The 272796-nt window shown below is 43.5% G+C and overlaps 6 protein-coding genes and 1 long non-coding RNA gene across 10 annotated transcripts; 5 read left to right on the top strand and 2 right to left on the bottom strand.

Moving 5' to 3' along the window:
• Positions 1-18009: 18009 nt before the first annotated feature.
• On the top strand, positions 18010-58495 carry LOC120913350 (cytochrome P450 2G1-like). Its single transcript, XM_040323226.1, has 9 exons — positions 18010-18451; positions 27736-27898; positions 32528-32677; positions 42255-42415; positions 46110-46286; positions 47134-47275; positions 48114-48301; positions 52438-52579; positions 57997-58495. The coding sequence occupies exons 1-9, from the start codon at positions 18272-18274 to the stop codon at positions 58176-58178; spliced, it is 1485 nt and encodes a 494-aa protein (XP_040179160.1). The 5' UTR covers positions 18010-18271; the 3' UTR covers positions 58179-58495.
• Positions 58496-60768: 2273 nt separating this feature from the next.
• Positions 60769-89312, bottom strand: LOC120913351 (cytochrome P450 2G1-like). Its single transcript, XM_040323227.1, has 10 exons — positions 89211-89312; positions 88681-88880; positions 85634-85796; positions 80790-80939; positions 80467-80627; positions 78144-78320; positions 71083-71224; positions 66701-66888; positions 64045-64186; positions 60769-61106 (listed from the first exon to the last, which is right to left on the bottom strand). The coding sequence occupies exons 2-10, from the start codon at positions 88858-88860 to the stop codon at positions 60925-60927; spliced, it is 1485 nt and encodes a 494-aa protein (XP_040179161.1). The 5' UTR covers positions 88861-88880; positions 89211-89312; the 3' UTR covers positions 60769-60924.
• A 2650-nt stretch (positions 89313-91962) lies between these two features.
• LOC120913353 lies at positions 91963-96304 on the top strand. The gene is made up of 2 exons (XR_005743506.1): positions 91963-92065; positions 96101-96304. It is a non-coding gene; the product is annotated as an uncharacterized LOC120913353 (long non-coding RNA).
• A 9816-nt stretch (positions 96305-106120) lies between these two features.
• On the top strand, positions 106121-129417 carry LOC120913349 (cytochrome P450 2A5-like). The gene is made up of 9 exons (XM_040323224.1): positions 106121-106338; positions 113585-113747; positions 114643-114792; positions 117741-117901; positions 120198-120374; positions 120699-120840; positions 124109-124296; positions 128082-128223; positions 129119-129417. The coding sequence occupies exons 1-9, from the start codon at positions 106159-106161 to the stop codon at positions 129298-129300; spliced, it is 1485 nt and encodes a 494-aa protein (XP_040179158.1). The 5' UTR covers positions 106121-106158; the 3' UTR covers positions 129301-129417.
• Positions 129418-137807: 8390 nt separating this feature from the next.
• Positions 137808-174697, top strand: LOC120913347 (cytochrome P450 2G1-like). 3 transcript variants are annotated; one of them, XM_040323220.1, is made up of 11 exons: positions 137808-137951; positions 143453-143597; positions 146771-146966; positions 154199-154361; positions 156673-156822; positions 157786-157946; positions 160326-160502; positions 161749-161890; positions 167131-167318; positions 170508-170649; positions 173924-174697. In XM_040323220.1, the coding sequence occupies exons 3-11, from the start codon at positions 146787-146789 to the stop codon at positions 174103-174105; spliced, it is 1485 nt and encodes a 494-aa protein (XP_040179154.1). In that variant the 5' UTR covers positions 137808-137951; positions 143453-143597; positions 146771-146786; the 3' UTR covers positions 174106-174697. The 3 variants fall into 3 exon arrangements, with proteins under 3 accessions (XP_040179154.1, XP_040179156.1, XP_040179155.1); XM_040323222.1 differs by lacking the exon at positions 143453-143597 and having other exon boundaries at positions 146774-146966; XM_040323221.1 differs by lacking the exon at positions 143453-143597.
• Positions 174698-179181: 4484 nt separating this feature from the next.
• LOC120913345 (cytochrome P450 2C8-like) lies at positions 179182-218616 on the top strand. Of its 2 annotated transcripts, none has more exons than XM_040323218.1 (10): positions 179182-179252; positions 191022-191229; positions 198335-198497; positions 198586-198735; positions 201775-201935; positions 207042-207218; positions 211067-211208; positions 213260-213447; positions 215495-215636; positions 217788-218616. In XM_040323218.1, exons 2-10 carry the CDS (start codon positions 191050-191052, stop codon positions 217967-217969), a joined length of 1485 nt encoding a protein of 494 aa, XP_040179152.1. In that variant the 5' UTR covers positions 179182-179252; positions 191022-191049; the 3' UTR covers positions 217970-218616. The 2 variants fall into 2 exon arrangements, with proteins under 2 accessions (XP_040179152.1, XP_040179151.1); XM_040323217.1 differs by lacking the exon at positions 179182-179252 and adding an exon at positions 185284-185397.
• Positions 218617-228154: 9538 nt separating this feature from the next.
• On the bottom strand, positions 228155-264452 carry LOC120913344 (cytochrome P450 2C19-like). Its single transcript, XM_040323215.1, has 10 exons — positions 264344-264452; positions 256535-256741; positions 249961-250123; positions 248212-248361; positions 245824-245984; positions 241468-241644; positions 239203-239344; positions 236081-236268; positions 230494-230635; positions 228155-228413 (listed from the first exon to the last, which is right to left on the bottom strand). The coding sequence occupies exons 2-10, from the start codon at positions 256712-256714 to the stop codon at positions 228232-228234; spliced, it is 1485 nt and encodes a 494-aa protein (XP_040179149.1). The 5' UTR covers positions 256715-256741; positions 264344-264452; the 3' UTR covers positions 228155-228231.
• Between the last annotated feature and the right edge of the window lie 8344 nt (positions 264453-272796).

Raw genomic sequence — 272796 nt, 5'->3', positions numbered from 1 at the left:
CACAGCTGATCGGCTCCCTCTTATCCCCCTCCCCTCTCCTGTGTGTGCTCTGTGGGCAGTCAAATGCAAAGCTAACAAGCTCACATTTCCCATAGAGCAGATGCAGGAGAGGAGGGGGAGTTGTGAGCTCTCTCATCCCGTGAGGGGGAGATAGAACTGTCAATGCTGGCTATGTGCTAATGATAATCCATGAGAGAGACGCTCTCCACTCAGTGCTGAGAAGGCACACGGCACTGATGGGCACTGATAGGAGGCACTGATGAGTACTGATAGAAGGCACTGATGGGCACTGATAATAGGCACTGATGGGCACATATAGGAGGCACTAATGGGTACAGATAGAAGGCACTGATGGGCACTGATAGGAGGCACTGATGGGCACTTATAGGAGGCACTGATGGGTACAGATAGTATGACTGATGAGCACTGATATGAGGCATTGATAGGCACTGATAGACGGCATTGATGGGCACTGATAGGAGGCACTAATGGGCACAGATAGGCTGCATTGATGAGCACTGATGGGCAGCATTGATAGGAGGCACTAATGTGCACTGATAGGTGGCATTGATGGACATTGATGAGCACCAATAGGCAGAACTCATAGGCTGCACTGATGGGTACTGATGAACACTGATAGGCAGAACTCATAGGCAGCATTGATGAACACTGATAGGCAGCATTGATGAACACTGATAGGCAGCACTGGTGAGCATTAAGCACTGATAGGTGGCACTGATAGATACTGATAGGTGGCACCGATAGGCAGAATAGATGAACACTGATAGGCACCACTGGTGGGCATTGAGCACTGATAGATACTGATAGGTGGCACTGATGAGCACTGATAGGCAGCATTGATGAGCACTGATAGATGGCACTGATGGGCTGCATTGAAGAGTACTGGTAGGTGACACTGATGGAGGCTGTTAGGCAGCATTAATGAGCATTGATAGATGGTGCTGATAGGCAGAATTGATGGGCACTAATAGGCAGCATTGATGAGCACTGATAGGTATTACACTATTACACTTGTAGGCGGAATTGATGGGCACTAATAGGCAGCATTGATATGGGGCATTGATGAGCACTGACAGGCAACATTGATGGGCACTAATAGGTGGCATTGATGAGCATTGATAGGTGGCACTGATAATTGTGGCACTGATTATCAGTGTAAACATTTTACTGACATTCTTGACTGTTAACGGCAGTCCTTTCCTCACACCGATTGTGCTGAATGCATGTCCCAGGGGGCACGCGGGAGGCAGAGCTCTGGGAGGATGTCCATGGACACCCTCCCAAAATTGGAAGCCTGGGGGCTTAACCCAAAAAAAAATCTTTGGATAAAACATAAAAATATACTCACAAACGTAAGTATAAACAGGCACATAAATGATCCAGGGGTGGATCCAGAGTCTAGTCTCATGAGGGGGACTACCAGAATTTTTTTTTTTGGGGGGGGGGGGCAATTTGGGGAAATGACTGGTGTTAGCACTTCAATGATCACGGCACCATGGTTGTTATGGTGTCAGGATGATTGAAGCACATTATTTATATTATTACATTGTAATATAAAATGAAATGGTTCAACTCACCATAATGCAAAATCAGTGAGAGCCCCAAGTGTGTCACTTGCTACGCCACCTGCCACCTGCCACCAGATGCAGCTTGTCACTTGCCACATCACCTGCCACACGTTGCGGATTGTCACTTGCCATGTCACCTGCCACAAGTTGCGGAATACCACTTGCCTGCCACCAGATGCAGATTGTCACTTGCCACCTCCCCTGCCACACCTTGTGGATTGTCACGTGCTAAGTTGGTGTTTTGCTTGTCAGAGTCAGGCATCAGAGAGATGATGTAATCTCTCTGCTGCCTGCACAGTCAGTGAGGGCGGAAGTTACTGTAGGGATGCAGGGTGGGTGCGGGGCGCTGAGAGATAATGTCATCTCTCTGTTTCCCCAGCCATCGGCTTGTTGATTTGCCAGCCGCCCGCTCACCCACAGAGCCGACCAGTTGACCACCCACTCTCTGACTCTCACTCACTGCCAAGGCCCCCGCCCCCACACAGAGGCACCCGGCAGCCCACGCTGTCACCCGCTCGCGGCACCGCTCAGACGCTCCGGTGCCCTCAAATTCCGCAACTAGAAATTAGCTAATTTCTAATTGGCTAATTTTCTCGGGGGTGGCAATCGCCAGGAAGTCAGCCTTGTGTAGTGTGTTGTGGTGGTTTACAGACAGAGACAAGGGAGTTATTTTGGAGTTAAATAGAGCAGGCAGGCTAGTCAGTTAGAGTTACAGTGTGTAGAGGATATATATGCATCCCAGGTGTTGTATATATACAGTATTTATACCCTGTATTGAGTTTAGCTAGATCCGCTCTTGTTAATATACTGACAGGCAGGCAGGTGATTGTGCTAGCTGCAGTATTTTCACGTGGTGTACTGTCTGTGTCCTCTGCACAGTGTGCACCTAAAGCTATGTTGTGTGTGTACTGTCTGTGTCCTCTGCACAGTGTGCACCTAAAGCTACATAAATCTGGTGTTCTCATATTAATTCCTACAGGCAGGGATCTGCTCATATTAATACCACAGGCAGGAGATCATTCTGCAAGTATTTTCATGTGGTGTACTGTCTGTGTCCTCTGCACAGTGTGCACCTAAAGCTACGTCAATAGATTTTCTGGTGTTTCTCATATTAATTCCTACAGGCAGAGATCTGCTCATACTAATATCCACAGGCAGGGGATCACTCTGCAAGTATTTTCACGTGGTGTACTGTCTGTGCACCTAAAGCTACGTAAAGCCACCACCACCACCAACAAAGGCCCAATTTTTCTGTCCCTGTTCAATAGGGGCATGTAATTACAATTCTTGATCTAATATTTCACAGCAGGGACCATTCCTGTGCCCACCAAGAGTAACTGTGAGGGCTTACAGTGTTGTGGCACCACCACCACCAACAAAGGCCCAACTTTTCTGCCCCTGTTCAACAGGGGCATGTAATTACAATTCTTGATCTAATATTTCACAGCAGGGCCCATTCCTGTGCCCACCAAGAGTAACTGTGACTATGAGGGCTTACAGTGCTGTGGCACCACCACCAACAAAGGCCTAATGTTTCTGCCTCTGTTGAACAGGGGCATGTAATTACAATTATTGATCTAATATTTCACAGCAGGGCCCATTCCTGCGCCCACCAAGAGTAACTGTGAGGGCTTACAGTGTTGTGGCACCAGTACCACCACCACCACCACCACCAACAAAGGCCCAATTTTCTGCACCTGTTTAACAGGGTCATGTAATTACAATTCTTGATGTAATATTTCACAGCAGGGCCCATTCCTGCGCCCACCAAGAGTAACTGTGAGGGCTTACAGTGTTGTGGCACCAGTACCACCACCACCAACAAAGGCCCAATTTTCTGCCCCTGTTCAACAGGGTCATGTAATTACAATTATTGATGTAATATTTCACAGCAGGGCCCATTCCTGCACCCACCAAGAGTAACTGTGAGGGCTTACAGTGTTGTGGCACCAGCACCACCAACAACAAAAGCCCAATTTTTCTGCCCCTGTTCAACAGGGGCATGTAATTCCAATTCTTGATCTAATATTTCACAACAGGGCCCATTCCTGCGCCCACCAAGAGTAACTGTGAGGACTTACAGTGTTGTGGCACCAGCGCCAGCACCAAAGGCCCAATTTTTCTACCACTGTTCAACAATGGCATGCAATTACAATTCTTGATATAATAGTTCACAGCAGTGCGTTCCAGCGCCCACCAAGACTAATTGTGAGGGATTATAGTGTTGTGGCAACACCAACACCTAGGGCCCAAATTTCTGCAGAGTATATACAGCAGGCCCCTACTTTCAAACATCCAACTTACAAACGACTCCTACTTGCAAACGGAAGGAGACAACAGGAAGTGAGAGGAAATCTACCCATAGGAAGGGAAATTCTCTTCTGTAAGAGGTGTCTCCTGTCCACTGATGCTTTATCACCAATCCATGTTTCACTAAAAAACCCACATTTTCAAAAAGACATTTGTCATTGGGACAGAAAGTGAGGTGCAATCTTCTGAACAGATGCACACAGACAGCAAAACAAATGTTACAGGGGTGATAATCCTTCTCTAGTTTACAAAAAGCTTAAAAATAGATTTTTCGGCTGGAGCTACACTTTAAAAAACGACCAGTTCAAAATTACAAACAGATTCTACTTGACAACAAACCTACAGTCCCTGTCTTGTTTGCAACGCCTTTATACTGATGTTCAAAGTATATAGGGCCAAAGGGGCTTGTAATGACCTGGGGGGAGGGGGGAAACCGATGCTATTTTTCTCAATGATTTTCATCCATATTGCAGGGACCAGACATTACATTAAAGCTGCAAGCAGTTTTAAATGAATTTTTTCTTATAGTAATCTCCTTTTGTGCAGGGACAGTTCTAAACACGTGCCACTTCACAGGCATACTATAGACACCCAGCAGGTATGATATTTAAAGGAATTTTTCAATTTTTTTTTCACTTTAAGCATCATTAAAATCACTGCTCCCGAAAAAACATCAGTTTTTAAAACTTTTTTTTCCATTGATACATGTTCCCTGGGGCAAGACCCAGGTCCCCAAACCCGTTTTAGGACAATAACTTGCATATTTGCCTTTAAAATTAGCACTTTTGAATTCGAACGTTTGAGTCCCATAGACTTTAATGGGGTTCTAAAGTTTGCGCGAACGTTCGGTCCTTTCGAAGGTACTGGTGCGAACCGAACGGGGGGGTGTTCGGCTCATCTCTAATGAGAAGATTATGGTAGCAGGGTTGGTGGGGTGGGGGTAGGACCGAGGGAGATTTCTACTAAACAAAATAATAATCAGCACAAGGGACACATTATACCAAATTTAAATTATGTCCCTGTTGATTTTTCTGTTTTTTTTAGCTAAACTTAAGCTTTAATAACTGGTGAATTGAATGATGATAAGTAAATATAGGTGGATTCAGAAAGACCGCCTTAACTTTGCGGCGGCATAGTGTATCGTGTTTATACTACGCCGCCGTAAGTTAGCGAGGCAAGTACATGATTCACAAAGTACTAGCCTGCTAAGTTACGGCGGCATAGCGTAAATGCGGCGGGCGTAAGCGCGCCTAATTCAAAATAGGCTGAGGGGGCGTGTTTTATGTTAATATGGGTTGACCTGACGTGATTGATGTTTTTTAGGAACGGCGCATGCGCTGTCCGTGTAAATATCCCAGTGTGCATTGCGGCTAAGTACGCCGCACGGACGTATTGGTTTCGACGTGGAGGTAAATTACGTCCAGCCCTATTCATGGACGACCTATGCAAACGACGTAAAATTTTCAAATTTCGATGCGGGAACGACGGCCATACTTAAAATTATTAGTCCAGCTCTTTGATGGAATAACTATACGCCTGAAAATGCCTTACGTAAACGGCGTATCTGTACTGCGTGAATCGACGGATCTAGTGATTTACATATTCTACGCCGACCGCAATGGAAGCGCCACCTAGCGGCCAGCCTAAAAATTACACTTTAAGATACGACGGTGTAAGACACTTACGCCGCTCGTATCTTAGCCTAATTTAAGCGTATCTGGTTACCAGAATACGCTTAAATTTGCGTCTGCGCAGATTCAGACTTAGGCTGGCCTATCTACTGATACGCCAGCCTAAGTCTTTCTGAATCCACCTAATAATCTGTAATCCAACATAGCTGTAACTGCACCAATCCTAAACATTGCCAACCCAGTATCAATGTTCACACATTACTTGGAACATTGTCATATACCACATCACATATAAATACAGCAGTGCATCATTTAGCAAAAACTGATGTCAGGATGAAAGTGAATTTTGAGCTGACACCTTCTATGGTTTCTGGATTCACTTTCCTAATTTACCTCCAGTAGCATGACCCCTGGAGGAGCAATTGGATTGTTTGGGACCTTCTTCACTGTTCCATACCTCCCAACATTTTGAGATGGGAATGAGGAACACCTACAAGCAAACGTATGTAGGCATAAGACACGCCCCTTGTCACACCCCCTTAAAAGAGAATTAACCCCAAAAAAAAGGTTAACTAAATCCACAAGGGCTTTTTTAACCACTACTATTCCTTTTTTATTGGCTTTTAAAATTTAAAAATTCAGCAATTTAGAAATCCGATCAAAGGTTTAACACTGAGAAAAAAATTTGAAGGAAAAAAGTGCATTTTATATACATCTATATAGATCAGACCAAAATGAGGGACAAATAAGGAGGAAAGAGGGACATTGCACCAAATCAGGGACAGTCCTTCCAAATCAGCGACAGTTGGGAGCTATGCTGTTCAGTGGTGACCTGCCCTGTAATTGGACCTGAAAAACACCAACAGACCTGTATCAGTTTACAATGGACTAATGAACGTGAAAAGCTTTGAAAGGGAAGATAGGTTAGACAGAACATGATACAACAGTAATGACACATTATTCACAAGTAACATTGATTGAATACCAAGATGGTAAGAGCAATTCATAATACAAAATACTTTAGAACCATCTCAACAATTGAAGCAGGCAATCATCAGATAGCAGCACCAATGACATGGGACTCAAACTGAGAGAACCCTATCTGCGAGTCCCAGTCCCTGAGTAGTCACTGGCCAGTGGAGAATATGTACTACTCAGACCTGTTGGGCCCTTGTCAGGGCTGGGCTCAGGCTGCTCAGCTGTCGGTTAATTGCCAAGACTCATAATTCCACAGTGACTGACCTGATGATCATATCCTGCTCGTCAATCAGTCTGCTGGCTATTAAAGCTGCTTGGATCAGATCGTCTGTATCTTCGCCTTGGTCAACATATCCGGATACTCTCTGCTGTGTTTTCCTGTTAAAGACTTTTGCTTGGCTGAATTCCCTTCTGGTTCCTGATTCCTGTATGCTGATCTCTGAACTCCTATTTTACTGGTTTGTTCTGACTACCTGCTCTGATTACCGAACCCTGGCTATGTTTTGACTGTGTTTTCTCTGTTTGTATCATTTTACAATTTTAATAAAGTGTGATTTTTTTTACTGCACTTCTGTCTCAGTCTGATCCATGGTTCCTGACAGCCCTTTACTTTACTTGCAGTGTACTGCTTACTCCCCAAATGAGAGATCTGTAATTCACAAAGTAAGAGATGAACTTGACAGTCCGTTACAGCATACAGCCTTTTTAAAGTAGAGATAACAGCAAACAGTGCATAAAAGTGATCAATAGGCCTCTCACCACTATTGCACCCAGGTAAAGTATACTCAGATGCAGTTCAAGCTCAGGATGACCATTCCCACAATAACAAAGGATGGCTGAAGCTAGACATAGGACCACAGCTCCTGAGTATTGATGAGCTGAGAGTTTAGTCCAAACTTAAGTTCAGAAAAAATCCCAACTTCAGGAATGTTCAGTGGAACTTTCTCCACCAAACATCCTACAATGCATTGCAAACAGCTGTCATTTGCCAAAGTCTTTCACCTGACAACAGTATGTCTGGGAGGCCCAAAGGGAGAGACAGATGTAGTCCCCGAGGCAGCTCTCAGGGTGTAATCCATATCTACAGGCCAACGTGGTGGCTAGGGTGTAGTATCTAACAAAAAACAGGAAATTGCCCCAGGACAATAATCTAGAGGCAGGGAACATGTGCCTTTGTTTTCTGACAGTGGGTGTGCCCAAAAGCACACTGAAAATTGCATCCAAGTGGGGGGGTGGCTTGACCATCCATGTGAGGAAACATGCTTCACACTCGCTCCGACAATTCTCTGTAAATCCTTCTCTTGTCAGACCCAGACATCGGTGAAATTGACTGGAAACTCAACTCCTGGTGCAGAGACATCACTGTAGCCACCCTAACCAGCCCAGTGAGCCTGTGGAGATGACTAGAAGGAAGGAAGACAACCTGACAACTATATATATATATATATATATATATATATATAGTATTGTCATTGTTAACATTGTCTTGTGTCTTTCGGAAGAATTATTTTGCTGCGTATTCATAGACTGTCATGTACCAGGTGTGACCAGAACTGTGTGGTTAGCTACAGAGGAACACCTAACACATATAAGGTGAATAATAATAATGTTTATTAAAGATAGGTGACAAATAAGTAAATGCAAACAGTGCAAACCAAACAGAAACCCACAGACAACAAAAAGTTATATACAGCAAAAGGGGAGTACCAGAAACATACACGTAAGCCAGGCCATTGTCATACACAGCAGATCAGCAGATGGACAAGGGATGTTCCAGAAGCATTACATTAGCCAGGCCAAGGTAATGCACAGGGAGATCAGCATATGGGGTAAGGAACACAGGACATGGAGTGGATGGACGGATCAGACTGCAGGGCAAGGAAGCAAGGTGGGACAGGATAAGGATCAGGACAGGGAGACAAGATCAGATACACGGTTAACAGGTTCAGGGCACAGGAACAGGTTCAGGATCAGGATCAGATAACAAGCTAGCAGGTCAGGGCGCAAGGATGATACCAAGGCGATGAGAGTAATCATCAGCCGGGTATTTATGTGAATGCCTGTAATTGGCCTCAAGTAACACCTGAGTGCAGGAGGAGCTGTCTGCTCCACACTGCTGGGATACAACTGCTGGTGGACACCGGTTCTACGGCCCAAGGATCCAACAGTGCCACCAGAAGGTGAGTGCTCTCACTACAGGTCCTGAGTGTTGAAAGACACTCGCTGGTGGACACTGGTATTGCGATCCAAGAGACCGACAGCACCACCAATGGGTGGACCATTTCCTGACACGAAATACAGAGTTGTCTGATTATTATTCTACAGTGATACCAGGATGTCTGAACCCAGAGTGTCAGGTGGGTTGGAATGTTCACCTGGTCATGGCTGTGCAGATGAACAGGTAATTCTAAGCAGTCCTCTAGGGGTCTGTGCTACACAAGATAGCTCTGTCCCCAACACAGTGTTCCACAGACACTACCTCTATTATGCAAAGGTTCCGCTATTTTTTACAGATGTATTCTCGTCTAAGGTTTCCTATTCTGTGGATGAGCTAACTGATTTTTTTAACAGTATTTCACTTCCACAGCTTATGGGCTCGGATAGAAAGCAATTAAATGTTCCTACTACTCTGGAGTAATTATAGCTAGTGATGGCGACATTTCCTAACTCCAAAGCCCCATGTAGCAACGGGTTACCAACAGAATCTTATAACAAATTTTGGGATATGCTTTTACCAGAATTACTTACTACGATCAAAGCTGTAAAGGAGCAGGGGTCTCTTCCATCTTCCATGTATGAAGCCAGAGTAGTGGTTCTGTTGAAGCCTGGGAAGGAATCTGATCAGAAAGAGTCCTATTATTATTATTATAGGTAAACGATACTCAGCTAAGCAGGGCAATAACTTCTCCGTATGATTTGGAAACCTTGCAAAAAGATCGAAACAAATTAATGGGGTGGGCAACATGGCAAATGAGGTTCAATGTAGAAACATGTAAAATAATCCATTTGGGTGTCAAAAATATGAATGCAATCTATACACTGGGGGGAGAACCTTTGGGGGAATCTAGGATGGAAAAGGACCTGGGGGTGTTAGTAGATGATAGGCTCAACAATGGCATGCGATGCCAAGCTACTGCTAACAAAGCAAACAGAATATTGGCATGCATTAACCACTTACCCCCCGGACCATATTGCTGCCCAAAGACCAGAGTACTTTTTGCGATTCGGGACTGCGTCGCTTTAACAGACAATTGCGCGGTCGTGCGACGTGGCTCCCAAACAAAATTGGCGTCCTTTTTTTCCCACAAATAGAGCTTTCTTTTGGTGGTATTTGATCACCTCTGCGGTTTTTATTTTTTGCGCTATAAACAAAAATAGAACGACAATTTTGAAAAAAATGAATATTTTTTACTTTTTGCTGTAATAAATATCCCCCAAAAATATATAAAAAAACATTTTTTTTCCTCAGTTTAGGCCGATACGTATTCTTCTACATATTTTTCGTAAAAAAAAATCGCAATAAGTGTTTATTGATTGGTTTGCGCAAAAGTTATAGCGTTTACAAAATAGGGGGTATTTTTATGGCATTTTTATTAATATTTTTTTTACTAGTAATGGCGGCGATCAGCGATTTTTTTTTTGGTATTGCGACATTATGGCGGACACTTCGGACATTTTTGACACATTTTTGGGACCATTGGCATTTTTATAGCGATCAGTGCTATAAAAATGCATTAGATTACTATAAAAATGCCACTGGCAGTGAAGGGGTTAACACTAGGGGGCGGGGAAGGGGTTAAGTATGCCTGGGTGTGTTCTTACTGTGGGGGGGGGGGTGGCCTCACTAGGGGAAACACTGATCCTCGGTTCATACAGTGTATGAACCGAAGAAAAGCATTTCCCCTGCTGACAGGAACGAGAGCTGTGTGTTTACACACACAGCTCCCGTTCCCCGCTCTGTACCGAGCGATCGCGTGTGCCCGGCGGCGATCGCGCCCGCCGGGCACACGCACGGGAGTCGGGGGCGAGCGGGGGGCGCGTGCGCGCGCCTCCGGCGGCGCGCGTGCGCCCCTAGTGGCGGCTAAAAGGTAGGACGTCATAATACGTGATCTCGCCTAGGAGAGCCACCTTGTGGACGTATTATGACGGTGCGGCGACGGCAAGTGGTTAAAAAGGGGATTCATTCCAGAGATAAAATGATAATTCTCCCACTCTACAAGACTCCGGTCCGGCCGCACCTAGAGTATGCTGTCCATTTCTGGGGACCAGTCCTCGAAAAGGATTTACTGGAAATGGAGCAGGTACAAAAAAGGGCAACAAAGCTAATAAAGGGTCTGAAGGATATTGGTTATGAGAAAAGGTTGCGAGCACTGAACTTTTTCTCTCTGCAGAAGAGACACTTGAGAGGGGATATGATTTAAATTTACAATTACCACTGGTAACCCCCCAATAAGGATAAAACTTTTTTGCAAAAGGGAGTTTAACAAGACACGTGGCCACTCATTAAAATTAGAAGAAAAGAGGTTTAACCTTAAAGTGGAGGTTCACCCAAAAACTTAATTTTTAACATTAGATTAAGGCTCATTTTGTCAAGGGGAATCGGGTGTTTTTTTTTAAATCAAAGCTGTACTTACCGTTTTAGAGATAGATCTTCTCCGCCGCTTCCGGGTATGGGCTGCGGGACTGGGCGTTCCTATTTGATTGACAGGCTTCCGACAGGCTTCCGACGGTCGCATACATCGCGTCACGATTTTCCGAAAGTAGCCGAACGTCGGTGCGCAGGCGCCGTATAGAGCCGCACCGACGTTCGGCTTCTTTCGGCTACTCGTGACGGGATGTATGCGACCGTCGGAAGCCTGTCAATCAAATAGGAAAGCGCAGTCCCGAAGACCCATACCCGGAAGCGGCGTCAGAAGATCTATCTCTAAAACGGTAAGTACTGCTTCGATTTAAAAAAAAACACCCAATTCCCCTTGACAAAATGAGCCTCAATCTAATGTTAAAAATTGTTTTTCGGGTGAACTCCCACTTTAAACTACATAGAGGGTTATTTACTGTAGGAGCGGCAAGGATGTGGAATTCCCTTCCACAGGCGGTGGTCTCAGCATCAATGGTTTCAAGAAACTATTAGATAAACAGCTGAATGACCCCAATGTACAGGGATATACAAGGAAATACTGACATATGATCACACACACACAGGATTGACTTGATGGACTTGTGTCTTTTTTCAACCTCACCTACTATGTAACTATGCTTGGCCAGTCCATCACCTTTACCTTCAGCTTCTTTAGTAAGGCAGTGGTCATCTTGGAGACATGTTTGGGGTCGTTATCATGTTAGACAATTGCCCTGCGGCCCAGTCTCCGAAGGGAGGGGATCATGCTCTGCTTCAGTATGTCACAGTACATGTTGGCATTCATGTTTCCATCAATGAAATGTAGCTCATGCAGCCCCAGACCATAACGCTCCCACTACCAAGCCTGTAGGCAAGACACACTTTGTACTCCTCACCTGGTTGCCGTCACACACGCTTGACACCATCTGAACCAAATACGTTTAATAAGGCCCAATTTGGACAATTTGGACATTTTAACTTAGGGGTGTACTCACTTTTGTTGCCAGCGTTTTAGACTTTAATGGCTGTGTGTAGAGTTATTTTCAGGGGACAGCAAATGTACACTGTTATACATGCTGTACATTAGACATGTGCAATTAGTTTAGTATCTAATTCATTTTTTAACGAAAATTCGTTAATTCCGAATTTTCGTATTAACAGATTTTTTATTTCCGAATTTTCGAATATCCGAATTTTCGAATTTCCAAATTTTTTCATTTCCGAATTTTCGTATTTCCGATATTTTTCATTTCCGAATTTTCGTATTTCCGATATTTTTCATTTCCAAATTTTTTATTTTTCAAATTTTTCAATTTTCGAATTTTTAATTTTAACATTTTTGAATTTCGAATATTCGAATTAGCGAATGTTTTATTTTTCGAATTTTCGAATTTTAAATTTCGAATTTTCGAATTTTTCAATTTCGAATTTTCGAATTTTTCAATTTCGAATTTTCAAATTTTTCAATTTCGAATTTTCGAATTTTTCAATTTCGAATTTTCGAATTTTTAAAATTTCGAATTTTTGAATTTTTAATTTTCGAATTTTTGAAATTTCTAATTTTTGAATTTTTAATTTCCGAATTTTCAAATTTTTCATTTTCGAATTTCGAAATGTTCAATTTTCGAATTTTTCGAAATTTCGAATATTCGAATTTTCGAATTTTTTATTTTTCGAATTTACGAATTTTCAAAAATTTCGAATTTTCAAAAATTTCGAATTTTCAAAAATTTCGAATTTTCAAAAATTTCGAATTTTCGAATTTTTCATTTTCGAATTTCGAATCTTTGAATTTTTAACTTTCGAATTTCGAAATTTTCAATTTTCGAATTTTCGAGACTTTGAATTTTCGAGACTTCGAATTTTCGAGACTTCGAATTTTCGAAATTTCGAATTTTCGAGACTTCGAATTTTCGAGACTTCGAATTTTCGAAATTTCGAATTTTCGAAATTTCGAATTTCCAAATTTCGAATTTTCAAATTTTCGAAATTTCAAATTTTCGAATTTCCCGAATTTACGAAAAAAACAAACAAAAAACGAATGAAACAAAAACGTTTTTTTTTTTAATTTCCCGAATTTACGAATTTACGAAAAAATAAAAAAAACGAAAATAACATTAACGAAAAAAACTATTTTTTTGGCAGTGCACATGTCTACTGTACATTCACTACTTTAAATTGTGTAGCAAAATGTAATTTCTTCAGTGTTGTCACATAATATAATAATAATAAAATATTTACAAAAATGTGCAGGGTGTACTCACTTTTTTGATATCATGTATATTATCACTTGATGCCGTCAAGGCATTTGATAGTGTTAAGTGGCAGTATTTGTGGAGAGTGCTCGATAAAGTCAATCTAGTGCAATCTAAAGCAAATTATTTCCTGGCTTAAATTACTATATAAAACTCCTGTTGATCGTCTTAGAATAAACAATACTTTACCCCCTCCTTCAAGTTGCAAAGAGGAACAAGGCAGGGGTGCCCCTTATCTGAATTATTATTTTCCCTGGCAATTGAGCCTCTGGCAACGGCTGTTAGAGGGGACCAAAGCATCGTTGGATTTAGGCGGGGGGGGGGGGGTGGGACTGAGGAACAACTGGCTTTATATGCCAATGATGCCCCTCTTTTCCTAGGCGATACCTCCGATTCTATATTGAACAGCATGACACTTATACATGTAGCACCCTGGTGTTTAGGCAGGGTTGCTCCTAAATTTACCTGCCAGATATAGCTACCTTGGGTAATTGTTAAGGATCAATTGATTTCACTCTAATTGCTGCACTTTTCTCTTTTGTCACTAAGTGGACTTGTACTTGGTTGCATTAGAAAAGACAAGGGCACTGCAAGGTCAGATTATGGGTATATGGGCAGGGGTTTCCTAAATCCCTTGGCCTGCTGGAAGAACCTATATATTTTGGTGGAGTAATGTGATCATTGTCCTGTGCCACCTGGACGGCTGTCTGGGTGGACATGTGTTGTATTACCCGGGTTGCTAGGCCAGAGTTTGGGCCTATCCACATCTGGCTGCTAGGCTGTCTGAGGGGCCTATCCAGAAGCAAGAGAGCAGTGCAGGGTTGGGATTGTGGCTTGCAGTCCAACCATAATTGATGGCTCTGCCGGCCAGAGAACCGGTCGTGGTGGGAGGTAGAGGGGAAGCTGTCGCCACTATAGGACCGGAGTACCGGAGCAGTATTTTCACAAATCAGGGACGGTGAAGAAATGGGAAATTTTAGCGGGTATCAAGCCAGGTACCCAGCCAGCGGAGGTAATGCTTACAGAGCAGCCTTATGTGTCAAGCCAGGGACCGAGCAGGCCAGTGGGGTGAAGCTCGAGAAGTATCTGGAGTGCCAAGCTAGGGACCCAGCAGGGAAGCAGGGGTGATGCTTGAAGCTACTACCGTGAAGATTGGAACAGCTCAAGGGATTCATTGGCGGTGAATCAACTAGTCTAGACACTGGGAGCTCAGTGGGCTGAAGAACTACAAGAAGTGAAAGTTGTAGTGGAAGTGAAGGAATTGTTACACTTTGTGTTAGAAACTGTTAAAGACTGTTGCCATGGGAGACAGCATTCCTACACATGCAGAAGTGACGCCTTGATGTATGCCTTTCCCTGCATGGCTGTCCTGAATACGTCTTGGAGTCTGCCAATTGAAGTTGCAACTGCCTAAGGATGTCCTGGCCCTATCCCTCTCTCCCAAAGTTCTGTTTAAGAGAAATAAAATCTCTTTGCATTCAAGAAGTGTCTGGCGCCTCTTGCATTACACCCACTATGCCTTGCAACCCACCATATACAGAAGGATGTCAGCTGTCTCTGTCCCTGGAGGTCCTCATCCGACTGAAGGAGGCCTGGGACCTTGCTACATACAGAAATGCTGGTCCTTCTCTGGCTTTATGATAAATTGGGACAAATCCACACTTTTCCCCCTGGACCCTATAGGGTCTTCTCTGCCTCTAATAGCGGCGCTGATCAAAGTGGTGGAAAAGTTCCGCTATCTAGAGCTATACATCTTTAATTAGATGACTTGATTGACTCCATCAACCTTCAAACCGTGTTGGCTAACGTTGATGGTATCATTGAAGTACCTTCACATAAAAAGAGGAAAAGAGGACGCACTGACCTTGTGCATTACCAATTTATTTATTAAAAAAGAAAAGACCACAGGCATTTTACTTTCTATCCAGAGGGTTGGCTGCACCACTTAGATTGTGTTGTGTTGCTCATTGCAGTACCCTCAACACCAAAATCAAATCCAATTAGTCTTAAAAAGAAATCTAGCCTCTATCCAGCACCCACCTCCAACTCGAATGCTGAAGCTTTTCTTAAGTTAGTCTCCAAAGATATACAAGACCTAAAATTATCAAACAAATTTGAGGGTAATTTAACCTAAGATGAATTCAAGGCATTGCAATCCCTTATGCAGAATCAATCAATAACGATTAAGCCAGCCGACAAAGGGGGTAATATTGTCATTCAAAATAATGTGGACAATTCTGAATGGTAAAGACTCATACCCAAATCTTTGATAGATAGCTATTTCCAAGAATTATACATTCTTTTAGATTGATATAACACTTGGTATTTCATAAGAATCACCTTTCCACGCAAGGTTACATTCTATGCCCTCCCCAAGGTGCACAGTCATTTCCCGAGAAAAACAGGAAGGCCAATAGTCTCTGGCATAGGTAGCCTAACTGACAATCTCAGTAGGTTTGTTAACAGTGAACTTCAGCCCCTTGTAGAGGAGCTTTCATCTTACACAAGGGACAAACATATATGCTAACCCACTAGGTGGAGACTTCAACAAATTGCTCCTACAAAGCGAACTGAGATAGATTTTCCATCTCAAAGCTACTCAGGTACCAGGCCTAAATAAGGCCTTAAACTTTAGATGCTATCTTTCATATTTCCAGTCAGGCGTTTGGGAATTAGACTTGTAATTTTTGTGGTGATCCGACTAATCTGGGCAGTATCTTTTTTGCATCGGCCCTCTTGTTTATTTCTTGATTAAAGTACATGTTTTTCTATGTCTCTCTTATGTGACAGAAGTGTATGTTTGTTAACTGATAAGCTAACATAGATACCAGGGTTCTATTGTTTGGTGATACATATATTGTACATTGTTTAATTATATGTTTATTCATGTTCTCATTCAGAATTTAGTTATGCTTCTATGTTTTTTCTTTTTATATTCATTAATCTTGGTTTCCTCTTTTTCTCGTTCTAGGGCCACCATGATCTGATGGTTCTTTGCCCGCGGGTCCCCAAACTGTGGCCGTTGCTATTGGGGCCGCCTGCAGGATGTCAGCATTTGTCCCACTGCCCGGCATCCAGTATCTAACGATGATCCATTCTCCAGCGACGCTGCAGTCTCCACTGCACTCGGCGGCTGGGGGTTACCCAATGATGTGGACGGGTGACCTCGCCCCCTTTGGCGCATCATGGGGGTTTTGTTCCTCGCTGGAGAATGAGTGGAGGCTGCAGCATCGCTGGAGAATGGATCATTGTTGGACATCGAGAGACAATGTACCCCGTTAAAAAATTCACATAGGGGGGCCGGAATCTGGAGTTCCCCTTTGCTAAATGGGGCTTCCAGATTTTGATAAGCCCCCCGCCCGCAGACCCCCACAACCACTGAGCAAGGGTTGTGGGGATGAGGCCCTTGTCCCCATCAACATGGGGACATCCTCCCCATGTTGAGGGCATGTGGCCTGATACAGTTCAGGAAGGGGGCGTTCTCTCGCCCCACCTCTTTTCCTGTGGCCTGCCAGGTTGCATGCTCGGATAAGGGTCTGGTATGGATTTTAGGGGTGCGGGGTTCCCCTTAATATCCATACTAGACCTGAAGGGCCTGATATGGAATTTGGGGGGACCCCCACGCTTTTTTTTTTGGTTCGGGGTTCCCATTAATACTCATACCAGGCCCAAAGGGAACCGCAGTGCGGTGTGAGGAGCGGATATCCGGTGTGATGATCTCTGGTTCTACTGGCTTATATACAGCAATTGATACTGCAAAGTTAAAGGCCCTGGCTTCACAGAGCAGCTGTATTTATACTGAGATTAAAGTGGATGTAAACCCCCACAATGTAGAGAATAAGAATTCCTATCATCTGTGCCCAGTCTTGCCACACAGAGTTAATCCAGCTTTGAGCAATCCTCTTTTATTGTTCAGTGAAAATTAACAGACTTCCAGATGTAGAGTAAATGGGGCTGAATACAAATGCACACCACACTTTTCAGATATTTATTTGTAAAAATAAATTGAAGACCATTTATCATTTTTCTTCCACTTCACAATTATGGGCCACTTTTTGTTGGTCTAGCACATAAAATCCCAATAAAACACATTTAGGTTTTTGGTTGTAACATGACAAAATTTGAAAAATTTCAATGGGTATAAATACTTTTTCAAGGCACTGTACCTCCCTTCTGAGTGATATTATTTGTATTTGGTCAATAAACTATTTAGAAGGCTTCAGCTGAAGAAAATATCAGGGCTCCAGGTAGACATTAAACATTGAAGATGACAAAATTGTTGCTTAAAATGGAAGTGATTTTAAATAAATTCTTAAGACCCGGTTCACACTGGGGCGACTCGTCAGGCGACGCAGCCGCCTGACAAGTCGCGTCCCATTCTAATTCTAGTGAATAGAACCGTTCTAATAGGAGCGACGCAAGACGCTCCGACTTAGAAAAAGGTTCTTGTACTACTTTGGGGGCGACTCGGGGCGACCTGCATTGACTTCTACACAAAAGTCATTTTGTAAGTCGCCTTAGATGTCGTCTTCATGTCGCCTGGCCGAGTCGCCCCGAAGTCGTGCCGCCCCTGTGTGAACCGGCTCTTATTAATGTTGTCTCTTCCATGCAGGTCAACTTCTGAAAAATACAATATTAAAAAATGGATCTGCTCTGTTTATTGCAATAGTATTTCTCTTACAGTACATGCTATTTTAAAACCTGCAGGGTTAGTAATGATTACCATAGCTTTACAATCTGTTATGCAATACGTATGTAACTGAATCAAACTCCAACACACCCAACCTGTTCTCAAATGATAGTTGGAATGCTGCTAAACGTCAGCTAACAAACAAGTACAGCAGTTCCTGGTTTGGAGACAGTACAGGTTGTACAGAGTTTACTGCCAGGATGGCGGTGAACGTCGCAGCAACACTTCTCATCGCTTCTGCGGTCACTCTCCTGATTTACCTCATTAAATGGTGGATGAATGTAAAGAACAAAGACTTGCCACCAGGACCCACCCCTCTGCCACTTCTGGGGAATATTCTACAGATTAGTACCACTGAAATGCCACAATCTCTGGTGAAGGTAAGAATTTTGCCTAATGTTCTATAATGCCTCGTACACATAGCTGGACTTTCCAAAAAAAAAGGGCTTTTTTTCTCGGAAAGTCCGGCCGTGTGTAGCCTCCATCAGACTTTTTTTTTGTCGGAATTCCAACGGACCTTAGATAGAGAACCTGTTCTCTTTCTTTCCGACGGACTCACGGTCCGACGTGTGTACGAGGCATAACAATGCACTCTTCTTGTATTCTAGGACGAAATATCTTACAATGTCAGGACGAAGTACAACTCAGTTTATTTCAAATTTCACATCAAATTACATCACATTTATATCAAAATACCAAAATGATGGTGAAATAAGAATAAATTAGCAAAGTTTAAAAATAAGCAAAGTTCCCCTAGTTTAAAGGACAAGTTCACCTTTTGACAAAAAATAGTAAATGCATATTTTTTTGCAGGTAACAAAATGTGTATTTATTATTTTTTGTTTTGTGCGCCTGTAAAACATTGCACCAGTGATCAGCAGATCGCTGATTCCATGCAGGTCTCCTGCAGATCTGTGAGTGTATTGACGTTCTCGTACCTTGTACAAGCAAGCCAAGCTGTGGAAGGAGTGACGCGGCCGGGCGTTGTTCAAAAACTTTTGACAGCTAGCAGGGGGGAGATCCCCACTAGCTGTCACAGGAGGGAGCAGGAAAGGTGATTCAGGGAGCAGGAAGTGGGGGTTCGGGGGCCAGTTCATTCAGGAATGTGCTATGCACAGAGTGCAGTATTCAGGAGTGCGTTTCATACAGAGTGCAGGATTTAGGAGTGAATTTCCTACAGAGTGCAGGATTCAGGAGTGCGTTTTGTACAGAGTGCAGGATTCAGCAGTGTGTTTCGTACAGAGTGCATGATTCAGGAGTGCGTTTCATACAGAATGCAGGATTCAGGAGTGCATTTCGTACAGAATGCAGGATTCCGGAGTGCGTTTCGTACAGAGTGCAAGATTCAGGAGTACGTTCATTACAGAGTGCAGGATTCAGGAGTGCGTTGCGTACAGAGTGCAGGATTCAGGAGTGCGTTTTGTACAGAATGCAAGATTCAGGAGTGCATTTCGTACAGAGTGCAGGATTCAGGAGTGCATTTTCGTACAGAGTGCAGGATTCAGAAATGCATTTCGTACAGAGTGCAGAATTCAGGAGTGTGTTTTGTACAGAGTTCAGGATTCAGCAGTGAGTTTCGTACAGAGTGCAGGATATGATTCAGCAGTGAGTTTCGTACAGAGTGCAGGATTCAGCAGTGAGTTTTGTACAGAGTGCAGGATTCAGAAGTGTGTTTTGTACAGATTTCAGGATTCAGGAGTGCAGGATTGAGGAGGGTGTGTCAGGAAAGGTTTCACCTGCTGGTGGCACTGTCAGTTCCTTGGGCCACAGTACTCCCGGCAGTCTGGACCCGACATCATCTCCTGCAATCATATGAGACTGATTGCAGGAGGTGTGTGTATATATATATACCTGGCCGATGATTGCACTCATCGCCTTGGTATTATCCATGAGCCCTGACCTGTAATGCTGAACCTGATCCTGCATCCTGATCCCGTCCACCTTCTGCCTGTCCTGTCTTGCTCCTTGCCCCCATCTGCTGATCTCCTGTGTATGACCCTGGCCTGGCTACGTTTACGATTCTGGTGTTCCCCCGTCTATTGAACTTACTTATTTTGCCTGTTGTTATTTGTGGGTCACTGTTTGGTTGTTGGATTGCTGTACACTGTTTGGTATTGGAGGTGTGTTTATCTGTATTCACTGATCGAATTGTACAGTAATATAATGTGATCCAGTTTTTGTGTGTTCTTTTAAAGTAGTGCATGCAGTACTTTTGGTGCGGTCTGGTGTGATTTCGGCCCAGAAATCGCACTGCACCTATATCACATGTGAATCGCACAGAATGTACAGCACATTCCTTTGTGATTCATGGTATGAACCAGCCCTGTGTCATTCAGGGATTGCTAGTTTTGGCACCTGACCACATCTCTTGTGGGGTGCCTGGGGTTGTCCCTTCTGTGGCAGCCGGAATCTCTTTGATTTGGGGGGATAGATATGTTCTAGGGGCATTTTGGGAGGGGAGAAGACTTGTACTGGGGGGGATAGATTTCATATTCAACCTCCTTTATAGCACAATTCCCCTCCGTTCCAAAAGTGCCCCTAGACAAATCCTCCTCCCTCACCCAAATCACTCCATGTGAACTTTGTAAACTTGCCCCCTTCCCTATGCCCCCCTCCTCTGCAAATCTCACTATTCATTACAGACCTCAGATCAGATGCTCACACAGAGTGGTGTGCCTCTTCCCTGCCTCCTCCTCCTGTCTGTGTACCCAAAAATATCACAACAGGAGGAGGAGGGGGAAGGTTCAGTGCACTCATCTCTGCACTGTATCAGAGGCAGTCGGCGAGTAGAGATGCCAGCTGTCATACAAAGCTTTGCTTGATACATGTGGGACCCCAGACACCCTGCACAAGCCACAGCTGGGTTGTAACTGGTGCCGGCACTAGTGCACCCCTGCTGGGCGAGTCACTGGAGCTCAGCCTTGGACATACATTAAAGGCGGACTAAAGGTTAGATTGAAAAAATAAATAACAAACATGTCATACTTACCTCCGCTGTGCAGCTCGTTTTGTACAGAATGGCCCCGATCCTCGTCTTCTGGGGTCCCTTGGCGGCTGTCTTGGCTCCTCCCCGCATCAGCTAACCCCCCCTGGAAAGCGATTTCCCAAGGGGGTTACCTTGCAGGCGTGCTCCCGAGTCCTGTATTCGGCGTCCAACTACAGGATTCGGCACCGCCCCCCGGCCCTCTCGACATTGGAGTTGATTGGCTGCATTGCTATCAATCTATCCAATGAAGAGCCGAGAAGCCGGAGCTGAAAAGCCAGCGTGTTCTCGACGCAGGACTTTCGAGGGCTCAGGTAAGTAACCGGGGGAGGGGGGGGCTGGGGGTCCTGTAAGCATCGGATGATGTTTTTTCACCTTAATGCATAGGATACATTAAGGTGAAAAAACGGGAAGCTTTACAACCCCTTTGAATACTGAGACGGTCCCGGTGAATTAGGGACATTTGGGAGGTATGTGCTAAGGACCAGTGACCAGTGTGGTGCACAATTTGTTGCATGGCACTGCTCCCTTTTTTTGTATTGGCTTTATTTAAAGTGTACAAAATGTACACTTCAATCACTGCAATGTCCAGCAGAGCACTGCGGTGCACTGCCTGACATTGCAGTGCGATTTGGACCGGTGAGCTGCGATAAAATGCAGCATGAATGGGACACATAGGAAACAATTGTGGTAAAATGACTGTCACCACGCATAATGTGGATGGGCCCTTGTACCTCCTGTTCTAGTCCCACTCTCCTTCCTCTTGCAGCTGGGATTGTAACACATACTTTATTTCTACTATTCCCAGCAGAATCTGTAGTTTCTTTTTGCCTGTTTCTGCCTCCCTTACCCCTTCTTTCCAACTGCCTCTGCCATACAAACGTTGTTTTCATTGTACTCCACCTGCGTTTGGTCTGCAGTTTTTACAGCCTCTTCTCCAGTGTTCCTTCCTTTCAGCTGCAGCCTAATCAGGCTCAACAGGAACTTATTTTATTTATTTTTTCTTATTTTTGTGTTGATCTGTCACAAGATCATATTTGGGGGTTTTCCTTGGTTTTTATACACTGCTCGAAAAAATTAAAGGAACACTTTTGAATCAGAACTCCTGGGATATTGATCTGTAGCAGAGGGGGGGCTGTATACAGAGGGGGTTGTTAATCAGTTTCAGCTGCTTTGCTGTTAATTGAAATTAACAACAGGTGCACTAGATGGGCAACAATGAGACAACTTCCAAAACAGGAATGTTTTTTCAGGTGGAGGTGTCTGACTTTTTTTTATTTTCTGACTTTTTTTCACTAGTTTTGCATTTGGCTAGGGTCAGTGTCACTACTGGTAGCACAAGGCAATACTTGGACCCTATAAAGGTTGCACAGGCAGTCCAACTCCTCCAGGATGGCATATCAATACGTGTCATTGCCAGAAGGTTTGCCGTGTCTCCCACCACAGTCTCAGGAGCATGGAGGAGATTCCAGGAGACAGGCAGTTACTCTAGGAGAGCTAGACAGAGCCGTGGAAGGTCCTTAACCCATCAGCAGGACTGGTATCTGCTCCTTTGTGCAAGAAGGAACAGGATGAGCACTGCCAGAGCCCTGCAAAATGACCTCCAGCAGGCCACTGGTGTGAATGCCAGACACTGTGGAGCTTGATTGGCATTTTCCATTGAACACCAGAAAAGGCCACTGGTGCCCCATGCTTTTCACAGATGAGAGCAGGTTCACCCTGAGCATATGTGACACAAGTGAAAGGGTCTGGAGAAGCCGCAGAGAACATTATGCTGCCTGTAACATCGTTCAGCATGACCTGTTTGGTGGTGGGTCAGTGATGGTCTAAGGAGGCATATCCATGGAGGGACGCACAGACCTCTACAGGCTATACAATGGCACCCTGACTACCATTAGGTATCGGGATGAAATCCTTGGACCCATTGTCAGACCCTACGCTGGTGCAGTGTGTCCTGGGTTCCTCCTGGTGCACGACAATGCCCGGCCTCATGTGGCAAGAGCATGCAACCAGTTCCTGGAGAATGAAGAAATTGATAACATTGAATGGCCCCCACGCTCACCTGACCTAAATCCAAAAGAACACTTCTGGGACATTATGTTTCGGTCCATCCGGTGCCACCAGGTTGCACCTCAGTCTGTTCAGGAGCTTGGTGATGCTCTGGTCCAGATCTGTGAGGAAATACCCCAGGACACCATCTTTCGTCTCATTAGGAGCATGCCCTGATGTTGTCAGGCATTCATACAAGCACTTGGGGGCCATACAAACTACCATTTTGAGGACCATTTTGAGTTGTTGCAATTCAATTTCAGCAAAATGGACTAACTTGCTGCATTTTTCCAGTTTGATTGTCTGGGTGTCTTCAGGGCCGGATTAACAAGGGTGCTGATGGAGCTGCAGCTCCAGGCCCCTTTCTCAAGATAGGCCCATGTGCCCAAAAAAAAAAAAAAAAATCTGAAAAAAAAAGATCGACTTCGGGGGTTGTAGCTCGACGAACAGAGATCACAGAAACCCCACATTTGGGGGGTAGGCAGTTGAATACCTACCCAACAACTGGTCAAAATATGGGATGGCTATCATTTATGGTTCCGGAGATACGGGCCTGCTTGCACAGCCTGTCAGAAGCTACATACAGAGCGGCCAGTATAAATACAAGCTGACACACTGCAGCAGACTGATAGGATCACAGGGCTTATAATAATTATTTGTATATTACTCATGGTAATTAACCTCTTGCCACCCAGGCCAATTCTGACACTTCTCTACTACATGTAAAAATCATCATTTGTTTTTTGCTAGAAAATTACCCTATGGTGGTCTTTGCACTTTTTATGTTGCACGGTATAGAGCTGCACGATTCTGGCTAAAATGAGAATTTAAATTTTTTTGCTTAGAAGACAGATCACGATTCTCTCACGATTCTTGCGGCGTAACATCATCTTTCACATTAAAACAAAAAATAAATAAAAAATGGGCTAACGTCACTGTTTTGTTTTTATGGTTTTTATTATTTATTGAAGTGGGCAAATGCAGTGTGACATAAAATATTGTAGCAATAGTCATTTTATTCCCTAGAGTCTCTGCTAAAATATATATAATGTTTGGCGGTTCCAAGTAATTTTCTAGCAAATAATATTGCTTTTTAACTTAAGAAACAAGTGTTGGACTTTAAGTGGTTAAATTTCCCGCAATTTACACACAGAAGTTTGATCTAAGAAGGAAGTTAGTTACAATGTTTCATTTTGTTTACAAACTTGGCAGACTGCCCAGATTTTTTCTTTACACACAGAAGTGTATCCCTTTGATCTAAGAAGGAAGCGTTGGTTACAATGGGCCAAATCCTTAAAAGAGATACGCAGGCGGAACTGCTGTTCAGCCTGCGTATCCCTGTGCCTATCTTTGGAACTGATCCACAGAAGGATTTTTCCAAAGATAGGCAGAAGATCTGACATCTGTAAGACACTTATGCCGCGTACACACCATCACTTTATGTGATGAAAAAAAATGACGTTTTTAAAAACGTCACTTTAATTGACTGTGTGTGGGGGAAAACGTCGTTTTATGTCTTGTAAAAAACGACCAAAAAAAATTGAAGCATGCTTCAATTTTATGTGTCGTTTTTCAAAAGTGCACTTTTTACTTCACAGAAATTGACCGTGTGTAGCAAAAAACGTCGTTTTCTAAGACGTTTTTTCATCCACGCATGCCCAGAAGCTACTTATGAAGCAAGCTTCAATGGTAAAACGTGGTGGAACGTAACCTCACTTTGCAAGATCATTGTGAGAAAACGATGGTGTGTAGGCAACTTCGTCTTTGAAAATTGAAGTTTCAAAAACGTCATTTTTTACTTCACAGAAAGTGTCGTTTTTTTTCATCACATAAAGTGATGGTGTGTATGCGGCATTACACTGTCAGATCTTAAGATGCAGTACCGCATCCGCCGCTGGGGGCATTTCGAGTCGAAATGCCGCTTTGCGTATGCAAATGAGTACTTAGGCAGATCCACAAAGCTTTTTATCTTTGTGTTTTCTGCGTAAGTTACGTTTTGCATGCGTAAAATTAGGGATGCTTTTACAAGGTGTAAACTAGTAACACCTTGTAAAAACATACCTTTTTTTCGATCGCTGCTATTTTTTTTAAATTTCAAATTTTATTTTTCGCCGCGTAACTTTTTTTTTCCCGACGCAACTTTATTGTCCCGTCGCAATCCACAAAGCCCGACGTAACGTAATTTTGCGCGCTGCCCGTCGGGAAAAATGACGTCACACGCATGCGCAGAACGTCCGCCCCCTGGATGAGAAGACCGCCTTGCGACGGAGGCACTTAAGTTACACAGCCGAAAATTTCTAGGTAAGTGCTTTGTGGATCGGGCACTTAGGTAGAAATTTTCCGCCTGTGTAACTTAACTGCTAAAAGTTAAGTTAGGCAGTTTTTTTGTGGATTTGCCCCAATGTTTCCTGTTAAAAACTTGGCAGACTCCCCAGATATTTTCTTTTGATAGCTGAAAGTCTTTCCACTTGTTATATGAAAGAATCGGCAAACTCTGCATTGGAGATCGTCAGGGGGGTTGAATCGAGATCACGATTTTCTTAACGATTAATTGTGCAGCTCTAGCACGGTATTTGCGCAGCAATTTTTCAAACATGTTTTTTTGGAAAAAAACTGTTTCATTCATTAAAAAAACACTAGTTAGTTAAGTTAGCACAATTTTTTTTTGGTATCCTAAGTGATGCTTTAATTTTTTTTTAGGTTACATGTTTAGAGTTACAGAGGAGGTCTAGTACTAGAATTATTGTTCTCGCTCTAACGATCGTGGCGTATGTAACCTGTGTGTATCTGGCTCTGATACTACCAGTGCCTACCCAGCCACTGACTAGTATCTCTCCCCAGCCTGTCCCCACACACCCTCTCACCTGCTGACCTGTGGATGGGGGAATCACTCCTGCAGTGTTATTGTGTTCTGCCAGTGGGTACAATGATCAGTGTTGCTAACTATAGCTGGCAGCACTGATTGTTTTGGGAAAAACCTAACAGGCTAGTTGTACTCAAGTCGATTAATAGATTGACTTGTGTAAAACCAGCTAGCCCATACATAGATCGACTATGGCTTGTCTCTGCATAATTGGCGTAATTTCAATCCATGTATGACCCGCTTAACCACTACGCAGTCCCTAAATATCCTTCCACTCCTGTACATAGTGCTCACTGTCATACTCTCCACACTCCTCTCCTGTACATAGTGCCCACTGTCATACCCTACACACTCCTCTCCTGTACATAGTGCCCACTGTCATACCCTCCACACTCCTCTCCTATACAGAGCGCCCACTGTCATACCCTTCACACTCCTCTCCTATACAGAGCGCCCACTGTCATACTCTCCACACTTCTCTCCTATACATAGTGCCCACTGTCATACCCTACACACTCCTCTCCTGTACATAGTGCCCACTGTCATACCCTCCACACTCCTCTCCTATACAGAGCGCCCACTGTCATACCCTTCACACTCCTCTCCTGTACATAGTGCCTGCTGTCATACACTTCTCTCCTATACATAGTGCCCACTGTCATACCCTCCACACTCCTCTCCTATACATAGCGTTCACTGCCATACCCTCCACACTCCTCTCCTATACATAGTGCCCACTGTCATACCCTCCACACTCCTCTCCTGTATATACTGCCCCATCATACCCTCCACACTTCTCTCTGGTACGTATGACCCTCTGTCATACCCCCACACTCTTCCTGTACATACTGCCCATTGTCATATCCTTCACACTCCTATATTACCAGCTCTAGAATGGACACACTTTTGTTAGTTCAACTAAAGGAAATCTCAGTTCTCATATTTGTTCTGTCCCATTATTGGTACTCATTTAATTTTGTGATTACTACTATGATGTATAGAGGAACATAGGGGATCTCAGCTACTCTAAATATAGCACTTATATAAAAAAGTGTCCCTGAAAATATTTTTTAAATGTTGGCAACTGTGCACTTAGGCACTGCCCAAGGACCACTGGGTCAGTAGGGGCCCCATGAGAGGTCTTCTGGGATCCTGTGATATTAAAGTGGTAGTAAACTTTCCTGACATTACTACTTTTTAGAGGCCCTGGGGTAGGTTATGCCACAACGTACAAGTATGCACAGCATATTAACACATTAGGGTACACTTACATTTTCAGACTGAGCCCTCCAGTGCTGCGCTGTGATGAATCAGGCGGGGCCCGCGGGCACTTCCATCTTCACCCGGTCTTCCTTCTGGGTTCTGTGCCTTTGGACACTTGCCTTGGCCGGGCTGCGTTCATGTCATTCCCACGCATTTATTTATTATTTATAAAAGGCCCCACCAAAATCCTCAGCACCAGGCCCATGATGTTCTTAATCTGGCCCTGGGTGTCTTTGACTTCAGCCCTCTGTAGGTGGATAATTTTCATTTCCATCAAATGATGTGCCATCCCTTCATTCATAACACATTACCCAGTCCATATCAGTATAAATATCCGTTGAGATCTGATATGTTTTCAAAGTGTTACTTTCATTTTTTTGAGCAGTGTACATCTCAGTTGAGCAATGGTATGTGCCTTTTTTGGCTCCATTAATAACGCATCAAGGTAATCACATTTATTTTTAACTTGCACAACTCTGTTTGAAAATTAAAATCTCTTTCAACAGCTACGTGAAAAGTACGGACCGGTGTACACAGTTTATCTGGCCACAAATCCAGCGGTCGTGCTGATTGGCTACGATGCTGTGAAGGAGGCCCTGGTTGATCGCAGTGACGTGTTCAGTGACAGAGGGGATTTGGGTCTATTTGAAATGTTGTTTAAGAATTTCGGTAAGATGCTAAAAACAAAATAATAATCCTGAAATAGTGTCATTTCTAGCTTTTTATATATGCCTAGTTGATATTCTTGCACTATAAAAACACTCAAAAAATGTATAATACCAAGATCATATTAAAAGCAAACTCTAGCCAAACGTAAAAATTTAACATGGTAGCTCACACAGGCAGTATCGGAATCATTTGTTTTTGTAGGACAGCATGCTTACAATGTTGTTTATTGTGGAATTTGGGGGGTTTACAGAAACCAAAACACTGAAGCTGATGGGCCCTAAAAAATTGTATGGGCCTATTATGAAACAAATATCTTCCTGAAAATGACAGACAGACATTCAGGGGATTAGCCCCCCCTTGCTAGCTTCTGTAGCATTTGCTATGTTCAGTATTTTGGTGAATAAAGGCTATTTAATGGATGAGTAGAGTGAAAAGGGTGTGTGATCAAGATGCATCAATATGGAGATTGTACAGTAGAAAATGGTGCCTACGTGGTACCCTTTCTTTTTTTAAGGTCTTTAGAGTTGTTCCGAAACATATAAAGGAGATCAGACACCTCTGCTGAAAAAAAGGTTTGTACAGCCTGATTCATTTACATGTAAGTCATTGATGCAGATTCCAGTGACATAGAATTGTACTTTACGGTACTTTACCAACTAATTTTGATAATTTTCAGTAAAAGAATTTGAAAAGATAATACTCGCCTTAATATTGTGTCACACAAACAAGGTACTGGACTGGGCCTCGAAGAGACAATGAGCACAGGCTATACCTAGGAGTGAAAGAGGTGAGGGGTTCCGCGCATCCTAGCACGCAGACATGGTGAAAGTGCTAAGTATAAATAAATAAATAAATATAAATACTGATCAGTGATATCACAAATAAGAGCAATTGACAGCTCAATCAAATCCAGTGAGAGAGTGAAAATATCCAAACATCAAAATATAAATAATATATATAAAATGTATATAAAAATATATATAATATATAATATATAGTAATAGTATACAGTAGATGTATAATAAATATAATGGAGTCTATAACCGTGAAAAAGTGTCCATTCATAGGATGAGAAATGGATAAATAAATAAATAAATCAATCTGGTGATCCAGTGCTAGTAGTGATTCTTCAAATAAGCATAGGCTGCCAAAGGAAATGCAGCTGATGTGATCACAAAGCAATCCAGTAAGAAGTGTTGACAGATGGGTGTAATAATCCCTCCCTGAGCTCCCGGGACTCTTACCTCCGCGCAGATAATCAAGTGCATCCACTATAGGTATCTCGACCAGACCTCCGTATGTATGTTCCACTAATCCTCCTTAGATATCCATGACTGGGTCCTCTTATCCATCCAAACAGTCAGTGTGCCCAGGAGAAGAAGCAGGGGAAACACAAAAACAAAGGAGGGGACTCCAATCGTGAAGTAGTAAGCACAAGCCGATATTTGTTTTTGTGTTTCCCCTGCTTCTTCTCCTGGGCACACTGACTGTTTGGATGGATAAGAGGACCCAGTCATGGATATCTAAGGAGGATTAGTGGAACATACATACGGAGGTCTGGTCGAGATACCTATAGTGGATGCACTTGATTATCTGCGCGGAGGTAAGAGTCCCGGGAGCTCAGGGAGGGATTATTACACCCATCTGTCAACACTTCTTACTGGATTGCTTTGTGATCACATCAGCTACATTTCCTTTGGCAGCCTATGCTTATTTGAAGAATCACTACTAGCACTGGATCACCAGATTGATTTATTTATTTATTTATCCATTTCTCATCCTATGAATGGACACTTTTTCACGGTTATAGACTCCATTATATTTATTATACATCTACTGTACACTATTACTATATATTATATATTATATATATTTTTATATACATTTTATATATATTATTTATATTTTGATGTTTGGATATTTTCACTCTCTCACTGGATTTGATTGAGCTGTCAATTGCTCTTATTTGTGATATCACTGATCAGTATTTATATTTATTTATTTATTTATACTTAGCACTTTCACCATGTCTGCGTGCTAGGATGCGCGGAACCCCTCACCTCTTTCATTTATATATTTGTGTATTGTAAACACTTTAGGTTTTGCAGCAACTTATTGATACATTTTGTTTAGGGTTTATTCATTGAGTGTCTATAGTAGCGCATAAGCACTGTCACTTTATACCTAGGAGTGACCCCAAAACATGTTGAGTGTACAACGGGAAAATTAGTATCCGTACATCCAGTGCGGAATGACCATCTATATCTAAAGTCCCTTGTATGTCAGATAAATGGATATTTCACATATAGCAGCATCCAATGTCTAGGATCATGGGGCCAGATTCACAGACACTTACGCTGCGCAGCGGCGGCGTAACGTATCTGATTTACGTTACACCGCCACAAGTTTACAGCGTAAGTGCCTGATTCACAAAGCACGTACCTGTAAACTTGCGGCGGTGTAACGTAAATGCGCTCGGCGCAAGCCCGCCCAATTCAAATGGGGCGGGCACCATTTAAATTAGGCGTGTTCCCGCGCCGAACGTTCTGCACATGCTCCGTGTTCAAATTTCCCGACGTGCTTTGCGCAAAATTATGGCGCCCCGACGTTTTTGTTTGAACTGCGACGTGCGTTACGGCGTTTCGTATTCCCGGACGTCTTACGCAAAAAAAAAAATATTGAAATTCGACGTGGGAACGACGGCCATACTTTAACATGGCTGATCTAAAGATAAGCCATGTTAAAGCAGGTGTAACTTTGCGGCGGGAAAAACCGACTAGCGACGACGTACGGGATTGCGACGAACGCGCGGAACTTTGTGGATTGCCGTAACTAGTCTTTTGCAAATTCTAAGCCGACCGCAATGGAATCGCCACCTAGCGGCCGGCCTAGAATTGCATCCTAAGATCCGAAGGTGTAAGTCAATTACACCTGTCGGATCTTAGGGCTATCTATGCGGAACTGATTCTATGAATCATCCGCATAGTTAGGACGGGCGGATCACAGAGATACGACGGCATATCAGGAGATACGCCGTCGTATCTCTTCTGTGAATCTGGCCCTCTGTATTTAAGGCTGATTTTGTAAATTGACTTTGTAATTTATATCGTACCACGAAAGTCCGTATTGCCTCTACAATATCCAATTTTTCTATATAATGGGACGAAGGTACTTAAATTTTTTCTTATCAAGTAGTGTTTTTTTTCATATACCTAGAAGTGGAAGAGCAGCCAGCGCAGTCAGGACTGCGTGGTGATCTAGTGACAGCAGCTCTAGCAGTGGAGTGGTTGGGCAGGTTCTACGGGGCACTCGCTACAATGTCTGGGCTACCATTATGCAGTCCTCAGACCCAGGATCTGGGATAAGGGCCTGGTATGGCTTTTTGGGGAACTCCCCATTTTTTTTCTGTCATAGCAACCAGTGACTTGTGGCCCCTGATATCTTAGCAACCATTGATGCAATGGGTTTGATAGGACACAGGCAGTCAGCTCACACAGCATTTGTGGTTTCCAGGATGCAAGTAGCACAGTGAGAAGTTGTCAATTTAGTGGCAGTAGTAACTTCCTGCTCCTGTAGCAGATGGAGACTCATATATAGATCAAGAGAGCACACATTATGATAAACTGACTTGAGGTGAGCTACTGGACTCACATTGACTGAAATTAATTCTGCTAGCTGCATATTTATATAGCATGGACGTATTACTCAGCATTTTACATAAAGCCATGCACGTAAGGTCTTCTCTCCAAAGAAACTCACAGTCTAATGTTTCTATTGCACTCAAACTTAGACCAGTTCATGAGAGAGACAGTTAACCCTAACAATTACATTCTGCATCCTGGTCACATCCACAAAGGCCTCGTACACACGATAGGTTAACCAGAGGACAACGGTCTGAAGGACCGTTGTCATAGGTTAACCTATGTAGCTGACTGATGGTCCGTCGTGTCTACACACCATCAGTTAAAAAAACGATCGTGTCAGAATGCGGTGATGTAAAACACAACGACGTGCTGAAAAAAATGAAGTTCAATGCTTCCAAGCATGCGTCGACTTGATTCTGAGCATGCGTGGATTTTTAACCGATGGTTGTGCCTACTAACGATCGTTTTTTTCCCATCGGTTAGGAATCCATAGGTTAATTTGAAAGCAAGTTGGCTTTTTTTAACCTATGGTTAAATAACCTATGGGGCCCACACACGATCGGTTTGGACCGATGAAAACGGTCCATCAGACTGTTGTCCTCTGGTTAACCTATCGTGTGTATGAGGCCAAAGAGGATACCACCACAGGACAGGAGGTGAATCTGCTGGCTGTGTTTGCCAGTGAACACTTGGAATTAAGAATATGTCCTCTTTACTGGGAGCTTCTCAATTAAATTATCAGTGTTTTCGGATTGAGGGAGGAAACCCATTCAAAACAGTGAAAACACTTAAACTCCATGTTGATATTGTGTCTGGTGGGATTAATACTGAGGACATGTAAAAGCATGACGAGAGCCTTAAACTCTGTGGTGCATGTAACAGGTAAATATTTTCCACACTACATAATAAAATACAGAGGAAGTAAAAGTAATTTAAAATATTTAGAGTCTCCAGAAACAATATGTATAAAACCTTTCAATTTTAGGGATCCTCATGAGCAATGGGGAGAGATGGAAGACGCTGCGTCGATTTTCCCTGACAACGATGAGAAATTTTGGGATGGGGAAGAGGAGTGTGGAGGAGAGAATTCAGGAGGAAGCTCTGTGTCTCAGGGACAGATTTATGAAGATCAAAGGTAGGTGAAGATAATGCTGAATTATTACAATGATAACCCTAAGTGCCAGTTCACACAGGGGCGACCTGTCAGGCGACTTAGCCGCCTGATAAGTCGAACTCCATGCATTGCAATGGAACCGTTCTATTAGGAGCGTCTCAAGTTGCTCCAACTTAGAAAAAGGTTCTTGTGCTTTGGGGCGACTTCTGAGCAGCGTGCTTTGACCTCTTTACAGAAGTCATTTTGCAAGCCGCGTGGAATTCGCCCTGTACGGGGCGACATTCAATGCCGGACGAGAGTCGGGCGACTTTGAAGCCGCCCCTGTGTAATCTGGCACTAAACCTACTTTTACATGAAATTACCTAATCTATTGATCTAAACTATTTATTTACTAACACCATTTCCAAAGATCCCTACTGCTAGGCTGGTGTGGCAGTATAATCTGATATGGCAATTTTATCAACTGGGATGTAATGTGTTATTAAAAAAAAATCTGAAGATTGATGGTGGCTGTAATATGTAAATGAGTAGAGTGGCCAGACTGCATAGTCTTAACAGCCCTTTTGGAATAAAACACATCCCCAAACTCACAGCTATGGTCTTGGGTAGGGTTGTCCCGATACCGATACCAGTATCGGTATCGGGACCGATACCAAGTATTAGCGGGAGTACTCGTACCTGATGCCAAAATAGAATCCCCCCCCCTGCCGCCGCAACCGCCGCCATCGTGTGTCGAAAAGCCGCTGCCGCTGCCGCGTTAATCACCGCGGCGCGGGGAACATTACAGTCAGCTTTCGTTTGAATAGTTTTTTTCCCTGCCGTGCATAGACACTCCCCCTTGGACGGATCTGTCCAATCGCGAGCAAGGGGGAGTGTCTCTATACACAGCATATGTTTGGGGACATGGCTGCATATGTTTGGGGATATGGCTGCATATGTTTGGGGACATGGCTGCATATGTTTGGGGACATGGCTGCATATGTTTGGGGACATGGCTGCATATGTTGGGGGACATGGCTGCATATGTTTGGGACATGGCTGCATATGTTTGGGACATGGCTGCATATGTTTGGGGACATGGCTGCATATGTGGGGGACATGGCTGCATTTGGGGACACATTTAAAAAAAAGTATCGGTATTCGGTATCGGCGAGTACATAAAAAAAAGTATCGGTACTTGTACTCAGTCCTAAAAAAGTGGTATCGGGACAACCCTAGTCTTGGGTGACAGTCAATATATCAGCTTTTCTGGAAAACGTAAGCAAACATCAGGAAAAGCATTATTAACTAACCAAGTCTGCAACTAAAATATAAAAAATATTATAAATTTCTTCAGCTTTAAAGTGGAACTTCAACCTAACTTTGAGCTAGATATTGCATGGCTTGACACGCAACCAAGACAGACACTTTCTGAGAGAGCTCTAGTACCATGGGGGAAGAAAATCCACTGTAAAAGGGCTTTCTAGAGCTTCCAAATGGTGAAAATACACTCACATTGAAGCACAACTTACACAATGTTCTGATCCCGGCAAGGGGAGGTTTCTTCCCTGAGCTCGCATGCACTCCTCACAGGATCCAGCGTTGAGCACACACAAAGGCACTGATAACTCATCCTTCCTAGATCCGATGCAAAAAAATCCAAAAATGTTAGACTTACAAAGCATTGCCACAGACATCAAAACCACTCTATTTTAGGCCATAGTGGCCCTTAAGTAGGATATCTCCCTCAGTGGCAGTGAGGCCTGCTATTGTTGAACAAACCATGTTTCGCCATGAGGACACCATATTGGAGCTCCAACACATTTCTACCCACCACGACTTACAACTCACTGAAATTTAAGCGGCTGTGCCCCAGCCAATCAGGAGAAGAGTCATGGAAGGCCGAGGTCATCGTGGACATTGCTGGATAGAGAAGGAGCTCAGTGTAAGTGTTTGGGGGTGCTGGGGGCCTGCTACACACAGATGGGTTTTTATCTTAATGCAGAAAATGAATTAAGATTAAAAACATTTTGCCTCTACACCTTTAACTCCTTTAAGCAATACATACAGTATACATCATTCAAAAAATAAGTGATGCCACTGTCTCCCAACACATTTAGATTGCTATACAATCTTCATCAGAGGAAGATAGAGGTACCTGCATGAAGGAATATTGAAAGATGTATGTGATCTTTATAAATAATAAATTCCTGAATCATATATTACTTACACAACCAACCATAAATAGACCATATGAGTCATTCAATATTCGCCTTAGTGAAATCCTGAGGTCCAAATAGACCCAAACATCAAACCCACAGTATTCTGGGTGTCATGTACCTATTTGTCTTTGAACCAGGATGTTCCTAGTCCCACAGCTGCAGTCTTACCTGCTGTGCCACGGAGGAGCTCTGGAGTTATGGCAATGTTCTCTCAGTTTGATTCATTACCTTGGACTCACTCCCCCCCCCCCCCCCTGCTGCCAGCTGTGAACAATGTACAATCAAAGCAGCCCATAAATAGCAGCACTTCCTGTCTCTCAGGGCACTGTTATTCTGGGAGGAGGTCACATGACGTCCTCCCAGAACGCTGGGCCGCATAGCGGTTAGTGTTGCTCACGAATATTCGTATTGCTAATATTCGGCTCGAATATGGCATATTCGAGTATTCGCGATATATTTCGAATTTCGCGGTGAATATTCGCGATTCCGAATATTCGCATTTTTTCAATTTTATTTTTAAAACAGATCACATCCTATCGACGTCTAAAAGCATTGCTGGTATGATTAGAGACCCTGGGCCGAGTAGCTAAGCTGAGGAGATCCTTTTATGTTGCCGAATATAAAAAAAAAAAAATTGTGAATTTTCGCTAATGCGAATGCGAAAATGATTGCGAATTTTCGATAACTGTGGTAGGAGAACTCTGATTGTCTCTGATGCAAAAGGGGGGGGGGCTTTGTGTATGTTTCTGTTATGAATATTTGTATGTTTGATATAATTTTTTTTTGTAAGAAGGAAAAAATTGCGCGTACCTGAAAAAAAGGGGAGAATACAGCAGCAACTCAAAAATGTTATACAACATAAATTAATACAAGACAGAAAATGGAGTCGCTCTACAAGAATAAAAAATATGTCTAGTGACAAGACATGTGGGCAAATTATAAAATAAGCAAGCGCAAATAACTTGTGAAATACACAGTGAAACAAATATATAAAGAAATATAGTCCCAATAATAGAAAAATAATCTTTCATAAAAATGTCTTTGATATGTGAAGTGAAAAAAAGTCCAAAGCATGCAGCATGAACGTGTTCAATCTTCAAGGTGTTTGATTGACAAACGGCTGTGACAGATGGATAGAGTAAAGAATCACCACCAATGCAAAACACTTTTTATTTTCTATTGTAAAATATCAAGAATATTCTGAGCCAATCAGAGTGCTCCTTCCGCATTTGCCGAATATTCGCAATTATTTTGTATTGTAAAATATCAAGAATATTCTGAGCCAATCAGAGTGCTCCTTCCGCATTTGCCGAATATTCGCAATTATTTTGTATTGTAAAATATCAAGAATATTCTGAGCCAATCAGAGTGCTCCTTCCGCATTTGCCGAATATTTGCAATTATTTTGTATTGTAAAATATCACGAATATTCTGAGCCAATCAGAGTGCTCCTACAGCATTTGTCGAAATTGCGCAGTAAATATCGCATTCGCATTTTGCGAAATTTCGAAAAAATATCAAGAATATTCTGAGCCAATCAGAGTGCTCCTACCGCAGTTATCGAAATTTCGCAATTATTTTCGCATTCGCAATAGCGAAAATTCGCAATCATTTCATTTCGATAAAATATCACGAATATTCGAATTTAGCGAATATATCTGGAATATTCGACTATATATTCGAGATATATCGCGAAATCGAATATGGCGTATTCTGCTCAACACTAATAGCGGTTTGATCTGTCACTGGCTTTATTTACCGGAGAGTGTCATGCGATCGTTGTGACCAATTTACAGCAGATTACATGACAATTGTAAACAATGAGTGGCTTCCTTTCATGCCATCTATTGTATACAATTGTGTTACTATCTGTGATTGGTCACAGTGATCACATGGTACACACAGGCAAATCACAGCTAATCACAGCAAACGACATTTAATGAACCAGTTCTTCTGTCTGTAACTCCACACAGTAATGCAAGGCTTTCTCCCTGGTGTGGAGTGTCATGCTCGCCCCCTCCCTTGAGGGGGGAGGGGGTGAGCAGGAGAGTCAGGATGCCTACTAACACACAGTTCCTTTCTCTATTTGCAACGTAGAGAGTGTCCTGACTCTCCTGCTCACCCCTCCCCCTCAAGGGAGGGGGCGAGCACGACACTCCACACCAGGGAGAAAGCCTTGCATTACTGTGTGGAGTTACAGACAGAAGAACAGGAAGTGAGGATTTCTCAGAAGAAATAAGAACATTTAAAAGCAAAATGGAAGGATGAGGTAAGTGAAGGAGGTCTGCACTAAGGTAAAGGAAGCTATTTAGGAAAACATTTTTTTACCTTTACAACCCCTTTAATTTATGAAGTTAGATCATTTATTTCACAAATTGTATAACAAAAACAAAGGAGAAAAAAAAGGCCACAGCAGATACTCACATGTTACCTGTGTAAATGAGTATAACGTTCCAAATCCTGGCAGGAGCAAATAATAACAATGCATTCCACTGAGGCTAATGATCTAAAGGAAATGGTTCAATGTGTGTTGGTCCTCACCCTGAAAATCTTGAAAAAAATGCATTATCTTAGTTTCTGAAATTTTGGAAATAAATAATCTTTCTTCATAAATTTAGACCACAATGTATTCTGCTACATTACTTCTGTGAAAATAACCAGAATCAGTGTATACTATTTATTATATATATGTTATAGAGTCCACAAATGTTGGTATATATCTGAAAATTGATCAATACTGATGTACTGAATGACTAGCTCATTTCTTGAAGCCCTAAAATGCCAGGACAGTACAAATATCCCCCAGATGACCCCTTTTTGGAAAGTAGACAGTCCAAGGTATTTAGTAAGAGGCATGGTGGATTTTTCTAAGTTGTAATTTTTTTGTCATAATTTTTGTTTGGGGAAATTAATATATATATATATATATATATATATATATATATATATATATATATATATATATATATATATATATTGTACATACTGTCACCAGTGAAGTACAGTGTCATCATATAACTGATGTGGCGGTGATCAGGGACACTGATTAGTGGCAGTACAAAAAAAAGTTATATATTTTTTTTCCTTTTTTTTACAATTTTTTTGAGACTGCAGTGATGGGCACTGATGGGGCTCCACTGATGAGACTGCAGTAATAAGACTGCACTGATGGTAAAGAAGGGCTCTGATGGTAAAGGGGGACTTTAAAGGTAAAGGTTTTTTCAACCAGTAATCACTGGTGAGAAATTGAGTTTAAAACTGCACTGCCCAATTTCTCACAGTAAGACAAGTACTACATGTAATCAAACAGCACTCTTTTTTTTCTATCTTTTAGAATTTTAGAAGTAAAAAAATGCTGTTAGCTGACAAAGATGGCATCTCCTTTGATCATGTAGCACTGACCTGACTGTGAGAAATTGGACAGTGCAGTTTTAAACCCAATTTTATACAGTCACTCCTTGCTGACACCATCACGATGGTCCCTTTCACACAGCAGGTCCAATCAGGTCTGTCTGACAGTTTTTCAGGCAGACCAGATGGGAAGGTCCATGCATCCCTATAAACAGGCGGATGTAAACACTCTATTTTACCACACCCTCTTTAACCACTTCAGCCATGGAATGTTTTACCCCCTAATGACCAGGCCATTTTTTGTGGTACAGCACTGTTACTTTAGCTGACAATTGCGCAGTCGTGCGACGCTGTACCCAAATAAAATTGATGTCCTTTCTTTTCCTACAAATACATTTATTTTTGTGGTATTTGATCGCCTTTGTGGTTTTTATTTTTTGCTCTATAAACAAAAAAAAAGACCGTCGGTTTTGAAAAAAAATATGGCCCGGATTCACAAAGCACTTGCGCCGACGTATCTCGAGATACGCCACGTAAGTGCAAATGTGTGCCGTCGTATCTGTGCGCCGGACCCACAAACTAAGATACGCATAAAAATAGGCTTCATCCCGCCGACGTAACTTGCCTACACCGGCGTAGCGTGGGCGCACATTTAGGCTGGACGCATGTGGCGCTCCCATTGATTTTCTATTCAAATATGCAAATGAGGAAAATACGGGGATTCACGAACGTACGTGCGCCTGACGCAGGCAGGTTACGTTCACGCCGTAGGCATTGATCCGGCGTAGTTTAGGCAGTTGTTTCGACGTGGTTGTGAGCATGCGCAGAGGGATGCGTCCACGTCCCGGCGCATGCGCAGTTCGTGATACGTATGTGTCTGGCGCTCGGACCATCATTTGCATGGGGTCACGCCTCATTTGCATGGCTCACGCTCACTTACACCTACGCCGACTTGCGCCTTCGAAACCCAGCGCAGTTTGGGAGAACTGGCTTTGTGAATTCCATGCTTGCCTCTTTGCGCTGCGTCGACGTAGCGTATATTATTTGCGCTATGGCGGCGTAATGTGCGCCCGCTCTCTGTGAATCCGGGCCTATATATATATATATATATATATATATTATTTTTTTTCCTGCTATAACACATTCCCAATAAAAAAAAATCGCATTTCTTCATCAATTTAGGCCAATATATATTCTGCTACATATTTTTGGTAAAAAAACAAAACAATAAGCGTATATTAATTGGTTTGCGCAAAAGTTATAGTGGAAACAATGGAAGAAACTGCGTTAGAAGTGCTAAAAGGAAAGAACAACTGCAAAACTAAGTCGCAGCTTATTAAGTTGGGAGTACAGAAAAAACATAGAAAGAAAATTAAATCGCCCTGACCCCCTAACCATGTGGCATGGGTATTGATTTGAGGAATTCAATCACCAAAATTATAAATACCAAAACCAGGCTAGTAATAAACTAATATGTGACTAGTAACATAGGTAATAATAAAACTGATATATACAATGTTATAGATGCATCAGTTACAGTATTTGCAAACAATCTCATGCCGGTTAATAGAATTAAAAATATATTGATGACCAATAAGTGAAAAATAAAAATAGAAAAAACTAAATGATATAGTCCATAAGTGCTTGAATAATTAAACAACAGATGATGAACACCAGTGCTCTGTGCAGAAATTCATAGGCTGATGAATCATAGGCTGTTACAATGATCAGTGCTAAGAATATGCACTGACATTGAACTAATGACACTGGCAGAGAAGGGGTTAACATCAGGGGTGATCAAGGGGTTAACTGTGTTTTCTGGGTGTGTTTTTCACACTTTTGCACTGCCGAGGCGTTTTGGCGGCGCTGCCCATTGATTTCAAAGGGAAGGGGCGCTTTAGGAGCGGTGTATACACTACTCCTAAAGCGCCTCAAAGAAGCTGCTTGCAGGACTTTTTTTGACGTCATGTCAGCGCAGCACCCCAGTGTGAAAGTACTCAGGTTTTCACACTGGGATTGCAGATGAGGATTTTTTCAGGCGCTTTACAGGCGCTATTTTTAGCGCTAAAGCACATGAAAAATGCCTACAGTGTGAAAGGGGTCTTATAGTGGAATCCTCCACAAGAATAGGCCAATGTTTCAGGATTTTTTTTTATTTCAACATGTTGACTCGTATATCATGTAATGGCACTCATGGGTGCTTCATTTGTGAGAATAGTGCCCTTCTTTTTGAAGAGCAATTGGTCTGGAGACTGTTTATTGTATACTTTTTGGAAGACCTTTTTTTTCTTTTTGGAATATCTGTTGACACATTGACAACTTTTAAGAAAGATATTGCTGGAATTCTTCTAATTGACTACAAGTGGGCATTTTTGATAAAACTGACCCATAGATATTTGTATACTTTGTAGAACCTTTTCCATCTCTAAGTCAGAAGCTCATAGCAGTCCACCTTGCCCATCCTGATCATCAAGAACATTGCATTAATGGTAGACTAACAAGTATTTTTTTTCTAAAATCAAAGATACCGTATTTATTGGTGTTTAACACACACTTTTCCCCCCTAAAAATAGGGGGCAAACCATGGGTGCGTGTTATACGCCGATAATGTACCTCGGAGGGGAAGGAGGGGGACGAGCGCCGCCGGAATTCAGAGCCGCCATCTCCTGTTATCTTCCTGCTCTCACATTACACACACAGTCCCACCTCCACTACCGGCATTGGATCAGTGTTCTGTCTATCACAGGAGCTGGTCCAATGCCGATGGCGGAGGCGGGACTGTGTATGTGACTGCCGACTGAGAGCCGAGTAAACAGGAGATGACGGTTCAATGATTTCCTTCACTGCATTGATGACAGATAATGAGGCGACAGATGGGCATCAATCAGGCTGCATTGATGGGAGTTGGCCGCAGATCATGCTGCAGATAGGAGCAGATCAGGCTGTAATGAGGCTGCAGATGGACGCAGATCAGGCTGCATTGAGGCTGCAGATGGGCACTAATCAGGCTGCATAGATGGGCACTGACCATTATTTTGGTGGAAAATTGTTTATTTAAAAAATATGTTTTTTCCCCAAAACTACCCTCTTAAAATGAAGGTGCGTGTTATAAGCCTGTGTGTGTTATACACTGATAAATACAGTATTTGTTATGTAAGCCGAGCAACCCCTGATAATCACTTAATGAACAATCTTTTACACTCTCTCATATACACTCAATTTTCGTCAGTCTCCGCCCCAGTTTCTGTGGGAAGCCTTCCTGGCACCCTGTTTGATGTTTGGTTCTATTTGGTCCCCAGGATTTTACCAAGGTGGATATTGAAGGACCCATATATGGTCTATTTCTCGTTGCTTGTCTAAGAAATATATGATTCAGGAATGTATCACTTATGAAGATCACATACATCTTTTGTTCGTATGCTTTTTAATATTCCTTCATGCAGGTACCTCTACCTGCCCCTGATGAAGATTTAATAGCAATTGAAATGTGTTGGGAAACTGTGGCACAGTATATTTTCAGAATGATGTATATGTATTGTTAATGCTTCCTTTTTAGGACTACATTGTATATGAAACTGTTTTGTGAACAATTAGAATGCTATGAATTTTGTTTTTATTTGATTGGTTTTATCACATTTGTATAATAAATTTCTATTTCTACATATATACTGTGGATATTTGGCTGCATTAAAATCCCATGGGAGATGTTCCACTTCTTGAAGTGCTAAATGGTTACAGTTTGGCATTTTAAAAACAAAATGACAAAGAAAAACAATAAAGTTAATTTCCTAAGGTAGTAAAGATTGTTCACTTAGCAAAATGATTGTATATCTAGCTTCACCTCATTCATTAAGCTATTAAAATGTGCTTTCCAATGTGAACATATTGTACTCTTTTAGTAAATCAACCCCACCTTGTTCAGGCCAGCTAATATTTTATTATTTATTGTTTACTCAAGGTCCTAATGCATCTGAAATAGTTTGTTAAATTTTGGATACTGATGTCTGGGATGAAAATGCTGATTGATTATGTTTGTGTAATAACAGATAAACCAATAAACCCAACTCATCTGCTAAAACTGTCTGTCTCTAATGTCATCTGCTCCATTGTATTCGGTGAGAGATTCGACTACGAAGACAAAAGGTTCATGGGCCTTCTGAAAAATATTCAAGACGTTGGGATCCTGGTAGGCTCCCGATTAGGACAGGTAAATCTATATCTATTGAAGAAGTGCCTGAGCCCCTGTGCTACTATGTGCACACATATGGATTGTGTAGTTAAAACCAAAAATTATAAGTTGAACCAAAAAGAAAAATAAGATAAAGAGAAAAAATAAAGTGAATATATGTGTCTGCTGCTGAATACCTGCTAGTGTCCTAATTGATTGTAAGCAGTGATAAAATATGACCTTCTGTTGGCTTCTTATTTCGGGTCACTAACTATTCTTATTCTACTGAATCTTAGTTCTGCCTTTGATACTGTAGACCACAATCTTTTACTCTCTCACCTTGAAATCATATTTGGAGTCTCAGTATTGGCTCTGAAATGGATTAAGTCATAGTTACATAGTAGGTGAGGTTGAAAAAAGACACAAGTCCATCTAGTCTAACCTACAGTATGTGTGTGCTTTAATGTCAGTATTACATTGTATATCCCTGTATGACCATTCAGGTGCTTATCTAATAGTTTTTTGAAACTATCAATGCTCCTTGCTTAAACCACCGCCTGTGGAAGGGAATTCCACATCCTTACCACTCTTACAGTAAAGTCATATCAATCTCACTAATCGCTGTAGCTTTGTTTCTCTTGGTGGATTCCAGTCTGACGTTGCTTTCGTCAAGTACGGTGTTCCTCAGGGCTCAATCTTGGGCCCCTTACTTTTTAGTATTTACATGTTTCCACTTGGCTAACTGCTTAGATCACACGGGCTCAATTATCACTTCGATGCTGATGACACACTAAATCGGATTATATTTTGGCTGTTTCTCTCCTATCCAACTGTATTTGTGATGTAAAAACTTGGATGGCCCATCATTTCCCTCAATTAAATTGTGACAAGACTGAAGGCATGCTTATTGGCACTCCCCATCAATTGTGTAAGGCCAGTCATAATAGCATATCTGTAGATGACACTGTAATTGAGGTTCAGTCTAAATTCAAAAATCTAGGGGGTGATATTTGATGCTAGTTTAACCTTTAAGCCACATGTACAAAATGTTGTCAGAACATCTTTTTTTTCCACTTGAGAAAAATTGCTCGGCTTTGTCCTATGCTATCATACACTGTAGCTGAAAAGCTGATCCATACATTTGTGTTCTTCCGTCTTGACTACTGCAATCTCTACTTACCTAAATCTGCTATAAATCAAGTTCAATATGTTCAAAATTCTCTAGCCAGAATTTTGACTAGGTCTGGTACAAGTGATCATATTACCCTTATCCTGGAGTCCTTGCACTGGCTACCCATCAGGTTTTACATATACTTTATGATCCTCTTGCTCACCTATAAGGCTCTTCATGGCTTGGCACCCCATTATCTCTCTGAACCTTTTCAACTTACTCCTCCCTCGCAACCTCCGCTCCTCAAATTCTGGTTTACTGTGTGTCCCTCCTACTCACCTACAATCAATGGGGGACATAGCCTTCTTCTGCTATGCTCAAAAACTCCAGCATTTACTTCCTAAGAACATCAGAGAGTCTTTGTGATGGATCCCCGTACTCAAGAGGCGTACGTCTGCCATATAAGCTTCCTTGCCCAGTACCAGCACGATTCAAGATCCCTCAGCTCATCCAGTCACTTGTCGAGACATTAGTGTAGGGTTAAGTATCATAAGACTGTTTATTCAAACACAGGCACAAATAGATATACACTCAGGGATAATCCCCCCTCTTTGCATAATTACACAGGGTGGGGTAAACTTTACCTCCTCTGGTAACATGACACACAGGTGTATTCAACTCTCCAACAGTAGACCATCATTGGGAGAGGTTTCTGGAGAAAACCCCCCTCCTCTCTTGCATCTAATCCACATACACATATACATCCCATAATACTTTGCTCCCAAGCCAGACAGAAACAATAGGATACAGTCACTTAACACATAACACCTTAAACTATTTAGCAACGGTCTTAGACATAAGGTGGAATTTATCTTCATTAATTTCTTGAGGAATGGTGTTTTAGAAATATTACTGTCCCAAATGAAAGAGCCCCTTCATTCTTTCAAGACAGACCACACATATAGGATAATAGGGGTAACATGAAATGTTGAGTCTGGAGTGGTTGTACGGTAAGTCTGGTTAGTGCAGACCCGACTGGGGTTCTCGGTCACCCTGTGCCCCTAATAGACACAGGGTAACTTACACATAAGATGGCCTGGGAAGCTAGACAAAGAGTTTCCAGAGCTCTCTAAGTTAAGCTGGGTTCCACAAGCCCCCCGCCCAAAGTGACTCCCGTCACAGTCATCTTTAAACTCATTCAAATCAAATCCATATTTTTTTCTTTAGACAAGCTTTAATTTAATTGTCCGGCGTTTCCCCTTGCGTCAGAGGGGGTGGGGTCACCCGCACATGTGATTGGTGGCCCCGCCCTCATCTATAAAAGAGCTGTCAAACGGGTCACGCGTCATTTGGCCAGGCGCCTCCTATGGAGGCTTTATCGTTCGTAGTGGCGGGATCGAGGCGGCTTTTTTTTCTCCGTATCGCTCGAGAATGGATTACATTGTTGGATTTCTTTTTCTTTTTTTCTTTTTAATAAAGGACTTGTCCCAAGCTGTCTCTTGTGTTTTTTTTTACATATGACACTTTTTTTGGTGAAATGGTAGGGGTACCCCTTTACCAATTCACGTAGGGGGGTCAGGATCTGGAGGTCCCCTTTGTTAAAGGGGGCTTCCAGATTCCAATAGGCCCCCCGCCCGCAGACCCTCACAACCACCGGGCAAGGGTTGTGGGGATGATGCCCTTGTCCCCATCAACATGGGGACATCCTCCCCATGTTGAGGGCATGTGGCCTGGTATGGTTCAGGAGGGGGGCATTCTCTTGTCCCCCCTCTTTTCCTGCAGCCTGCTAGGTTACGTGCTCAGATAAGGGTCTGGTATGGATTTTTGGGGGATCCCCACGCATTTTTTCTTTTTTGGTTCGGACCCATGCTGTTTTTTTCCAATTACTTTTATCTGTATTGCTGGGATACGACAATACATTATAGCCGCGAGTAGTTTTAAATTACTTTTTTTCCTTTAGAAATTTAATTTTGTGCAGGAACTTTTATAAGCATGGGAAACATGCGCTTCTTTACAGACATACTATAGACACCCCCCATGTACAAAATGTATAGGAATATTTCACTTTTATTGCTTCACTTTAAGCATTATTAAAATCACTGCTCCAGAGAAAAACATTTTTTAAAACTTTTTTTGCATTGATACATGTCCCCTGGGGCAGGATCCAGGTCCCCAAACCCTTTTTATGACAATAACTTGCATATTAACCTTTAGAATTCGCACTTTTGATTTTTCATGTTTGTGTCCCAAAGACTTTAACGGTGTTCGCGTGTTCAAACAAATTTTTTGCCTGTTTGCATGTTCTGCTGCGAACCAAACCAGGGGGTGTTCAGCTCATCCATAATTACTATGATGCCCTGGGGAAATAATTCTCTTGCTCTGTTAAAAAAAGGACTTTTAAAGAAGAATATGTCTGTATGTACAAATGAGTTTGAGTTCCAGCCCAGCATCAGTTGGAGAACTTTTTCAAAGAATAGTTGTAGGTTAGTAAATGATAGGAAAACTTAGAATATTGGAGACTTGTTGTGATAAAGTTCAGTATTTTATTATAAAATGTACTGTATTATGAAAAATTGTCAGTATTAATCATTATTTAGTGCCTAAATTAAACATTTGTTTCAGCTTCTTAATATGTTTCCAACCTTAATGAGCCGTGTCCCTGGCCCCCACCAGAACATTTTCTATTTTATGGAAAAGATTCAAGTGTTTCTACAGGAGAGGGTGGAAACTCATAAAGAGACACTGGATGTGAACTGCCCTCGTGACTTCATAGATTGCTTCCTCATTAAAATGGAAGAGGTGAGTTTGTTTTCATTTCTTGGTCTGGACTCTAGAGTCTGACATCTTTTCTAATGCAATTTATGTTTTAAAGCAGGGGTCTCCAAACTGCGGCCCGAGGGCTAGATGTGGCCCTTTGCTAGCCTTTATCCGGCCCTCAGGGCTTTATTCCTCCCACTGATATGAGGCACTATTCTTCCCACTGACTCCAATAAGGGGGCACTTTTTCTTCCACTGATACCAATGATGAGATACCATTACTCCTACTAATAGGGGCACTACTCCTTATCCTACTGATCGCAAACTATGAGACCATATTTATTCTCACCAATGCTGGGCCCGGGGCTTTTTCTACCCCTGCTGGCCACAATCCTGCCCCCCTAAAGGCTAAAGAACAATAAACTGGCCCTTTGTTTGAAAAATGTGGAGACCCCTGTTTTAAAGGATAATTCAGCTTTTATTGCATGGTTTGTAAGAAATACAGAAGTGTCAAATTATATAAATTATAACGTATACATACAGTGGCTCTGTTGCATATTTTAAGGACATTTTAAGCTGTAAATTATGCTCCTGCTTATTAATATGTGAGCATTGCAGTAAAAGCTGCATAGTCCAGTGCCTCTGCCAAATGGCAGCTGCCCAAACTCCTGGGAAGAGGTAAAAGGGGAAAGAGGGGAGAAGCTTTTTTCAACTCTGATGCTCCACCAATATGCAGGCTAAAATCAAAAAAGAGTATGTTTCAGAGTGAGAGAATCATTTATTATTAGTGGGGCTGGATAGTAAAAAGAGATATTTACTGAATTTATGTGGATTGCAGTAACTGTATGTTGTGTTTGGCTGCTAACATTTTTTTGAAAATATTTTTCAGGAAAAGAACAACCCCAAAACAGAATTCCATAATGAAAACTTACGAGGAACAGTAAATGACCTGTTCTTTGCTGGGACTGAGACAACAAGTATGACCCTGAGACATGGCTTCCTGATACTACTAAAATACCCTGAGATACAAGGTAACACCATCTGTTCCTACCACAACCATAAGGATGATTCCTGCCTTGCTATCATTTTAAAGGTACACTTCCATCTCATCGGACCTGCCTGATGAACAAGGGCCCGTGTTGATGGGCTTCCCTTTGCTTCAAACATTTTTTTCATCCCTTTGGGTGTGCAAAACTCACTGGAAGCAGGTTGGAAGGAGGTCAAGTGTGCCTACCTAATATTAAAAAAGAACATTCTCCCAAGACTTTTGTAGCTATTACAGACTTTCCTGGTTTATATTCTTAAGACCCTCTTCTGTTCAGTCTAAGCAAAGTTTATCAATTTTCTCTGGTCGTATGGTTCCAGGAAAACCTCTTACATACTCCTCTCTCTGGCTAAAATATAGGGGGGGAGGGTGGCGTGGTTAAAACTCGGCTGTAGCCTGACATGTCTTCGAGAGCTCTCGCCGCTATGGTAGGGTTTATTTGCCTGAGCTTTTCAGAGTACGTATATGAGGAGGTGTATACCGCCAAAACCAACTCACAACCTCGATGTGTGAAGCCACCATAGTGGTGCTACTAAAACCTGGGAGGGATCCACTGCTAACTGAGTCGTATATCTCTTTTAAAGTCTGCCGTTAAAGTACTTGCAAGAGTTCTGGCAAATTGATTGTCCAAATGTGTACTAGACAAATAAAAAATTGTCTGACATCACCTTTGGGGGCTCATTCATGTTAGTATGCTTTACTGCATGTGACAAACACACAAATGATTTCTAATGTATGAATATCACTGATCTCTTATAAATTAATAAATACAGATGTGACAACACCTTACATTTTATACTATCTTCTCTTTTTGTGTTCTTCAGAAAGGATCCATAAAGAGATTGACAATGCAATAGGCAGTGATCGCTGTCCATCAGTGGAGGACAAGAGTAAGATGCCATATACAGATGCCGTCATTCACGAAATCCAGAGATTTGCTGATATTATACCAGCAGGAGTGCCCCATGCAGCCAGCAAGGACACCACCTTTAGAGGATATCACATTCCAAAGGTGCTCTTCTCAGAGTTTTAAGATGGTTTTAGATGTATCTGTGTTTTGTCTGTCTATCTAGTATGTGATTCCATAAGACCTAAGTTTGATAGTGAATGTGAAGTATCTCTCTTAGGATGATAGGTTGGAAGGTACAATATCTTCCTACCTTCACACGAGTCATTCCAATGCCAGGACCTACTGGGCCACTTCACTAACCAATCACTAACAATAGTGCATATAAAACTGTTATCCTTTTCTTTGTTGCATACTAAATTGAAGGATCAGCTGTATTTGCAATAGTGCGTGCCTCTGCACACAAGAGGCACTTGTTATCGCCTCCTTGCTATTAAGAAGCTAGCCAGCTTTTGCAAGTTTTTTTTTTTTAATTGTCATGTAATGTTCACTTGAAAATATTGAGCTGCCTTTAGCCACCCTAAGGTTACCCATCATCATTAAAGTCATAAAGTTTTATTCCAAACATGAATAGAATCCTATTTATGTTTGGAATAAACCTTTTTTGGGTACATTTTGGTGTGGCATTTTAATTCCCAGGTTCAAATATAGCCTTCTATCCTTCTACTATCCAAGCAGATTATGTTAATCCCTTGAGTGCCTGGAAGCTGCGTACCAAAATCCCCATGTCCCAGAGGGACAGCACACCTATAATATTTACAAAAGAATCTGAGTAATAAATTGTCACAGAACATTACCTCAAGGTTTCAGCACCACCAGTAGGACACGCAGGGTTCAACTGCCTTCAGGGGCAAGAAATAATGAATGATGAACAGGCACCATAGGGGGGGGGGGGAGAAAAATTGTATTTAAAGGTAAATTGGTTGTAGTAATATTTCTTATGAAGCTAGCACCTTATAAGAGAAGGGAATGTACTTCATTCGGAAATTAATGCCTCAGGGACAGGGATTTGTTATACCTTTACATACTGAAAGGCTAGAACTTCTATCTTCCAGAGTTTGGTTGCCACTGGTTAGGAATAGAGGGAAATCTTCCAATGGGAACACTTGTTCTCATGAAAACTGTCTAAGAGAGGACTTCTCCTAATTTGGAAAGATCTTTTTTTATGTTTTGTTGTGTCTAAAGGCAGAATTTTAGGGGGAAATCTGCCAATGGGATACAGACAAATATTTGACAGGGTTTTTAACCATTCTTTGCTCCAAAAAAAGTTTTGGTTTCAGATAAACTTTAAATGTAAATGGGGTGTATTTCCGCGCCAAATGAATAAGTAATAATAATTAATCACAAAGTGAAGTACTATTGAATACTTATAGTGACAAGCAGCTCCTCTGTGACAAAATAAATATATAGTGCAATGGACTGAAAGAGTGGAAGAGGGCGCTATTAATATTAATACCAATTATGCAATACCTCTCAGTGGGAGGATGTGATACCTCTTAGTGGGAGGATCGCAATGGTATGATTAAAGTAAATAAATTAGTTTAAACACTCCAGTGGACAAAATACAAATATAACAATATAAAATGAATTATGTCTCTACCGTTACTATACAGTGATTTACCATACACAGGTGAGTTATTAAATACAACAACTAACTGATAGAAAATGTGTCCAATGAGTGTCTGCCTACAAATACCACAATCCCCAGCGGTCAGACACGCCCCCCTGATGACGTGGTTACCCACGAAACATATGTCGGAGGCAGTCTGACATCCCCGCTCACCAGCTGACCCCGCGCTCTTACTCTACAGCTACGGACCCACTGTCTGCATACAGAGACCGGTGTGAGTTCAATCAGGTCCTGTCAGAGACGCATGCAATCCTAGTGCCGGGCAGGCACTCATAAAAGTAAGGGGCCAATCAGCGTTTTTTTATGGTTTTAAATTTTAATAAATGGTAATGCACTATTAGCTTCTCCTGTTTGTTTTGCGTGATGGAATCCTGGATATCAATGGCCGCATGATAGCAGCAGTCTGAACGGTGGTGTTCGAGGCACTTAGACCTGCTCAGCTCTAACGACCCACTTTTTAATTAAAGGGGCCACTGCATCTGGTAAGCATATCCCTTGTCAAGAGCACATCGGGTGAAGTCTCAGTAAATGGTGGTGGCTGCAGTATCACATAGACTCTTTTGCATGATTTTGGATAGAATTCACCTGCAAAGGCAATCACCTATGGACTTTGTTTTTTCACTTGATGCATCCTTTTGAGGTGTCATTCAAGAGACACGTCATTGTTGACTTTGCTCATTGGACACATTTTCTATCAGTTAGTTGTTGTATTTAATAACTCACCTGTGTATGGTAAATCACTGTATAGTAACGGTAGAGACATAATTAATTTTATATTGTTATATTTGTATTTTGTCCACTGGAGTGTTTAAACTAATTTATTTACTTTAATCATACCATTGCGATCCTCCCACTAAGAGGTATCACATCCTCCCACTGAGAGGTATTGCATAATTGGTATTAATATTAATAGCGCCCTCTTCCACTCTTTCAAACTTTAAATGTAGGCTCCTCTCTGGATCTCACCAGTTAACCGGCACCTAACTGGGAATACCAAACATTCACTGGCACATCTGAACAGAAGAAAATTAGTTTAGTAGGTTAAAGTTACACTTTTCCAGAATATATTCTCGACAGTAAAGGGGCCCCAGTAGGTAATATAAAACTGTGCAGCTTTGTAAAATATTCATTAATTGTATTGTCCTACCTGTAGCCCATTTGTGCCCCCTTGAGGCCTGGCCGAAAACTCCCAGTAAGCATTCCCCATGTCCTGCCTTGTTGTTAGGACACAAAAACCCTTGGTTGGGGATTGTTAAATGGGTGATTTTGACCAGGCTTCCAGGGGAGCCTAATGGGCATACAGGTATGACAATAAACTTAATGAATGTTCTACAAAGCGACACAGTTTTTCTACTGGGGCCCCCTGACTTCATATGCTATTTTCTGGAAAATATAAACTTAGGGCCAGATTCACAGCCAGGCGGCGCAGCGTAACGTAACTGATTTAGGTTACACTGCCGCAAATTTTCTGGCTAAGTGCCGATCCACAAAGCACTTACCTGGAAATTTGCGGCGGTGTATCCTAAATCCGTCCGGCGCAAGGCGGGCCCAATCGAATGGGGCGAGTCCCATTTAAATTAGGCGCGCTCCCGTGCCAGACGTACTGCGCATGCTCCCGTCGCAAATTTCCCGATGTGCTTTGCGCGAAGTTACGACGCGCCGACGTTTTGTGAATCGCGACGGGTAAAAAAGACTTGCGCCGGGAAAAATAAAAAATGAAAAAAAAAATCGAAAGCGACGCTGGAAAGACAGGTATACTTTTACATGGTGTACTAAGTTTACACTTTGTAAAAGCAGCCCTATCTTTGCGATGGCAAACTAACACTTGCGGCGACGTAACGACGGGAAAAAATTTCGTGGATCGCCCTAACTGCTAATTTGCATACCCGACGCTGGTTTACGACGCAAAATCCCCCCAGCAGCGGCCGCGGTACTGCGTCCTAAGATCCGACAGTGTAAAACTATTACACCTGTCGGATCTTAGGGATATCTATGCGTAACTGATTCTATGAATCAGTCGCATAGATAGAAACAGGGATACGACGGCGTATCAGCAGATACGCCGTCTTATCCCTTTTGTGAATCTGGCCCTTAGCCTTTAAAGCTGACCTCCAGGTTTCATGTGACTTTAAATAGTTAGTTTGGACCAATGCTCATTAAGTCTTGGGGTTGCAGAAGAAGCTATATTACTTACATACCCACTTCCTGGTTTAGTAAATTCCTTCATTCCTTTCAACCAGTCCACCACAGCCTCTGTAAGCTGCTACCACCATGCTCGCCCCCCCACCACGTACAACACAGAGTTAAAACCTTTGCATTGTATATAATATGGCAGAGGTTCCATACACATATCAGCTTTTGGCGAGAGGAAAAGAGCACTGGAATTGGCCATCACGTAAGTAACATTGCCTATTCTGTAACCCCCCCCCAGACTTAACAAGCTTTTTTATCCCTTGTGGCCCCTCTGCAAATTATTTTTCATGTTGAACCTAGAGTTGGACTAACTAAAAAATGTAATATCCTAAACTATATTCTGCATTCCTTCCATTTTAAGGCTTCCTTAATGTTTGTTTCCAGTTAACAAATTTTTTTTTTTTTTTTTTTTTTTTAGGGAACTTTAGTTGTCCCAGTCTTAACGTCTGTCTTGAAGGATCCCAAACAGTTCAAAAATCCTGATACATTTGACCCTGGACATTTTCTTAATGACAATGGCACTTTTAAGAAGAGTGACGCCTTCATGACGTTTTCTGCAGGTACTATGTTTTAGTTACTTACAAGTTTAGCTAATCATTTTCAAATATCCAGTCGATTCCACTTGATGGGCCAGATTCACAAAGAGATACGACGGTGTATCTACAGATACACCATCGTATCTCTGACGTAAACTGGTCCTATCTATGCGCCTGATTCATAGAATCAGTTACGCATAGATAGGGCTAGATCCGACAGTGTTACAATGTGTTACACTGTCGGATCTTTTTTTCAATTTAAAAATGGCGCCGGAGGCGTTCCCGCTGATTTACGATAAATAATATGTAAATCAGCAAGATACGCAAATTCACGAACGTACGCAGACCCGTCGCAGTGTTCTTACGTCGTTTCCGCAGCGGTTTTCCGTCGTATACTTACCCCTTCCTTTATCAGGCACAGCCAATGTTAAGTATAGCCGGCGTTCCCGCGTCGAATTTAAATTTTCCTACGTCGTTTGCATACGCCGATTCACGAACACGCGCGTCGCAAGTCCCGCTCACGTCGCAACCACTGACGTCCTAGTGAGGTCAGTGGGAGCAATGCACGCCGGGAAATTCCCCGGACGACGCATGCGCATTTAAATCGGCGCGGGAACGCGCCTGATTTAAATATGACACTTCCCTAGCCGCGGAATTTGAATTCCGCTGGGGGATTTAGGATCCGCCGTCGCAAGTTTGGAGGTAAGTGGTTTGTGAATTAGCCACTTGCCTCCTAAACTTGCGGGAGCGGATCTTAATTCACGTAGAACGAGCGGATCTATAGATCCGCTGCGCTACGTGAATCTGGCCCAATGTTGTTAAATTGATACTTAAGTCTTGTGTTTTTTAAGATAAAAATAACAAACATGTTATACTTACCTGCTCTGTGCAGTGGTTTTGCACAGAGAAGCCCATATCCTCCTCTTCTCATGTCCCTCTACGGTGCTCCTGGCCCTTTCCCTCCTGTTGCATGCCCCAACATGCAAGCAGCTTGCTATGGTGGAAACCCGAGCCACAGCTCCCTGTGTCCATTCAGACATGGTGCTGTGACCTGGCCCTGCCCCATTTCTCTCCTCATTGGCTGACTGATTTTGATTGACATCAGTGGGAGCCATTGGCGCCGCTCTGCTGTCTCAGCCAATGAGGAGGGGAGACCAGGGCAGCCGAGTCATTCCTGCAACATCACCGGATCCAGATGGACCTCAGGTAAGTATTGGGCGGGCTGCTGCACACAGAAGGCTTTTTATCTTAATGCATACAATGCATTAAAGGAGAAGTCCGGCAAAGCTTGTTTGGCTGCACTTCTCCCATGGATCACAGGAGTGCAATTCGTTTTGTACTCCTGTGACCCATTTTCAGCAGAGCTGACATCACAGATATCAATTCAAGCAGCGCGTCATCCCAACAATGGAAGTCTAGATCCGTCAGGTGCCTGGACTGCCACCCGTCTCGGCCTCTCAGCAAGCCGCTGAGAGGCTGAGATGGGCCGCTCCGCCCCCTCCACAGCTCAGCGCTCCATTGAACGTGAAGGGAAATGAGCAGAGAGCTGTGACTGACAGTCTACAGCTCTCTGCTCATGGAGCTCTGAAAAGTGAGCGATCAGCGAAGTTCAATCACTCGGTTTTCAGTGCAGAGGCGTCAGGGGGACAGATACTGCATCCACTTAGGTAAGTATGAATAGAGAAAAAATAGAAACCCATACTTCTCTTTTAAAATATAAAAAACCTTCTGCCTTGACAACTACTTTAAGATCAGAGGAGACATCTGGGGTCTAATAGACCCCAGATGTTTCAGCAAAGAGTACCTGTCACTGCTGCAGGGCCGGACTGGCCTAACGGGTGATCTCCCGGTAGGCTGACTGTCCTGTGGCCGTTTTCAGTTGCAGGGGCTGCAGTGCTCCCTGTCCCCTCTCTCCTGTGTATCATCACGAAGCTGGCCTGGCTGGGTCTGTGTTCGGTGATGACGCTGTAACACGGACGGTCCCGCCCCCCTAGACCGCCTCATGTGATAGTAGATAGAATCAGTCTTCATCCTATCACACGAGTCGGTCTAGGGGGGCAGGACCACGTTACAGCGTCATCGCTGAACACAGACCCAGGCAGCCAGGCCAGCTCAGTGATGATACACAGGAGATGTCATGCCCGCCGCACAGCCCGCCCGAGGTGCTTAATAGGAGGATCGAATTAGGCAGGGTGGCTGCATATAGAAAAAAATTAAAGAGGTAGTGTAGAATAAAACAAAAAAAATACTGTAAGTAATAATAAACTTTTTTTAGCGCCCCCACCCTCATGCTTGCACACAAAGGGAAACACACATGTCTGGCCTGCATATGTAACTGGTGATCGTGCCACACATGTGAGGTATCACCACAAACATTATAGCAAGAGCAGTAATTTTAGTGATAGACCTAATTTTGTAACTCAGTTTTTTTTGTTTTTGTAGCTCTAAAAAAATATAAAACGTTTTGGGGTCCTAAGTAATTTTCTAGCAAAAAAATATGATTTTTATACGTAGGAGAGAAGTGCTTGGGAAGCAAGTGGTTTCAAAATTTAGAGATGACAAAAAACATGAGAGGAGGCTATTTCTACAGGAAGTTGTTAGAGTGTGAGGCATATGCAAACAAAGCTGTGAAGCGCTACCTTTCTTACACTATAACAACAATGGTGTAACCCCCCCCATGGGATCTCCAGTATTAACATATCCAATGATCAATAAACTCTGTGGAATGGTGTAAAGTTACTACTAAAATTATAAAATCAATTAAATAAATAAAAATGTAAACTTGTAGTGAAATAAAAGTAAAACCCTTATGAATAATGGTGAGGATCCCTAAATAAATACAAGTTCACAGTAACACAAAATATGCACACAAATACATTTACATATAACATACAAAATGATAGTGAAAAACAATATATTACAGTATTTTGTGCATCAATATTATTAGGAGATCCATGTGGTCAGTAGAAATCCAAACACTTGTATCCTCCTGTGTACTTCACCTCCAACACCTTGTGAACCACCCAGGGCCGATCCACCCAATAGGCTCACTATGCAAGGCGCTTAGGGCCCCGCAAAGCTGAGAAGGGCCCCCCAAATTACTAGAGGCCCCGTCTGGTGAGAAGTCATTTTTGCCCCCTCACCCCGCTTCTCAACTCACTGGCTGCAGGGGAGAAGAGGTAAGAAGTCAGCACCCCCCGCTTCTCAATTTAATGTAAGATGTAATTTCCGACAGCAGAACACCCACTCCCCCCGCTTCTCAACTTTCTTTAATGTGACATGTCACTGCTGCCAGCGCCCCCCGCTTCTCATTTTTAATGTGCCATGTCATTTTGCTTAGGGCCCCAGGGAGGTCAGGATCGGCACTGGAACCACCACCAGTCCACATATATGCTCACCTTCAGACCTGTCCACAGGTCAATATACGCTTTTCCCTCTGTTGATAATATCCAGTGGCTTACAAAATTTCCAAATTCAAAAACCTTAAAATATATATATATAAATGCATTCACATTGCACAAATGCACTGCGATCTGTGCACATAGATATACAGTTTTACAGGGATAAAGGTGCATTGCCACCTTAAGACCATTCAAACATCAGCATCACACTATACCAAGTTATCAGTTCACTTCCTATCTGGAGTGATGATGTCACAGACCCCTCCCGACACGTTTCGTCACATGTCTCCCTCAAGAAGAGTGTGAGACATGGTGGATACATAAACTCACACAAACTCCATAAACTTGTTGTCTTGTGAGTTTGGACACCATGCCTGTGGCTCTTGAATTGTTTGTCCTATGTATCCTTATTTGATATGTTTGTAATGATATTATTGCAACTTTGTATAATGTTTGTAATTTACCTGCCTCTGTGTCTGGAATAAAGCTGTTTAGCTTACACCTGTTGATTCAGCCACTGATTGACAGGGAAGCTTTTAAAAAGGATGTGTGTAGTATCCTCTGATTAACCCCCTTAGCGGTATCCCCAAGCGTGACTCGGGGTGGTTTTTCCATGCTAGGATCGGTATCCCCGAGTCACGCTCGGGGTAGATGTGCAGAGCGTGCAGCGGCACGGCTTACCTTTTGCAGCATCCACAGACAAAGTTACTTACCTTGTCCCTGGATCCTGCGATGCATCCCCGCTGTGCGAGCGAGCGGGTCCTCGCTCGATTCACAGTGTCCCCGTGTGCCGCTGATCTCCGTTCCCTGCGACGTTACGACGCACGGGGCGGAGAAAGGCGCCAAATTCAAAAAAGTAAACAAACACATTACATACAGTATACTGTAATCTTATAGATTACAGTACTGTATGTAAAAAATACACACCCCTTGTCCCTAGTGGTCTGTCCAGTGCCCTACATGTTCTTTTATATAATAAAAACTGTTCTTTCTGCCTGCAAACTGCTGTAGATTGTCCATAGCAACCAAAAGTGTCCCTTTATGTCAAAAATGGTTTTAGAGCAGCTAGAAAACAGCGATAATAAATTATAATCACTTGCAGAATTGAGCGATAGCGATTTGTGGGGAAATTCGTCATAAAAAAATAAAAGTAATGACAGCGACAATTCTGCAACTGAGAAAATTTCAGTGATTTTGAGTTGATTACATTATTGAATAATTTTTATTATAATTATATTTTTATTTGTTATAATTATTTATAATTATTTATTATATAATAATTTATAATTTTGTTTTTAAAACAAAGTCATACCCCGGGATGCCTACTAGACTCTTGTTTGGTCAGATTTAAATGAGTTATTCCTAAGAATTGCAGGCCTACAGTATAAAACGCCAAATTTCCTTGCAAAATAATTGTACCGCTTTTGGTACGTAATTCCAGACAGAATCATACCGCCAGGGAGGTTAAGCACCACACAGGGCTGAAATGCGTGAGCATGGAGGTCGACATATACCCTTTATTTTGTAAAGCATCTCTTCATGTCTCAAGTGTGGGTGCCCCTCAAATTTATTCCACACAAGCACATTACAGTCCCGTAGACTTATATAGGGCTTGTCTACCTTTGTTTACTGGCTGGAGGTTTCTAAGAAAATGTATACATGATTTGAACACTTTTCATTTCACTTTCAACACTCATTGAGAATTAGGGGTTGATTTACTAAAACGGGAGAGTGCAAAATCTTGTGAAGCTGTGCATGGCAGCCAATCAGCTTCTAACCTAAGCTTGTTCATTTAAGCTTTGGCAATAAAACATGGAAGCTGATTAGTTTCTATGCTGAGCTGCACCAAATTTTGCACACTCTGGCTTTAGTAAATTAACCCCTTAATGTCAGGTCAGTAAAGCAATAGAAGGGTCAATGGGGGCACCATTGTTGGGCTGTGCATAGGGTATTAGATGCTCTTAATCCAAATACCTAAGACTTTACCAATTGCATGCTGTTAGTAGTAGTTTTTGATGTATTTTCTCTCCCCTTTTCTAGGAAAACGTGTGTGTTTGGGGGAGGGTCTGGCTCGCATGGAACTCTTCCTTTTTTTTACAACTATTCTTCAAAGGTTTACTCTGAAACCCACCGTGGACATAAAGCACATAGAAATTACACCCGAGCCCAACAGCAATGCTTCCAGACCTCGCGACTATGAGATGTTGGCTGTGCCTCGCTGAGGGACCATTGTTATTGGAAATGGTGTTTACGTTCAAAGGCATCTATCACTTTACAATTTTTAAAAATAATGTAATATGAACTTTCAGGGTTCCCGCTATAAAGTTCTATAAACACAAATTGCCTGAGTTACAGCACCTGCTCAAATTCTAAATTTATTTCTAACCAGGAACATTATTTGTCTGGAATCTGTCTCTGCACACCATTACTGTGTGGGATAGCTCTCGGGTAACATTATTGTAGGAACTGTTAGGCCCAGGAATGGTTTGCTATATTTAAAACACTTTAAAATATGTAATAAAATACCTGTTAAAATGGACCATTTTTTGTTTTTGTTTTAAAATGTCACAGATGCAGTGGAACTGATGTAGGATTTCTCAACTAGGACATAAACACATGCAGTGGTGGAACTACCAGGGGCGCAAAGGTCACATTTGCGACCGGGCCCTGGAATTCCTCCACTCACCCACCCCAAAATCCCAGACTATGGCTTCCCGGTGACTGCAGGGCTCTGAGCTGAGAGCAGCTTTCTCACAGCCTAGAGCTCACATATGTAACCAGGGCCGGACTGGCCTACCAGGATACCGGGAAAATTCCCGGTAGGTCGCCTGCACTCAGTGCCCTGGGGCTGCCTTTGCCTGGCTGTCATTTAAAAGAGCAGCGGGGGGGCCGCATCCACAGCCGCCAATGCCGCCGCACTTTCCAACTATGCAATGCCTTCAGGGCCGGACTGGCCACCTGTACTCAGTGCCCTGGGGACACTTTTGCCTGGCTGTTGGTAAAAAAAGCAGTGGCGGGCCGCAGCAGCGACGTCATTGCCGCCGCACTTTCCAGCTATGCAATGCCTTGCCTTCTAATCTGATCCGGCAAGTGCTTTTTCTTATTTCCCCTTCCATCGGCCTGTGCGGCGCCAGCACTGCCCACTAGTCTCAGTCTGCAGAATCACGAGTGAGGGCATAGGAGAATTGAACGGCGTCAGCCGCCCTTGGAGCAGAACAATTAAGGTGAACATATTGCAAGCCGTATAATGAATCTCTCTCTCTCTCTCTCACCATTGCACGGTGCACCCCCCCCTCTCTCTGTCACCTTTGCAGCCCCTGCAATTTAATTGTAATCTGTATAATAATAATCTCTCTCACCATTGCATGGATGGTGCCCCCCCCTCTCTGTCACCTTTGCTTGCTGCCACTGCAAATTGTAATCTGTATAATAATCTCTCTCTCATTGCACTGGTGGGCTGCATTTGGTGGGCTCTGCACAGGTGGGCATTGCACTGGTGGGCACTGCACAGGTGGGCTGCATTTGGTGGGCATTGCACTGGTAGGCTGCATTTGGTGGGCATTGCACTGGTGTGCACTGTACAAGTGGGCTGCATTTGGTGGGCATTGCACTGGTGGTCTGCATTTGGTGGGCACTGCACATGTGGGCTGCATTTTGTGGGCACTGCACATGTGGGCTGCATTTCGTGGGCACTGCACATGCGGGCTGCATTTCGTGAGCACTGCACACCCGGGCTGCATTTCGTGGACTTTGCACTGGTGGGCTGCATTTGGTTGGCATTGCACAGGTGGGCTGCATCTGGTGGGCACTGCACAGGTGGGCCGCATTTGGTGGGCCCTGATAAGCTGCATTTGATAGGCACTGGTGATGCTGCATTTTATGGGCACTGGTGAGGCTGCATTGATCTCTTGCATCTTAGAGGAGGTCAGCATCAGTGCCGCCAAGCCAGTCTGAGGGGTGGGGGGCAGTGATGTAAGGGGGGAGTGAATACAGTAATGTAAGGGGGCTCTAATATAAAGGATCCCCTCTTAAAAGTGGTCTCTGGTCACCAGAGCCACCCCCCTCACATTCACAGAGTCTCGGGGGGTCCTCCTTGATGATTGCTACACTTTTAACTGGAATTTTCTCTTATATCTCCCTAGCCCTATGTGCTTTCATACAGTATCTGTCTTATCTATATATAATACACTCTTCAAATGAATGTGCTTTAAAATGTATAGTTTTCCCTTTTTATGAACAAGAAAATAATGACGTTATGCTGTTGGACTGGTATAATAATATTATGGGGTGGGTATAATTTTTTTTCCAGCGCTGGTTTTTATTCCTAGTCCGGCCCTGCCTTTCACACACTCTCTCAAAGGAAAGTATAAGTATAAGCTTCTGTGCTAATGCCAATAACAAAGGATGAAAAAAGATAAAATCCCTTCCCTCTACTTATCAGACCTGGTAGTGCTAACACTTTCTACACTAATCTTTCACTATGCAATTTGATAGCAGCATTCCTTATGGTTTTCCTATCACAGCTAAAACACATTGGCAATATGGCTGTTGAGCCATCTCGTTTATATGGTAAGGAACCTGACTTATCTAGAATCCATCTCATTGGCCCCTCCAAGTTAGCTAACCCAGGTTCAAAGTCTAGGCAGTGGATTATGTTTAGAAGACATTCAATGTACTGAATTGCTATGGGGTGGTGACTAACTGAATGTGCTTAATGTAAACAGACAGTTTTCAGCCTCATGCACATACTGTTGCCTGGAGGTCTATACTTTAAGGTCTTGCCAAATCACATGTTAAATAATTAACACAAAATAATTTTATTGAGTTTATTTAGCTGGTTCCATGATAATGGCATTATAGGTTATTCATTGTAATATCACTGTGTACAAATGCACACGATGGTCAATCAAGTTGAGAAAAAGTGAACATATGTATTGGTACTGTAAATTATTTATTACAAAGGCTCTGCTATCTGGGCTCCACATGCATCTGATATGAACGAGGTAAAACACCATTTTTTCCAGGTTCTGGAGTTATGTCAATATCTTCAGGAGCCTTATTTGTTTTTAGTGAAAACTTTTGCAGTATGGTAGTCAAGAAAAGGAAGATCTCCATCCGAGCCAAACCCTCTCCGAGACATATTCTCTTCCCTGTGAAAAAATAAATTGTCCAATAACATTTAAAATAGCTTCATACTTAAAAATAGCATGAGAAAAATATTGCTAAATTATTTAAAGCTTTAAATGTTCGAGTCGAACGTAAGTTCGCCCCCCCCCCCCCCAGTCCATTACCAGGCCCTTTGGGTCTGGTATGAATATTAAGGGGAACCCCGAACCAAAATTAAAAATAAATTGCGTGGGGGTCCCCCCAAATTCCATACTAGGCCCTTCAGGTCTGGTATGGATATTAAGGGGAACCCTGCGCCAATTTTTTAAATGGCGTAGGGGTCCCCCTCAAAATCCATACCCTTCAGGTATGGATTTTGGATTTTAAGGGGAACCCCACGCCAAAATAAAAAAAAATGGTGTGGGAGTTCCCCAAAAAAATACATACCAGACCCTTATCTGAGGACGCAACCTGGCAGGCTGCAGGAAAAGAGGGAGAGAGTGCCCCCCTTCTGAACCATACCAGGCCACATGCCCTCAACATGGGGAAGGTGCTTTAGGGTCCAAAGCACCATGTCCCCATGTTGAGGCTTATTGGAATCTGGAAGCCCCCTTTAACAAAGGGGATCCCCAGATCCTGGCCCCCTGATGTGAATTGGTAACTGGTAAAAAAAACACAGGAGACAGCTTGGGACAAGTCCTTTATTAAAAAAAAAAAAGATTCCAGCGATGTACATCCATTTTTGAGCGGAGGATACGGAGAAAAGTCGCTAACACATTCCGCCTCCATGGGTGGTTCCCATCTAATGACACTACACCTGCCATGATGGCCCCAATTCCCATGGGGGGGGCCCGGGATCTGGGGTTCCTCTTTGTTAAAGGGGCTTTCATATTCTGATAAGCCCCCCACCCGCATACCCCCACAACCACCCCGCAAGGGTTGTGGGGATGAGGCCCTTGTCCCCATCAACATGGGGACATGGTGCTTTGGACCCCAAAGCATCCTCCCCATGCGGAGGGCATGTGGCCTGGTATGGTTCAGGAGGGAGCGCTCTCTCTCCCCCCCCTTTTCCTGAGGCCTGCCAGGTTGCGTGCTTAAATAAGGGTCTGGATTCTTGGGGGGACCCCAAGTATTTTTTTCTATTTTGGCATGGGGTTCCCCTTAAAATCCATGCCAGACCTGAAGGGTCTGGTCTGGATTTTGAGGGGGGCCCCTACGCCATTTTTTTAAATATTTCCCTTAATATTCATACCAGACCCAAAGGTTTTTTTTCAATGACTTTTATCTGTATTGCCAGGACCCGACAATGCATTATAGCCGCGAGTAGTTTTAATTTACCTTTTTTCCTTTAGAAATGTCATTTTATGCAGGGACTGTTCTAAACACGGGAAAAATGTGCCACTTTACAGGTATACTATAGTCACTCCACAGGTACGAAATTTAAAGGAATATTTCACTCTTATTGTTTCACTTTAAGCATTATTAAATTCACTGCTACCACGAAAAAACTTTTTTTGCATTGACACATGTCCCCTGGCCCTGGGGCAGGACCCAGGTCCCCAAACACTTTTTATGACAATAACGTGCATATTAACCTTTAAAATTAGCAGAATTTTTCACGTTTGTATTCCATAGACTTTAACGGTGTTTGCGCGTTCGAACACATTTTTTGCCTGTTCGCATGTTCTGCTGCGAACCAAACTGGGGGGGGGGGGGTTTGGCTCATCCCTAGTGTGTATGTACCTGCCCGTTAGAGATATAGAAATATTGTGTGAAGTATTTGTAGAGAAAAAGAGTCTGAGTCTGAAACTGCATCATTGGTAAAATTGAATCACATATTAAAGCGGAGGTTCACCCATAGAGAACACATTTTCCCCTTAGATGAATGCTCGTTTTGTCTAGGGGAATCGGCTAGTTGTTTTAAAATATGATCCGTACTTACCGTTTACGAGATGCATCTTCTCCGCCGCTTCCAGGTATGGGCTGCGGGACTGGGCGTTCCTTCTTGATTGACAGTCTTCCGAGAGGCTTCCGACGGTCGCATCCATCGCGTCACGATTTTCCGAAAGAAGCCGAACGTCGGTGCGCAGGCGCAGTATAGAGCCGCACTGACGTTCGGCTTCTTTCGGCTACTAGTGACGCGATGGATGCAACCGTCGGAAGCCTCTCGGAAGACTGTCAATCAAGAAGGAACGCCCACTCCCGAAGACCCATACCCGGAAGCGACGGAGAAGATGCATCTCGAAAACGGGTAAGTACTGCTCATATTTTAAAACAACTAGCCGATTCCCCTAGACAAAACGAGCAGGAATCTAAGGGGAAAAGGTCAAAAACTAAATAAATGGGTGAACTCCCGCTTTAACACAAAGCTATGTTAACAGTCTTAAGGTGATTTAAAAACTAAGAGAATACAAAGGTCGAAATTCAAAAATTTGGGGGGCGGGAATGCTGCTCTATGCTCCTTTAGTTGCTGGTTACATGCCTTGAGGTCTTCGCATATGTTCATGAAATAGAGTTTAGGCTGGCTGTTCTTACCCTTTCTCAGCATAGATCACAAACCCATGTGCCTAGGCCTTCAGACATGTGTCCAGTGCTAAAAGGAGCCACAAAAAGCTATTTTCTCCAGGATAAGTAACGGTTGCCTTTCTTCTGTTCTCCTATGCTTTATTTACCCACCCTGCAATAATTTTGTATTTGTACTGAGCAGGTAGATCACACACACAGAAGGTTCCTGGTAGTCTTTCAAATTAGCAGCAGAAAGAAAATTCATGGCACCAAATTTGAAGGAAGAAGTGCAACCATAACCTTGGGGCATGACACAAGATGCCCCAAGATGTCTTGGGGCATCTTGAAGGAATTGTAGTGTTGATATTACATATTATTGCTAAGTGCTGGGTAACCAAAATGGTAATAATGTTACATGATGCCATGTTCCTTAGCAGTTGGTTTTTGCTGGCATATTTGTAGACATCTTTTCAATACCTGTAGAAAATGGCAGAAAGGCATCACTGTTCTTGAAGAGCCCGTTTTCATCCAGAAAGTGTTCAGGGTCAAACTCTTCCGGGTGCTTGAAAAACTTGGGGTCCTTGAGCACGGAACCCATCAGAGGGGAAACCATTGTAGCCTGAAATACAACATCCTAACTTTAGTTGTTTTTCTTGTTAAGCTATTTAGTAGAGCAGGGGTCTCCAAACTTTTCAAACCAAGGGCCACTTTATTGCCCTTCAGACTTTAGGAGGGCCGGATTGGGGCCAGCAAGGGAAGAAAATGTCACGGGCCCGACATCAGTGATAACAAATATGGCCTCAGGGTTGGTGGTCAATAGGAAGAGGAGTATTCCCCCTATTAGTAGGAGGAATAGTATCCCATCATTGGTATCAGTGGATAATATAGTGCCCCATTGTTGGTGTCAATGGGAGGAATAGTGCCTCATGTCATTGGGAGGAATTGTGCCCCAAGGGCCGTATAAAGGCTAGAAAAGGGCCACATCTGGTCCTCGGGCCGCAGTTTGGAGACCCCTGTAGTAGAGGTTTATAAAGGATCATAGAGGGGTTGTGTGCACAACATGTAGGATTTATTCCATTCAATATAAGCCACAGATATAAACCCTGCTTCTATTCTTTAGAAAACAGGATGGCTCTGATTTGTTAGCATTAGAGTAAATTAGTACAAGAATTCATTGAACCCAGGGCTGGTGCAATAATTTTTGACACCCTAGGCGAAACCTAATTTTGCCACCCCCCACTGGCTACCGCTCCTGACTTCATTCCCTTTGCAATATGTGACCTACCTGACCATTACACACACACTGACCCACCTACCTGACACATACACTGACCTACCTAACCATTACACACATACTGACCCACCTACCTGACACACACACACTGACCCACCTACCTGACCCACACACTGACCCACCTATCTGACCCACACACTGACCCACCTACCTGACCCACACACTGACCCACCTATCTGACCCACACACTGACCCACCTATCTGACCCACACACTGACCCACCTGACACACACACTGACCCACCTACCTGACCCACACACTGACCCACCTACCTAACACATACACTGACCCACCTACCTGCCACACACACACTGACCCACCTACCTGACACACACACACTGACCCACCGACCTGACTCCTATTTCCTGCACTACTCACCCCCCATATCCCCCACACACAGCTCCATGTAGATAGGGGAGGATTCATCCTCCTCCTTACCTCTGCTTCATCGACCATCACATCCGGGCTCTCCTCAGCGATAGGCGGGCAGTATTGCTATGGTGTCCCCACCAGCCGGGAGGTCAGCTAACAGACGCTGCACTTCTCCATTCTCTGATCTCCACGAGCCCCGTCCCTCCGCTGCACACACACAGACACACAGCGCCGCTCCAGAGAGGCATGCTGGAGCAAAGGATTTCCGAGATTGTATTGTATTGGATTGTAAGTAATCTGAGATTACTATGTGAGGAAAGGGGACGGTGGGTTGCTCAGCGGGACACATTGGGGGATTGGAGGCATGCAGATGTGTTCGCGGGACAACCTGCCTGGCACTGAACAGGGGCGAGCTCACACTTGCCTTGAGATTAACCGGGACAGAGGCCTTGGGGGTTGTGTGCCCTAGGCTGCTGCCTACTCCGCCTAGTGGTAGCACCGGCCCTGATTGAACCCCTCAAGTCACTAGATCACCACCAGAACTAAAGAGCCTGTTTTCCAGCAACCATTTCATTAGTGATGTATTTCCTCATGTTTGAATTTAGCCATAGTCCAAAAACTGGCAATAATATTACTGGTGACATCACATACACATACAGTGCACCCATCTTATTGCATTAAATACAGAGTGCCTATTGACTAGTTCCAACTGTGACCAGCGGCACTCCCCAAAATCACAGGTGGAGTTCAAAAGACCCCTTTAACAGTTCTGCAATGAGCAAACTAGCTGGATATTCCTACACATAAATTGACAGTACACTTCTCACAACTGAAAATAAAGTACAGAATAAAGAACAATAAAAAACGTTTCTATTTTTGTAAATCACCCCCACTATTTTTTACCTGATGGCAAAGTGGGCATATGGACAGCCATAGATGAATGGATATTCTACTAGAAATGGAGGGTAATCAGTAATTTACTTATTTTACTGTCCCAAATCAATCTGCTGATAGAATAGAGCCTTGGGGGCACTCTGCACAGGCTGAGTTTGGTGTGTATTGCTAGAGAGTTTTTTGGGGGGAGGGTGCATGTGATTAGCACAGGGCCAATCAGGACTGTCCAGACATAAATTTAGGTTTCATGCAGCCTCATAGGACAGTCAGAGCAGAATCTAAACTCTAACTCAAACTTTAACGAGATACTGATAGATGTCACAAGAATGCTATATATATTGCTGATGAGAATTTACATTTACTCAAATAATTGTTCTGTGTACTGTGGGAGGCCAGATATAGTGAATGCAGGCTCCTGGGTTTAATAACACTTTACACATAAGGATTAGGTAATCCAATGGGCTTCATATTTCACATGTATTGTAAAAGTTGAAAAATTGACCAATGCCACATATATGTGAAGACCAGTATAGATTCTTATCTTATGAATTTTAAACATTCAGATTTCCCCACCTTTGGTATTTTGTATCCCCGGAATTCTGTGTCTTTGCTAGTAGCATGTGGCACTCCAAGGGGCACTATGTCGGCAAATCGCTGGATCTCATGAATCACAGCGTCTGTGTATGGCATCTTGCTACGATCTTCCATCGATGGGCATCGGCTCTGTCCAATAACATTGTCTATTTCCTCCTGAATCTTCCCTGTTAGAGATAGTACATCATTAAATGTGTATTTATAACTTTGGGCAACCTAGCTTTATTTACCATAAGGTACAGGTCATTGCCTAAACAGCAGGATAAAAGACGGTAGAACTAAAACTATACATTATTTTTTCCCTTTTCTTTGGCCGCTATTAATAACAAGGTCTGGCTCCAGTTAATTATCAGAGTTGAGAAATTAGATTGCATGGAGGAATCATAAGAATTTCTGCATCTGGGGAGTATTAAGATGGGTGGGAAAATGAGCTAGACCAGGGGTGTCCAACCTTTTGAGTTTCTTGGGCCACATTGAAAGAAGGAATTGTCTTGGGCCACACATAAAATAAACTAACAATAAGAATAGCTGATGAGTAGAAAAAGTTGGGAAGATCACAAGGTAATGATCACTATCATGAAAAAATAAAACAAATTAGTGTGCAACCAATGCAATGTGAATACAGGTGACTGAGTCCTGAAAAGAGGATTGGGGAATCAACTGAATGATTCAATCATAAAACTTGTGAACATATAGTCCCATGTGAGTATCCCACGTGTATATATTTCCTTCCTGGGGGAATCAATGTTTCAACCGACCAACATAGTAAATAGATGCCTTCAATATAATCCTTCAACAGGTAAGTGAATGGCCACTTACTAGATCCACAGATCTGGCAAGGATGCCTCTGTTCCCCGTTGATGCCCAATAGGGAGAAACGCAGTGTGGGGTGGAGCATCAGTAGCTGACCTCACCACGCTCCCAGCTGATCAGCCAGAGCCGAAGCTGGTTTGTACTTTCTACCCGGGACTTTTTACTTTGTTGCCAAAAGCCTTCTCAGATGTCAGTGTTTTATTTCCAGCAGTGGAATAAATTAAATCTCTTTTATTACATCACTGCACTATGAAGCATTTCTTCTTTTTTCTTCATCCACACACGTTTTAAACCATCCTTTCACGTGGATTCCATTCCTGGGAGATCTGTTTGGAGACCGCAGTATCCCTGCAATCTGCAGAGGAGGAAGGGGAGCAGGAGTCAACACTCGTCCCAGCCGATGATTGATGTGTTCAGTGCCTGATTGATCTGTGGATCTGGTAAGTGGCCATTCACTTACCCGTTGAAGGATTATATTGAAGGCATCTATTTACTATGTTGGTCGGTTGAAACATTGATTCCCCCAGGAAGGAAATATATAAACGTGGGATACTCACATGGGACTATATGTTCACAAGTTTTATGATTGAATCATTCAGTTGATTCCTTAATCTCCTTTTCAGGACTCAGTCACCTGTATTCACATTGCATTGGTTGCGCACTCATTTGTTTTATTTTTTCATATCAGTTGAACCTTATATTCAGGTTTTATATTTAGGCGCTGCACCGCTTATATTTGTTACAATATTTTCAAAATGTATTCACGCAAGTATTATTGCTTTGTATTCACTGATTTGTGTTTATTACAACAATTGTTTCACTAGTTTCATATCAGGGGTAGCGCGGATTGTTCTTGCTATACAATGATCACTATCACCTATCTGAGTAATAAAACGTAATTTATATTTTATATTTTTGTATTATAAAAATAAAAGTGGGAAACATAAAACAAGTGCAATATTTGATGCTGTTTTTATTAAACTAACCAATCAATATCTGGTTGGATGGATGTAGTATCAATTCTCAATTAATTCTCATGGTGCTTATCAGATATTTTGGGTCTGATTTTGCCCTCTGTGCTTCATTCTTGAAAATAGTTGCTTACCAATATAGGTGCTGCCGAAAACTGATGACACGAATAAGGCCTGATTGTGAGGAGTGGGATATTTTTCTTTGGGAAGATAAAACTTTAGGAAGATACAAGATATAAACGTCCAGAGACACTGTCAAATCTTTGGCTCATGTATTTGCTAAGTGTAAATGCATTTTTCAAGAACAATCCCCAAAAATCAACATTAAATAAGTTTACATACGATTTTGTGTTGGGACACATTCATAGTCGTCTTGGGCTACATGCGGCCCATGGGCCACGGGTTGGACACCCCTCAGCTAGACGTTCTCCTTCTCAGATAAAATATAAATATTTTTTAATTTTTATTTAAAATGGTCCCAAGAAAAGTGGGAAGAAATGTGTAGAAAAGGGAATTTCAGATAGCCACAATCAAGAACAATCTTTATGGTTTACCAGTTTTTTTGGCTGCGTTGGACAGATTTAATTACAAGTATTATATGATTATTATTTATGAAGTACATAAGTAATGTCAATTAGGAATTTTTACATAAGCATAAATAATGCCTATAAAGCATATATGATGTTGTGACTTTGGATTTCCACTTTCTTCTTGGGTACATACATTTAAATTCCTGTTATTTGTGGTGGGTATTTTTTTATATCCATATAAATCTCTTTGCAGACTAATAGCGTATGTACTATGAAATCCTGGTAGAACTCTGCACATGAAAAATTTAGTATTCTTACTCCAATAGCACGTCCAGGTTTCCTGTCTATGACAGTAACTAACATGAGGATGAGGAAAAGAGGTGGAACCTTATAGGTATGGGAGTCCGCAGAACTTGTTTAAGAGGGGGGCATCATTTTAAGGTCGCCCATGCAATATAAAAAGATGTACATTCTCTAGGCTATATTTATAAGGGCATGGTATGCCTGGCCTAAGTATTTTCCAATACAAAGTGACACTGAATTATCACTTATATTAACACATATATCTTTCCAGTGGAAAGACATATGTGTTATATAAGAAATAATGCAGCTTCACTTTGTATTGGAAGTTACTCAGGCCAGGCGTACCACCAGTCCATGCCACATATAGCCTAGAGAACGTACATCTTTTTATATTGCAATGTATTGCAATACATCTGTTGTGGCCATATTTTGATCTTGATACAAAAGAGCCTATACAAAGTTAAGAAGATGAATTATCTCTTAACATTCACAGACATATCGTTCCAGTAATAGCTGTCCAACTTTCCAGCAATAAATAAATCAAAATGCTCCTCCTAATTGCTGTTACCCGTGGTTCTTCTTCTGTTGCTTGCAACTGTATATGCCACTCACTTCAGGTGAGGATTTCCTGGGATGTGATGATGAGTTGGCACTGGCAGCGTATCACTAGGCGGCTCAGCCACTGACTGTACTGAGTGGACTGCGCTAGTGCCAGGCGGATCTACACAACATGTACACAGGCAGGCAGCCAATCACTGAAGAGGAGCGGTGGAATGGCCGAGCTGCTGAGCCATCTCATCCGATGATCGGGCTGGGGGTGAGGGAAGGACATCAGATGTGTCAGGACAGAGAGCAGCCAGCTGAAAAAAAACAGCGACGGACACTGCAGCTGGAAACTACAATACCTTATTGACGATTCCAGGGGGGGGGGGGCAATTCCCCCCCCCTTGCCCATACCTGCAGACGCCCATGCATATAGGTATCATTTATATATGGTATCTAAGGCAGCATGATCTTTAAGCATGATCCTGAGGATCTAATACTTTGGATCAGTATGACCTCAAACATGATTTTTATTCATTGTTATTGTCTGGGTCAGGTCTAGCATAAGTTGATGGACATAATTTTTTAGGTAATAAACAATATTATTTTCTAACAAAACTATTTATTTAAAAAACATATGAAAGGTTAAAAAACATTGAGGTTGTTGAAAGGAACAACTAACTATGAAGTGTAAGGAGGTCAGGGATAATGGTTAGATCCAAAGACAAAGGGCCGGATTCAGATACATTGGTGTATCTCTCCGCGCAAACGACGTAAAATTTTCAAAACTCGACGCAGGAACGACGTTCATACTTAACATAGGATATGCCTCATATAGCAGGGGTAACTATACGCCAGAAAAAGCCTAACGTATGTCACTCGCTTCAGGTGAGGATTTCCTGGGATGTGATGATGAGTAGGCACTGGCAGCGTATCACTAGGCGGCTCAGCCACTGACTGTACTGAGTGGACTGCGCTAGTGCCAGGCGGATCTACACAACATGTACACAGGCAGGCAGCCAATCACTGAAGAGGAGCGGTGGAATGGCCGAGCTGCTGAGCCATCTCATCCGATGATCGGCTGGGGGTGAGGGAAGGACATCAGATGTGTCAGGACAGAGAGCAGCCAGCTGACTCAGAAAAAAAACTGATCATAAACAAATATCCACAATATCCACAAAGCTGGTCATGGTTTCCTTACTTGTCACCTCTGTGTGTTTCAGGAGGATGAGGAAAGCATTCTTCAAAGTTACGCTAGTGGTTTCCACTCCAGCAAAGAAAAGGTCAATGACTGTCGCAAACATGTTATCAAAGTGAAATTCAGTGCTTGGATTATCCTTCTCCTGTGGATAGTCCAAATATCAGCAGAGATGAGTAACCATTACAAAAATGTTCACAAAACATACATCCCCACATTGGATTCAGGTTCTGCAAATTTCCCATTTATTGTAATGATTTTGTATGTGTTTTATTAGAAATAAAACAAATATATGAGCTCACTACCAATTACACCACCCATCACATCTGACATAGTGCTGTAAACATATGGTTATAATCCCTACAGCAAAAGGGGTGATTTGTAGCCCCTTTCTCTGCAGATGCTATTGATTGAAAAGAAAGAGACACCTCCAAAACAGTGTCATGCGCCCCTAAAATTGCACTCTGGCATTGGTTGGTCAGGAAGACATACAGGATTGTGTGGAAAGTTAGTATGGAACTTAGGAGTAAATAAAAAAAGGCAAATATGTGTAATTTTTGTATTTTACTATTGCTGAGTTGGGTCCTCCTCCTGTAGGAAAAAGTCTACTATAGCCAAGGGGGCCCATAGCGACCAATCAAATTTGCCTTAAAAAATATATATTTCTAAATCTGAGTGGTTACTTTAGAACAATAAACCAGCTCTTAGTAATTACCCTTAGGGTTGCTAATTTAGGATTCGATTTGGAGAAACATGGCTCATCCACATTGTTACCCTTTGGCATCCACCAACAGAATTAATACCTTAGGGGGTAATCCACAAAGATCCCGCGTAACTTAATTTTTTCCATTTAAGTTACACTGCCTTAAAATTTCTACCTAAGTGCCCGATCCACAAAGCACTTACCTAGAAATTTTGGGCTGTGTAACTTAAATTCCGCCGGCGCAAGGCGTTCCTATTTTCATGGGGGCGATTCCCATTTAAATTAGGCGCGCTCCCGCGCCGGCCGTACTGCGCATGCTCGTGACGTCATTTTCCCGACGTGCATAGCGCAAAATTACGTTACGCCGAGCTTTGTGGATTGCGACGGGTCAATAAAGTTGCGTCGGGAAAAAAAAAAGATATGGCGCGGAAAAAAAATTCAAAATTAAAAAAAAATCGCGTCGCTGGACAGAAAGGTCTGTTTTTACAAGGTGTAAACAGTTTACACTTTGTAAAAGCAGCCCTAATTTTGCGTTTGCAAACTAAAACGTACGGGGAAAAAACGAAGCTGAAAAGCTTCGTGGATCTCCGTAAGTGCTAATTTGCATACCCGAGGCGGCATTTCGACACAAAATGCCCCCAGCGGCGGATGCGGTACTGCATCCTAAGATCCGGCAGTGTAAGTCCCTTACACATGCCGGATCTTCTGCCTAACTATGGAAAACTGATTCTGTGGATCAGTTCCATAGTTAGGAACAGGGATACGACGGCGTAACAGCAGTTACGCCGTCGTATCCCTTTTGTGGATCTGGCCCTTAGTTTATATTTTTAGGTATTTATGTTTTTCCAAGTCTCCAAAGGGGTATTCAACGCTGATAATTCAATGAACATTTGAACATTTATAACAATGTGAAGTGTTTACCTTTAATATTCAATGTGTATGTCTATACATCTATATCTCTTGTTTTTTTTTTTCAGATTTATTTTGCCATCCAAGTGACCAAATTATAGAATCTCTATACAACTTTACTGGAAAAGGAAACTTACTAGGTCCCTCCCACCCTCAGTTTAATGGTGCCATATCATTGTGGTCCTTTTCAAGTTTAATAGTGTGCATTTTTCACTGGCATTATCTAAAGCCATTAAGCTGGAATACAGCAAGTCAACAAGCTGCAGGCGGATTTCTTTCTTTTTTTTTTTTTTTTTACATTTGAAAATTTTTGGAGGTCAGTAGTCATAAACATCAACAAATGATAAGTACTAAAAACTTAAAAACTGTCTACATTGTTTTCAAAAACACCAGCAAATTTAAACTTTTGAATTCCAGCTACCCATTTTCCAAAACAAATTTTTAAATTTGCTTCGTAATTTGGAATGCTTTCATAGCTACACCCCTCAGTACAAGCCTTCTTGCATTGAATAGAATTGCAGAGGATGAAAGGAAGTCCAATCAGGTTACTTAGTGCTGATTACTAAAGGAATGGGTCCAAACTGTGGTGCCAATTGGACTGCAGTCATATTTAGTAGGGTTGCGGAAATTAACGATTAATTGCTCGATTAATCGTTAATTTCATTGATCGATCAGAATAATTTTGATCGGGGGCGATCCGCAGAGTGAACTCCGTGGTCTCGCCCATAGGAAAGACCACGGCTTCGACCTAGCTCCGGAGCGGCGGCCATCTTTGTCCACCCGGCAGGGGCTTAGTAGCGGCGCGCTGATGTCATCATCATCTGCCTGCTTGTGTTGTCTACTCTGCGGACGGGTCTGCCTGCTGTCTATTCCGGTAAGAGCGGCCAATCGGAGATGTGGAGAGATGTGGATATTACAGTATGGGGGGCAGATGTGGATATTACGGTATGGGGGGCAGATGTGGATATTACGGTATGGGGGGCAGATGTGGATATTAGTTATAATTAATCAAAATTAGTCGATTAATCGATTTTAAAAAAAAAACGATTAATCGAACACGAAAATTTTAATCAGTAACAGCCCTAATATTTAGATATCCTGCACAAATATTGTAACAGGAAGGCCCGTTCACACTAGCCACAAGCTAAAAGGTTCTTTGTGTGCTGACGATGTACACCGTTTACCTTTTTTTTTACTTTACTGAAATATCAAAGTGACATTTCATTGATTCCAATGAACAGTGGAGGAGGTGCAGTGTGAAAATGGACATGATTCAACAGGGAAAAGGGAGGAATAGGGGAAGGGAGGTGAATGGAACAAAATGGAAAAAATGAGGGGGGAAGGGGAGGAAAAGAAGAAAAGATACACAGGGGAAGCACTCACATTAGCCACATCCGTAACGATTAGAATATAGAAAAATATGTACCCAATCCGAAGAAAGAGCAATGGTCGGACTTTGAGGCAAGCGGAAGTATAAAAATATAATATTTATTACAAAAAATGACAAAATATTTTACAGTACCAATGGTATAATGAAATGTTTACAGTCATAGTAAAACCATCTGGATCAGAGATATATGAATAATGAACAAATCCTATTGCAGTCTCCTACGCGTTTCACTGTGGGGCTTCTTCAGGACGAAATAAACAGGATTTTTGCTAATATGTAGATATTGTTTCACAATCTGATGCACTCTGGCGGGTACATATATCCAAAAAGGATTCTGGGCACATACAGAGTATATACTGAGATTATGACAATGTTCAAGAATCTCATTTAGGAATAGCAGAAATGGTCATCAGTAGTCCAGATAACTGTGTCTATGATGACGATTTCATGACATCAAATAGTATATAATTTGATCCAATCATGGAAAAAAGGCATTGAAGGGGTATCAAAAATAACGACAGACCCCCGGGAAAATCCAATAAAGGACTTAAAGCTGGGGCAGAAATGACTCATACATGACAGCACGAAATATCCAGGCTCATGTGAATGAGTTATCCTATTTGGCTGAAAAACGTCAAATGGAGCGCTTTAGAGTAACGCAGCATCCATGTGTGCCCCAGGGTCACAGCCTATGCATAGGCTGTGACCCTGGGGCACACATGAATGCTGCGTATTAGCAAAAATCCTGTTTATTTCGTCCTGAAGAAGCCCTACGGTGAAACGCGTAGGCGACTTCAATAGGATTTGTTCATTATTCATATATCTCTTATCCAGATGGTTTTACTGTGACTGTAAACATTTCATTATACCAATGGTACTGTAAAATATTTTGTCATTTTTCGTAATAAATATTATGGGCCAGATCCACAAAAGAGATACTCCGACTTAACTGCTGTTCAGTCTGTGTGTAATTTTGGAAACGATCCTCAAAAGGCTTTTTCCAAAGTTAGGCAGAAGATCAGGCATGTGTAATTGAATTACACTGCCGAATCTTAGGATGCAGTACCGCATCCGCCGCTGGGGGCATTTCGAGTCGAAATGCCGTTGCTAGTATGCAAATTAGCACTTAAGGCGATCCACAAAGCTTTCCAGCTTCGTTTTTGCGCCGTAAGTGTTATTTTGCAAGTGTAAAATTAGGGCTGGTTCTACAAAGTGTAAACTAGTCACACCTTGTAAAAGCCCATTCCAGCGCCGGCATTTGGTATGCTTTCCCGAGGGAGAACTCCACGGCAATTTGTAAAGACAAAACCGGCATGGGTTCCCCCCCAGGAGCATACCAGGCCCTTAGGTCTGGTATGGGTTGTAAGGGGACCCCCCCTACGCCGAAAAATCGACGTAGGGGGTCCCCCTACAATCCATACCAGACCCGTATCCAAAGCACGCTACCCGGCCGGCCAGGAAAGGAGTGGGGACGAGCGAGCGGCCCCCCCCCTCCTGAGATGTGCCAGGCCGCATGCCCTCAACATGGGGGGGTTGGGTGCTCTGGGGCAGGGGGGCGCACTGCGGCCCCCCCACCCCAGAGCATCCTGTCCCCATGTTGATGAGGACAGGACCTCTTCCCGACAACCCTTGCCATTGGTTGTCGGGGTCTGCGGGCGGAGGCTTATCGGAATCTGGGAGTCCCCTTTAATAAGGGGGCCCCCAGATACCGGCCCCCCACCCTAAGTGAATGGATATGGGGTACATCGTACCCCTATCCATTCACCTGTAGGCAAAAAGTAAAATGTAGTAAACACACAACACAAGGCTTTTTAAAATATTTTATTATTCTGCTCCGGATGCCCCCCCTGTCTTCGTTATTAGCTCAATTAGCAGGGGGGGCTTCTTCTTCCGCTCTCCGGGGGTCTTCCACTCTCCGGGGGTCTTCCGCTCTCCGGGGGGGCTTCTCCGGACTCCGGGGGGCTTCTTCCATCTTCTCCCCTCTTCCGCTCTTGACTCGGCGAACCCCGGTTCTTCTGCAGCTCTCTGGTGCCTTCTTCTTCAGCGCTGGCTGCCTGCTATGTTTGTGTGTTAGCTCGATTTCAAACAGGCAGCCAGCGCGGTCTTCTGTGGCGTCAGGGTCTTCTTCTCCCTTCTTCCGATGTTGCCTCGTCGCCTCTTGTCGCTGTAATGATGGAAGCGCGCCTTGCATCACATTTATATAGGCATCACCGTCCCATCATGCTCCGGTAGGTACCCACGTGGTGGGTGCACGTGGGTAGGCACCCACCACGTGGGTACCTGCCGGAGCATGATGGGACAGTGATGCCTATATAAATGTGATGCAAGGCGCGCTTCCATCATTACAGCGACAAGAGGCGACGAGGCAACATCGGAAGAAGGGAGAAGAAGACCCTGACGCCACAGAAGACCGCGCTGGCTGCCTGTTTGAAATCGAGCTAACACACAAACATAGCAGGCAGCCAGCGCTGAAGAAGAAGGCACCGGAGAGCTGCAGAAGAACCGGGGTTCGCCGAGTCAAGAGCGGAAGAGGGGAGAAGATGGAAGAAGCCCCCCGGAGTCCGGAGAAGCCCCCCCGGAGAGCGGAAGACCCCCGGAGAGTGGAAGACCCCCGGAGAGCGGAAGAAGAAGCCCCCCTTGCTAATTGAGCTAATAACGAAGACAGGGGGGGCATCCGGAGCAGAATAATAAAATATTTTAAAAAGCCTTGTGTTGTGTGTTTACTACATTTTACTTTTTGCCTACAGGTGAATGGATAGGGGTACGATGTACCCCATATCCATTCACTTAGGGTGGGGGGCCGGTATCTGGGGGCCCCCTTATTAAAGGGGACTCCCAGATTCCGATAAGCCTCCGCCCGCAGACCCCGACAACCAATGGCAAGGGTTGTCGGGAAGAGGTCCTGTCCTCATCAACATGGGGACAGGATGCTCTGGGGTGGGGGGGCCCGCAGTGCGCCCCCCTGCCCCAGAGCACCCAACCCCCCCATGTTGAGGGCATGCGGCCTGGCACGGCTCAGGAGGGGGGGCCGCTCGCTCGTCCCCACTCCTTTCCTGGCCGGCCGGGTAGCGTGCTTTGGATACGGGTCTGGTATGGATTGTAGGGGGACCCCCTACGTCAATTTTTCGGCGTGGGGGGGTCTCCTTACAACCCATGCCAGACCTAAGGGCCTGGTATGCTCCTGGGGGGGGAACCCATGCCGGTTTTTACTTTGAAAATTGGCATGGAGTTCTCCCTCAGGAATGCATGCCGCTGTCATTTTTTTTTTCCCGACGCAACTTTTTTAAGCCGTCGCGATCCTCAAAACTCGGCGTAACGTAACTTCGCGCATGCGCAGTACGGCCGGCGCGGGAGCGCGCCTCATTTAAATGGGACTCGCCCCATTTGAATAGGAACGCCTTGCGCCGGCGGAATTTTAGTTACACAGCCTGAAATTTCTAGATAAGTGCTTTGTGGATCAGGCACTTAGGTAGAAACTTTAAGGCAGTGTAACTTAAATGGGATTTTTTAAGTTACGTCAGGTTTTTGTGGATCTGGCCCTATATTTTTATACTTCCGCTTGCCTCAAAGTCCGACAATTGCTCTTTCTTCGGATTGGGTACATATTTTTCTATGTGAAAATGGACAATGACGTTAGATAAACTCCGCTGCAACTGTTTTCTATGTGCTTTCGCAGTGACTGGTGTTGATGAAGTACAGAAAAACACTGGTCAAAGCACATACTGTAAACAAGCCCCAAAATGGTCAGACTATGAAAATGGAGGCTGTTAGTACAATGCCTATCTCACTCTATATATCCATATCGATTAAGCTAATTGGGCTTTATTATATGAAGCTAAATGCATGTGATGTGATGACTAGAGACATAGAAAGAAAAAAGCGTTCATGCTGTCCATTGAGCAAAGAGAATTATTGGGAAAATGTTTAATTAGTAGTTCTGGACAAATGGAAGAATTTGTCCTTCATTTACTTTACATAACATGGTTGAATATTATTGGTTGCATTTTAATTTCTCTTTGTGCATAAAATGGAATAGAAAAACAATTGCAAGTAGAAACTTACTTCCTCCATTTTTATCAGGAAGCTGTCAATAATGTCCCGTGGACAAGCCATATCGATTGTCTTCTTGTGGTTTTGCACAGACTCACGAATGAAATCTTTCATTTTGTCAGTGTTTTTGAAGACTTTCTGATGAGGCCCAGGCAGAGCATGCATAGTTTTTGGGAATAAATTGAGTAGCTGAAAAAAATATATATATATATTTTCTTCCAACAACAGTGAGTAAAGAAAAAATACAAAAAGTTTACGACTGTGATAGCATTGTGTGAGGGGATAGTACAAACATCAATGTCATACAAATTGCAATGTTGACGTCACACAATAACACAATGACGTCACATAATGGGGGCCGATATATTAACTGACAACTGGCAGGCTCTGTATCCTTGTACATTGATCTTGCTAAGAAACACACCTAAATTTGTTTTGCTTATTTATTTACACTCCGCACTGACACCACCAACTGTGGAAGGGAGTTTCCTTATCCTTATCACTCTAATGCCGTGTACAGACGATCGGACATTCCGACAACAAAATCGTGGATTTTTTCAAGACAGATGTTGGCTCAAACTTGTCTTGCATACACATGGAGACACAAATTTTGTCGGAAATTGCAAACATCAAGAACGCGGTCACGTACAACACGTACGACGGCACTATGAAAGCGAAGTTCGATACGAAGTGCGCCATCCTATTGGGCTCCTTCTGCTAATCTCGTGTTATTAGAAGTTTGGTGAGAGACGATTCGCATTTTTCAGCCTCGTGCTTTTCAGCCCGTTACTGCTCTTCAGTTTGTGCACTCTGTGTGAATATCAGCAGCAAAACAACTTCATTATTCTAGCATTATAAAGAAGAAGAGAATGCGCTGCATTAAAAGATTAAAAAAATTGCAGCGTGACGAATTTGCTATTTCCATTACAAACGCTAGTTTTACCAGACCGAGCACTTCCGTCTCGTACTGTCTATACACGCTTGGAATTTAAGAGAACAAATTTTGTTGTTGGAAAATTTGAGAACCAGCTCTCAAATTTTTGTTGTCAGAAATTCCGACAGCAAATGTCCAATGGAGCATACATGGTTGGAATTTCCAACAACAAGCTCCCATCGAACATTTGTTTTCGGAAATTCTGAGCGTGTGTACGTTGCATGACAGTTATGTGTATGCAAGACAGTGGCCCAGATTCAGGTACCACTTGCGCTTTATTTGCGGAGGCACAGGGCAACGATTTTGCCCTACGCCCCCGCAAATAATTTGCGCTGCCCTCGATTCACGGAGCAGTAGCTCTGTAAATTGCGAGGGCGCGCCGGCAAAATTGCCCGGCGTAAGCGCGCGCAATGTAAATGATCCCGCCGGGGGCGTGAATCATTTAAATTAGGCGTGCTCCCGTGCCGATCGTACAGCGCATGCTCCGTCGGGAAACTTTCCCGACGTGCATTGCGGCAAATGACGTCGCAAGGACGTCATTTGCTTCAAAGTGAACGTGAATGGCGTCCAGCGCCATTCACGATTCACTTACGCAAACGACGTAAAATTCGAACGTCGCGACGCGGGAACGCCGGGTATCCTTTAGCATTGGCTGCCCCTGTTTTTAGCATGGGCAGCCTTACGCTAAAGATGCCGTACGCAACCGACGTAACTTGCGTACGCAGGGGGCGCGCAACATTGTGAATCGGCGTAAGTATGCAATTTGCATACTATACGCTGACCACAATGGGAGCGCCCCCTAGCGGTCAACGCAAGAATGCAGCCTAAAATCTGCATGGCATAAGAGCCTTATGCCACGCAGATTTTAGGCTGCAGTCGGCGTAACGAGTTCTCTGAATCAGGAGAACTCGTTACGCCGGCGCAAGTCAGCAATTGCGCTGCGTAACTATGGTTACGCAGGCGCAATTGCTTACTGAATCTGGGCCAGTGTGTATGCAAGACAAGTTTGAGCCAACATCTGTCGGAAAAAAATTCGATTGTGTGTACGCGGCATAAAAGTTATAGTTGTAAGGTTCAAAAAAAATACCAGTCATTATCGATCAATCTGAGTGTGTGTACGTTTTCTCAAGCCCTGGTAAAGGAGGTCCCCAAGATATGTTAGATATACGGTACTTCACGCCACATTTTTGTTACATATCCTGTCAACTGTCAAAAATGTTCCTACAGCTATAACAATTTTTGTATTACAAAAAATGCCATTCAATAGTAAAAATAAAAAATCTACAATGCATTTAGGGTCTTTTTTCCTATTGGAACTGTTCCAATTTTCTACAGCGTATTCTTGATAGATATAAATATACACAGTAATAATTCCAATATCAATTTGGTAAGCAGACTTACAATACCCCATGGAGAAGCAAGGGTTGAGAAGAGTTCCTTCAGCAAAGACAGAAGAGTCATGAATTTCTGATCTTCATATTCATAGCGTTCTCCAAAAACAATGGAGCAGATAACATTGGAGACTGCCAAACGCAGAAGATCTGTTGGGTCAAACGGAGAGCCTAAAGAAATACCAAAAACAAGGACTTCCATATTAATTCAAGAACAGAGTATTAATGATAAATGTACTGTTAAAACGAAACAGTCGGGCAGACCTGTTGGGGAATATGCCACATTTCATAAAAGCTACTGTATATCATAAAAAAGACCATGATATCACCAACCTCCATTTTTCCAGAAGCTTTCTCCCAGGCAGCGGGCCTCCTCCTGGATCCGCTCCTCAATGCTTCTCTTGCCCATTCCAAAATCCCTCAAGGTAGTGAGCGTGAAGCGCCGTATCTGTTTCCAGCGTTCCCCATTACTCAGGATCACCCCTTAATTGTTCACAAATAGAAAAGTATTATAAGATACTTTCAAACATCTTTACACACAAATTCAGGACACTGTTACGGCAAAGTTATAACATTCTCCATTAGACTGGAAAGTAGTTTTGAAAATTTTAATGTAACACAGTTTTACATTTTACAAGCTGTTATAACAACCCAGTTTTTTCTCGAGGAGGCACATTTACAAACAAAATTATCTGTTCTCAACATTTTATTCAATACCCCACATGAGGCTCTCTATGAACCTCAGACATCAAGTATTTTTCTTCCCATCAAATTCACTCTATTTTCCCCCTATTGCTTCTCCAGAAGAGATTTGACTCGAGTGGCTCAGTGCTTTAACCACTTAAGACCTGGACCTTTAGGCAGCTAAAGGACCCAGACAGTTTTTGTGATTCGGCACTGCGTCGCTTTAACTGACAATTGCGCAGTCGTGCGACGTGGCTCCCAAACATAATTGGCGTCCTTTTTTTCCCCACAAATAGAGCTTTCTTTTGGTGGTATTTGATCACCTCTGCTGTTTTTATTTTTTGCGCTATTAACAAAAATAGAGCGACAATTTAGAAAAAAATTCAATATTTTTTAACTTTTTGCTATAATAAATATCCCCCAAAAATATATAAAAAAAATGTATTTTTCCTCAGTTTAGGCCGATACGTATTCTTCTACCTATTTTTGGTAAAAAAAATCGCAATAAGCGTTTATCGGTTGGTTTACAAAATAGGGCATAGTTTTATTGCATTTTCATACAAAATACATTTCTTACTACTAATGGCGGCGATCAGCGATTTTTTTCGTGACTGTAACATAATGGCGGACACTTTGGACAATTTTGACAAATTTTTGGGACCATTGTCATTTTCACAGCAAAAAATGCATTTAAAATGCATTGTATATTTTGAAAATTACAATTGCAGTTTGGGAGTTAACCACAAGGGGGCTCTGTTGGGGTTATGTGTGACCTCATGTCTGTTTCTAACTTTAGGGGGGTGTGGCTGTAGGTGTGACGTCATCGATTGTGATTCCCTATATAAGGAAACACACGATCGATCACGGCGCCACAGTGAAGAACGGGGAAGCTGTGTTTACACACAGCTCTCCCCGTTCTTCAGCTTCGGGGACCGATAGCGGGACTCCAGTGGCGATTGGGTCCGCGAGTCCCGCGGCCGTGGTCACGGAGCTTTGGACCGGGTCGCGTGCACACGCCTGCGGCGCGTGCGACCCCACGGCTGGGCTTAAAGGGCAACGTACATATACGTTGATGTGCCCAGCCATGCCATTCTGCCGACGTAAATCGGCGTGAAGGGGTTCTTAAGTGGTTAAGGTAATATTGCTAACTACTAAGCCACTCTGCTACCCATTATAAGTGCAGAGTTAATTATTGGGTCCATAGGCTTGAAATCACCTATCCAGCATCCTCAGTGACTATGAGTGCAAGAGTTTCTCTACCTCCAGTAATTTGTAAAGCATGGGCTCACTCTTGCTCTAGAGCAGGGGTCTCCAAGCTTTTCAAACAAAGGGCCAGTTTATTGTCCTACAGACTTGAGGAGGGGCAGATTGTGGCCAGCAGGGGCAGAAAATGTCATAAGCCCAGCATGAGTGAGAATAAATATGGCCTTAGGGTTGGTGGTCAATAGAAGTAGGAGTACTGTCCCTATTAGTAGGAGGAATAGTATCCCATCATTGGTATCGGTGGAAGAAATAGTGCTCCATTGTTGGTGTCAGTGGGGGAATAGTGCCTCATATCATTTGGAGGAATAGTGCCCCAAGGGTCGGATAAAGGCTAGCAAAGGGCCACATCTGGCCCTCGGGCCGCAGTTTGGAGACCCCTGCTCTAGAGCCTGTGAATAGCCCTAGGATTCATACCATTAAGGAAAGGGATGATTACTGGTTGGAAACTCTCCAACCATGGTTGGCAATTTTTTAGGGCAAGAGCAGATACAGAGACCTTCTGAATGTATGATCCCCATGACTACTGGGTCACAAGGATAGACCACTGGGCAGAGCTGGAACAGTATGCCGTTATGCTGCTAGGTTGCCCTGCAGCCAGCATGCTCTCTGAATATGCATTCAGTGCAGTGGGGGGCTTTGTGACAGACAGAAGAGTGCATCTGTCTGTTTCTGAAAATGAACCAGTTTTTACTGAGGTTTCTGATTAAATATTTAAGGAATCCTTCTACCTTCCATTTTTTTTTTTCCATTCAAAGTTGCTCCTTTCACCAATGCAGGCCACAGACATATCTCAGATGCTGCCACTATTTCCATGTCTGGTCTATATGAGCACAACCAACCACCATAAGTACATCCCAACACCTGCCACTATCAACATCTTTTGGCATAAACTCCCTAATACAAATTTATTTTGGGGTGGAAATAAATTATATTGTGTTGCTGCTGCCATATGAAACCAAGCAATTACTGTATGTAATAGAAAAAGGAAATGAATAGACCTGCAATTTATGGTGTTACTGACTCTGTGCCCAAGAGTCTAAGGCCCTGTACACACGAGAGGATCGATCCGCTGAAATTGATCCGCGGATCGGTTTCAGCGGATAGATCCGCTGGTGTGTACGATCCAGCGGATATTTATCCGCGGATATATTTCGGGTCGACCGATTTCCAGGGGATAAAAATTTCTTAGCATGCTAAGAAATCTATCTGCTGGAATCGGCTCCAGCGGATCGATCCGGTGGTCTGTACAGACTCACCGGATCGATCCGTCCGAACTCATCCCTCGCATGCGTCGTAATGATTCGACGCATGCGTGGATATCCTTATATGACAGCGTCACGCACGTCGCCGCGTCATCATGACGCGGCGACGGCGCGACACGTCACCACGGACGGAATTCCGCGGGGATTTTGATCTCCTGGTTAGTACAACCAGGAGATCAAAATCCGCCAGAGGATTTATCCGCGGATACGGTCCGGAGGACCGTTTCCGCGGATAAATCCTCTCGTGTGTACCCGGCATTAATGTTTTTTAATTCTACATACAGCTTTAAGGTATTACCCAAGCATGTCATTTAAAGAAACTGCTTATTTTTTTATGTTGCCCTTTAAGCCACTACAAAATGGCCTCTCTTCTTCGATAATTTTTTTTTCTTTGATACATATCCACCAGGATATTACTGAAAACAAATGTTCAGATCCCACTGGTTTCAAAAGGGTTCTGATTCTGGATCCAAATTTCAATAATGTTTGCTGATTGTTCACCAAATTGAACCCTGGTATGTTCATCTAGCTCAGTGTTAGAAGGCCTGTCACTGTGTTAGTGGTCTCTAGTAGTCCTTTAAATCATGTGTGTGGCTTCTAGTAGTATCTAGCAAGATGTCAGTAGTCTCTATGAGTCTTTTATAACATATCTGTTTTTTAGTAGCCTCAAGTAACAGGTTGGAGGTCTCTAATAGCCCTATGCAACATCTTTTTAGCCTGTGGTAGTCACTTGCAAAATGCCATCTAGTAATCTTGCAGCAAGTTGGTGGACTCTGCTGGTCTCTCTTGGAACTTAGCAGTCTCTTGCATTGGACATGGCAAAAGAGAGTTCAGCCTCTGCCAAAAATACAGTTCAGTCTCAGTTGATAAAAAAAGTCAATTTTTTTTATATGGGGGGGGGGGGGCTAACCCGGCAGAGGTCTCTCTCCCTCCTCCTTGCAGTTCCTAACTGTCTCTTGTACCATGCCTGCAGCCCCTAAATGTCTCCTGTACCATGCCTGCAGCCCCTAACTGTTTCCTCTACCATGTCTGCAGTCCATAACTGTCTCCTGTACCATGTCTGCAGTCCTTAAAGGAGTTGTAAAGGAAAAAAATTTTTGCCTAAAATTAATGTCTGCAAGGTAGACAGAATAGTGTAATGATTCTGTTTAAAAAACGAGTAAATACCTATTAAATTCCTTCATCTATATGACCTCCGGCATTCTAGTTTCTGTTCTCTCATTCACTTCCAGGTTTGCGGCGCTCGTTCATGTAAGAACTAAATTTCCCAGTATGAATTGCGGCACGCCCAGTAATTCACACCTCCTTGAAGTCTCTAACACGTAGAGAGCGTCCTGCCGCACAGATGTAGTTCCCAGGAGGAGGTGGAGCACATTACTGACCATCGCAGTAAAGCCTCCCTTCACGGTGGTCAGTAAAATCAGACAAGCAGGAAGTGAACAGAACAGAGAAGAAATAGAGCAACTTCTGAGCAAAAACGAACAATGAGGAAGTGAAAAGAGGAATGTCTGCAGGTAAAGGATGCTTATTATGAAAACATTTGTTTTCCTTTACAACCCCTTTAATTGTCTCCTGTACCATGCCTGCAGTCCCTGACTGTCTCCTGTACCATGCCTGCAGTCACTTCTGCCTGTTGCCTCCTCCTTCCCTCCTCCTTCCCTCTACCAGCTATATATTTCCCAATAACCCTCCTATTCCTATCCGCTTCCCCCCAGCGATCACATCCCTTTCCATCCCAACTCCCCCGCCCCACAATCCTTATTTCACCCCACCCTCAACTACCTCAATCCTCCAAACCACACCTTTTCCTAGGCAATATGTATCGGTAATTGGTATCGGCGAGTACATGATGTCAAGTATCGGTACTCATACTCAGTGTCAAAAAAGTGGCATCGGTGCATCCCTACTAGGAATGAAAATGTAAAACATGTTAATGTTACAGTTAGTTACATACAAAGTGAAACTCACCATAATCTTTAAAAACCAGAGTGGCTAAATCAGTCTTTGCTCTGTCACTGAATGCATCACTGCGATCCACAAAGGCCTCTTTTACACACTCGTAACCGGCTAGAACAACTATTGGGTCATTGGCCATAAAGATGGTAAACACTGGTCCATACTGCTCACTTAGCTAAAAAGATACATAAGAGTTATTGCACTGTAGCAAAATACACAGCATGACTCTCAGGGTATACCTGAAAAAAATGGTCATAGGGTCTTTACTGTAAAGAGCCCATTTGGCAGAGACTAGAGGCTTAAGGAAGATCAATGGTCTTGTCACTGGTCTAATGGAGTATTGCCAATAGTAAATTATTTATTATTATGTTAGCATAGGTCAACTTTAACCACATTAATACTGGGCACTTTCACCCCCTTCCTACTCAGGCCAATTCTTAACTTTACATGTCACCAGGTCATCAGAGTACCCAAGTACCTGTCACCAGCCCATCAGAGTACCTGGGTCTTCAGCCCAGAGTACCTCAGTACCTATCTCCAGCCCATCAGAGTACTCAAGTACCTGTCACCAGCCCATCAGAGTAATCAAGTACCTGTCACCAGCCCATCAGAGTACCCAAGTGCCTGTCATCAGCCCATCAGAGTACTCGAGTACTTGTCACCAGTTTATCAGAGTACCTGAGTACCTGTCACAAGCCCATCAGAGTACCTAAGTACCTGTCACCAGCTCATCAAAGTACCCGAGTACCTATCACCAGCACACCAGAGTACCCGAATACCTATCTTCAGCTCATCAGAGTACCCCGAGTTCCTGTCACCAGCCCATCAGAGTACCCAAACACCTGTCACCAGCCCATCAGAGTACCCGAGTACCTGTAGCCAGCTAATCAGATTACCCAAGTAGAACCTGTCATCAGCTCATCAGAGTACCCAAGTACCTGTCACCAGCCCATCAGAGTACCTGGGCCTTCAGCCCAGAGTACCCTAGTACCTATCTCCAGCCCATCAGAGTACCCCAGTACCTGTCTCCAGACCAGAGTACCTGAGTACCTGTCTCTATCCCAGACTACCAGAGTACCTATCTGCAGCCCATCAAAGTGCCTGAGTACCTGTTTCCAGCCCAGAGCACCCGAGTACCTATCTCCAGCCCATCAGAGTACACAAGTACCTTTCTGCAGCCCACCAGAATACCTGAGTACCTATTTGCAGCCCATGCCTCATAGAATATAAGTTGGGGTGTTTGCTTTTCAAAATGGGGTATTTTTGTGGGTAATTCCACTGTCCTGGTGCTCCAGGACCTTCAAAAGTGTGATAGGTAGTCAGTAAATTATATGGGTAATTTATGCTCCTGGAAAGCCTGATGGTGCTCCCTGCATGTCGGGCCTCTGTAAGTGGCCAGTCTGTGGAAAATTCTCACACATATGGTATCCCTATACTGTATTTTGGGGTGTAATTGTTGCTATGTACATGCTAAGTGTTGGAAATATCTTAGAAATTAACAACTTTGTGTAAGAAAAAATACTCTTTCATTTTCTTTCCACATTTTCCAAAAACTTGTGGGAAAAGACTTATAATACCTCATAGAATATACGTTGGGGTGTTTGCTTTCCAAAATGGGGTAATTTTGTGGGTATTTCCACTGTCCTGATGCTCCAGGACCTTCAGAAGTGTGATAGGTAGAAATTAAATTAGATGTGTAATTTATGCTCCTAGAACGCTTGATGGTGCCCCTGCAATTTAATTGTAATCTGTATAATAATAATCTCTCTCACCATTGCATGGATGGTGCCCCCCCCCCTCTCTGTCACCTTTGCTTGCTGCCCCTGCAAATTGTAATCTGTATAATAATCTCTCTGTCTCATTGCACTGGTGGGCTGCATTTGGTGGGCTACATTTAGTGGGCTCTGCACAGGTTGGCATTGCACTGGTGAGCTGCATTTGGTGGGAATTGCATTGGTGGGCACTGCACAGGTGGGCTGCATTTGGTGGGCATTGCACTGGTGGGCTGCATTTGGTGGGCACTGCGCATGTGGGCTGCATTTCGTGGGCATTGCACATGTGGGCTGCATTTGGTGGTCACTGCACATGTGGACTGCATTTGGTGGGCACTGCACATGTGGACTGCATTTGGTTTGCATTGTACAGGTGGGCTGCATCTGGTGGGCACTGCACAGGTGGGCTGCTTTTGGTGGGCACTGATAAGCTGCATTTGGTGGGCACTGATAAGCTGCACTGGCGAGGCTGCATTGATCTCTTGCATCTCAGAGGAGATCAGCATCAGTGCCGCCATGCCAGTCTGAAGGGGGGGGGGGTCAGTGATGTAAGGGGGGACTGAATACAGTAATGTAATGGGGCTCTAATGTAAAGGATCCCCCCTTAAAAGTGGTCTCTGGTCACCAGAGCCGCCCCCCCTCACATTCACAGAGTCTCTGGGGGTCCCCCTTGATGATTGCTACACTTTTAACACTTTTAAATGGAATTTTCTCTTATATATCCCTAGCCCTATGTGCTTTCATATCTGTCTTATCTATATATAATACACTCTTCAAATGTGCTTTAAAATGTATGGTTTTCCATTTTTATGAACAAGAAAATAATGACGTTATGCTGTTGGACTGGTATAATAATATTATGGGGCTGGTATGGTTTTTTTATCCGACAGGAAAACCGGTCATGTGTACGAGTAGGGCCGGACTGGCCTACCAGGATACCGGGAAAATTCCCGGTAGGCCGCCTGCACTCAGTGCCCTGTGGCCACCTTTGCCTGTCTGTCAGTTAAAAAACACTCTTCAAATGTGCTTTAAAATGTATGGCTTTCCCTTTTTATGAACAAGAAAATAATGACGTTATGCTGTTGGGCTGGTATAATAATATTATAGGGCTGGTATAATTTTTTTTTCCAGGGCTGTTTTTGTATTCCCAGTCCAGCCCTGTGTACGAGGCATTGCAGCTAAAGCACAATACCCACATTTATGGGTGTAACCCAAGTTTTCTATTTGAGCCATAATATTAAAATATTGGCACTAGTGGGACTTTTGTATAGCTTGGGTTGTACTCACCTTTACCAAAGACTTGGGCAATTCCTTAGTGCTCATATGCAGCATAGTGCCCAGCAACGGAAGTGGGGGTGGTCCGGGGGGCATATCCTTCCACTTCATTTTCCTCTTAGTTGTGAAGAAGTAGACAATAAGGCTTACAAAGGTAGCCACGAGAAGGGTCCCTGTTATTCCCAGCTCCATTGTCACTCCAGGTTTGCAATCTACATGCAGGAAGTGTTAACATAAGTATAACCATTATTGTGCAATAGAGTGTTATCTTGCAACTTGTAATTTGCTCTCACATAATGTAAGTCCAATGTACAGTTTGCAGACAGCCGCATTAAAATGACATCACCTTTGATATACACTTTCAGCATAAATTAGATTTTGTTATCTCAATTATTATTAAGCTAAATTAGGTTTAAAAAATCTTTGTACCCACATCTTCACACTTTGAAATTTTTGAACTAACAGCTTTTCGAAATCATGCAGTGTAGCTTGTATATGATTTCAAATCAATGCATAAAATATTGGTAAAGATAAATACTTACAGTGCTAAACAAAGAATTCTTCTATAAGCTCTATTGTGCTATGCCTGTATATTTCCTTTGAAGCTCATGTAACAAGACTTCCGGGTAACCAAGCCTGGGAAATAAACATTTCTATGGTGAGGAGGGATGGGCTAGTAAAGTGTGAAGATGTGGATACAACAGTCATTGCTGAGGCACGGCTCTAGCTACTGTAGTATAACTTCTAACCTCTCTAATCTCAAGTCTAATGAGAACCGTTGAGGCCACGGACCACTGACATCCTTCAATATGTGGTGGGTTGTGAGGCATAGGGGGTGCAAAGGTGGTAAAAGTCATTGGACGCCAGACACTTCTTGGTCGCAAAAGAGGTTTTATTTATTTTAACAGTCCTTTTATATTTTGCAAGGGAAAGAGGGTTGGGGCCAGGACACCCTTAAAGGGTCACTAAAGGATTTTTTTTTTTTTTAGCTAAATAGCTTCCTTTACCTTACTGCAGTCCGGGTTTCATGTCCTCATTGTTCGTTTTTGCTTTGATGTTGCTGTAAATCCTCTCTGTTTTGGACACTTCCTGGTTGTCTGTTTCCTGATCACCACAGTACTGGGAGATTTCTCACTGACTAATCAAGGAGGTGCGATTACTGTGTGTAAAACGAAACTGGATTGGTGCTGAGGAGTTTAAGACAAAGTATCACTGCCCTCTATTGGCTGACTGCCCTTTATTGGCTATCTGTACATCAGAGAACCAGCAAACAACAGCAAAAACGAAACTAAACTGCAGGCACATTATATGATTGTTTTTTATCTATTTTTAATCATTTTTAAAAGGAATCAGTTAACTATTATGTCTCTATACCCTGTAAACAGTCATTTCAGCTAAAAAAATGTTTTTCCTTTAGTGACCCTTTAAGTTGTAATTCCAATAGGCAGACTCCGAGGCTTCAATAGGAGGACAGCTGTACAGGGAAAAGCCCCAGCAAGGTGCCACTACACCTGCAGGTTTGCTGTCCCCAATGGCTGCAAATGGTTTGCTTCAGTTACTCACTGTGGTCCCTGGAAAAGGTGATTGGCAACAGCTTCCCTTCTACCTCTGACCACAACAGGTTCTCTGGGTGGCAGAACTGTCAATTATGGATGATCTATAAGCCCTGTGGCGTCAGAGGGGGCGGGGTCACCCGTGCACATCACGGGTGGCCCCGCTGAATGACCCATCTCTCGCTCTGACAGCTCTTATATAGCTGAGGGCGGAGCCACCCTGCCCCCCTCTGATGCCACAGGAAACCCCTGTGGCATCAGAGGGGGGCGGGGTCATCCGTGCACGTCAGCGAGTGGCCCGACCTCAGCTATATAAGAGCTGTCAGAACGAGAGACGGGTCATTCGACGGTAGTTTCCTGTGGAGGAGTATCTGTTGCGGCGGTCGTCGGGTTGAGAGGGATTATATCACTGAACTTTTTAAATTTTTTAATAAAGGATGTTTCCTAAGCTATGTATGAGTCCATCCACTGCATACAGGGGGTGGCAAGGAGGGGGGGGGGGGGCGGACGCCCCTAATGGACGGGCCACCCCTGGACACCGCTGGAGCAGGCGAATAGGGTGCTTTGCTTCTTTTGAGCTTTACTAAAATATGACCCTTTTGCTATAGTATTTTGGCAAAATGATCATGAGGACTGGTGGCGAAGGGGTTTTATATGTCAACAAAAGAGACAACAATGTTTGGGATTTAAGTGCAGTAGAGGCAGCAGGAGGTAAGGTGCACACTGGATATGTGACACATCAACAGTTACGTTTCTGTATTTGCAGCTTTTTGTAACCACTTCAGCCCTGGACCATTTGGGTGGTCAAAAAGTGTTTATTGATTGGTTTGCGCAAAAGTTATAACGTTTACAAAATAGGGAAAAGTTTTATGGCATTTTTATTATTTTTTTTTTTTTTTTTACTAGTAATGGCGGCGATCAGTGATTTTTTCGTGACTGCGACATTATGGCGGACACATCGGACACTTTTGACACATTTTTGGGACCATTGTAATTTTCACAGCGATCAGTGCTAGAAAAATGCATTGATTACTGTGAAAATTACACTGGCAGTGAAGGAGTTAAGCACAAGGTGGCGCTGTAGGGGTTAAGTGTGCCTAGCATAGTGATTGTTACTGTAGGAGGGATGGGCTCTGTGTCACATGACACTGATCTCCGCACCGAGTACACAGAGCTGAGATCAGTGTCATTGTCACTAAGCAGAGCAAGGAGATGCTTGTTTACACAAGCATCTCCCCGCTCTATACCTCCGTGCAGAGGTGGCTCTCTAATTAGGCCAATTAGGCGGTCGCCTTAGGCCTCGCCCCCACAGGGGCCTCGCGGCCGCCTAATTTGCCTAAAGAATAGGTTAGAGAAAATTCTATAAACGGTGAATTTATAGTTCATAAAATGTAAAACTCTTAATATGTGCAATTTATACAGTTAATTTTTATTGCTTGAATTATTTGTCCCATTATGGATGTGAATGGGGCCCCATGCCTCAGATTTGTCTAAGGCCTCACAAAGCCTACAGCCGCCTCTGCCTCTGTGAGATGATCGCGGGGATCCCTGCGGCGATCGAGTCCGACGGATCCGCGGTCCGACTCATGGGGAAGGCAGCAGGGTCGCCGACCACACAGCAGACATTTAAAGGGCCACGTACAGGTACTTGATTATGCCTGTCCGTGCCATTGTGCCGATGTATATATACCATGGGCGGTCCTTAAGCGGTTAAAGCGGTATTAAACCCAAAACCAAAAATTTTATATTATCAATCTTTTTTTTTTTTTCCATCAGATTCCAGCATACAATACTGTCTCATCAAGAACCAACCATCGAAGTACTGCGCTTCAATCATCACCTAGGTAAGATTCTTTCTTATTTTCTAATGTTATCATTATTGCAGCTTATCAATCACTAGATGTGGTGGCTGCCACAGTTTTCATTTTTATTTGGCTTTTTCCCCTCTGTTTTCACCTGGTGATCTGGCCAGTAACACACCTCCCTGTATTAGTGAGACACAACACTGGAGGATTGAGCACGGGAGGAACAACAGACAGCAGCCTTGTCAGTCTGGAGGGGGAGTGTTTACTTGTATTAGCAGATTTAGGAACACTAACAAATTGAAGCCAAACTCCAGCCCACACTTTATAATCAGCTACAGCAACCTTTTTTTTTGCTTTTTGAGATAAACGTTTTACATGAATAAATAAAAGCTGATCATTTTAAAGCGGAGTTCCACCCAAAAGTGGAACTTCCACTTTTCGGAACTCTCCCCCCTCCGGTGTCACATTTGACACCTTTCAGGGAGAGGGGGTGCAGATACCTGTATACAAGTATACAGGTATTTGCACCCACTTCCAGGTACTGACTGCCGCGGGAGTCACGCCCCTTCGTGTCACCCCCCCCCCCCCGCTGTCTTCTGGGAAACAGTGTTCCCAGGAGAGAGCGGGGACCAGAGATGGCGCGTCGCGCACTCGTGAATGCGCAGTAGGGAACCTGGCAGTGAAGCCGCAAGGCTTCACTTTTTTGATTCCCTCACCGAGCATGGCGGCGGCAGCATCCGAGGACCAAGTGATTGCTCGTCCTCGTCCGCCGACTTTGCATGCGTGCTGGACAGGTAAGCGTTCATGTTTTAAAAGTCATTATGAACGGTAGTTTTACCTGAACGAGCGCTCCCGTCTCATAACTCGGTTCTGGGCATGCGCGGGTTTAAAACTTCGTTTTTGCCCACACACGATCATTTTTTACATCACGGAAAACATAATTTTTCAGAAGCCGAAAAACGATGTGAAGCCCACAAAATTACATTTTAAAAAATGTCGTTTTTTTTCGTGCAGAAAAACGACCGTGTGTACGCGGCATCAGACTTGCTAGCTGGATCGCCAAATAGAAGAAAGGAAACTAATGCAACCATCACATCTAAGAATTGGTAAGCTGCAATACAATTAGGGGTAGATTCAGGTAGGAGATACGACGGCGTATCTCCAGATACGCCGTCGTATCTCTGAGTGTGCGGTGTCGTATCTATGCGCCTGATTCATAGAATCAATTACGCATAGATTTGACTAAGATCCGACCGGCGTAAGTCTCTTACGCCGTCGTATCTTAGTTTCAATTTTAGGCTGGCCGGTAGGTGGCGCTTCCATATATTTACGCGTCAAACATGCTAATTAGCTAGATACGCCGATTCAGAAACGTACGTTTGCCCGGCGCATTTTTTTATGTTGTTTACGTTAGGCTTTTTCCGGCGTATAGTTACCCCTGCTATATGAGGCGTATCCTATGTTAAGTATGGACGTCGTTCCCGCGTCGAATTTTGAAAATTTTACGTCGTTTGCGTAAGTCGTCCGTGAATGGGGATGTGCGTAATTTACGTTCACATCGAAAGCATTGGCTTTTTGCGGGTTAATTTGGAGCATGCGCACTGGGTTACTTTCACGGACGGCGCATGCGCCGTTAGTCAAAAACGTCATTTACGTGGGGTCATGTTTTATTTATATAAAACACGCCCACCTCTTCACAATTTGAATTAGGAGCGGTTACGCCAGCAGATTTACGATACGCCGCTGTAAATTAGGGCGCAGGTTCTTGGTGAACCTCACTAAGTTACGGCGGCGTAGCGTATCGGAGATACGCTACGCCCGCACACATTTAAGCCATTATACCTGAATCTACCCCTTAATGTTTGCTTTTGGGTTTAATATCACTCTAAAGGAAAATACAATATATTGCAGAGCTTTGTATAACCACATATTACATTTTTTAATGGGTACTGTATATGCATCTCCATTTAATGAAAAGTTCTGTTACAGATATAAAATTCAATTCTGAGAACTCGGCCTGTACAGAAAAAAGCTTACAAACTTACTAGGAATTGTAATTGTTTGCCCTGAGTGCAGCGGGACAATGCTCCTCTGTATGTTCTATACACTGAAAAGACCAATTAGGATGGGAGACTAAGCTCTTTAGAAATATGAGGCCATGGGTGAAGTTCCCACAGTATCTTTATTTCTTTATTTTCTAGACTTCTCTGTCTTCCTTTATTATTCAATGCCCCCTTTTCAGCACAGCTCAGAGATCACACATCTGAATTGCAAGAGTTTGGTTTCTCGATTAGTGATTGAGGGTTCACAATGGAATGAAATATCAATTTGGGTTGACTCTGTTTTTATCTAGGATGGTATTCAAGAGGTCCCAGAACTGCCCATATTCCAGATGTTGACAAAATAAGGATATCCCCTAGGTGGACTTTAAAGGCACTGGCATAATTTATTTCAAAAAGTATATTTCATTACACATCATGAACAAAGTATTGCCGCGTACACACGACCGTTATTCATGTTATGGAAAAAACAACGTTTTTCTCAACGTGATTCCTCTGAAGCCTGCCTTGCATACACACTATCGTGAAAAAAAATGCTTGAGCAAAGCACGGTGACTTACAACACGTACGACAACACGTACGATGGCACTATAAAGGGGAAGTTCCATTCGAATGGCGCCACCTTTGGGCTGCTTTTGCTGATTTCGTGTTAACGTGTGTTAGTAAAAGTTTGGTGAGAGACGATTTGCGCTTTTCAGTCTTTGTGCTTTTCAGTCTGTAACAGCGTGACGAATGTGCGATCTCCATTACGAACGCTAGTTTTACCAGAACAAGCGCTCCCGTCTCATAACTTGCTTCTGAGCATGCGCATTTTTTTCCCCCTCGTTAAAGCGTACTCACGGCCATTTTTCAAGACGAGAAAAACTACGAGAAAAAATATAATACATTGGAATGATTAACAGTTGCTATGTACAAAATACAAAGTCACCACAAAGATTGCAACTGAGATTCTCGTAATCCACCCGACACGTTTCAGAGTATCAATGTCTCTTTCTTCAGGGGTGATATGAGGAGGTCAATCATACATCTACAATATAGTGGTTACAGTAGGTCAAAAAAAGGATGCATAATAATCAACAATGTATCATTAATCCAAATTTAAAATGTAATATCTAATCTAATCTAAATCTAAATTTAATATATATTATGTAAACTCACACATATTGTAGTGGAGTCACAAATGAAACATTCCAATGGACATACAGTATTTAAAAACAAAGAACATAGATGGAGTTGTGTCTCTGAACTTTGCCTGTTTAGAGTAGCTGGTCTTGACAGCATGCACTGATGTTGCACAAAAAAGATAGAATTTGAATAATGCCGGGCTTCCCTAAAAAGCTTCCTTAGCTATATCCTGCATGAGGTGATTCAAAGCATCTCTAAGACCTCGTACACACGACCGAACATGTCTGCTGAAACTGGTCCGCTGGAAGCCTGTCCGTCGGACATGTCCGATGATTAGTACGACTCATCGGACATGTCCGCTGGGCCGAAATCCCTTGCATGCGTCAAAGTGATTTGACGCATGCGTGGAAGCATTGAACTTCCTGGGTCGCGCACGTCGCAGCGTCATCGTCGCAGCCACGTCGCCGCCACGTCACCGCGTATTCTGTCCGCGGGGAATTTGATCTGATGGTGTGTACACACATCAGACCAAAATCCCCCAGCAGACATGTCCGATGAAAACGGTCCACGGACCGTTTTCATCGGACATCTCTGCTCGTCTGTACGAGGCCTCACTGTCACATCGCACGTTGTTACTGCAGCACTTGGAGACGCGCATGATCAATTTTCTTTACTTTGAGTCGGTAGGTTGCCATCCATAGTCTTGCCCTCAACGATGCTCCCCTTTGCTGCCTTTGATCATGGTGAACACTTTATTGTTGTGATTATACTTATAATTAGATTTATTGTATGTATCTACTTTGTTGTTATGAAGGTGTATATGTAAATATTATTTTCTTGTTTGCATATATGGTTTCTATTATGTTTGTATTCTCTGTTTGCTTTGTAGAATTTGCTACGGTCGTACCATCCGGATATACCCCTGATGAAGGGACCACTCATATGTCCCGAAAAAGCATCTGGTGGATCAATGACCACACTCATCGACTCATTATCGTATCACTGCACATTGTTTTGTTAAATTCATTGTTGGTGTCTCCTACACCATTTTTATATTTATATACTTTTTCATTAAATTATATATTTTTAATTATATTGCTTAGATTTTCTTTATTTGGTTTGCCTCAAAAAATATCACAATAATTCCTGTTCTGGGGATACTTGTTTTTTCTTCTTATTTAGAAAAAAAAATGAACCTTTACAACCCCTTTAACATTCTCAGGAAGCTCAAGGAGCAGGTGGTATAGTGTATTCTGAACTAACCAATGGGTTCCAGATCTTATAAAACTTTTTTGGGCAGCCTCTGGCCTCATATTTCAATTTATATAGAGGTATAGTTTGATTCAATATTGTGAGCCAGAAGGCTATATTGGGTGAGGATTGGGATTTCCAGTGCATAGTTATCGTTTTCTTTGCAAAAAAAAGTATAATTCTTACAAAAGTATGTACATTCTTAGATATACCTTCATCGTCTATATATCCCAGCAGGCATCTCAGGGGATTACAGATGTTTGGCAACTGAGTGAGAGAGCTGATAAGGGCTGTGACCTCAGACCAGAATTTCCTAATCGGCGGGCACTCTCTCAGTCCGACGTGCAACAGGAGAATAAGCTCTTCCAAACTTTTCACTATATGGCCAGTCACCGATCAATTCCACATCAAACAGGGTAAACCTCTCGGTAGGTCAATCATAATAAAAGTAAAAGAAATCTCCACATAATTTAAAACCATTTAAAAAGCTATTTATTAAAAGAATATTGCACTTACAGTACATCAAGTAAAGAATAAACAAGCATGTCATCAAACAGTCTAGTGTCCTGTAGTAAATGCATTTGTTAAATGAGCGGCAACTCAACATGTTTCGTCTGAATAGACATCATCTGGGGTCTGCAATTGATGTGAAATTGATTGGTGAGAAGTTTGGGAGAGCTTATTCTCGTGATGCACGTCTGACTCAGTGTTGATAGCACATGAGTCCATACAATCTGGTAAGTGTACCCTAACCCCCTCAGTGGAGGCGTCTTATAAACTTGGGTGATTTCTGTCGATTGGCTTGGTTACCTTCTATCAACACTGAAGTTCAACTTAAATAGAATTGTACTTCTTCTATTTTTATTCACATTAAATGTTGTTGTGGATATCTATATGATTATAGTTTTTTTATTCTTTGGTATACACAATTTAACATTGTCACTATAGTCATTACATTGTAATTTTTAGTACAAGTCACTATGTATTATTTAATGTAGCGCCGCACTGTCCAACTTTTTTCTGCATACATTTTTATGATGTTACACCTGCCGAAACAGGAAAAGTTTCCTTTTTGCCATGTGTCGAGGTCTCCTTTGATCTTAGGGAAGTTTAACGAATCTGTGGGATCTCTGAGGAGATTAGTCCCCCTATATATCTCATGGAGGTGGTCGCCCATTTAAATGGGAAGTTCGTATTAAGGTGTCAGAGAGGAGTCCAGAACCGAAATGTCAGAGAGAAGTCCGGAACAAAACTGTTTAACGCTTCTGATTTCTGGAAATTAGAAATTGAACCATATCTATCTGACTTGGCCAAGAGATTGGGTAGAAAGATTATAGAGGTTCGTAAGAAAGGAAAATAAATCATCAGCAAAGGCCATGATTTTCCAGACTGCCGAAGAGCCAGTAATGTCTGGGTTGGCCCTGAATTTCCGAAGGAATGGCTCCACTGTCACGATGAAGATTAAAGGTGATAGAGGGCAGCCCTGACTGGTGCTGTTGGAAATAGGGTACGGGGCGGATGTCCATTCACTTTCACCTGAGTTGATAGGTGGGAGTAAATAGAAATAATCCAGGTCATCATCCATTGGACGAAGCCAAAATGGAGCATCGTTACCTCCAGGAAAGTCTATTTTACCCTATCTAATGCCTTTTCAGCATCTTTGGATAGAGGTAACAAAGGGGTCCCCCTGGAGTGAGCAGCATGAATAATGCTGTGAGCCTTGGTGGTATTGTATCTTGGTTCTCGAGTAGATACAAACCCTACCTGAATATTAGAACCTACCACTAAATATGTGATATGCTTTGTGAGTTCCAGGTAAAGTGAATTAAAGGAAACAAAGAACTTTCTGATTTTAGTACAGTTGCAGTTAGGAGGGGTTTTGGAACTTTAGGTCTGGGTGACAATCACAACCCCTGGCCATTTGATGGTAGGTACAGATAACTGTGGACTAAGGGTACACCGCTTAGTGTGCCATGGTGACCGGTGGATGTTGCCTTAAAGCATATGGTTTATTGTAACACACCTTTTCACATATACAATATTTGCTAAAATTGGTGGATTGTAAGAGGTGAATTGTGAATGATGAAGTACATTATGAGCTGAACAAGATGACTGCTGCCCTGTAAAAACAATATAAACCCTCCTAAATTTAAAAACAAAATAAAATACCATGCCATTGTCACAAATAATCTTTACTCGGCTTTAACAAGTAAACGCTACCTGCCATGAGAGTGTACTGTTATCCCAAGAAGCTGTGGGAGGACCAAGGAGACATTATGCTCCACCAGACAAGAAAGTGGGAGTAGGCACCAACAAAAAAGGTACTTGATCCCTGAAGGAGAAAAAAAAAAGGGGAGAGTAAGAAAAAAAAATGGTACATTTCAGTTGAAGGTTCCACTTTACAACATGCATATTGTATGTCAGAGTGGCTTTGTGATCACAATTGTTTTAATCCATTATTAAAGTGTAAAAAAGGACTAACTAAATATATTCTTTGAAATGTTCCCTCCCAACTCCTCCTACCTATCCTGCCTAACCATGTTTGCACTTACCTACTTTTAATTTTCTCTGTTCTGGTCATGTAATCCTGCAGCTCCAGCTACCCAGTGTCAGTGAGCGACTACTGCAGGGGAGAGTGAGTGCCGAAATCGGCTGGGCCATGGGAGCCTATGGGTGATGTCATGGCTTCTGGAATTTAGAGGCTTTGCCAAGTGCTCCCTTACACAGAGCTACAGAATCATGTGACCAGTGTATTAAAAATATGAAAGTTTACAGATTTTTGGGGTTAGGCAAGATAGGTAGAAGGAGGGGAGAAGGGACATATTTAAGCACTTGCTTACTGTGCACATATACCCCCTTCCTGCCCAGGCGAAATTTCAGCTTCTGGCACTGCGTCGCTTTAACTGACAATTGCGCGGTCGTGCGACGTGGCTCCCAAACAAAATTTACGTCCTTTTTTTCCCACAAATAGAGCTTTCTTTTGGTGGTATTTGATCGCCTCTGCGGTTTTTATTTTTTGTGCTATAAACAAAAAGAGAGGGTCAATTTAAAAAAAAACACAATGGCCCGGATTCACAAAGCACTTATGCCGACCTATCTCGAGATACGCTGCGTAAGTGTAACTATGCGCTGTCGTATCTGTGCGCCGTGCCCACAAAACTAGATACTGTACGTCTGAAAATAGGCTTCCCACGACCGACGTAAGTTGCCTACGCCGTCGTATCGTGGGCGCATATTTACTCCGGGCGCATTTGCCGCTCCCATCGATTTTTTATGCACACATGCAAATGAGGGAGGTACGCCGATTCACAAACGTAGTTGCGCCCGACGCATCATATACGCGGTTTGCGTAAGTCGTACATCCGACATGAAGTTATTCCCCATATATGAGGCACAACTCATGCTAAGGTATGGACCAGGGAACACAGCCGTCGTATTTTACGTCGTTTACATAGTACGTGAATAGGGCTGGGCGTAGGTTACGTTCAAGTCATAGGCAGTGATCCGTCGTATCTTAGGCAGTTGTTCCGACGTGATTCTGAGCATGCGCACTGGGATGCATCCACGGGACGGCGCATGCGCCGTTCGTTTTAAGTACTTCTATGGCGCTTGGCCCATCATTTGCATGGGGTCACGCCTCTTTAGCATGGCTCACGCCAACTTCCTCCTACACTGGCTTACGCCGAGGAAACCCAGCGTATCTTTAACAGCGAGCGGGAGCAAGTGCTTTGTGAATCCAGTGCTTGCCTCTGTGCACTGCGCCGGCGTAGTGTAAAAGAGATACGCTACGGCGGCATAAATATGCGCCGATGTCTGTGAATCCGGGCCAATATTTTTTACTTTTTGCTATAATAAATATCCAATTAAAAAAAAAAAAAATTCTCAGTTTAGGTCAATACGTATTCTTCTACATATTTTTGGTAAAAAAAAAAATCGCAATAAGCGTATAGTGACTGGTTTGCGCAAAAGTTATAGCGCCTACAAAATAGGGGACATAATTATGATTTTTTTTTATGATTTTTTTTTACTAGGAATGGCGGCGATCTGCGATTTTTATTGGGACTGCGACATTATAGCGGAGACATCGGACACTTTTGACACATTTTTGGGACCAGTCATCTTTATACAGTGAACAGTACTATAAATATACATTGATTACTGTATAAATGTGACTGGCGGGGAAGGGGTTAAATATGTAGCCTAGTTAGTGTTCTAACTGTAGGGGGAGGGGGTGACTGGGGGAGGTGACCGATCTGTGTCCCTATGTACAAGGGACACACCATCGGTCTCCTCTCCCTGACAGGACGTGGATCTCTGTGTTTACACACAGAGATCCAAGGTCGTGCTCAGTTACTGGGCAATCGCGGGTGCCCGACGGCCATTGCGGCCGCCGGGCACGCGCATTGTGTTCCAAGTAACATGGCGGGTGCGCGCACGCGCCCCCTAGCGGCTTTAAAAGACGAGGACGTCATATGACGTCCTGTCAGAACGATTGAGCTACCTTGCCGCCGTCAATTGACGGCGACTGGTAGCTGAGTGGTTAAGAATAGATAACGTTTTTTTCCACTTTAACCACTTAAGTCCCGAGCCTGTTTTTCAAACTCAGTGTTTACACTTAAAAAACAAGTTTTTTGCTAGAAAATTACTTAGAACTCCCAAACATTATATATTGTTTTTTTTCTAACACCCAAGAGAATAAAATGGCGGTCATTGCAATACTTTTTGTCACGCTGTATTTGCTCAGCGGTCTTACAAGCGCATTTTTAGCCCAATTTTTTTAATTGTGTGAAGATAATGTTACGCCGAGTAAATTGATACCCAACATGTCACTCTTCAAAATTGCGCCCGCTCGTGGAAAGGCGTCAAACTTTTACCCTTAAAAATCTCCGTAGGCGACGTTTAAAAAATTCTACAGGTTGCATATTTTGAGTTACAGAGGAGGCTATATTTATTGCTCTCGCTCTAACGATCGTGGCGATACCTCACATGTGTGGTTTGAACACCGCTTTCATATCGTATGAGTTCGCTTCTGCGCGCATGCTCGTCGGGACGGGGTGCTTTAAGAAAAAAATTGTTTTCTTATTTATTTTTTTGATTTTATTCCTTTTTACACTGTTTTAAAAAAAAATAGGTCACTTTTATTCCTATTACAAGGAATGTAAACATCCCTTGTAATAGAAAAAAGCATGACAGGTCCTCTTAAATATGAGATCTGGGGTCAGAACTCATATTTACACTAAGGCTTCATTTCCATGGACGTTTTTGGATGTTTTTACAGCCATTTTTCTGAGCTTTTTTTGCAGCTTAAAAACAGCTCTCCATGTTAGTCTATGGCCTCATACCCACATGACGTTTTTGAGCTGTAGGTGGCTGATCCGTTTTTAAGACATTAAAAAACGCTTAAAAACACTCAGAAATGCCCCAAAACGCTCAAAAACGCTAAAAAAACTTGCAAAAACGCAAAAAAATAAAAATAAACATGGACAGGCGTTTTTAAGATGTAAAAAAGGCTAAAAACTTCGATGGAAATTAAGCCTAAAATGCAATAAAAAAAATTGTCATTTGAAATAATAACAACAAAAAAATGTGCCTTTAAGACTAATGGGTGGAAGTGATGTTTTGACGTTTTGGTATGGAGATGGGTAGGGGCCATCTTGCCCCCACTGGTTTCCATACCACAGAGAAAGAAGGACCCGATCACCTCCGCCGCTACCGACGGCTCCGGTAAGGGGCGAATCTGCCGCAGAGACCACCATTATCGTTTACAGCACCGCCGCCTGAAGAGATGGATATCTTGGTTGTGGCAACAGCTGCTGCCGTTATCGAGAAATTCCTTTTTCAAATAGAGGACGTATATAGTCGTGCGGCGGGGCTTAAGTGGTTAAATAATCCAGAGTTCCATTCTAGTTATAATGTCATCCTTATATACACAATTGCTATATTTGGTCTAGTAAGGGCTCGGAGCTATTGCCAAGGATACTCCTTCACATCCTTATAGGGAAAAAAAGGCTTTCCTTATAGGGAGATAAGTCACTCTGTACTGCACAATCACTTGTCAGTCTTGAACATTGAACTTGACATTATTGTTAGTAATCTGGAGTGAACAAGCCTATTTAGCTATCGTACTACAAACATTCCAGGGCCTTGATATTAGCTTTACACGGTTATTTGCCATATACCCAAGTATGGCTTGTTAACATGTTTATAATACAGCCCTGGCCAAAAGTTTTGAGAATGACACAGATATTAGTTTTCACAAAGTCTGCTTGCCTCTGTTTTTATGATGGCATGTTGCATACACTACAGAATTTTGTGAGTGATCAGATGAATTGCAATTAATTGCAAAGTCCCTCTCTGCCATGAAAATTAACTTAAAGGGTCACTAAAGGAAAACATTTTTTTAGCTGAAATGACTGTTTACAGGGCATAGAGACATAATAGTTAACTGATTCCTTTTAAAAATGATTAAAAATAGATAAAAAAACAATCATATAATGTGCCTGCAGTGTAGTTTCGTTTTTGCTGTTGTTTGCTGGTTCTCTGATGTACAGAGAGCCACTAGAGGGCAGTCAGCCAATAGAGAGCAGTGATACTTTGTCTAAAACTCCTCAGCACCAATCCAGTTTTGTTTTACACACAGTAATCACACCTCCTTGATTAGTGACCACCGTGAGAAATCTCCCAGTACTGTGGTGATCAGGAAAGAGACAACCAGGAAGTGTCCAGAACAGAGAGGATTTACAGCAACATGAAAGCAAAAACGAACAATGAGGTCATGAAACCAGGACTGCAGTAAGGTAAAGGAAGCTATTTAGCTAAAAAAAAATTCCTTTAGTGACCCTTTAATCCCCCAAAAAAAACATTTCCACTGGATCTCAGCCCTGCCACAAAAAGGACCAGCTGGCATCATGTCAGTGAGTCCCTCGTTAACCCAGGTGTCAGTGTTGATGAGGACAAGGCTGGAAATCACTGTGTAATGCTGACTTTAAATAACAGAAGCTTTAAAAGGAGGGTGGTGCTTGACATCATTGTTCTTCCTCTGTTAACCATGGTTATGTTTACACTGTGTGTATATATATATATATATATATATATATATATATATATATAAACGACACGAGGACGTTTTTATTGATATTGGTGGAAGATTGGGAGCCCACCCTGACATTTTCTCCATTACACAAAATTTAAAGAGAGAGGTTTTGTGTGTATATATATATATATATATATATATATATATATATATATACACACACACACACACATCATATTGTAGATGATATAACTTTAACACAAACCAGTTATCTTTATACTTATTGGTAAATTGTAGAGAAATGTTAACTAATGCATTACAATTTAATTACACCCATTCGATTTTAGACGACTAAATTTGTCTTACGCGAAAACAAAAAAAAATTTAAATTCGACCCGGGAACGACGGCCATACTTTAACATGGCTTGACTAAAGTTAAGCCATGTTAAAGCAGGTGTAAATTTGCGAAAAAATTACTAGCGACGATGTAACGATGGGAAAAAACTCTGTGGATCGCCGTAAATCCTCATTTGCATACCCGACGCTGGAATACGACGCAAACTTCCCCAGTGGCGGCCGAAGTATTGCATCCTAAGATCTGACGGTGTAAGTCAATTACACCTGTCGGATCTTAGGGCTATCTATGCGGAACTGATTCTATGAATCAGCCGCATAGATACGACAGGAGATACGACGGTGTATCAGGAGATACGCCGTCGTATCTCCTCTGTGAATCTGGCCCACATATCTTAGAATTAGAAAAACTATTAAAATATATTATAACTATATATAAAAAAAATTATAGTGATACAAAATGATATGTTGATGCATTATTTTGTTTTATGAATACAGTAAAACCTTGTATTGCGAGCGTAATTCGTTCCGGAAGCATGCTTGTAATCCAAAGCACTTGTAAGTCAAAGTAAATTTCCCCATAAGAAATAATGGAAACTCAAATGATTTGTTCCACAATCATTTATTCAGAAGTCCTTCAGTTTATAGTCCATATAAAAAGATTATAGCAATGTGACCAGGTTGTGTAACCATAAAATGTCCATCGACAAATGGAAGCCTCCACTAGGGGATTAGAAGAAAATTCCAGGAGGAGCTACAGAGTATAAAAGAGAAGAGAGGCGCCTCTAATGCCCCCGTACACACGATCGGAATTTCAAAACAAGCAACATTTTTAAAGCGGTGGTTCACCCTAATGAAACATATTTTTTTTTTATAGCATTAAATTAGGCATAGTAGCGCGAGCTACAGTATGCCTGTATTGATTTTTTTAGCCCGGTACTCACTGTGCAATCCTATATAGAAGATTCTGACTCCCCGCGGGGAATGGGCGTTCCTATCCAGAGGGAGGATGATTGACGGCCGGCTATGGCACGTCATGCTTCTCCGGAAATAGCCGAAATAGGACTTGGCGCTTCACGGCGCCTGCGCATAGTCTGTGCGCAGGCGCCGTATAGCGCCGTGAAGAGCCGAGACCTGTTCCGGCTATCTTCGGGGAGCGTGACGTGCCAGAGCCGGCCGTCAATCATCCTCCCTCTTGATAGGAATGCCCATTCCCCGCGGGGAGTCGGAATCTTCAATGTACGATTGCACAGTGAGTACCGGGCTAAAAAAATCAATACAGGCATACTGTAGCTCGCGCTACTATGCCTAATTTAATGCTCAAATGTTGTTAGTGTGGGTGAACCACCGCTTTAAATACATTTTGACTTGATATACAAGCGATGTCTTGATATACAAGTAGCGTCATGTCACAACCGAGTATAAGAGAGGCGCCTTGAAGTGTAGCAATAGTTACATTTAATGAATTTCGTTCAAGCTGTCTTGCATACACACTGTCAGACCAAATTCCAACCGTCCAAAACACGGTGACGTAAAACACTACGACGAGCCGAGAAAAAGGAAGTTCAATGCTTCCGAGCATGTGTCGACTTGATTCTGAGCATGCATGTTTTTTTTCTCCGTCTGAGTTGCACACATATGATTGGAATTTCCATCGGAAAAAAATAAAACATGTTCTATTTCTAAACATCGACGGAAAAAAGTCCGATGGGGCCCACACACGATCGGAATTTCTGATGAAAAAAGTCCATCAGACTTTTTTCATCGGAAATTCTGATTGTGTGTACGCGGCATAAGTGTAGCAATATGTTGCTAAATGTTATACCTTCATTAAATGTTACTATTGCTACACTTCAAGACGCCTCTCTTATACTCAGTTGTGACATGACGCTACTTGTATATCAAGACATCGCTTGTATATCAAGTCAAAATGTATTTAAAAAATGTTGCTTGTCTTGCAAAACGCTCTCAAACCAAGTTACTCTCAAACCAAGGTTTTACTGTATACAGGTTGTGTGTTTTGCCTCATTTATTGCAGAATAACTGTGCTCCTATTCTGAATGACATATAAGGAAAAGGCTCCTTAAATGGATTGCATTCTGTGTACATAACGCAGGTCAAAGATAACTAAAGTCGTTAAGTCACACAATTTTATGTCGGTGCTGCGAATGTTGTACATTGGACTCACGTTTCCATATAGACCAGACAGTAAGAGGACACTCCCAGGGGCTGGCTGTGCATACAGTGTGTATATATCACTGGGGCTGCTGTTGCATACATAACACTTCCTCTGTTCAGTGTTTGTAAAAATGGAGCTGGGAGTGACGGGCTCCATTCTCCTGGCTGTCTGTGTCAGTCTCGTAGTGTATTTTTTCTCATGGAAGAAGAAGATGAGGAGCCAAAAACTGCCTCCTGGACCCCCCACATTGCCCCTATTAGGCACTGTTCTGCATGTGAGCACCACAGAAATGCCCCAGTCTTTGATAAAGGTAAGGAATGAAGGAACCATATGGGGAATTAACCCTTTTATGCCTAAGCCTATTTATGATCCACGTACATCGGCGCATTGTTGCGGCCGGCGTAGCGTATCTCTGATACACTACGCCGCCGTAACTTACAGCGTATTTTCCTTATCCTCCAAGAAGTTGCGCCGCAAGTTACGGTGGCGTAGTGTAATTTTGGCGGCGTAAGGGCGCGCAATTCAAATCGATGTGATCGGGGCGTGTTTTTTGTAAATACGTTGTGACCAGACGTAAATTACGTTTTTTTTAACGGCGCATGCACCGTCCGTGGGGGTATCCCAGTGCGCATGCTCGAAATTAAACCGGAACAAGCCAATGCTTACGATGGTGACGTCATTCTACGCAAATCCCTATTCGCGAACGACTTACGCAAACAGCGTAAAAAATTCAAAATTCGACGCGGGAACGACGGCCATACTTAACATTGAGTACGCTTCATATAGCAGGGGTAACTATATGCCGGAAAAAGCCGAACGCAAACGACGTAAAAAAATGCGCCGGCCGGACGTACGTTCGTGGATCGCCGTATCTAGCTAATTTGCATACTCGACACGGATTTCGAAGGAAACGCCACCTAGCGGCCGGGGGAAAAATGCACCTACGATCCGACGGCGTACTAAGACGTACGCCAGTCGGATCGAGCCCAGATGCAGTCGTATCTTGTTTTGTAGATACAAAACAAAGATACGACGCGGGAACTTTGAAATTACGCGGCGTATCACTAGATACGCCGGCGTAATTCTTCTGTGGATCTGGCCCTACTGTAGGTGTTTACAAGTAAAAAATCCATATTTTTTGCTAGAAAATTACTTAGAACCCACAAACATTATATAGATTTTTTTAGCAGAGAATCTAGAGAATAAAATGGCGATTGTTGCCATATTTTATGTCTCACGGTAATTGTGCGGCGGTGTTTCAAACGCAACTTTTTGGGAAAAATTTACTTTCATGAATAAAAAAAAAATTTAAAAATAAAGTTAGCCCAATTTTTTTGCATAATGTGAAAGATGATGTTACGTGAGTAAATAGATACCTAACATGTCACACTTTATAATTGCACGCACTCGTGGAATGGCGACAAACTACGGTAACTAAAAATCTCCATATGTGACGCTTTAAACTTTTTTTACGGTTACCAGGTTAGAGTTACAGAGGAGGTCTAGTGCTAGAATTATTGCTCTCACTCTGATGATCGCGGCGATACCTCACATGTGTGATTTGAACACCGTTTTCATATGCGGGCGCGACTTCCGCATGCGTTTTCTTTGTTGCGCAAGCTCGTGGGGAGGAATGCGCTTAAATTTTTTTTTCTTATTTATTTTATTTATTTTTATAATATTACATTTTTTTTTTTTTTTTTACATTTTAATCACTTTTATTGCTGTCACAAGGAATGTAAACATCCCTTGTGACAGTAATAGGTGGTGACAGGTACTCTTTATGGAGTGATCGGGGGTCTAAAAGACCCCCGATCCCTCCTTTGCACTTCAAAGTATTCAGATCGCCGTAAACGGCGATTCTGAATACTGTGTACTTTTTTAAATCCGGCGCCGTTGGCAGCCGAGAAACCCGGAAGTGACGTCATGACGTTGCTTCCGTGTTTCAATTTTGGAGACTGAATCAAAGCCATTTACGGCTTAGTTTCAGTCTCCGCCAGGACACTGAATGCGCCGGATGGAGGAGGCCCGGTCAGAGCGGCGAGAGGCGGCGGTAGGGGGGAGATGTCCTCTCCCGCTCTTCCGGCATAAAAACCGAGTGGCTTTTAGCCGCATCGGTTGTTATGTCTGGATAGCCAATCGCCCGTTCTAAACAACGGTACCGGGATGATGCCTGCAGCGAAAAGCCGAGGACGCATATATGCGTACGCTCGGCGTGAAAGGGTTTTTAAAGGGGTTGTAAAGGATTGTTTTTTATTTTCGAACTAGGTTCCTTTAAGCTAGTGCATTGTTGGTTCACTTACCTTTTCCTTCAATTTCCCTTCTAAATGTTTTTTTTCTTTGTCTGAATTTCTCACTTCCTGTTTCTCCTCAGTAAGCTTGCCACCATCACCTGAGCGGTGTTTAGTCAGCCAGAACAGCTTACTGAGGAGGAACAGGAAGTGAGAAAGGCTGAGGGTGAGGAGGCTATAGAATTTTTATTTTTTCCCCCTAAATTTTTGAAATCAAAAACAGGTAAATGGTTACAGTTGAACAGCATGTGCATCATACAGACAAAAAACAAACAAGTTGTGAATTATAGGTGTTCTTCAATTAGTTTTGTGTACCAGAGAAATACAAAGAATGCACAATAATCAGGGAATTCCAAGGGTATAAAAAACATTTAGCGCACATGTGACGTATCCAACCATAGCTTGGCTGAATTTTTTTTACCTTCATGCATTCCATGATGAAGGTAAAAAACCTTCAATGTGCAGAAATTCCCCCTTCAGCGCCCTCTAATACTTACCTAAGCCCGATCTCGATCCAGTGATGTGCACGAGACCTAAGGCTCTCCTGGGTCTCTCCCTCATGATTGGCTGAGGTGCAGCAGCAAAAACCATTGACTCCTGCTGCTGTCAATCACAGCCAGTGAGGCAGGAACAGGGCTAAACTGTGCTCTCTGGGCCATATTCTCATACATTTCAGGCGGCGGAACGTATGTACTTTACGTTACGCCGCCGCAAGTTTAAGTGGCAAGTGCCGGATTCCCAAACCACTTACCTGTGAACTTGCGGCGGCATCGCGTAAAGTCCACCCGCGTAAGCCATCCTAATTCAAATGATCCAGGCAGGGGGCGTAGATCATTTAAATTAGGCGCGCTCCCGCGCCGATCGTAATGCGCATGCTCCGTCGGGTAAATTACCCGACTTGCATTGCGCTAAATGACGTCTCACGGACGTCATTTGTTTTGACTGTAACGTAAATGGCGTCCAGCGCCATTCACGGACGACTTACGTAAACGACGTTCAATTTTGAAATTTCGACGCGGGATCGACGGCCATACTTAACATTGAGTACGCCACCTAGGGGGCATCTTTATCTTTACGCCGCGTATCGCTTATGGAAACGACGTTAAAACACTACGGCGGGCAAGCGTACGTTCGAGAATCGGCGTGACTAGTCATTTGCATATTCTACGCTGACCGCCACCTAGCGGTCAGCGTAAATATTGCAGCCTAAGATACAACGGCGCAGGCTGTCGTATCTTAGGCATGTTTAAGTGTATCTCAGTTTGAGAATACACTTAAACATAGGAAACGGACTTACGTAGGCGTATCTGTTGATACGCCTACGTAACTTGTTTGAGAATATGGCCCTCTGTGTCTTATGGGCAGTGGGAGCCAGCTTGGGAGCGAGCATGCATCAGTGCCCCCTACAGCAAGCGGCTTGCTATGGGGGCACTCGGCAAGGAGGAGGGGCCCAGAGGCTGCTCACCACAATCACTTGTAAACACAAAGTCAGGTTTCTGTGTTTACAAGTGACAGCTCTGCACTCTGTATGTAACCCCCCTAAACTCTGCACCCTGTAATTAATGCACCTTTAAGACCCTCCTACTGTTCGTGAAATTTGACTGACCACACCCACTATTTGATGTGATTTGGGGGTGTGTGTGGATATAGGAGTTTTGGGGGGTTGTGGTTGAGTTCCAGCACCTATTGTTTGAGAAAAAACTGCATAGTTGTATATAAAATGCACTGTTTATCTTTCAAAAGGTGTTTCCCAGTGCTAAACCTTTCATCCAATTTCTAAAATTGCGGCATTTCTAATCTCCAAAAGCCAAAATAAAGTAATAGTAGTGGTAAATAGAAGCACTTGTGAGTTTAACCAGTTCCCGACCCCCGCATGTACATATACGTCCACAATATGGCACGTACAGGCACATGGGCGTACATGTACGTCCTTGCCTATTAGCGGGTGGGTGGTCCGATCGGGACCCCCCCCCCCCCCGCTACATGCGGAGGTCGGGTCCGCTCGGGGAGCGATCCGGGACCACGGCGCGGCTATTTGTTTATAGCCGCTCCGTCGCGATCGCTCCCCGGAGCTGAAGAACGGGGAGAGCCGTATGTAAACACGGCTTCCCCGTGCTTCACTATGGCGGCGCATCGATCGCATCATTCCCTTTATAGGGAAGACACGATCGATGACGTCATTCCTACAGCCACACCCCCCTACAGTTGTAAACACATACTAGGTGCACCCTAACTCCTACAGCGCCACCTGTGGTTAACTCCCAAACTGCAACTGTCATTTTCACAATAAAGAATGCAATTTAAATGCATTTTTTGCTGTGAAAATGACAATGGTCCCAAAAATGTGTCAAAATTGTCCGAAGTGTCCGCCATAATGTCACAGTCACGAAAAAAATCGCTGATCGCCGCCATTAGTAGTAAAAAAAAAAAATTAATAAAAATGCAATAAAACTATCCCCTATTTTGTAAACGCTATAAATTTTGCGCAAACCAATCGATAAACGCTTATTGCGATTTTTTTTACTAAAAATAGGTAGAAGAATACGTATCGGCCTAAACTGAGGAAAAAAAATGTTTTTATATATGTTTTTGGGGGATATTTATTACAGCAAAAAGTAAAAAATATTGCATTTTTTTCAAAATTGTCGCTCTATTTTTGTTTATAGCGCAAAAACTAAAAACCGCAGATGTGATCAAATACCACCAACAGAAAGCTCTATTTGTGGGGGGAAAAAGGACGCCAATTTTGTTTGGGAGCCACGTCGCACGACCGCGCAATTGTCTGTTAAAGCGACGCAGTCCCGAACTGTAAAAACACCTTGGGTCTTTAGGCTGCATATTGGTCCGGGGCTTAACTGGTTAAAGGGGTTGTAAAGGTTTGTTTTTTATTTTCTAAATAGGTTCCTTTAACCACTTAAAGGGTCACTAAAGGAATTTTTTTTTAGCTAAATAGCTTCCTTTACCTTACTGCAGTCCTGGTTTCATGTCCTCATTGTTCGTTTTTGCTCTGATGTTGCTGTAATTATGCTCTGTTCTGGACACTTCCTGGTTGTCTGTTTCCTGATCACCACAGTACTGGGAGATTCTAGTTTCGTTTTTCAAACCCTCACTTCTCTATGGCTCTGTACAGCACAGAGGCAGGATAACATGCAAAAACGAAACTGAAACTAAAGGTACATTATATGATTGTTTTTTATCTATTTTTAATCATTTTTAAAAGGAATCAGTTAACTATTATGTCTCTATACCCTGTAAACAGTAATTTGAGCAAAAAAAAATGTTTCCTTTACAACTCCTTTAAGGACCGCTTAACACTGATATACATCAGCAGAATGGCACAGCTGGGCACAATCACGTCCTCCTTAAGTGCCCAGCCGTGGGTCGCGCGCGCGACCGCGACCCGGTTCAAAGCTTTGTGACCACGCCCGCGGACCTGATCGCCGCTGGTGTCCCGCGATCGGTCACAGGAGCTGAAGAATGGGGAGATGTGTGTGTAAACACACCTTCCCCGTTCTTCACTGTGGCAATGTCAGTGATCGTCTGTTCCCTGATATAGGGAAAAATGATCACTGACGCCAAACGTCCAGCCCCGCCCCCTACAGTTAGAAACACATATGAGGACACACTTAACCCCTACAGCGCCCCCTAGTGGTTAACTCCTAAACTGCAATTGTCATTTTCACAGTAATCAGTGCATTTTTATAGCACTTTTTGCTGTGAAAATGACAATGGTCCCAAAAATGTGTCAAAATTTTCCGATTCGTCCACCATAATGTCGCAGTCATGAAAAAAAATCGCTGATTGCCGCCATTAGTAGTAAAAAAAAAATATTAATAAAAATGCCATAAAACGATCTCCTATTTTATAAACGCTATAAATTTTGCACAAAAAACAATCGATAAACGCTTATCGCAATTTTTTTTTACCAAAAATAGGTAGAAGAATACATATCGGCCTAAACTGAGGAATTTTTTTTTTTTTATATATATTTTTGGGGGATATTTATTATAGCAAAAAAGTAAAAAATAAAAACCTCAGAGGTGATAAAATACCACCAAAAGAAAGCTCTATTTGTGGGGAAAAAAGGATGGCAATTTTGTTTGGGAGCCATGTTGCACGACCGCGCAATTGTCAGTTAAAGCGACGCAGTGCCGAATCGCAAAAAGGGGCAAGGTCCTTAACCTGCATAATGGTCCGGGTCTTAAGTGGTTAAGCTAGTGCATTGTTGGTTCACTTACCTTTTCCTTCGATTTCCCTTCTAATGCCTCGTACACACGACCGGTTTTCCCAATGAGATTGGTTGGGAAAACTGGTCGCCATACACGTTGGACGTCACCGCGCTTTGGTGAACGTGTGCAAGGCAGGCTTGAGTGGAATTACGTCTGGAGAAAACGTTGGGTTTTGGCATGTCAGGAAAACCGGTCGTGTGTACAGGGCCAGAACGGCTCGGATGATGGGGGCAAGCCAGGGCCGATTCTAGGGTCACAGGCGCCTGGGTGCAGAAATATTTCTGGCGCTCCCACATGGGCGTCGTAATTTTACCAACTCCTCCCACTTACAAATGTTTCTATGGCAATGACTCAACCACAGAGATGCTCCCCCACAAAGTCTTCATTAATCTGGGATCCTTACGTGATCTCTTAACAATAAACAAAATACAGGAAGAGAAGCAGAGTACTTTATTGGGACCTGGAGGGGGGCCTCTGATGGACACAGAGAGGGCTTCTGTTAGAGAGTCTGTTAGATGTTCGGCGCCCCCACCTCTGCAGGAGCCTGGGTGCAATGCACCCTGTGCACCCTGCCTAGGATCGGCCCTGGGGCAAGCTTACTGAGGAGGAACAGAAAGTGAGAAATTTAGACAAAGAAAAAAAACATTTAGAAGGGAAATCAAAGGAAAAGGTAAGTGAATCAACAATGCACTAGCTTAAAGGAACCTATTTAGAAAATAAAAAAACTAACCTTTACAACCCCTTTAACTATTTTTTTTTTATAATTCTGCTTTAAGGGGGCGTAGCAGGAGGTGTGTCCTAAGCCTACATACTTTTTTTAATAGATGTCCCTCATTCCCATCTCGAAAAGTTGGGAGGTAAGACAACACCATGCACTTGTTCATAAACTTAGGATCATACAATTCAATCTGCTACTGTATATTGCTCAATTTAAGTTGGGTGGTTCACATCACATTGCACTTAGTCACTTGGACTTTTAAGGTTCATGGCTTGGCCAAACATTTCCAACCTTTAAACCAATATTGCTCTTTTCCAGCTGAGTGAGAAGTATGGACCGGTGCTCACCATCTACATAGGCAATGAACCATTGGTGTACTTGGTTGGCTATGATTGTGTGAAGGAAGCTTTGCTGGATCACAGTGATGTGTTCAGTGCAAGAGGGAACACTTTCTTCGCCACTGCGCTTTTCAAAGATTATGGTAAGTTAAACAGAATATCATTCCATCACACAAATTGCCTTAAGGTCAAAATCAAATGAGCTTTTTGTGTGCGTGAATTTATTTTTTTAATGAATCCAAAAGTGATATTTGACACAAAGCTTGGTAGGTTGAGTCAAACCCTGCCTTATTTATTGATTACAGGTACTTATGACTTGGTACTTATGACTTATGACTACTGGACTTTGACTGGGCAATTCGAATACATGAATATGCTTTGATCTAAACCATTCCATTGTAGCTCTGGCTGTATGTTTAGGGTCGTTGTCCTGCTGGAAGGTAAACCTCTGCCCCAGTCTCAAGTCTTTTGCAGACTCTAATGCCACGTACACACGATCGGTTCGTCTGATGAAAATGAACCGATGGATTTTATCATCAGATATCCGATGAAGCTGACTTTCATCAGTCTTGCCTATACACCATCAGTTAAAAATCCGATCGTGTCCAACGCGGTGACGTAAAACACAATGACGTGCAGAGAAAAATTAAGTCCAATGTTTCCGAGCATGCGTCGTCTTGATTCTGAGCATGCGTGGATTTTTGACCAATGGATTTCCCCAAAGACGATCGTTTTTTTCTATCGGTTTTTTAACCATCAGAAAATTTTAAAACAGGTTCTATTTTTTTCACCGATGGGAAAAAAACGATGGGGCCCACACACGATCGGTTCATCCTTTCCATCGGACAGTTTTCATCAGACGAACAGATCGTGTGTACAGGGCATTACTTTAAATGTTATTTACAAAAGCTTTCAACTGTGGGTATATGATTGTGTATATGGGATTGTATAATTTTATTTTTTATTGGTTGAACTAGATGGACTTGTGTTTTTTTTCAACCTGACTAACTATGTCGCTAATGTCGCTTTCCTCTACAGGAATTGTACTGAGCAATGGGGAACGCTGGCAACAGCTACGCAGATTCTCACTGACCACCCTAAGGAATTTTGGAATGGGAAAAAGAGGAATTGCGGAGCGGATCCAGGAAGAGGCCCACTTCCTGGTGGAGCAATTCAGGAAGAATGGAGGTCAGTGAAGATGGACATGTCAAACAAATAATGCAGTACTACTAAGTACCTACAAACTCTAATTGTGTTATTTGTACGTTTGACTAAAATACCAACTGGTCCTGTGTATATAATATTAATATATATATATATATATATATATATATACTGTATAAATACGTGCTTAGAGAGTGGTGGTGATAACAGGATCATGGCTGCAGCTGCAGGTGATTCTGCACAAGGTAAAAGTGACCCGAGTTGCTATTCAGACGCCTGATCACTTTATTGCTTTTACAGGCAGTGGAAGGGGGTCCCATCCTGCTGCCCGCCACCTCCAGGGCTCTCTCGTCCCACTGTGAAGAGTGGAAGGATTGGGAACTCCTTCCCCTCTACTGTGACGTCAGAAACTCGAAGGGATATGGATTTTGTCACTTCTTATTTCAGTTTGTTTGTTTACAATCTATTATCGGCTTATTAAAAAGAAACTCTGAAAACTCACATGGCCCTATGCAAAATGCACCAGTGCACAGCAGTATGCAGCTAGATATTTCCCCTGTATAAGGGCAGTGATCACTGAATCATGTGACTTCCTCAGGGGAGGGATCCCTTACCCTTGTCCCCCCTATCCTCACGTGACATCGCTGGTGCTTGTTGATTGGCCCAGGGCCGTCCTATGCCCTACTAGGGCAACTTTTATACAAGGGCAACTTTAATACGAGGGCAACTTTTTTATGCAAGGTTTTCTTTTCTTACTCACACTGCTGAATGAAGTAACAGGAGAGTGAATGGAATTGTTTTTAAAGCAAAGAACCACCCAAAAGGAAGCTCCTCTTGTTCGCACCCTCCTCCCCTCCACTGCCACATTTGGAACTTTTTGGGGGAAGCAGGTACCTGGTTTTGACACTTCCTGGTAAGCTCTCAGCATGGCGATCTCCATAATTTCTGGCCTCTCCTCATTCCCCCCGCTGCCTTCTGGGACCTGTGTGTGGAAGATGACACCAGAAGATGACAAGACCATCCAGAAAGTGCAGCGTGACTCACACATGCGCAGTAGGAAAACGCCAACGAAGCCTTTATGCCCCGTACACACAATTGGAAATTCTGACAGCAAAATTCCGATGTGAGCTTTTGAACGGAAATTCCGACCGTGTGAATACTCCATCGGACTTTTGCTGTCGGAATTTCTGCCAACAAAAGATTGAGAGCTGGTTCTCAATATTTCCGACAGATATAATTCCTATCAGAAAATCCGATCGTCTGTAGCAATTCCAAAGCGCAAAATTCCGATGCATGCTCAGAAACAATTTGACGCATGCTCGGAAGCATGATACTTAATTTTCTCGGCTCGACGTAGTGTTGTACATCGCCGCATTCTTGAAGTTTTGTGTGACCGTGTGTGTATGCAGGCAAAGGTTTTTCCAACGGAAAATCTGATTGTGTGTACACGGCATAAGGCTTCACGCGCATGCACCCGAAGCCAATGGACAAATCAGCTTAAATGGCGACTTCACGGGATTTCTGGACAGCTAAGGCCGGGTACACACGGACAAACATGTATGGTGAAAGCGGTCCGTCGGACCGTTTTCACCATACATGTCTGCCAGAGGGCTTCTGTACGATGGTTGTACACACCATCGTACAGAAGTCCGCGCGTAAACAATACGCGGGGCGTGTCCGCGGTGTCGCCGCGTCGATGACGCGGTGTCGCCGCGACAATGACGCGGCGACGTGGGCGGCCCGCCTTTAAAATGCTTCCACGCATGCGTCGAAGTCATTCGACGCATGCGAGGGACGGCGGGCGCCTGGACATGTACGGTAGGTCTGTACTGACAACCGTACATGTCCGAGCGGGCTGAATTCCAGCGGGCTGTTTTAAAACAAGTCCAGGAATATTTGCCCGCTGGGAAAAGGCCCGGCGGGCAAATGTTTGCTGGAATTCGGCCCGCTCGCGCCCACACACGAGCAAACATGTCTGCTGAAACTGGCCTGCGGGCCAGTTTCAGCAGACATGTTTGCTCGTGAGTATGGGGCCTTAGTGTCCTTATATTAAAATTCAGCACTGTACTGGCCTTCTATTTTGTACAGGCTGGAATTCCGCTTTAACTGGGAAAACAACCCTGAGGAGATTACAGGGATTGCATTGGAATGTTAAATATTTAAAATATTTTGGTGTTTTATGCTTAAATGCTGAGTCTTTCTGAAGAGCAGTATCACAGGTTAATTTCTCAGAAAATCGGAACATGTTTACACAGTAAAGCCTCGTACACACGCACAGTTTTCTCGGCAAGAACCAGCAAGGAAATTGCTAGCAGAGCTTTCTTACCGAGTAAACTGAGCGTGTGTACGAGGCTTTGAGGTTTCTTGTCAAGAAAACTGCCCAAAATCTTGATGAGAAAAATAGAGAACCTGCTCTCTATTTTCTCGTTGTGAGATTCTCAGCAGTGTTTTCCTGCCGAGAAACCCGAGCGTGTGTATACTTACCTCTCCATGGAAACCCGCGCATGCTCCAATAACTTTGATGCATACGCTGTAGCTTCCAAGGCATAGGTAGGGTGAAGCAAGATGGCGGCGATGGCACAGAATGTGACGAGTGCCTGCTCGTCGAAGCCGATGACGTCACTGCGTTTGTGCCAGGAAAAAAACATTGTTTTTCCTGACGAGATTCCTGGCAAGAATCTCATGCCGGACGAGTGTACACACACTCCATTCAAAAGAACCACCGAGATTCTGGGACATGTGTACAGGGCTTGAGCGTGTAATTCAGGCTTTGCCCTGTGTCAATGTGGCCAATCAAATTTTCACTGTGGATTTCTAGCCAGTACTGAAAAAATAAAAAAGGAAATTGGTTGGTTGGTAAAGACAACAGACAATTCTTTCAGATGCTTTGATGAGTGAGCTCCATTGTCCAATGGGTTCTCTATCTTGTAAGCTTTAGAATTTGTATTTGATTACTTATGTCTTTTTCCTAGAAAACTTGTTTGATCCAACGGATTTGCTTCGTTTGGGGGTCTCAAACGTCATCTGCTCTATAGTGTTTGGAGAACGCTTTGACTACGAAGATGAAAAGTTCACAAACCTTTTATTCTTGCTGAAGGAGATTTTAAACACCCTTGCCTCTGCATGGGGTATTGTAAGTAAATTCACAGAATGCCTGTGATTTATCTGATGGAAACTGTATATTCTCCCAAAGTTTAGATTTTAGATCATAGCAAATTTTACCATTTCTTTTATGTATGACATAAAGAGCTATGGAAAAACATTCAACTGCCATGTGTATTTATAGAGAAAGGCTCAAGAAAAAATACAAAGGGGCAGATCCACGTACATCGGCGCATTATTGCGTCGGGTGTAGCGTATCTAAGATACACTACGCCGTCGTAACTTATTATTTTTTTTTGGAATCCTCAAAGAATTCGCGCCGTAAGTTATGGCGGCGTAGTGTATCTTTGGCGGCGTAAGGGCGCAGAATTCAAATGGATGTGATGGGGGCGTGTTTTATGCAAATACGTTGTGACCCGACGTAAACAAAGTTTTTTTTTAACGGCACATGCGCCGTCCATGGGGGTATCCCAGTGCACATGCTCGAAATTAAACCGGAACAAGCCAATGATTACAACTATTCGCAAACGACTTACGCAAACGACGTAAAAAATTCAAAATGCGAGGCGGGAATGATGGCCATACTTAACATTGAGTATGCCACCATATAGCAGGGGTAACTATACGCCGGAAAAAGCCGAACGCAAACGACGTAAAAAAAAGCGCCGGCCGGACGTACGTTTGTGGATCGCCGTAACTAGCTAATTTGCATACTTGACGCAGAAATCGACGGAAACGCCACCTACCGGCCGCCGAAAAAATGCACCTGAGATCCGACGGCGTGCTAAGATGTACGCCTGTCGGATCGATCCCAGATGCAGTCGTATCTTGTTTTGTAGATACAAAACAAAGATACGACGTGCAAAATTTGAAATTACGCGGCGTATCAAGAGATACGCCGGCGTAATTCTTTTGTGGATCTGCCCCAAAGGTTTTTTTTCAGCTAGCATTTTAAGAATGTAGTTTGCAGTGGAAGCCTTCATACTTCTCTTGCTACTAGTTTAATTTGATAAATCAAATACACGAACAGCCAAAAAGTGCTTAGTGAAATATAAAAGTGCACATGGTCCAAAGAGAGAAGTCCTCTAACCCCTGAACCCTCTGAGAAGCAAACTTTCTGACATGGAAAATGAACTCTATATTCTTTTAACTAAAACTAGACCTTTCTCAAGCATTTTACAAAATTGATCAAAAGTAGAGGTTCCTTTCTATCCAATGCATTGGGCGGATAGATCTTCATAGCTATACAACCTCCCACTAGACTTCAGTGTTATCTCCAAGAACCTATACCCTGTCCCTTACTCCTTAGTGAGAAAATAATATGTGAGTCCCTGAAAAAAATTTCAAATCAAATAAAGTGGTAGTGTCCATTTTTTGGACCGTCCTACTTAAAAGTAGCTTTGGCTAGAATGAGGATGATCACAAATTATTTTTTTCTGGGCATAGTGTGTGTCCTGTTTACCACTATCACCAGCACTGAAAATAAGGAGAGACCCAGAATTGTGTTCCTTCACTGGAACAAGAATAGTGTGGGGATATTCCAGTGGGAAATTTTGTTTCCCACTGGAGACAACTTTCTAAATGCTAATTTACTTTACCTGAAGGAAGCGAAAGTAATTTTTCCTAGTGTGACACAGATGGCAAACTCTATCCAAAACTTTAAAAAAAAGGTTTTGTTTTAAAAATATTTTAAATGCAAATACCACATTTACTACTTTTTATTAAATGGGAGAACAGTGTATATGCTGAGTATAGCTCCCATTAGAACACAAGGACAGATCTTTCTTCCATGTACAGACTTGTTTTTGGTTTTCAAGCTGTTGAAAACTAAAGCCTCATACACACGATCGGACTTCCATCTGACTTTTCCATGGATTTTTGTCCGAAGGGGGCGTTGGCCGTGAACTTGGTATCCATACACACGGCAGAAGCTCTTTACCGTCACCCTTTGGGCAACTTCTGCTATTATTGTCTGATGTTTAGCATTGGTTCTGAGCATGCATGTTTGTACTTTGGATTTTAGTCTGATGGACTTGTGTACACATGATGGGATGATCCGACGTAAGACATTTGTTGTTGGAAAAATTGAGAGCATGCACAGCGAACATTTGTCTGTGGAAATTCCGACAACAATTGTCCGACAGAGCATACAGACGGTCGGATTGTCCGATAAAACACGTCCGTCTGTCCATTGTTGTCGAAAAATCCGATCCACATAATTTAGTTGTTAAAAAAATTGCATTTCTACTAGTCTTGAACATTCATGCTGTAAACATATATTACCATAGATTTATCTCACCCTTAAACTTTTTGTTTTGTTTTAACAGTTGGTGAATTTATTTCCCAATATATCACCATACATCCCTGGTCCTCACCAGAAAGTCTTCAGGAATTTCGGCAAAGTCAAAGAATTTATTTCGGAGTCTGTAGATCATCATAAGAAGACTATCGATATGAACTGCCCACGAGACCTCATTGACAGCTTTCTCATAAAGATTGAAGAGGTGATTTCTGCTAACCAATTAGTTACTATGCTTAATTTTGGTCATGGTGCATTTTTACATCTAAAATGGAATGACAGCTATGAGACTTTTGCTAGTTTTTGATAGCATTAGGAAAGGTTTGAACCACTGTGAGTTTTTAAGTGCTCTTTGTGCTGGTTTAGGGAGGATTCCCTTCATTTTCTGAGATGTATTCCTGTGTGGTCACTGGAGAAGGAAGTGAGATGAAAACCCATCTCCGATCTCCCTAAAACTGGAAAAGGCTTTAACTAGAGATTCACTCTATTTTTGGTAGCAACTAACAACTTGTCATTTTAACATCCACAGGATAAGGACAAGCCAAACACTGAGTTCCATTTTGAGAACTTATTTATGACAGTGTTAGATCTTTTTAATGCTGGAATTGAAACAACCAGTGCCACCCTGAAGAGTGGTCTTCTCATCCTGCTCAAGCACCCGGATGTGGCAAGTAAGTAACATTATATTTCCTGATATCTGTAGTGCTACGTCCTATATAGCAGCAGTATGGCCTTACCTGCTTTAAAATAAAAACACCATAAAACTGCTGAAATTATCCCTATTAAAAACTACAAAAAATAAGAATAAAAAGGGTTTGAATTTTGTCTATTGACAGGCTGTTATTTCACTAACAAACAAGGACAGAATAAAGATTCAACCATAGTTGTGTGACTTTCGTATGCAATCTACCCACCTATGTAAGGGGGACTAGCATTTGTCAGTTATTGGTGTCATACTGAGTTAGTCCCTGCCCCGCTTCTTCTTGGATAGGACAGCTACCCTCCTGTTGTTGATCCAACCCTCTGCCATATTGCATTTTCTGAACTTTCTTGTAACTTCAGAAAGATTTCCATGACAGCTGACATCACATACCAGCAGAATTCTTTGGTGTGGAATGCCATACACAGTGGTAGAGATCCTGTAGTTGTCATTTCTGTGGAGAACGTAAGCACATAGTTTGTAAACCATCTGCCCGTTGCACGTCCTCTCCTTGGGAGCACTACAGGGCACATGTAACGTACCTGATGGTATGCTACATGTGCTGATGGTATGCTACATGTGCTACGGTATGCAGGGCTCTACCATCCAGTAGAGCCTGGTATGCAGGGAGCGGCTTCTTTTACACCTCTGACTTAGGAACCCCTGATGTGCAGACAGGGAGCTCGAGAGTGCAGAGTCGCACAAGTGCCTGGCAGGAACACTGGTGCAGGAGCTGAGTTGAACTTCAGGAGACTCTGCGGGGATGCCTGCAGCGCAAGTGAAGACTGGAGCAGAACACAGGCTGCAGATAAGGCAACTGGAAGCCGGGTGCAGTAGTCAGCGGAGTAAGTGTTCCGTAGTTCGGAGCTCAAGCTGGTCCAGGCAGGTCGGGTCATACACAGGCAGGCGGATCAGGTACAGATTCAGAAGCAGAAGCGGAGTCATGGTTCAGGCCAGATCAACAGGTGGGTAGCAGGCAGACCAAAGGGGGAAGCCAAAGGCGTAGTCAGACAAGCCGAAGTCAGGGCAGGCGGAAGACAGGGGTAATCAGGAACAAGCCGGGGTCACAGGAACAAGTAGGCAGAACTTCAACAGGTAGCAAGGGGTCTCAGGGAACGCTGTAAACCAAACAGCAAGGAGCCTGGGCATCAGTCCCCTTCAAATAGCTCATCTGGCGTCAAGAGTTTTCACAACGAGCCCACGCGTGTCCACGTGCAGCTAATCGCGCTTCTGCACACTCGTGTGCGCCAACTGCCTCTGCTTGCGGGACATCTGCGCACAGGCATTCTATCACAACTCACCAATGCTGTTCCACCTTGCTTGGGACTTCATTCTTGCATAGGGCCCTTTAAATAAGTTCTGAAGCAGATTACATTTTAGCATCTTTAGGGTGTTTTGCTCCCATGACTTGACTCACTCAAGGCTTCCCCTTTATATGGCCATGAACTACATCCATTATATCACTAAGGAGGGCTTTTCTGAAAGGGGACATAATACCCAATTACAACTTTTCACAACTATACTATACAGTACTGGGAACAGAGCCATCTAGTGGCAGACAAGCTAACTATAACTGCCAACACCTAAACTTGAGTAATGAATGGGTACTGAGAAAGGGAAACAATCACTGATTAGTCTAAAGCTGGCCATACACTGTGAGAGTTGGCTTGATCCTGAAGAATCAGACAACATTTACTCAGTGGTTGATCATAATCTGTTCAACAAAAGTTGAAGTTTGAAGCTTTCAAAATACAAGAAGCACAGTGGGAGATTTATTCATCCACATTGTATAGTGTGGATGGAAGAATCTGTTGTTTTTTCTTTTTGTTCAGCCTGCAGGACAAAAAAAAAAAAAACGATTAGTGCATGAACAGTTTTATACCGCGTACACACGATCAGAAATTTCGACAAGAAAAGTTTGAGGTGAGTATTTGGTCGGAAATTCTGACCATGTGTAGGCCCCATCTGACATTTTTTGACGGAATTTCCGACAGCAAAAATTTGAGAGCTGGTTCTCAAATTTTTCGACGGGAAAAGTTCTTATTGGAAATTCTGATCGTCTGTATGTAATTCCAACGCACAAAAATCCTACACATGCTCGAAATCATTGAACTTCATTTTTCTCTGCTCTTCGTAGTGTTGTACATCACCATGTTCTTAACGTTCGGAATTCCTGACAACATTTGTGTGACCATGTGCAGGGGCGGACTGACAACTCATGGGGCCCCCCGGACAATAAAAGATTATGGGGCCCCTGGGCTTACAGATGGCCACCACGCCATGAGGCAGTGCAGAGGCGGGGGCAGCTAAAATCTCAGGATTTTCACATCAAAAGCATGTCGGTTTCGGACATATCAGGGACAGATGTACAGATGTACATAGATTTTTACATACTGTCCCTGGTTTTACTGAGCCTGGCAACCCTGATGGGGCCCCCTAGTGGCATGGGGCCCTTGGGCAGTGCCCGAGTGACTCAATGGTCAGTCCGCCCCTGACCATGTGTATACAACACAAGTTTGAGCCAACATTCCATCGGAAAAAAATCCATGGTTTTCTTGTCGGAAATTCCGATTGTGAGTACGCTATATTAGTCTTGAAGTGCCACAAGTCCAAGACACCATGCCATTTCTCCAGAGAGAATTAGCTGATTTATCCCCAGCCTACACTGACCATCCATGAAAGGGGCCACTTCTACACTCCCCACCAATCTATGGAGTCACTTCTATTTTGACCCAAATTTTCATTATATGGTTATTATTATTTGTTTAGTTTCATAAAGTGTACGCCCCATTCTTTATTTTTTTATTAAAAACCTAATAGTCATGCTTATGTATTATAAGCTGTAGGTATAATACTAATAATAATAATTAGTTCCCTGAGAACTAAAAAAAGATTCAAAGGTTCCTTTAGGGTAAAAACTTTGAAGGAAGACTTATCTAGAAACTTTTCAGTGTGTCCAATCACATATTCTATCAATGCTTGTTTTGTGACCCCTATATCTGTCCTTAGTTTCACTACTGGCACTTAAATCTATAGCATTGTTTGCATTCAATGTTTTAAAAAAACTTACAAAATAAGCTTCATATATATCTATGGAGGCAGCCACAAAAAATGAGACCAGGTCACTCTCTTAAAGGGAATAAACTGTTTAACTCAATGTACAGATTATTTAAGCATTATTTTTATTTATTTTTTATTTATTTTGCTCACTATAATTGCTTTGTTCTGTGTCTGCACAGAAAAGATGCAAGAAGAAATAGATAACGTCATTGGGCAGAGTCGATTACCCTCAATGGAAGATCGTATTAGGATGCCATACACAAATGCTGTGATTCATGAGATCCTGAGATTTGCTGACATAACTCCTTTGGGACTTCCACACTCAACCAGCAAAGATACAGTATTCCGAGGGCACAACATACCAAAGGTTAGACATTCTGTGCAGTTTACCTTCTAAATGAGTGGAATACCATTGCTTCTAAGTTAGTAGCCTTCTCTCAGTGCTATGTTTATAAAAAAGTTCAAGATTCTAACATTGCCACATAGTATGTTCCTTGTTAATATTTTGAAAAATTGTTAAGTCTTCAGGTCCAAAACACTCTCTGTCTTTGGGCCCTTTAACCACTTAAGACCCGGACCATTATGCAGGTTAAGGACCTTGCCCCTTTTTGCGATTCGGCACTGCTTCGCTTTAACTGACAATTGCGTGGTCGTGCGACATGGCTCCCAAACAAAATCGGCGTCCTTTTTTTCCCACAAATAGAGCTTTCTTTTGGTGGTAGTTTTTTTCCCATCGGTGAAAAAAAATAGAACCTGTTTTAAAATGTTCGTATGGTTAAAAATCCGATAGAAAAAAAAATATCGTTTGTGGGGAAATCAATCGGTCAAAAATACATGCATGCTCAGAATCAAGTCGACGCATGTCGTTGTGTTTTACGTCACCGCGTTGGACATGATCGGATTTTTAAACGATGGTGTGTAGGAAAGACTGATGAAAGTCGGCTTCATCGGATATCAGATGAAAAAATCCATCGGTCCGTTTTCATCAGACGAACCGATCATGTGTACAGGGCATAACAGTTATGATATTATGACAACCCTAGATGTACAATTTAAAGGAGTTGTAAAGGTTATTTTTTTTATTTTCTAAATAGGTTCCTCTAAGCTAGTACATTGTTGGTTCACTTACCTTTTCCTTCGATTTCCCTTCTAAATTTTTTTTCTTTGTCTGAATTTCTCACTTCCTGTTCCTCCTCAGTAAGCTGTTCTGGCTGACTAACCCCCAGCCAGAATGGCTCGGATGATGGGGGCAAGCTTACTGAGGAGAAACAGGAAGTGAGAAATTGACAAAGAAAAAAAGCATTTAGAAGGGAAATCGAAGGAAAAGGTAAGTGAACCAACAATGCACTAGCTTAAAGGAACCTATTTAGAAAATTAAAAACAAACCTTTACAACCCCTTTAAGGTTTGATAACACACTACTATATGGTTCTCCCTTGTTCCCTTACTAATCAGCAGAATTATTATGACTGGCCTTGTTCTTGTTCCTCTTCTTCTTCCTCTTTGTTCTTGTCCTATGCACCCCTCCCTCCCCCTCTTCCTTTCTCTATACATGCTACTTTCTACCATCTTCCCATACACCTCCCCTCCCCCCTCTCTTTCTGGCAAAGAGCCCACTTTCTTCTTATTCTTATGTTTTTTGCTGTTTTATGCTTTTATGCCTTTACTAACAGTATATTATTACATCTACTTGTATAGAGAGTTCTCACTACTGATATATTTTTTTGGTTTTGTTTTACTTTTAAACTTTCAATAAAACCTATTGACATTAAACACTGCATGCTAAAAAAACAACCACTGAAGTTGTGACAACAAACTGCAGAAAGGTAGGAAGGGAGAGTGGGAACTTGTCTGAAGACTGGAGGCCATTGTGTCGTTTAGTTACCCTATCAAGCCATCAGCCTTAAAGCGGTGGTTCACCCATAAAAACGACTTCCCCCTATTACACTGCCCCCCCGCATTACAATACGATTATGCCTTTAATTTTTTTTTGGCTGCTGTACATACCTGGGTACAGCTATTCACCCGTGTCCTCCGGGTTGCGAGTCCCACGGGAGTGGGCGTTCCTAACATGGCGGTGATTGACGTTTTGACTAAAAAATGAGCTCCCCCCCGTCGCGTAAGCCGCGTCACGACTGGCGAAAGGAGCCGAACTGCGATGCGCAGGCGCAGTATAGCGCCGACTCGCCGTTCGGCTCCTTCCGCCAATCGTGACGCTGCTTACGCGACGGGGGGAGCTCGTTTTTTAGTCAAAACGTCAATCACCGCCATGTTAGGAATGCCCACTCCCGCGGGACTCGCAACCCGGAGGACACGGGTGAATAGCTGTACCCAGGTATGTACAGGAGCCAAAAAAAAATTAAAGGCATAATCGTATTGTAATGCGGGGGGGCAGTGTAATAGGGGGAAGTCGTTTTTATGGGTGAACCACCGCTTTAACTAGCCTACCATTCATTTTCTGTTCATGTGCAAAAGCACATTCTCGATTTTCTGCCCTCCTTCCAAAGTAAAGACTCCCTGTCACCAAGGCTTGATGGGCCATTCATTCTTGTTTCCACTGTGGGTGTTTGTTTTCCACATGTATATTAAAGCTTCCTCAGTTCTGGCCCCAGGCTATTATGTTCTTTGTCTTCTTAGTTATTTACATTCTTAAAGGGGAGTTCCACCCACAATTTCACTTTTTAAATATAAATACCCCTGTAATACACAAGCTTAATGTATTCTAGTAAAGTTAGTCTGTAAACTAGGGTCCGTTTTGTTAGGTTGTTACAGCATTTAGATAGTTTATCATCTAGAAATAGACCATGGCCATCTTAAGTGTGGGCATCATGAAGCCAGACTGTATGACTTCCTGGATTTCAGCTTTGCATATCTCGCACATGCTCAGTGCACAAGAAATGTAATAGGTTTCAGTCCAGTCAGGTTTGCAAGGACTACTGGGAAACATGATGCCTATCCCAGAAACCCTTGCAAATAGCCTAGGCTAATAAGGAGGAGGAAGTAATGAAGGACTACAAAATAAAGGTATTTACAAGCAGCAAATTAAATAAAAATTGTCCATTCTGAACACTATGAGATTTAGAGCATGCAGCACAGACAAACATAAAACAATGGGTGGAACTCCACTTTAATAACCACATTAGATCCCTGAGCTGCAAGGTTTGTTACTCAAAACCATTTTGAATACCCTCACTGGAGATTATTTGCTATAGATTCAGTCTGAGCATTTTGTAGGAGGAATAACCACCATCACGGTAACTAAGAGCTCATTAATTAAGGGTAAACACAAGACAGTAACGGGTCCTATTTAAATGGTCCACAGCAGTGATACACACCCGAATGCCGCGTACACACGATAGGAATTTCTGACAACAAAACCGTGAATTTTTTTTGCCGACGGATGTTAGCTCAAACTTGTCTTGCATACACACGGTCACACAAATGTTGTCGGAAATTCCGAACGTCAAGAACGCGGTGACGTACAAGACGTACGACGAGCTGAGAAAAATTAAAGGGGTTGTAAAGGTAAAAAAATGTTTTCCTAAATAGCTTCCTTTACCTTAGTGCAGTCCTCCTTCACTTACCTCATCCTTTAATTTTGCTTTTAAATGTCCTTATTTCTTCTGAGAAATCCTCACTTCCTGTTCTTCTGTCTCTAATTCCACACAGTAATGCGAGGCTTTCTCCCTGGTGTGGAGTGTCGTGCTTGCCCCCTCCCTTGGACAACAGGAGAGTCAGGACGCTCTCTACGTTGAGAGAAAGGAGCTGTGTGTTAGTGGGCATCCTGACTCTCCTTAGGCATGTACCTAATTTTGACAGGTATTCGCTACCCATTTTTGCTCTGACCACTGAGTCCAACAGGGCAGAAGTTCTCCCCCCCCCCCCCCCACCTGCAACCTCTTGGGTCCCTGACGGAAGCTCCTCTTTAATGACTCAAGGTATTGGATCCAGAAGATCAGAATGACATTCAGGCAATTCTCATGTGCAGAATGGTAGGTCAGCAATGGCAATCTCAAGAAAAAAATGTTTAGCAAAAATTGAGTAACTAGTAATAAGTAAATAGGTCAAATTAAATTATTTATGTGGCAGGTTGTTATTATTGAAATTAATGAGTTGCATTATTGATATGTGTTTTTAACTTCTTACATTTTAGGGTACAACAGTCTCCCCATTGATTACTTCTGTGCTAAAGGACCCAAAATATTTTAGGCACCCGCAAAAGTTTGATCCTGGACATTTCCTGGATGAAGATGGACAGTTGAAGAACAATGAGGCCTTCATACCATTCTCTATAGGTAAAATAAAAAACAACATTAATTTGATATAAAATGTTCAAAATTTCCAAAATAGGGGATAGTTTTATTGCATTTTTATTAATTTTTTTTTTTTTACTACTAATGGCGGCGATCAGCGATTTTTTTCGTGACTGCGACATTATGGCGGACACATCGGACAATTTTGACATATTTTTGGGACCATTGTCATTTTCACATGCATTTAAAATGCATTGTTTACTGTGAAAATGACAATTGCAGTTTGGGAGTTAACCACAAGGGGGCGCTGAAGGGGTTATGTATGACCTCATCTGTGTTTCTAACTGTAGGGGGTGTGGCTGTAGGTGTGACGTCATTGATTGTGATATAAGGGAACACACGATCGATGACGGCGCCAAAGTGAAGAATGGGGAAGCTGTGTTTACACACAGCTCTCCCCATTCTTCAGCTCCAGGGACCGATCGCGGGACTCCAGCGGCGGGTCCCGCGGTCACTGAGCTTCAGACCGGGTCGCGGGAGCGCGCCGCGGGTGCGCGCCCCACGACCCAAGGCTGGGCACTTATAGAGGACGTTCCTGTATGTGCTTGTACCCAGCCGTGCCATTCTGCCGACGTATATGTGCAGGAGGCGGTCCTTAAGTGGTTAACCACTTCCCGTCCAGCGACGTACCAGTACATCGCTGGACTTTTGGTGGTTATACCGAGAAGATACCTGCAGCTGCAGGCATCATCCCGGTACCGTTTTTTTTAAGAGCCGGTGGTCAGCTCTCTTGTAATAGCAACCAGAGCGGCTCACCACCACTGCTCTGAAATAAGAATATAATCCTACAAGGTAGTGTTAGAGAAGGCTTTTGCACTCATATAAAATTCTCTTGTATGATGGTTATTTCTATAAGAGACTATTTTGTTACCCACAGGAAAAAGAAGTTGTCTTGGAGAGGGTCTGGCTCGAATGGAGATCTTTATTTTCCTTACCACCATACTTCAGAAGCTTCAGCTAAAGACAGACAAAGCTATAGAAGATATTGAAATAACCCCAGAACCCGGCAAAAATGGTGTTATACTGAGAACATACCAACTGTACGTGGAACCACGATGAGGACACCATGGAGAATATAATGAAAATGGAAACAGCTGAAAGTATTTGAATCATAGGATTATGTGTAACATGTTTGTTTCATCTTCATACAATAAACATTTTATTTTTTGTGCTAAATTTTTGATAATTTATAATGTGAGTTTTAAGAAAATATAAATACAAAAAACACACACTGCTTAATTTCAAAATAAGTATAAAAAGAATAAATAAAAGCACTATAAATCGTGTCACAACACTAGTGCAATCAAATGCTAAGTCAATGGCCACTTCCAATCACTTATGCCTCATACACACAACCAGTTTTCCCGTTGGGAAAACTGGCGTGATGACTTTTGGCCGGGAAAACTGGCCGTGTGTATGCTCCATGGCAGTTTCCCCGACAGGAAAACCGCAGGGAAATCCCGGCGGGAAAAATGAGAACATGTTCTCTTTTTTCCTGCCGCGATTCCCGGCTGTCTTTTTCCCGGCAGTTTTCCTATGGGAAACACTGCGGTGGAGCATACACACGGCCGGGTTTCCCAGCCAAAGCTCTCATGGCAGTTTTGCTGCTAGGAAAACTGACCGTGTGTAGGGTAAAAAAGCTGCCGAGCTGGCTATTGGCTTTGCCTTCGGATTTCCTGGCGGTAGAAAATAGCCGGGGAAACCATACGTGTGTACGAGGCATTATAAAAGAAAGGGGATCTGGTGTCACCGGTGACCCACCTCCATCCCTGTAATATGCAACAAAAGAGATTTGCCCTTTGGGACTTTAAATGAGGTGGACACCATTGGGCCAATAAACATAGCAGTAAATGCAGTATAAAGTAGATGTGTTTGTTCAGATAAGAGTAATACAATGCATGCACAGATACAATCAACAGTGGCCATTTATAAAACGACATACATATAAATAGACAATTGGTACATGTATAGTAAAAGACATGTGATACACAGGCATCTAATATACCCGACATGACCCAGACCCAGCTTACTCTTCATGGGTGGATGCGTGTACAACTGTACCTAGGATGGAAAAATAAAGGTAAGTATGTGGTATAATGTTGGTGAAATGAGCATAAGGTATAGGGCAGGGGTGCCCAACCTACTGAAGGCCGAGGGCTACTTAAAGCGACTTAGTAACCAGTCGCGAGCCACATTGAGCGGAGTGGGCAGATGGCAGGTCTGTGTCCAGTCTGCATGTGCCAAGCAGACACAGCCCAATCTACTCTATGGGCTCTCTGATCCAATCAGATGAAAGGGGACAGATCCACTTCTGTTTTTTTAGCAGATCGGATTGGAGGTAGGCAGGTGTAAACCGACAAAAGTCTGTTTACATCTGCCGATCCATAGTAGTAAATGGAGGGTCCGATTGGGTCGGATCGATCGCTTGAAAGGGGCCTAAGGCTGCTTTTATACTGATGGTCTGTGGTCTATTGCGGCGCAGTGTACCTGTGGTTTTCCCACCGGTAAGCTGCACTTTGCCATAGATGTCTATTATATCTTGCAGGTGTGGTGCACTTTCTGAAAAGCTGCTTGCTTCCTCCACCACCGGCTTTATTTACAACACTGATGCTCTCAGATGGAAGGTCGGCAACCTGCAATCTGGGCTTGCCAACCAGCTGATATTTGGGAAACTCAGAATTCTCAGGATCTTGCTTAACCACTTGACGTCTGCGCTATAGCCGAATGACGGATACATCGCAAACCTGAATTGCCGGGAGGTCGTCAAATAGACGTCCTCCCCTTTACACGCTCACCGCGCGCCATCTGCAGGGCGCATTCGCGGTGCGCACTGTGATCACTGAGTCACTGAGACTCGGGTGATCACAGATCCAAGTAAGTGGTCGGTCCCGTCCCCTTACTATGTGATCAGCTGTCAGCCAATGACAGCTGATCACGTTATGTAAACAAAAACGTAGTAATTTTTTTTTTCACCTTATGCTGACAGCGTGAGGAGAAAAAAAAGCTGATCACCGGCTTTTGTGTAAGGGAAATCAGTCCCGAGTGGAAGAGGCACATCCGCCTCATCAGTGCCCACCAATACCTCCTACCAGTGCCCCTGCCAGTGACCATCAGTGCAAAACAGTGGCACCTATCAATGCCTATGAGTGCCACTTATCAGTGCCTCATCAGTGCCACCTAGCAGTGCTGCCTATCAGTCTCACCTACCAGTGCTGATCAGTGCCCATCATTGCCACCCATCAGTGCCCATCACTGCCACCTATCAGTGCCACCTTTTAGTGCCAATTCTCAGTGCCCACCAGTGCCACCTATCAATGCCCTTCAGTGCCACCCATCAGTGCTACCTCTCAGTGTCTCCTCTCAGTGCCCACCAGTGCCGCCTATCAGTGCCCACCAGTGCCACCTACCAGTGCCCACCAGTGCCGCCTTATCAATGCCTATCAGTGCAGCCCATCAGTTCCCACCAGTGCTGTCTTATCGGTGCCCATCAGTGCAGCCTATCGGTGCCCATTAGTGAAGTCTCATCAGCGTACATCAATGAAGGAGAAAAATTACCTGTTTGCAAAATGTTACAACAAAATATAAAATGGTTTTGTATTTTTTTTTTTTTATTCAGTCTTTTTCAAATACCACCAAAGTAAAGCTCTATTTGGGTACAGTGTTGTATGACCGCGCAATTGTCATTCAAAGAGTGAGAGCGATGAAAGGTGAAAATTGGTCTGGGCAGGAGGGGGGTTTAGGTGCCCAGTAAGCATGTGGTTAAATGATCATGACATTACCGTTTCAAACACAAATACAAAAAGAACTAAAAAAATATATATAAATAATAATTTTAGCTCTAAAATTGCGATATACAATGCTGGGGAGAATCCGCTCATCAAAATATTTCCTCTACTTTAGTTAATTTGTTTAATGATCACATAGGTTGTGGTAAATCAGGATGAGCTCCGGCGTGTTCGCATAGCCCGCCAGGAAGTCGGCACCCGCGCTGCGCTAATCACAGCCAGGGAGACATTGTCCAATGCTCGGCTGCAGAGATCGGGAAATGTCTGCCAGGCTGTGATTAGCGCAGCGCGGGTGCCGACTTCCTGGTGGGCTCTGCACGTGTTCTGTGCGAACACGCCGGAGCTCATCCTTAGTGGTAAACTGCCTACAAAATTAGATAACTGAGTGTATCGCCAAATATATCTTGTTGGACCACATATTAGTCGCATAGATTTCACTTTAGAGTTTTCGATTAAATGGTGAAGTTGGGGTTTGTCCTCTAAGAACCATGACCTAAATCCTTTATCTAAAAAGCCAGGCAAAAAATAGGAATGGTGTAACAAGGGCATCAAAGGGAAGTTATATTTCCATGAGTAATTGAGTATCGGGAGTGCAACGAGTCCCATATAGCCAAGGTGGATACCATCAGGGCCGATACTGAAGATGCTAAGGTTCTATATTTACGTGGGAGCCATACAATAGCCGATAGATCAGTTTCTGCCATAGTATGTTCCATCTGTACCCGCAACCTGGAATCCCCTGCATATTTCCAATATAATATTCGAGTTAAGACTGTTGTCTGGTAATATATTTTAAAATTAGGAAGAGCTAAACCTCCGGCTCTTTTAGAGCGATACAGTACATCCCGGGAGATTCTAGAACGCTGTCCTTTCCATATAAAATGGGAAACCAAGGATTGAAGGGTAGAAAAAAAAAACAGAAGTGACTCCAAAGGGAATCATTTGAAACATGAATAAGATACGTGGTAGAATATTCATTTTAACTATATTATTTTCCCCAGCCAAGTATGAAAAATATAAGTCCATTTACGTAAATCAGATTTAATTTCATTCAGGAGAGGAAGATAATTATATTGAAACATGTCTGACAAACGGGCTCTTAAATTAACTCCTAAATATTTTAAGGTTCTAGGCTGCCAAGTAAATGCGAATAATGGACATAACTTCCTGGCTTCACTTGAAGGAATAGAGGCCCAGATTCACAAAAGAGATACGACGGAGTATCTCAGATACTCCGTCGTATCTCTCAGAGTATCTATGCGACTGATTCATAGAATCAGTTACGCATAGATAGCCATAAGATCCGACAGGTGTAATTGTTTTACACTGTCGGATCTTAGGATGCAATACCGCGGCCGCCGCTGGGGGGAGTTTGCGTCGTAAACCAGCGTCGGGTATGCAAATTAGGAGTTACGGCGATCCACGACGGTTTTTCGCGTTCGCTACGTCGCTGCTACTCTAGTTTCCCGCCGCAAAGTTAGTCGTCGTTTTAGGTGCCCTAACTTTACACAGCACACGTATGTGCTGTATAAAGTATGGCAGTCGTTCCCGCGTCAAAATTTAAAAATGTTTCCTTCTTGCGTAAGACGTCCGGGAATACGGAAGTACGCTACGCGCGTCGCCGTTCGAAAAAATTACGTCACTTCGCGCAAAGCACGGCGGTAAATTCAAAAGGGAGCATGTGCAGTAGGTCCGGCGCGGGAGCGCGCCTAATTTAATTGGCACATGCCCCTTTGAATTACGCGGGCTTACGCCGGAGGCCGCCGGCGTAGGTTTTCATTGCAAGTGCTTTGTGAATCAGGCACTTGCGATGAAAACTTGCGGCGGTGTAACGTATCTACAATACGTTACGCCGCCACACTTCTACGTGAATCTGGCCCTGAGATATTAAGTATCAGATATCAGATGTTAACATATTAATTTTAAAATTAGAAAAAGATTGATATGTCCGTAGGGAAGCCATTATGTTTGGAAGAGTAATTCTAGGTTGCTGAATGTAAAACAAAATATCTGCATACGCTGCAAATTTATGCTCTACCTCTTTAATTTTCACTCCATGAATATTATGATTATGCCTTATTGTTGAAAGATGAAAATGATTCGCTAAGTGAGCCATTTACCCTTATCCTAGCGGACGGAGAGGCATAAAGAGCAAAAATGCAATAAAGCATCATTGGGCCAAAACCCATAAACTTCTCAGGATCTTCATGACAATACTTACGCGTAGGCACCACATTTTTTTTTTTACTCCACAGGTTTTTCTTTTCTAATGTAATGTAGTAATTAAACATTTGGAGGTGACCAGTGCTGAATAAGAGGACCTTGCAATTGGGTGCAAAGTCTGCTTTGACGTACCAAAAAATTGTATGGCACACAAGAGGAATTTAGGAGTGTTTAAGTAAAAGCCTGCCTGTAGACCCCTGCATTGAGCGACTGTGCTTTCTGAACTTCCTAAAGTAAAGGCACAAGCAGAGCAGAGATAAATCACTACGGTATGCTTACATTGGAGGCTTGCATGAGTGAACAAATGTATGTGCATACAGAGGTCATAACACCAGCTGAGTAAATATCAGTAATACAGCGATGAGTACAGTAAGAATCTTTGCCTTTTTGGGGGCGCTGACTCTTTATATGGGAAAGGAATATGGTTTTGAAGCATGAGTGAACAGTTTTCGGAGAGCTATGAGCTTTTGCACGTGAGTTATAGTGTTGTGCTGAACTGTAATGCCGCGTACACACGGTCGTTTTTTGTGATGAAAAAAAACGTCATTTTTTCTCATGAAAAAAAACAAAGTTTTTCAAACTTCATTTTAAGAAACGACGTTGTCTACACACCATCGTTTTTTCAAAATGCTCTAGCAAAGCGCGGTTACGTTCAGCACGTACGGCGGCACTCTGTTCCATTCAAGCTCGCTTCATAACTTGCTTCTGAGCATGCGCGGGTTTAAAAACATTGGCCCAGATTCAGGTACATTTGCGCTTTATTTGCGCAGGCACAGGGCAACGATTTTGCCCTGCGCCCACGCAAATATTTTACGCTGCCCTCGATTCACGGAGTAGTAGCTCCGTAAATTGCTAGGGCGCGCCGGCAAAATTGCCCGGCGTAAGCGCGCGCAATGTAAATGATCCCGCCGGGGGCGGGAATCAGTTAAATTAGGCGCGTTCCCGTGCCGATCGTAAAGCGCATGCGCCGTCGGGAAACTTTCCCGACGTGCATTGCGGCAAATGACGTCGCAAGGACGTCATTTGCTTCAGAGTGAACGTGAATGGCGTCCAGCGCCATTCACGAATCACTTACGCAAACTACGTATATTTTAAATCTCGCGACGCGGGAACGTGGCTATCCTATAGAATTGGCTGCGCCTGCTATTAGGATGTGTAATGTTACGCGAAACCCGACGTGCGCAAACTACGTAATTTGCGTATGCAGGGCTCGCGCAACGTTGTGAATCGGTGTTAGTATGCAATTTGCATACTATACACAGATCACAATGGGAGCGCCCCCTAGCAGCCAACTCAAGAATGCAGCCTAAAATCTGCGTGGCATAAGAGCCTTATGCCACGCAGATTTTAGGCTGCAGTCGGCGTAGCGATGTTCCTGAATCAGGAGCATTCGCTACGCCGGAGCAAGTAAGCAATTGCGCTGTGTAACCTATGGTGACACGGGCGCAATTGCTTCTTGAATCTGGCCCAGTGTTTTAAACGTTGTTTTAGCTACACACGGTCATTTTAAATGACGTTTTTAAAAATGTCGTTTTTTTTCATCACATAAAACGACCGTCTGTACGCGGCATTAGGCCGCGTACACACGATCGGTCCATCCGATGAGAACGATCTGATGAACCGCTTTCATCGGTCCAAACCGATCGTGTGTGGGCCCCATCGGTTAGTTAACCTTCGGTCAAAAAAATAGGAACTTAACAGATGGACGCCTAACCGATATGTCAAAACAGATCGTTAGTATGCAAAAGCATTGATTAAAAACCCGCGCATGCTCAGAATCAAGTCGACGCATGCTTGGAAGCATTGAACTTCGTTTTTTTCAGCACGTCGTTGTGTTTTACAGTAGGTGTTTGTGATATTGTGCTTTTAGCACGACAGCGTCGCGCTGATACTCGGCGACATGGTGCCGAGATCTCGCCGACACCTCGCACTCACTGGAATAGTGACAGCACATCCCAGCAAGCGCGTCATAGAAGCGACGGGAGATCCGACTTGGATTCCCGCCAATTCTACACGTGTGCGGCGTTTGCTATGAATCCTGAGGGGGAAGTCCCCGCCGGATTTTAAATAAAAATCCGGCATGGGTCCCCCCCCCAGGAGCATACCGGGCCCTTGGGTCTGTTATGGGTTGTAAGGAGAGCCCCCCTACGCCGAAAAAAACTGGCGGTGGAAGAGAACCAGACGGCGGCGGTGGAAGAGAACCAGACGGCGGCCCCCACCCACCCGAAGACGTCAAAGAAGAAGCCCCCCCTGGTAAAAGAGCTAATAAAGAAGACAGGGGGCGGCCTCCGGAGCAGACTAATAAAATATTTTAATACACTGTGTGGTTTATTTGTGTTTTTACCACTTTTCTTGCAGGTGAATGGGTAGGGGTACGATGTACCCCATACTCATTCACTTAGGGTGGGGGGCCGGTATCTGGGGGCCCCCTTATTAAAGGGGGCTCCCAGATTCCGATAAGCCTCCCGCCCGCATACCCCGACAACCAACGGCCAGGGTTGTCGGGAAGGGGCCCTGTCCTCATCAACATGGGGACAGGGTGCTCTGAGGTGGGGGGGCCGCAGTGCGCCCCCCTGCCCCAGAGCACCCAACCCCCCCATGTTGAGGGCATGCAGCCTGGTACGGCTCAGGAGGGGGGGGGGGCGCTCGCTCGTCCCCACTCCCTTCCTGGCTGGCCGGGTAGCGTGCTTTGGATACGGGTCTGGTATGGATCGTAGGGGGACCCCCTACGCCGTTTTTTTCGGCGTAGGGGGGCTCTCCTTACAACCCATAACAGACCCAAGGGCCCGGTATGCTCCTGAGGGGGGGACCCATGCCGGATTTTTATTTAAAATCGGCGGGGACTTCCCCCTCAGGATTCATAGCAAACGCCGCACACGTGTAGAATTGGCGGGAATCCAAGTCGGATCTCCCGTCGCTTCTATGACGGCTCTGTCTCCATCGCGGCAAGCCAGCTCGGCGCTGGCTCCCGCGATGGGGCTCGTAGGTGCTCAATCTCGCCGAGAAAGAGAGCGAGATTGACACAAAATCGGGTTCACCTACTGTACGTCACCGCGTTCTGACATGATCGGTTTTTTAACCGATGGTGTGTAGGCACATCAGACCATCAGTCAGCTTCATCTGTTAACCAATGACAACGCTCCTTCGGACCGTTCTCATCGGATAGACTGATCGTGTGTACGCGGCCTAAGACTGTTTTGCCAAATGAGCTTAGAGTTTTGAGAATGTCATTTCTGTTTCAAGAAATGAGCCAAAACAATGGAGAAAAACTGTAACTGCTGCACACACAAAGCATATTGGATTAAGAATTTATATAGACTGCATGTGCAACCTCTACATTGTTGCACAGATTTTTACACTTGTATGTTTTTGTTTGTTTCATATCATTTGTAGACTGTCAGGAGACAGGAAATGCAGCCTGTGCCTGTAGTTCAGTGTCAGGCGCATTTCTTATACTTACACTATTATATGTTCCTGTTTCCCATGTAGGACGGCAGTGGGAGGTACGTATTCTGTGCGTGCCACAGATTGTACAGCATGCATGTAATGTGATATGGAGCTCTTCCTCCCATATGATCGGGGAGAACGTTGGGCTAACAATGGTTACTGAAATTGTTTCTGTGCACAGAGATTAGAGAGTTCTGCCTCCCCTACCCAACAGAATCAGTCTATTTTGTCTACCTGGCAGAGATAAGACTTCAGGTGAGTGTTAGCTCCCCCCCCCCATATGGTATGATTGACTCAGATCTGAGTGATACAAGCAGTGACAGGCTGCAGCCTCATACTACACCCAGGATCCCAGTGCTGCAAGCTCTATCCCAGGCTGTGCTTAGTCTCAGGCCCCGTACACACGGCCGAGGAACTCGACGAGCCAAACACATCGAGTTCCTCGGCCAGTTCAGCCCTGAAGCCGCCGAGGAGCTCGGCGGGCCAAGAGCTCCCATAGAACAACGAGAAAATAGAGAACATGTTCTCTATTTTCTCGACGAGTTCCTCGGCGGCTCCATCGGGCCGAAAGTGTACACACGACAGAGTTTCTCGGCAGAATCCGGCTCTGACCGAGTTTCTCGCCGAATTCTGCTGAGAAACTCTGTCGTGTGTACGGGGCCTCAGATTCTTGCTCATATCCCCATACCTCCCAACTTTTTTAAATAGGAACAAGGGACACCTATTAGCAAAAGTATGTAGGTATACAACACACTCCCAGAGGCGATTCAGTTTGCATGTGTTGCGCTATATGGGCTAGATTCAGGTACAGTTACGCCGGCGTATCAGTAGATACGCCGTCGTAACTCTGAATCTACGCCGTCGTAAATTTAAGCGTATTCTGGAAACCAGATACGCTTAAATTAGGCTAAGATACGAGCAGCGTAAGTCTCCTACGCTGTCGTATCTTAGGATGCATACTTTACGCTGGCCGCTAGGTTCCGTTGAGTTTGGCGTAGAATATGCAAATGAGCTAGATACGCCGATTCAGAAACGTACGTGCGCCCGGCGCATTTTTTTACGTCGTTTACGTAAGGCTTTTTCGAACAAATAGCTGGCCTAGCCAATGTTAAGTATGGCCGTCGTTCCCGCGTCGAAATTTGAAAATTTTCCGTTGTTTGCGTAAGTCGTCCGTGAATGGGGCTGGACGTAATTCACGTTGAAACCAATATGTCCTTGCGGCGTACTTTGGAGCAATGCACACTGGGATATGTCCACGGACGGCGCATGCGCCGTTCGTGAAAAACGTCAATCACGTAGGGTCACGAGTAATTTACATAAAACACGCCCCCTGTTCCACATTTGAATTAGGCCGGCCCATTTACGATACGCCACCGTAACTTAGGAGGCAAGTGCTTTGTGAATACAGCACTTGCCTCTCTGACTTACGGTGGCGTAGCGTATATGCGATACTCTACCCTGCCTCAAAATTACGCCGACATACCTAAATCTTGCCCTATAAGTTTTTCACTCACTCACTCACTCACTCCCTGTCACGCCCCCCTTAAAGAAGGATTAAACAAAAGATAATAGTTAAACCCACAAGTACTTTTTTTTTACCACTTACAGACCGGAAGATTTGCCTACTTAATGACCAGGCCATTTTTTGCGATACGGCACTGCATCACTTTAACTTCGCAGGCATGCAATGCTGTACCCAAACAAAACTGACGTCCTTTTTTCCCCACAAATAGAGTGGTATTTGGTCACCTCTGCATTTTTTTTTTTTTTTTTGCGCTTTAAACAAAAAAAGAGCGTAAATTTTGAAAAAAAATCAATAGTTTTTACTTTTTGCTATAATAAATATCCCCCAAAAAAATATATATATATATATATATTAAAAAAAAAAATGTCCTCAGTTTAGACCGATACGTATTCTTCTACATATATTTTGAAAAAAAAAATAATAATAAATAAATAGCAACAATGTTGAAAACAAAACATTTTTCTTTTTAGTTTTTGGTATAATAAATATCCCCAAAATGTTTTAAAAAATGAATTTCTTCATCGGTTTAGGCCAATATATACATATTTTTGGCAAAAAAAAAAAAAAATGCAATAAGCGTATATTAATTGGTTTACGCAAAAGTTATAGCGTCTACAAACTATGGGAAAGATTTATGGTATTTTTATGATTTTTTTTTTTTTACTATTAATGACGGTGATCTGTGATTTTTAGCAGCACTGCGACATTGTGGTGGACAGTTTTGACACATTTCTGGGACCATTGACATTTATACAGGGATCAGTGCTATAAAAATGCACTGATTACTGTGTAAATGTCACTAGCAGGGAAGGGGTTAACACTAGGGGGTGATCAATGGGGTTAACTGTGTTCCCTAGTGAGTGTTTCTTACTGTATGGGGATGGGACTGACTGGGGGAGGAGACATATCGCTGTTCCTACTCAGTAGGAACAAACAATATGTCTCCTCTCCCCTGACAGAACACGCAATTTTTTTTTCCCCAATCGCGAGTGGTGGGTGGCAATCGCGCCCACCGGCCACGTGCATCGGGTCCCCCGTGGTGCCACGACGCAGGACTCCGTGGGCTCTTAAAGGGGGCGGCGTACCCATACAGCGATTCGTGGGAACATGCCACTTTTCCGACGTATATTGGTGTGAGCCGGTCAGCATGTGGTAAACTACTAACAGTTTATACTGGCTTTTGGGGTCCGCCCCCCCCCAAGAAAATTGAGCACCAGCTGCCACTGCACCAATGTGTTGATGAAACACATGCTCTTTAAAGTCATGCCTCTAAGAAAAAAGCGAGTCATCCGTATATTTGATTCTGACAGATGACAACCATAGTGTGGCAGATTCACGTAGATCTGCGGCGGCGTAACGTATCGCATTTACGTTACGCCTCCGCAAGTTTTACTGGCAAGTGCTTGATTCACAAAGCACTTGCCTGTAAAGTTGCGGCGGCGTAGCGCAAATTCCCCGGCGCAAGCCCGCCTAATTCAAATGATCCGGGTAGGGGGCGTGGATCATTTAAATTAGGTGCGTTCCCGCGCCAAACGTACTGCGCATGCGCCGTCCCTAAAATTTCCCGACATGCATTGCGGTAAATGACGTCGCAAGGACGTCATTGGTTTCGACGTTACCGTAAATTACGTCCATCCGTATTCGCGACCGACTTACGCAAACAACGTAAAAATTCAAAACTCGACGCGGGAACGACGTCCATACTTAACATTGGCTGCGCCTCCTAATAGCAGGAGCAACGTAACGACGAAAACGACTTACGCAAACGACGTAAAAAACTACCGCCGGGCGCACGTACATTTGTGAATTGGCGTAAGTAGGTAATTTGCATACTCTACGCTGAAAACTACGGGAGCGCCACCTAGCGGCCAGCGTGAGAATGCACCCCAAGATACGACGGCGTAAGAGACTTATGCGAGTCGTATCTTAGGCAAATGTCGGCGTATCTAGCTTTCTGAATACAGAAAGTAGATACGCCGGCGCAGATTTGAATTTACGCGGCGTATCTATGGATACGCCGGCGTAAATTCTATCTGAATCTACCCCAGTGTCTGTAATTGATGTCTCTGACCCATAAGGCCTTATACACAACAGGCTCATCTGAACATCTGGGCAGAATACTAATACTAATTTATTCTGGCCACTGAAATGAATAAATGTGCCTAGCATTTAGGCACATCAGGTGTTTTTTTTTTTTTTTTGCCCAAATGTTATTCTCCTGAATGTGATTTTGGTGCTTTCAGATTTCTGCCTCTAAGCACTGGTTCACATTGGTGCGTTTTGACATGTCAAATCGCATGTCAAATCGGCGGCAATTGCTGGCAATGGCACCGTTCTAATCGGTGCGACGCTGCATTTGCCGCACCAATTTCAAAAGTAGTTTCTGTACTACTTTTTGCGATTTCATGGTGCGATTTCCATTGACATTTATGTAGAAACCCACACAGATGTCTGTGAAATCGCTGCTGAATTTGCGATGGACTTGCACGATTTCATTCCCGTCATCAGTGGGAACCTCGGCTGAACCAATGTTTCCAGTCCTCAAGGCACACCAACAGGTTATGTTATTAGGATTTTCAGGATTTCCCTCAGATGAAACGGCTGTGGTACTTACTTACTAAGACAGTGAAACGAATCAAATGAAAATAATTTAAAGCCTGAAAACATGACCTGTTGGTGTGCCTTGAGGACTGGAATTGAGAAACACTTCTCTAAACTTCTGAGGCTAGGTTCACACTGGTAGGACACGACAGTCCTGAGTAGCCGTGACCCTTCATCCACCTGCTCCGCTTATTGTGGCCTGCGACTGGTTACCAAGTTGCTTAACCACTTACCCCCCGGACCATATTGCTGCCCAAAGACCAGAGTACTTTTTGCGATTCGGGGCTGCGTCGCTTTAACAGACAATTGCGCGGTCGTGCGACGTGGCTCCCAAACAAAATTGGCGTCCTTTTTTCCCCACAAATAGAGCTTTCTTTTGGTGGTATTTGATCACCTCTGCGTTTTTTATTTTTTGCGCTATAAACAAAAATAGAGCGAAAATTTTGAAAAAAATGAATATTTTTTACTTTTTGCCATAATAAATATCCCCCAAAAATATATAAAAAAAAATTTTTTTCCTCAGTTTAGGCCGATACGTATTCTTCTACCTATTTTTCGTAAAAAAAATCGCAATAAGCGTTTATTGATTGGTTTACGCAAAAGTTATAGCGTTTACAAAATAGGGGGTATTTTTATGTCATTTTTATTAATATATTTTTTTTACTAGTAATGGCGGCGATCAGTGATTTTTTTTCGGTACTGCAACGTTATGGCGGACACTTCGGACACTTTTGACACATTTTTGGGACCATTGGCATTTTTATAGCGATCAGTGCTATAAAAATGCATTGGATTACTATAAAAATGCCACTGGCAGTGAAGGTGTTAACACTAGGGGGTGGGGAAGGGGTTAAGTATGTCCCTTGTGTGTTCTTACTTTGGGGGGGGGGTGGGCTCACTAGGGGAAACACTGATCTTCTGTTCATACATTGTATGAACAGAAGATCAGCGTTTCCCACGCTGACAGGACCAGGCACACGCACACGCACGGGAGTCGGGGGCGAGCGCACCCCTAGTGGCGGCTCAAAGAGCCGACGTAGAATGACGTGGTCTCGCCCAGGAAAGCCGACCTGCCGCCGTAGAATGACGGCGGCTGGTCGGCTAGTGGTTAAGTGGCCCTCGCTCTTCAAAAGATTGGGCATTTATAAGTCTACTTCCTCTTTAACCCATTCCAGCAAACTCTATGAAAAACTTCCTATTTCCACCTCAGTGGTAATCACCAAAGTATAGCCCATCACCAAGTTTCGGACACTCACCAGCTGGAATTGCCCAAAAATATGGAAATTTGGCTTAAACAGCATGAAACATCAGATGTATTTATTATGGTATCTCAAATATAACAAAATTCATACGTCCTTGTATGTCCTTGAGATGCAGTGGTTATCCCGGGACCATGGCTGCAGCCATGACCCCAGTATCGATCTTTTCACCAGCCATGCTAGATAAACTAAAAGTGATCCGAGCAGCTAATTAGCCCCCCTCCCACTGCCTTCCAAGGCTTTCCCATCCAATTATCCCACTCATTTTAAACTGTCAGTCGCTTTTGTTGTGGCATATTTTTTTTTTAAAAAGACCACTTTAACAATTTTTTACTACACCCTGGGAGCCCTTGTGATTGAATTTTTTTGAGGATCTTCTAACATCCAATCCCAGCTGCAGAGAAGCGGAATAGATCATTTGGAGCAGGTGGGGAGAGAAGCATCCAGGAATACCAGCGGTCCTGCTGTGGACCCTATCTGACATGCTGTCTGCCTCTGTAGGAGCTCCGCAATCTGGTGAGTGGGGGCCCATGAGGGGATCACCCTAGGCTAATGTCTCTCTCTGTTGGCACTACAGAAAACTTAGAGGTGTTACTGAATATCTCCTGCACAAGTATTAACAACTTTGGTATCATGGAATGCATGTGACCTGGTTCTGGTGGACCTTTTGTACCTGATCCTGGACATTGTATCAATCAATTTGCCCTTTAGGCCCCTATCACACTGGGGCGTGTTTCAGGCGTTATTCAAGCGTTTTTTGAGCGTTTTTCAGGTGAAGCCACATCTGCAATCCCAATGTAAAAGCCTGAGTGCTTTCAGAGCCCTTTCACACTGCCAGCGCCTGAAAAACACTGGTAAAGCACTGCTAAGACCCTAACGTTTTAGGGCGTTTTTGCAGTGCCTCAATGTGAAAGGGTAAGGCGTTTTTTACAGCGCTTTCAATTCATTTCAATGGAGAGGGACGTTTTCGGAGCGTTTTTTTTCAGCGCCTCAAAAGCTGCTCCAAAGATGCTACTTGCAGGACTTTTCTCAACGCCCCGCCAGTGCAACGCCTCAGTGTGAAAGGGCAAGGCGTTTTTACAGCGCTTTCAATTCATTTCAATGGAGAGGGATGTTTTTGGAGCGGTTTTTTTTCAGCACCTTAAAAGCTGCTCCAAAGATGCTGCTTGCAAGACCTTTGTGAAAGGGTACATTGAGCTGCATGGAGAGCGTTTTAATAGCGCTATTTTTAACGCTAAAATGCTTCAGGGTGAAAGGGGTCTTATGGTATATGAACTAATTAGCAGGAAGCTAAGATCAGGTTTATCTTACCACGGCTGCACTTTATCTGTGCTTTGTGGATGGACTTTGGGGTGCCTGTCTAATTATTATAATTTGTGGTAAAATCTGCTTTTCTCACTTATGGTACCTATGCTAAGGTTTTTTAACATTGACCTATTTTAATAGGTGGTTTATTTTAATAGGTGGTTTATCGTTTATGGCACCTATATTTATTTTTGCACATTCTATTTTGCATTCTTTATATTGCCCACTTCAGACACTTGGGGGCTGATTCACGTAGAGCCGCGTAAAATTGTGCGGGCGTAACGTATCTGATTTACGTTACACCTCCGCAACTTACACGGGCAAATGCTGTATTCTCAAAGCACTTGCTCCGTAAGTTGCGGCGGCGTAGCGTAAATCGGCCGGCGTAACCCCGCCTAATTCAAATTTGGATCAGGGGGCGTGTTTTATGCAAAACTACTGTGACCCGACGTGATTGACGTTTTTTCGGAACGGCGCATGCGCCGTCCGTGGAATTTCCCAGTGTGCATTGCTCCAAAGTACGCTGCAAGGACGTCATTGGTTTCGACGTGAACGTAAATGACGTCCAGCCCCATTCACGGACGACTTACGCAAACGACATAACTTTTTCAAATTTCGTCGCGGGAACGACGGCCATACTTAACATTGGCTGCGCCTCATATAGCAGGGGCAACTTTACACCGGGAAAAGCCTAACGTAAACGTCGTAACTTTACTGCGTCGGCCACGCGTACGTTCGGGAATTCGCGTATCTAGCTAATTTGCATACTCGAAGCTGAATTCGACGGAAGCGCCACCTAGCGGTCAAAAAAAAATGCAGTTAAGATCCGACGGCGTAAGAGACTTACGCCTGTCGGATCTAATGGTTATCTATGCGTAACTGATTCTAAGAATCAGGCGCATAGATACGACGCTGCACACTCAGAGATATACGACGGCGTATCTCCTACCTGAATCTACCCCTATGTGTACCCTTATACTTTATATTACTGGCCCAAATTGCCCCTAGATTTGCATATATTAGGTGTTTTTGACACCTATCAGTGTTCACACACTTGTTACAGCTGATCCTCACATTTGGGAAGCCATTTATATACACATACACTTCTCACAGGTGTGAGTCTTGGTGTTTGGTACCTAGGGGCAGATCCACAGAGCGAGTACTTTCAAATTTCCCGCGTCGTATCTTTGTTTTGAATCCTCAAAACAAGATACGACGGCTTCTGGGTTAGATCCGACAGGCGTACGTCTTCGTACGCCTTCGGATCTAAGATGCAATTCTTCGGCGTCCGCTGGGTGGCGTTCACGTTGTTTTCCGCGTCGAGTATGCAAATTAGCTATTTTTCGATGATCCACGAACGTATGAGCGGCCGTCGCATTTTTTTACGTCGTCTCTAGTCGGCTTTTTTCGGCGTATAGTTAAAGCTAGTATTTCGTGGTGTACTCAATGTTAAGTATGGCCGTCGTTCCCGCGTATAATTTAAAAAAAAAATGTTGTTTGCGTAAGTCGTCCGTGAATCGGGCTGGACGTAATTGACGTCCACGTCACAAAAAATGACATCCTTGCGACGTCATTTAGCGCAATGCACGGCGAGAAATTTAGGAACGGAGCATGCGCAGTTCGTTCGGCGCGGTGACGAACTGCGCATGCTCCGTGCATTGCGCTTCATTTAAATGACACACACCCCCTACTCGCCACATTTGAATTCCGCGCCGTTACGCCGCTTGAGATACACTACGCCGCCGTAACTTACGGCGCAAAATGTTTATGGATTCGAACCAAAGCCAGGTAAGGTACAGTGGCGTAGCGTATCTCAGATACGATGCGCCGGGGCAGATCTCTGTGGATCTGCCCCCTAGTCTCTGTTTATACACACTTATTTTCTGTTGCGTTTACTTTAGGTAGCGCCACTACCCCATTCACAGTGTTTTCCATGTATTCCAATGGCTCTAGTTCACACCAGTGGAGTCAGTTCCAGTCAGTTTCCGGTCAGTTTTCGGTGCAGAAACTGACCAGAACTGACTGTATTGGTGCAGAAAAAGCGAAAACGCACGGAACTGCATCTGGTGTGAACTGGTCCTTACATTTCTTTCTGTACAGCCCTTGTATATACAGTAAACCTATAAAAAATATGCTGTGTGTGCAGTTCATAGACATGCCTTGCTGTCTGCAATATCTATGTGCAATAAAGTGACAGTGTATGCATTACCATTCCATATCCATATATGGAGATCTATATTACACGCCTTGCACCTCTCCTCGGTGTGATCTTATACACTCAGGTCACAGGTTGTATAGGACACACCTGCCGGTTCATTGTTGCTTAGCACGCTTTATTCTGATGTCATTGTTGCTGCACATGTAACACTTCCTTATTCCTACAGCAGGTCTGGCCTGACGATGGAGCTGGGTGTATTAGGGACTCTTCTCCTGGCTGTTTGTATCAGCCTCGTTTTTTATGTCTTCACATGGAGGAGAAAGCTAAGGAAGAAAAATATGCCCCCCGGACCATCCCCACTGCCAATACTGGGCACTATGACGTATGTGAGCGCCAGGGAAATGCCCCAGTCTTTGGTGAAGGTGAGTGATATACATTGTGTTGGGTAGAAGGAATTATGGCTTTTTTTATTAGTGTGACGTGCGTAGCCTAAAGTGACCGGGTTATAATTTGTCACTTTTCCAGTGCAGATTACAAAATGAATGAAATGCAAGAGCTTGGTGACATCTTACCACTGCTGGATAAGATATCCACTTCAGCGCCTAAAGATTTACCCCCCTTCATGACCAGACCATTTTTTGCGATACGGCACTGGGTTACTTTGACAATTGTTTGGTCCTGTGACGCTGTACCCAAATACATTATTGCATGCAATTTATGTCCCTTTTTTGTATTTATTGTAGCGGCCTGCTACTTTCTGGCCGGCGCTGCTTTAAATTTAGGGGGAAGTCTAATGCCGTGTACACACGATCATTTTTCAGCATGAAAAAAAACATTGTTTTTCAGCATGTCGAAAAAACGACGTTTTCCCAACTTCATCATTAAAATTATGTTGCCTACACACCATCGTTTTTAAAAAATTATCTAGCAAAGCGCGGTGACGTACGACGGCACTATAAAGGGGAAGTTCCATTCGCCTTTGGGCTGTTTTAGCTGATTCCATGTTCGTAAAAGACGGTTTGCGCTTTTTTGTCTGTTACAGCGTGATGAATGTGCTTACTCCATTATGAACGGTAGTTTTACCAGAACGAGCTCTCCCGTCTCATAACTTGCTTCTGAGCATGCGCGGGTTTTTTACGTTGTTTTAGCCCACACACGATAATTTTTTACAACCCGAAAAACGACATTGTTTTAAACGACGTTTAAAAATGCAGCATGTTCGAACTTTTGTTCAGAACCTGAAAAATGATGTGTAGCCCACACACGATCATTTTAAATGACGTTGTTGAAAAACAAATTTTTTTTCATGCCGAAAAATGATCGTGTGCACGCGGCATAAGAGTTAGCTGACTTAGACTGTTGGGGCCAGATTCACAAAAGAGATACGAAGGCGTATCTCCTGATACGCCGACGTATCTCTGAGATCCGTCAGTCGTAACTATGCGCCTAATTCATAGAATCAGGTTACGCAAAGATCTCCCTAAGATCCGACAGGTGTAATTGACTTACACGGTCGGATCTTAGGCTGCAATTCTAGGCCGGCCGCTAGGTGGCGATTCCATTGTGGTCGGCGTAGAATATGCAAATAACTAGTTACGCCGATTCACGAACGTACGCTTTGCCCGTCGCTGTAAATTTACGTTGTTTCCGTAGAGATACGCGGTGTAAAACTAAACCTGCCCTCTTGGTGGTCTAGCCAATGTTAAGTATGGCCGTCGTTCCCGCGTCGAACTTTTAAATTTAACGTCGTTTGCGTAAGTCGTCCGTGAATGGCGCTGGACGCCATTTACTTTAACGTTGAAACCAATGATGTCCTTGCGACGTCATTTAGCGCAATGCACGTCGGGTAATTTTAGGGACGGAGCATGCGCAGTACATTCGGCGTGGGAACGCGCCTAATTTAAATGGTCCCCGCCCCATTTGAATTAGGCGGGCTTGCGCCGGGCGGATTTACGCTACGCCGCCGCAAGTTTACAGGCAAGTGCTTTGTGAATCAAGCACTTACGCTGAAAACTTGCGGCGGTGTAACGTAAATGGGATACGTTACGCCGCCGCAGCGTAGCCCAATTCTATGTGAATCTGGCCCTATGTTTATTTACTAAATTTGGGCCTCTGTTCCAGCCATGGCTATACTGTGAGTGACCACTATTGTTGTCTGCGGTGTCGTTATCACTCCAGACCAAGGGTGGCAGCAGTCAGGTCAAGGTGTTTTGGGTGTTCCCCTTCAGGGGCGAGTTTATCGTCCCACTGTGCATGCTGGGGAGGAGTACTTAAGGGACAGACGTCATTAGTTCGGGGTCGTCGTCGCTGATCCTGGCCTGTCGTCCCGCCACCCCTGTGTGTGGCCCTCCTGGCCGGGGGTGAGTGTTCAAGTGTTCCTAGCTCCGGGACCACGTTGGTACGGGGTTGTGATCTACTAAGTAGGCCCGGTAGTCAGACTGGGTCTACGTTTGCAGAGTGGTCCTGTGCTGTCCGTCCCGAGGAAGGAAGCTGTCCGATGAAAAACTTTGGAGAGCACCGAGCAAGAGGCTGGTATCTCAGGAGAGGCCTAGAACTTCATTGAAGGACGCACTATTACTGAGAGGCTGAGTGATGGCCGCCTGTCAGTTCTGAGTTCACAAGAGTTTATTCAAGAGAGATCCGGGTGCTTAATCCTATGCTGAGGAGGATTCTGGACCGAATATATCTCCATCTTTGGGAAGGTCTGTGGCAGAGACTTTCCTAAAGTTTCCGTGTGACACTCTGGCTGCTATGTTAGTGAGAGAGGCCTATCCAGGTGCACTATACCCGCTCTGGCTAGAGTGGCGATGAAAGCTACGTTGCTGGTAGGAGTGTTTCCGAACAGAAGTCTTTTACACCTGAACCTATTATTCTTCCACCTCTTCAACTACTACTTTTATTCTTTTACCACGTTGGGTAAATAGGGGTGTAAGTGTAGCGCTAAGTCTGATACCAAAGGTATCAGAAAACCATAATGTGTGTAATATTACAATTAAATAACACTACATCAAATGTAAAACAGGTGTGTTGATGAAAGAAAAAGACTTCCAACAGACAAATATTAGTGCACAGAATATGTAAACACGAGGAAAGCAAAAAGTCCAATAAACTCAATTTTAGGATGATTGAGTATCCATAACAAAGTCAATTGTCATCCGCACATCCTCCACTCATGTGAAACAATGAACCACCACTGTGTCATCCGTGCATCCTTCACTGAGGCAAAAAATAAATGAATGTGACTTCAATAACGTGATAGTCCCACCACCGGTGACAGTGCAGGCTTACCGGAACTAGTTGATCACTAGTGGCATATGCCAAGAGAGATCAATCTGAGCTTTTAGGAAGTTGGTATTTCAATGACAATCCTGGACAAGAAGCGTGGCACCAAATGATGGAGAGATCCAAACACACTTGGGACTGTATAGTTGTTAATGTCTTGAGACAAGTTGGCTCAATAAAATGCATAAAGGAGAGAAGATGATGTGCTATTGACCACGAAACGCGTCGGGAGGACTCCACTGTTGCCCCATTTTGCATGCAAGATCTTGTCCAGCCAAATGTAAGTTTGTTCGCTGTGAATAAACATAGTATCTTTTTACCTTACGGAGTTACGCTATGTGGCCACTTTTTTTCTTCTCTCCTTTATGCATTTTATTGAGCCAACTTGTCTCAAGACATTAACAACTATACAGTCCCAAGTGTGTTTGGATCTCTCCATCATTTGGTGCCACGCTTCTTGTCCAGGATTGTCATTGAAATACCAACTTCCTAAAAGCTCAGATTGATCTCTCTTGGCATATGCCACTAGTGATCAACTAGTTCCGGTAAGCCTGCACTGTCACCGGTGGTGGGACTATCACGTTATTGAAGTCACATTCATTTATTTTTTGCCTCAGTGAAGGATGCACGGATGACACAGTGGTGGTTCATTGTTTCACATGAGTGGAGGATGTGCGGATGACAATTGACTTTGTTATGGATACTCAATCATCCTAAAATTGAGTTTATTGGACTTTTTGCTTTCCTCGTGTTTACATATTCTGTGCACTAATATTTGTCTGTTGGAAGTCTTTTTCTTTCATCAACACACCTGTTTTACATTTGATGTAGTGTTATTTAATTGTAATATTACACACATTATGGTTTTCTGATACCTTTGGTATCAGACTTAGCGCTACACTTACACCCCTATTTCGTTTTATGCTTTTTTTGAACAAGCAGTGTCAGCAGCTACCAGTATTATTTTATTAGGCAGCGCAGTGTATCCATCCTTTTCACGTTGGGTAAATAAAGCAAAGAAAAAGAAGCTTAAAGTGTGGACATTGAAGTTTTTCTCAACTCTCGTCTGGTGTCCTGGACGGCGAGGGAATAGAGGTGGCATGCCGCCCAAAACAAACCAGCAGCTCCTTCGGGGTAGTGCTACATTATTTTTCCCACAAATGGAGCTTTCTTTTGGTGGTCCAATAGAGAGAGCTGGGTGACGCCGCTCGCAAGCCACCAGCAGGATCTCATATACTGTTGAGTGAATGCAGGTGCCTGCTTGGTCCACAGCCAGATGAATCCAAATGAAACAAAGAAGGGTTGCGGCACATCCAGGAATTAAAATCAATGAATTGTATTGAAGATCCATAAAATCATAAGAACATAACACACAACGATCCAAAAGGTGCTCAGTGCATGTGTTTCACACAAACGTGGTTAATCATCGCTAAATTACTCCCAGGCCTGCATGTTTATCTGTAGCCGAAAGTCCAATCAGAGGCCAGGAGGAGTGAAACACCCACCAGGCCCGACAGATTACAATTTACAGACCACGGATCAACGAACGAAGCACATATCAATACACATACATAAAAACATCAAATTCCAGTATAAAATATGAGACGGTGTACATATGCATTCTCGTGCCCCGTACACACGACCAGTTTTCCTGTCTGAAAAACTGCAATGAGAGCTTTTGGCCGGGAATTCCGATCGTGTGTATACTCCATCGCAGTTTTTCCGACTGGAAAACTGCCTGAAAAAAAAAGAGAGCAGGATCTCTTTTTTTCCTATCAGGAAAACCGTTCGTCTGTATGCTTTTCCGACAGGAAAAAAAACGTGCACGCTCGGAAACAATTTGACGCATGCTCGGAAGCATAGAACTTTTGTTGGCTCGTCGTAGTCTTTTACGTCACAGCGTTCTTGGCAGTCAAAAGTTCACCAACTTTTGTGTGACCGTGTGTATGCAAGGCAGGTTTGAGAGGAATTCCGTCGGGAAAAACTATTGTTTTTTTTTTTTTCGACTGGAAAACAGCTCGTGTGTACGGGGCATAAGAGCTTAAGCTATTTTGCATAGAAGAATGGGAAAAAATTTCACTCTCTAGATCGCTAACAAAGCTGGTAGAGACATCCCCAAAAAGACTTGCAGCTGTAGATGCAGTGAAAGACGGTTCTACAAAGTTATTGACTCGAATGGCTGAATACAAAAGCACGCCACACTTTTCATATATTTATTTGTAAACCATTTATCATTTTCTTTCCACTGTGCCACTCTGTGTTGGTCTATCACATAAAATTCCAATAAAATACATTTATGTTTTTGGTTGTAACATGACAAAATGTGGAAAATTTCAAGGGGTATGAATACTTTATTCAAGGCACTGTAAGTAGCAACAGCACTAGGGATGGGTTCAGGCGGATTCGGACACGAGTTCATGGACCCCTGCCTGGAAGCTGTCAAAGCCGACAGTCAATTATAGGCAGCTGAGACATTCCCGCCTGAGGCTGGGTTCACACTTGTCCTACAACGGTCCTACATTGGGAGCTCATGTAGCATGACGTGTGAAAATCAATGTTTCCCTATGAGAGCTGTCTTAACTGGTCCGACACAAGTCGGTCCGACTTTGAAACTACTCCCTGTACTACTTTGGTCCTACTTTGATCCTACATCAGCCCATTGAATATCATTAAAGTAGGATCAAAGTAGGAGCCTTGTCCTAACCATCCGACTTTTGACATCCGACTTGTGATTACAGCAGCAGTAAAAGGAATTTATCTCACTCTGGGATTGTTTTGATTGGTCAAAGAACAAGTCAGACTATCACAAAGTCGGATCAAAGTAGTATCCTGTTCATGAAAGTAGGATGGATGTAGGATCAATGTAGGACCAATGTAGGACCAATGTAGGATCAGTGTAGGACCAATGTAGCAGAGCAAAGTAGGATCAAAGTAGTGTAGTAGTGTGAACCCAGCCTCATGCATTTGGCTGGGTTCACACTACTACTCTACTTTCATCCTACATTGGTCCTACATTTATCCTACATTGGTCCTACATCCATCCTACTTTCATGAACAGGATACTACTTTGGTCCGACTTCAATGATATTCAATGGGCCTGAAGTAGGATCAATGTAGGACCAAAAGTAGTACAGGGAGCATTTTCAAAGTCGGACCGACTTGTGTAGGACACTACAAGACGCTCTCATAGGGAAACATTGAACACAGAGCAAAGTAGGATGAAAGTAGTGTAGTAGTGTGAACCCAGCCTCAGGAGGCATGTATGCTTGCGACTGCTGGGCGTAAAATATCTCCAACGTCTATGATTTGATTGGCTGTCAGCTTTGACATCTTCTCGTGGGTCCAGACTTGTGTTTCAACATGCCTGAGCTCATCAATGCTAGGGACCAATCAAGTGTTTTCCAGTACACATGTGATGATAATGAACATAAAGCACAAATGATCGTGATCAGGGGATGAGCTCATCTGTAATGTTTTGCTCCTTCACTGTCCAATCACAAGCTAGGGGCAAGGAGGAGACCAAGCTCTGTTGCTTAACTGCAACATATAAAAATTAGGTCTCATCTGGTAGTATTTTTCTAGTGGGGCGGTGTAAATATAAGAGGTTGAATGGGATTAATTAAAAAACCTTGGGCAGGCAAAATAGGTCCAACTGTGTATTTAGATGTGTGCCTGGGGTAAACAAAAAACTTTCGGCCAGATTCATGAACAATTACGGCGGCGTAACGTAAGCCGTTTACGTTACACCGCCGCAAGTTTTCAGCGTAAGTGCTTGATTCACAAAGCACTTGCCTGTAAACTTGCAGCGGCGTAGCGTAAAGCCGTCCGGCACAAGCCTGCCTAATTCAAATGGGGCGTGTACCATTTAAATTAGGCACGTTCCCGTGCCGAACGTACTGCCGTGCTTTGCGCGAAATGCCGTAACTTTGCGACGGGAAAAGCCGACTAGCGACGACGTAAGAGAATGTGATGAACGCGCGTACCTTCGTGGATCGCCGTAAACAGCTAATTTGCATACCCGACGCGGAAAACGGCGCGAACTCCACCCAGCGGGCGCCAAAGTATTGCATCCTAAGATCCGAAGGCGTACGAAGCCGTACGCCTGTCGGATCTTAGCCAAATGCCGTTGTATCTTTGTTTGTGAATTCAAAATAAAGATACGACGCGGCAAATTTGAATGTGAATCTGGCCCTTTACTTCTCTTTAACAAAGAACAATAGTGTGAAGTAAGGTATGATGGCCAATTTGTACATTGCTAAATGCTAAATGTGTATGTTGCTAAAATCTAACTGTAAATGTAACTTGCTGTACCTTTTGCCACTTGAATACCTTCCCAGTGTGTTCTTAAACCTTCTGTATATCTGTCCTCCAGCTGAGTGAGACCTATGGCCCTGTGTTTACCATCTACCTATCAAATGTACCTACTGTGATTTTGTCTGGTTATGACTGTGTGAAAGAAGCTCTTATAGATCACGGTGATATATTTGGTATTAGAGGTCCAACAGAACTCGGAGATCTGCTCTTCAAAGGCTATGGTGAGTAATCAGACCTTTTTACAGAAGTATTTAAAGTGTAACTAAACCCAAAATATATATACAGGTGATACTCGAAAAATTGGAATATCGTGCAAAAGTTCATTTATTTCACTAATGCAACTTAAAAGGTGAAACTAATATATGAGATAGACTCATTACATGCAAAGCAAGATAGTTCAAGCAGCGATTTGTCATAATTGTGATGATTATGGCTTACAGCTCATGAAAACCCCAAATCCACAATCTCAGAAAATTTGAATATTGTGAAAAGGTGCAATATTCTAGGCTCAAAGTGTCCCACTCTAATCAGCTTATTAAGACATAACACCTGCAAAGGGTTCCTGAGCCTTTAAATGGTCTCTGTCTGGTTCAGTAGGAATCACAATAATGGGAAAGACTGCTGACCTGACAGCTGTGTAGGAAACCATCATTAACACCCTCCATAAGGAGGAAAAGCCTCAAAAGGTAATTGCAAAAGAAGTTGGATGTTCCCAAAGTGCTGTATCAAAGCACATTAATAGAAAGTTCTGTGGAAGGGAAAAGTGTGGAAGAAAAAGGCGCACAAGCAGCAGGGATGACTGCAGCCTGGAGAGGATTGTCAGGAAAAGGCCATTCAAAAGTGTTGGGGACTTTCACAAGGAGTGGACTGAGGCTGGAGTCAGTGCATCAAGAGCCACCTCACACAGACGGATCCTGGACATGGGCTTCAAATGTCGTATTTCTCTTGTCAAGCCACTCCTGAACACCAAACAACGTCAGAAGCGTCTTACCTGGGCTAAAGTAAAACACACCTGATCTGTTGCTCGGTGGTCCAAAGTCTTCTGATGAGAGCAAATTTTGCATCTCATTTGGAAACCAAGGACCAGAGTATGGAGGAAGAACGGAGAGGCCCACACTGCAAGATGCTTGAAGTCCAGTGTGAAGTTTCCACACTCTGTTGATTTGGGGAGCCATGTCATCTGCTGGTGTTGGTCCACTGTGCTTCATTAAGTCCGGGGTCACCGCAGCTGTCTACCAGGAGATTTTAGAGCACTTCATGCTTCCTTCTGCAGACGAGCTCTATGGGGATGCTGACTTCATTTTCCAGCAGGACTTGGCACCTGCCCACACTGCCAAAAGCAGCAAAACCTGGTTCAATGACCGTGGGATTACTGTGCTTGATTGGCCAGCAAACTTGCCTGACCTGAATCCCATAGAGAATCTATGGGGCATTGCCAAGAGAAAGATGAGAGACATGAGACAGAACAATGCAGAAGAGCCGAAGGCCACTATTGAAGCATCCTGGTCTTCCATAACACCTCAGCAGTGCCACAGGCTGATAGCTTCCATGCCACGCCACATTGAGGCAGTAATTGCTGTAAAAGGGGCCCAAACCAAGTACTAAGCACATATGCATGCTTCTACTTTTCAGAGGTCCGATATTGTTTTATTGATTGCATGTAATATACAAATTTTCTGAGATTGTGGCAAACTGCACCCCCCACCCCGAGATGTATGCGCATTATGTGACAGAAACAACACTGGGCACTTAACTGAATGCTTATGCCCTAATCCTAAATTCCTCCTCCAAGTACAAATCTGCCCCTCCTGCTGAAACCCCCCCCCCTCTCAACACAAATCTTTGCCCCCCCCCCCCCCCCCCGACCACAACAGGTTCTCCGGCCGGCAGAACCATCACTTCTGGTTGGACTGCAAGCTGCAATCCCAACCCTACGCTTTCTTGCTTCTGGACAGGCCCCTCAGACTGCCTAGCAGCCAGATGTCCCTGGGATAGGCGCAAACTCTGGCAGCCCAGGCAGTACAACACGCGTCCAGGTGGCAGAGAACACTGATCACCTGACCCCACCCGAATATATAGGTTCTCCCAATAGGGATCCAAGAAACCCCTGCCCTTTGGCTGAGATACCCCATATACTCCTAATCTGTCCTTGCTTTGCCCTTCATATCTAATGCCACCAGGGACCCGGCCACCTAGCGGTAGAAGAGAGAAGTGCAGCAATTCCAGACTTAGATTGAAATCAATTGATCCCTAACAATAAGCCAAGGTAACTACACTTGGCAGGTAAACTTAGGAGCAACATTTCCCCCTACAGCAGCCAGGAATGGACAGCTGCTGGAGCGGTGAAGTGCTCCAGTAGCTCTCTGTTCCCATGTGAATTTTTATTCAAGCCTCCAGCTGTGCAGCCCAGTTCCTAACAGGCCACGGACCGGTACCATCGAATTTTGCAGTATTCAGTTAGTTTACTATAGTATGTAACCTACCATTTTTCATTAAATAGTGACAAAAATATACAATCTACTTTGGTAACAGGACTGATTCTCAGCAATGGGGAGAGATGGAAGTTAATGCGTCGATTCTTGCTGTCTACTCTCAGGAATTTTGGGATGGGAAAGAGGAGCATAGAGGAGCGCATACAAAAGGAAGCCTGCTATCTGGCGGAAGAATTTAGAAAGAATGGAGGTTGGTGAACAGTTTTGTTATCAATGTAGTCGTTTTTCTTGAGTTTTCCGACACCGGTAATTGGTATTTAAAGTATAACTAAACTTTTGTTTTGGATACGAGTGGAGAGGGATTAGAACACCTGTCAGTTTTTATTGTTTGACTGTAATCAGTTGTATATGATAACTCATTTATATTTTGTGTGTAATTTACAATGTATTATTCACTTTGAAGTCTTTAACCACTTCAGCCCGTACTATTTTGCGATTCGGCACTGCGTCGCTTTAACGGACAATTGCACGGTCGTGCGACATTGCTCCCAAACAAAATTGGCGTCCTTTTTTCCCCACAAATGGAGCTTTCTTTTGGTGGTATTTGATCACCTCTGCGGTGAATGAATGAATATTTCTTACTTTTTGCTATAATAAATATCCCCCAAAAATATATAAAAAAACGTTTTTTTTTCCTCTTTTTATTCTTCTACATTTTTTACTTAAAAAAAAAAAAATCACAATAAGCGTTTGATTGGTTTGCACAAAAGTTATAGCGTCTACAAAATAGGGGATATGCCATTTTTATTAATATTCTTTTTTTTTTTACTAGTAATGGCAGCGATCAGAGTTTTTTATCGGTACTGTGACCTTATGGCGGACACTTGGGACATTTTTGGGACCATTGGCATTTTCAGTGCTATAAAAATGCATTGACTACTGTAAAAATTTCACTGGCAGGGAAGGGGTTAACACTAGGGGGCGAGGAAGGGGTTAATTATGTTACCTAGGTGTGTTCCAACTGAAGGGGGGGTGGGACTGACTAGGAGAAATGACAGATCGCTGTTCATATATTGTTTGAACAGACGAACAGAATTTCTTTTTATCGAGAATGCATGATTTAAAATAAGTTCTGCTTTTAGTGAAGACCAGGCGTGTCATTTAAAGCTTTCTATGTTTTGTTGATTAAACAAAACCTGTGATCTCTTTGCAGAAGTACCTTTTGATCCCACCAGTCTATTGCGTCTGGCAGTGTCCAATGTTATCTGTTCAGTGGTTTTTGGAGACCGATTTGATTATGAAGACAAGAAGTTTCGGAATATGCTTAAATTGCTTGAAGAAGTATTTTTGCTCATGTCCTCCGTATGGGGCATTGTAAGTTATCCTAACAGCTGAAGGTTGTATTTTTCCTGGAGTTGGGCCAATATGTGTTCTCCAGTCTGCAGTATATCTCTTCTATAGGTGACAAAAATCTTTCTGTTAGATGGCAAAAATGGGCAGATTGCATCATGTGATCTCAAACTAGCTCAATCCACCTTTTAATAACCGGGGCTATGGAAATGAGATCTTACTGCCATACTGATTGATTATGGCCTGCCTTGTTTGAAATGTATAATTGCCTTCAGCCAGGTCATGTAATCATCTCATAATAATACAAAAACAAAAAAAAAATTAAGACTCTGGAATGAAGCCATTAATGGAGCCATCAGATTGTGTTTAGTGATGAGCTGAACTGGCCTGGGTTCTCTTCAAGCAGAGTTTGGCAGAGGGGTTGGTGAGCATTTGTTTTTCCAATGAAGCCATCAATGAAGTTTTATTTTCTTGCAATTAAGCAAATATATATATTTTGTAAATGTGGCATTTGCTGTAGCATCATTAAGCCATCCATTGAGTCTGGTATGGACTTTAAGGGGTTACCTCCCAAAATGAAGAAAAGTCACAAGGTCCCCCTAAAAATCCATACAAGACTTAATCTGCAGCTTGGCTGACCAGCAAAGGGGGGGGGGGGCAAGCATGCGCCCACCTTCTTCTGAACAATACCAGGCCACATGTCCTCAACATGGGTGGATTGCCTTGCCAGGATGGACTCCCTTGGCAAGGCACCTAGTCCCCATGTTGATGAGGGCAAGACCCTTTTCCTCACAACCCTGGCCAGTGGTTGTGGGAGTCTGTGGGGGGGGGCTTATTGAAATCTGGAAACCCCTTTAGTAATAAGAGGGCCCACCGATACTGGCCTTCCCCCAAGCGAATGAGTATGGGGTACATAGCTACTCTTTCCCAAAAATAAATGTCACCTAGAAATAGATACCCAAAAAAGAAAGACAACCCGGTGCACAGGACTAATTCTGATGGTGCTCATAGCCAAATGATAGTTCTCCAAGCTGTCATCAGCTATATAAAAGATGGTTTGGGGAAAGTGGTATCATCATCTTTGACCAAATATGGCTATGGCCATATCTGGTCATTTTCACTGCTCATTAATGGCTTCTAGCCATTTTTGAGCAGTAATGTCACCACTGTTCCTGCCCCTTCGTGTATGTGGCCGTGACCATATATAGAAGTGGTATAAATACTGCTTCTATATATAAAAAGGGGGTCGGACGTGCTAAAGTTTGAATGTCCATCCAAATGCTAGAACAGAAGTTTAGTCTGAATCTTGGTTCAGACCGAACCATCAACTCATCCCTAATTGTAATATGGCACTGTGACTCCAGTAATTCTGATCACAACAAGTGTCCCAAAAGGAAATATCTCCTTTGAGCAAATATTGATATTAAAAGTGTTTGGACTCTCAGAACTTTAGTTCTCTCATTGGTCTTTGTGCAAGTAATAATATGTCCTTGATGGTAGCATACAATGTTTTGCCAAACATTGAGGTAGTCTAGGCAGATTTTAAAAACTTGTTTAATCACTATTGTCATTTTCCTAATCTAAAGCCTCGTACTCTCGGCAAGAAAGCTGCTGGCAGAGCTTCCTGGCCATGTAAACCGTGTGTGTGTACGAGTCTTTGAGGTTTCTCGTCAAGAAAACTACCCAGAATCTAGACGAGAAAAATGGAGAACCTGCTCTCTATTTTCTAGGCATGATTCTTGGCAGTGTTTTCCTGCCGAGAAACCCGAGCGTGTGTATACTTACCTCTCCATGGAAACCCGCGCATGCTCGAAATTACTTTGACGCATGCACGGTAGCTTCCAAGGCATAGGTAGGGTTAAGCAAAACAACGTTTTTCCTGACGATAATCTGGGCCATGTGTACAGGGCTTTACTTGCTAACAATAAACTAAAAGAAGTTGAGTGCAGAAGAAATATAGGTTTGATAGTTCTGGAGGTGATGGCTTTGAAAGTGTCCATGCATTCTTTCTCTAAGGTTGCATTCATACCTGAGCATTTACAGATGGTAATTGAGCAATTTTCTTTCATGCTTGAGAAATTTTTGTTTTAGGCAATGAAAAACTGTTTCTAGAAGGAGGGGATGGTTGGTTAGGCTTTAAAAAACACTTTTTTTTTCAGCCATTTTTCCAGTGCTTCCACTGAAGTCCATTAGGACCCTATTCTGCTTCTAAAGTTGCTCATGTAGTGTTGAGCTAAAGGCACCTGGGCATTCATATGTAAACATTCAAAATTTAAAAGCATGACTTTGGTTGTTGAGCATTTTAGGGCTTTGAGCTTCAAGATACGAAACCCATACAGGTATGAATCAGGGCTAAACATTTTTTTTAGAAAAAAATACACAACCTATCATTTTTATTTTCAGCTCCTCAATCTTTTTCCAAAAACAATGAAAATCCTTCCTGGACCCCATCAGGCAATATTTAGAAATCTTGACAAGTTGAGAGAGTTCATTGCAGAGTCTTTGGAAAGTCATAGGCAGACACTTGATGTCAACTGTCCTCGAGACTTCATTGACTGCTTCCTCATCAAGATGGAGGAGGTGATGTATATGTGCTGTTTACTTTTCCTCTTGACTTATTGTGCTGTGTCCTTCAATATTCATTACTGTTTATCCTTAATTTTAGTTAGCTAAATCTAAAAAGGATACATTTCAATTTACACTGTTACCACCAAAACGGTTTCTTAAAAAAAGGGCTCCTGGAAACATACTTCGAGGCAACAGATTATTTTTTTGATGAAAAATTACAGACTCCAGGAGAATCTTTACATGCTCTGGGAGTGTCAGATGCCTTGCCCCCTTCCCCAATCTGTGGTTCTATCTGCCACGCCCTATGTCGGCACAGGACTCGGCAGTGGGGTAGTGGTGGATCAGTTGCCCAGTGCACCCAGTGGTATGTTGGATGTTGAAGCCGCTTTAGAATCTTGGTGAGAGAGGAAGAACACTAACTAGAATTTGCATTTAATTTTTATCAGGTACAAAGAGCAAGTTAAAACAAAGGTGCTGTGAGTGGCACTACCTACTGGTTACAAATGATGTGTAAGTGGACACCTATATGGAAATATAATATAAGTGCTATAAGTCCTCATGCATTAGACCAACCTACATGGGGATAACATAAGTAAAAATTGCCAGCTATCATGTGTCTGTGATTGTGATACAACCACCTATAAAAATATAAACCAAAAAGTGGATCAGCATAAATCACTTAAAACAAAAACTGTGTAGCTAGGATCAGTCTATTTGACGTAAATGAACCTTATCCAAAAAGGTTCTCCACAAGGGTTAAATCCAATAGTGTTTCCAATATCAATATGTTAGCAAAAACAATATATTAGCAAAAAGTATGTGTCAAAAAAGATACCGTATTTTCTGGCGTATAAGACGACTTTTTGGATGCAAAAAAATGCATCCGAAGTCGGGGGTCGTCTTATACGCCGGTGACAGTCTCCGTCTGCTGCGAGCGTCCATGATTTAAAAGCCGCGCCTTCTTCTCAGACTGTCCTGTGATAGGCGGAACACAAATTTTCCCAGCAGCGCCTCTGTTCTGTTTTCCTATCACGGATGCCTTCTCATCCTCGGACGAGAGGACGTCCGTGATAGGCGGAACACTGAACAGAGGCCCTGCTGGGAAAATTTGCGTTCCGCCTATCACAGAACAGTCTGAGGAGAAGGCATGCAAATGCACAAGAATTTGCTCCCTGTCCATGCCAAACTTGGGAGGATAAAATGCTGAAAACAAGGCTTTATATGTAATTTTATGATATTTTTAAATTTAACAACACAGGAGAAGGACAACCCGAATTCTCAATTCCACTTTGATAATTTATTTGGAACCGTTATTGATCTCTTTTTTGCTGGGACAGAAACTACAAGCGCGACTCTAAAGTACAGTTTGCTTATTCTGCTAAAATATCCAGAAGTAGAAAGTAAGTATCATGTAGCATCCCAATACTTATAATGACATTAATATGTTGATTTGGACATTGCAAAAATTGTTGAAACTACAATAGTTACTGTATTTCATTATATCATAAGGCTTCAAGATTACAGTATTTTATTCCTAAGATTCTCAAACAAGCAGCATTTTTTGGCTTGTGTATATTAAAATAAATGTCCCAGGTGGTCTACTGCATCAAATCAATCCCTGCTGGGCCAGTGATTAAAAAAAAAGATTGTAAAGTCTTTATTTTTTAGTTTGTTTGTTTTTTAAAATAACAAACATATTATACTTTCCTAGTCTGTGCAGTTGGTTTTGTACAGGGCCACCTGCATCCTCCTCTTCTCGGGTCCCTCTTTGCTTTTCATGGCCCCTCCCTCCTGTTGAGTGCCCACGCAGAAACCAGATTTCTATGGGGGCACCCAAGCCGAGGTGCAGCTCCGTGTGTCCATTCAGACATGGTGCTGACATTCAGCCCCACCCCCTCTCTCTCCTGATTGGCTAACTGACTTTGGGAGCCAATGACACCACTGCTGTGTCTCAGCCAATTAGGAGGGAGAGTCCCAGATGACTGAGGGACTCATGGACATGGCTGGACAGAGATGGGCCTCAGGTAAGTATTAGGGGGTGCTTGGAAGGCTGCTACACACAGAAGTTTTTTTTGTTTATTTTAATGCATACGATGTGTTAGGATTACAAACCTGTCTTTTCAACTCCTTTAAATGACCAAAATACTTACCTAGTAGAGTACTCAACATGCCCACAGCTGATCATAGTTAAAATGGCTTTGTGTGCCATTGAGAAGGTGATTAGCTGAGCCTGATTGAGTTTACTGTTGACGTAAATAGGCGTGCGGCAGTCGGCAAGTGGTTAAAGGATCCCTTGCCTGCGTGCACATCCATAAACTTGCACAATTTAAAGAACACACATGTGTATGTAAATGCAGATTTCACAACACATATTGGGTATTGGCAAGCATGCTGAAGTGAACAACTCCAGGGCCATAAATCACAGTTACCAATAAACGGGTAAGCTGTAAAAGGATTTCAGAGTGTTTCTTATCTAAAATCTTGGATGTCAAAATTTGTCTTTGTTTAGTAGGTGTACTGAGTTTGAAGGGTTTACATGTTTGGTATCTATCTACTCGACACAGTATTGTCTTTAAGTTTTTACAGAAAATCAAATAAGGAATTATATTGTATTTGTGTTCTAAGATATTAATTTGAGTGTATTTTGTACTGAAAATATACATGTTACAGTCATGGCCGAAATTGTTGGCACACCAGATATTTTTCCAGAAAATCAATTATTTCTCATAGAAAAGTATTGCAGTAACACATGTTTTGCTATACACATGTTTATTCCCTTTGTGTGTGTATTGGAACAACACAAATAAAGGGAGGAAAAAAAAGAAAATCGGACATGTCACACAACTCCAAAAATGGGCTGGTCAAAATTCTTGGCACCCTTTCAAAATTGTGGATAAATAAGATTGTTTCAAGCATGTGATGCTCCTTTAAATTCACCTGGGGCAAGTAACAGGTATGGGCAATATAAAAATCACACCTGAAAGCAGATAAAAAGGAGAGAAGTTCACTTGGTCTTTGCATTGTGTGTCTGGGTGTGCCACACTAAGCATGGACAACAGAAAGAGGAGAAGAGAACTGTCTGAGGACTTGAGAACCGAAATTGTGGAAAATAATCAACAATCTCAAGGTTACAAGTCCATCTCCAGAGATCTAGATTTGCCTTTGTCCACAGTGCGCAACATTATCAAGAAGTTTGCAACCCATGGCACTGTAGCTAATCTCTCTGGGCGTGTACGGAAGAGAAAAATTGATGAAAGGTTGCAACGCAGGATAGTCTGGATGGTGGATAAGCAGCCCCAAACAAGTTCCAAAGAAATTCAAGCTGTTCTGCAGGTTTAGGGAGCATCAGTGTCAGCGCCAACTATCCGTTGACATTTAAATGAAATAAACGCTGTGGCAGGAGACCCAGGAGGACCCCATTGCTGACACAGAGACATAAAAAAGCAAGACTATAGTTTGCCAAAATGTAATAGAGTAAGCCAAAATCCTTCTGGAAAAACGTCTTGTGGACAGATGAGACCAAGATAGAGCTTTTTGGTAAAGTCATTCTACTGTTTACCGAAAATGGAATGAGGCCTACGAAGAAAAGAACACAGTACCTACAGTGAAATATGGTGGAGGTTCAATGATGTTTTGGGGTTGTTTTGCTGCTTCTGGCACTGGGTGTCTTGAATGTGTGCAAGGCATCATGAAATCTGAGGATTACCAAAGGATTTTGGGTCGCACTGTAGAGCCCAGTGTCAGAAAGCTTGGTTTGTGTCCGAGATCTTGGATCTTCCAGCAGGACGATGTCCCCAAACATACGTCAAAAAGCACCCAGAAATGGATGACAACAAAGCGCAGAGTTCTAAAGTGGCCAGAAATGAGTCCAGATCTAAATCCCATTGAACACCCGTGGAGAGATCTTAAAATTGCTGTTGGGAAAAGGCGCCCTTCCAATAAGAGAGACCTGGAGCAGTTTGCAAAGAAAGAGTAGTCCAAAATTCCGGGTGAGAGGTGTAAGAAGCTTATTGATGGTTATAGGAAGCGACTGATTTCAGTTATTTTTTCCAAAGGGTGTGCAACCAAATATTAAGTTGAGGGTGCCAAGAATTTTAACCAGACCATTTTTGGAGTTTTGTGTGACATTACAGTAGGTGTTTGTGATATTGTGATATTGTGTTTTTAGCATGACAGCATCGCGCTGATTCTCGGCGACATGGTGCCGACACCTCCTGAGCCGTACCAGGCTGCATGCCCTCAACATGGGGGGGTTGGGTGCTCTGGGGCAGGGGGGCACACTGCAGGGCCCCCCCACCCCAGAGCACCCTGTCTACATGTTGATGAGGACAGGGCCCCTTCCCGACAACCCTGGCTGTTGGTTGTCGGGGTATGCGGGCGGGAGGCTTATCGGAATCTGGGAGCCCCCTTTAATAAGGGGGCTCCCAGATACCGGCCCCCCACCCTAAGTGAATGGATATGGGGTACATCGTACCCCTACCCATTCACCTGGAGGAAAAGTGGTAAAAAAACAAATAAAAAACACAGGGTTTAAAATAATTTAATTAGTCTGCTCCGGAGGCTCCCCCTGTCTTCTTTAGCTCTTTTACCAGGGGGAGCTTCTTCTTCCGATTTCCGGGGGTCTTCTCCTGCTCTCCGGGGTCTTCACCGCTCTTCTGTGACGTCTTCTCCGCTCCGGGGGGTCTTCTTCTATGTTCGCCGCTCTCCGCTCTTGACTCGGCGCACCCCGGTTCTTCCTCCCGCTGTCCGGTGCCTTCTCCTTCTTCCGCTGTTCTGTGACGTCTTCTCCTCTTCTTCCGCTGTTCTGTGACGACTTCTACTTCTCCCTTCAGGCCGCTGTGCTGTGACGTCTTCTCTTCTTCTCTTCTCCCGATGTTGACACGCCGGCTCTTCTCGCTGAAATGGCAGGTGCGCTGCTTTCATCGGACCTATATAGGCCTCACAGTCCCATCATGCTCTGTACCTACCCATGTGATACCTACCCACGTGGGTAGGTATCACATGGGTAGGTACAGAGCATGATGGGACTGTGAGGCCTATATAGGTCCGATGAAAGCAGCGCACCTGCCATTTCTGCGAGAAGAGCCGGCGTGTCAACATCTGGAGAAGTAAAGAAGATGACGTCACAGCCCGGAAGAAGAAGAATACGTCACAGCACGGAAGAAGAAGATAGACGTTCAGCGCTGAAGGAGAAGGCACCGGACAGCTGGAGGAAGAACCGGGGTGCGCCGAGTCAACAGCGGAGAGCGGCGAACATAGAAGGAGACCCCCGGAGAGTTGAGAAGACCCCCCGGATAGCGGAGAAGACCCGTCGGGATAGCGGAAGAAGAAGGAGCCCCCTTATTAAAGGGGGCTCCCAGATTCCGATAAGCCTCCCGCCCGCATACCCCGACAACCAACGGCCAGGGTTGTCGGGAAGGGGCCCTGTCCTCATCAACATGGGGACAGGGTGCTCTGAGGTGGGGGGCCGCAGTGCGCCCCCCTGCCCCAGAGCACCCAACCCCCCCATGTTGAGGGCATGCAGCCTGATAAGGCTCAAGGGGGGAGGCGCTCGCTCGTCCCCACTCCTTTCCTGGCCGGCCGGGTAGCGTGCTTTGGATACGGGTCTGTTATGGATTGTAGGGGGACCCCCTACGCCGTTTTTTCGGCGTAGGGGGGGCTCTCCTTACAACCCATAACAGACCTAAGGGCCCGGTATGCTCCTGAGGGGGGAACCCATGCCGAATTTTTATTTAAAATCCGGCGGGGACTTCCCCCTCAGGATTCATAACAAACGCCGCACACGTGTAGAATTGGCGGGAATCCAAGTCGGATCTCCCGTCGCTTCTCTGACGGCTTTGTCTCTATCGCGGCAAGCCAGTTCGGCGCTGGCTCCCGCGATGAGGCTCGTAGGTGCTCAATCTCGCCGAGAAAGGGAGCGAGATTGACACAATATCGCGTGCACCTACTGTATGTCCAATTTGCTTTTTTTCCTCCCTTTTTTTTTTTTTGTTTTGTTCCAATACACACAAAGGAAATAAACGTGTATAGCAAAACATTTGTTACTGCAATACTTTTCTGGGAGAAATACTTGATTTTCTGGAAAAATTTCTGGGGTGCCAACAATTTCGGCCATGACTGTATAATCAGTTCTCACATATTGCGCAACATAAAAATGTAACTTGCCATGTTTTTTTATGCAGGTCCTGCACTTTCGGCATTTTTGGTGTTTTAAAATTTTAGCAAGTATATGTAAAACTGAACTACTGATTTTTTTTTTTTGATTTTTTTTTTTCCAAAAACCATACTGTACATTATAAAACAATTGAAAATATTGTTTTTATATGAATTTTTATTAAAAAAGACTTGGCCCATGCCTCGTCATCATGTAGTAGTGTGAGTAATGAAGTGCCGATAAACATTTTTATTTTTTTATTATTATTTATAGGTTGTGTATGTCTATGCAAGTATCTAGGTTAGGTGGTTGGTTGAAAAGATCTACTATCCACAAAACAGTAAAGACTGCCATTGGCTGCAGTGGTACTTTGTTAAAATGCTTGTACTTCAGTATAATTGTAGGTGCTTTGTATACTAAAGTAAAAAAATATCTAAGCGTACCCACTCTGGTATTTTAACAAATCTTTCTTTGGAAACTCTAAAGGGAAGGTCCACGAGGAGATTGACCATGTAATTGGCCAGAGCCGGATTCCTTCTGTAGAGGATCGTGTAAAATTGCCATATACAGATGCTGTCATCCATGAAATTCAGCGGGTGGCGGACATAACACCTCTAGCATTGCCTCATGGCGTCAGCCAGGATGTCACGTTTCGAGGATATAACATTCCTAAGGTCAGAAACTCTAGGGTTTGTTTGTACTGTGCACACCAGGATAAGGGCTGGTGTCAACAGGTTTTGGCAAGGGGCGATGGAACAAATGGTTGAACTGTGGTTATACCACCCTCCAATCGTCTACCTAAACCAAAACATGCAGCCAGAGGAGGCTGTAGACATAAAAATGTAATGTGACTTGTCAAGTTGACAGTCAACAATGCATGAAAATAGGGCTTAATTCTGCAGGTCAAATACATCTGTCAATTAATTTTGAATGATCTCAGAAGGCCTTCAGCCAGTTGTGGAACTACCAGGGTCACATCAGTCATACTTGGGATCGGGCCCTGGCATTTTGCTACTGTCAGAGGGCCCCAGCGGGGTTGCTAATTGCAGGTCTCTGAGCTGAGAGATTGTCTCGTACAGCTCACAGCCGTCATTGACAATTCTCCCTCTTTCACACTGGATGACAGACAGCCAATCTGCTCTGTATCTTTCCTTCCCCCCTCCCCCCAACTCTCCTGTGTGTGCTTAGCGGGAAGTCAAGTGTGAAGCTAACGCTTCCCAGCAGAGCACACACAGAAGAGGAGGTTAGAGACGGAGCAGATTGGCTGTCTCCTCTCTCCTTCCGCAATGTTTTGGGGTCATTTTTAATGTGTTTTTTTTTTTTTAAACATTGTAAAACTTATGTATAACTTTTGTATCTCTATCTTTATAGGCGGAATTGATGGGCACTGATAGGCAGAATTGATAGGCACTGATAAGCAGAATTGATGGGCGCTGATAGGCGGCATTGATGAGAACTGATAGGCGCCACTGATGGGCAGCATTGATGGGCACTAATAGGCGGCATTGATCAGAACTGATAAGTGGCACTAATAGACTGTACTGTTTACATGTGATCAGTTAAACACATGGTCAAGGGCCGCTGTGATTGCGCTTGATGCATGTCCCAGGGGGCACGCGGGAAGCAGGGTTCTGGGAGGATGTCCATGGACATCCTCTCAAAATTGAAAGCCTGGGCTTAGATGGAAGGGTGGGTCAGGGGTCCCAGCATGGTTTCTTGCATCGAGGCCCTGAAGGTTCTAGTTACGCCTCTGCCTTCAGCTCAAGCCCAAAGCTTGTAGACACAGCCCCTAACACAGTGGTTCTCAACCTGGGGTCTGGACCCCCTCGGGGGTCAAATGATGATTTGCCAGGGGTCACTGAATCCTGGAATGTTCCTGAAGCCCACACCACTCTTCCAGACTTTTTCGCGGCCGCCCAGCTGGGCTGTTCCTGGAGCCCGCAGCTGACACTCAGCCTCTTCACAGCCGCCCATTTAGTTCCCGACATGGGTGGGGGGCAGAGACTAGAGGTCAGCTGACTGGTGAGGAATGTGAAGTGGGAGGGGCTGGAGGAGACCCCGCCTCCCGATTTTGGCATAGGTGTTACTGCTGCGAGACACCACAAAGCTGGAGACACAGAGAGTAACACTATCTGTCCCCACTACAGTTCTTAGATCAGCAGATGATCTTGATCAAGAGAAATTAAATTGGCCGATCAGAACTCTCCCCAGCATTGCCACTCATCCCAACTACTGTTAGGGGTCCCCACAACTTGGGAAATTTTATCAAGGGGTCACAGCACTAGAAGGTTGAGAACCACTGCCCTAACAGATAGGGTTCAATATTGAGTTGGTCCACCATTTGCAGCTATAACAGCTTCAACTGCTCAGGGAAGGCTGTCCACAAGGTTTAGGAGTGTGTCTATGGGAATGTTTGACCGTTCTTCCAGAAGAGCATTTGTAAGGTCAGGCACTGATGTGGACGTCAAGGCCTGGCTCGCAGTCTCCACTCTAATTCATCCCAAAGGTGTTCTATCTGGTCGAGGTCAGGACTCCGTGCAGGCCAGTCAAGTTCCTCCTATCACTGCTAAAAAGGGTGGGCCAACTCAGTATTAAACCCTACAGACTAAGTCTGGGATGCCATTAAAGTTTGTTTGTGTGTGTGTGTGTGTGTGTGTATATATATATATAGGCAGGCGTTCCAATACTTTTGGTGATCTACAGTAGTGTGTATATTAACAACATTTCTATTTATACATTAGATTACATTTTTTTTTTTTTTTACATGTAGGGGGATCTATTGTATTTTGTTGATACCAATTATAATACTACACAGCTTAAGGTATTTGTCACTGGGATATATTTGTGTTAAAAAGACAAGGGCCCAGATTCACATACATCGGCGCATATATATGCCACCGTAGCGTATCTTCTTTACGCTACGCCGACGCAGCGCAGAGAGGCAAGCACTGGATTCACAAAGCAATTGCCACCAAATCTGCGCTGGGTTTCTTAGGCGTAAGTCGTCGTAAGTGGAAGTGGGCGTGAGCCATGCAAATGAGGCGTGCCCCCATGCAAATGATGGGCCGAGCGCCATAAAGATATGAATAACGAATGGCGCATGCGCCGTCCCGTGGGCGCATCCAGTGCGCATGCATAGAATCACGTCGGAACTACTCCCTAAGATATGACGGATCACTGCCTACGACGTGAACGTAACCTACGCCCAGCCCTATTCACGTACAATGTAAACGACAAAAGATACGACGGCTTGGGCTCCCTGGTCCATACCTTTGCACGGGTTGTGCCTCATATATGGGGAATAACTTTACGCCGGACGTACGACTTACGCAAACCGCGTATATTATGCGCCAGGCGCAAGTACGTTCGTGGATCGGAGTATCTCCCTCATTTGCATATGTGCATAGAAAATCAATGGGAGCGGCAAATGCGCCCAGTGTAAATATGCGCCCACGATACGACGGCGTAGGCAAGTTACGTCGGTCGTAGGAAGCCTATTTTCAGGCGTATCTTAGTATGTGGGTCGGCGCATAGATACGACGGCGCACATTTGTACCTACGTTGGCGTATCTTGAGATACGTCGGCGCAAGTGCTTTGTTAATTTCGGGCCTATGTTTTGGGGTCATTTTTTATCGTTTGTTTAAATAAAAAACATAAAATAAAAAAATTTTTTAAAACTTATGTATAACTTTTGTATGTATGTCTATCTTTATTTTACAATTAAGTCTTTCCTACAAAGTGCAGTCTTTACACTGGGTTGTCAGAAATACTGTATAGGTGGAAGCTGTTTGTTTCTAGGCTATCTCTCTTTAATCTTGACTGCTATTTTTACATATTACGTGTTATTTCATTATGCTTCCAGGGCACACTTGTCTTCCCTATGCTGACATCTGTCTTGAAGGATCCCAAATATTTTAGGAACCCTCAGAAGTTTGACCCCACACACTTTTTGAATGAAAATGGTGGCTTCAAGAAGAATGATGCCTTCCTGCCTTTCTCATTGGGTAACGTCTCTCGTCAATACAAATGGTGCAAATGTAGCATGTGAAGATGACTTGTTGGGAGGTTCAGAAGTTAAAGTGTTGCTAAACCCACAACAGTAAAATCAGTCTGTATATGCAGTAAAGCATGCTTGTTATACTCACTGTGGATCCTAATGCCGCGTACACACCATCACTTTATGTGATGAAAAAAAACGACACTTTCTGTGAAGTAAAAAATGACGTTTTTGAAACTTCAATTTTCAAAGACGAAGTTGCCTACACACCATCGTTTTTCTCACAATGTTCTTGCAAAGTGAGGTTACGTTCCACCACGTTTTACCATTGAAGCTCGCTTCATAAGTAGCTTCTGGGCATGCGTGGATGAAAAAACGTCTTAGAAAACGACGTTTTTTGCTACACCCGGTCAATTTCTGTGAAGTAAAAAGTGCACTTTTGAAAAACGACACATAAAATTGAAGCATGCTTCAATTTTTTTTGGTCGTTTTTTACAAGACATAAAACGACGTTTTCCCCCACACACAGTTAATTAAAGTGACGTTTTTAAAAACGTCATTTTTTTTCATCACAGAAAGTGATGGTGTGTACGCGGCATAAGGGGTTAATACTCTGCATTGTGTAAAATGGCTGCCTGAGCCTGTCTTCTCCTCCCCTTCTTTTACTGTCCCCAATCCATCTCCTGATTGAACAGAGCCTTGAAGGCACTCTGCACATCAGTTTGGTGTGTATTGCTAAAGAGGTAGGGTTTTTTTGTTTTGTTTTTTTTTTATCAGCAAAAGTCCAATCAGCACTGTCCGGACAAAGTCCGGGGTCCTGCACCCTCATATAACAGTCAGAGCAGAATATAAACTCCTCCTACAAGCTTTAACAGTTCTCGGCCAGATACTGATAGAAGTCACAAGACTGCTATATACTGCTGATGAGAAAAGGTATTTCACAGTTTATATTTACTAAAATAATCACATTAACATGTTCTGTGTACTGTGGAAAACCAGATATAGTGAATGCAGGGTCCTGGGTTTAGTAACACTTTAAGCTTCTCAATTTTGGATTAATAGTAATTATGACCCCTGCTGTGCACAGTTGTCCGTTTGTTCTGGAGTTCTACTGTGAAGCTACTGCAGCAAGGGTCCAGGATCTCATGGGGGCCCCAACCCTGCTGAAATCACCCACAATTATAAAACCAAACTGTATGATTATGAACCTCTTACTATAGAATGTTTCTGACCATGCAAAAAAACAAACTGGGTTGGGGAAGGGACTTTGAAGGCACTGACACTGTTATTTATATATATATATATATATAAACGTTTTATCTAGGTACAAACATATTAAAATGCTATTTAGGATAAAACATCATGAACATGGAGGTTCATGACTACAGAAACAAGTTGTGACATATTTTATTCAGATTCAACATAACATCACGTTGATACCCCAACGTTTCGACTGCAGGTAGTCTTCTTCAGGGGGTTCCTTGTGGAAGAATACAATGAATAGGCACTAAAAGACAAAGGTTGGTTAGTAACTCATTATATAGAAAAGTAATATATAAAGTAATATATATTCAGAGACATATAAATCCAAAATCAAACACATGGATATATCGTACAATGTTTATGTAGATAGATCAGATACGGATGCCAAAAAAGACATAATACAAAGCCAAGAGTCAGTTCAAGGGAAGATTTTCCTTGTATATAAAAAAATTATTAGGGTAAATATTCATCCCACAGCTGACCAAAAAGGGGTCCGCACACTGGGAAATGAGTGATACAGAACCCAGGGCTGGCAAGAACTAGCAATGGGGTGCACACAAAAAAGGGGGATTATGTTATTAATATTTATGTCTTCAAGAAAAAAAGAAGTCAAAATTAGTAAGTATACCAAAGGTACTCACTTGCTTGTCCTAAAAAGAGTCATACACAGCTTAATGTGGAAAGCCCCAGAGGTATTCAGCGCGTTAGACATGGTGGGAGGAGGGGAATATTCTACTTTTTTACACTTGAGAAAGAGGTACCCCCTTGATGGGGTTAGCAGTGCAATCCTAAAAGGGAAAATAGTTGCCCGCATAGAAAAAAAAACAAGAGTTATCTGTAAAAAAAAAATGGGCAAAAATGTACAAAAAAACACATAGCAGGAGCCTTTTTAAATTTAATTTAGGCAGAAAAAAGGGGATATGATGGCTACCAAAAGGGTTTCTGTGTATATATATATATATACACACACACACACATTATATATATATATATATATATATATATATATATATATATATATATATATATATATATATATATATATATATATATTGTGTGTGTGTGTGTGTATATATATATATATATATATATATATATATATATATATAATTACAGTAAAACCTTGGTTTGAGAGTAACTTTGTTTGAGAGCGTTTTGCAAGACAAGCAAAATGTTTTAATAAATTTTGACTTGATATACAAGCTATGCCTTGATATACAAGTAGTGTCATGTCACAACGGAGTATAAAATAGAAGAGAGGCAACTCTAAGTATGGCAATATGGTAACATTTAGAAACTCACATGGTATGATGATTAAAACAGGCAGATCTAAGTATGCAGGGATCCGGGGTAAAGCTGTCCACATGGATCATCCTTCTCACCGCCATTGATGTCGTCCCTTTCATGAGCGGTTCAAGCCTCGCTTTCAGATCGCTCTACTGCAGGGTAGTTTTCCCGGTCACGATTGCAGACTGATAGCGGTGAGAGTCGGCGGTGCGGAGAATAGTCTATGTGGATAGCTTTACCCCGGATGCCTACATACTTAGATGTGCCTCTTTTAATCATCTACCATGTGAGTTGCTAAATGTTGTACCTTCATTAAATGTAATGATATTGCTACACTTAGAGGCTCCTCTCTTCTCTTTTATACTCTGGAGCTCCTGCTGGATTTTGCTTCTAATCCCCTTGTGGAGGCTTCCATTTGTGGATGGACGTTTTATGGTTACACAACCTATCACATTGCTAAAATCTTTTTATATGGACTATAAACTGAAGGACCTATGAATAAATGGTTGTGGAACAAATCATTTGAGTTTCCATTATTTCTTATGGGAAAATTTGCTTTGATATACAAGTGCTTTGGATTACAAGCATGCTTCCGGAACGAATTATGCTCGCAATCCAAGGTTTTTACTGTACTGGGATGTGGAACCTGTTTTAACACTTGAACAGTCAGGCTTTTGATAAATATTTTGTATATTTCTGACCATGATCTGGTTTTGTATTGCCATCCACAGGTAAGAGGAGTTGCATTGGAGAAGGTCTGGCGCGGATGGAAATTTTTCTCTTTATAACCACCATATTACAGAGGTTAAACCTGAAATCCACTGTGTCCCCCGCAGAGCTAGAAATAACTCCGGAGCCTAACAAGAACGGATCAGTACCCAGAACATACCAGCTGTATGTGACTTCAATATGAGAAACTCCTTTACTATCCTGTGGTGCTGATCCAGGATGACATACTTATTTTATAACAAGCCTGTATATGTATACTGTATTTCTCATGTGTACTAGGATCTAATATAAAGGGTAAATCTCCTTTTCAAGTAAAATAAAAAGGTGAACTAACTCCAAATATCCTGAGCATGCCGCCAGACCCTTCTGCACACAGCAGGCGTGATGCCCCTTGCTGCCGCTGTAGTGGTCTATACACCATACAGCATGCCATGATACACAGCCAAGGACTGAGAATTCATCAGAATGCTTGCAATGGCAAGTGCTCATTGGTCAGCGTGACTAGGTGACCATGCTGACCAATGAGAAGCAGTTCTTATTTCTGGGACACCTTACCTGAAGTTTCATACATGGTTCTCTTTGGCTGCATTGCTCTATTGGTGTATGGACCACTACACCGGCACCACTGGGCATTAAGGCTACTATGTGCAGCGGGGCCTGGGGGGGGGGGGGTGAGCGGGATATTTGGAGATCGTTTACCTTTTCACCATTTATGAAAGGATAACCTTACCTTTTCAACCAATTTTTATAATACACAATTACTTTTCTCAACTGAATTTGAGTCTGTGTTTCTTTTAATGTTACTGACAGCAGTGTCATTATGGGCTTGTATCAGGAATGGGCTGTCCAATGAAACGCAATGCAAGTGTGCATCCAAATGCCTTGTACACAGTTATTGAACACTCTGATATACAGACTATTCTATTTGATAGCAGAAACTCCAACACGTTTCCATCAATGCAGCTTTTAGGGCACCCAATGCGCATGCGCTACATGGAGTGAAATGCGTTGGAGTTTCTGCTACCAAGTCCATATATTGGAGTGTTCAATAAATGTATACAAGACTTTTAACCGCTTGCCAATATACGTCCTCAGAATGGCACAGCTGGGCAGATCGACATATATATATATATATACGTCACCTTTAAGACGCAGCATTGTGGGCGCGAGCGCCCGCCGCGAGCTCCATGAGTGTGATCGCGGTCCCATGGACTCGATGTCCGCGGGGCTACCCGCGATCGTCTCATTGAGAGGAAGAACGGTGAAATGCTGATGTAAACAAGCATTTCCCCATTCTTCCTAGTGACAGGACACTGATCCCAGCTCCCTGTAATTGGGAGCAGTGATCATTGTCATGTCACACGTAGCCCCGCCCCCTACAGTTAGAACACATCCCTAAGACCCACTTAACCCCTTCAGTGGCCCTTCCTGGTTTACCTCTTTACTGCCAGTCACATTTACACAGTAATAAGTGCATATTTATAGCACTGATCGCTGTGTAAATGTGAATGATCCCAAAATAGCACCAAAAGTGTCTGATGTCGCAGTCATGATAAAAATTGCTGATCGCTGCCATTACTAGTGTAGCGCCTGGTTACTTCAAAGTACCGGTGCTATTTAAATTTAGAGGGGGATCAGAGTGTTAAACTCTGATCCAGTTAATGTGTTCAAAACAGGGTCTCTGTCTCAGCTTGGCTGTGCTGTGGGCTCATTCTGGTGTTACTGGGGTGCTCTTCCCACCTCAGGACGGTAGATGGCAGTAGTGGAGTCAAGGATTGGGTGCTCATCCCCAGCAGCCAATCAGGAGGGTTGACCCTCGCTGTTCATGCTGGGGGAGAGTATTTATGAGGCAGACGCCATTAAGTCTGGGTTCTTCCTTGAGTGCGGCACCCACCTTTAGGGTGATTGCATCACGGCGCCCCGTCATTATGGCCTACAAGGCCGGGGCGTGCGTGCCACACGGTGTTCTTGGTTCCGGGACCATGTTTGTCCGGAACATTTGAGCTGTGGCAGGGAGCCCAGTGGTCGACTGAGTTCCCAATTCTGAAGATCCCAAGCAAGGTAGCTGTTTGGTGGGGAGTCCATCTGAAGGAGACCCAGGTGTAATTCTATCAAGGAGGTTCATCTCTGTAACCACAATCAGGAGGACCTGTGGCAGAGGTTTCTCTCCGAGTTCATTCCAGGAGGGTCTGTGGCAGAGACTTTTTCCCTTAAAGGAACAGTAAAGGAAAAAATTTTTTTTTGCTGAAATTACTGTTTACAGGGTATAGAGACATAGGGCCAGATTCATAAAGGACATACGACGGCGTATCTCCAGATACGCCGTCGTATGTCCGAATGAGCGCGGTCGTATCTATGCGCCTGATTCATAGAATCAGTTACGCATTGATTTGGCCTAGATACGAGCAGCGTAAGTCTCCTACGCCGTCGTATCTTAGGGTGCATATTTACGCTGGCTGCTAGGGGCGCTTCCGTAGATTTACGTATAGAATATGCAAATGAGCTAGATACGCCGATTCAGAAACGTACATCCGCCTGGCGCATTGATTTACATTGTTTACATAAGGCTTTTTTCGGCGTAAAGTTACCCCTGCTATATGAGGTGTAGCCAATGTTAAGTTTGGACGTCGGGACAGCGTAGATTTTTTCCGTTGTTTACGTCGTTTGCGTAAGTCGTACGCAAATAGGGCTGTGCGTAAGTTACGGTCACGTCGAAAGCATTGACTATTTGCGAAGTGATTTCGAGCATGCGCACTGGGATACGTTCACGGACGGCGCATGCGCCGTTCGTTAGGAGCGTCAATTACGTGGGTTCAAGGCTCATTATAATACAACACGCCCACTGCCTGGACAATTTGAATTAGGTGGGCTTACGCCGGCCCATTTACACTACGCCACCGTAACTTAGGACGCAAGTTCGTTGTGAATACGGTACCTGCCTCAATAAGTTACGGCGGCGTAGTGTATCTGAGATACGCTACGCCCGCCTAAAGATAGGCAATTCTATCTGAATCTGGCCCATAATAGTTAACTGATTCCTTTTAAAAATAGATAAAAATCAATCATATATAGTGCCTGCAGTTTAGTTTCGTTTTTAAACTAGTTTCATGTTTCTGTGAAGTACACACAGAACAAAAACAAACACAGGGCAGTGTTTGTTTTTAAAATGAATCTGATTGGTTCTGAGGAGTTTTAGACACACATTAATCACACCTTCTTGATCATGGACCACAGTGAGAAGCTCGCATGAGGAGCCAGACAAGCAGGAAGTGTGGAGATCAGAGAAGGATTACAGCTACTTCAAAGCAAAAACGAACAATGAGGACATGAAACCAGGACTGCAGTGAGGTAAAGGAAGCTATTTAGCTCAAATAAAATGTTTCCTTTAGTGACCCTTTAAGTTCGAGCGATACTCTGGCTCAGTGCTTATGCACTACAGTGCTTTATGCACTACACCTGCCTCGCACCTATAAACAGAACAGCGTGCAGACTGCACACTGTTCTATTATTGTCAACCATAGCCGGCCACACTACAGAACTACTGGTACCATCAATCCCGACCTGGAAACCATGCCACGCTGGATCCCAACTACAATCAAGCTAATGCCATAGCTGGATCCACACTGTCATGCAGGGACACCCTAAAGATATCTTTCTCCAGAAGACCCTACACTACAGAAATCCTAACGCTGCTACTAGCTTACTGGGAAACGTTCAGCGCTACAAACGGATAAGTACTATTACTACCCTAGAATTACCTACCTACCAGGTTGCTTGCCCAGATAAGGGTCTGGTACCTTCAAATAATTTTAAATGGGATTTGTCTTGTCTTTTTTTACTTTAGAAATTTCATTTTTGCTGCAGCATGTTTTATGCATGTTGCAGATGCACCACTTTATAGGCACATTAAGGGGATCCCCCAGGCACTATATTTAACATTTTATTTTTTTTGCACTTTAAGCATAATTAAAATCACTGCTCCTGAAAAAATTATATATTTTTTTAAAACAAATGTTTATTGATACATGTCCCCCAGGGCAGTACCCAGACCCCCATGGACCACTTGTATATAAGCCTTCAAATTGGGCAGTTCCGGGTTAGAATTGTTCCCCATATTCGGCCCATCCTTAATCAAATGTAGTGATGGGTCGAACACCCCCCGTTTGGTTCGCAGAAGAACTCCCGATCATGTGAAAAGTTCTGACCCGAGCCATGTACTCTATTAAAGTCTAAGGGACACAAACTTGGAAAATCAAAAGCCCCATTTTGAAGGCTTATTTTCAAGTTATTGGCCATGAAAAGGGAATGGAGGCCGGGTACTGCCCAGGCGGACATGTATCAATACAATTTATTCTCTTTTTTTAAAAGATAGTTTTGACAGGATCAGTGATTATAATGATACTTAAGGTGAAAAAACAAAAATGTATTTAAATCCAGTGCCTGGGGGGTCCCCTTAGTCTGCCCGTATAGTGACACACCTATACTGTGTATAGAACCTGCTTCAGCAAAACTGATCTATATAAAGAAAAAAAAATTATATTTAAATAGACTTTCCTGGCTGCAAGCCATTGCTGGCAACACAAAAATGGTGCAAAAAAGTGTGGGGTACTCCCTATGCATACCATGCCCTTTCTCTCCTCCAAAATCCACACCAGATCCTTAGTCGAGTACGCAGTCTGGCAGGCCAGCAAAGGGGGGGTGAGTGATTGCCTCCTCCTGGACCATACCAGACCACATCTCCTCAACATGGGGGGGGGGGGGTGTAAACTTTGGTGCAGGGAGGGCTTCCCAGCCCCGCTCCTTAACAACCTATTGACTGTGCGCTCTGCGGGCAAACATATGCTCGACCTGAATCGCTCGCCCGTCGCTAATCAAATTTATTGCTGAGAATTTACATACAAATGTTCATCCAAAAACCTGCCACTGTATGGTCAGTTTAAAATACAGTAGTGAAAGGGATGTATTGCTTTTCTGGTACTGCTGACAGTGGACTGTAGCAAAAGAATAGTGATGTTCTTTCCCTAGGTTGATGAGTATGATCATATTACTGTGTGCTGGAGACATCCACACCCAGGGTACACAACTAACAGATAATGGGAGTGAAATAAGTGCAATTATCTCTGAAGCCTGTCAGCGAACCTGCATATTATGCATAATGTTTAATCATATACACTGATTTATACCCTAGTATTAACATTTCTAGCGTATTGGAGAGGGAGGTGCCCATGAAAACCAAACAGACCTTTGCACAGCGAGGGAGGTTATGTAATACTTTGCAAAAGACAATGCAAACTATCAGGATATATTAAACATAACAAGCAAGCAGACAAGGTGAGTAGAACACAAGACAGAGAATTATTGCATCCCATAGCAATAACATTTACATGCAAATCATTCTAAATGGAAACCGGAGAACCTTGCTGACATATGCTTTGCAGCAGGTAGGGTTGCAGTGAGCTGCCAGAAATGGTAAATGCACCTCTTTTGGGTGCATTTTCATACAATAGTTTATGTGCTGCCTTATTTCAACGCATGTGAAAGAGGAAGTAAACCCTGATGGGTTTTACTTCCTCTTTTTTCCCCTGCAAAGTAAAAGCATAATGATCTAGTATGCATTGCATACTAGCCAATTATGTTGCACTTACCTGCAAACGAAGCCCACAATGTCCCAGGGGTCCCCGTTGGTGGCCACGTCCATCTTCACTCTTCTTCTTTCCGGCGCCATGAACACCGGCTCTGTGACTGGCCGGAGTAGCATGACGTCACACGATCACACAGGGTGATCGGTGCTTGTAACTCCCCCACCGCACCGATCACCGCTGTCCAGGTATCGGGTGAAGCATCGGAGCATTTGCCCGAGTACAAGTACTCAGGCAAATGCTCGGTATTGGTATCAATACCGATACTAGTATCGGTATCGGAACAACCCTAATTAAAAGACGGGGAAAAAAAAGAAATATGGTAGTTATCAGACCTGCTGAAAAGGGGGGTGGGCTTGTGGTGCTTAAAAAATCAGAGTATAAAAAAAATAAATGAATAGAATCTTGGGAGATAGGGATACATGTATTAAACTGCCTGGCAACCCCACCATTAAATTAAAAAGAAAATTAGAAGATTGGTTGAAGAAAGGTATTAAAAAATACATCTAGATAAGAAAGAAGCAAAATGCCTGAATTCAAGCCCCCAAAATACCAGTGATGTATCAGCTTCCCAAAATGCACAAAAATAAGAAAACACCACCAGGAAGGCTGATTATCAGTGGAATTAATTCCATGTGCTCTCGTATAGGAGAATATTTGGATACCTTTTTTCAATTTTTGGCAGCCTTTTTGAAGAATGGTAAAGAGTTGAAGAATTTATTGAAGGTTGTTCATGTAGAGGGCCCATCTCTGCTGGTAACAGCGGACGTTGAGTCCCTCTACACGAATATTAAACAGAAGGATGCATTAGATGCGATAAAATGGTCCCTACATAAACATACATAGTTAAAACAAAGTCAGATTGGATTTTTGGTGGAAGGCTTAAACATGGCCATGTCCAACAACTTTTTTTGGTATGGAGGGGATTTTTTCAATCAGGTTAAAGGTGTTGCCATGGGGGCAAAGTATGCCCCCAGTGTGGCAAATTTATTCTAGATAAATGGGAAAATTAAGATATTTTTACTGACGAGTGGCCACAGTTGGTGCTATATCGGAGGTATATAGATGATCTGGTTTTCATATGGGAGGACTCTGTGGAAGACCTCCAACAGTTTATGAACCAGATCAACAATAGGTATGGCATCAAACTCACCAGAAAATGGAGTGTTGAGGAGATTCAGTACCTAGACCTTGAGATTTTCAAGTCAGGGAACAGATTACTGACTAGAATTTTTTTTTTAAGGATGTTGATAAGAATGGTTATATCTCAACACGGAGCTGCTATCAAGGCCATACCAAAAGGGCAGTTTGTCCGGATTAGACGTAACTGTGATTTAGATGAAAACTACTGGGCCCAATCAGAAGTATTGCCGAAAAGATTTCTGGAAAAAGGTTATAATCTTTGCGACCTTGAAAAGGTTAGATTGGAGGTAACAAACAGCAATAGCGGTGACCTGAAAGCTAGGAGAAAGAATAAATTTGAGCTGGCCTGCATCACTGGATTTAATCTGGATTTCAAGGGAGTAATAGCAAGGCGTATAAGATAGACAAATTCATTTCCTGCAATACAGGATACGTGGTATATCTCCTTACTTGCCCTTGTGGGCTGATATATGTAGGGAGAACCACAAGATGTCTTTATAAAAGAATTAACCACTTAAGGACCGCCTAACGCCGATATACGTTGGCAGAATGGCACGGCTGGGCACAATCACGTACCTGTACGTGATTGTATAATGTCCAGCCATGGGTTGCGGGCGGTCCGAAGCTCCATGACCGCGGCCGCGGGACTCGCGGCCGCGATCGCCGCTGGAGTCCCACGATTGGTCCCCGGAGCTGAAGAATGGGGAAAGCTGTGTGTAAACACAGCTTCTCCGTTCTTCACTATGGCGCCGTGATCGATCGGGTGTTCCCTTATATAGGGACTCACAATCAATGACATCACACCTACAGCCACACCCCCCTACAGTTGTAAACACACATGAGGTCACACATAACCCCATCAGCGCCCCCTTGTGGTTAACTCCCAAACTGCAATTGTCATTTTTTCACAGTAAACAATGCATTTTAAATGCATTTTTTGCTGTGAAAATGACAATGGTCCCAAAAATGTGTCAAAGTTGTCCGAAGTGTCCGCCATAATGTCGCAGTCAAGAAAAAAAATCACTGATCGCCGCCATTAGTAGTAAAAAAAATAAAATAATAAAAATGCAATAAAACTATCCCCTATTTTGTAAACGCTATAAATTTTGTGCAAACCAATCGATAAACGCTTATTGCGATTTTTTTTTTTTTATACTAAAAATAGGTAGAATAATACGTATCGGCCTAAACTGAGGAAAATTTTTTTTTTTTATATATTATTGGGGGATATTTATTATAGCAACAAGTAAAAAATATTGAATTTTTTTCAAAATTGTCGCTCTATTTTTGTTTATAGCGCAAAAAATAAAAACCGCAGAGGTGATCAAATACCACCAAAACAAAGCTCTATTTGTGGGAAAAAAAGGACGCCAATTTTGTTTGGGAGCCACGTCGCAGGACCACGCAATTGTCAGTTAAAGCGACGCAGTGCCGAATCGCAAAAAGGGGCCTGGTCCTTTAGCTGCATTTTGGTCCGGGTCTTAAGTGGTTAATGAACATTTCACCAATATTGTAAATGGGTTCAGAAAACATAGTGCGTCCAATCAAAATCCTTCTCTTTTAAGGTTCTATGAACACTTTTGGCTCGATGGAGCCGCCGAGGAACTCGACGAGAAAATAGAGAACATGTTCTCTATTTTCTCGTTGTCCTCGTTCTTCTATGGGAGAAGCCGGCCCGCCGAGCTCCTCGGCGGCTTCATCCCAAAACTCGACGAGGAACTCGACGTGCCAAGCACGTCGAGTTCCTCTGTCGTGTGTACGGGGCCTTACTGTGAAGAAACCTTTCCGTATTTGGAGATGAAATCTCTTTTCCTCTAGACGTTAAGAGTGCCCCCTTGTCCTCAGTGTTGACCGTAAAGTGAATAACTCAACACCAAGTTCACTATATGGACCCCTTATATATTTGTACATGTTTATTATATCCCCCCTTATTCTCCTCTTCTCAAGAGAGAATACATTCAGTTCCTCTAATCTTTCCTCATAGCTGAGCTCCTCCATGCCTCTTATCAGTTTGGTTGCCCTTCTCTGCACTTTCTCCAGTCCCTGATATCCTTTTTGAGAACTGGGGCCCAAAACTGAACTGCATATTCCAGATGAGGTATTATTAATGTTTTGTACAGGGGAAAAATGATATCTCTCTCTCTGGAGTCCATACCTCTCTTATACAAGAAAGGACTTTGCTCGCTTTGGAAACCGCAGCTTGGCATTTCATGCCATTATTGAGCTTATGATTAGTGTTGCTCACGAATATTCGTATTGCGAATATTCGGCTCGAATATGGCATATTCGAGTATTCGCGATATATTTCGAATTTCGCGGTGAATATTCGCTATTCCGAATATTCGCATTTTTTCAATTTTATTTTTAAAACAGATCACATCCTATCGACATCTAAAAGCATTGCTGGTATGATTAGAGACCCTGGGCCGAGTAGCTAAGCTGAGGCGATCCTTTTATGTTGCCGAATATAAAAAAAAAAATTGCGAATTTTCGCTAATGCGAATGCGAAAATGATTGCGAATTTTCGATAACTGTGGTAGGAGAACTCTGATTGTCTCTGATGCAAAAGGGGGGGGCTTTGTGTATGTTTCTGTTATGAATATTTGTATGTTTGATATTATTTTTTTTTGTAAGAAGGAAAAAATTGCGCATACCTTAAAAAAAGGGGAGAATACAGCAGCAACTCAAAAATGTTATACAACATAAATTAATACAAGACAGAAAATGGAGTCGCTCTACAAGAATAAAAAATATGTCTAGTGACAAGACATGTGGGCAAATTATAAAATAAGCAAGCGCAAATAACTTGTGAAATACACAGTGAAACAAATATATAAAGAAATATAGTCCCAATAATAGAAAAATAATCTTTCATAAAAATGTCTTTGATATGTGAAGTGAAAAAAAGTCCAAAGCATGCAGCATGAACGTGTTCAATCTTCAAGGTGTTTGATTGACAAATGGCTGTGACAGATGGATAGAGTAAAGAATCACCACCAATGCAAAACACTTTTTATTTTCTATTGTAAAATATCAAGAATATTCTGAGCCAATCAGAGTGCTCCTTCCGCATTTGCCGAATATTCGCAATTATTTTGTATTGTAAAATATCACGAATATTCTGAGCCAATCAGAGTGCTCCTTCCGCATTTGTCGAAATTTCGCAATTATTTTGTATTGTAAAATATCACGAATATTCTGAGCCAATCAGAGTGCTCCTTCCGAAATTTCGCCATCAATATCGCATTTGCATTTTGCGAAATTTCGATACAATATCACGAATATTCTGAGCCAATCAGAGTGCAAAATATCACGAATATTCTGAGCCAATCAGAGTGCTCCTTCCGATGTTGTCGAAAATTCGCAATTATTTTCGCATTCGCAATAGTGAAAATTCGCAATCATTTCATTTCTATAAAATATCACGAATATTCGAATTTGGCGAATATATCTAGAATATTCGACTATATATTCGAGATATATCGCGAAATCGAATATGGCGTATTCTGCTCAACACTACTTATGATCTACCAAAACCCCCAGATCCTTCTCCACTACAGATCCCCCCAGTTGTACTCCCCCTAGTATGTATGATGCATGCATATTCTTAGCCCCCAAGTGCATACTATATAATTTATTAGGTTTTATATTTCTATATATCACAAACAAAATCTTTTTTTACGCTTCCATATTTTATTGTAGGCAGTAATTGATATGAGCACATGTATACGATTGTTCCTTGTCATTGGAGCAGGAATGTATGTGTTTTTATATATATATATATATATATATATATATATATATATATATATATATATATATATATACAGGGCTTTTTTTCAGGGGAAACTTGGGGGAACTCAGTTCCACCACCTCTGGCTCAGACCCTTTGGTGCCTGCTCACCACAATCACTTGTAAACACAGAAGTCTGGTTTCTGTGTTTACAAGTGACAGCTCTGCACTCTGTGTGTAACCCCCCTGAACTCGGAGCTCTGTATGTAATGCAATCCTGGTATTTAATGCCCCTTTAAGACCCTTCTACTGTTTGTGAAATCTGAACGGGTCATGGTTGAGGTCCTGAACCTATTTTCTGAGAAAAAAAGCTCTGTATATATATATATATATATATATATATATATATATATATATATATATATATATATATATATATATATATATATATATATATATATATATATATATATATATATAACATTTGGTTGTTCGGTATGTGTTGCAGTATGGAGTGAGGCCCCTAGATGGCGATATTGCGTAATGTGATCGACATACATGTTTGAACAGTGTCTCAGTATAGACTTTTGTGCTTCGTTTTTTTATATTTTAACAATAAATATATGTCACATAACTTGTCAAGCTAGCTCGGATGAGACAAAGGTGTGTCCTTTTTTTAGGAAAATTGATTTAATTTTTTGTTTTTATATGACTGCCACTGACCAACGGCATCGATCTGCTTGTTATTTAGGCTCCAGTATCATGGCGCAGGCTCCATTTTCCTGATGACATGCGCTAGAGCACGAAATGCATCGAAATTAAGGCTTGCACTCGCTTGATATAGGAGCGCTCTCTTTTTTATATCTCAGCTGAGCTTCCTGCATCACCTTCACAGTGACAGACCGGCCCCTGCCTCACCCTACAGCTGTGCTTCAATTTTGTCTACGTCTTTCATATGCATGTAAGTGCTTTTAATAATGACAATATTACACTATATTGTCTCTCTGTAGCTCGTTTTTGGGGACCCAACTTCACAGATTACATGCAAGGAACTGTGGATATGCAGGGCCCACTAACAGGCCAGGTTTTATGTATTACCTTGGGGAGATGCAGACTAGAATATTGCAATCACTGAGCAGCAAATTATATCACCTGTGATGTATTTCAGTTATCTTGCAAACATGGCCTGTTAGTGGGCCCTGAGGACAGGGTTGATGACCACTGCCTAATGGCCCGTACACACGATCCGAATATCGGACGAAAACAATCGTTCGATGAAGAATCGTACGATTTTCGGATCGTGTGTACACTACTTTCGAGAGCCGATCACGACAGTTCATCCGATATTATTCGATCGGACATGCACGGAAATTTTCCTCGTACGATGTCAGATCGTACGATTTTCGTTTAGTCAGTACAGTTGTCGTCCGAAAATACAATACAAATACATTACATCACATGACATCACTTCCAATTATTTTTTTCGGTCGTACGAGAATTTTCGTGACTTTAATAACCTATTTCATTTTACTTGCGACTATTAAGCGAAAAAAGTCGTACGATATTCGGATCGTGTGTATGGACCATAAGAGTGTAATAGTTGGAGGATCCTCTCAGTTACATTCATGATTACGCTGAAGTCCGATTGATTCGGAAACTATTGATTGGGGTCGTATGTGGTCTGGAAGGATTGAGCTATAAGATGAAGGAGTCCCTTCATTATATGCAGGGCAGCCATCAGGAATTATTGGTTTCTTACACAGCTTCAGGCATGGGCCCCCTGGAGCAGAGAACCGGGGGGGAGGGGTGCTGCCGCCTGAAATTGGGAAGCGGGGGGGGCTGCCGCGACTTGAGAAGCGGGGGAGGGGCCCTTTACAAAAGACCTCTGGGCCCTTTAATAATAAAAAAGTAACCTCTGGGCCATTTAATAAAAATAAATAAAAAAAATATATAAAAAAAATTAAATAAACATTTATAAAAAAAATAAAAAGAGGGGGGTTGCCATCCAGGGCCCTGGGACCTCTGAGCCCTTTAATAAAATATATATATATATATATATATATATATATATATATATATATATATATATATATATATATATATATATATATATATATATATATATTAAAAAAATAATATAAATAATTTATTTTTTAATAAAAAAAGGGGGGGTTGTCATCCAGGGCCCTGGGGATCTCCGGGCCCCCCGTACCCCTAAAAAAAAAAAAAAATTGGCCCTTTAATAAAAAATAAAAAAAATATATTACATTTTCTTTATAAAAAATAAATAAAAAAAAGGGGAGTTGCCACCTGGGGCCCTGTAAGCCTCTGGGCCCCTGGGGACCTCCGGACCCCTAAAAAAAAAAAAAAAAAAAGTTTTTTTTTTTTTTTTAAAGGGGGTTGCCATCCGGGCCCCTGGGGACCTCCGGGCCCCTTACAGGTGTACTGCCTGTACCCCCCCTGATGGCGGCCCTGATTATATGCCTGGTGGTCACTCTGTGGCTAGTGACATCTGGTGATGAGCACATTCACTTATCACTTTGAGTGAAGCACTCCGTTTGTTCAATATAAGAGTACATTGCACTTTATGAGGTACGATGTTGGAGAAATACTTCACAGAAGATCTTTTTATTATGGCATTCTTTTATCATTGATGTTTACTGTTTATGCATATACACCAATGTGCTGGACTGTTTTGATGTTTGAATATATGGTGTATTAATTTTCACACTCACGCTTGTTGGGTGATACATATGTTTTTTGCGCCCATCTGTTCACTTTTATATGCTTTATTCGTTTTTCTACAAATTTTTGGTGCAGGATTATTACCATTATTTGATTATACTTGGTGCCGATTCTCATTTTCTTTCCTATTGTCACATAATTGGCTTATTGGCTTATTTGAAGCCTATTAGAGCCTCTGGCTCTAATCACATGCTTAAAAAAAACACACCCCCATTGGAATCTATAGTCCCATGTCCTGTATGTAGTCAGGGGGCCAGATGCATGGATAGGGGGAGCGGCCCCCTTGCGCCCCTAGTGGAAGTGCCACCACTGCACTATGAGATCCATTTTCTATACTCTGCAAAAAACCTGGTTGATCTTGCTGCTCTCTTTCGCCACCTTTTGTTCATGTCTCCAATTTAGCCAGGGATTTTGCAGCTGTGGTGACAACTTTGCACATGCTCAGTTTTCAGTGAGTTTCTATGCTAAGCATTTCCTCCTTATTACATCTGAGCAGCCCATGTGACTATATAGAGTGACACATGTGAGTGTATACAGAGGTAAATGAGAGTCCACACCCTCTCTCCTCTTTCATGCCCAGTAACGAGCTAAACACAATGGGAGGAGGGATAGTACTTGTAGATTAATGGAGGAATTACCTCCCTCTTAAGACACAAGCTCGAGGGGCGTGAGACTGGCAGAAATCTGCCCACACCATGTTATTTCCACCTTATAAAAAAAATTGGTTTCAAATATATACCTGTATTTGTATGACAATTTAAAACAGTTTATTTATAGTATTATAGTATAGCACCCACGATTGCTCGTCACAGAGCCAGGGACGTGGATTTTTTTTATTATTTACATTTTTTTTTCGTCTGACCCCCCCCCCCCCCACCTTTAGCAACTCGTGGCAGGTAACTGCCCCCCCCCCCCGACTTTGTTTTGTTCGTCGAATCGTCAGCACCAACCCCCCCCCCCCCCCCCCCCCGTCCTGCCTATCATCTCGCGGCAGGAGAGAGAAGAGAAGAGATGACACTTTTGTTACCACAACCCTCCCACTTATCATCTCGCGGCAGGAGAGAGGAGGGCCCCCCCGGTTCTCTGCTCCAGGGGGGCCCTGCACAAAGCTGTGTAAGGGACCCCAAAATTTGTGATGGCTGCCTTGCTAGGGAACACATTTAACCCCTTGATCGCCCCCTAGTTTTAACCCTTTCACTGCCAGTCACATTTATACAGTACCCAGTGCATATTTATAGCACTGTTTGCTGTATAAATGTGAATGGTCCCAAAATGGTGTCAAAAATGTCTGATGTGTCTGCTGTAATATCGCAGTCCTGACAAAAATAGTAGATAACCGCCATTACTAGTAAAAATAATAAAAATAATAAAAATAAATGTCATAAATCTATCCCCTATTTTGTAGGAGCTATAACTTTTGCGCAAACTAATCAATATACGCTTATTGCAAATTTTTTTACAAAAAATATGTAGAAGAGTACATATCGGCCTAAACTGAGAAAAAAAAATATATAAAAAAAAAATTGGGATATTTATTATAGCAAAAAGTAAAAAATATTGTTTTTTTTTCAAAATTGTAAGACTTTTTTGTTTATAGCGCAAAAAATTAAAACTGCAGAGATGATCAAATACCACCAAAAGAAAGCTCTATTTGTGGGAAAAAAAGGACGTAAATTTTGTTTGGGAGCCAAGTCGCACAACCGCGCAATTGTTATTCAAAGCGTGACAGTGCTGAAAGCTGAGAATTGGTCTGGGCAGGAAGGGGTCAAAATGGCCGGTATTGAAGTGGTTAAAATCGTTCTAAAGCCGCAAGGTTTGTTTACATTAATGCACTCATCTACCCCATACCCAAAATAGATATGCATTAAGGTAAAAAAAAACTTATGTGCTGCAGGATCCCCTCCCCCTATTCTTACCTGAGCCTGATCCGATCCATCAATGTTCACGAGAGCAGTGCTCTCACCGATGTCTCCCTCCTACCTGGGCATACTGATAGCAGCATCGGCCATTGGCTCCCGCTGCTGTCAATCAAATGCCGTGACGTGGGAGCTAGGGTCTTCATGCCCTTCAAGACTAGACAGCCAAGAGTAAAAGCTGTCAGTACTTACCTCTAACCACAACATTTGACCAGCCCCACTCATCCACTCCATACCCAAAATAGAAATGCAAACAGGGATGGACTGACCATCGGGACTACCGGGGGATTCCAGGTGGGCCGATGGCTTAGTGGGCCGTTCGGAGGTCCGCAGCGATCTACCCATCAATCGCCGACTGCTGGCGCCTGACGAGTAGATCGAGATTAGCCAGCATGCAGAGTAGCGCAGGAAGCATGTGTTTTGAAGTCACGCTGCGGCGGCCCCTCCTCTCTTCTCATCCATCCACATTTTCCCGTGACATCGACTGGGATGGACGAGAAAGGAGGAGGGGCCGCTGGGGGGGCAGGGAACAGCTGCAGCATGACTTGAGAACACACGCTTTCTTCGCTACTTTGCATGCTGGATGGTAAACGATGTGCCATGTGCCCCGTGCCCAGATGTGCTATGTGCCCTGATCTGATGTGCCCTGTGCTCTGTGTCCTGATGTGCTCCGTGCCCTGATGTGCTATGTGCTCTGATGTGCCCCGTGCCCTGATGTGCTCTGTGGTGCTAGGTGCCCTGATGTGCTATGTGCCCTGATTTGATCTGATGTGCCCTGTGCCCCGATGTGCTGTGCCTCAATGTGGTGTGCCCTGATGTGCTGTGATGGGCTCTGATGTGCTGTACCCTGATGTGATGTGCCCCATGCCCTGATGTGCTGGGCTCTGTACCCTGATGTGCTGTACCCTGTACCCTGATGTGCTGAGCTCTGTACCGTGCCCTGATGTGCACTGTACCCTGATGTGTTGTGCCCTGGGCCGATCTGGATGAAGTCCAGGGCCACATTTTTGTCCCAGTCCAGCCCTGAATGCAAATAATGACTTTCTAATGGTCTCCATTTACCTAAGCTCAGGGCTTTTTTTCAGGGGGAACTTGGGGGAACTCAGTTCCACCACCTCTGGCTCAGACCCTTTGGTTCCTGCTCACCACAATCACTTGTAAACACAGAAGTCTGGTTTCTGTGTTTACACGTGACAGCTCTGCACTCTGTGTGTAGCCACCTGAACTCTGCACTCTGTATGTAATGCAATCCTGGTATTTAATGCCCCTTTAAGACCCTTCTACTGTTTGTGAAATCTGAACAGGGTCGTGGTTGAGTTCCTGCCTAAGCACATTTGTGGCTTTCCACCTTCCACATGACAATGCCTGCTGATAGGTTTCTCAGGTTCTGGACACTGCATTACAGCATGGGACAAAGGATGTACATATTCTCATCCACCAGGAAATTGAGAAAGGTGAAGATGTTCTAGGCAGTGCTAGAGTCATAAATGTTAGGTGATATTTGGAGACACCTTGTTCAGTCACCTATCTGGTCTAGCTGGTATTTTGTCTCCAAAGGGTTTGCTTTATATGTGCTAAAGATAATTAGGTTGTCATCACCCACACCCTTCTAGAAATGATAATAAATAGTAATAGTAAATTATAATTTCTTATTTCAAAACATTAAGTTACTGACCTAGAACACATGGGCAGCCGGCGAAGACACAAGATCTGGACTTTGCATTAACAGCGGCTCCAAAAGCAATGAAGCCAAAGTACAAGCTTGACAGCAAGGCAGATAGTATTTTCAGAAGGAAATCAACAATAGCCTATAGATTTTTCCCGGATATTAAATTGTATTCCCAAGAGCACTGGTAAGAACCACTGTTTAAAGGTAAATGACCAGTGTTTTATCCTTGTTTAATTTTTTTTTTATGCATTTCAGTGTCGGTGACTCCCTTCTTCAGGGGACAATGGAGTTTGGTGGAGTTGGGACACTCATCTTAGCTGTCTGCATCACCTTTCTCATATTCCTCATGATGTGGATTAATTACAGTAAACGGAAGGACCTACCTCCAGGGCCCACTCCTCTTCCTCTGCTTGGGAACATTCTACAAGTGAATATCAAAGAGCTGCCTCAGTCACTCCTAAAGGTGAGGACAACTTTACTTTTAAAGTGGAAGTGAAGGCAAAAACCTAACCAACTCGAAACCTACTCTCAGCCACATTCTAAGCCTAATCTATATAGCCTTACCTTTTCTGCTACCACTCTGGTCCGGTCCCAGGCCGAGCTGTCAATGGCAGCTTTGTGCTGTCGAAGAGGCAGCTGCCAACAGAAGCCCCATAGTGTGTCTATGGGTGACGTCACTTCCCAGGCATTTCTCAGCCAGTGTTTTGGCGTTCTCCTGCACACAGAGAGCGCTGCTGGAGACCAAACCGGAGCGGCTTCAATATAGGCAAGTATAGCGATTATTTCTTTACAGGGCAAGGTAGAATGTGGCTGGGAGTAGGTTTAGAGTTAGTTAGGTTTTGCATTTAAGCAAAGCAATGTTTTGCTTCTACAAGGTATAGCAAGATCTTTCCCTAAAGAATAACTCCACTTTTGTTGAGAAAAAAAACATCACCACTGGTTGATCAATGTAGATTGCAAGGAATTTAAGAACTTTGTAGCAGAGCCATACCTGTTTTTGCTCTGAAGAAAAAACTATGTTGAACTACATCCTTGAAATACTGATTCCTGAATAGGAATGTCTGTGTTCATTATAATCAGCTGATGCACTTGTAGTGTTCTAATGATGAAAGTTGCAGGTTCAGCATCTCTTTAGAAGTAGTTTACCCATTTGGTTGCAGAGGATGCATAAAATCTGACTTGTTCGGACTTCCGGGAAAAACAATGAGCCAATCAAACAAGCAGGAAATGACATGCCTGGGGTCGTTCTGTTACTTATTGAATTTAACTTAAAGTGGAGTTCCACTAAGTTTCCTAAAAACCTTAAAATAAATTTAAAAAAAATTTTTATTATTTTTTTATACTCATCTGAAGTAGCTCTTCTGCCTCTTCTTCCGACGCGGTGGATTTTCAGGCTCATCCTACGTCATTGTGTCTTCTTGTGAATGAGCCATGCTGCCTTCTGGGAACTGTGTGTATCCCAGGAGGCAGCCGCCCATTCACAAAGTGAGTCGGGAGTAGGAAACAGGCAGTTAATGCCGTCGGGGGACCGACATCATGGGCGACTAGGACAGGTAAGTGTATTAAAAGTCAGCAGCTACACTGTTAGTAGCTGCTGACTTAAAAAAAAAAATTGTGGGTGGAATCCCGCTTTAATAGAAAATTACAGCAGTGCAGACTGAAAAGGAATGGAAATTTTTAATAACATTACCTTACAATGTGACTCAAGTGTGCATGCTGCTAGTTCTGCGACCCCGCTGTCAATGACAGTCACAGGTCTCAGACTATTGATCAGGAATAAATCATGCAATTACCACAACAGACAATCATGGTGATAACATGCTTGTCTGTGTATTGAAGAGCGGATTCTGGAAGAGTCTCAGTGTCTTGGCCCCGTACACACGACCGGATCTATCCGCCAAAACTGGTCCGACGGACCAGTTCCAGCGGACAGATCCGGTCGTGTGTAGGCCCGAGCGAACAATTGTCCGGCTGATCGGACAGTTTCCAGCGGACAAAAATTGCTCAGCCTGCTAACAAATCTGTCCGCTGGAAACCTGTCCGTCGGACGTGTTCGGTGGTCTGTACAGACTCACCGGACACGACCGACCGCCATCCCTCGCATGCGTCGTACTGATTCGACGCATGCGTGGAAGCTTTAAACTTCCAGGGCCGCCCACGTCGCCATGTCATCGTCGCGGCGATGGCGCGGGGATTTTGGTCTGATGGTGTGTACAGCCATCAGACCAAAATCCGGGAGCGGACATGTCCGATGGAAACGGTCCGGCGGACCGTTTTCATCGGATAATCCGTCCGTGTGTACGAGGCCTTGGAGTGGAATTTAGAAAAAAAGCCGGTAGGCTTAAATATAGATTGTCTTTTAAAAAAGCAGCCACAGCACACTTGGCTCACTGACAGTACTTGTCCTGGCCGACAATGCCTGGAGGAGCACAATCCCCGCCCCCTGCTTTTGATTGGAGAAATCATAAATCCTGCCTCTTGTGTCCAATCACAGTTCTGTGATTCGTTACAGCACAAGCTGATTTTTGGGAAGGGGGGGGGGGGGTGTCCCTGAATGGTAGCTTTGAAATGTGGTCACCCTAGCCCAGAGTGGCTAAATCTGTACCTGTGAGTTTCTTTAAACCGTAAAGGGGTTGTAAACCCTTGTGTTATTTAACCTTAATGCATCCTATTTGAATGGATTGATAGTAGCGCAGCCATTGGCTCCCGCTGCTGTCAATCAAATCCAATTATGCAAGCGCCAGGGGTGGAGACGAGTCAAGCATTCATGTCTATGGATGCCAAATGCTGGATTCGGGAGCGCGCCCGCAAGGTAACCCCCCTGGAAGAGAGCTTCTCCTAGGGGGTTATAAGATGCGGGGAGGAGCCACGAGAGCTGCCGAGGGACCCCAGAAGACGGTGATCGGGGCTGCTCTGTGCAAAACGAACTGCACAGTGGAGGTAAGTATGATATGTTTGTTATTTTAAAAAACATAAAACGCAAACCTTTAAAATCCTTTAAAAACCTTTAATACCATAAATAATAACATATTCGTTTTTTTTACTCCAGGAATATGTAATGAATTTGGAAATTCTACAGAAATGCTTAATGCTTTACAATTTAACAAAACCACTTGATTTTAGTCAACTAAAATGCACTGGAGATTTTAGTCGACTAAATACGACTAAAATGATTGCAGATGACTATAATGGCACAAAAACTACAATAGCGTATTAGTCAAAAGACCAGGGCTTTTTTTAGTGGGCACGCGGGGGGGAATGCAGTTCCAGCACCTCCAGCACAGAATGTATGTAATGGCAAGGGGTACTAGAGTGTGCTGGAGGGTCTACTGATGCTGGCTGCTGGGGGATCTATTGTTGTGGGGTGTTGCTGTAGAGGTTTATTGTTTCTGGGGGGTCTATTGTTGCCAGAGGGGGGTTAATTGTTGCTGGGAGAGATCTACTGTTGAGGGAGGGGTCTATTGTTTTTGGCTGCTGGAAAATCTATTGTTGCTCATTGGGGTCTATTGGTGCTGGGTTGAGGGGTATTTTATGTGGCAGCGCTATTGTTGCTGGGGGTCTATTATTAATGGGGGGTGTCTATTGTTGGCTGCAGGGGATCTATGTATTGCTTTTTCTTGTTATCAGTATCAAATTCCATACAAATTACTTGGTTCTGTATTCTCTAAAATGGATGGTACTGAAAGGTGGGTAAGGAGTGGAACCAAGGGAAGATCCTCGGAGGTGGGTAGGGGTAGGTGGCCAGGGGTGATTAAAAAGGAGGGAGTACCTGCACCTACTCTCTGAGAAAAATAACTCTGCATTGTCCCTGTTGATGTCTTCTTGTGAAGGGCAGATGGATAGATGGGATCAGGCAGAGGGGCAGATGGGATCAAGCAGAGGGATGGATGGGATCAGTGGCAAAGGGATAGATGGGATCAGGCAGAGGGATGGTGGGATCAGAGGCAGAGGAATAGATGGGATCAGGCAGAGGGGCAGATGGGATCAGGCAGAGGGATAGATGGGATCAGTGGCAAAGGGATAGATGGGATCAGGCAGAGCGATGGTGGGATCAGAGGCAGAGGGATAGATGGGTTTAGGCAGAGGGATGGATGGGATCAGTGGGAGAAGGATAGATGGGATCAGGCAGAGGGATGGATGGGATCAGGCAGATGGATGGGATGGGATCAGTGGCAAAGGGATAGATGGGATCAGGCAGAGGGTTGGTGGGATCAGAAGCAGATGGATAGATGGGATCAGTGGCAGAGGGATATATGGGATCAGTGGCAGAGGGATAGATGGGATCAGTGGAAGAGGGATGGATGGGATCAGTGGCAGAGGGATGGATGGGATCAGTGGCAGAGGGATGGATGGGATCAGTGGCAGAGGGATGGATGGGATCAGTGGCAAAGGGATACATGGGATCAGGCAGAGGGATGGTGGAATCAAAAGCAGATGGATAGATGCAATCACTGGCAGAGGGGTAGTGGGATCAGTGGCAGAGGGATAGATGGGATCAGGCAGAGGGATGGATGGGATCAGTGGCAACAAGATAGATGGGATCAGGCAGAGGGATGGTGGAATCAGTAGCAGAGGGATGAATGGGATAAGTGGCAGAGGGATGAATGGGATCAGTGGCAAAGGGGATGGATGGGATCAGTGGCAGAGGGATGGATGGGATCAGTGGCAGAGGGATGGATGGGATCAGACAGAGGGGTGATGGTAGTGGAAGGATGGGATCAGTGACAATGACAGTGTCGGTTGATTCCCCCTCCTCTATGCTTCTCAGTGTGTCTTCCCCCTTCCGGTGCCTCCAGTAAATCCTCTCCAGATGTCTGGTCTCCTCACGCTCCTCCCCCTGCACTTTGCTGGCTGTCAGCTCATCAGCTGACATTCTCCCTCAGTGAAGGGGGCTTTATCCACCATGCAGGCTCTGCCTCAGTGTTTCTCCAGGATAGGCAGAGCACCGCATGGAGCGACGGATGACATCACCATACATCGATTTGGCCGACTCACAGCATCGTGCATCATTGTGAACGTCTGAATCGTGATGTACCATAGTTGCCAACATTTGAAAAAAAATTCCAGGGACACTTTGCAGCACAGCTATTAATTAATTACCACACTCACTTCCCCGAAGCTCCACCCACTCCGCATAATCTTCGCCTACTTATCAGATTATAGGGTCTACTCAATAAAGAGAGAATTACAGGCAGGCACACACACCATACATTATATCTGTGCTCCATTAAGCTTTAATGGTTATGATGCTTAAAGTGATAGTTTAACTTATTTATCTTTTACAGAGAAAGATAGCATAGATGGCGTTATTCTGCATTGCGCTGTATAATGTACTATTGCTGGGATTTGTAGTCCTCTATAGCTGGTGGTATTCTCCATTACGCTGTATAATGATTATACTGCGCAATGCAGATTACCACTGACCAGTTATAGAGGAACAACAAATCCCAGCAATACATTATATAAAATGCAATGCAGAATACCAGCAGTTACAGAGGACTACAAATCCCAGCAATAATACATTATATAAAACGCAATGCAGAATACCAGCAGTTACAGAGGACTACAAATCCCAGCAATAATACATTATACAGGTTGCTTAATATATTATTGCAGGGATTTGGTGTTTATTTTTAAACAGGAAACTTTAAAACAGGTCCCCCTTACCTGTTTCTGAACCCTTGTAAGTCACGGCGGCGGCTCTGCGGGGGCGTGTGTCTGGCCTGTGTGGTGAGCGCGGCGTGGTCTGAGCTCGTCCTTCAGATGTCGCCCGCAGCGGCAGCCCACACACACTGCTGCCCCCCAGGACAAACCACCCCCCCTCCATTAGTACAGACCCCCCTCAGGACAAACCACCCCCCTTCATTAGTAGAAACCCCCCCAGACAAACCACCCACCCTGCATTAGTACAGACCCCCCCCCCCTCCATTAGTACAGACCCCCCTCCATTAGTACAGACCCCCCCCCTCCATTAGTACAGACTCCGCCCCCTCCATTAGTACAGACTCCGCCCCCTCCATTAGTATAGACTCATCCCCCCATCCGTACAGACTCTCTCCCCCCCCCCTTCATTAGTATAGACTTCCTTCATTAGCAAAATAATATAAATGTCACCGGCGCAAGAGAGAGTTGATATTCACGATCTGCTGCAGTACTATATGCACCTCCAAAAGGAAGTGAAAAAGTATGTACCAAAAAATGTTACTGCGCTGATTTACTCAAAAAACATTTTTAAACATACTATAAAATATATTAAATTCGATTAAATCCGGTGAAAGTGTTGGAACAATGTGAACAGTGTGCAAATATATCCTTAATAAATATTAGGTTACGTGCAAAATAAGCATAGGAAAAATGTGCAAATATGCCCTATTCTTAAATTATGTACAAAAAATGTGCAAAATAATATGTATATCTATATATATATAAATATGTGTAAAATCACCCTCTTCAAATGCTGGGATGCAACCACCAAAATACAAAAATATGAAAATATAATGGCAAATATTAACATGCAATGTGCAATAAACCCTTATAAAGTTTCCTTTATCAGGGTTTATTGCACATTGCATGTTAATATTTACCATCATATTTTCATATTTTGGTGGTTGCATCCCAGCATTTGAAGAGGGTGATTTTACACATATTTATGATATATATATTATTTTGCACATTTGTTGTACATAATTTAGGAATAGGGCAACACTTTCACCGGACTTAATCGAATTTATTATATTTTTCAGTATGTTTAAAAATATTTTTTGAGTAAATCGGTGCACTACCGCAGTAAACATTTTTGGTGCATTCCTTCATTAGGAGACAATGACATCCCCCCTCTCCCCTCGTACAGAGCGAGTGCGACAACCCCACCTGGGCGGCAGCTGGAGACAAGAGCCTGAGAGGAATGTGTGGAGCCGCGCCGCCCGGGTGGAGAAGAATATTGTGACACGGCGTCGTGTCGGTGACTGGCTGGCGGTGAGAGCGGCTCTCACAGTGACAGGCTTAGAAAGACTCATACGCCGACAAGGAGAGGAGGAGGAGGGAGGGCAGCAGTGAGCACTCTGGCGCTTGAGCGCCCTCACTTCTGTGGCGCCTGGGTGAACTGCACCCTGCGCAAACCCTCGGATCTGCTCTGAGTTTCCGCCCTCTTCCCCTGGTCGGCGCTGGCGCCGTAAGGCAAGTGTCGGCCCTGCTGAGACCCAGAAGCCGCACCTGCCTTCCCCACTAGCCGGGACAAGTCCCGGCAGGCTAAATTAGCCGGGACTAGGTCCTATTTGACGGGACTGTCCCTTTAAAAACGGGACAGTTGGCAAGTATGGATGTACTGATGCTGCGATTATAGTCAACACCCCTACTGTATAATAATGCTGCTTAATTTAGTGTGTGCATTTAGAGTTTTGAGCTCTAGTCATGAGAGGGTTAAACTTTTCTTTTTTAAATAAATGTTTTTGTGCTATTCATATAGAACCATTGTCTTCATATTTCCTATTTCTAATTGAAACTTTTGTACAGAGCCATCTTGCACAATTATATAAAGTACAACTTTTCTTCTGCTGATTTTGTTGTAGCTTGCGAAGATCCATGGAGATGTATTCACTGTCTATCTAGGGAGCAGGAGAGTGGTTGTCCTGCATGGATATGATGCTGTGAAGGAGGCTCTAGTAGACAATGCAGATGTCTTCAGTGATAGAGGAAAAGTACCTGCGGCTGAATTTGCTTTTAAGGGCTATGGTAGATATCAATCCGATGTTACATGGTGATGACATACAGTGTATACATAGTTTAGGAATTCTTAAATGATGTGTGATTCCATTACCAGGAATATTCTTGAGTAACGGGGAACGATGGAAACAGCTACGGCGCTTCTCTCTCACCACTCTGAGGAATTTCGGGATGGGGAAGAGAAGTATTGAAGAGCGGATTCTGGAAGAGTCTCAGTGTCTTGGAGTGGAATTTAGAAAAAAAGCAGGTAGGCTTTAATATAGATTGTCTTTTAGAAACCAGCACACGTAGAGAAGCCTGCCAACATACTGCAGAGAAGGATCCATGCACTCTGTGTGAAAGCAGTGGTATCTCTGCAGAGGTCTTGCATGCCCATTGCTGAATCAGAGCTAAAATTCTCCAATCAGAAAAGCTTCTGCTCTCTGATTGGAGAACTCTACATGTGAACCAGCAGGCCTCTGCAGAGAGACCACTGTTTCCACACAGAGAGAAAGGGTCCTTCTCTACACTACTGATTGCTTATGTGGTATTGCGTATGGAGTGAGGGGATCCTTGCACCATAGGATCCTTAGGCCCTGTACACACGGGCAAGAATCGCGTCAGGAAAAACCCGTCGTTTTCCCTGACAAGATTCTTGGCAAGAAACTCTTGCCGCCGGAGTGTACAGACTTTTGTTTCAAAAGAACCACGGTTCTCTTGAAAGGAAAGAATGCGGTGACGTCATCGCGTACGACGAGCATGCGCTCGTCACATTCGATGCCATCGCCACCATCTTGCTTCACCATACCTATGCCGTGGAAGCTACCGCGCATGAGTCAAAGTCATTTCGAGCATGCGTGGGTTTCCACGGCGACAGGTAAGTATACAAACTCTCGGATTTCTCGTCGGGAAACAGGCCGACAAGAATCTCGACGAGAAAAAAGAGAGCAGGTTCTCTTTTTTTCTCGTCAAGATTCTGGCCAGATTTCCTGAAAGAGAAACCTGAAAGCCTCGTACAAACAAATGGGAATCTCGGCAAGAAGCAATTTTTGCAGAGAAAAACGGTCATGTGTACGAGGCTGTAGATGTCTGCACCTTTAGATTGGCAGGAATTGGGACATTGAGTGCTGTTGTGTTTTGTTTTTATCTGGGAATGCTGGCTGTAGCGTTTAACATTTTATTTTGCAGACTTTATCAGTCTTTTATCCTTTGGGTGTTATTTGAGTATCATCTACAGGAGGATTTAGAAGCACATAAAGGATTTGCCTTTAGCTTGTGTAGCACCCTCTAGTGTGCTAGATTAGGATGTACAATAGAATCCCCCTGAGGAAGACACGTGACTGATCCCTGCGTCTAACTCGCATAAGGGAGGGGACAGGACGGTGCAGAAGGCAGCAGGTTTGAACGCTGCAAACGGACAAGCTATCTCATCGTTTTTTTTTATTTTTATCTGCTATAGTGGTGCGCAGCGCGCTTCAGCACCTGGAAGATGTGAGTACCCAAATTGATTTTTTTTTTTATTAAAATCAGTTTTTAAACAATAAAACACTATTTAGACCTTATTTTTATATATGGACAGAGGAACTTACTGCTGGACATCTCAGGATCCCAAAGAGCTTAATTCACATAGAACCCAGGGGTGGTTCACAGGCGTTTTTTGACCAAACGCCCTGAGGTGAGCAGATTCACACAGTGGGGAACACAAGTTTGTTGTCACCTTGTCAACTCTGGAGCACCATCACAGGATTTTGCTTTGCAAGCACAATGGACATTTTATATTATATTATTTAATATGTTTAATATTATGCATGTTTTGCACTAAGTTGTTCATGCACTTTATTTATATGTGTCTTATCACATTGGTTACTTCAATATAGTGCGGCACTTACATTTGATAATGTTTTGATTTGTCAGCACAATGGACATTTTATATTCTATATGTTATTATGTCTAATATTATGCATGTTTTACACTCATACTCATGCATTTTATATGTCATAGGACAAACCTAGTGCTCATAGGCACAGCATAAGCCCTCAGGATTTTTAGGACAGACGAGGTGAGTATTTAAAAATTATTGTTTATTGAAAACATTTAGTGGGATGGGCTACATGCGCGCCGGTGGCGGGATGACGTGGGACGCAGCCCCGCCATCTCATCAGGGAACTTTGAGGCAGATGGTTGCTGCCAATATGGCGCAATGCTCTGCCTCATCGGTCACAGCTGAGCAGGGTTACTTTCAAGCGCCTTCCCAGCTGCTCTAATTAGCCATAAAGGCTATTTAAACTTCCTGTCAGCACCAGCAATCACACGTGTGATTACGCCCCTACATGGTAGGTTGATTTGATCCTTTCATTGTAGCACTCAGTTTTTTTGAACTTTTTTGAACTTACTACTATATATTTACTATCACTACTCTATCTTTTTTGCAAGGCTTTCTCCCTGGTGTGGAGTGTGGTGCTCGCCCCCTCACTTGGACTACAGGAGAGTCAGGACGCTCTCTAACACACAGCTCCTTTCTCTATCTGCAACGTAGAGAGCGTCCTGACTCTCCTGTAGTCCAAGGGAGGGGGCGAGCACGACACTCCACACCAGGGAGAAAGCCTTGCATTACTGTGTGGAGTTACAGACAGAAGAACAGGAAGTGAGGATTTCTCAGAAGAAATAAGGACATTTAAAAGCAAAATGGAAGGATGAGGTAAGTGAAGGAGGACTGCACTAAGGTAAAGGAAGCTATTTAGAATTTTTTTTTTTTTACCTTTAAAACCTCTTTAAGAAGATTTTAATTCATCAGTTTGGTTTGCTCACAAGCTTATTTACTTCAACAGTTTACTAGGGAATGTTTCTTTTATCGTGCTTAATGTGTAATGCCATGTACACACGATCGGAAATTCCGACAAGAAAACCGTGGATTTTTTTCCGACTGAATTTTGTCTCAAACTTGTGTTGCATACACACGGTCGCACAAAATTCCGATCGTCAAGAATGGGGTTGACGTACAACGAGCCGAGAAAAATTAAGTTTAGTGATTTCGAGCATGTGTCGACTTGATTCCGAGCATGCATGGTTTTTGGTGCGTCGGAATTGCATACAGACAATTGAAATTTCCTCCAAGAACTCACATTTTTCTTGGCAGAAATTCCGACAGAAAAATTCTGATGGAGCATACACATGGTCGGAATTTCTGACCAAAAGCTCACATCGGACTTTTCTCGTCTGGATTTCTGATCGTGTGTACGCGGCATTAGGCTACAAAACACTGAGGGTTTAATACGACTTTAACAACACCAATTCAATCTTTTTCCAGGTTTACCTATTGACCCCACATACCTCTTGACTCTGGCGGTATCCAACGTGATATGCTCCATCGTATTTGGTGAACGTTTTGATTATAAAGACAAGAATTTTCTTGGCCTTCTTGCTATGCTGAAAGAATCTTTTAGAATAGTAAATTCACTAGTTGGACAGGTAAACACACCTGTGTGTCTCTATATTGTAAAGCTGGACTGAGAGTAAGCAATGAATGTGAAATGTCTATAGATGGCTTCTAAGCCTTGCAAGGCTATTTCTATCATCAGTAGAGGTGGCAGTTAGTTCTGGAATGAGAAGATTCTGAATTTGAAACCCCATTTTTGCACCTTTGCAATACATTTTTTTCCTATATCAGCTTTTCTGCCTTACAGCTGTTTGATCCAGTCAGACTCTCAGGCCGCGTACACACGGTCGTTCCAAACCGATGAGAATGGTCCGACGGGCCATTTCCATTGGTTCACCGCTGAAGTGGCCTGATGGTCTGATGTGCGTACACACCATCGTTCCAAAAACCGATCGGGTCAGAACATGGTGACGTCAAACACACGACGTGCTGAATAAAATGAAGTTCAATGCTTCCAAGCATGCGTCGACTTGATTCTGAGCATGCGCAGGTTTTGAACCGATGCTTTCTGTACTAACCATCGGTTTGGACCGATCGGGCAGCGGGCCATCGGTTCGATTTTAAAGCATGTTTTAAAATTTTGGACCAAAGCACAACAGACCGATGGGCTATACACACGGTCGGTTTGGACCGATGAAACTGAACTTCGCTCCATTCTCATCGGTTTTGTCCAAACGTGTGTACGCGGCCTCATGGTTAGGGTTGCCACCTTTTCTTCAGCAATCTTTGTTTATCGTATGAACTATACATATATTAGTCAAATAAAGTTGATCGCAAGAGTCCCCCTTTACATCAGAGGCCACAGAGTTCCCCTTTTTTATCTGAACTTGCAGAGTTCCCTTACACTGTAAGAGGGGACTCTGCAGACTCTGATGTAAGGGAGAACTCTGGGGACTCTAACATAAGAGATGCTCTGGGAACACTCATCTAAGGGGGAACACTGAGAACTCTGATGTAAGGGGGGTACACTGTGGCCTCTGGTGTAAAGGGGAACTCTGATGTAAGGGATAGAAAGAAGGAACCGCCGCTCCAGATGATGTACCTCAGTGGTGAATAAAATAGCCCAAAATCCAGTGGGTGCAGGCAATGCACAGAGCATAAATGGGAGAAAAGAAATTTTGGACAGTCGCACTCCAATAAAAGGTAAAAAGGTGGTGCCTTTTATTCTGGTAAAAAAAACTACAAAAGCAAGAAAAAAACAGCAAACAGTGGGGTAATAGAGCTAACTAGTTTCACATTGATAACCAATGCTTAGTCATAGCTCTGATGTAAGGGATGCTCTGAGAACCCTGATTTACCTTTTTGTGTACTCACTCCAGGGGTCAAGCCCACTCCCCCACCAAAAAACAAAAAAAAATGATACGCTCATATGCATATATTTATTTCACAGAAAATATAGTGCAACATTTATTGTAAAGTGCCAGTTTACAAAAACAAAATAAGTTAACTTGTCAAACTAACAGAATAATCACCACAGTGGTCTTAAATTGTGCTAAATATTAGCTTAAAGGGGGTGTTGTTAAAGAGAGTCTGAGATGACTTATATAGTGCAGAATGTGGTAATGTTAAATAGGGAATGCAGAGTGTATGGTGGTGAGTAGTATGTACAGGAGAGGAGTGCGGAGTGTATGGCGGGGGTAATATGTAAAGGAGAGAAGTGCGGAGTGTATGGCGGGGGGGAGTAATTTGTACAGGAGAGAAGTACGGAGTGTACGGCGGGGGGTAGTTAGTGGAGAGCGGAGGAAGAGGAGTGCAATACCACCTCTTGATAGTCTGTCAGACACTGCTATACCATCTTGGTGGTGGGGCACTTTCCAAAGGATGTAAGGGGGCACTCTGGAGGAAGTAAATGGGCACTCTTGAGGCACTAAGGGGGTACCCTGGAGGTTTTAAGGGGGCACTCTGGCGTTACTAACTTAGTCAGAGCCCCCTTACATCCTCCGGGGTGACTCCTAAGTGCCTAATTACATCCTCTGGAGTGCGCCTTACATTCTCCTCCAGCGTGCCCCCTTAGTACTACTGTATTAAGGGCACTCTGGAGAAAGTAAAGGGGCACTCTGGAGAAAGTAAGTAGAGGAAGTAAAGAAGCACTCTGGAGGCACACAGATGGTGCCCCCTGCAGAGAGTCCTGAGGAGTGATGGCCATTAATCCATGCCAGGTGAATGTTAGGAAAAGCAAAGCCCACCACCCACCTCATGGCTGCCCTATTCCACTACTGCTTGCTCTCTCCCTGCCACAGCCCTGTAGAGGCTGCAGAGTGGTCAGAGGGGCCGCAGAGTAGTCAGAGGAACAGTGGGATGCACAGGGAGACAGTGGGATGGACAGAGGGACAGGGGGACCGTGGGATGGACCGTGGGATAGGCAGGGGGACCATGGAATAGACAGGGAGACCGTAGGATGGACAGGGGACCGTGGGACGGCTAGAGGGACAGTGGGCTGGCTAGAGGGATGGACAGGGGGACCATGGGATTGACAGGGGGACCGTGGAATGGACAGGGGGACAGTGGGATGGATAGAGGGATGAACAGGGGGACTGTGGGATGGACAGAGATACAGTGAGATGGACAGAGGGATGGACAGGGGGACCATGGGATGGCTTGGGTGACCGTAGGATGGCTAGAGGGGCAGTGGTGCTCAGTGATGGACTGTACACATACCTCTCTCCTGCTGTCCCGTTCTGTAAACTGTGGGTTGCTTGCACACTTTCTCCCTCTACTCTGACTGGCTTCTCCTTCTGCCGGGCTTCTGCAAGAAACGCTGCATTGACAAGGATGAGGGGGTCAGGGTGGCCGCTGCTTTGCTCTGCATGCAGAGCAGAGAGGAACTGAGGGAGCCGGAATTAGGGGGCGCAGCTGAGGTGGACCGAGCATCGGCATTTGGCAAGCGTCATTGGTTGCTAGGATTCTGGTCCTAGCGGCCAATGATTTCAAAGCAAATAATGCGGGAAGGAGGGGGGGCGGCAGGCGCAATGTCTCCTGGGAACAATGACAAAAGCTCCCAGGAGACATTGCGGCATCGAGGAATCGCGGTTCGAGTCCTGCAAAGGGAACGGCGTTCCTGCTGTGAAAAAAGTGCAGGGACGCCATTCCCACGCGTTCACGCAGGACTCGAGCCCTGACTCACTCAGAGGCAGGAGAGAGAAGGTGGGAGACTTTAGTCACAGACAGGAATGGATTGTGAGCTCACTCACCCCTTGGCAGTCAGCACCTATTATCCAGATGTAGCTAAGACTGCTGGAGTGTGGGCAGACACAGAGGGGTAGGGGCAGGAGGAAGAGGAGCAGATGAAGCCATTTCTCCTCTCCTGTCTGTGTGGGGGAGGGCTAATTGTTAGTGCTGGCTTTAGACAGTGTGAAAGAGTGTATCAGACACTCTTGGCTTACACAACTGCAGCCAGCAACCCTGCTGGGAAGCCATAGTCTGGTCTGAATAACGTGTGCGGGTTTTAGGCAGTCTGAAACCCAAACGCATGATTCCAAACCCAAACTGTCCGGGTGAAACACAGACAGGTGGCAACCCTACTCATGGTGTGTGGAATGTTCTTATATTTATACATAGTGTGATGTTATCATTCCCCTTGCTTCAATACACAGCAAGTTGCTGACCCGGAACAAGCATGCTTTAGATGTGATCACCTTTAGACTTTGAGCACCATTCAAAGCTAGAGAATAACAGGAGAAAAACGGAATTGGCCCCCCTTACTCCTCAATTTTTGGGGGGGTGCAAACAAACTGAGAAAAAACATCAATTGCTGCCACTGTGCCCATCAAATGCAGCCAGTTTCCCCAACAAATGCAGCCAGTTTTCCCCCCGCCCGGCACCTACCTTTCTAGGGTCAGCGCCGTCCTCCTCCATGCTCCCTCTGCTCCCTCCAAGTCCTCGATGTCTTTTCCCATCCTCGATATCATCTCTGCTATGATTGGACGCCTGATGGGTAACCAGACCCGGTGCACCTGATTGACTGAGAGGTGGGTCAGTGTTACGGAAACAATTCCCTAACACAGCATTGTTTAAACAGGGAACCATTTGGAAGCCGATTAGAGCCCACAGGCACTTCCAAAACACACCCACTGCTGTAATTCAGATGACCATCACTCAACAGGGGGCCGGACACATGAACAGTGGGCGGCAGCGGTGACAATAGATATATTCATGCAATGCATGAATATATCTATTGTTGAGTGACGGGTGCAGGAGAGAGGCGGCGGTGCTCCTGAGCCCACTATGGACGCACCGCCACTGATTTAGAGAGTTCACTGCTTTAGGATGTTGCGTGGAGGCACTGGCTAATTGTGCAGCTCAGAAGTGTCTGGTAATGTTAGATACCATCTAGGCTTAGAAGTCATAGAAAGTATATAATGTTTCCACCCTTTACTTTATATATGGCCCTCCATGTTCAACATGGACATTTTACACAATGATGAAAATGAACAAACCCAAAATAACTGTATGTAACTTTAAGGCCCCATACACACGATAGAATTTATCCGCGAATATGGTCCAGCGGACCGTTTCCGCGGATAAATCCTCTCGAGGATTTCGGAGGATTTTCATGCGATGGAGTGTACACACCATCGCATTGAAATCCGCGCCGAAATCCTCTGGCGATGACGTGTCGCGCCGTCGCCACGATTATGACGCGGCGACGTGCGCGACGCTGTCATATAAGGAATTCCACGCATGCGTCGAATCATTACGACGCATGCGGGGGATCCCTTCGGACGGATGGATCCGGTGAGTCTGTACAGACCAGCGGATCCATCCGTTGGGATGGATTCCAGCAGATGGATATGTTCTGCATGTCAGCAAATATTCGATCTGCTGGAATCCATCCCAGGGGAGATATATCCGCGGAAACAGATCCGCTGGCGTGTACACACCATAGGATCTATCCCCTGAAACCCATTTGCTGGGATTTATCTGCGGATGGATTCTATGGTGTGTACGGGGCCTAATGGAAATCTTTACTATTAGGTTATAGCTGAGCTAAAATACAGTGGTTCTGAGCTGCCTAAAAGGATATCAAGCACATTTATACAAGCCAACCCATGAAAATATTGCTAACTGAATGGATAATAATTTATTGTGATTTTGTGTTGTATATTAAGACAGCTTATAATTGGTTATTTTTATTTCAGCTACTTAATGCTTTCCCAAAACTTTTCCACCATTTGCCTGGACCTCTTCAAAAAGCATGGAAGAATCTCTCCACTGTGAAAGCATTTGTAAAGGAGAAGGTCAAGGAGCATCAAGAAACCCTGGACCAAAACTGTCCCAGGGATTATATTGACTGTTTCCTAATACAGATGGAAGAGGTAAGATGTGCTTGGCAACAAATCATATACCTGTAGCGCCTGGCTACTTTCATAGCAGGTGCTGCTGTAAATTTAGAGGGTGGTCAGAGGGTTAGTTGCCTCTGACCATTTTTATTTGGCTAAATTCAGGGCCTCTGATCCAGCTTTGGCTGTACTGTGTGTGTACATTGTCGTTGTCTGGGGAGTTGGTCCCACCCCAGACCAACAGGTGGCAGCAGTAGAGTCAGGGTAGTGTGCATATTTCTCCTCGGCAGCCAATCGGGAGGGTTGATAGCCTCGCTGTGAATGCCGGGGAGGGGTATTTAGGGGCAGACCCCATTGGTTTGGGGTCGTTTTCGCTGCCATCCACCTGTCCTGGGCAGTCGTCCCACCACCCCCGTGTGTGGCCCTCCTGGCCTGGGTGTGTGTTGAAGTGTTCCTGGCTCCGGGACCACGTTGGTCCGGAGCAAATAATCTACCTTGTGGACTCAGTGTGTAGACTGGGTCTGCAATTCAGAGTGGTCCTGTGCTGTCCTTCCTGAGGAAGGAAGCCAATCGATGAAGAACCTGTCTGGGGAAATACCGAGCACGAGGCTGGTATCTCAAGAGAGTGAATGATGGTCGCCTATCAGTCCCAAAATTACTAAAGCTGTTCAAGGGAGAGCCGAGAGCTTAATCCAGTGTTGAGAAGGATTTTGGACCGAGAATATCTCCATCTTTGGAAAGGTCTGTGGCGGAGACTTTGCTAAAGTTTCGGGTGACACCCTGGCTGCTAGGCTGGTGGGAGAGGCCTATCCAGGTGCACTAAACCTACTCTGGCTGGAGTGGCGATGCAAGTTGTCGTTGGAAGCAGGACTGTTTCCAGAATCCAGTTGTATGCTTGAATCCATTACCTACCACTTATTCTATCTACTCATCTACTACTACTTTTACCATTTTTACCCCGTTTGGTAACAAAGCACAGAAAAAGATACAGTGTGGACATTGACTTTCTTACAGCTCTCATCCAGTACCCTAGACGGTGGAGAAATAGAGGTAACATGCCACCCATGCCACCTTGGCTGGCCTGAGGCCTAGCAACTAAGAGTAGGCCCAGGAGTTTCTGGGGCCTACTGATCCAGGGATGGTCCTTCACTACATTATCTATGGAAGGAAGCTGAACCAGTGGGATTCAATTGATGGACTTACCCTGGCGAATTTACCTCACTGTGCTGCTGGTCCAGCTGAAAGATGCTTGGCACCGTAGGTCGTGTAACTTCTGTTGGAACTATATTGAGTGTGCAGTCGGTTACATGATCTTGTGGCAGTAAATCGTGGGACGGCCTGACGACACTCATCAAGTCTGTGGCAGAGACTTTGTCGAGCTTCGCATCAGCTGCTAGGCCGGTGAGAGTAGGCCTATTTGGTGGTTGCTAAAATCCAGTGTGGAGCTGAGTTAATCTTCTGGATCTAAGTGGTACAAGTGATCCGCAAAGTGAAAGTGAATGAGTCTTTCCCTGTCCTTCTACCCCTCTGTTTGAGAACTTTGTTAATAAAACCCTTGAAAGAGACTTTGTGTTGGTGCATAAATTTTTGTGGACAACTCTTCAAGACCAACCCCTGAAGCGAGTGTATGGAACAGTAAGGTAACGACAGGCCCAAATCTAAACCAGCAGCTCCTTCGGGGGTAGTGCTATATATATATATATATATATATATATATATATATATATATATATATATATATATATATATATATATATATACACCATACCTGTAGGATCTACCTGGAAGCTGGAAATCATGATAATAGGTACTGCTACTACACTCATTGCCGCTAGCTTATGGGTCCCGTGCTCAGTGTCTGCCCTGCTACTTAGTGAACAGAGGTTTCCTGCTTGCCATGAGTGCCATTCGGAGAACACTTTGCATGTTCTCAATAAAGCAAGCAGCCTCCCTTGTTCACAATGTAGCAGAGCAGTTGCTTTGCACAGAACCTGCTGATTTCTATAGTGATTTCTAGTTTGCACGGGGATCCCACGGGTATGGCAAATACATACATACAGTGCCTGCCGCCGAGAATGTGTTTTTAGCACGACGGCATCGCGCTGATTCTCGGCGACAGGGTGCCGACATCTCGCACTCGCGCTGGAATAGTACAAGCACATTCCAGCAAGCGCGTCATAGAAGCGACGGGAGATCCGACTTGGATTCCCGCCAATTCTACACGTTCGCGGCGTTTGTTATAAATCCTGAGGGGGAAGTCCCCGCCGGATTTTAAATAAAAATCCGGCATGGGTTCCCCCCTCAGGAGCATACCGGGCCCTTAGGTCTGATATGGGTTGTAAGGAGACCCCCCTACGCCGAAAAAATGGCGTAGGGGGTCCCCCTACAATCCATACCAGACCCGTATCCAAAGCACGCTACCCGGCCGGCCAGGAAAGGAGTGGGGACGAGCGAGCGCCCCCCCCCCCTCCTGAGCCGTACCAGGCTGCATGCCCTCAACATGGGGGGGTTGGGGGCAGGGGGGCGCACTTGCGGGGCCCCCCCACCCCAGAGCACCCTGTCCCCATGTTGATGAGGACAGGGCCCCTTCCCGACAACCCTGGCCGTTGGTTGTCGGGGTATGCGGGCGGGAGGCTTATGGGAATCTGGGAGCCCCCTTTAATAAGGGGGCCCCCAGATACCGGCCCCCCACCCTAAGTGAATGGATATGGGGTACATCGTACCCCTACCCATTCACCTGGAGGAAAAATTTTAAAGTTAATAAACACGACACAAGGGTTTTTAAAATAATTTATTAGTCTGCTCCGGAGGCACCCCCTGTCTTCTTTAGCTCTTTTTACCAGGGGGGGGGGGCTTCTTCTTTGAAGTCTTCAGGTGGGGGCCGCTCTTCTTCGCCGCCGTCTGGTTCTCTTCCACCGCCCGGGGGGTGGCTTTTATAAAAGCGCCCACCCCCTGGCGGGTTTCCTCCGAAGTCTTCGGCGGGGGGTGGTGTGCTTCTCAGGGGGGCTTCTTCTTCCGCTATCCGGGGGGTCTTCTCCGCTATCCGGGGGGTCTTCTCCACTCTCCGGGGGTCTTCTACTATGTTCGCCGCTCTCCGCTGTTGACTCGGCACACCCCGGTTCTTCCTCCCGCTGTCCGGTGCCTTCTCCTTCAGGGCTCAACGTCTTCTTCTTCTGTGCTGTGACGTCTTCTTCTGTGCTGTGACGTCTTCTTCTTCTTCTCTTCTCCCGATGTTGACACGTCGCCTCTTCTCGCTGCAATGACAGGTGCGCGGCTTGCATCTGACTTATATAGGCCTCACATAAATCCCAATTAAATACATTTACATTTTTGGTTGTAACATTACAAAATGTGGAAAATTTCAAGGGGTATGAACAGGGCTGCTGTTAGAAATCACGGGGGCCCGTACAGCCTACCTGACAGGGTCCCCCAGGGATAAAAACAATATTTTCACAAACAAATACACTAAAATCATTATTTGCGGACACAAACATAAGAGAGAACCTGTGTGAATTAGCCCTTTTTTAATTTATTTTTTTCGAGACAGGTAAGCCAGCAATGCTGTGTGTGTGTAGGGGGGGGGGCAGCACAGTGACAGGGGGCACACAGGGGGGATCAAAAGCAGGCAGAACAGGGAGGGGGATCGGTCCGGGGGAAGTAATTCTGTAATTGCCCCTCCATCCGACCACAATGATTTTCTCTGGTGTCTGGACCCCCTTGTTTGCCTGGGCCCCATACAGGAGGACTGGTGGCCCCCCCTATCATCAGCCCTGGGTATAAATACTTTTTCAGGGCATTGTACCTTGGCCAAAGCTGGTCTTTTGTAAAAATACCTGGAATTCTTCTTCAAGGTCTTCAGTATGTGATTTCTGCTCTGTCTTCAGGAGAAGGATAATCCCAACACAGAGTTTCACTTTGAAAACTTGTTCGTCACAGTGATGAATTTATTTTTTGCTGGCACCGAAACCACAAGTACAACAATAAGACTTGGTCTGAGGACTTTTCTCAAGCATCCAGACATTCTAGGTATGAGAGGCCCATCAGATTTTAATTATCTTCCTATGACTGATCTTGCTGAAAATGCCTGAACTCTTGCCTTTTTTTCCAACTTTGTAGCAAGTTCTCTTCTGTGCTGAAAATGATTCCTCTCAATTCCTTACAAACTGGAATATCCACAATAAAAGCCTTCGAAGCTGCAGCATATTCTTCACTTCTTGTCTGAACAACTTGAATCCTCAACAAATCTTACTGATCTGTACTGTTTTTGCTACACCTCTCATTAGCTTTCACTGCCATTAATCATTTTGTTCTAGAATTTTAGTCTGGGTTCACACTGTCATATGAAGCGGCTCATAGTAGGGGTCCGGTGCGTCCCTGTTCACCATTTCAGGAACGATTTTGGACCGAATTTTTGTATGAATTTGGACCTGAAACTAACCAGCAGACGCACAGGACTCCTGTGCAATTCACTCTGGAGCCGCTCCGGAGATGTGTGAACTGGCTCCATTGAGAGCCGGGAACACTCTCCTGACATGCGAATTGGATAGCGGGGAAACCCGCATCCAATTTCGTGTGAACCCAGCCTTAGACATGCATACTTAAGCAACTGCTAATGCTGCCCACACACCACTGCGCGCTGAGTGATCGCAGAGTTCTCAGATCAGGGTAAAGGGCCAATCACAGCAGCCCCTTACCTCATGATCAGCTGTCAGCCAATGACAGCTGATCACAGGATGTAAACACAAGCCGATTATCGGCTTTTCTTTCCTCGTGCTGATAGTGTGAGGAGAGAAGAAGAAAGCGGATAACCTGGTAAAGGGACATTGGTCCCAACAGTGCTGCTAATCAGTGCCCACTAGTGCCTTCATTATCAATGTCACCCATCAGTGCTGCCTATCAGTGCCACCTATTAGTGCTGTCTCATCAGTGCCTCCTCATAAGTGCCCTCTAATGCTGTGTTACAAGTGCCACCTATTGGTACCACCTATCAGTGCTGCCTTATCAGTGCCCACCAATGGTACCACATCAGTTCCACCTATCAGTGCTCCTCATCAGTGCAGTCTCATCAGCTCCCATCAGTGAAGGAGAAAATGTACCTGTTTTCAAAATTTTATGACAAACTATGAAAATTTATTTTCTTTTCAAAAAATTTTTTTTTTTTTTTTTTGGAAAAAAACAACAACCCAGTAATAATTAAATACCACCAAAAGAAAGCTCTATTTGTGTGAAAAGAATGATGAAAATGTCATATGGGTACAGTGTTGCATGACCGCGCAATTGTCATTCAAAATGTTGCAGCGATGGGGGTCAAAGTGCCCAGTAGGCAATTGGTTAAAGTGGAACTTCTGCTTATACACTTCCTCCCCCTCTCCGGTACCACATTTTGCACCTTTCAGGGGGGAGGGGAGAACAGGGACCTGTTTTTGACAGGTCCCCTTCCCCACTTCCGGAGACAGGGCCACGGCCCGATCTCCCGGAAGTTCGGGCCCCCGCCTCCTTCCCCCGCCACTGGGCCAATTAGAAAGCGCAGCGCGATTCGTGCATGAGCAGTAGGGACTCAGCTGTGAAGCCGAAAGGCTTCACTGCAAGGTTCCCTTACCAGGAAGGGTGGCGGCAGCACCCGGGAGTCAATCCGAAGATCAGCTGGGGTGCTGACATCGTGGGCTCCCGACATCGTGGGCTCCCTGGACAGGTAAGTGCCCTAATAGCAAAAGTCAGCAGCTACAGTATTTGTGGCTGCTGACTTTTAAAAAAAATTCACCCAGACTGGACCTCCTCTTTAAAAAAGCCTGCTGGCTCCTCCCACCAAACTCAGAGCAAAGACCAGAAGACAGACCCTGTTATGATGTTTTTATTGAACGTAAAATGGTTTGCTTGAAAATTTTGAATTGCATGTTGACTGGTGGTGGTGGAGCTCTACACTTCAGCTCTTATGAAAAATGCTGAGTAACATTTCTATTACTCGGAGGCATGGCCAATCTCTTGCAAATATCCCAAAATGCGGGCACAATGATTGTGGATGCACTGATGTTGAAAAGTAAACCTTTCTTCCTAAACATCTATTTATCTCTTCTCAGCTAAAGTCCAGAAAGAAATAGACGAGGTGATTGGCCCAGATCGCTCCCCATCTGTGGAAGATAGGAGCAAGATGCCATTTCTGGATGCCGTGATACATGAGATTCAGAGATTTGCTGATATTGCACCACTAGGAGCACCTCATGCGGCTGCCCAAACCACCCACTTCCGAGGCTACACCATTCCCAAGGTTGGAGGGTTTATTTTATTTTTTTACTTTTGTTAATTTGTTAATAAAGGAGGCCCTGTGACACACCAACACATTGGAACATTATATTATAATGGTCAATATTTGTATTGAGTCCAGAACTGGTACGTTGGTGAGCTCAGGAGTCTGCACTGCGGTCCTTGAACAACTGCACAGCAGGGGCGGGCCGACCATTCGGGCACTTACCACTGTCCAAGGTCCCCATGCCACTAGGGGGCCCCATGAAGGTTGCCAGGGACAGTATGTAAAAATCTGTGTTTTAAAAAAAAATCCCAAGATTATAGCTGCCCTGCCTCTCCAGGACCTTTTCAGTGTGTGTATGTGTATTCTGTGTATACTGTGTGTGTGTGTATACTGTGTGGCCCCATAATCTATTGCCTGGGGGCCCCATAATCTCCTATTGCCTGGGGGCCCTGTGAGTTGTCAACTGGCTGCAAAAATAGTACACTCTCCAAATGCATTTCACCCCCGACGGGCAAGTTCACCTACTCTGATTTTGTGAACAAGCCCATCAAGGTTGAATGGTAATGTTCTTTTTTGGGTGGAGATTACATGTACGCAGCCACTTCATTGCTATTGGAATAAAGTACTAAGGTGAGCTGATTATGGAGTGTGACCACAGGAGTGTGCACAGGGTGTTCCGGATGAGCCTGAGCAAACCCTAATCACCCTGTGCGCTGCTGATTCCCCCTGCTTCCCGCCCCCGTTTCCCCCTGCAGTGCTGCAAGCTTTCCTTCTCGACTGCTGTGGGGGATGTTTCAGAGGGAGAAGGGCATCAGGGGTCAGTAAATAAAAAAAAAAAAAAATATTTAAACATTTACTAAAAAAAAAATAATAATAATAATAATTGTAAAAAAATAATAGATAACAATATAAATAATAATAAAAAAAAAACCTACTGACACCGTCCACTGCCCTACTGATACTGTCCACTATTGTGAATAAAATATATGAAAAAAAAATGTAAAAATAAAGTTGTAAAAAAAAAATCTGACACTGTTTATTGCTCTCCTGCACATACTACTCACCACCATACACTTCACACTCCTCTCCTGCACATACTACTCACCACCATACACTTCACACTCCTCTCCTGCACATACTACTCACCACCATACACTTCACACTCCTCTCCTGCACATACTACTCACCACCATACACTTCACACTCCTCTCCTGCACATACTACTCACCACCATACACTTCACACTCCTCTCCTGCACATACTACTCACCACCATACACTTCACACTCCTCTCCTGCACATACTACTCACCACCATACACTTCACACTCCTCTCCTGCACATACTCTCCACCATACACCTCACACTCCTCACCCGCACATACTCTCCACCATACACCTCACACTCCTCATCCGCACATACTCTCCACAACCATACACTCCATACTCCTCTTCTGCACATCCTACTCACCTCCATACACTCCACACCCGCAGGCCCGTCGCAACAGGACAGGCAAGGCAAGCAATTGCTTGGGGCCCCGAGCTAGAGGGGGGCCCCCAAGCTGGCTCGCCTGTCTGCCTGCTGCTATGTTCACAGGCTCCCCGCGAGCCCCCCTCCTCCCGCACGGAGAGCCGCACAGCTGAATCCTGGAGTTCAGTGCCGAAGCGTGCAGTTGCACTGAACTCCAGGATTCCTTCAAACGGCCCTGCTCACCTGCACATACTACCCACCACCATACACTCCACACTCCTCTCCTGCACATACTACCCTCTATACACTCCTCACTGTACATTCCCCATTTAAAATGACCAAATTCTTCACTATGCAAGTCATCTCGGACTCTATTAAACCACACCCAATATATAGCACAATTTCGCATAGGTGCACATTTTTTTTTTTAAATCAATGCATAGGGCCCACTGTTTTCATGATACACCCTTGGTAAGATAGAAAATATATATGGGGTGGCTACAGTGCTAACCACCATGTTATCAATCTATAACATACAGTAAATCAGTAGAATGGATAGCTCACTGTTTTGATGTCGTTCTCCTTATCTTCATTTAGGGAACAACCGTCTTCCCACTTTTGACTTCAGTCTTGAAGGATCCAAAATACTTCCACAACCCACATTTGTTTGACCCAAATCGTTTTCTGGATGAGAAGGGCCGATTTAAAAAAAATGAGGCTTTCATGCCATTTTCTACAGGTATGTGTACTGTTGAGGGGACAAAGTTCCATAAATGTTGAGAGATAATCTGGTCTTTTGTTGTATTGTGCCCTCATCCCTGACAGACAGCTACAAACGATAACCCTCTGGAGTTGGGAGTACATCGGCACTATCCAAAAATGTATCAATATTTTAATTAAAAAATAACATTGATACAAAAGGGTTAAAAATACGTATGAGAATACAAAGTTGCGGCAATAGAGTATGATACAATAACAGTGCAATATAAATATGCTCAAATGTGTTTTGTCACACACTACATGCTTTTGTTCAAGGAGTACGCCTTGAAAAAGTCACGTGACGTGGCAGGGCCTGGTGACATCAGCGTGCACACAGAGGAGGTTTACACCCTGGTTGCTGTTACAACACCCAAGAGTTCCTTAAAGCGGAGGTCCACCTAAAAAAATAAATATTAAAAGCCAGCAGCTACAAATACTGCAGCTGCTGAATTTTAATAAATGGACACTTACCTGTCCATGGTGACCGCAATCTCGGCAGCCGAAGCCAAGCAATCGCCCGGTGAGGGAATCAGGAAGTGAAGCATTGCGGCTTCACTGCCCAGTTCCCTACACCGCATGCGCAAGTCGCGCGGCGCATCCTCACTGGTCCCCGTTGTATTCTAGAACCAGCGTGTTTCACAGAAGACAGCGGGGGGGGCCTGACTCACTTTTTGTGTGGACCTCCACTTTAACACCTTGAATAAACTGAGTGCACTAGAGCCAGTCACTGAAAAATTTAAGTTATTATCTTTTTATGTTTTTTATTAAATAATTTTTAAATGATTTAACACTATGTTAGCTTTTCTGATTCTTTTATGAGCACCATCGATATGGATTGCTGTTGATGTACTAGGGATACGGATTTACTTCCCCACTAGAGCAGTGGTTCTCAACTTTTCTAGTCCTTCATAAAATTTCCCAAGTTGTGGGGACCCCTAACAGTAAAATTTCATAGCGTGAGTTGTCAGCACCCAAGGCAAGACAAGTAATTTGCGCCCCCAACCCACGTACATTTAGCGCTCCCGGAGTCCCTTCCATTCATACAGTATTGAAAACCCTTATGGTACATTTTAGAATGTACCACTCTTGCTTTGTTCTCCTTTCTTTTCCTTTTATCTCTCTCTATCCTAATTTTTTTCCCCCCCATTCCTCTCTCTAGACATCATTGTTCTTTCTGTTATTCTATCTCTCCCTTTTTCTTTGTTCCTCCTCCTCTTTTCCTCTTTCTTCCATGTATTCTCTATTTTTGGTTCCTTCTCTTACTCCTTGGTGGGGGGGGGGGGGGATGGGACGAGTTGCAGTGCTAGCGGGGAGATGGGATGAGTGGCAACACTGGTGGGGAGTTGGGATGAATGGCAGTACTGGCGGGGAGATAAGATGAGTGGCAGTACTGGTGGGGGGGGGGGGGGGGGTGAGTGGCATTACTAGTGGCTGAATGGCAGTACTGGCGGGAGATGGGATGAGTGGCAGTACTGGTGGGGGGGGTGGGATGAGTGGCAGTACTTGTGGCTGAATGGCAGTACTGGCGGGGGGGGGGTGGGATGAGTGGCAGTACTGGTGAGAGATGGGATGAGTGGCAGTACTGATGGGGGTGGGATGAGTGGCAGTGCTGGGGGGGAGTTCTGATCAAATGTGCATTGTCTGATTTTCCGATTGTGTGTACACAATTCCATCGGACAAAACTCCAAAGTACAAACACACATGCTCAGAAGCAATGCTCACCATAACACAACATTAGCAGAAGTTGCCCAAAGGGTGGCGCTAAAGAGCTGAAAAAAACATGTTGTTTCATGTTTGTTGGCAATTCTTTGCTGTTTTGTATGCAAGACATGTTCTTGGCCAACGTCGTTCGGCCAAAAGTCCTACGCTTTGTCCGATGAAAATCCGATCGTGTGTATGAGGCTTAATCAGTCTACAGATGGCAGATAGATAGTTAGATTTTTATCTATTTCTGGGTTGCATACGATTTTCCTATAAGGTGTTTGAAACTACCAATACTTTTGTACTTACATTGACATGTATGGGGATAGACACTTTGTACACTGACAAAGGTCTTTACTCCACTTCGCTTGTTGAAAGTCATCAAAACTTTTAGACACGAGTACAAAATATTACTTCTCTTTTTCTACAGGAAGGAGAATCTGCCTAGGAGAAGGAATGGCAAGAATGGAGATTTTTATTTTCCTCGTTTTTATCCTGCAAAATTTTAACCTGAAATCAGTTGAGGATCCTTCCACAATTGACCTCTCTCCTCTGCCCAACAGCAACTCCGCTATCCATCGCTCTTCTGAGATATGTTTTCTCCCCCGTTAAGTTCCACAGGTTTTCTGTTCACTTGTTACTGACCACTGTTAGCTTGAAGAGAAAGGCCTTATTTTTCTGAGCTTGCAGTTTCTTGCTATTGAAACCTCAATGCAACATGCTGACATATACCTGTTGCTGCCTAACTGTTTACCTCCCTCTACTGACTGAATTATGAGCACCTAGCAATTCAATATTTTGCATATCTTTAAACATAAGACTTTTGGTATATAGGAATATTTCTTTAACCACTTATGGACCGCCTAACGCCGATATACGTCGTCAGAATGGCACGTACCTGTACGTCGCCTTTAAAAGCCCAGCCGTGGGTTGCGCTCGCAACCTGGTCTGAAGCTCCATGACTGCGCCCGCGGGACCGATCCCTGCCGGTGTCCCGCGATCAGGTCACAGGAGCTGAAGAACGGGTAGAGGCAGTGTCACTGATCGTCTGTTCCCTGTTTATAGTGTTCATTCAATATAATGTTATTAGCATTACTGTCTTATTATACTTCTCCTTTTCGTTCTTTTAAATATAGGAAAATAATGTATATAATACAACAGACTTCTTCCTGACACTTGTGACTGAATTATTCTGATTATTTTTTCAGAGCCCGATTTGTTCTGAACTAGCCTTCTTGCTATTAAAATATTTGAAAATGTTTTGGGGATTTTTTTCCCCTCGGCAATGTATCTCTTGTAATCTATTTCCGCTGCTCTGATTTCAGTCTTGTATTTCTTATTGCATTCTATATACAAACATAGCTTTGGAATGCTGACGATGACCCTTCAGTATCCAGTACATGGGAGGTCTAAAAGGATCTGAGGACTGAGAAAGATTATGTGGGCATACTGTATCTGACCAAATAGTTCTTTTTATCTGGTGAAAATACATTGGGGTTTATTTACTAAAGGCAAATCCACTTTTCACTGCAAGTGCACTTGGAAGTGCAGTCGCTGAAGATCTGAGGGGGACATGCAAGGAAAATAAAAAACAGCATTTTTGCTTGTACATGATTGGATGTTTAAAATCAGCAGAGCTTCCCCCTCATTTCAAATCTTCCCCTCAGATCTACAGTAACTGCACTTTCAAGTGCACAGTGGATTTTCCGTTAACACTGATAAGGGGTGGGGACTCCAACATTGCCCTGGACTCGATGTTTGACAAGACATGTCCACCAGGATGCCAAATTTTGAGGCCCTCAAAACTCTGTACCAAATTTGCGAAACTACTACACGACAATGATCTGATTGACATATGGCGAGAGTTCAACGGTTCCAATCGTGACTATACTTACTATTCGCATGTCCACCTGACTTATTAATGGATAGACCATGTCTTCACGTCCGCTAGGTCCCTGCCAGTTTGCACCTCTTCCAAAATATTAGAAACTTCCTGGTCAGATCATGTAGTGGTTACTTTAACTTCCCTGTGTTGTCCTGCAGCCTCCTATACCTGGCATCTAAATGAGTCCCACCTCAGCAATCCGGCTACATGCTTGGATATTGAAATTGCGCTAAAAGAATTGTTTGCTTTGAATGATCCGTCGCATACTTCTTCAATGTGCACCTGGGCCGCACACAAAGCTACAATCAGAGGCATCCTGATCCAGATAGCAGCCAGGTATAGGAGACATTACAAAGCCCTGCTGAGGCTAAAAGAGGAAGAGTTAGCTGCCCTACTCAAAGAGCACAAACGTAATCCATCGTGACTTAAGGGATAGAATTGAGTCCGCCCGTTTGGAATTAAACATCTGCCTTACTACGACGGCAGAAAAACAACTACGCTTGACTCAGGCAAGATTTTATTCCCAATCAGATAAACCAGGTAAATTTATATCAACTAGGTTGGCCCCTAGACGGCCCCCTCCCCACATCCCTAAAATCAGACGGTTCCTTTACGCAGAATCCTAAAGTAGTACTGCAGGAATTCCATTCCTTTTATAATAGGATATATAATGATGGTAAGGTCACATGTCAACAGGAGTTTGATGCATTCGTTGAACATCTGCCCATTCCGTCCTTATTGGAGGAACATAGAACCTTCTTAGATAGGGATATCACTGACGAAGAGGTTTTGGCTGCTATTAACCAGGCCTCCAAGGGCAAAACACCGGGACAGGACGGGTTCACGGCCCTTTACTATAAAAATGTTTCCACCTTACTGGCTCCCTTCCTAACGTGCATCTTCAGGGCCTTTATAACCCTTATTCCCAAACCCCACAAGGACCATAGTGACGTAGCCAATTACCGACCCATATTCTTAATCAACACGGATCTAAAGCTATTTACAAAAATCTTGGCAAATAGGATGTTGACATTTTTGCCCGACTATTTTCACTCTGACCAGGTGGGTTTTCTACCCCATAGACAGGCAGCTGACCAGATCAGGAGGGCGATCAATCTCATATCCATATTACGCTCGTCGTGGGATGGGGCAATACACCGAAAGGGGATGTTGCTATCCCTAGATATTCGCAAAGCATTTTACTCCTCGTCATGGCCCTTCCTATTTCGAGTATTGGACAAATGGAATTTTGGCCCAGCCTTTTTGGCCTCATTGCAGTCTCTATATAGCTCTCTATCGGCTCAAATACTGCTGAGGGGTCACAAATCCGACTTGATACCGATCTCTTCGTGTACTAGACAGGGATGCTCATTATCCCCCATTCTATTTGTCATAGCCTTTGAAACCTTAGCGATAGCAATCCGTCATCACCCTGACGTTATGGGTATAGAAAGTGGGGGGGGGGGGAACCATAAATGCACATTATTTACAGACAATCTCCTGTTGTTCATTACTTCCCCCCATACCAAACCTTCTGTCCCTATTAGACCGATTCAGTAAAATTTCTGGCCTATTAGTTAATCAGGAAAAATCGGAGGCATTGAATGTAAACTTGTCAACCTCAACACTAGGGAGCATTAAATCTCTATTCCCTTTTAAATGTCCCTTCCTTATTTGGGCATTAAATTGACCTCCGATGTGTCCACGTTATATAAGACTAACAACCCGCCCTTATTTGCCCACCTAATTGAAGACGTGAAGAAATGGTCCGATGTAAGCCTGTTCTGGTTGGGCAGAATCGCTTCAGTTAAGATGACTGTTCTTCCACGACTACTGTATTACTTCCGGGCTCTGCCGATCCAAGTTTCTGCCGCTGACATACGTTGCTTTCAATCCCAAATTTTCCAATACATCTGGGGTCCAAAAGGTCCTAGAATAGCTCGAACAACATTGTACGCACCCAGAAGAAGAGGGGGGTTTGGGAGTCCCCGAGTTTCGTAAGTATTACATAGCAGCACAGCTGACTCAACTAATCCAAATGCACAGCCGTCAATATTGCCCTGAGTGGGTCTCACTGGAGGCTCAGGCACGTGCTCCATCAGCTATGGACCTTGTCCTTTGGACATCCCCTAAGCAACGCAAAGCGATTTTGAGTCCAACACTCTCATTTCCTCAATGTTTGGGAAATGGGATGTAGAAGATGGGCTCTAAGGTCCACACACGCTCCAGTGGCCCCACTGTTCGGCAATCTCCTGTTTCCCCCAGGCAGACGTAGCTAGTGGGTTAACAAGGGATTATTACGGATAGGCGATTATCTCGACCACAGAGGAATATGCCCGTCATCATACTACACAGGCAGCTTGGAGATGCCTTCCTCGGAGAGCTACCACCTACAGCAAATTCAGCATTTTCTCCATTCTTTAGAGAACAATGGGTCCGACTTGACAACGGGCACCACCTTCGAGAGTAGGTGTATGCAGGTCTCCGTTCTCCGGGGGGCATCTCTGTTGGCCGCACCTCTCACTAGGCTCCCATATCAAGTGGCATGGGAGAGGGACCTGAAAATTAGCCCTGAGGCAGGGGATTGGCGTAGGTGGAGTATGAGAATCCACCAAGGCATCCTCAATGTGGCCTTGATAGAGGCGGGTTACAGGGTACAAGCCAGATGGTACCTGGTACCAGAACGTCTTTCCAAAATGTACCCTTGTGCCTCGTCGTCCTGCTTCAGGGGTTGTGGACAGGTGGGTACACCACTCTATGTGTGGTGGACATGCCCCAAGGTGCGCTGTTTCTGGATCAGGGTCCACGCACTTATTCTTTTGATCACAATGGTGAATATCATTAAAGACGCCTCAGTCGCCCTCCTAAACAAACCAGTGGACAATATCCCCAGACATACCCAGACTTTGATATTTTTCATTTTTTTTAGCTGCTAAAATAGCTATTGCGGCAGCCTGGAAAAGCCCCATTGTAGACTTAACATTGTTGAAACGTAAATTAAATTGGATCATGTTAAATGAGAAAATAGTGAGCATTTTAAATGACAAACAACCCCTTTTCGAAAAAACTTGGTCTCCCTGGCTCACTTACCTACAGGCCCCTGAGACATAAAGATACCTTTTCAGATGATCGATCGAAGATTCCCGGATGGACACACCCTTCTCTCTTCTACTTCTAATGCCTTGCCCTCGCAAATTTTCTGAATCCCCGCCACCCTTTTTTATATTTAATATTTAATATTTCGATATTGGTCACTGATTGGCCTCCAGCATTAGATATATTATGTAGAGGGGCCGCAATTCAGGACCTATCCCATGAGTTGGGTCCATATTTGTTTTATATTTAGCATAGAGTTCATTTGTTGCATTGTTGTATTGCTTGGATGCTTGCTCTTTTGTTAACCAGTATCATTTCACTATTTTTTTACTTTACTATGTTTTGTCTGTTTATTTTTTCTTTATTTATTTTCTTGTTTTTTCTGTTTACGACTTAATACGTGCAGAGCATGCGAGGATTGTTTGCTGCTCTCTTTGATGGCACTTATACTTTTTACTTGAAAGACTAATAAAAACCATTAAAACAGAAAAATTGCGTTCTTGTTATCTTATTCTGTGTTATAGAACATTGTTTCTTTAATAAATGCAATAGTGTACTGATGTTTGTTTTATCAATTTGTAGTTTCACTTGGTGCGTTCTAATAAATTTAAGATCAAAGAAATATGGTATCTGAAATTTATGGAGCAGTACGTTTTAGCTCTCTGTCCTACAGCCAGAACAGCAACCCCTACTAACAATTTTCTCTAGTTCCTTCTTGTAGGCCCATACTGGATCTCTCTTCTAGGGAACATATTTGCCATTATCCTCCAATGTCTTAGTCATTTCAGCTACAGTACATGCATTTTTGTCCAACAGGTCAAATCTTTCCGATTGCACAGTTCCTCATAACCTTTTTCTAAATGACTGGACATCCTAGGGGTCTGAACTTGTACCTTATCTAGATCTTTTAATACTATAAACCCTGACAACCTTAAGGGAAGACACTTTTCCCACCAATGGGATTGAACAAGGGCCTCCTTGTTCAATCCCATTGGTGGGAAAAGTGTTTTCCTTTAAGGAAATTAGACAATTTGGAGTGTTAAATCTCAGTAGAAATAATCTTCCAATCTTAAATGGAATTGATGCTAATGTATCTCTTGATGTTAAGTTTACGCATGAAATTTATTAAATCCAAAAATGTCACTCACATTAACCCTTTTGTCCTGGTGCCTCCTGGACCTATAAGGGGTTTCAGATGCCGAGAGGCTGGGCTTATTGTAATAATAATCATACAGCACAAAATTAAAACAATCAGAATAAATTAAGCAGCTGTACACTCAGGGACATGGTCAATCAACCAAAATCCCAGTGAAGTAATTATAAATAGAATTAGCGCAGCTCTATAACATGAATTCAATACAATCATGTATTAAAGGTTGTGCATTAGAGTTCCCAAAGCGGTGACCACTTGTAAATCACATATTTCTTATCGATGACAACGTGCAGAACCTGCACCATTAGTATCACTAGCCGCTCACCTCTGATCGTGGACCACCTTAATTAACAGATAGGTCAAAAACACCATCCCATAAAGGGTCAATTCCAAATTGATCAATGAGGGAACCACCAACATCAATATATGCAGGTGCAAGTCCTAGTCACCTTATTGACAAATGCCAAATGGATTTACAATATGAAAAAAAAGGGAGATTACATATATATATATATATATATATATATATATATATATTGCGCTCTGTATACGACTGATTTTATTAAAATTGTAGAATAGAAAACTTACAAGCATGCCACTAACACCTAGTGCTTGGTAGGTAAACATTCAATGTAACCATGATGATGGCCACAGGTGACGTCACGTGCAGCACTTTATGTATGTATGTATGTATGTGTATATATGTATATATATATATATATATATATATATATATATATATATATATATATATATATATATATATATATATATATATATATCTCTATATCTATATCTCCAAAATCGGTTGTATACCCTGCTTGGTGATTTTTACCTACAGTTAAGCCTATAATAAGGCAAAGTGAAGAACCTCCACCATTAGCATCAGCCGCTCACATTTGTTTTGTTTATTCATTTCTAAGGCCGTGTATCCGCCGGACTGTTTTCACTGTACATGTCTGCCCGGGGATTTCTGTACGATGGCTGTACTAACCATCGTACAGAAATCCGCGCGTAAACAATACGCGGGGCGTGTCCGCGGTGTAGCCGCGACAATGACACGGCGACGTGGGCAGGCCTGCCAGTTAAATGCTTCCACGCATGCGTCGAAGTCATTCGACGCATGCGAGGGATGGCGGGCTCTCGGACATGTACGGTAGGTCTGTACAGACGACCGAACATGTCCGAGCGGGCAGGATTCCAGCGGACTGTTTTAAAACAAGTCCAGAAATATTTGTCCGCTGGGAAAAGGCCCGGCGGGCAAATGTTTGCTGGAATCCTGCACGCTCGGGCCTACACACGACCGAACATGTCTGCTGAAACTGGCCCGCAGACCAGTTTCAGCAGACATGTTTGGTCGTCTGTACAGGGCCTTACACATTCCAACTTTTTAGAACAATTAAAATTCGGATCGGGTGAAAGACGGTCGACCAATTCAAATTCTGTGTGAAGAAATAGCTGGTTGTTAAGCAGTGGGCCGGAAGCCGCCCACCCGCGCCCTTAACAACCACGAGTCATCATCTGTCAGCTGGCTTCCCCACAGATGAATGTTAAAGTAAAGAATGCTGCAAATAGAATAAAAAAATAATTAAAAAAAAACACAGCGTGGGGTCAACAGCTTCAACTCTTCTGGGAAGGCTGTTCACATGGTTTAGGAGTGTGTCTATGGGAATGTTTGACCATTATTCTTAGGGCCGCCATCAGGGGGGTACAGGCATTACACCTTTAAGGGGCCCGATGGATGGTCCCCAGGGGTCTGGCTGGCCCCCTCTTTCTTTTTTTTTTACGTTACACCTGTGAGGGGCCCAATGGTCCCCTTACAGGCCCGGCTGGCCCCCTCCCTTTTTTTTTTGCATTACACCTGTCCCCATGGCCCCTTACAGGTCCAGCCACCCCCCCCCCCCCCTTTTTTTTTTGCATTACACCTGTAAGGGGGCCGATGGTCCCCGGAACAGTGCTCTGCTGCAAGGGGACCCTGCCTAAAGCTGTGTAAGGGGCCCCAAAATTTGTGGTGGCTGCCCTGATTCTTCTAGAAGCAGATTTGTAAGGTCAGGCACTGATGTGGACGAGAAGGCCTGGCTCGCAGTCTCCGTTCTAATTCATCCCAAAAGGCGCTCTATCGGGTTGAGATCAGGACTCAGGCCAGTCAAGTTTCTCCACACCAAACTTGCCTATCCAAGTTTTTATGGACCTCGCTCTGTGCACTGGTGAGCTGTCATGTTGGAACAGGAAGGGAATATGCCCAAACTGTTCCCACAAAGTTGGGAGCATGAAATTGTCCAAAATGTCTTGGTAGGCCGACGCCTTAAGATGTCACTTCACTGGAACCAAGGGGCCAAGCCCAACCCCGTAAAAACCATGATCCCCTCTCCACCAAACGATTTGGACCAGTGCACAAAGTGAGGTCCATAAAGACATGGATCAGCGAGTTTGGGGTGGAGGAACTTGACTGGCCTGCACAGAGTCCTGACCTCGATAGAACACCTTTGAGATAAATTAGTGGAGACAGCGAGCCAAATGCGCTTTTGGAAGAACGGTCAAACATTCCCATAGACACACTGCTAAACCTTGTGAACAGCCTTCCCCAGAAGAGTTGAAACTGTTATAGCTACGAAGGGTGGGCCAACTCAATATTAAACCCTACGGACTAAGACAACATTAAAGTTCATGTGCGTTTAAATGCAGGTGTCCCAATACTTTTGACAATATAGTGTATGTAGTCATCTGCTGACACATAAATTTGCAAGATCTGGAACAGATGATATATTATACAAAATATTACAATAGAGCTACTTTCATACTCACTATGCTAATGTATGCATTACAATAGATCAGCATTTCTCAAGGCGCCCCCAACAGGTCATGTTTTCAGGCTTTCCATTATTTTGCACAGGTGATTTGATCAGTTTTATCTGAGGGAAATCCTGAAAACATGACCTGTTGGGGGCGCCTTGAGGATTGGCGTTGAGAAACACTGCAATAGATCACCAATTTCTTGACTACAAGAACTGATGACAGAGGTAATTTACTAGATGATGGGGTGTTAAAGTAATTTATTGGGACATAACATTTCACAGCTGTTATAAAATAAAAAAAATACTTACAGCTGAAAACATTTGTTCAGTCTGCCAAATTACTTTACAACAATGTGATAAGAAAACGGCACAGTCATTGCCAGTTAAAGTGAACAGAAAAAACAGACAGTTATAAAGCCAGGGCCACTTTAGGATAACTTTGAGAAGAGAAATAAGTAGACAGCCATTGCTGACCCCTGATTCTGCGAAAGTTAGTTATCTGGCTACCATGCCGATGCTTTGGTCTCAGTACTTTGAGTCAGATCTGATAAAGTTGTTGAGATAAGCAGTTCTGAATTTGCTCTAACTTATTAGCTGCATGCTTGTTTTGGGTAATTCCACAAAAGTATTGCTGCCAGACAACTGGTATGTACAGGAGGCCTATAATTATCATATCTTTCACATTAAAAATGCACTCTGAAACATTTGTGGACCCACAGCACAGATATCATTAGTGGGCCCCAATCAATTCTGTTTAAAGTTGGAAGCGGTCACTTTGCCCATTCAATGTCTCCTGACAGTCTATAGGTGACAGTCCATCATTGCCTTCCCACTGCAGGAGTACCGGTGTTAAAGCTCACCAGAGTTGATGCAGTTGGCCCTTCCCAAGTGACTGTGCTTGCACCTGGTGATTGGCCACTCAGGCCTGAGCACCATCCCATTGGGGAGGTAAAATACTCTCCCATACCCAGAAGCCCTGCTTGGTTAAAGCACCTCAATGGTGTGAGGGATCCCCTGGAATGGGGACACAGTGTGGGGGTGCAGATTAGCAGGTAGAAATTCCTAGAGTAGACTCTTAACAGACATGACCGTGTAGCTTAAAAGTCTAAGAGTAGCCAATAGAAAAAAAAAAATCAGCACAATGGATGTAATGTATAGTCAGTAGGATGTGTCTCGTGTGCTGATGACTCTACTGTTATATGACATCTTCCTCCGTATATACCTCAATCTTAATCTTACGGTGCAGAAGGGCTAATAGAACTGTTGGGGCTGTCACAGGCACCAATTAAGAGCGCCCCACTCTGTCTGCCCTTTCTGTCCAGTTTCTACGAATGAAACAGGATCTATAAATGATGGCTGAACACATGATTGCAAAATCGGACCCATCCATTCATAGATTGTGCTGCATTCATAGAAACCATACTCAGGGCCGCCATCATGAATTATGGGGCCCCTTACACGGCTTCAGGCATGGGCCCCCTGGAGCAGAGAGGGGGGGTGCTGCCGCCTCAAATTGAGAAGCAGGGGGTGCCGCGAATTGGGGGGTTGTCCTGGGGACCTCTGAGCCCCTTAAAAAAAAGGGGGGTTACCATCCGGGCCCCTGGGGACCTCCGGGCCCCCTTACAGGTGGACTGCCTGTACCCCACTGATCATACTACAGCTTCTATGAATGGAGCAGCTTGCCGTAAACGGCAGGTATAGACAGGTACTACTTTACCGACAATAAATCAAAACCTAATAGCCTTGGAAATGGCCCAAAATTGATTTTTACGATTTGCATATCATTAACTATGAAGGAGTTTGCATCAATATTCACATTTTGCAGATTTCTTTGAGGTGTTTGCTCCCACAAATCAAAGCAGAGCAGATTCACTCATAGTTCTTTTAATTCATACTAGACAAATGAACCTCTTCTACAGTAACTTCAGCATTCAAAAGGTCTGCCTTAGCGAGGCATAAACCGTATCTTATAAGTATGAGGGATAGAGTCATTGGTATTTGGCATCGGGGTGATATCAATATTTGAAGGATCCTCATCACACTTCAGGTTAAAATGTTGGAGGATGGAGGAAAGAAACAAGAAGATCTCCATTCTGGCCATTCCTTCTCCAAGACAGATCCTCTTCCCTGAAAAGTAGAGGAAGTATAAGAAATTGATGTGTCATCCTAATGGATAAGGAGTTGTCAAATTAGTTTAAAGTTCATATAAGTAATACATTTATGAGGAGGTAGCTAAACTAATAAAAAAAATTGTAAAATGCATTGCTGACATTCCAAATTTGTATCCCTTTTAGAAGGCAACTAGCCAAATTACACTGGATGCAAAAAGTTTAACATGTAGGTAAATAATCATATTCAGGGCTTTTTCCCCCCCTCGGAAAATAGGTGCAGGAAATCAATCACGACCCCCCCCCCCAAAACCCCCTCATATACACACCCTCCAAACCTCGTCACATAGTGAAATTTGATCACACTATTAACCAATTAACCCACTAACAGTGGTAGGATCTTAAGGGGAATTACATACAGATTGCAGTGTTGGGGTGTACATACAGAGTGCAGGGTTCGGGGCTCCAGGGCCACCTTTAAGGCAGGGCAAAAGGGGAAGTTGCCCTGGGCCACCACGAGTCGGACTTGTGTTTACAAGTGATAGTGGTGAGCAGAGGGCCTGAGCCAGAGGTGGTGGAATTGAGTTCCACCAAGTTCCAGCTGAAAAAAAGCCCTGATCCCATTTATGCACTTGGCCAGCCAAGCACACTGTCCAACTACATCCACATCCGGTAGGGGGGGGGGGGGGCATATAGAGATCCTGCCACATTAATTTTAGCACCAACATATTGGTGAGATTACAAGATATCAATAAGTGTACACACAGGATTATTCACTATATAGATATGTTGCTGGTGGGGATCTATTTTTGTGTGGGGGTCTATTGTTGCTCGGTAGGTCTATTATTGCTAATGAGGGTGTTATGTTGCTAGGGAGGGGGGGGGGTCAATTGTTGCTGGGAGGGATCTACTGTTTTTAGATCTACGGTTATTTGGTCTATTGATGCTAGCTGCTGGGAGATCTGGTATTGCTGCTGGAGGTCTATTGTTGCTGGGGTGATATTTTGTTGAGGGGGGTCTATTTGTGTTGTGTGGGTGGGTCTATTGTTGCTGGTGGGGGGGGGGGTCTTATGCTGTTGAGGGTCAGTTGTTGCTGGGAGGCATTTACTCATAGCTCCCAACTGTCCCTGATTTCGAGGGACTGTCCCTGATTTGCCCCTCAATTGTCCCTCATTTTGATTTAATCTACATAGTTGTATATAAAATGCACGTTTTATCTTTCAAAAAAGTGCTAAACCTTTCATGCAAATTCTAAATTGCTGCATTTATATATTTTAAAAGCCAATATAAAGGAATAGTAGTGATAAAAAAAAATCCTTGTGGATTTAATTAACCTTTTTTGGTTAATTCTCCTTTAAGGGGGTGTGGCAGGGGGCGTGACACGGGGTGTGTCCTATGCCTACATACGTTTGCTAGTAGGTGTCCCTCATTCCCATCTCAAAATGTTGGGAGGTATGTTTACTGCATTCACTGAAAATGAATACAAGGCATTCTCTGAATAGCAGCAGTGTTGGTCGAATGCCCATTGTGGTCACTGTGTAAAGGGAAAGCTGCTGGAGCAAAACTCAGATCATGGCTATCATTGTATTGTAACTGTACATTGTAGTATGGACTACTACAGCCATTCTCTTGGTGGTTATGACTAAGGCCTTCTAGGCTGAAACGCATCAACATTTCCCATTTGTGTTTGTCTACTGTGGCTTGTCAATAAATACGTAAATTTTTTAAGAGCAACGACCGGAGTGCGGATCATCTTTTCTTCATTTACTTCTACTCAGCCAGCAACTGTGGATCGAGCACCCGGGAGCTCTGCTTTCCATGTGATGTATGGGTAGTAGCACTGACTTTTTTGCTTATATTCTCAGGTGTTCTCTGGATATCTGATATAAATACTTATATCGAGCCAAGCTGGATCAATCCAAGTCTGCGAAACAATAGAATTCTTGTAGTTCTGCTTTAAGCATTCCTTTACAATTCTGTCTAGCAGTTATAGACTTATACAAGTATAATTTGCCTCTGTATTCATTTTTACATGATCAGTAACTTGCTCTGTGTAATACACGTTTTAATCTTATATAAAACAAGAGAAATTATGTTACCCATAGAAAATGGCATTGCAGCATCTTTTTTTCTGAAACCGCCCTTCTCATCCAGGAAGTGACCCGGGTCAAATGTATGAGGGTTCGGAAAGTACTTTGGATCTTTCAAGACAGATGTCAGAAGGGGAAATATGGTGGTTCCCTAATAAGCAGAAACAGGAAAGTAAGCGATGGTTAATACAGGCTTTTTTTTTTTTTAACGCAAAAAAATACATTTTTAAAAAGCAAACTAGAATTTTAACTTTCATTACAACACTGAAAATATGCTAAAAAATAAATAAAACATCCCTACATCATTAGTCACTGCACTTACCTGTGATGACGTATGTCCCACGTTGTGCAGGCAGCTGTATCATGGAGAAATATTCTGTGAAGGGATGCCCGTCCTCTTCCTGGCTCTGAACTTCTGACACTGCAATGGTTCACAGCTTCAGGCAGAACAACAGTATAGATAGTACCATGGGGCATGCCTCCCCCTTCCTCCATTGAGAACCAGTCTTTCATTGATTCTACCGCTTGTAACATGTGTGTAGAGCTTCTCCCATAGGAGCCACTTAAAAGATGCCCGGGGTTCTCTTCCAGGTAGTTGCCCTGGGGGCGTTGAGTGGGATACTCCAGAACTATGTACAAATAGAAGGACACTTTCTCTTTTGTAGAACTACGTGCCAATTCCTTGAACATGAAAATGGACAAAGTGCAGTAGCAGTAGCTTGCGGAGATTAATCTTCCTCTGTGGAAAATCCAAGCAAAGTCTTTTCACTAAGAATTTAATAGACTGAGCTCTTCAAGACACTGGACACTATGTCCCATTTAAACACACAGCTGACTCTCTAGCACCAGAGGGGGTGGCAACAGCACCAGTGGCGGCTGGTGCTCAAATGGTGCATCCCCAAAAAGGCCACCACAGCTCAACATTGCATGGAATTATTCAACCCTCCCCATGGCACAATCAAGGATTAAAGCTTCCAAAGAGGGAAAGAAATGCTGTAACCACTAGCAGGCCTGGCTATGCAAGAATATATTGCCCAAACCTGTTTCGGATTACATTATTGATGTAATGGGAGTATGATTTAGTAACAGGTAGAGTTGATCCACAATTATTGTGCAATTGAAAAAGTTTGTCTGGACAAATGTGTAGGTGCAAAAAGTCTACTGTTACATCATGCAAATCTGACCCGATTTGAGTTTAGTTCCACTTTAAATACCCTTTAGCTTCATTGGCCATTCCATGTGTTAATACTTATGTGTTCCCTTTCACCCTAACTTTTTATCCTGTCACTGGAACCACTTATCAGAACACTCAATCAACCGTAAAGGGGTTTAAAGTCCAAAACAGAGAATATAAAATTGCAGATTACGCTGACGATCTCCTCTTTTTCATTACACAACCACATATATCTATTCCCAACCTTACAAAAAAATTCTAAAGATTTGGTTTTATTTCCAACTTGAAAATTAATCAATCAAAATCGGAAGCCCTTAAAGGGGTTGTAAAGGATTTTTTTTTTTCATAATAAGCATCCTTTACATGCAGACATTCCTCTTTTCACTTCCTCATTGTTCGTTTTTGCTCAGAAGTTGCTCTATTTCTTCTCCGTTATGTTCACTTCCTGCTTGTCTGATTTTACTGACCACCGTGAAGGGAGGCTTTACTGCGGTGGTCAGTGACGTGCTCACCCCCTCCTGGGAACTACATGTGTGTGGCAGGACGCTCTCTACGTGTTAGAGACTTCAAAGAGGTGTGAATTACTGGGCGTGCCGCAATACATACTGGTAAATGTAGTTCTTACATGAGTGAGCGCCACAAACCAGGAAGTGAATGAGAGAACAGAAACTAGAATGCCGGAGGTGATATAGATGAAGGAATTTAATAGGTGTTTACTCGTTTTTTAACAAAATCATTACACTATTATGTCTGTCTACCGTGCAGACATTAATTTTAGGCAAAAAAATGTTTTCCTTTAGTGACCCTTTAACCTCAGTCTACCCCCTGACAAGTATAGTTTACTCAAAGACAATCATAACTTTAGGTGGGAACAACAATCTCTTAAATACTTGGGAATCAAGCTCACGCCCCACATTGACTCACTATACTCGACCAATTTTATACCCCTGTTAAACTCTATATCTACTGACCTGCAAAAATGGACTCCCAAGCCTTTCTCTTGGTTCGGAAGAGCCTCAATTCTAAAAATGACAACTCTCCTGAGACTGTTGTACTTCTTTAATGCTTTGCCAATATCGATACCCAACTCCATTTTTTATAAACTACAAAAAAAAAAATACAGAGAAGGTTTCTTTGGGCAGACAAAAGACTGAGAATAAACATGTGTCTCCTTACTCTACCTAAAAGCAAAGGTGGGATTTGCCTTACAGACTATAGAAAATATTATCATGCCTCCCACATAACGAGAATAATCGACTGGCAATGTCACAACCAAAATAAAGATTGGGTACAGCTAGAACTTAACCATGACAAGTATCAACTTTTATATTACCCTGGACGTTACACTCTAAAATCAGCCAATCACATAACACACCCCTTGGTAGCTAATATATTGAAAGTCAGGCATAGACTAACGACTAAACATAAACTCGCCACAATCCCAGGTCCTCTGACACCAATTGACAACAATCCCGACTTCTTGCCTGGTCTGAACCCCAGAACATTACCATCCCCTGACCATACAAAACATTTTTTGGTTACACACTGTCTCTAGAAACACAATTAAATCACTTGAAACTTTCAACTCGGAATATGGAGACTCCTTTCCATGTATATGGTTTTACATTCAACTGAAAGATTTCCTTATTAATATCAAACACAAAACCTCTTATTGTCAAAGGATGACACCACTAGAGTACATTTTCTATAACAGATCCCAGATTTAAAAAAAACACCTATCTAGCTTAAACTTGGTTAAAGGAGTTGTAAATAAAAAAATGTATGCTGAAATGACTGTTTACAGGGTATAGAGACATAATAGTTAACGGATTCCTTTTAAAAACGATTAAAATAGATAGAAATCAATCATATAAATGTACCTGAAGTTTCCAATTTCGTTTTTGCATGTTGTTTCCTGCCTCTCTGCTGTACAGAGCCAATACAGGGCAGTGATGGTTTGGAAAACAAAACTGATTGGTGCTGAGGGGTTTTAGACACACAGTCATCACACCTCCTTGATTAGTGACCACAGAGAGAAAGCTCACAGCACTGTGGTTATCAGGAAACAGACAACCAGGAAGTGTGGAGATCAGAGAAGAATTACAGCAACTTGAGAGCAAAAACAAAACAATGAGGACAGGAAAACAGCACTGCATTAAAGGTAAAGGAAGCTATTAAGATAAAAAAAATCCTTTACAAATCCTTTAAACCAACCAATGCAAAATGAGACCAATAAAACACAAAGTAAAAGTGGGAAAGAGATCTAGATTCTTCATTCAGTGATACCCAATGGGAAAAAGCCTGCATATTTGCACACAACTGCTCATTAAGCACAAATCATCAAGAGATATCTTATAAAATGTTAACACAATAGTATATAACACCACAAAAAGCTAAAAATTGTTTTGCACAACCTCTGACACTTGATGGAGATGTGGAGTGGGCCCAGGTACATTCCTACATATTTGGTGGGAATGTCCCCCAATTCTTAGTTATTGGGAACAAGTATCAAAATGGATTAAGCATATCACCGAAACCAAGATTAATCTAAATGCAGCCGCTTGTCTGTTGCACATCAATTCTTTCACACTCAGCAAATATAAGAAGTCCTTAACTGGACATCTGCTAACAGCAGCAAAAGTGCTTATTCCATTACACTGGAAATGCACTCAGGTACCAACTGTCAGAGATTGGATGGTCAGAGTCCAATACATACATAAAAATGGAAGAGATGATTGCAATGAAAAAATAATGCAGTTCTGGCTTTAATGAAATATGGCAACCCTGGGTATTGTCCATGTATTCAAATGAATATCAATCACTTCTCACTTGAAAGATTAACTGTTTTTTTTTCTGGTTTGTGGATACTAGGATCTGCTAGCGTTATCATATTCCAAATGTCTTCCCTTTGTCTTTTTCTTAAATTTGTGCTCCGATTTGAAATTACGTCTTTACGCCTACTCTTTAAGCATATTAGAGACTATGGCCCGGATTCTCAGAGGACTTACGACGGCGTAGCGCCATCTACGCCGTCTTATCTATGCGCCTGATTCTTAGAATCAGTTACGCATAGATATCCATTAGATCCGACAGGTGTAAGTCTCTTATGCCGTCGGATCTTAACTGCATTTTTTTTTTGACCGCTAGGTGGCGCTTCCGTCGAATTCCGCATCGAGTATGCAAATTAGCTAGATACGCGAATTCCCGAATGTACGAGCGGCCGACGCAGTAAAGTTACGACGTTTATATTAGCCTTTTCCCGGCGTAAAGTTGCCCCTGCTATATGAGGCGTAGCCAATGTTAAGTATGGCCGTCGTTCCCGTGTCGAAATTTTAAAAAGTTACGTCGTTTGCGCAAGTCGTCCGGGAATGGGGCTGGACATCATTTACGTTCACGTCGAAACCAATGACGTCCTTGCGACGTCATTTGGAGCAATGCACACTAGAATATTTTACGGACGGCGCATGCGCAGTTCGTTCGGCCCGGGGACGCGCTTGATTTAAATGATACACGCCCCCTACCCGCCGAATTTGAATTCCGCCGGGTGATTTACTCTACGCCGCCGCAACTTACGGAGCAAGTGCTTTAATACAGCACTTGCCCGTGTAAGTTGCGGGGGCGTAACGTAAATCAGATACATTACGCCCGCACAATTTTGCGTGGCTGTACGTGAATCTGCCCCTATCCTACCTCCCTCTCTCCCTTTATTCCAACCTACCCTTGCTCCTCCCTCCCTCTCTCCCATCCTCCCTAAATATATGTAAGCATACCAATTTTACTTGACTTATTTTGTTCTGTAAACTGACAATGCAATTAATGACCTATTATGGTTTTATACAATGTCAATTGTCTGTTACAATTATCTTTCAATAAAAGTTCTTGATTGTGGAAAATAAAAATCCTTATGTAAACACTATAAGTGCCTCTGGACTACCAAGATTGGTTTGATGTGCTCTGTGAATACACACAAAAACAAAAAAAATAATATATATATATATAATGTATGTATGTATGTATGTATGTATGTATGTATGTATGTATGTATGTATGTATGTATGTATGTATATATATATATATATATATATATATATATATATATATATATATATATATATATATATATATATATATACACATACATATATATATATATATATATATATATGTATGTGTATATATATATATATATATATATATATATATATATATATATATATATATATATATATATATATATATATATATATATATATATATATATATATATATATATATATATATATATATATATTATACACCCCCCCCCCCCCCCATTTCTATACAGTGTAATGTTGTAAGTGCCCTAACATTTTCATGACACATATTACCAAGATCACAGAAAGAGGAGAGAATGTCATAATGTCCAGGAATAATTCTGCCCACCTTTGGGATGGTGTAACCTCTGAAGACAATGGTTTGGGCTGTTGCATGGGGAAGTCCTAAGGGCACAATGTCTGAAACTCTCTGTATCTCATGGATGACAGCGTCCATATATGGCATCTTGCTCCGATCTTCCATAGAGGGACAGTGATTCTGACCAATCACCCGATCTACTTCTTCCTGGGCCTTTACTGAGAACACACATTTATATTTAGACATAGGAAATAATAAAAACTCTATTAATACATATTAGGGGAACAAAACTGATAATGAAATGTAGCGTTAGGACACTAGTGATTGCTGCCTGAGTAAGAGGCTCTCACTGGCCTTCTAATGTTTCCGTTTATGGATAATGAATACATTTCCAGCTTGAATTTTTGAATATGGTGTGCTGGGGATATTGCGTTTTTTGGTTTCCTCCAGCAATAGTAAATAGCTGAGGCCGGCAACATTCATATGTAAATAAAGACAGCATTTATATGTATATCATGCCCTTCTGCAGTGAACAGATGATGTGCTGTAACCTTTAGCAACCAATCGGTGAGCAGCATTACTGTACAGTAACCTCTAGCAACCAATCAACAAGGAAAAATCATGTGCTGTAACCTCTAGAAAATTATCCGTGAGCCGTAATATGTGCTGTAACCTCTAGCACCCAGTCAGTAAGTGGTAAGGATATGCTGTAACCTCTGGCAACCAGATACAGTAAACTTATGTTAAAGGAGTTGTAAAGGAAAAAAAAAATTTGCCTAAAATTAATGTCTGCAAGGTAGACAGACAGAATAGTGTAATGATTCGGTTATAAAACAAGTAAATACCTATTAAATTCCTTCATCTATATCACCTCCAGCGTTCTAGTTTCTGTTCTCTCATTCACTTCCTGGTTTGCGGCGCTCGTTCATGCAAGAACTACATTTCCCAGTATGAATTGTGGCACGCCCAGTAATTCACACCTCCTTGAAGTCTCTAACACGTAGAGAGCGTCCTGCCACACAGATGTAAGGAATACTAAACTAAAGCTAAGGTGGGACTTTGAATGAGGCAAAACCTGGTATATACCTCCATCCCCAATAATTTGAAAAAGCCACACAGATGTAGTTCCCAGGAGGGGGTGAGCACGTTACTGACCACCGCAGAAAAACCTCCCATCACGGTGGTCAGCAAAATCAGACAAGCAGGAAGTGAACAGAACAGAGAAGAAATAGAGCAACTTCTGAGCAAAAACGAACAATGAGGAAGTGAAAAGAGGAATGTCTGCAGGTAAAGGATGCTTATTATGAAAAAAATAAAAAATAAATCCTTTACAACCCCTTTAAGTCTAGCGGATATTTATTGTATGTCTCAGAGCAGGTGGAGAGCAAAATATTAACAATAAGGATAGCTGATGAGCAGAAAAAGTGAGGCAGATTGCAAGTTATCAATCACTGATAGAGATAATGTACCCGAGTAATAAAACTTACATTTTTTTGTAATATAATTTGTTAGAAATGTAAAAGAGGACATAAAACGAATGCAATATTTAACACAGTTTTTCATAAACTACTGCATCGATATCCGATTTGATGGATGTAATAGCAATTCTAAATACATTTTCAAGGTGCTGATCAGATATTTTGGATCCAATTTTGCCCTTTGTGTGCTTCATCTTTAAAAATAGTTGCTCACAAATATAGGTGCTGCCGGAAATTGATGACATGAATAAGGTGTTATTGTGAATAGTGGGAGATGGTTCTTTGGGAAGATAAGTTATAAAAGTCCAGTAAAGTGACACTGTAATTTTTTCTTTGGCCACATATGTTCGCCAAGTGTAAATGTGATTTTACAAAAAAAAAAAAAAAAAATTTATATATATATATATATATATATATATATATATATATATATATATATATATATATATATATATATATATATATATATATATATATAAAAACTTTAAGTAGGTTTACGGATTTGTGTTGGGCCACATTCATAGCCGTTGGTTTAGGAGCCTGAAACATCACATCGCTCATCTGCTGTTCATTCCTAAAGATTGTTACTTCATGCCGTTTTTTGTCTGGCCAAATGTGAGTAGCCTGACTTTTGCTTTTTTTAAAGAATAAATCCACACATTGCAACAGTGAGCACTTAGTCTGTGATTATCTCTTTACATGCACCTGTCCTTTGCGGTTTGGTTGTCTTATGAGGATCTAATACATCAGCCTGGTTCCTGTTCATGACCTGCCTATTTGATTTGCTTTATTGACCATCTGTTAACTCAGTGGTCCATATATGAAGGTGAGAGTAGCCATCTACAACGGTGGAGGGATCACTTCAAAATTTTGGTGGATTGTCACGTGGTGGAGATTTATTTTCGTTTAATTCACTCATCTTCTGACACTTATGGACTTTTGGACTGTTTGTTTGAATTGTATTTAATTTTTAATATTTTTTTTTTTTTTTTTCCATTTTTTCTGCATATTCATATTCACACTTATGGTATTGGTGTTTGAGTATACCAGTATCATTTATATATTTGAGTTTTGCGCTGCACTTTTTCTATTTTATTTTTTACTTGCTTAGGATTTTTGCGAATTTCCCTTAGTGTTCAGCTGGCATTACCAGTGATCTGAACCCTGGGGGTCTGTATCACATAAATACACTTTTAATATCATCATTTTTTGATCTATATATTTGCGCTGATTGCACCCTGTTTTTTATATATTTTTCCACATTCATAGCCGTCTTGGGCTGAATGCAGTCCATGGGCCGCAGGTTGGACATGTTAGCATATTTGTTTTCTGCAACCATTTTACAGGGCCTCCGATTTCCAAAATAATATTTTTTTTGGAGGGGATTTTAAGTATTATTTAGACCAAAAATATGCATTTTAACGTGTACAAAAAAAAAAAAGTCCGTAAAAGTTTTTTTTGGAACTTACTTAAAAAAAAAAAAAAAAAAAATTGACAAGCTTTTTTTATTTTATAATTTACTCTAGAAACATCAGGTTAAAATCATGCCAGTTGCATTTTTCATAGCGACCCCTATTTGACAATATTCATTATTATAAAAGGAGTTTCAAATAAGATTTGTTGATATTGTTATGCATTTCTTATTTTCTATTAGTCCGAATGTTCTATATTTACCTAATACATCTTGGTACTTGGTCAGAATTGTTAAACTGCGTTTTAAAGTGTTGCTTGTAGTTTCTGTTCCAGCAAAGAAAAGATTCATCACAGAAACAAATAGGTTCTGGAAGTGGAATTCTGTATTGGGGTTATTCTTCTCCTGTGAACAAAAACAATATAATAAAATAAATACACTGCTCAAAAAAATTGAAGGGACACTTTTTAATCAGGGTATAGCATCAAGTCAATTAAACTGCTAGGATATTGATCTGGTCAGTTAAAGTGGTTGTAAACCCCTAAAAAACACCCTGCTAGACAAAGGCATAATGAGCTAGTTTGCATAGCATTCTAGCCGATTATCTATTACTTACCTCAGATCAAAGCCCCCGCAATGGTCCTCGACCCCCCCCCCCTCTGGCCGCCGAGCTTACTTCCGGGCATCACAGCTTCGGCGTTGTGGATGGCCGGAGCCGCAATGACGTCACTCCAGCACATGCACGCAGGAGCCGCCGGTAACAGCACGTCTAACTCAAGCAAGGACACGACATGCCATTGCCTCAGTCCACAAGTGACGATCACTTCGGCACATGCAGAGACAGGGCGATATCTCCTAAACCGTGCAGCCATTCCAGACTTTGTTTTTTTAGTTTTAGAAATGATGATAGGATGTTAAAAATGTTTTGCAACAGTGTATTGTAGTAAATTACTAAAAAGGTCCACTTAAAGCGGTGTTAAATCCAAAAAATAAAGATTTACCGTATTTATCGGCGTATACCGCGCACTTTTTTCCCCTTAAAATAAGGGGAAAATCGTGGGTGCGCGATATATACGCCGATACCCGCCTCCCGTGCTGTGTTGGAATGCCTGCGCCGACGTATACCGAGTGCACTACACTCGGCTACATTCGGCCAGGCTCGGATTCGCTCGTGCTCACACATAAACGTCACAGAGCGTGAGCACGAGCGAAGCCGAGCCTGGCCGAATGTAGCCGAGTGTACTGAACTCGGTATACGTCGGTGGAGGCGTTCAAACTGAGCGCGGAAAACGGCGATTCAACGGGGAGACAGTGCGGGAGAAGCCGGGAGGACACCACCGAAGCCGCAGACGGACGCCGGACCCGACGAGGCCGCCGATGGATGTCGCGCAAGACACCAAAACTGTAAGTACTAAAATGTTTTTTTTTTACAGGAATTGCGGGTCCACATTAGAGGGTTGCGCGCTATACCCCGATAAATACGGTAATATACCAGTTCCTAATGCAATCTCCTATCTGCAATAGCTTCCTTTACCTTAGTTCAAGTCCTCCTTCTGAGAAATTCTCACTTCCTGTTTTTCTGTCTGTAACTCCACACAGTAATGCAAGGCTTTCTCCCTGGTGTGGAGTGTCGTGCTCGCCCCCTCCCTTGGACTACAGGAGAGTCAGGATGCTCTCTATGTTGCAGATAGAGAAAGGAGCTGTGTGTTAGTGGGCGTCCAGACTCTCCTGCAGTCCAAGGGAGGGGGCGAGCACGACACTCCACACCAGGGAGAAAGCCTTGCATTACGGTGTGTAGTTACAGACAGAAGAACAGGAAGTGAGGATTTCTCAGAAGAAATAATGACATTTAAAAGCAAAATCAAAGGATGAGGTAAGTGAAGGTAAAGGAAGCTATTTAGGAAAAATAAATACATTGTACCTTTACAACCCCCTTTAATTTTCACCTATTGATTCAGCCAGCAAGTCTGTTTTTTCAAGTCCATGCAAATCTGCTAGTGTATGCAACACTACCCTCTCCACCAGTTGACAATGCTTCTGTCCAAGGGTGGCTCTGTTGCTTGTCCATCCAGAGTGGACACACCCCATGATAGAAAGTGCGTTATGGACTAAATCACCAGGTGAAAAAAATAAAAAAATGCATCCATAACATTTAACCTTTGTGCCTCCCATGTAATGCATGTATGCTGCAGCAGAGAGGGTGGGCTTCACTGTCAATGGATGGCTGAGTTTTCTGCGCTGGGGGCATGTTCCCAGCACAGTGACCTGCGTGCAGACAGCTCTCAGGCTCTTGCCATGATTGGGAGCTTGTGGGACAGGCTCACAATCATGTGACCACTGTGACAGCCAATCACAGTGGTCATGTGACTGGCAAGTCCATCTCATCCCTAGGCATGAAGACCTATTTATAGGGATGCCAATTTAAAGTGTAATTTATTACAGTGTCTATTTTATTTTAATTCTGGGTTTGCACCACATTAAGAATCAATCCACTTCCATAAAAGCTATGAGAGTGTATCTATCTTTACCTCCTCCATCTTTATAAGGAAGCAGTCTATATAATCCCGGGGACAGTCTTTGTCCAAAGTCTTCTGGTGTTCTTTCACTTTCTCCAAAACGAAGGCTTGTATCTTGCCCATGTTCTTGAAAAGTTTCTGATGTGGTCCAGGGAGACGAGAGAAAACACTTGGGAAACTATTGAGCAACTGTCAGGGAAAAAACAAACAAACAAGAAAACATATTTAGAATAGGATAAGACTGGCCTACAAGCAATACATATGGAAACTTGAGGAACTGTTCTCTAGAAAATGTATAGCAAACACATCAGATCTCAATTGGGACAAATATGCTGGATATCTATTAGATATGTGCATTCCCGTTCGTACGAATGTTATTTTCGTACGAAAATGTTCATTTTCGTACCCGCAGAATAATGTGTACATACGAAAAAAATAAAGCACCAAAATACGAAAACGACAGGATTACGAATGAGCCGCATAACGAAGAACCGCAAATACGAACGAACGATCCGACGAAAATACGACAAAACGAAAACGGCAAAAGAACAAAAATTACATCTATAACAAAAGATTTGCATTCTGTATCCTGTTTGAATCCCTTCTCTGCTCGTATCCTCAGCCGCATGTTCACAAAACATCCACAACAAAAGATTTGCATTCTGTATCTTGTTTGAATCCCTTCTCTGTTCGCACCCTCAGTCGTATGCTCACACGACATCCACAACAAAAGACCCGCACCCTGTATTTTGAATTCCTTTTTTCTGTTTGTATTTTGGATTCAACAGAATGCAAATCTTTTGCCACAGATGTCACACGAACACACGACCGAAAACACCAAAAGAAAAAGGACCCAAAATACAGAATAGAAATCTTTTATTATAGATGTCATTTTCGTTTTTTTTGAATGGGCAGTGAGTGTAGTTAGTGAAGCAGCTTCTCTTTTGTGCTGAGTAGTACAGTAAAGCCAAATAAACTTTTCTGTGGATTTTCATCTGAAGGGAGATCAGTTGGCCAGACTTTTGAACCCAAAAATGGTTTTCTGATGGAGTTTAAAAACGAACAAATTTTCTGAGAACGAACGGAAAACGATCGTTTTTATGTTTGTTGTTAAAAAAGTCTGACCAAGTGTATGGGGCTTAACAATCGTTAATATGGATGAGCTGCATGTTGAAAGTGCCGCGAATCCCCGCAGTATATTTACGAAAGTACAAAATGACGAAAATCCTTTTTCTGTTCGTATCTTCAGTCGCATGCCCACATGACATCCACAACAAATTGTCATAGATGTCACACGAACACACGACCGAAAACACGAACAGAAAAAGGAATCCAAAACACAGAATGCAAATCATTGACGAAAATTCACGAAAATTATTGTCTAACAAGTAACGAACATGAATTAAACAGAATAATGAACCATCCCGCATGTACGAAAATAAAACGGTAACGAAAATACGAAACGATCGGAATACGGAAAAATCTCGTCGTACGAAAAACGAACCGGAACGAACAGGAAAACGGGCGTCTTACGAAAAACGAACGGAAACGAACCTACGGAACGATACGAAACAGAACAAAAAAAAAATGAAAAAAAATTCTGTGCACATGTCTAATATCTATACTGATATGGACTGGGTAATGTGTTGGGAACAAAAGGACATCTACAGAGTCTGCAGAGAAACAATGGGGCAAATCCTCAAAAAACCTGCCTAACTTAACTTTTAGAAGTTACAGTTACACTGGTGGAAAATTTCTACCTAAGTGCCCGATCCACAAAGCACTTACCTAGAAATTTTACTTAGTTACTGTGTAACTTAAGTGCCTCCGTCGCAAGGCGGTCTTCTCATCCAGGGGGCGATGACAATTTAAATGAGGCGCGCTCCCGCGCCGGACGTTCTGCGCATGCGTGTGACGTCATTTTTCCCGACGGGCAGCGCGCGAAATTACGTTACGTCGGGCTTTGTGGATTGCGACGGGACAATAAAGTTGCGTCGGGAAAAAAAAAAGTTACGCGGCGAAAAATAAAATTTGAAATTTAAAAAAAAATAGCGGCGATCGAAAAAAAGGTATGTTTTTACAAGGTGTTACTAGTTTACACCTTGTAAAAGCATCCCTAATTTTACTAATTCTAATTCTGCCTATCTTTGGAAAACTGATTCTGAGGATCAGTTCCAAAGATAGGCACAGGGATACGCAGGCTGAACAGCAGTTCCGCCTGCGTATCCCTTTTGAGGATTTGGCCCAATGTTCTCTCAGTCTCCATTCCATCTGTACAGTGGCCAGCACCACATGCAAAATGGAGGTTAAATTGTGTCCTACCTTGATGGATATGGCCAAAATGTACACATCTGACACAATCTCCTTGTGATAACACACACCGACCGACCCATTGTACAGATGGAATGGGGACTGAGAGGAACATTGGGCCAGATCCTCAAACGAATTACGCCGGCGTATCTATGTTTTGTATCCACAAAACAAGATAAGACGGAATCTGGGCTCGATCCGACAGGCGTACGTCTTAGAACGCCGTTGGATCGTAGATGCATATTTACGCCACTAGGAGGCGTTTCCGTCGAATTCCGCGTCGAACATGCAAATTAGCTAGATATGGCGATCTACGAACGTACGTCCGGCCGGTGCATTTTTTTACGTCGTTTGCGTTCGGCTTTTTCCGGCGTATAGTTACCCCTGCTATATGAGGCGTATCCTATGTTAAGTATGGCCGTCGTCCCCTTTCGAATTTGGAAAATGTTACGTCGTTTGCGTAAGTCGTTCGCGAATAGGGCTTTGCGTAGAATGATGTCACCGTCGTGAGCATTGGCTTGTTCCAGTTTAATTTCGAGCATGCGCACTGGGATACCCCCATGGACGGCACATGCGCCGTTCAAAAAAAAAAAAAATTTACGTCGGGTCACGACATATTAACATAAAACACGCCCCCATCACATACATTTGAATTGCGCGCCCTTACGCCGCCTAAGTTACACTACGCCGCCGTAAATTACGGCGGGAAATCTTTGAGGATAAAAAAAAAAAAAAAAAAAAAGTAAGTTACGGTGGCGTAGTGTATCTGAGATACACTAAGTCGGACGGAGAGAAGCGCCGCGCTTCGTGGATCTGGCCCATTGTTTCTCTGCAGACTCCATAGATGTCAGAGGAGTGGTGGTCCAATTGTACAATGTACCCCTTACCAATTCACATAGTGGGGGGCAGGATCTGGGGGTCCCCTTTGTTAAAGGGGTCTTCCAAATTCTGATAAGCCCCCCACCCGCAGACTCCCACAACCACCAGGCAAGGGTTGTAGGGGTGAGGCCCTTGTCCCCATCAACATGGGGACATCCTCCCCATGTTGAGGGCATGTGGCCTGGTGCGGTTCAGGAAGGGGCTCTCTCTCGTTCTCCCCCCCTCTTTTCCTGCGGCTTGCCAGGTTGCGTGCTCGGATAAGGGTCTGGTATGGATTTTGGGGGAGGGGGGACGACTCCTCCACGCCATTTTTTAAATGGCGCGGGTGGTTCCCCTTAATATCCATACCAGACCTGAAGGGCCCGATATGGAATTTGGGGGCGACCCCCATGCTTTTTTATTTATTTTTTGGTTCGGTGCCGTTTTTTCCCCCAATGACTTTGATCTGTATTGCCGGGACCGACAATTCATGAATAGCCTTCCTTTAGAAATGACTTATTGAGCAGAGACTGTTCTAAACATGGGAAACATGCGCTACATATTGTTTGTTCTAAATATTTGGGATGTTGGCAGTATTACTTCACACTGCATTCAGCTCTTATGCTTTTTTTGAACTTTATTATTAGTAGGGGGGGGGGGGGGGCAGGTACAGCCCCTCCCACCCACATAGGACACAGTCCATCTAGTTTAATCATTAAAAAAAAAAAAAATAGACGTATCTATATACACAATTTTATACCCACAGTGGATCCACAGGTAGGCAAAAAAAAACAAAAAAAAATAAAAAAACACCCCCACACAAAATAAAGCACGATTCAATTTCCCCCAGCAGAGGGAAAAAATATCCTGCCTGACCCTCCAGAAGGCAAACAGATATAATATGGTAATAAGTCCATCGACAATTACGATGCCCATGGACTTGTTGGAAAAAAAATAAAAGTAAATGAGTGCTGTTGCAAACTCACCTAGAAACCTGTTACAAATGTACAATGTATGGCGACAGACTGATCTATTATTTCAGCCTAAGCAAAGTCACTTGACTGGAGTTCAAAGGCTGCATTTTATTAATAAAAGGAACTTTTCTGAAAAATTATATGGTTTTTGTATATTGTGACATGTCATGAATACATTCATGCAGACTTTTTAAATTTACTAAAAAGGTCAACAAAATGATCTTACCTGCACAGCTGCTGAGTTCACCAACTTAAATATTTCTTTTAGTGTTTCAAGAAGATGAAGAAAAGTCTTATCTTCATAGTCGAAGCGTTCACCAAAGACAATGGAGCAGATCATGTTGGACACGGCCAATGTCAAAGGGTAAGTAGGGTCACAAGGTGAACCTAAAATCAATGCAACATTATTTTAATGCTAAAGTCGAAAACAGGTGCATACATCTGTTGCCTGGAGGCCAGTACTGAGGTTGGAGTGTCTATACCAGACAATTCATCCTCAGTGCAGCCTAGTAAAGCTGAGCTCCCTGCCTGGTTGCACATGGACAGGCACATGACCAACAAGTTTTGTTTTAGGGTAGGCGGATGCTGATGAGGAACTCAGAGACTAGTTCCTCTTCTGGTTCTCCATCCTTTCGATTGACAGCAAATGTCAGTGGAACGATTCCATAGCTACTATTTAGCCCAATAGCAGCTATGGAATCCACCTACTGCCACCTGCTGTTAGCTACAAGGGTGGTGGATCTGATGGCAAACTAGTCTCGCAGAATCCCTCATTGGGCTCTGCCTACCCAACAGGAATAGTGACCCTGGAGTTTAGTTGTGTAATGGGCAGAGCCCGAAAGCCGAAAGGGATGCCGAGAATAGGAGCTTGTACCCAGGGATGGACTGGCCATTGGGACTACAGGGAGTTTCCCGGTGGGCCGATGGCTCAGTGGGCCAGGTTCAGTGACAGCGAACCGCTGCCCCCCTCCGCTCCTCTGTCTCTCCCTCCCCGCAGAGCTCACCTCCTCTCCCTTCCTGCAGCGCTCACCTGGGGGTAACAGAGAATCAGGGGGAGGACCAGAGGAGCAGGGGGGGCGACAGAGGAGCATGGGGAAGGGGTCAGACAGCTGACTCAACAGCTATGGCCTGGGAGTTTCTCACTTCTGCCTAAACTTGTCCCGGGAGCACCGAACTGATTCTTTGCCCCGGCCAAATTTTTGTCCCAGTCCAGCCCTGCTTGTACCATGTCATTTTCAGTGATGGACATGCTGATCAGCACACCTACAGTTTATTCAATCTACAAGTCCGTCTGCCACAGTGACAGATGGCCTCTCCAGTTTTTCCATTCACATATTCCTGTAAATGAATGACACTGCTGTGCGGGTTGAGCGGATGCAAAGAGAGGATCCCTCTCCAACTGTCACACAGAGGGGAAATGAAGGGATAAGGGAGTGGAACAAGTACATGTTACACCCTAAATATGAGTGTTCTAAAATGTGAACTTATCCTTTTACGACGCGTACACACGATCGGAAATTCCGACAAGAAAATCGTGGATTTTTTTCCGATGGAATGTTGGCTCAAACTTGTGTTGCATACACACGGTCACACAAAATTCAGATTGTCCAGAACGCGGTGACGTACAACACTACAACGAGCCAAGAAAAATTAAGTTCAATGATTCCGAGCATGCGTCAAATTGATTCCAAGCATGCGTGTTTTTGTGCGCGTTGGAATTGCATACAGACCATCGGAATTTCTGAAAAAAACTTTTCCCGTCAGAAAAATTGAGAACCAGCTCTCAAATTTTTGCTGTCGGAAATTCCGACAAAAAAAGTCAGATGGAGACTACTCACGGTCGGAATTTCCAACCAAAAGCTCAAATCGAACTTTTCTTGTCGGAAAATCCAACCGTGTGTAAGCGGCATAAGTCTGCCTCCCATGTTATTCCTGTCAATCAAAATATGGGCATTGATTGCCGTATTTGGGTACTGACAACAGCCAGCATGCCCCGCCCCTTTGTTTTTGTTCAGCTGTAAGTCAGGGAATATTCCAGCTAATAGCTGAAGGAGGCCAGGAATTCACCATTGTTTGCCAAGTTGAGAGCTTTTCAGCGGACAAGCGCTTCTCTTTACTACAGTCGGCTTAATCTGAGCACTGACATATTCCTGCACTCCCACTCAGAGATGGTTTTAATTACGAATTATTTGGATGCCTAGTGTGATCAGAGTGCAGTAGAGAGCATCCCCACAACTTGTAATGAAGGAAAAGAGGAAATGCCTCAGCAGGATTGAAAGAGAAATCACAGCAACTTCTATCCCTGTCTGAGGACTTGAACACATCCTCATGTCAATATCAGAGCATGTGTTCAGTGACCTAGAAGAGGGCACCCTGGGTCTAGTAGGAGAATAACATTTACACATATTCATCTGTTGCCCCAACTTTGTCAGCCATCATCCCCCCCCCCCCCCCCCCATCAATCACTGCCAAGTCTGATGAAATGGGGACTGTGATAGCAAGCTATGACCATCTTTATATACTGTTGCTAGGTAAATGCAGTTCAGTTATGACTATATTAAAGGTAATATGTACAAAACCATACATACTGTACAGTTCATTCCCTTTAACTGACCTTTATTGTCCTTAAACTCTTCAATGAGGTATTGGGATTCTTCTTGGATTCTTTCCTCAATGCTCCTTTTCCCCATTCCAAAGTTCCTCAGGGTGGCCAAAGTGAAACGACGCAACACTTTCCAACGCTCCCCATTACTGAATATAAGTCCTATGGACCAACACACCAGGTAGATATAAAAGACAAATTAATACAGCTCTGTAATCATCAATAAATATCATTATAGGTGTTGTTACCAGTATAAGTATTTTTACTGCAAGCAGCGTAAATGGAATTTCTCTTTCGTTCATGGATGGACACAGCCTTAATCTTGACATAGTGGGACGTCCCAAAGCAGTGTCAAAATGGGGGGTGGGTTTGTATCAGCTTCTTGCAGTCCCAGTATAGCAGGGCTCTGACAGGGAGGGAAGATACTGTGATGGCCAGCTATAGATAAGGGCGGTGGACAAGTTTGTTTTTCATATCACATTGGTGTTTGTATTGGTCCAGCAACGCACCAACACCTTTACAGCCATTGAGCTACATGCTGGGTGTTTGGTGTGCTCTTGTACCTTTAAGAAGGGGTGGCTCCCTTTCAGTCCACCTGTCCTCATCTATCCATCAGAATGGATGTGCCTCCATTGTGGGGACACGCATAGTTTAGCGTTAGGACCACAGATTCAAGGGTGCCGTGATGTGGCTCTGTGGCTCACGCATTGGGTTTGCGTATGGACTAAACCCCTGTTTTTAATGCATAGTGTTAGACAGGTTAATTGGTTGTCTGCAAGCTGGTCTGTAAGTAGGCTTGGTTTTTCCTTGGAATTCCCCAGGCTTTTGTTGTTGGCATCTGTCCCCTGCCAGCCCAACGACCACTGATCGTTTGGTTGCCGGTCTTCACTGAGTAGAGAACCAGAAGTGGGTTGCGGAAGGGACGGGAGCTGCTTAATTCAGGCTCTTAGCGGCGTGCTGAGTCAGCTGCCGGTCCATGCGTAAAAGCTGGGATCTCTCCAAAGCCTGGACCAGCTCAGTGACATCAGCCGACAGCGAGCTTTAGTCCCGCTGTTGGCTGCACATGGGCCACAGAAGTACAAAACGATGAAAAAAAAAAAATAGGATTTTATGCTCACCGTAAAATCTTTCTCAGAGTTCATGGATGGATGACCTTAATTTTGACATAGTGGGATTAACCTATCTTTAGGAGTGACTAGGCAGAAGTGTTAACTTCAAAGCAGAACCGCCCCGCCCAGGGTGCGGTCCCACTGACTATATCCCCTCAGCCTGCACCAAACAATTCAGTTTGTAGCAAGCAGTACAGACAAAGATGGGTGGATGCGGTGTCCATCCATGAACTCAGAAAGATTTTATGGTGAGCATTAAATCCTATTTTCTCTTTCGTTCATGGATGGACACAGCCTTAATCTTGACATAGTGGGACGTCCCAAAGCAGTGTCAAAATGGGGGGTGGGAAGCATAAAATTCAACTTCACCCCAAAACAAAACAGAGCTCCTCAACTGAGGAGTTGTAACTCTAAACAGCCGCCTGCAAAACTTTGCGGCCGAAGAAGCATCCGAAGATGCACTCACATCAACTTGTAAAGTTTAGTGAAAGTGTGACCGGGCGACCAGGTCGCCGCCTTACTTTGACAGGTAAAACAGCTCCCTTATATGTGTATCATCTGTGGATTTACCTGGAGTCTAGATTTAATGCCATCCAGATAGATTCTATCCATTCTATGGTACTCTAAATTACATTAACTGTGTTGTACTCACCATAATTTTTAAAAAGCATTTGTATTGTGGGTATACCCCCCCTGTCACTGAAGACATCAGCGTTATCCACTAGAGCCTCTTTCACAGTATCGTAGCCATGGAGGACAACGATTGTCCTGGTCCCCAGTTGGACAGTATATACATCTCCATGAACCTTGGCAAGCTACAAGAAAAATTGCATAAGATTAGATGACTCTACTTTAATTATCATGGTAGTAGACTTGGCCCACTTCATGTTATCAAATATTTTTGATAACATGAACATGAGTGCCGTTTCATCATTATACAGTCTCATCAAGTATATTTGTCTCCAATTAAAGTTTAATGTGCAGCAGCAATATTAAAAAAAAAATCCATGCAAACTCCATCTCCATGTACTTCCAATTCACTCACAACTCACTTGTATAAGGAGTGTGCCAGAATCCAGATCATTTTTGATTCAGATACCAAACTCCTCTCAAATAGCCCTACAAGTTAATAAAAGTGTAAGAGCCAAAACGGTTTGAATTTTTTACGTAAAATAAGGGGTGGGAGTTTAGAGCCTCAGTTTTCTTTTCATTGCTGTCTTGTCAACACTTGGACACTGCACTCTCTGTTCTAGAGTACCAACAAGAAGTAAGTGTAGCGCCCTCTAGTGTACTAGAAGTGCAGCGGTTAGCTTTTTGCTAGAGAAGGTAAATGTAACGGGAGGGCCTGTGTAAATCAGAAGCTCTTAGAAAGTATGAGCCAGACAATAAGGGACATTCAGAATATGTCTTGGATCGCTTTAAAATGGGTCTGTAATGTGTATCCCCAATATCTTCCAGGAGTGACTCATTCTAGTGTGACTGTTCTGCATCCAATTGTGGCTTGTGCCAATTGACCCTGTAATTGTGTGAAGGTGTATTTATGATAATGTGTATTGTAAGTTAGCAGACAGCCAGTCTGGGAAACTAAAAGGTCATGCATAGTAGTAATTTAAGCTGTAAAGGGATTAGTTAATTAACTCACCTGTTGTCTGCTAAGGGATGTATTGACACTCAGAATACTGTGTATTGGGGGCTCGTTATGTAACCATTGTGTGATGTTGTGGGTGGAGTTGGGTCATTGTTCATTTGGTTACTGCAGTATTCTTTTGGTGTATACAAGAGCCTTCTTTCTCAATAAAGATTGTCAGACCTGCTGGAAACCTAAAAACAGAGCCGTGTCTCGTTATTAGGGGGGAATTATTATTATGGGTCTCGTTCGCCTGACTGGAGTGTCAGTAGCTGCCTTGTGTTTGGAAAGGGAATATCCCAAATGGCGTTAACCCCTTTCGTATTTTGGGTGCCGTTACAGTAAATTTCCAGACTTGGCTGCGTTTTGATCTGGGTTGGGAATAGGGCTGCAAGTAACGATTATTTTCATAATCGATTAGTTGGCCGATTGTTTCGATTAATAACCTTTGGAAAAAAAAAAAAAAAAAGGAATTTTGCGGCGATTTGCATTTTTTACATTTTTTGGGGGCCAATTTGTTGTTGGGCAGATTAAAAAACACAAATTGCTGCAAAAATGCATTACATGCTTTTCTGTAGCTTCTCCGTTGAAGTATATTGAACAAAAAAAACTAAACATAGTACCGTTTTGCTTTAAAAAAAAAAAAAAAAAGTCCTTGCCCTTTCCGAATACACAGCTGAAAAGAATCATACATGTGAACGTGTCCAATAGGAAACCATGTAAATGAACTGTAGAGTGTTTCTGCAAAAAACACCAGAAAACACAGACATGTGACCCAGGCCTGAGATGTTTAGTAACATAATGGGGTTAAAAAAACTAACATTAGTACAAAAAGAGCAAATAATCGCTACTGTAAGGGGTTCATTTTTTACTGAGTGATGGTGAAAGTAATATTTACAATAGCGATTTGCTCTTTTTGTACTATAAAAGGCCCATTTTTTTTTTTTTTTTTAACCCCATTATGTTACTGCCCTATTAATCGATTATGAAAATGGTAATACTAATTTTATAATCGATGAGTTGTCGATTAATCCATTAGTCGTTTCCGCCCTAGTTGGGAATGACTCAGGCAGAGTGGAGTCTGTTTTTCATCTCTCACGATTGCTGGTCTGGTTACATCATCCCTGGTGGAACAAACTTGTTGATAATGCTAGTATTGCAAACTTCTGCTGAGGGCATAGGTGAATATCAACAGTTCACCGGCTGCTTATTTGTATACCTGTCGGAGACACAACCCTCATTCAGGCCTGTCACTTCAACCATTGTATTAGAACTCAATGTAGATTTTTTATTTTTATTTGTATCACTAAATACATTTAGTGGTTTATTATGGCACTTCAAAAGTTCAAAACCAGTTGCAGGTTTGAACAGGATCCTTCTCAAAGCTTGCAATAGCATTCAGGGTTTTTCTGGACCATCCCTAAACCGTCCCTGGAAAGAAGGGTGACCCTTGGAAGTCGCACATCTATGGTGTCCTACTAAGATGAATGGAGTGGCAACCTCAGCCTGGATCTGACCAGACCATGCCACCAATGCGTTTCACCATGAATAAGCTCCGGGGGCGGAGTGAAACATGTTGAGGGCGTGGTCTGGTTGAAGTCCAGGCTGAGGTTGCCACTTCATTCATCGTAGTAGAACACCATAGATGTGCGACTTCTAGGGGTCACCCTTCTTTCCTTGAACTCTTGCAGGAGCCAGGACGGGCTCCACCTCCTGTCAGCACTCTAGCAGGAGTTGTGGACGCACTGTCTATATACCCCCTCCCTATCGAGCCTGAGTGGCACACACACTTTTCCCATGTCACCCTAAACTGTCCCTACTTGTCAGGAACCTTGTTCGTCACATGTCCTAACTCTCCCTAGCCTGTGTGTGCACTATTATTATCTCACCACTTCCCACACTGTAGTTCCACCAGACTGACCCAGCAAGAGATTATAAATATAATGATATATGATGTTCAATATGATGTTCAATATTAACTGTCTCCCCCGAAATTGCTACTGGGAGCCCAGTACAAAGGACAGTTCTTTTTCTGTAAGAGTTCTCTAGTGCCAGGAGGTAAGGAACGATCACATAATTGCAGAATTTATTTCTGGCTCTATTTAAGAAGAGCTCTAGATCACTGCCTCACTATCAATGCTGTCATCCACTTAAGTGGGATCACCAATGAGCGTGACAGTGGTGACTGCCACAGAGCAGTGGCGGAAGTATAGGGGGGGCGCTGCATTTGCACTTGCGTCTGGGCCCTGTCATTCTGCTACTGTGAGTGCCCCCCCCTAGACCTGGCATTTCCCCTTGCACCCCTGGCTGTCCTTTTAACATGCAGTGGGAAGCCGCGATCGGCAGCTCTATGGTGCCCGCGAGATCTCCTTGGTGCTTGTAGTTCTCTCTCTCTGAATGTATCAGCTTCACTCTTTAGTGAGTCACTCTGCTTCTACACTGTTGCCGATACATGCCTGAGTTTGAGGCCCTTCCCCTCTCCAGTGGATACAGTCGGAAAGAGAACTACAAGCCCCACCCAGGGAGATCCTGCCACCCATGGACACCATAGAGCTGCAGATCGCTGCCTCCCACCTCCCCCCAGGTGGTAGGGGGGGTGGGTACAGAGATGTGCTGGGGGTCCAAGGTGCACAGCGGAGACCAGCCAGGTACAGGGGAACCTCTGGAAGGGGGGGCTCTCTTGGGACCCTAAAGTAAGGGGGGCTTTCTGGGGACCATGATGCAAGGGGGATCCCGCACTCAGATATGCAACGAGAGAGAATATATAACAGTATATACATACACACACATATTATATACATGTGTATGCCCGCCCAAGCGTATGACTTTCTAATACCTCCTCTATTTATACCAGGGCAGCTTCTGTTACACTGATGGCTGTGTGGCAAACTTTGTCTTCAGGGCACACCTACACTTTACAACTGGTATCGCATGTGCTGCACTCTCTTTACATTATACCTACCTTTTTGTCTCATGGCCAAGTTCTGAGTGCAAAACTAAACACTAGCTTGGAGCTAGTGTGTAGGGAATTGGGGGTTTCCTGCTGCACGACATTACAGCACTTGGTGTCCAACATGTTTCATTTTTGCTGCAGCATGTTCTTTGCATGCTATAGATGTGTCACTTCACAGGCAGACTAAGGGGACCCCACAGACACTATATTTAACTAATTCCTGCACAGCCTATAGCAGAATGAAAAATCATTTTTTTGGGGAGGGGGATACCTGAATGGCAGTTTGGAAATTCCCAATGGGTGTGTTACCCTTACTTCCAGTCCCAATGACCAGTTGCCACAAGAACAGAATGTGAAGGGAAAACAACAATGCAATTACATCAATTTAATAGGATTATGGAGATGGAGGAGTTAGAGCCTCTGTAAAGTTTTTGTTCTTTGTCGCTTTTTAGTCCAGATAACAACTGAACCCTCTTATTTACTGTTCTGTTGTCACTGTGACAGGAAGTGAAGGGACATCTCCCCAATAAGTATAAAAGGTAGCAATACAAACTTGGGATCTAAAGTTGTGACTTTTACCCTCTCTACACTATAAAAAAAGTTGGAGCTGGATTTTAAAGACCAAAAGCATCACAAGGCTTCAGAGCCATTACCATTTACAGAAAACAGAGCAGCAGAGAGAAGCATGCAGATCATAATTCATCCAGGATGGCAAAACCACCGCCCAGCCATCATTCTGCTATAGGCCAGGCGGGAAGCTTATAACAGGCTCTTAATGCTCGGAGGGCAGGAAAGGTTGTCCGATCACATGACCACTGTGAATGGCTGTCTTGGTGGTCATATAAATGGGAGCCAGATCTGTAGTAACGACCGATCGCTGTCTTTGATACCGTGTTTCCCTGAAAATAAGACCGGGTCTTATATTAATTTTGTCTACAAAAAACACACTGGGGCTTATTTTCAGGGTAGGGCTTATTTATTTACGGTATGTAGTACAATGACAAAGTACCGTAGTTGTAACCATAAAAAAAATCCTGTTCCTTTAAAGCACAATGCTTGTGCTGTGTCATTTACCCCTCTCTACAGTATGTTCTAAAAATCCTGGAATAAAACAATACATTTATTTTTTATTTTTTTTTAAACTTCCTGTGTCCCCTGTGTTCTCTCTCTCCCCCACCTCCCCATGTCAGGTCAGGAGTACATTTTCAACATCTTTTTAAAAACATCTTGGCTAAAGTCCTTTTATAAAACGGATTACATACATTTTAAAAGGATCACACTGGTATAAGGTGCAGTGTGTCTCCCATTGTCTCATGGAGAATGCCTTTTTTACAGCTCCCCTGGTCGCACACTTGTAGCTAAATTCAGAGAGATTGCCGCAACTTTGCGGCGGCGTAGCTTAGCGTGTTTAGGCTACGCCGCCGTAAGTTAGCGAGGCAAGTACTTGATTCTCAAAGTACTTGCCTGCTAAGTTACGGCGGCGTAGCCTAAAGCGGGCGGGCGTAAGGGCGCCTAATTCAAATTTGTCTGAGGGGGCATGTTTTATGATAATGAGGCTTGACCCGACGTGATGGACGTTTTTTTTTTTAACTGCGCATGTGCCGGGCGCCTACATTTCCCAGTGTGCATTGCAGCCAAGTCCGCCGCACGGGCCTTTTCATTTTGACGTGGACGTAAATCCCTATTCACAGACGACTTACTCAAACAACGTAAAATTTTCGAAGCGGGAACGGCGGCCATACTTTAACATTACTATTCCATCTGTTAGATGGAATAACTTTAGGCCTGATAAAGCGTTACGTAAACGGCGTATCTGTACTGCATCGGCCGGGCGTACGTTCGTGAATAGGCGTATCTAGTGATTTACATATTCTACACCGACCGCAATGGAAGCGCCACCTAGCGGCCAGCCTAAATATTGCACCCTAAGATAGGACGGCACAATCTGCTCTTTTTCGTGCTGAGATCCCTGCTCATGTCAGCCCGCTCCGTGCACTGAAGAGGGAGGAGCCACAGACATCAGCTGGGAGTAGAAGAGGAGGGGGAAGACCCGAGACCCCCGCCGACGTCAGCCCGCTCCATGCACTGAATCTGGAGAGGCCACAGACATCAGCTAGAGGAGAAGAGAATGGGGAAGACACAAGATCCCCAGTGACATCAGCCCGCTCCGTGCACTGAAGAGGGAGGGGCTGCAGATGTCAGCGAGGAGGAAAGAAGAAAACCTCCGGCGGGTCAGCAGTGGCTGCTAATAAAGTATTTTATAATACAGTCACAAGGGGAAACATACTGCACTCCATACAGTACGATCGTCCTACAAAACAGACCACAGTTTTTTCATTTACTTTACTAGGGCTTATTTTCGGGGTAGAGCTTATATTGCATCCCTCCCCAATAATCACACTAGGTCTTATATTTGGGGTAGGGCTTATTTTCGGGGATTCACGGTAGCTTGATCACTGTTCTGGGAATGCACTTTCTGCACAGAAACCTCTGCCGCTCCTGGACTCATATGTGTGACATGTGGGTGTTAAGCCCATCCGCTTTGCTGTTGCACATATGCGTTATTTGGCGGCAAGAGGTTTCTCAGTTGGGCCATACAATATAGCCGATTGCGCTCCCTGGTTTTAAGTACCAAACTGTGCTCACCTTTAGGAGTGACTGTGGCAGCTCTTTACTGTTCACCTGTAGAATGTTCCCAATGAAAGGAAGAGGAGTGGGTCCGGGAGGCATATTCTTCCTCTTATTGCTGTTAATCCATGTCATGAGGAATATGAGAGCTGTGACACAGACTGCCAAGAGCAGAGTTCCTGCTCCTCCGAGCTCCATTGTAGCCACGGAGAGTTGTCAGGACCACTATAATGCAAAAACAACACAACACTAGATGTCAAAATTAGTCATTTGCATATACTGTACCAGCCTTATAAAACCCTTCAACAGAGGAACCCTTGAATTAATTGTCAAGTCTCAAAGAACCCCTGCTAAATTATTACATCTAAAGCTCATAATACATGAGGTTAAATGTAGAACATTTTTAAATAATGTATTTGGGTGACAAAAATATGAATGCAATCTACTCACTAGGGGTCCTAATAGATAATGGCATACAATGGCATGCAATGCCAAGTTGCTGCTAACAAAGCAAACAGAATATTGGCATGCATTAAAAAGGGCATTAACTCCAGAGATAAAATGATAATTCTCCCACTTTACAAGACTCTGGTCTGGCTGCACCTGGAGTATGTTATCCAGTTCTGGGCACCAGTCCTCAGGAGGGATGTACTGGAAAAGGAGCGAGTGCAAAGAAGGGCAAAAAATCTAATAAAGGGTGTGGAGGATATTAGTTAAGAGGAAAGGTTGCGAGCACTGAACTTATTCTCTCTGGAGAAGAGATGCTTGAGAGGGGATAGGATTTAAATTTACAAATACTGCACTGGTGACCCCACAATAGGGATAAAACGTTATTGCAGAAGGGAGTTTAACAAGACACGTGGCCACTCATTAAAGAGGAGTTCCACCCAAATTTGGAACTTCCTCTTAACCCACTTCTCTCCCCCTTACATGCCACATTTGGCATGTAATTTTTTTGGGGGGGGAGTGGGGGCTTCAGCACGAGTGGGACTTCCTGTCCCACTTCCTCCTTCCTGTAGGCGACTAAGCTTAGTCGCCTTCAGGAAGTGGCTGCTGTAGGCGATCGCCTAGGACACGTCACAGGTCCTAGGCGATCTCCTGGCCAATTACAGGGCGCGGCGACGGGCCGCGCCGCTCGCGCATGCGCAGTGCCGCGCCGCTCGCGCATGCGCAGTGGGTGCCCGGCCGTGAAGCCGAAAGCTGTCACGGCCGGGTGCCCACACTGAAGATGAAGACGCCGGCCGGGGAGGGGGGGGGAGAGGAGCGGAGCCCCGGCCGGCGCGTCGCTGGAGCGCTGGAGCAGGTAAGTGCCTGTTTATTAAAAGCCAGCAGCTACACTTTTTGTTGCTGCTGACTTTTAATAAACATACAAATGGCTGGAACTCCCCTTTAAAATTAGAAGAAAATAGGTTTAACCACTTAAAACCCAGACCATTTAGCTGGCCAAAGACCGGAGAACTTTTTGCGATTTGGCACTGCGTCGCTTTAACTGACAATTGCGTTGCCGTGCGACGTGGCTCACAAACAAAATTTACATATTTATTTCCCCCACAAATAGAGCTTTCTTTTGGTGGTATTAGATCACCTCTGCGATTTTTTAAAAAAGCTATATTTGTTACTATAATAAATATCCCCAAAAAATATATAAAAAAAACTATTTTTTTCCCCCTCAGTTTAGGCCGATACATATTCTACATATTTTTTGCGGGAAAAAAAGTAAAATAAATCACAATAAGCGTTTATTGATTGGTTTGCGCAAACGTTATAGCGTCTACAAAATAGGGGATCGTTTTATGGCATTTTTTATTAATATATATATATATATATTTTTTTACTAGTAGTGATCAGCGATTTTTATTGTGACTGCGACATTATGGCAGACACATAGGACACTTTTGACGCCATTTTTGGGACCATGGTCATTGATACAGCGATCAGTGCTATAAAATGCACGCACCCACAATGCCGCATCTTAAAGGGGACATACAGGTACGTCCATCTGCCCAGCCGTGTCATTCTGCCGACGTATATTGTTGTGCGCTGGTCCTTAAGCGGTTAACCTTAAACTACATAGAGCGGCCAGGATGTGGAATCCCCTTCCAAAGGCAGTGCTCTCAGTGGAGGTCATCGATAATTTAAAAAAACTATTAGAGGAACACCTGAACGACCACAACATACAGGGATATACAAGGTAATTCTGACATATAATCACACACATAGGTTGGACTTGTGTAGTTTTTCGACATCACCTACTATGTAACATCAGAGAGTTGAGTTAGCTGTAGATACAATAATACATAAAATCAAGGATGTGGCATAAAAATGTATTATTTTACCCATGATTGGTGTACACACAGCCAGGCACACAGTATGTTCTCCATTTCCACTGGCTGGAATAGAACAGTCTAATGCCACGTACACACGATCGGACATTCCAACAACAAAACCGTGGATTTTTCCCCCCCCCCCCCCCGACGGATTGTTCACTCAAACTTGTCTTGCATACACAGTCACACAAATGTTGTAGGAAATTCCGAACGTCAAGAACGCGGTGACGTACAAGACTACGACGAGACGAGAAAAATGAAGTTCAATGATTCCGAGCATGCGTAGGATTTTTGTGAGTCGGAATTGAATACAGACGATCAGGATTTCCGAAAATAACTTTTGTTGTCGGAAAAAATTGAGAACCAGCTCTCAAACAGCAAATGTCCGATGGAGCCTACACACGGTCGGAATATCCGACCAAAATCTCACATCGAATATTTGTGTACGTGGCATGAGGGTGTCTTTTTGAAGACAAAAGCAAGGGAAGGGAGAAAACAGTGCAGACCTCTGGGGGAATAAAAAGGAATGTTGTTAAAAATAACATATTATATACATATTATATACTCACACAAAAAAATATGTAAAAAAAAGTGCATATAGTCCAGGAGGAGAAAGAGCCAACTCAACACACAACACGGCCACAAGGAAAGGATGGGTGAGCAGCCGCAGTGTCCAGATCACTGTGTGGCCAGCTGATAGGTGAAGAGTTGGTCTGGATGCCAGAAGTCTCTGCTGCTTCTGCTTGACTTGCTCAGTCCCAAGGACAGCACTCAGAGGACTACGGTCTCCTATAAAAGTGGGGTCACAGCAGGCACTCCTCTTCTTCAGCTACCCCCCCGCAGGCTACCCGCGCTCGTTGAAATATCCCCCCATAAGCCCCAAAGCATGTGGCAGAGGCGACAAGGCAGATTGACAGCGTGCCGGATGGAAGGAAAACTAGGGATGGAGTAACACCCCTGATACAAAGTGATCAGGGAAGTAAAACATTCCAAATCCAAAGTCTACTGGCAGGCTGTGATGGCAACAATTAAAAGATGGAATGGCTACATTGTAATCACATGTGCACAAATCAGAGATGCTTGTTCAAATGTGTTACTGATGGAAAACTAAACAATATCAACATCAAGAAAAGAAAGTGGAGGGAGAATGAATAAATAAATAAAAAAAAAATATGAAAAATAATAATAATAATAGTGAGGATAATAGCAATTAAACAAACTATGTAAACATCAACAAGTAAAAGGTGTATATAACAGGATTTGTGAAAGAATAAAATACAAACAGAATACATTATCACATAGAAAATGCAGGGAAAATAAATCCAATAATAAAAAATATAAAAATAAAAATAATGGAAAATATATAATCAATAGAAGAAAAAATACAGGATGAAACAGAAAAAAAAAAAACGATAAATGAAAAAATTAAAAATAAAAATAAATCGCAAAAATAGCCAGGCTATTTTATCAAGGAGACAATAATAGTCCTGGAGGGGGAAACATAAGTGGCACCACGTTTACATGATTGGGAAAGAGTCTTTTAGCTGGATTCAGGTAGCCGGGCGCATCTTTGAGGCGGCGTATCGTATTTACACTACGCCGCCGTAAGTCTGAGAGGCAAGTGCTGTATTCACAAAGCACTTGCCTCCTAAGTTACGGCGGCGTAGCGTAAATGGGGCCGGCGTAAGCGCGCCTAATTCAAATGAGGATGGGGGGGCGTGTTTTATGTAAATTATTGGTGACCCGACGAGATTGACGTTTTTACAAACGGCGCATTCGCCGTCCGTGTACATATCCCGGTGTGCATTGCTCCAAAGTATGCCGCAAGGACGTATTGGTTTCGACGTGAACGTAAATTACGTCCAGCCCCATTCACGGACGACTTACGCAAACGGCGTAAAATTTTCAAATTTCGGCGCGGGAACGACGGCCATACTTAACATTGACTAGGCCAGCTATTTGTTCGACTAACTTTATGCCAGAAAACGCCTTACGTAAACGGCGTATCTTTACTGCGACGGGCGCACGTACGTTCATGAATTGGCGTATCTAGTCATTTACATATTCTACGCCGAACTCAACGGAAGCGGCACCTAGCGGACAGTGGAAAAATTGCACCCTAAGATACGACGGCGCAGGCCGTCGTATCTTAGCTAGGTTTAAGTGTATCTCAGTTTGAGCATACACTTAAACTTACGACAGCTTAGATTCCGAGTTACGTCGGCGTATCTACTGATACGCCGGTGTAACTCTTTGTGAATCTGGCTATTTGTATTTTGCAGTTTCGGTGCTTAACTACGTATTTTTTAGAGGAGGTGTTTTATAGTGCACCAATATTTAGTTGTATTAAATCACGTTATTGCTTTTAGTCCCTGAGGGGAGTTTCTAGCAGTTATTTAAGGCACTCGCATATGGGATAGATCACGAATACCCTTTAGTGGGGAGGTGTATTATAGTTTGGATTGTAATTTTTATTTTTTTATATTTTATTTTTTATTACACACAAAGGAGTGGGGGTATAGCGCTACACCACAGATGCTTTACATTTGTATATATCCCCCCCCCCCACCTATGCTCCCCTCTAACTTTTCCATCAAAATCAATAACGCAACCATTAATCTCTCTCCTCATGTCAGGGTACTAGGTGTAATCCTAGACTCTGACCTGTTCTTTTAGCCCCAATACCAATCGATGTTGAAAGCTTGTAGACGTCACCTCCATAACATCTCTAAAATTCACCCCTTTTTTAACAAATGAAACCACCAAGATCCTCATTCACTCTCTTGTTATCTCTCGCCTTGACTATTGCAACTCCCTTCTCATTGGCCTGCCTCTCCATAGGCTATCCCCTCTTCTGTCTATCATGAATGCTGCTGCCAGACTTATCCACCTTACCAAACTCTCAGTGTCTGCCACCCCTCTCCGCCAATCACTCCACTGGCTCCCGATCGCCAAGCAAATTAAATACTAACAACAACCTACAAAGCCATTGACAACTGTGCTCCAAGCTACATCACCAATTTTGTTTCCAAATATAACCCAAACCGCCCTCTATACTCCTCTCAAGACCTCCTACTCTCCAGCTCCCTTGTTACCCCCTCCCATGCTCATCTTCAGGATTTCTCCAGAGCCTCTCCCATACTCTGGAACTCTCTAACCTTAACCTGTCCGGCTATCTCCTACTCTTGCTGCCTTCAGGTAATCTCTGAAAACTCATCTCTTCAGGGAAGCCTATCACACCTCCAACTAATCTTTTAACCACTTCCATCAGCTCATTACTCAGGCCCCGTACACACAGTCGGGCAAAACCGATGAGAATGGACCGAGGTTCAGTTTCATCAGTCCAAACCGACCGTGTGTGTAGCCTATCGGTCTGTTTTCCTTCGGTCCAAAATTTTAAAACATGCTTCAAAACCGAACCAATGGACCGCTGCCCGATCGGTCCAAACCGATGGTTAGTACAGAAAAGCATTGGTTCAAAACCCGCGCATGCTCAGAATCAAGTTGTCGCATGCTTGAAAGCATTGAACTTTGTTTTATTCAGCGTGTCGTGTGTTTGATGTCACCGCGTTCTGACCCGATCGGTTTTTGGAACAACGGTGTGTACGCACATCAGACCCTCAGGCCACTTCAGCGGTGAACCGATGAAAACGTTCCGTCGGACCACTCTCATCGGTTTTGGAACGACCGTGTGTACGGGGCCTCACAGTTACAATCTTTTGTACCACCTACCCCACCCTATTAGATTGTAAGCTCTTCTGAGCGGGGCACAATTTTTAATCCTTGTATTTTAATTTATTGTAACTGTATTGTCTCCCTTTTATATTGTAAGGTGCTGTGTAAACTGTTGGTGCTCTATAAATCCTGTATAATAATAATATAATAATCCTATACTCTAGGGTGGGGGTTGGCAACCTGTCGATCGTGGGCTACCTGTCGACCATGTGTATGTGGCAGATAGACTGGGAACAGGTCTCACCCCCCCCCCCCCCCCCGCTCTGTTCGTTCGACTCTTCACTCCCACAGCCCACTGATTTCTGTGTAAATGACACTGCTAGGGAAGGGGTTAAGTGTGTTCTAGGGAGTGATTCTAACTGTGTGGTGGCTGGGCTTACTGTGACACTGATCGCTGCTCCCCCGATGACAGGGAGCAGATGATCACTGTCCTGTCACTAGGCAGAACAGGGAGATGCCTTGTTTACACAGGCATCCCACCCGGTCTGCAGGTCCGTGACACGATCGTGGGACACCGGCGGACATCGACTCCGTGGGTCCCGGAGCTTGCGGCAGGGGCACGCGCCCACACGTCGTCAAATTTTCCTGTCTGTGCCATTTTGCCGACATGAAAGAGCGTGCGGCGGTCGGCAAGGGGTTTCATCTATGTAGGGAAGCTGGTTGCTGGACAAGGAGAGTTACTACCCAGCAGCATCTGTCTGAGCAAACAAGATAAAAACGTATCCTAGGTGACAAAAGAATTAATAAACAATATGTTTCTTACCTTAAAACAGACATACAGTACATCCTAAAATGAACACCTATGTCAAAGGGCCTCGAAATGTCTTTCCAACTAACACAGCACTAACAACACCTTTCGCTGCAAATACCTGATTTTAATAGCTCAGGAGGGTGATCAAACACTTGACCATCATAAGATTGATTTACTAGTAAATTCATACCTCCCAACTTTTTGAGATGGGAATGAGGGACACCTATCAGCAAAAGTATGCAGGCATAGGACACACCCCTGTCCACGCCCCCTTAAAGGAGAATTGTGCAAAAAAACAGGATTGGTTAAACCCACAAGTGCTTTTTTTTCTTAACAATACATTTCCTTTATATTGGCTTTTGGAAGTTACAAATGGAGCAATTTAGAAATCAGATGAAAAGTTTAGGGCTGGAAAACACTTTTTCATAGATAAAAAGTGCATTTTATATACATCTATATAGATCAGACCAAAATGAGGGACAAATTAGGAGGCATGAGGGACAGAGGGACATTGCTCCAAATCAGGGACAGTCCCTCGAAATCAGGGACAGTCCCACGAAATCAGGGACAGTTGGGAGCTATGGTAAATTTTCTCTTAGCTTAGTAAATGAGCTGAAACTTTGCTACTTCAATCACCCAATCACGTGCAAAGAAAAAATATGTTTTTTTTTTTTTTTTGTAATTTTACTTGCACATGATTGGGTATTCTTAGCACCACATTCCCAATGCAAGTGAAAACACCCTTCCATAGTGAACACACTCGGCTCCTTCAGTAAATCACCCCCATAGTGTACCTGCACGCCTGTTGCATTTGCCCACCTAGACAAGCCTTTGGGGTTGTCCCCCTTTTTTCTTAATGATTTAGATGTTGACCAACAGACATTCTCCAACATATTTCTGCAGCATGAATTGCAGATCCCTTAAAAAAATCGAACACTGCGTGACCATAAAATTCTACACAGGATTCCTAATCCCTTTAGCGTTGTGCTGGCAATTTACTCCAGCTATGCTTACCTTGTTGTGCCCGACCATCTAGTGCTTGCAGAACATTGCAGAATTTCTGTATTTAAAAAGCCTCATAGTTGGCTGGACCTTCCCTGTATAAAGGTCTTTATTCCAATAACAAGATTAGAGTTGAACCCTCCCCCATTCACACACTGTGTACGCCTTAAGAGACTGAAATGGCTAACTGAGTTAAAATACCTAAAATGTGCTGTGTCATATCTGATAGATACATGTAGAGACAAGACATAGAGATTGCAAGGGAGTCACAAATCAGCAACTTTGTCACCAATGACACTGACCCTGACACCAATGTTTATCAGAGGGTTCAACTCTTCTCAAAACTCATCCAAACTTCTGAGCCTGTCATTAGCCCCTTGTCTACCAAGGTACATTTATAAATATCCCAGTATTAAAGAGGTTAAGCTAAGGTTCACACTGGGTGCGATTTCATTCGATTTGAGATGCGATTTCACATGTGAAATCGCATCTCAAATGCCTCCAATTGTCGGCAATGGCGCCGTCCTAATCGGTGCGACGCCGCATTTGCGGCGCTGCACCGATTTCAAAAAGTAGTTCTTGTACTACTTTTTGCGATTTCGGGCCGCGATTTACATAGACATCTGTGCAGAAACCTGCACAGATGTCTCTTAAATCGCGGCCGAAATCGGGACTGCCGGCGGGAGTGAAATCGTGCGAGTTCAGCTGAACTCGCACGGCTTCACTCCCGCAGCCCAGTGTGAACCAGGGCTAAAACAAGCTTATGGCTATCTTTTATAATTAAAGTGACACTATAGGTTTGTTTTTTATTTGTTTTTAAATAAAAAACATGCCATACTTACCTCCACTGTGCAGCTCGTTTTGCCCAGAACGCCATTTTCTGGGGTGCCCCGGCAGCTCTCTCGGCTCCTCCCCACAGGGCCGCCATCAGGGGGTACAGGCAGTACACCTGTAAGGCCGTGTACACACCAGCAAACATGTACGATGAAACCGGTCCGCCGGACCGTTTTCACCGTACATGTCTGCCCGGGGCTTTCTGTACGATGGCTGTACTAACCATCGTACAGAAAGCCGCGCGTAAACAATACGCGGGGCGTGTCCGCGGTGTCGCCGCGTCGATGACGTGGTGTCGCCGCGACAATGACGCGGCGACGTGGGCGAGCCTGCCAGTTAAATGCTTCCACGCATGCGTCAAAGTCGTTCAACGCATGCGAGGGATGGCGGGCGCTCGGACATGTACGGTAGGTCTGTACAGACGACCGAACATGTCCGAGCAGGCAGGATTCCAGCGGACTGTTTTAAAACAAGTCCAGGAATATTTGTCCGCTGGGAAAAGGCCCGGTGGGCAAATGTTTGCTGGAATCCTGCACGCTCGGGCCTACACACGACCGAACATGTCTGCTGAAACTGGCCCGCAGACCAGTTTCAGCAGACATGTTTGGTCGTCTGTACGGGGCCTAAGGGGCCCGGATGGCAACCCCGTTTTTTTAAATTTTTTAATTTTTTTTTTTTTTACTACTAATGGCGGCGATCAGCGATTTTTTCGTGACTGCGACATTATGGCGGACACACTGGACAATTTTGACACATTTTTGGGACCATTGTCATTTTCACAGCAAAAAGTGCTATAAAAATGCATTGTTTACTGTGAAAATGACAATTGCAGTTTGGGAGTTAACCACTAGGGGGCGCTGAATGGGTTAAGTGTGACCTCATATGTGTTTCTAACTGTAGGGGGCGGGCTGGACGTGTGACGGCATTGATCGCCTTTCCCTATATCAGGGAACAGACGATCAATGACAGCGCCACTGTGAAGAACGGAGAAGGTGTGTTTACACACACCTCTCCCCGTTCTTCAGCTCCTGTGACCGATCGCGGGACTCCGGTGGCGATCGGGTTCGCGCGTCCCGCGCCCGCGACCCTCGGCTGGGCATTTAACAATCACATACAGGTACGTGATTGTGCCCAGCCGTGCCATTCTGCCGACGTATATCTGCGTTAGATGGTGCTTACGTGGTTAAAGGGGTTATTGCCATAAAAAAGTGTATGGGGACTCAGCTACTGCCCCAGGGGACATGTTTTAATGCAAAAAAATGTTTTTAAATCACCCGTTTATTTCAGGAGCAGTGATTTTACAAATGCTTAAAGTGAAACAATAAGAATGAAATATTCCTTTAAATATCGCCTTAGTTTGCCTGTAAAGTAGCACATCTTTCTGATGTTTATTACAGTACAGCAGCAAAATGACATTTCTAAAGGAAAAAAATTCATTTAAAATTGCTTGTGGCTGTAATGTATTGTCGGCTCCCGGCAATATAGATAAAAAAACATTGAACAAACGGTGTGCAGACCCCCAGTCCATACCAGGCCCTTCAGGTCTGGTATGGATATTAAGGGGAACTCCACGGCAAATGGAAAAAAAAATATGACGCCCCCCCCCCCCCCCAAATCCATACCAGGCTCTTCAGTTCTGGTATGGATTTTAAGGAAAATCCTGCTACAAAATAAAAATGTCATGGGGGTCCCCCCCAAAATCCAAACCAGACCCTTACCCAAGCAAGCAGCAATGGTGGGCCAGGAAAGGGGGGGACAAAAGAGTGCCCCCCCTTCCTGAACCATACCAGGCCTCTTGCCCTTAACATGGGAAGGGTGCTTTGGGGTCATTCTCACAAAGCTTGCCCGGTGGTTAAGGGGGATTTCTTTATTTATTTTTTTTAATAAAGGAATTGTCAGAAACTGTCTCCTGTCATTTTGACTTTTTTGACTTTTTTTTACAAAGGGGGGGATCTGCGGGTTGTGAGTTGTGGGGATGAGGCCCAAAGTGCTTTGGGGGTACCCTAAAGCACTCTTCCCCTGTTGATAGCAAGCGGCCTGGTATGATTCAGAAGGGGGGCACTCATTCGTCCCCCCCTTTCCTGGCCTTCCATGGCTGCTTGCTCATATAAGGGTCTGGTATGGATTTTGTGGGGACCCCCACTCCATTATTTTTTATTTTGTCACAGGATTCCCCTTAAAATCCACAACAGACCTGAAGGGCCATTACATTACATTTTGGCTTGGGATTCCACTTAACCACTTCAATACACTGTGTTATATACAGTATACTACACTGCCAGCGCTGACTGAATATAGAGCCTGCACTGAATATCTAGCCTACACTAAGTGCAGAATATGTGTATATATATATATATATATATATATATATATATATATATATATATATATATATATATATATATGTGTGTGTGTATATATATATATATATATATATATATATATATATATATATATATTGTGGCAGCAGGCAGGTTGAATTCCCTGGTTGCATCCAGGATGCAATGTATATATCACCTAGGTTCTGGCTTTATGCCAGTTTATACCTTTAGGGGGAGTGCTGGGAGTCCTGCTGGGAGGGCTTGATGAGCCCAGCTGAATTGGGTGGGCTCGTTAGGTCCTCTACAAAAACTCCCAGCATGCAGAGAGATGTGCTCCAACCTGGAACCAGACCTGTGTAAATAGTCTAGGGAGTGTTCTCTGTGCAGTGAGACAAAGCCTGTGTGGCTACTATTGCCAAGACTCTAACCAGCAGGGAGTTAGGGACTGGGTCAGCACTAGGCTGTACCCAGGTGTTAGTTAGGGACACCGATGTGTTTAGTGAGCGGTCAAGTGACCAGGATTTATTTTTGTATTTCTTTTGTTTCTGTCACATTTATTTTGTATTTAGTTCAAATACAAACCGCACCTTTTTGTTTTCCTCCTACCACTGTCTGCTGTGCCTAATTGTTTTTGTGTGCTGAACCCGTCCAGGGGGTCACACACACCCACTGACGGGCTAACCCCCTCACAATATATATAAACATACACACACTAGACTGTATACACTATGGGCCAAATCCTCAGCCGCAGCAGTTACTCCGTCGTATCTCTTTTGAGGATTAGGCCCTGTGATCTCGCAGTACATTATGGGGCGTTTCGCTGCGCTAGAATTTGCCGCAAACGCACCATAATATTCGCTGTTCAGTGAATGGGGAACACCCTATGTTCTAAAGATGATGCACAAGAAAGCCCGCAAATAGTTTGCTGAAGACAAGCAGACTAAGGACATGGATTACCGGAACCATGTCCTGTGATCTGATGAGACCAAGATAAACTTATGTGGTTCAGATAGTATCAAGCATGTGTGTCGGCAACCAGGTGAGGAGTACAAAGACAAGTCTGTCTTGTCTACAGTCAAGCATAGTGATGGAAGTGTCATGGTCTGGGGCTGCATAAGTACTGCCGCCACTGGGGCACTACAGTTCATTAGGGGAACCATGAATGCCAACATGTACTGTGACATACTGAAGCAGAGCATGATCCCCTCGCTTCGAAGACTGGGCTGCAGGGCAGTATTCCAACATAATGACGACCCCAAACACACCTCCAAGATGACCACTGCCTTGCTAAAAAGCTTAGGGTAAAGGTGATGAACTGGCCAAGCATGTCTCCAGACCTAAACCCTATTGAGCATCTGTGGGGCATCCTCAAACGGAAGGAGCGCACGGTCTCTAACATCTACCAGCTCCGTGATGTCATCATGGAGGAGTGGAAGAGGACTCCAGTGGCAGCCTGTGAAGCTCTGGTGAACTCCATGCCCAAGAGTAACCCCCTTGGGCATGGAGTTCACCAGAGCTTCACAGTGCTGGAAAATAATGGAGGCCACACAAAATATTGACACATTTGGACATTTTCACTTAGGGGTGTACTCACTTTTGTTGCTAGTGGTTTAGACATTAAAGGCTGTGTGTTGAGTTATTTTGAGGGGACAGCAAATTTACACTGTTATACAAGCTGTACACTTACTACTTTACATTGTAGCAAGGTGTCATTTCTTCAGTGTTGTCACATGAAAAGATACAATAAAATATTTACAAAAATGTGAGGGGTGTACATTTCTGCACTATTTTCAGATGTTTTTATTATGTATGAGTGTTAATTGGCTCTGCTTAGAAATTTTTAGTAAGTGTAGCGGAAGCTATGCATCTTTATTACATTGCCAAGCTGGCCAGGACTCTTAGGCCTAGTACACACGAGAGGATCGAAATCCTCCAGAGGATTTATCCGCGGAAACGGACCTCCGGACCGTTTCCGCGGATAAATCCTCAGGCGGATTTTGATCTCATGGTTGTACTAACCATGAGATCAAAATCCCCGCGGAATTCCCTCCGCGGTGACGTGTCGCGCCGTCGCCGCGATGATGACGCAGCGACGTGCGCGACGCTGTAATATAAGGACTTCCACACATGCGTCTAATCATTACGACGCATGCGAGGGATGGATTCGGATGGATTGATCCGGTGAGTCTGTACAGACCATCGGATCAATCCGCTGGACTGGATTCCAGCGGATCGATTTCTTAGCATGTTAAGAAATTTTGATCCGCTGGAAATCCATCGCGGGGAAAAATATCCGCTGGATCGTACACAACAGGGGATCTATCCGCTGAAACCGGTCCGCGGATAAATTCCAGCGGATAGATCCTCTCGTGTGTACGGGGCCTTAATGAACAGAGACATAGCTTGTCAGCTTTGCACGAGGGACTTCCCCCTCCCTTTTTCTTCTCACAGACTTGTTCACAGGCAAGACACTCTGCCATTTCATCTAGTTCTCCATAGGCAGAGTCGAGTGGGCCAATCAAGGGAAGACTGGAGGAGATGCAAAGAACTTGGGAGATGGAGTTCCCAGCACAGACTGTTTGAAATAAACCCGTAGAGAAGTAAACATCCCAAGAAGCACTGCTGTATGGAATGAGTTTTACTTCAAAGGCTTTCTGGTAGAAGGAAAGCGCTACCACGAGGCAGGGAAGAGTATGGACGTTGGGACAGCAGGCTGCGGGTTTAGACCTGGGGGGATCGCATCTGCCACAGACAGGAAGTCGACATCTGAGAACAAAAGAGGACCCTCAGTGCATCCCCAGACATCCCCATCAGTGTGCAATGCCCCTGTGAAGAGGCATCAATCGGACCATTACTACAGTATTTTCACCTGCTGCCCTCAGACACAGGAGTCTGGCTCCAAAGGCCAGAACTCTGATTCATCCTTATTGCCCTGCCTCCCTTAGTTACATGGAACCGTGATGCTGTTACACTCTGCCTGGCAGTGAAAACACGTGTCTACTATCCCATAGGCTGGTTGCTTGTCAAGCCCTTTGGATGTAATGTGCTCACCTCATTACAGGAGATCAACAAGTGCACCACCGTAAAGTCACTGAAGATCTTAAGGGCTCTAACTGAGTTCAGGAAAAATAGAAAAACAGCACTCGCATTGCCAACATCCATAAATAATATGGTAAAGAAAAAGGGGAAAAAAGGGAACCCAAAGGTAAACCCTATTCGGACTTTGATGGCACAGTAAACAATAGAGATATATAGAAATAATTCAAATAGAAAAAAGACACATACATGAAATTAAGGGACAATACAGATGTTAAAAATCATATGTATGAGTACATATTATATGATGAGAACCCGAATGCATCAATGCGTTTCGCTGTTGGGCTTCTTCAGGACGCAGAGCTTGTCGCTCTCTCCCAGGGGATCATTTTGATTTGTTTACACCACAAACTTAACATTAAATAGTAACACAGTTGTACATACATTGGTATATGGAACGCAGTTGACTGACCCAGTGACCACTTTGGAGCATTCTTCCGTATCTTTCAAATTCCTTTTATAAGGGCTTGTTGTTGTTCCTTGGGGCTGTCTCGTATCTACTCTCCCCTGTATGAAGCTTGAAGATCGTTGTATCTTCTACTCAGGAACCACCGATTCCTCTGACTTCGCTTTGCCAGCACTGCGCTCTCTCTGCATTAATTTATCTCTTTACTATATTGGATATCTTTGCTAGCCATTGTGCTGATCAAGACTTGAGGTGTTTGCAAGATAGTGAGATCCTTTTTTTTGTTCTTGCAATCATTATATCCTGAACTGCGTCCTGAAGAAGCCCAACAGCGAAAAGCGTTGATGCATTCGGGTTCTCATCATATTTTTAACATCTGTATTGTCCCTTACTTTCATGTATTTGTCTTTTTTCTATTTAAATTATTTCTATTTATCTCTATTGTTTACTGTGCCGTTAAAGTCTGAATAGGGTTTACCTTTGGGTTCTCTTTTTTCCCCTTTTTCTTTACTATCTGAGTTCAGGACACTAGTCAATTACAGGTGGATCCACATTGGGGGTTGATTCAGTGCACTGGGTCAGGTATTGAAGTTAAGCAGGCCTGCTTGGACTGTGATGCTGGGGTGAGGAAAGGAAGAGGACTGCCGGACAAAGATAAGGTCATTATTTTACCCTCCTTCTGCCTGGACTCATATAGCCCAATTTGTTTGGGATTGTCAGATGCTCTATTGAAGGTAAAAAAACATTTCTTAACCTGCTATTTTCATGTGTTTACCTCTGTTATTGGGGCCATTTCACTTAAAGGGGTCCTCTAAGAGCAGACAAAGTTTACCTTGTTGATTTTTCCCTGTAACTTTTGTCTTGTTATACCTGCTTACTGTTTTATATTACTGTGACTGTTTGTTTTGTTCTATTTTAAGCAAGAACAGTACAAGTTACTTTCTAATTTCATCATAACCCTTGTCTTTTACTGTGGTATTTACACACTACACTACTGCCAGATGTGCCAGTGGGGTTGAGTCTGTTCTTGGGGTTGAGGAGGCAGAGTGAATAACCAACAATATTCAAGCGCTGCAGGTTTAGCGCTACATAAGTATTAACCTCCCTGGCGGTATGATTCTGTCTGGAATTACGTACCAAAAGCGGTACAATTATTTTGCATGGAAATTCTGCGTTTTATACTGTAGGCCTGCAATTCTTAGGAATAACTCACTTAAATCTGTACAAACAAGAGTCTAATAGGCATGCCGGGTATGATAAAGTTTGAAACACCAAATCATAAAATTATAATATAATAAATAACTATAAATAATTATAACAAATGATAATGTAATTATAATAAAAATGATTCAATAATGTAATCAAATCAAAATCACTGAAATTTGCTCAGTTGCAGAATTGTCGCTGTCATTACTTTTATTTTTTTATGACGGATTTCCCCACAAATCGCTATCGCTCAATTCTGCAAGTGAGTATAATTTATTATCGCTGTTTTCTAGCTGCTCTAAAATCACTTTTGACTTAAAGGGACACTTTTGGTTGCTATGGACAATATACAGTTTGCAGGCACAAAAATTTTTTTTTTATTATATAAAACTACATGCAGGACACTGGGCAGACCACTAGGGACAAGGGGGGTGTGTATTTTTTACATACAGTACTGTAATCTATAAGATTACAGTATACTGTATGTAATGTGTTTGTTTACTTTTTTGAATTTGCCGCCGGTCTCCGCCCCCGTGCGTCATAACATCTCAGGGAACGGAGATCAGCGGCACGCGGGCACTGTGTGAATCGAATGGAGGACG

Source organism: Rana temporaria, chromosome 9 (assembly GCF_905171775.1).
Source record: "Rana temporaria chromosome 9, aRanTem1.1, whole genome shotgun sequence".
Classification (NCBI taxonomy): Eukaryota; Metazoa; Chordata; class Amphibia; order Anura; family Ranidae; genus Rana; species Rana temporaria.
Note: the sequence above shows the minus strand (reverse complement) of the source record. Positions and strands in the feature narration are given on the sequence as shown.

What these genes read in the sequence shown, in the direction of transcription:
- LOC120913350 (XM_040323226.1), top strand. Translation starts at nt 18,272, where the DNA reads ATGGCGGTGAACGTCGCAGCAACACTTCTCATCGCTTCTGCGGTCACT. An exon ending in AATGTTGTTTAAGAATTTCG is followed by an intron (nt 27,899 to 32,527) that starts GTAAGATGCTAA and finishes TTTCAATTTTAG; the next exon opens with GGATCCTCATGAGCAATGGG. An exon ending in AAAATACCCTGAGATACAAG is followed by an intron (nt 47,276 to 48,113) that starts GTAACACCATCT and finishes TGTGTTCTTCAG; the next exon opens with AAAGGATCCATAAAGAGATT.
- LOC120913351 (XM_040323227.1), bottom strand. Translation starts at nt 88,860, where the DNA reads ATGGAGCTGGGAATAACAGGGACCCTTCTCGTGGCTACCTTTGTAAGC. An exon ending in TTGCTTCTCCATGGGGTATT is followed by an intron (nt 78,321 to 80,466) that starts GTAAGTCTGCTT and finishes TATTTTTTTCAG; the next exon opens with CTACTCAATTTATTCCCAAA. An exon ending in TCCTGATAAAAATGGAGGAA is followed by an intron (nt 71,225 to 78,143) that starts GTAAGTTTCTAC and finishes GACTATCCACAG; the next exon opens with GAGAAGGATAATCCAAGCAC.
- LOC120913349 (XM_040323224.1), top strand. Translation starts at nt 106,159, where the DNA reads ATGGAGCTGGGAGTGACGGGCTCCATTCTCCTGGCTGTCTGTGTCAGT. An exon ending in TGCGCTTTTCAAAGATTATG is followed by an intron (nt 113,748 to 114,642) that starts GTAAGTTAAACA and finishes TTTCCTCTACAG; the next exon opens with GAATTGTACTGAGCAATGGG. An exon ending in CAAGCACCCGGATGTGGCAA is followed by an intron (nt 120,841 to 124,108) that starts GTAAGTAACATT and finishes GTGTCTGCACAG; the next exon opens with AAAAGATGCAAGAAGAAATA.
- LOC120913347 (XM_040323222.1), top strand. Translation starts at nt 146,787, where the DNA reads ATGGAGCTGGGTGTATTAGGGACTCTTCTCCTGGCTGTTTGTATCAGC. An exon ending in TCTGCTCTTCAAAGGCTATG is followed by an intron (nt 154,362 to 156,672) that starts GTGAGTAATCAG and finishes CTTTGGTAACAG; the next exon opens with GACTGATTCTCAGCAATGGG. An exon ending in AAAATATCCAGAAGTAGAAA is followed by an intron (nt 161,891 to 167,130) that starts GTAAGTATCATG and finishes GAAACTCTAAAG; the next exon opens with GGAAGGTCCACGAGGAGATT.
- LOC120913345 (XM_040323218.1), top strand. Translation starts at nt 191,050, where the DNA reads ATGGAGTTTGGTGGAGTTGGGACACTCATCTTAGCTGTCTGCATCACC. An exon ending in TGCCTCAGTCACTCCTAAAG is followed by an intron (nt 191,230 to 198,334) that starts GTGAGGACAACT and finishes ATTTTGTTGTAG; the next exon opens with CTTGCGAAGATCCATGGAGA. An exon ending in TAAATTCACTAGTTGGACAG is followed by an intron (nt 201,936 to 207,041) that starts GTAAACACACCT and finishes TTTTTATTTCAG; the next exon opens with CTACTTAATGCTTTCCCAAA.
- LOC120913344 (XM_040323215.1), bottom strand. Translation starts at nt 256,714, where the DNA reads ATGGAGCTCGGAGGAGCAGGAACTCTGCTCTTGGCAGTCTGTGTCACA. An exon ending in TGAACTCAGCAGCTGTGCAG is followed by an intron (nt 241,645 to 245,823) that starts GTAAGATCATTT and finishes TTTCCCTGACAG; the next exon opens with TTGCTCAATAGTTTCCCAAG. An exon ending in TGCAATGCCATTTTCTATGG is followed by an intron (nt 228,414 to 230,493) that starts GTAACATAATTT and finishes TCTACTTTTCAG; the next exon opens with GGAAGAGGATCTGTCTTGGA.